The sequence below is a fragment of the Aulonocara stuartgranti genome, assembly GCF_965226115.1.
Source record: "Aulonocara stuartgranti genome assembly, chromosome: 22".
NCBI lineage: Eukaryota > Metazoa > Chordata > Actinopteri > Cichliformes > Cichlidae > Aulonocara > Aulonocara stuartgranti.
In genome coordinates this window covers 17428139-17637082 of record NC_138957.1, presented here as the reverse complement: position 1 = coordinate 17637082, position 208944 = coordinate 17428139, and the positions used below count along the sequence as shown (strand labels likewise).

Genomic DNA, 208944 nt, shown 5'->3' with positions numbered 1-208944 from the left:
CCTTTGGATCTCCTAAAGTATGATTTTCATAATCCCTCCCCAATTGTATCGCTTTCCCCCTCTATCTTCCTAAATCAGTTGCTTCCTAAAACAGTGTAATCGCTGCTCTGTCACACGAATCCCTTCTCCCATCTCTGTGTCTGCACTACAGTCACCAACAGCTCACGAAATGGCCTGCGGAGGGCAGAGTATCTGCTCTACTCCTAAATGGGATTATGTCAAATACATTATGAAATAATTAGGACCAAATGCTCTGTTCCTAGTGAACAAATTACACTTTTCCTCATTACTCATTAAATCAGGAGTGAATTGATCCCAGCCAACACTGTGCGCTCCCTCCTGCTGTTCACTATCAATTACCCTAAAAAACACTAAAATCTAAAGAGTCCAAACACAATCAGTCTACACTCCTGACAACAGAACAGTAGAGTTTTTTTTTTTGTTTATTTATTTTTATTTATTTATTTTTTTATATGAGATGGTGCTAGCAGGGTGGAGGGACAGCCACACAAGAGGATGACAGAGAAAGAGAGAGACATGAGGATTCAGGGGCTGGACAGAGATGTGTGTGCATAGAAAAGGGGTGAACCTTTGGTGGTGGAAATCGAGAAACAGAAAAATGTTCACAGATGCACTGCCAAACAGAGCAGAACAAAATTGCTTCCGCACCCAACTACTGCCCCTGCAAACACACACACACACACACACACACACACACACACACACACACACACACACACACACACACACACACACACAGAGAGAGAGATAGATAGATAGATAGATAGATAGATAGATAGATAGATAGATAGATAGATAGATAGATAGATAGATCAAAATAAATGTACACAAGCACATGCATGTCATCTTTCAGTTGTCCCTCTTTCTTTGGTGATTGAATTCATTCGACTGTTTGGATATTTGCAGGGAGAGCTGTTTGGGGACCAAAAGGAAAGGAGTGTATTACTGTGCAGGGTGAACAGATGGATCTTACTGAGAAACAGAATGGAAGAATAACACACCTTAGTCGACGCCAAGCTCTGTGCGTGCATGTTGCGTTCGCTCCACGTTGCTTTTTCCATCCTGTTCCTGGGCTGAACAGTGAGGGGTGAACAGGATGTCCAAAACACCCTCCAAGTGCATATTCTGCGTGTCACTGTAGATGCTGCAACAACCAGTCTACACAGGGCGAAGACAAGACTGCTTTTTGAATTGCATCCACACCCATAAAGCCTTGGGCTTGGTAAGTAACAGTGTGTGGTCCTTTCAGTGAAGCAGTGTTTTTGTCCTATAGAAACTCATCTATTCAAAAAAACTGGGACCTTCATTATATTACCAACACCTTTGTCATCCATGTTATGATCTGGCTCAAAGAAGTTTCACAAAGAAGAGGTTTTATTTTAAATTACATAATAAATTTGCTAAAACTGTTGGTACCGACAAGAGCATAATGAAAAAATCTGGTGTGCCTCTCCAAAGTCAGCCTCAGACATGCATTTATCTACGCCACACCAGGTGTGGTCAGTTTAGCCCAGTAACACCTGCAGACTCTTGCACTGCCACTGCAAAGAGAATAGGGGTTTCAGAGGGTTGTAACATCCATAATCCATTAAATTGTATCACGAAAAGAAGAAAGCTCTAACTTTTACCACATTTCCAATGTTTATTGACCTTGACACGGATAGCCAGCTAAGTCATTCAATGCGAAATCAGTAAAATCTGACAGTTCCCACCTGAACTTTGCACACGTTGTGCATTTGTATAAGGCTCACTTGTTTTATTGTACAAAAATCAGCTGACTCTGCAGGGGCTAGGAAGGAGGCACTCATTTGTTTTGCTTGGAACATCCCAGCTCTGTAACCTGAATGCACTAATAACAATGCAGAGATACAGAAACGTGTCTCATGAATACCACCGAACGGGCAGTGAAGGCTGCCCAGCGACATCCTTTAATTGGGTGGCTTTCTTGCTAAGCTGGAGTCCTGGACTTTACATTTTGGCTTGCTTTTCATTTTTTATTTCTCCTACCTTGAGAAACAGCTTATGCCAAATCAAATCACGTCGCATACCCAGGAACTCATTAGCGCCCCTCCTTTTGCTCCAACAAATTGTTCTTCTGATGCATCGTGCTGAGCGTAAGGGGAATAGGAACATGAGGTGAACAAGCTACACATTTTACAGCTCAGTATGCAAAGCTTATAATTTGTGGCCCAGCATAACCGTCACAGTGTGATGAATATTGTTTGAAGGGATAAGAGATAATAAAGGGTAACAACAGGCGTAGTAAATAAAAAAGCACTCACTGACCTGGTTTCTGTGCATAATGATTGGCTTTAAACGACTTCTTAAACAATGTTGTCAAGAATTTATTAGAGATGAGTTTGAATAATATTGGAAAAATGATTTCTATCATGGCATAAACAGTGTACAACCGCTATAACCTTATAGATTTATCAAGATCTATAAAAATATACATACAAACCACTTCTGATGCTCATACTTAGTAACACAGGCCTCTTTCCCGCTGATGCAGTGCAGGTGCCAGTTCTGCCCTGTTGCCTGGCTCTGCCCTAGACTGGTTTTCTTCCTACTTATCAGACAGGACCTTCTCTGTTAGGACTGATAGGTTCTCCTCTAACACTGCTGCCCTGACCTGTGGTGTCCCACAGGGCTCAGTTTTAGGTCCATTACTATTTTCTTTTTATATGCTTCCTTTAGCTAGTATCATTCAATCTTTTAGCAACCTGTCTTATCATTTTTATGCTGATGACATTCAGCTCCATATGTCCTTTAAGCCTCATCAGCTGGATAGGCTGTCCACCCTAGTCCAGTGCTTAACCCAGGTTTCTGATTGGCTTTCAAGCAACTACCTTGTTCTAAATACTAACAAGACCGAGACCATGATCATAGCTCCTCCTGAGCTACATTCTAAAATCAGTCAGGTTCTTGCCTCTTTCTGTCCATCTGTCAAGTCAAATATTCGAAATCTTGGAGTAATATTTGACTCTTCTCTGGGCCTTGACTCTCATGTAAAATCTTTGTCTCGTTCCTGTTTCTATCATTTAAGAAACATATCTAAACTGCGACATATGGTTTCCTCAGCTGAACTGGAAAAACTCATTCATGCATTTGTGTCATCACGCTTAGATTACTGTAATTCCCTGTTTACTAGCTTGGATAAATCATCTCTCTCTCGCCTCCAGACAATACAAAACGCAGCAGCCAGATTACTAACTCGCTCTACCAAGCGTGTTCACATCACTCCCATCTTATATTCTTTACATTGGCTCCCAATAGAGTTTAGAATTCGCTTTAAAATTCTTGTTTTAACATACAGAGCACTAAATGGCCAGGCTCCAGATTACTTATCCAAGCTTCTTTTAAAATACACTGCTGCTCGTCATCTCCGCTCACAGACTCAGAGTCTCTTAGTTGTTCCCCGTACACGATTGAAGACAAAAGGGGACAGAGCCTTTCAGTCTGTTGCACCAAGGCTGTGGAACAGTTTACCACTACAATTACGTTTGCTTGACTCTGTGGATTCTTTTAAAAAACAGTTAAAAACTCTTCTGTTCAAACAAGCCTTTTGTTGATCTACATATTTTATTTTATTTTTTTTACATTATTTACATTTGATTTTTTACATTGTATATAATGTCTATTGATTTTATTGTTTATTTTAATATTTTAATATTTGTGTACAGCGCTTTGTGATTGCCTGTCTGCGAAAAGCGCTTAATAAATAAAGTTTACTTACTTACTTACTTACTTACTAATAATACATAAAGTATTTGTTCGCTTTAGTGTAAATGTTTATGATTTTGAAAGTATGTGGTTCTATGCATTATATGGGTTACATATGAAACTGATGTACAAGGTCATCCTGAGGCTTTTAATTAGGAAGATTCGGTTATACAACATTGCAGTGTTGTTGCTCATCTTGATTTTAGTAGCTTGCCATTTGTGTTGATGTGGCCTGTTTGGGTTCATTGGTGGAGTTCACTTGTTCCCTATTATTGGAATTTTTGTCCTGTATAAAATATTCAAATGAAATTTTATTTAAAAAAAAAAAGGCATGAGAAAGATTTGAAAGGTTTTTGTTAACACGATCTTTTTGAAACTTTGCTCTCGGTTTCTAGTTTAAAGGGATAACACAGGTGTAGCCTAAAATGAAATTAGGACACCTGATATGTCATATGTTTACAGACTAATAAGCAGTAAGCAAACTACAACTGTCACTAGTTCATGACCAAAGCTATCTACCAAGCAGCTGAAACATTTCTCAGAATAATGCAGTCAATTCAGCTGAGAGTTCAGTCACTTACGTCACTATTGTTACTGACATGAAGCTATTCTGTGTGTGGATAATAGCTTGCTGCCACAGTCTTAAATCTTTAAATGTTTTGTTTTTACTGCCTTGTGGGATTGCAAGTCTGAATTTATTATTATCTTTTGGTTGTTTTTTATGTTGTCATTTTTGGACAGTTATAGCTCTTACTTTTGGAGGCATGACTGTGGAAGTAGCATGTGAGACAGTTCCAACGTTTGAAGCTGTGGCCGTAACAGCAATAACCTCCCTGGTCTTCCTTGGTTACTGCGAGGTGACTGAAGGCATGAAGAGTGAGTCTACATCTGTACACATTTTTAACCATTTAGTTTAGTTTTTGTTTTTTCTCATTGACCCTCGTATGGGGTCAAAGGGCAGCCTCCCTCTGCCAATACCTTGCTGATCAGTTGTTATTTTCTTATTTTATAGAGTGATGACCTGATGCAGGTGTTAAACTGTAGTTTTCTTTCCCGTCTGCCTGAAAGGCCCTGTGATTTGCTTGTTATAAAATCTCCCCATGTAATCATTTTATCTTATTAGACATTTGAGTGAACATTTATTTAATTCACATAATCCCTCACTGGTGACTTTAGTATGTAGACCTCTTCAACTAATCGCCCAATGGCAGCAGCTCAGTGCATTTAGGCATGCAGACATGGTCAAGATGATCTCCTGAAGTTCAAACTGAGCATCAAAATGAGAAAGAAACTGAACTGAGTATTTCAGAAACTGCTGATCTGCTGGGATTGGGCTGATACGAAGACTATGGTCGCTCAAATAACCACTTGTTGCATACCATGCTATACAGAAGAGCAACTCTGAATGTGCAACATGTTGCACCTTGAAGCAGATGAGCTACAGCAGTAGAAAACCACACTGGGTGCTGCTGCTGTCAGCTAAAAACAGGAAACTGAGGCTATTTAATGTGGTTTATAATGCATTATAAAAACACAGAAAATAGAATTTAAAATTAATTCACTTTTTTTTTTAAATTGTCATGAAATTGTTAATAAAAATCTATGACAAGAAAATCTAAAGCATTAAATTCACCACTGATCTGAGCCTCTGACTCACATTTTTTTACTGGGTCATGACTCAATCAGTTAACTTGAAATGATGAACGTACACTTTGCCACAGGACAACAATCGTGTCAGTTAACATTAAGAATATTGCTTAAAGAAAAAGGAGAAAATGAGAATATAGAATTTCTTTCTCTTGCTACTTTGTAAAAAAAAAGATTTAGTCTGTGTGGGTTCTCTCCAGGTACTCCAGCTTCCTCCCACATTGCAAAGACCTACAGTTAGTGGGGTTAAGTTAAGGTCTGGTATAGGCTCCAGACCCACCGCGACCCTGAATAGGATAAGTGGAAGAGGATGGATATATCCTTTATTTAACCAGATAGAAGCCTCACTGAGATTACAAAATTCATTTTTCCAAGAGAGACCTGGCAGCAGAAATTACAAGTATACCACATAACAATATAAAAAGTAAACGAACAAATACACCTGACATATATTACAAATTACAAGGCAAGTGAATGCAAACATCCGACTCCTACGCACTAACAAAACATCGCAAGAGAAACAGCAAAAGCAGTTTCACTGATCGAGAGAATTATTTTCTCTAAATGCAAAGAGAGAAAAAAGGTCGCAGCCACTGCAGTGTTGTTAGAGAACTCCTATAGGCTGCATCATTTCTACCATGCAGATGCCTTTAATTGGAAGAGGACGTGTGCACTTTCTTTATGATACACATGAACACAGAACAGCCATCACTGACTCTCAAAGCTCTGCCAGGATTACGGGACTGTAGAATTCAGGTGATCAGGTTTAATTAATACACACATAATTTGATCCAGCTTTTTCATAATTATCAATCATATAAAAACATGTAACATATTTACCTAAGGGTTCCTGAAAAGGGTATGCATTCACTGGACACTTTAATAGGCACACCTTGCTAATGCCTGGGTTGGACCCGCTTTCACCTTCAGAACTGCTTAAATTCTTCATGGCAGATTCAACAAGGGGCTGGAAACATTCCTCAGGGATTTTGGTTCATGTTTATATGACAACATCACACAGTTGCTGCAGATTTGTTTGCTGCACATCCATAATGTGAGTCTCCTGTTCCACCACATCCACAAGGTGCTCTGTTAAACTGAAATCTGGTGCCTGTGGGGGCCGGTTGAGTGAACTGAACTGATTCTAGAAACCAGCTGAATTAAACTTTGTGATCTATCATATGTACAGTGGGGCAAAAAAGTATTTAGTCAGCCACTGATTGTGCAAGTTCCCCCACCTAAAATGATGACAGAGGTCAGTAATTTGCACCAGAGGTACACTTCAACTGTGAGAGACAGAATGTGGGAAAAAATAAAAAAAAGAAAAAGAAAATCCATGAATCCACATGGTAGGATTTGTAAAGAATTTATTCGTAAATCAGGGTGGAAAATAAGTATTTGGTCAATAACAAAAATACAACTCAATACTTTGTAACATAACCTTTGTTGGCAATAACAGAGGTCAAACGTTTACTATAGGTCTTTACCAGGTTTGCACACACAGTAGCTGGTATTTTGGCCCATTCCTCCATGCAGATCTTCTCGAGAGCAGTGATGTTTTGGGGCTGTCGCCGAGCAACACGGACTTTCAACTCCCGCCACAGATTTTCTATGGGGTTGAGGTCTGGAGACTGGCTAGGCCACTCCAGGACTTTCAAATGCTTCTTACGGAGCCACTCCTTTGTTGCCCGGGCGGTGTGTTTTGGATCATTGTCATGTTGGAAGACCCAGCCTCGTTTCATCTTCAAAGTTCTCACTGATGGAAGGAGGTTTTGGCTCAAAATCTCACGATACATGGCCCCATTCATTCTGTCCTTAACACGGATCAGTCGTCCTGTCCCCTTGGCAGAAAAACAGCCCCATAGCATGATGTTTCCACCCCCATGCTTCACAGTAGGTATGGTGTTCTTGGGATGCGACTCAGTATTCTTCTTCCTCCAAACACGACGAGTTGAGTTTATACCAAAAAGTTCTACTTTGGTTTCATCTGACCACATGACATTCTCCCAATCCTCTGCTGTATCATCCATGTGCTCTCTGGCAAACTTCAGACGGGCCTGGACATGCACTGGCTTCAGCAGCAGAACACGTCTGGCACTGCGGGATTTGATTCCCTGCCGTTGTAGTGTGTTACTGATGGTGACCTTTGTTACTTTGGTCCCAGCTCTCTGCAGGTCATTCACCAGGTCCCCCCGTGTGGTTCTGGGATCTTTGCTCACCGTTCTCATGATCATTTTGACCCCACGGGATGAGATCTTGCGTGGAGCCCCAGATCGAGGGAGATTATCAGTGGTCTTGTATGTCTTCCATTTTCTGATGATTGCTCCCACAGTTGATTTTTTCACACCAAGCTGCTTGCCTATTGTAGATTCACTCTTCCCAGTCTGGTGCAGGTCTACAATACTTTTCCTGGTGTCCTTCGAAAGCTCTTTGGTCTTGGCCATGGCGGAGTTTGGAGTCTGACTGTTTGAGGCTGTGGACAGGTGTCTTTTATACAGATGATGAGTTCAAACAGGTGCCATTCATACAGGTAACGAGTGGGGGACAGAAAAGCTTCTTACAGAAGACGTTACAGGTCTGTGAGAGCCAGAGATTTTCCTTGTTTGAGGTGACCAAATACTTATTTTCCACCCTAATTTACGAATAAATTCTTTACAAATCCTACCATGTGGATTCATGGATTTTTTTTTCACATTCTGTCTCTCACAGTTGAAGTGTACCTCTGGTGCAAATTACTGACCTCTGTCATCATTTTAAGTGGGGGAACTTGCACAATCGGTGGCTGACTACATCCAGAAATGCATATACTATTATATATTGTACATATATTTATTAGTTTCAGATGTAGCCATTCTTGTATCTTGCTTGTTTACATTATTGTATTTTGCACAACTCTGTTGCTTGTGAAGCTCGCACACAAGAATTTCACTCACATGTGCTGTACCAATGTACCTGCACATGTGATGTGACAAAAGTGATTTGATTTGATTTGATTTTGATTTGACTAAATACTTTTTTGCCACACTGTAGCTTCAGTTTCCTGTTCTTGTCTGGCAGGAGTGGAACCTGGTGTGGTCTTCTGCTGCTGTAGCCCCTCTGCCTCAAGATTCAACATGTGTATTCAGTGACGCTCTTCTGTATAACTTTGTTGTAGTGAGTAATTTGAGCTGCATCCTTCCTGTAAGCTTGAATCAGTCTGGCCATTTTCTTCATTATTACCTCATTATTCAAAGCAGATGAGGCGTTTCCACCCAGAGAACTGCCACTCAATGGAATTTTTTTTTTTTTAACCATTTTTTGTTAACTCTAGAGACGGCTGTGTGGGAAGACTACCGCCCCCCCCCCCCCCCCCAAATTCACTTTAAACTTCAGCAGATCCTCTTGACGATTAGGTGTTTGCGTTAACAAGCCATACACATAATGATAATGATTTCAAAGCTCAAATCACAGGCTGTAATTTAATTTGAAATGATATTCTGGCACATGTGTACCACCAACATGCCAATGGATTGGAAGGTGGACCCCTGCAAATAGCACAAAGTCACAAAGAAACCAGCTGAACGAGGATAAAAGCTCAAAACTGTTTCATAAAAAAGAACCTTTAATGAGCAGAGTTCAGTCTACAGATTTCTCAACTCTGACATCAGAGCACAAACAGTTCACAAAGAGTGGATGAGCTGCACTGTTGAACAAATACACATCAACTGTGTCTACCTGTTTGCGAATCCTTCAGTGTTGAACTGAAACTACTGAAGCGTTGCAGAGTTTAATTGTGAGCAGCTGTTCCAGATGCTTGGTTTAGATTGAAAGACGAGTGATGTATTCACACCTGCACGTGCTGTTTTCTGATTAGTTCAGCTGTGACTGGATGATGGAGGACCAGTGGGAGCTGGTGCTATCCCATCAGGTTGTGAGGGTGGGTCTGAGATAGTGACAGAAGAACTTTGTGTCAGTACACTCCGAAATAATATAAAATAATAAATCTAGGACAACAGCGGAAAACACTCACACATGCCATTTGGAGCTCCAGGGTGTCGAGGAGCCATCGTTTGGGCATTTCCTCCTGCAGGCATCATTCGGTTAGGAATGGACTGGCCTAGGGAGGAAAAGGGATTAAAATTCATTGGCAGACTAACAAACAGCACTGAACCGATTTCTGTGGCAGTGGATGCATCTTACAATGTGATCATGTTATGGGTTTTATATAAAGAATTGAAGGGTTAACCATATTTATAGACTGATAGGATGCTTTCCGTGTCCATGTTCAGACCTGAATGCTGCATTGTGTAACCCGGCTGCCCCTGCTGCTCCCTCTGCTGGCGAACCTTCATCTCCACCTGCTTCAGCTGCTCAGTGTGGAAAGTCTGTCTTTCCGTCAGCAGCTGTTGCCGCTGCTGCTCTAACTGCATGGGACACGCATATGCACAGGTGTTAAATACTGTTTTTGGTTTCTATGTGGACACAAACCTTTCAGAGATCTACTGGAGTGTGGAATTATAGCTCACAAATGAGCAACAAGACATGGAGTAGTTAAGTAAAGTTTCCCTGTATAATAGAAGACATCGTTATCACTCACAGCCTCTTTCTCGCGGTCCATGATGGTTTCAAGTTCTTCGAAGTGTCTCAACTTGATCTCCAGCTTCTTCATCTGGGTCTCCACCAGCAGAGCAACCAGCGACTTGATCTTTCTCTCTTCTACTGCTGCCAAATGCTTCAAATACAGAGTAAAAAAAGCCAGTGATAGAAGACAACAGTAGTTGGTATAGTGGTTGTAATAGCTAAGAATGTAGCACAGGTAAAACAACCACAGGAAGCGGAGACAAACACTGGGAAGTATACAGTATATTCTTCATATATCCCCAATCAATTATATGCAAAGTGGGAGAGTTTCCTTCAAGTAACCTTCAAGATATTTTACATCTGTTTTGGTTGCTAGGAAACCTGTGGAATAAATGGAGAAAAAAAAAACCCCAAACCCTCCACTTAAGCATTTCTTTAGTTTATATATGCGCGACTGGTTGGATTTTAAGCCAGTGGGTGGGCTTTACCTTGGCCTTCGTGGCAGCCGAGGACAGAGCTGCTGCTGCTGCCGTGGCAACGCTGCCCTCCACCAGCTCCAGCTCCATCACTCTCCTCCCGTCGTCCCCATCCCCCTCCCGCCGGCCTGCGTTCTCGTCGCCATCTCCCCTTACTGAAGCGCACACGAGAAAATTTCGTTATTAGAGCCGCTGATGCGTATATGCATACATACGATGCAAATTCACTGTAGCGCACATATTGATGTACCATCTCTCTCCTCAGCAAGTATATTTTCAGCATTTTCTCTTTTGACTCCCTCCACTTTTGGCAAGCTGGGTTCCACCTGGAGCCCGTCAGTCCTGACAGTAACCTGAAATGCAAACACACGCTCAAGTTAAGCAGCATACTCCACCAGCACACACAATAAACTCTCTGAGCTCCTACTGGTACATTACCTGATGAAGGTTAGAATTTGGCTCCAGTTTTTCTGCATCTACCGCTTCTATAAGATACAAAGCAATGAAATGTTAGATTATGACAGCACAGTGAGAGAGTAATGTGCAATTTTGCCTTTCTATATTTCAGCATTACCATTCTTTTCTGGCTGGTTCAACATTTCAGAGGCTTTTTCCGTCGATTCCTCCTGCACTTTAGAAAACTCCTCTGAAAGCAGAAAGCAAAAGTCACAACACACATTTCCCCTGTTTTGCAAACATTGTGTATACGATATACTATCTCAGAGGTACTTAAAAACTTAGATTACACAGAAATGAACCTTCTTCCCTCTGTAGTCTTACCCAATGCTGCCTTAGCTGCGGCTGATGCCACACGAGGATCCACCACAGATGCCAGAAAGGCCACGGTGCTCATAACAGGGTTCTCTGATTGGCTGAAAGGCACAGGCTGAAATGCCAGTGGACCAAGAGAGGCCGAAGAGTCTTCTAGGTAAGGGTCTTCTATCGGCAGACGGAGGAAGTGGAGGATACATTCGTCCTGCGTTCTGGAGCCCACGTGCTCTGAAACTTTGTTCCAGTCATCTCGGTAAACCTCTAAGGCCTGAGAAACGTAGAGGTGGTAATAGAGAGACCAAGACGAACAAGGCTTAAGGGCTTGGGTAAAAGATCTCATTACATAAAAGATCTCATAAATAAAAAATGCAAAATGCATGTGACGATAAAGTTACTGGTCTTACCTCTAACAGCAAAAGAGTCTCCTGCTCTGTCCACTCTCTTCCTGCGCTCGCTCCTTTAGTCTGAGACAAGTATCACAAATATGACAATAATTTAAGAATAAAGCTTGTATGACACTGTTATAAAACACATTCTGGTCTATTCTATGAGACACAGTGGAAGAGTGTCTCTTTTAAGGAATTTTGAGACTTGCTGTTAAACAAACCTCTCAAATTAAGACGTATCTTCAAGATTCATAACACTCCGCAAAAGTCTTGAGCTACACTTTAATACTTTGCTAGAAAAAATGGGATGTGGATGCAGCGATTTATTAAAACATGTACAAATGCATGGAAAAACTGACTTTGTACAATTATGATGAGCTTCGAAGTTTATATTCGGTATGACCACCTTTATTCTTTAACACACCCTGAACAGTGTGTGAATGTGAGAGTGAATGAATAGTGGAATTGTAAAGCACTTTGAATGTCTAGAAAAGCGCTATATAAATGCAATCCATTAACTCTCTTAGGCAGCTTTCTTGCAGTTTCTTTAAGTAGTCTTAAAGAATAATTCTCCAGGCTTCTTGAAGGACGTTTAAAGCTCTTCTTTGGATGTTTGCTGCATTTCATTCTGTTCTCTATCAGGCCTCCACTTGTCCGGTTTGCTCAATTTCTGTAAGGACACACTGCACACCATGCTTTGAAACGCCAATTCATCAGCTAAAAGCTCTTTCAGAATCACCTTGTTAGTGTAAAAACACTATTTTATGCCTGTCAAGCTGTGTTAACTTTAGCATTTTTCACAGATTCGACTAAAGAAATGAGAACAAATTCTGTATTTTTGCGTCAGGCTGCAAGACACAAAGTGCCTGAAGATACTGGTTGTGTCAGACACAACACTGGTTCATCCCATGAGTTTGGTGCCTTTTTATTATTCATATGTCAAGTGGTTTAAGTGCCTTAAAATGCTCTAAAAATAATCAGGTAAGAGGACTGGACTGAAAATTGTTGAAAAAGTATCCACTTTCCAAAGAGAACTTTGGACAGAAAGTCTGGAGAACTATTTCTCAAGACTTGGCACCATGGAAGCACAACATGAAGAAATGAAAACTGGATCAAGACTTGTACTGAGCTGTAGTTGCTCTTTACTGTAAGCACCATTATAAACTATTTTTTTAACTTTTTGTATTAACAGTGTAAGACCTTAGGGTGTTTCTTGGCATAGATGTCAGTACGCAGACCAAAGTTTTGGCAGTCTGAAGGTTTCTCTCTGCTCTTTTCTGGGAAATACAACATGTGCTGTGAAGCTGACACCTGCGGAAATAAGTAAGAGTTTGTCAGAAGATGTTTCACATGACAAAAACTGCGTTTTAAACTTGTCTGTGCTGAGAGCTTTGCGCAACAGCATCACGACAAACCTGTAGCGGTTTGTGTTGCAGGGGGGCCAGCCCAGATGGCGTGTCAGCGAGTACGTTGAAGTGAGGGGTGGGTGGAGGTCCCATAGGGAGAGGCCTGCTCTCTGCATCCACTTGGTAGTTAATCAAACCCCACTGCTCCAAGAATGCATGAACCCTGGACACAAACATTTGTTTCATATTAATTCTAATCTGCTGTAGCTGGAACAGCCCCCATAGCTCAAACACATGTAAATACATTAACAAACTCAACATGTTTTAGACACAAATACTTATTAACTACAGAATCATTAACGACACATATACCACCTACTGCTCCTTTCCAGCATTAACAGATTTCATTTACTAACACATTCACAGATAAACACCTACACACTAAACCTAATTTAGCAGATGCAGCAGACACACATGACAGCAAACACCCACACGCACAAAGTTATACCTTATGAGGGCACAAACGTCTCCAGTCAGGTTGCGTCTACAGGATGTTGAACTGAGGTATTCCTGGGGGTTCAGCCGGTATGTGTCGATCATGAAGTTACGATATGCCAGGTAGCTGCGAAGGTGTAAAGAAAGCTATACTGAGGCCTTCTCGATCATCTGTAATAGCGGTAAAGTCTAAACATCAGCAGTACTCACATTTCAGGAGTTTTTGACTTGTTCTTCCCATTGAAGAATTCAGGGAGTGCACGTTTCTCTATCGAGTGAATGCTGGACAAGATGCACAGGGAGCTTTTAGGTCTTTTGAATAAAATTAAGAGGTTCAGCATACAGGTAAATGCAAATACATATTCTTACCAGTTGTAATTGAACCATGATGTGTAGCTCGGTATTATTATGTGATGTGTTTGTTCTGTGATGTTTTCCTCTCCCTCTGATAGGCGTGGGATCTCTGCTCTTCCATCCTCATCTTCCTAAATAGAGATGAGCAATACACAGAGAAATATTACTTTTTGCAAATCTGGAAACTAAACCCAAAATTCCTACAATTAGAAAAGTTTTAAGTGAGAGAAATGACATCATATTTACCCGTCCTGGGAAATCATCCTCCTGGTCATCTGAAAAAAAGACAGTGGTTACAAGGATGTAAAAAAAACAAAAATCACACATAAACATACGAATGACATATTTAAAAAAATTTATTTTAATGTTTCGAGACTTCTCTGTATGCATTTACGATGGCACAAGCATGCCTACCTAGGTCAGCCATGATCCCTCCTTTCACTGGAGTGTTCTCACTGTCCTTCTTAAGGTTGACTACATAGATCGGATAAGAAAATATTAAACACATTTAAACACTTTAGAGGAAATGTACACATTTTTAATGAGTTTTGGACACTGTCTTCAAGAGTTTCACCATTCTTGGGTAGTATGACCTCCTCCATGTTAGGCACAGGAATCGGGTCTTCCATGTCTTTGGTCAGGTCCTCTTCTGGCTCCTCGTCCTGTTGTCCACGCCTTCTCCTGTGTGTGAGCACACAAATCAACAGTGATACCTTTTGTGACAACCCAAAAGCACAGCCCCGTATTAAAAGAAACACCTATGTCTTACCCTTTCTTTCCTTTCTTCCTGCCTTCAGAGGAGGGAGGGGACGGGGAGCGCCTTCTCTTTTTGGAGGGTGTAGACTTTGGATCCTGTAACAAAAAGTTAAAGGCAGATGGAGAAAAACTAAAAATGGAATAGAGACTATTTTGAAACAAAAGAGCAGGATTTGCAACTTTGTGTCTGACAGCTGTTTTTCATCTCTAGGAGAATTGTCTGAAATGGGAAAAGAAGCGTGTCTGCTTACAATTCTGAGAACAAAAGAATCACACAACAGGATCACACCTGCTTTTTGCAGTTGATTAAACTGTTAAAACGTAAGCATGCATTAATAACAGGGGAACTCCTTCCTAAGCCTACAGACCAGTGCCATTTTTTACTACTTCACACAAACCTGGTCGTCTTGGAGGTGAATACGCTGCCGGAGGATGACTGGCACATTCCTTTCGTCCACACAGTAGTCTTCCTCATTCATCCATTCGTTGAAAACATCCGTGTCCAGAATCCAACCAGCATGGACCTGGAGAACACGCACGCACACACACACACCCACACAAATTGAATATTAATGAGTGATGCATACTTCGGTATCTCATCAAGTGTAAGAAAGGAATACAGAGCATGCTAAATGAATAGGATTCAGTCAGCTGTAAAATTTCTGTAAATTTTTTAGACATTATATAAAATCATCTATTATTTATAGTACGCGTGGTTCCTTAATGTCCCCGCTGACAATCACATTCTGTCTGACAAAGAAAACTGAAGACAAACATCACTCAGTAACTGCAGCAGTAACTAACTCCTGACAGCGTGATGTATGTGGTGCCACACTAACCCTCCAGGGCCTTTCTGGATGTGGCAGCTCTTCAACCTCTCCCTCAACATCACTCGATGACAGCCAACTATCATAACTGTAAGAGACAAGAGACGTTGTCACTTCATGCTGGTCAAGTGTTGTGTGTGTGTTTGTGCTTGCTTTACCTGTCAGGGTGCATGCCCCAGTGTACCAAGACATGCTTGTCTTTCCGCATGACAGGACGCATCCATTCATCTAAAAACAGATGTGTATACAAAATGTATTTAAGCTAAGTGGTAGGCATCATAACATCAGCAAACACATATACACATACAAACTTTAACTAACCTTCCTCTGTCGAGGGAGGGCAGGGGTATATGTGATGACTGGCAAGCGTTCTGTCCTCTGTAACAGTACCCTGCAGGGGGACAAACTGTGAATCAGTAGCACTGAAATCCAACTACTGTATCAGAGCTACATACATTTAGTCTCACTCTGAGCTACAAATAATCTTCTACTTATTTGCAGTACTTTACCTGATGTTTGGTGATGATGCCAGTTAGTCTGCCGACCAGATCCTGATCCAGTGTAGGGTCCAGATATACGACAGGCAATGACATGCAGTTGTTCTGTTGTGACAAATATTCAAGTTCGTGAAGGAACAGTCCTTGGTGTGTATGTGTGTGCAGTTGTGTGTATTGAGATTTGCAGTTTTCACCTGGATCAGTGCTTTTTCAATTGTACCAAACATCTCCACGTTCCTCTCAGTCCTTGATGGATTCTGTAAGTCAAACCTTCGCCTGTGTGAAAATAGGTAGAGAACAAAGAGATATTAAGGACACAGGTGGAAGCAAATGAGATCTGTTAGGGATCATATTAGGAAACTACCCACCAGCCCTGATCAAACTTGAACTTGTAAGCTGTGCCAAGAATGTGGCAGAGTCCATCACCTGGTCGCAAGTCAAGGAAGCACTGTGCCTGTAGAGAAATCAACAAGGTTTTCTTGTGGGTTTGGGTCATGGACATGGACATGAACAACTTTCATTATTTGGGTGTTGTTGTTGTTTTTAATCCTCTTCACTATTAAGTGTCACGCATACTTAGAGGCAAGCATTTGCTTCCACAGTTTTAAACTCATCAATCAATAATCAGTCTACTACTACTTTAATAGTGAAAGTACACTACAAAGTGAGGCACTTACAGCGACTTACAAGCCAATTCTATCAGGCATTTTAAAGTCACTTGTGACGACAATTAGATAGACAGTGAGAGATAGACTCACAGGCAGCTTGGTGAGTGCAGGGCTGGTAGCTTGTCGGCCAAATGCATCCTCTTGGAACTGGAGAAGCTGCAGGGTGACTGCAGCCAGGACCTGGCAAGATGGGGCATCCGCCAGAACATACTAACAAATAGAGAGGGTTTGAAATTAGATAGGAGTAGAATTTTTATTTATCGTGCCACTCAATACTCTATTATATACACAAGCTTAGGGCTGTATTTACATGTGATACGACTGCGCTAGATTTGCACTTCACGTTTGTATATCTTTCCTTTTGTGCAGGGTCCGCTGACTTAATTTCTCTATATCTAGACAGCCAGTGTGAACACGTAACCGTATGTTTACGCTGTAACCCACTGGGCTTGCTAACAGGGAGGGGGAGCGGCTAGCATCTTGCTTAGCTTCCTGGTCGGCTAACTACCTTTTTGTAGTGCTTCCCGATCCACTGTCTCACCACTTCCAGCTGGGCTAAAGTATCCGGACTCTCCCAAAACCTAGCGGACGGGCTGCTGTCTTTTTTTCGGTGTGCAAATGCACCGGGGGTGGCTTGGCTTGTCCCGGGAATCCCGAGGTTTGTTCCTCCGGACATTGTGGTCGTAATAAAACGTAATTATTTTTCAAACGTGAGAACAAAACTGGCTAGCGCCCTCGCTAGCGTTTGCGTTCTCGTGTTCCCTCGCGAGAACGCAAACGCAATTTAGCGTAAGGCTTTTCAAATTAATTAAAATTTAACTGTCATTATTCAGTGTTGTGGCTTTATTTGCGCGTGTTCTTTGCTGATTTTTTATATAGAGGAAAATTAGATATTATCGTGTTTACAGAGGAATACACACGTTTGTTACTAGCCGGGAACTTTATTTTGAAGTACAAGGACGGAACTGCGCAAGACAGAAAAACACTCGAGCAAGTAAAGAGAAGAAAGTGTCATTGGTTAGTAAAACTCGTAAACATTTACTGCTCTACTAAATACGGCTGATTCTGGATGTCATTTGTCGTCAGTTACTCATAGTTTTATGTTGCAATAACTTCCGATGAGTCTTAATTTTCCAGCCGACAGTCTCTGTGTCTCTTACTTCACATTGGAGCGAACTGTGACTCCTGTCATTTTCTGGCAGTTACCTTCCGTTTATTGCATGATTGCACAGAAACTGTCTTTCGGACATTTTAACCATCGTGAGTACCATTATCTTATACATCATCTCACTCTAGGAACTCGTCCACGCCCTGAGATGTAATGGGTGTCCATGGTCTGACGACCTTTGTAGAGGGGAACAGACACTTCCTACAAGATGTGAAGTTTAGGGACAGTCGGCTCGTTATCGATGGCTGCAGTCTTTATTTCCGCCTGTACTTTAGCCACGGATTGGATCAGCTGCACGGAGGGGACTACGATGCCTTTGCTTCCCTGCTCGCCCAGTTCCTCACTGCACTGGCAACCTGTAACATCCAGCCATATGTGGTTCTGGATGGAGGTAAAGATGCTTTATACAAGGCCGTCAAGTTAGGATGTTTCAAGTATGTACTTTTCTAGACATTTAAAAAAGGGGACAGCTTACATTATTTCTTTTTCTTTTTATTCTTTTTATTCTTTTTTTTAAAGTTCTCTGTATTTGGGTACAACATCATCTAATATCTTCAATTTAAGTACTCACCTCATTTAGTAAACATTCCCCTTAATTTCAATAGGACATCTTAACTTCAGTCATCTTTATATTGCTTTTCATTGTAATAACAAATAGGTCTGTAGCTTATTAAATCATTATATCATTGAACTATATTAGATTTTTTTATCCTTTACCTTTTCATGAATGCTTTTCTTGCTTATATCTTTAATCTGCACAAACCTAAAGCAAAAACCACTTTTCACATTAAATAATGCTATAACACCTGCAAACATCTGTTTTCCTATCTTTTTATTATTATTAGGGATGGACCCCAGTAACAAGAAGTTTGATACTCTACGCCAGCGCCTGCAGTCCAAGATAAAAGAGGCAGACAACCTCTCTCACGGCCGCAATGGCTCTGTTCTCCCCATTCTTACAAGAGACGTCTTCATTCAGGTCCTCATCCAGAGTGGAGTCCCGCTCATCCAGTGTCCAGCTGAGGCTGACTGGGAGATTGCGTGCTTGGCACAAGAGTGGAAATGCCCAGTGCTGACAAATGACAGTGACTTTTATATCTTTGACCTTCCAGGTGTGGATAGTCTCTGGACTTTAACATAGATGCAAAATAGCTCTTTGGTGGTAACAGTATTTTGCAGTATGTATTTTCTCATGTGGTATCTATCTCAATTGTTTTCTGATCTTAGGAGGTTATCTGCCATTCCGTTTTTTCCAGTGGACCAACCTTAACGGTAAAGCCTCGCAACGCTACATCTTAGCTCGCTGCTACACCACTGCAGGCCTGTGTCGCATGTTCGGGGGCATGAACCCCGAGTTGCTCCCTTTATGTGCTGTTCTGACTGGAAATGACTACGGAACTCCAAAAGATACTGAAACCCTTCTTTCTCTGTTAGATGCAAGTCTGTTAAGGAGAGGTGGCGGCAGGGGTAAAGGTAGATCACCCCCTTCTCGTATTGAAGGCCTCCTTCTTTGGCTGTCCTCTTTTAAAACTGTGACTGAGGCCTTAGAAGAAGTGAGCAGCCTAATGGGGGAGGAAGCTTGTAAGGGCAAAAGAGGGCAGAAGGGTGGTCTCGCATCCAGGCTGCTGGCATGTATGCAGGAGTACCATATCAAGGCTCCGAGCTCTGTGGCCCGCTGGTTTTCTGGAGGTAAGGCATTTCAGGGAGGGCAGACCTCTGGGCCGGCACAGCTGCCGGAGTGCCTGTCGACAGCAGCACTTCAGGGTCGGCTTCCTCCCTTGGTGCTTGATGCTTTGGTGATGCGCAGGGTCCTTCTCATCCCGCAGGTGGAGAACAGTAAACTAGCTAGCAGCCACTGTAGTTCTAGAGCCATTCGGCAGGCTGTATATGGGATATTACTGCACAGATCTCAAGATAATGTAACTGAAGGAAGAGTTGGTGGTACACAGTCAATGAAGGGGCCAGGAGGTGAAATACAAGATATGAGGATGCAAGAAAACAGACAGGGAATGAGAGGTGGGAGAGGGCGAGGAGGAAGGGGGTGTGGAGGTAGGGGTCAGAGCATAAATGCAGCATTCAGCAAGGAACAAGCAGCTGGGTCATCAACAGTCCAGGCTCAGGGTGCTCCCATTTCTGTGGAAGAGTATGATCGCTTGGACCTGAACTTGAAGAAGATGGAAGTGGAGGCAGTCCCACTCAGAAACCATGTACACCTGGCTGGACTTGGTCAGGTAAACATTTTTCAGAATCAGTATTTGTTTTGCATTTGTCTGGAGTTAGAAGTTTTCCACATGATCTGATTGTATTTTTCAATATTTTTGTTCCAGGCTCCTGCAGCAGTCCGACTTGGTGCCCTGTTACAAGTTTTGGGCGTGAACCAGTCAGCCTTAGTTTCCGTTCCTTTCCACCTGCAGCTGCCTGTAGCTGTGACAGGATTCTGGTTTCGAGAGGCCACACCGACACCCTCACAGCCCCAGGTGCAAGCTTTGGTCCTAGGCATGGTTTATGGAGAGGTCTTCTTGAACACACAGCTTGGAGCTATCCACTATCAACACACTGGTTAGTTGGATTGTATCCCTCCTGGTTTCTTCGACATGGTTAAAAAGACTAATATGCCTTAGTAACATGCCAACCTTTCATTTTTCTTGCCATTACCTAAAAGCTTGTATTTGCTTTCAACACTGCAGTCCCGCAGCCAAACTGGGCTCTGGAACATAAAGTGTGTGCAGGGCTGGATCGACAACGTGTGAGACCAGGTGAGAGACGGGGAGTAGATATTGGAATGGCTCACAGTTTCAGCCAATGGCAGGCCTGCCTTTGGAGTGCACTTTGTCTAAATCAGCTACTGCTGCTGCCGCTGCCAGAACCTCATCTCTCATGGTAAGTACTGTATGTCAGGGACATACAGTAAAAGAAAATGGTACTCTGTATGCATTAGAACTAGAGGTGCAACCAACAAACAGGAGCTGGCAAGGAAAAAGAGAATTATCTCTAGATTTACATGTAGAAAGCTTTAATTACATTTGAAGTGAGTTTGGGGTTTTTCTGCTAAGCTTACACAAATGGGATGATAATAATTATATGTGATATCTGTCCACAGTTATACCACGATGGTAAAGAGTATTTTTTTAGAGTACATTTTTGCATCTTTGTTGCCTTGTTCTCACTCCCTCTGTCTCTCAGGTTGTTCAGTGGTACGCTGGTGCACGGCCTCGTCAGGTATCTGAAAGGAGGCCGAAATGCTGAGTCTCTGCTGCCTGGGGGATCTTTGTCTGCGCAGCTCTACTCCTCCCTGCTGAATGCTATGAGGAACTGCAGTTCCAAAGCCACTCACTCATCCTCAGAATCAGGAAGGAGGGGGAGAGGCAGAGGGCAGGGAGGGAGAGGAAGAGGAAGAGGAAGAAGAGGGAGAGGTGGAAGAGGTGGAAGAGGAAGAGGAGCTCAGGGAGGGGGGAGAGATGCTAATGAGATAAACAACCGGTTTGCTCTCCTTATGAGCGAGGAAGAGTCTGATGATGACGATGAGGATTATTGATAGGGAGACAGAAAAATTAACAGATGGATAAAAAACACTTGCTCGGGGGCCAAATTAAGGAAGGCCAGTCAGTGGTTTACAACAGTTGCTCAGGGAAAAATGACAGCTCTTAATGTTTACCACTGTGTATGTTGCACTAATTTAACTTCCTCTAGTCATAATGTTTAATTGTGCATTGCCATCTTGAGTAATGTCTGTAAAGACATACGTTCATATCAGAACATCAGTTTTTCCACAAATTACACAATTTTAGCATCATTATGCATCATGAGCTTTTATCAAAGTAATCTTACTCTAATGAATGCACTTGTTTTCAGCTTCCCAGTTTTATTTACATATTCGAGCACAACATTTAAACAGTTGTCAGTAACATGAGCAGAAAGTTGTATGGCAGCTAATGAAAAAGTCTGGAGCATTTTATAAAATCTTACATTTTCTTCATTTCATTGCAGCTGCCTTATGTTTCACTAACTTGGTGCTCTTATATTTTTAATCATATTTGTATTTGAAAAGGAATGGAAACGTGTTTTGTAAACCATCACATTGAGCTATGTGTTTTAATTGTAACTGCTTATAGCTAAGAATAAAATGTTAACGCTTTCTCTTTAAAGGCACAACACAAAGCTACTGAACAGTAAGATGCTACACTAGTGTTAAATCAGCACACAGCCAAGAGTTAAGTACTTACAGATGCTGTATCTACACTTTGACACAGAATATTTTACAGCCTATAAAAAAATCTAATTTTACAGTGTTTTGTATAAGGACCAAACCAAATAAAATAAAATATAAACCCAGCCAATATTTGACTGGTTTTTCTTTCACAAACTGATTTACACACATTAAATTCAAACAGCAAAAAAGTTACATCGTAACAAGAAAATGACATGTGAATATACAATATGAAATGCTCACACAGCAGTTCAATGGCTAGCACTGTCCCCTCACAGCAAGAAGGTCCTGGGTTTGAATTGACAGGACCTTCCTGTAAGCAGACAAACTACAGAAGTGATAAAAAGATAAGCAAACAGAGTAAACCACATAAACTAAGAAAAACATTAAAAAGCATAAGAACTTTTTTTTTCGATGAATTTGGGAAAACTTCCCGCTGGCCCTTGAAAATTTGCACATGTCCCTCAAATGCTATTTTCTGAGCACTGAAAAAGAAAGAAAAGTGTTTAAAATTACAGTTAGGTCCATAATTTGTTGGATAAAGAAACAATTTATGTACTTTTGCTCCTGCACACCACTACCACCACATAAATCAAATAATCAAGATGTGACTGAGGCTCAAGCCTTCAGGTTTAATTCAGGGGGTTTAACAAAAAGTTTGCATTAACTGTTTTGGTATTGCATTTTTTTTTTTTGCGCAGTCCCCCATTTTTTTAGAGGTTCAAAAAGTAATTGGACAATTGGCGATCATCTAGTTTCATCACTAGATGAGCCCTGTTCCATTTCAATTTCATGACATGTGACACAGTCATTATATCTAAAGTTGATTCAAAGTCTCAACATTTGTATTTTATAACTCTTCACTGTTTTTACATAATGAGGCCCAAAGAGATGTTCATACTAGTGAAGTATCCAGAAACACCAAAATACACCTATCAGAGAGATGGCAGAAACTTTAGGAGTAAAGTTTCTGCCATCTGCCATTTACGGTAACTAGCATTTGTTGCTGCTGTCACACCTGAAAAAGCATCACTAAAAGACGTTAATTACTTAGGCTGCCATTTTCAGAGGCTCCAATGTATGAAAATGTAAACCCCTCTGAATTATAGCTGCCAGTCTGATCATCTTGATTGTCTAATTCAAAAAATACTGGAGTTATGTACGGAGGCACGGTTACAGTTTGTCCAATGAATTACTGGATCCATCCATCCATACAACATCAAACAAAAATGACCTTACATAAACCCACGTATTTCAGCTACGTTTATATGTCAATTAAAACATTCAAAGACCAAAGTTAGAAGCAACATTTCTCTCATCCAGAACACAGAGCCTGTCTGGGCAACAAGATGCAAACAAAAACTACCCACAGCTCATCACCGAGTCCTGCTGCTCTCTCACTGTTGCTGCCATTCACTGAGCAGTAGGTAGAGACAGGTCAACAGTGTGACAGCAGTAGAGTTGTTGGCAGGCTTTTTAACAGGCCTTCAGATGAATATCTAAATCCCAAATTTTAAATCCTACTACCTATCCAGAGAATGGATAGATGAAACTAGTGTCCAGCCCAAAGAATTAGGACATAAAATTTTGGAGTAGCCAAAAGGAAACTGCCTACTTCACTGGTTAAAGAACATAACCACTTTACAGCCTAACCCTTACTATGAGCTCCTTTCTGAAAAACAAGCCCACAGAAATCAGTTGACTGGCTGTCAGAACTGTCGACAAGCATCACAACTCAATATACGAGTACGCTTAAACTACCTCTACTGCTATGAGGATGATGAGGCTGAGGAAGATGATGCGGCAGTGGCTGCAGCATGTGGCTGAGAGTCTATGAGGTCCATGTCTTCGTCTTCGTTGACTCCGCAGGTGTCGACCACACAAATCAGGCAGCTTGTGACGGGAAACGCTCGCACCTTGTTGCAAGTCACCCACCTGAGCGAAGAAGAAAATCAGAATATTTCGATTCAGCGTTTAAACAAGTTACTACTTAACTGTATAGATTTACAGCCTGCGTTGCCCAGGTGACTGAATTGAACAATGTTTTGTGAAGAAATGCAACTCAAATGGTTTGACAGCATGTTTATGAGTATTTTTTTACTAGTATGATTATTAGCTAATACGCTATTACACCTATTAGCAATATATACCCAGCTACAGTAACCACCAAAAACAACTAAGGAATTAATGAATGAAATAGCCAGACCTGAAAATTTAATGAAAATGTCAATAAAGAAGGTGGTCATGCGGTGTTCACATACTACTGATAAAGACTCTTCAGCAGTATCAATCAAATTGTATTATTTGGGTAGTATTCAGTTAATAACCCAACCTGTCAGTATCAGTGTGGTATTCCAGGGCGTGTCCAAGGCGTCCCACTCCTTGGAATCCTGCCAGCACATAGATGATATCACCAACTGCCGCACACTTCACAGTTACACCTCGCCACGGCATAGGTGAAGCGCCACGCCACTCGTTAGTTGCAATATCATAGTATTCAACCGAGTCCAGTCCACCTAGAAACACACACACAGACAGTTGTGCATATGATTGCATATTAGGGCCACTGAAGGTAGGAAAAAAATGACGGGGAGTGGATGGGCGGTATAAAAATCTGGGGGGACGATGAATTACCTATTGCTCCCTGCCCTCCAACAGCATATATCCTGTTGTTTACAACCACCAGTCCGTGGTTCTTCCTGGCCTCTCTCATCCCACATAACTCCCTCCATCTGTGAAAGGCAAAAATTGAGTGGAACAGGCCAATGGCACTTTAAATGGGCACATTAAGAAGCGTTGTATCTTAAATGTTTGTTGACTCACTGTTGCGTGTTGGGGTCGTAGACCTCACAGTTGTTGAGCACTCTGCCAGAGACATTGTTCCCCACCGTTCCTCCACAAACATAAATGAGCCCGTTGGCCTCCACGGATCCATGGCTGCAGCGCGCCATCAGCATACTTGTTTTAATCTGCCATGACTCTGTCCTGGTGTCGTAGCATTCGAAAAGGTCCAGGGCTGAGCTGCCTGTAGGCACATGTTGGTGGTCGGTCAACCGTGAAGAAATCATTATCTATGCTTTAACAAGACATCTTTACTATTTAAATGTTCCTACTTTTTTAGAGAATGTAATAATAGTAGCACAAACCAGCTTACTTTCCCCATCACATGTCTGCATCTCTTTGGGTAGTTGCACAAGATCCCAGAGTCTCTCATTTTTAAATCTTTTCTCCCCTCACTTCATGCTTACCTACTTCTGATCCCCCAGATGTATAGATCTTTCCCTGGGCAGCGCAGGCAGCCAGACTGTCGCGAGGTGTGGGTGGACCCAGCTTGGAGTACCAGCTGTCCTTCAGGACGTTGTAGCAGTCCATACGCTTGATGGGAAAGAGCTGTGAGCCACCCAAAATGTAAACCACATTGTCCCAGAAGATAGCTGTGGCGTCACGGCGCTTTTCAAAGGGGCAGCGGATGTCAGTCCAGCTAGAGTCCTGTATGGAAAACCATTGTAAACATTCCCAAATATGATTTCAACAGACCTGACTAAACTCAAGTCTCATAGAGTGTTTTGTGAACCAAAGAACAGATTAGGTGCCTGTAAAATTAAAACCTTAAAAAAAACAAAAACAAACAATCTTATCTTTAGCTTATTAATTATACTGTAATACTCAAGAGCACATATCTGCACTCCCTTTAATTGTTCTTTGGTGTGATTGCCCCTGTGACTATAACTCATTAGCATTTGCAGCCCGGTACCTTCGGGTTAAAGTAGCGGCAGGACTGAGGCTGTGAGCCGCCAAACAGAGCAATGCGGTAGTCGTGCTTCTTGCGTCGTGGCCGACTGCTCTCTCCCAGGTCTTCACGGTCTTCCAGGGAGAGCAAGTGGTAACGCATCCCACCTTGGAGAAAAGCACTGGTTATTTTGTTTTGTGTGCGTGCTCAAGTAAAGCGAGCAGCCCTTTGAGGTAATGAAATACCCAATATATGTTATACATCTATCTTTTGCTATCATAATAATGTCGAATGTAGATCATTTAGATTAAGATTCAGCACTTCTACGACTCCAGGGCAAGTCTTTCAAGTATTTCACATTTTGTTTTAGAGGGTGTTAGACTTGGATAAAATTGGAGTGAATTTATTTTCCACAATTAATCAAAATGCAATAATCCACAATGACAAAGTAAAAGGAAAGAGTTACGAAATTTCCCATTTACCGAAGTATTCAGATCCCGTATTATGAGCTCTGGTGCAATCTACCTGTTAGTGGTTTATACAGTTTAACTCGTCCCTCTACAACCAATATAATAATTGGACTGGACACAATTACTAAAGACTCACACCCGTCTGAAAACAAAGAGGTGAAGTTGAGTTGAACTTTCCGCAGACCTGTGAGACAGGACTGTGCCAAAGTATAGATCTGGGGATGGATTACAAATATTTTTAAAGCACTAAAAGCAGCCTCAGCCATGCTTAAATTGAAGAAATTTGGAATAACTAACAGGCTTCCTGAGTAATGTGAAACAGAGCGTCTTAGTTAAACAGGTGGCTAAGACCTCAAGAGTAGGCCTGCAGGGAGTTCACCAAAAAGCACCAGATACAGTAAGTGCAGTGTTTTGGGGAAAGAAGTCACTGAGCAACTAACCTTCTGAACAATTCTGCTGAGAAAAATTAGAGAAACTTCCAAAAGCAAGGGCTCTAGGATAATTCCAAGTAGACTGGACCCAAGGGTGCCGCACGAGAAGTCTAAATACTTACATATAAATGAGATATTACTCCTTTAATGCATTTATAAAACATCCTTAAAACCTTTTTTTTGCCAGTGTGAACTGCTTGTGCTTTTTTTGTCCATCGACATGAACGAGACAGTTACCGGTAACTTTGTCTGCTCATTTTGTTCACTTGAAATGTAGAATTTGTACATGCGTGCACGTGTTTTTGACTCTTCCTGCTCACCGATGACCATCTTGAGGCACTGTGGATTGTCCTGGATGAGGGGCTCGGCCTGGACAGTCTTGGAGAGGAATGTTTTGGAAACCAGTGGAAAGCGAACACACCCCAACACCTCCACCATGTACTGCTTTCTGTTACACACATCATACTTCAGCCAGCGCACTGCAGCATCATAAATCTGAGCACAACGCAACAGAAGAACATGTTAACAAATTTTTGGTGACAGACGTCTTCTTTGGCACAAATATATTTAAAGGATGTATACACGCGTACCTGGGCCTCAGCACGGACGGTGAGTTTGTCCTGGTGCAGCAGATGTGTGAGCTGCGCAACATCCAGTTGCAGAAATTCATCCAATTTATAGACTTCAGTGAAGTGAATCTGAAAAAAATCATCTGCAGCCACCTTCAGCTCTGGACAGTCCATGCAGTCTGCAAGGGCTGAAATGCCTACAGGAGAACAGAACAAGAGTAAGTAAATATCATGTGTAACACAAATGGAAGGTCTGTATTTGTATTTGTGCAATCACCTAGGCAGTTTGTTGCATCAATCTGTCCTTTAAGGAATTCCACACACATCCTCTTCACAGGTTCAATCTGATACTGATTGGCTGCATCCAGCAGTGACTGGACATTACTGCTGTTCACGGAGATTCTGACACACACACAAACAAAAAACAAACATGCCTCTCTCAATAAAAATGCTTCTGTTTTTTTTATCTGTAATAATTAATTTGATACACAATTCTTACCTTGCAGTGTAGATAAATTCAATCAGCAGCTCAATAATCTCAGGCTCAGCACTCCTGAGCTCCACCTCGTGGGACATTGACTCCATCATTCTGGCTAGAAGTGAAGAAAATATAACAAACACAAATATAACAAGTGTACTAGCACTATATGACAACATCACTGTCGGTGTGTCAAGATGGGAAGCAGTAATAAATAGATTATGCATAAAAATACATAGTAATCGTTATAGGGGTGGTTATAAACTTTCAGCTTTTGTGCCATCTTTATTGAGAAACACACAATCAATGTAATTACTTAAATAGACTAATTCCTATGTTTGCCTTTATTAGATTAGGAGTGGGCAGATGACACTAAGTAAAATATTCAGTTTTTCTGCAGTGAGGACACAGCCTTTGGGGTGTGGAGATGCAGTACATGCTCGCCTGGCATATACTTTTACATTTAAATTTCTTTCCTTTTGCTCATTCAACTTTTAAAAGCCAAAAACAGGAATCCACAATTCTCATTATTTATGCAACATACATCTGCATCTACTACCTTCTAAAATATAATAAGAAATCACACTCTTGCTCCCCCAATATGCCGCCATTGGTCTTGATTTGTGTTTGTCAGACTTACTGGTGAACATGAGGCTAAAGAAGTGGCTGGCAGCAGCAAGCACCACTCGGTGGGCTGGGAAGTGCTTTCCCTGAACCACCAGGGTCACATCACAGAGAGTACCCTGCAAATCACACGCAGTAATCAGGTGTCAGAACAGAGGAAATGCCTAATGTAAAGCCCTCTTAAAGATATTCAGCCTGGTACTTTTGGTTCGTGTTCCCTCTCTCTCTCCCGCACACACACTCACACCTGTTTTCTCAAATTGTTCATGACTCCCATGATGCTGGACAGTTGCCTGTACTCCTCTTTGGTGGCACACTTTCTCTCGCCCTTCTTTTTTGAGCTTGACGCCTTCTCTGGAGAAGCCATCCCCGTCATGTCAGTCTGACTACTTGACGGAAAACGAAGGAAAAAATGAAGGATTTTGGCACCAACGCTAACAGTATGACTACAGCGTACAGCTGTAGTCTCTTTGTTGTCGCTTAGCTACAGGCAGTTTGCCTGCAAACCCCGACAGCAGCTTGTTGTGAATGTATGAATTTAAAGGCCGACAACTTCACGGCGGCTTCTACATATGGATAAATTAATTTGTCTGCCAGGGGTTAAAAAACAAAACAAATAAGCACAACGTGTTAGCTTAATTGTTCATTCGTGTAGCTAGAACTCAATTTTTTTCTGGTTGTTGTGATGCTCTTCTTCTGCTTCTTCTTTTTCCGTCTTTTTCGCCTTCTTCTGTGGTCTGCACAGAATGTCGTAATGCTGCCCCCTGTAGCCTGGACATAAATTGTATTACAACTCTGAGACCAAGAAGAGTTGTGAAATAAGCCCAGCAGTTCCCTTTGGTTTTCATAAACAGCAGGTGTGAATAAAACATAAAAGTTTCTCTATAGCTCTATAGTACAGTTGGGATACAGCTAATTTCACCTGGATGAATAATATGTCAGTGTCTCCGAGTGACTGTAGAAAAGGCTGTTTCTTACAGTCATCGGTGTCTCCAGAATAGGTGGGACGATATATATAGGTTATAATAGGTTGTGGACTAATTATAATATAGGGGTTTTTTTTTAGTCAGGGTGTTTGTTTACTGCACTAGTTATTGCTCTGGTTGGACTTTAGCTGTATATTAACTGTATATTTCTGCGAACTCTGTTATTCAGAACAAAACTGTAGTTTTATATCCTATCGGACAGGCATATCAAAGCTGCTTCAGCTTTGCGGCATGCAAAGCACCGCAAAGCGCATGCGCTGTAGTAGCTCACCTGTCGTTGCACCTGTTGAATTCTTATCTGTACAACAATGTAAAATACAAAACCAGGAAGCTTTTCTTTCCTCGACTCTCATGACGCTGACGTCACGGAGAATGCGGACTACAATTGCCTTGTTAGAAATAAGTGACCTGAAAACAAACTGAGAGGCCACAGAGCCGCAGAAAATGTTCCGTTTATGCTGTTGCTGCTTCTCTGGCGATAACTCCAACAACAATGAGGTATGTGTTTATGCGCTGCACTGGGTTTTATGGTGTCTTTATAAGAGCGTAAAGTGGCTTCCTTAGAGTTTAGCAAGGAAACTATACAGCTTCGCTTCGCTCGATTTTTCCATTGCAAATAAAATGGTGGGATCCTCTTAACTGCTGTAATGTAGCATTACTGGGTCTTCACCTAATAATCTACTTTTGTTGGGGATTTGAAACATAATTATTATAATATTGAAGCTGAGTTTATGATCACATCGTTGCACTGGTACACGTGATCAAATATGCCTAATATTTGTGGCACAAGAAGAAGAAAAGAAAAAGACTATGTAAATAAAACCAACTTTCGCTGTTTCAGAGACGGCCTCTCCTGGATTCCCGACGCTCTGAAGTCAATAGTGCTGAATCCGCCAGGCTGAGCCGTTCATCAGCGGACAGCGGCAAGTCATCTCAGACTTTTTTTTAATACTTATAAAAATGACAGATGAATTTGATCCACCTGTTTTTCTTGCTGTGTTACTCGTGCTTTCTTTTTTCTTTTTTTCTACTCAGATGCACAGACTGTGAGACGGATTGGACGGCTGGTGATGAGGCGAGTGTGCGTGCCTGAGCTGGATCAGAGGTTTTTGGAGATGGCTGAGACCTTCAACAAGCAGCAGGAAGGCTACGAGGCCATGGTGCAGCATATAAGAAACCTCCAGCAGAGCTGTGACTGTTCCCATGATGACACCCTTGCTTTTGTTCAGTGTTTGGGGAAGATTAGAGAGGAGCAGGGTGAGTGACACATACTTTTTAACACACGCTTCATGGTAGCTGATGCCTCACTCCCTCCCCCATTTTTTAAAAACTCATGTACTTCCAGAACCAACATACCAGGTCTCTCTTAAGATGAAGGGCTACGACTTCTTCCTCAGTGCGGTTCCTGTGTGGTCTGAGGGCGCAGGTGAGGGGAAACCGCTTCCTCCACGTCTGCAGAGGGCTCAGAACGAACTGAAGGGTGCTTCTGACAGCACCAGGATGACCATTTCAAAGGGGACCACCCTTCAAGAGCTTATCGGCTGGTTGCTCCGTAGCCATGATAAAATGGCTGAGCAAGTGAAGAAGGCAGCAGAAACTTACCAAGAACAAGGGAGACTTAGTGAGAACCTGGAGGAGAACATGAGGGAAGTGAGGAGGGCCAAAGAGTTGTCTCAAGGATACAGACAACAGGCCACGGCAGTTCTCACTGAGGCTGCACAGATAGCAGGGGCTCAACTGTAGTGCACATATCTTTCTAAAAGTTTTGTTTTAACCGACAGCAATGCGGAAGTACAGCATTTCCATGGGTTATCTCCATAAATATCCCCACCAATCGTATCAAGACTGTCATATCTCCTTTTATTATTTGATTATAATAGAAACGTATTCTAACACTTTAAATAGGTTTAAAGTGGTTTTTTTTATTTTGCGTCATTACATTCTGTCATATGTATTGTTAGAGTGGTAGATGCTCATACTTAACCTGGTTTAAGGTTCTAATAATGAACTCTCGATGTGTGTAACTGTGTAAAAGCCAAAAGCTCAAGCTTCAAACTGTGTTAAATATTCCATTTTAGAATTTTTTTTCTTTTAGATTTAGCTTTGATGATGTTCTTCAATGTAAATTGTGAAGACTTTGAATATATCTGTGTATCTACAGTGCATAATGCCATCAAAGGTTTCAGAGAATCTGGACAAATCTCTGTGCACAAGAGACAAGGCTGAAAATCTGAATGCACGGGATTAAACGCACAGTCCTGTCATGGAAATCACTACATGGGCTCATGAAACACTTCTAGAAATTATTGTCTGTAAACATGCGTTGCCATGTCATTCACAAATTTAAGTTAAAGGCGTATCATGCAAAGAAGAAGCCATATGTGAACATGATCAAAAAACCCTGCTGTCTTCCCTGAGGCACTTAACCTGGACTGAGGCAATGTGGTCAGACAAATCAAATCAAAAACAGGAAAGCTCCATCCTCTGGACTAAAGAGACAATTGTTACCAGTGCTCAGTTCAAAAGTCTGCATCTCTGGTGGTATGAGGATGTATGAGCGCTGTGGAATTGGCAACTTGTGCAGTTGAAAATGAGCACTGCAGGTCCCCTTTTCTCGAATACATGTAATTTCCCTAGCCAACATTAGGGGGCAATGCCGCTTCACTTTTATCTAACAACCGCTCATCGTTTCATCCTCATCAGACTTTTAGAAATAGCACCGCAATGACAAAGCTTGTCTGAACTCCAGAATTAAATTTATAAACGTGCCACTACTTTGTGTGTGTGTGTGACTTTTACCAGAATAGGTTCACTGATTTCTGCGAAGCTTTCCCACAACTCTGCCTGGACTCTGCTTTAACAGATTGCGAACTTCATGGCTGGTATGTTTCCCAGACATGACAGAGCTGACATGATATGACATGAAAGCTCACTGCAACAGCAGCTGAAAACTAAACTGGAGGTTTGTCGTGATTGTGCGTGGGATGTTTTACTGTTTCAATATACAGACTTCTATTAACTGATTAAAAACCGCAACTTTCCCACTGTTATTAACCTAAAAGCCCACCAACACATGGTCATATGCCATGTTGATAATTAATTTCCAAAAATCCATTGTTCTAAAGGCTATTGTCACATGGTCATTTATTGTTTACCAGAGAGGGACAGTTTTGGAGCAGTGTTTCTGTCTTTGGCTTTGGATTAATTAGGTGTAAAGTGTGATGTAAAAGAGAAGCAACACCAACACTTCCTTTTTTATGAAAATACTCGGCAAATAAAAAGAACGAGGATCAAATAGAGCAAAATCTTGAATATAGGCCGTGGACCCAATTTTAGTGAAATATAATGGTTAAAAATGGTAACTGAATATTTTTATAGTTTACTCATTAACATTCATATATTTAGTAAATAATCAAAATCGATAATTAATATCCTGCAAACTGTATGTTTTCTTATACATACAAATCTTCATTAATAGCAGATTTGACAAATCACTTGGCTGTCAGAGAGCGGCGACTGACTGGGACAACCTACCGTGATCGTGGAAATTATTAACTTGCGGTCCTCGTGTCTAATTTGATTGGATGGTTTAGTTGGGCGTGCGGCAATTGGATTATATACTTCTCTCTTATTGGCTGAGAAGCCTGGCATTCAGTGTAGAGCGCGTCCTCTTCTCTAAAAGGTAGTCTGAGTGGAGAAAGTAATGAAGATGGAAGGAGGTGATGTTGTTGAATTATTGAGGAGATTTATGGAGTAGCGAAGTGATAGCCGTTTACTCGTCCTAGCGGAACGACGGAGGACGGTGATAGCAGGAAGCTGACAGATAGCATGCCAGTAAGTAAACAGCAACTTCCTCAGTTTGCCTAGAGTCGCCCCTTAGCTGAGCCAGCTAACTAGCTAATCTGTAAGCAACCGTAGTGACAGCTCGAAGTCATTCAGCAAGGCGATATAGAGAGAGTGTGACGGCTCGGGATTAATTTTAGGTCTCTGGCTCATACGGGCTAAAAAATGCTCTGAAGTGAACGGCGGGAGAAAGCTAATGTAATTTTTCCATTGCGCTAACAGTTCACCGGGACAGAAATTCTCGGGGTTTTTTTTGTTTTGTTTTTTAAAAAAAAGAAGGTGTATAACCAGTATTGAGGGTGTGAGACTAGCTGGTTAGCAGCGCCCAGGAACAGGTAGGATCCTACTTAAATCAACTAAATAATATGATATGACACAGCAGGCGGGGGGGCTTTCCAACTTATCATAGTAACGACATATTCTTTGCTACCATTTTGCTTCTGTCCCATCAGTCGTGGAGGCAGACTTTGTACCTGTCTTTATCCTGTTTGGTAGCAGGTGTGTGCACTTGTTATTCCTCAGGTGATTTGTGTTCGTGACAGGGGAAGAGAAACCACCACAGACGGGCATATTGGATAATGCGTTGTTGGGATTTTTCTAATAGCTGTCATGTGATGCAGCTTTTCTCCACACCACTCGTCCTGTTCTGGGGCTTCCTGTATAGGGGGGGGCTGGTGTGAAGCCACAGAGCCTTGCGAGTACGTGCTCGAAGTACTTGAAGTTTAAAGCTGCTCGTTTTACTTCTCTGTGACCTTCGCAAAAAAAGGCTTCTGCTGTTGTGGCAGTTTTTTGTTTTAGCGTTTAATTCGTTGTTGTCCTTTGCTTACCATATGTGTGTGTGTGTGTGTTTACCTTTGACCTTAGGCGGAGGCTGTGCCTAGGGTTTGTTGGTTGGGTGCCCTGTCAGTGTAATGTGTGTGTGTGTGTGTGTGTGCGCGCGCGCGCGCGCGCAGACACAAGTTTAGGCTTGTTGATGTGTGGCACCCATGGCTGCAAGTTTCTTAGGGCTCTTAATGCTTTTTGACAATGAAGCACAGCAGGTCATGGAGCAGAAAGATCGTGCAGGCTCTGCTGTCATCTGGCATCATGGACAGTCGTTTGTGCCAGAGGGCTCATGAAATTTCCTGGCAATTTGAGTGGTGAAAACTGTTGCAGTCTCTTCCATTTTTTTTTTATTCTGTATCTTTTGCACACACAGGCATGGCATGGGTTAAGCTGTATTTTGTACTTATAAATGCCATTATATGTAGCACTTTAACTCTACAAGAAACCTTGAAAATCAAGCTAATTGTATGCAGGAGGCTGCAAGTGAGTTGCCTAACTGTAACAGGATGAGCTGAAACAAAGCATGTGGTGGGGAAAGAAAAGGAAGTGTTAAAAATGGAAGGAAAAACAAAACCCTTATTTTAATCACTTGCTGCGGGAGGATGGAGAATTGGAGGGGCAAGATGAGGGATACATCACTAGCTTAGAGGCAAGAGAGGAGAGCGTAGGCTGCTATAAGAGGATTCCTCGCTGTTGGGTCTCTCTCTCTCTCCCTCAGCAGTGAAAACCACACACAAACCACACACTCTGTTGTCATTTCTACTTAGCTATATGTTTGCATGGATGAAAGAAAATAGAAGCAGAAAAACAGACCTCCGCCTATCCCCTTTCCCCCAAAGCTACACGAAACCTCCTATTGAAGAAGACTTTAGGGGGAGAGCAAGGTGGGAGTCAGTGATGCAACAGAGTTAAGGTAGTCCAAATAAAGAAGATGCCAACAGACAGTGTAAAAGAGAAGTGATATAAACTGAAGAGAGATGTCAAAATAAAATGTTAAAGTCTTCTGAATGGTGTAAATTACTCTTAGCGGGAGGTGGGGTCAAACTGTGAGCTCTGGGCATGATGGAGGCTCTTTCCTGTCTTCCCCTTTTTTGACCACAGTTGCACAACCCTGCCTTTAACTTTGCTTTTACAAACCACAGTGTAGATTAAAGTAGTTCCTTAATAACTTCTGTTTCTGTTCTTGTTTTTTAGTTCCTCTTTTTGATACTAGTTGCTTAGTATAACAGTTAAAGTGTATCTGAAGTCAGGTGTGGGTAATTTGCTACTGTAGGTTTTATTTTACTTTATTACATTCATTTTTATAGTTGTCTTTCATTCCTTTAGCTTTTCTTCCTTGGTGTAGCAGTGTAAGTAGGATTCTCATTGTTTTGCTAAGCAGCAGTTTCTGTAACTAAACCCTGTACCACAGGAAAAAGCAGCTGGGGCAGCTCAGTCACTCTTAAAACCACCCGCTTCGTCATTCTCTTTTCTTCTCCCTTCCATTTAAACGTCCACTCCCATTGGCCTAAACAACTTCCGCCAAAAAAAAAGAAGGAAAAAAAAAAGGAGGTTCCGATTCCGAAGTATGTGTGTAATGGGAAATGATGTAATCAACAGGCAGATATGTATACACGTGTGTGGGTGTCAGCCTAATTCATTCTCACACTTGGACATGCTTCATCTCTCTCACTCTCTCTGCTCCAGCTCTCCCAGACAGGTAGTGTGTGTGTGTGTTCGTGTGTGTGTGTGTTCGTGTGTGTGTGTTCGTGTGTGTGTGTTCGTGTGTTCCTTTTCTTTTAAATGTGGCTTTTGTATGAAACCATGTGAAGGAAATACTGGGCTATTGTATGTCTGCCTCAGGTGTTGTGCATCAACGCTGTAAGATCATCAAGCTCACAGCAAGGATTAGAAATGTAAACTCAAAGCCTTTGTTTTGAAAGAAGTCCTTGGAAGGAGGAGTCACAAATAAGCTCATTTAGACTGGCAGCCCAGTGTGTGTCCGTGTGTGTGTTTGTTAGTTCAAGACAGTAGTGTAGGTGTAAAAATCACAGGGAATGAGCTGTCAACTTCTGCTAGCTCACAGGAACAGGTTTTGTCAAACCAGACTTTGAATAAACACACTTGCACAGGCACACTTGTACAATCCATGACACATCCTCTGCTGCTTTCTGCCATGTAGCTGGCTCTGTCAGCTTTTTGCATTTCTATGGTTAAACTACTTAACATGTAGGATATTCCTTGAGCTCGTCTAGGTCACAGGGACATAGCTGTGTATGTACCATATGTGTGACAGTATCCTTCCTTATCTCATGTGTTTCTCAGAGGCTGAGAGGTTGCCAGGGGCAACAAACATCGACCCCTGATGAAATCTCTGCTTTTATAACCCCCACCAAGGAAGTTTGGCAGTTGGCATGACTGAGTAAAATCTAGCTGTTTCTTATGAAGCTTAGTGAGAAAACTTTCACTGGGTATATTATTTTTAGTTAGTCAGTTTGCAAATAATCCATTGCTGTGCCTCCACATTTCCATGTGAGGAAGTATTGTAATGTTGTAATGAGCATTGTTGTCACAGAGTAATATTTTAAATTACTAATGTTAGATCAGAGGTGTCTGCTCTCTGAATGTGCTTCTAGTGCACCCTGGTGTCGCACTTGTCTTGAGTTATTCACCCCTTGAGATTTCTTTCATACCAAATCACAGATGTCACTATCCCGCTTTTAATTTAGTCATTGATTTCTGCTCTATTTATCTTCCTGGACTGCCCATCTGCAACTCTTCTCCCTTTATCTCACATCTACTTCTTTAGCACATCATCGATTTGTTGCTGTTGCTTGTCAAGCCTGCTCTGCCGCCTTATCTTTGACGCTGGTTTATTCATGTGTTTACTGGTCAGCGTGATTGAGTTGCACAGAGAAAACTCATCAGCTACTGCATCATTTTTGTTCAAGGGTGCTCCCTCCAGTTTGTATTGATTTCTGTCTTGATTAGGGAGCCTGTAATGACACAGAGACCACTAACAAGTTAGCCAGACCTAGATGGAAGGTAAACACCTGCTTAATGACATAATTATGCTCAATAGTGTACTCCCAAGACAATTGCATTTCTATTTTCCTCCACCAGATGATTGAGTCTTCCTGCAGTTTGTCAATAGAGGCTAGAAGTCTTTGAAACAGGTTATTATTTCCTGTGTGCATCTCTGTCTCTTGTGGTTTTAACGTAGTTTCAGATTGAGTTATCATTATATCTGTGTGTGTGCGTCGCTATAGCATAATATTATATGTTGCTTTGCAATATTATATCAATAAAGGGACATCAAATATCAATATTTTATAAAATAAATAAAATTACTCTAAAAATACCCATCTCATGCCAACCATCCTGAGATAACATTAGCCAAGCAAAGTTGCATTAAGTCAGCTCAGCTGAAAAGTAGGGCTGAACGATTATGGAAAATAATCTAATTGCGATTTTTTTTTTTTTGCCCCAATATTGCGATTGCGATGCGATATGCGATTATTTTTTAAGGTCTTTGTCTTCTGTATTATTAAACAAAGACAAGCAATACATCATATAGTATGGCCAATACTATATTACATTAATTTTAAACTGTTCTTTCCTGGAAGACAGACCTCTATTATGATGACATGAGGTGATGCATGAATTGATGACTGACATTTTTATTTAACTTCTTCAATCACAACAGTATATTTGAACATACACAATAGTTTATTTTTAGCTTACAAACATCTGAGCATAAAGTGCTGACAAGGAACCCTGGTGTAAACATTAAAATGAAAGTCAGTACAATGTGCAGATTGCAGAAATATACATAAACAAAATCAGTGGCTTTACCACACTCAGTTTTTCGACATCTGTGAACTACTAGACAGTCATTCAATTAAAAAATAATATTAAATAAATAAAACTAATAAATAAAAAATACACACATCTTACTGATCTCTGCAGTCAGTAACATTACACATAAAGTGCAAACATAATAGCAATTGTATAAACACACACACAAACACGCCTTTAAAGTTTAAAGGCGTGAAATTGGACGGTCTAGTTCTGATTAGCGTCACCGCTGTCTCGGTGGAGTTTAATAAACTCGGCCGTCTGCTTCTTGCTATCTAAAATATAACCAGACAATGGTGTAAATTCTCGACTGTCTCATACTTCTGTTTAATAAGTTTTCTGTTTGACGTTTAGTCAGCTGTGTGAAAACCAAGGAGGAACCCACCCGGGGGATTAATAAAGTTTTATTTTATCTAATCTAATAACTTTAATCTCAGCCAAACCGATTTACTCACGAACAAACAAAACACTGAAAAAAGCCCAACAATAACATTTTTAGGTTGTCTAAGTGACTTATATATCACGTTTAACCCGAGCAGCGAAACTCCGCGGTGATCTGAAAATGATGTGCCGGGAGTTGTGCCGTTCTCGGCCGCATCAGTAACCCTCGAGCTCCCGGCTAGCTGTCGAGCTGGTGGGTAGCAGACGCCTCTGAAAACGTCGAAGCACTTTTGCAAATATGGGATATCTTGATAAACCGAGCAGATATTTGATGTTTACACAACTACTTTCTCGCCTGAAAATATGTTAAAAGTTTATTTTGTGACCCAGAAAGATTAGTATGAGTAATTTTAAAACTTAGTAGCGGCCGCCATTGCTGGAAACTGGAGTTTGGCTGGGCCGCGCTATGAATTCTGGGATATGGTAGTAATTTGGACAGCCTTCGGCGCATTGCTGTGACGTAATCGGTCTACAAATGCGGCCTCAGGAGGATGCAGCCCATGAATTTGGACATGTCCAGAGTATAATCGCAGCCTTTGCGGTTAGAAAATTGCACTTGATCATGTCGCGATATTATCGCAAATGCGATATATCGTTCAGCCCTACTGAAAAGCCAACACACTTAACTTGACAAAGCTACCTCCTAATTCAGAGCAAGGTAATAGCTGAGTCACATGAGCAAAAGATAAGATGGCAACCTCTTTGCATCTAGAAAAACAATCTTGTCTTTGTTTTTGTTTTTCCCTATATTCTCCGACCTGTTGCAGTTTGTGTTAAGTAAACGGTTACCCAGAGCTTATGAGCGTTTCACATCCACTACCACTTATGATCGCAACTAGGGCAGGGCAATATGGCCAAAAATATTTATCACTATATATATTTGAAAATTTGCGATAATGATATAATTGATGCAAGACAAAATACTTTACAACTCCACAACTTTATTAGTGCAAAAAAAAACCCCATTAATTTATTTTCACTTAAACAAGCAGCTGTTTTTATGTGCATTAAAGCTGTATAAAAATGTAATGGTACAAATACAAATTCCTTGCTGACAGTTTAACCAAAAGGCATTTCCAGTGGAAATGGGCTGACATATCCTGAGCCTAACCATGTATAACAGGGGTGTCAAACTCAAATACACAGTGGGCCAAAATTCAAAACTAGAACAAGGTCGCAGGCTAAAATTAATATTTATTGAAAAATATCTTCCTCCAGATTTAAGAATGAATCTCTTCTTATGGACTCAAACAAGTTTTGCTGAAAAACTGAATGTGGAACAAGCAAAGCTTAATACTAAACAATGTATATATTAGCTGTATAATACCAGTAGGCCAGCTCTAATAGTAATTTGGTATGGCTTCGCAGGCCAAATGTAATTAGGCTGCGGGCCAAATTTGGCCCGCGGGCCAGAGTTTGACACCTATCATGTATAATATCCACAAAAGTTAAAAAGAGGTGCTTTGCAACATGAAACTCCACAGTGCCAAATAAATAAGTCAAATACATATCTTTCGGACCATAAGGTGCACGGGATTATAAGGCGCATTAAGCAAAATAAAGCAGTCAGATAAGTCTACCTTTACTCAACTCATTCTTCTTGCTTCCTCCACTTCTGTACCATTGACTCATTAATGCTGAATTCTCTCACAGCTGCTCTCTTCCCATGTTCTACTGCGTGACTGACTGATAGCCTTGTGTTTAAAATCGGCTTCATACGCATGTCTCTTAACAGGTGCCATTTTGGAGTCCTTATACACATACAATACAGTTATATTATGTTGAAGCGCAGTACGTATTACTCTGTGAGGCTCTTGACTATGGTAGCTGTAATGCTCCGACAATCCATCAAGCGGTGCAGCATTGTAGCTTACCAAAGTTGTACTAAAACATTTTTTGACAGATTTCTGAGCGCTGTGTACCACATAAAATCGGTTTGAGGTCAGTAAGCAAAACAGAATTCATACATAAAGCCCACCAGATTATAAGGTGCACTGTCAATTTTTGAGAAAATTAAAGGCTTTTAAGAGTGCCGTATAGTCCGGAAAATACGGTAATAGCGACGGTCCACTTGCATGTTCTACAAAAAAAATGTGCTTTGGTGGCTATCTGACAGACAAAAACCAAACCAGTTCCACGTATCTGAAGTTGCACGTTTTTACAAACCAATTCTGGTTCATCCGTTTCATTCACTGATCCGCTTTTTCACTTCTCATTCTCCGTAGCCGCTATGCTTTTTCCACCATGTGCGTACCAAAACAAAAGCACTGCGCATGTGCATTTTACCCATATTCTATCGTGATATTTAATTTTCTTGTCATTGTAGCTTGGCTGATAGGAGGCAACCTTTCTGCAAACAGTTGCTGTCTGACTTGGATTGACTAAAATCACTCTCAGAGAGATTGTTTAAGGTTTGAAAATAATTGCTGTCTAATGTATAAATGCAGATGGATATCCAACATGTTGTCATTAGTCTGAATGAGTCTTTGTTAGTGAGCACAACTTGAAGGGACTTGACGCAACAGGCTGTCAGCTGGTTGCATTCTGATTGTATTCCTATAGAACATTAAGGTTGTTGAGCACAAATGTAATCGTTAAATATCAATGTCTGCCTACGCAGACAGCAACATATGTCTGATTTCTGATGATTTATCATAATTAATTGTTACATTAGCAGAGAAATTGCATGTAATTGCCATCTTGACGCCATTTATTTGCATGATGATATCAGATTGATTTAGTGAAATGTTGGTATTCCTGGCAATCTCATTATATCGTGATAAATATTTTTGGTCATATCGCCCTGCTCTACTGATAGGTCAGTACTGTAGATTTCTGGATCACTGTTATAAAATGGCAAGAAATAATAAGCCATGTTGTGAACATGACCCATGTTCACGTTTGTGCATGAAGATGAGAGAAGCACAGGGAGGATTTTAAAGCACAGGGTTTTAATAAAAAAAAAAAAAAAAAAAACAGACAAAGGGAGCTTGAAAAGGTCTTTCATATACAGTTTATGAAATAACTGAATTAAAAGCCTGTCACGTCTTCATCACACTGGTTAAATGACACAGACGCAACAGAAAAATGGTGATCAACAAGGCCGATATCGGCTGATGCCAATGTTCACCTGGCGCGTCCATGAGTCCTTGGTATGCTGATCCTATCTTGAACTACGTGAGTCATAAAGTTGAAAAGATTAACAATGTATGACTGATGCGTCATTTGACTGGAAAAAAAATTGACCTGAGTGTTGATTTGAACATGTTATTCATTCATGTTTTGTTTTGTTTTTTTCCAGCCTCCTGTTTTGTAACAGTTTCTGTCACATGTTTCTGCGAAGGCTACTTGTAAGTTGAGCTGGCTACTTCCTTATTTGGCTCTTTGGAAATTATAAATGGCCTCTGTTCTCCATTTCTAACTGGTTATTAGACATATTTATTGATGTGGTTTCAATGACAAGAATAATCTGCATATTAAGGGTGGTCTGACTTCTTCCTCTTAGTATTACTTAATTGCGTGTATCCTTCAATGTTGAGCTGATTTGACTCTTAACCCTTTTCCATTGTCTCTACATTATTATTTTTTCTGTGTATCTTGTTACTGACCATGCATCAAACTTTGTCACTGCAGTTTCTTCCTGCTGCTGGGATTGAAGGCAAATATATCACATAGATAGGCGGCAAGGCTGGCAGCTGGTGATTGTAGCTTTCACGTGTCTTTTTCTGGAGCCATATGATGCAGATGACATGCCCCAGACGCCAGTGTGGACACAGTAGTTGGGTTAAAAGTGATTCTGTAGGAGGAGGAAGAAGTCCTCTGACAAGTCTGACTCATCCTCAGTGTAATCACACTCTTTATTTTGTTACTCAAGTTAGTCTGCCATTAAACAGCATATGCTGGCTGTCCTCGTTGTCCTCATCAGTGTTAAAGAGCAGAACAACAGGCTACCACAAAGGACTAATTTCTGTAAATGGAGGCTATTCTGCGTTATAATCCTTCCACATTTTATGAGTCACTGGCTCCCCTCCCCCCTCGTCATTCCTGTCATTGGTGGAGTCCATAAATAGACACCTGGCTGCCATGAAGGGACCAAGCACTGAAGTAATACAAAAAGAAGCATTTGAATGGATGAAAAAGGCATCTGGAGGCAGAGAGCATGAGGAAAGAGAAATGATGTGTGGGAGGATAAGTGGATGGGTAAAAGAGGGACAGGGAAAGGAAGGCACAAAAATCAAATAACTATTTTTTTTTTAAATTACCATTTTATGCTATTTGTGCTTGTTGGGAGATTTTCTGATTAATATCTGTCCAATAATCTATAGAATGTGGGTTTTGTATTTATTTTAAAGAGTATTTTCTTTAACAGAATATGTTGCGTAATGTTACCTTTCAAAGCCAGCCTTCTACCTGAGGTGAAAGTAAAGACATTTTTAATAACCGCTTGTGTATCTTTTAATCTAAGAAGTGAAACATTGGAGTAGTGTTAAATTGAAAATATGCCATCTTCCCTGCACCAAATTTTAGCACATTTTTCTGTGTGACGGGTATGAGCATAAAAGGACTCTTTCCTTCCCTGTTTTTCTTTTTCCTCAGCCTCTTTCACCAGACATACCAAACATGGAATTTGAGTCTGCATTCAACAGTCAATTTAGCCTTGTACTTGCAGTCTCAGAGTGCGCACACAACACAGGCACCATTCACTGAAAACACAGGATTCATCAGAGAGGCACAGAGGTGGTATCTGGCCTGCCATGGTCTTACAGTGATAGTCACACTGTAGATTTGGTTAAGGGGTCGTCAACATGTACATATGTGTTGCTCCAGTGATACAAAAAAAATGTGACATTTAAGAAGTAAATATTTAAATGTGATTTATGCAGATGCCTCTAAAGAGGATGGTGTTAGGCAGACTCTCACTATTGGTTCATTAGAAAACTGCTGCAGGGATTTCCATCACATTAATGGTCATTGTTAAAATTGAGTTTTTCCTTCCCACTGTCACCAAGTGCTTGCTCAATGAGGCTATCTCATTGTTGGGGTTTCCTCTATTATTGGAGGGTCTTGAAGCAACTGACTGTTGAATTGAAGTCCATGATTTTCACTTACAATGCCCTACAGATATATCAGCGAATATTATGTATTTGTTGATAATAGGGCATCAGCATTTAGAACAGCCAATAAATGAAAATTCAAAGTAAAGAAGACGCATGTAATTAACAATGTTTTGAGTGCTTATGTTGAATAGTTTGTCCACCAAAGGGCATTCGGTGACTTCCCTGTTTGGCAGCACACGTTTGGAATGCCACAAACCTGCTGATCTGAACAGAGTTGGGCAGAGGCTAGACAAATTTGTGACACTAAAAGAAGTTTATTTTTTAAACTTCATTCTCATGTTTTTTTTTTTTTTTTTTCACACAGACTCTTAAATAGCAGCACATAACAAATGTTTTTATGGTTCATGTGTAAAGAGGAAAAAATATCTGCTGATTTATCAAATTTTTAATTGGCAGATATTGATTTTAGTCTTCTATTAGTCAGGGTCTACTTGCATAGATTGTGTGTTTGTTTGTGTGAACAACGATGCCAGTGATTTTAAAAAACAAACAAACAAAAAAAAATCTAATTTATAGTAAAACTAACAATTAACCAGTTCCTACTGTATAAGCATGCACATGTGACTTTATTTATATAAAAAGTGAATTAAAACTGGTAATAGGATGTAGTTAGTTTGTGACAGTTCTCATTACTCTGACCTAAATTTACTTCTCTTGTATTGAAGCTTGTGTCTTTTGCATATGATTAGGTAGAGTGAAGATTTAAGATTGGATGGGCCCCATGGGATTTTCTGGTCTTTAAGTGGGCTGCAGTACTCTTGATTTTGGGGGTGGTTGTACTAAACTATTAATAGAACAACACAATCGGACTCACATGTACCTATGGAAGCATTAACATCTAGCATTCATAGTTAAATAGAGGTGTTTCTCCATAGAGGTGTGTGTGTGTGTGTGTGTGTGTGTGTGTGTGTGTGTGTGTGTTAGACACACACACTGATGTAGATATGATCCTTGAGGAGTCTTATACACTTTTACTTTTCTTTTTCTTTTTTTTTTTTTTTAAATTAAACTTAATTAAAATTTGTGAAATTGAGTGAACAAATACTACTGCGTTTTAATTACACCCAAACTGCAGTAGATTTAGAATTGTGGTTAAACTGTCTTTTTAATTTTTCTACAAGTGACTGCAGGTCTTATAGGATGAAAAGGCCATAAATAGGAGTGTGCAGTAGGAGCCATCTGCTACTGTTTCTCAACAAAGTGAGAATTAAAATGACAACAAAGGAGGCAATAAGTGAAGAAAGAAAAGGTGCCATTGGAGTTTCAATAGAAAAGAAGCCACATGCATGGCGTACAGGGTGCTCAGAGTGTGAATACTGTGATGGACTGGAACCGATATCAAAAATAACAAACAGGAATGGAGGAAGCGGAGATTTCATTGCATCATGAAAATGTCAGCTGAAGTAGGAGAGGAACCTGTCTGTCTGTTTATGGACATATAAACTGTAGCGCCTGTTCAGCAAGTATCTGCATTCAGCCATGCCATATTTCTTATTCTCGTCAGTGCTTGAAAAGAGAAGCCAGCCAGGTTTCTCTGTGTGGGTGATTTATGATTTTTATTTATTTATTTTTTTCGATTTGTAAGCCTAAGTTGAGAAGGCGGCGCCTGCAGAGGTGTGTGTCTGGAGAGCAGTGAGCGGGAAGGAGAGACTTACTGTTTGATGTGTAACAGAATTTTTCTTTTTTTTTTTTCTTTTTTTTCTGAAAGTTACCAAAAATAAAAAAGAAGGCTGATAGATTTAGTGGAGCTTTGTTCAAGTGTGGACTGTTTGTATGTGTTCTGTATATTTGCGGTCATAAATGTTAACATTTATTATGCAGAGTGTGTGTTTTTGTTTGTTTTTGTTTTAATCAGGGTTTCTTTTTCCTTTTTATTTTATTTTCTTTTATTTTTTTTAGGTAGAGGTAACTCCACTGCAGATGAAGGAACATGTTGGCTATGGACCAAGGAGTGGTGGAGGAATGGCTGTCAGAATTTAAGGTAAAGCTTCATTTTCTGTATGAAAGTGTTTGTTTGGGCAGGGAAAAAAATACTAAAAAAGTCATTTACCTGTGATCTGTATACAGTACATACTCTGCTTCTTATTATTGACAGGATTTATTTCACACATAAACAAACACACTTTGAAGTGCTTCGCTACCAGAAAATTGCACGCTCCTACTCAAATATGAGCATTTGCTGTTAGGTGACCAGTACTAGAGCTGCGGCTTAGTGACGAATATTAATGAAGGAGCAGATGAGATTTTTTTTTTTTTTTTTTCTCTCCTGTGTGAATGTGTGAGGACCAATCTGCTGTCATGTCTGTAAAGTTGACCTAATATAACCAGCTCAGTGTGACAGACAGTGATTGTGGTTAAAGAAGCTGTCAGGGTCTCTGCAGGATTTCACTGCTATTAAAACGTCATTTCAGAAGCAGCAAAACCAGACTATCAGTCTGCTTTGCTGCTAAATGGCAGATTTTATTAATAAAAATAAAAAAAGCAATGATATATATATTCTTTTTTTTGCAAATCAGTGTAAATAATATGAATTTGTGTTTGTCTTTTCAGTGTTTGCTTTTCAAACTGAAATGCTGTAAGACCTAAATGTGTAGCATGTTAAACTTCAGCTGGTTACATATGTGTTTCAGACCCTTCCTGACAGTGCCGTCTCCACCTATGCTGCCTCACTAAAAGACAAAGGTGCCCTGGTCCCTGCACTTTACAAGGTCATCAGAGAGAACTACAGTGACGTATGTAGATATAAATCTTTTATTAACTTGAAAATTAGATTGTAAAAGTTTGACCACCCAACCTTTAACCAGTACTTAGTATTTAGTCATGTGTTCAGTCCGACCATTTACCTGCTTTGTTTTTGTTATTGTTATATTTTTGCTCAGGCTTGATAATCTTGTGTTTATGGATGTGTCAGATTTGCAAACACACTGCGTCCCTCAAGCAGTGCTGTGTTTATACCCTGATCTTATCGTTGAACCGTAGATGCTAGTTGCAAAATTTGTTGCAAATGAGTTGGCAGTTCTTGTCTCGTGATTTTTACTTTGTTTTTTATTTTAAATGTTGTGGCCTAATTGTATGCCATGTGTTTTTTCTCTTTTGGATATGTGTCCCATGCAGTTACTAGAGCCAGTGTGTCACCAGTTGTTTGAGTTTTACCGGAGCGGTGAGCCGCAGCTGCAGCGTTTCACGCTACAGTTCCTGCCAGAGCTCCTGTGGAGCCTCCTGTCCGTCAGCGCAGCCAGAGACCCCCACACCTCCGGCTGCATCGAGGCCCTGCTGCTAGGCATTTACAACCTGGTGAGGGAGAGGGTGAAGCACTTGTTGCAGTTGTTTTCTAGTTGCAGAGATGAAGCTCACGGGTGATCGGTTTTATTTATTTTTTACTAGAGGTGAGCTGCTCTGGTTGACGGCAATAAAATGTATCTAGTGTTTTAAGTGCACAGTAAGGAAAAACACTAGAAAAGTCTTTGATCCTTACCAAGTGGAAATTATCATGCAATTTGCCAACAAAGAGGACTTAACTGCTCAACTATTTCAGGGATCTGCGTCATAAGTTTTGAAAGATTACTTTCTGCCATGTTAGACAGCCGTGACAGGAAATACGGGGGAGGAGTGGTGGAAACAGTGACTTTGCACATATACACTGATGGACAGCACCTTGCAAATGCCTTTTTTCATTTGCAGATAGATGGGAGTATTAGAAGTGATTAAAGTTTGAGTTGTATTTCATCCTTTTCAGCTCCGAGTGATCTATCAGCAAAGTCCACTGTCTCCTCACTTCCTCTCTGAATACCAGAATAGGTCAGCTGTCACTCAACATACTGGCTGGTTCCCATTAATCTGTTTTGACATTAACATGCACATAGAGGGGCACCAAAACCCCGCGGTTTGTGCCTGTGTGAGCACGCATGCATACATATGAGTGCACACCAACAAAGTGTCATTAGGGAAATGAGACCCTCAGGTTTATACACAGCCACCCACACATGACGGATGACTGTGCTCGAAGAGATCAGCACACGCTCTTTAGAGGTTTGAGGGCAGACGCAGATGAAAAAAGGGCTTTTTTATTTTTGCTTTTGCCCACATAAGTTTTCCCTCTTCCTGTCTTTCTCTTTTACAGGAAATAGTTGATAAGGATGGACAGAGTAAGGTGTTATCTTTTACCGTCCCTTCCCTCTCCAAACCCTCAGTTTACCATGAGGTGAGTGTGTCCTTCATTCAAAGTTGTGCCAGGGTTGTTTCTGCAGAAATGTACTTACATAAACTGTATCCACCTCTAGCCTTCAACTATTGGCTCCATGGCCCTTACCGAAGGAGCTTTGGCTAACCATGGGCTGAGCAGAGTGGTGTACAGCGGGCCTCACCTCCAGAGAGAAACCTTCACAGCACAGAACAGGTAAGACAGTCATGTTGGTTTTAAAATGTGCTTTACCTGTAGCAGGATGTCAGTCTGTTCGTTTTCAAAGTGGCAGCAAACACCAGCTAATTAACAAAATAAGAATGCACATAAAGGAAGATGGAAAATCTGATCAAAAAAGGTACTTTTACTTATTCATTTGTGAATGCATGCTTTGTATTATAGCCTAAAAAGGACATATTACCTTTAATAACAAACTGGCTAAAACAGATTCATGATGACTTGTGTACTGATGGGGAATTAAGCTGCTGCCATGGTTTTTATTTTAGGGTAGCTTCAGCTGTGGCCTGTGGCAGTTGTCTCTGCCTTGTTACATTTAAACTTGTTATATTGCCATTAGGGTTTCTTAAATTATTCTAACTGAGATGAAAGACTGGCGGCCATGTTGGCCTGAACTGAACGTCCTCTGCCTTAACCATTTTTAATTTTAACAAATCGCTTGTTTTCCAGTAGGAGAATTCTTATTAGACAAAAAAGTGGTGCATTTAAAGATCCCACACAAATATTATGAATGTTTTGGTTCTTGTTATCCTAATCCTATCATATCCTGTACAGATGGAATTTCAGGTTTTAAGATTTTGGTGTGTCTTGCGTAACGTGCCATTTCAAGGGTTTGTTTGTGTTATTGAGATTTGAGGTGCTGACCTTCCTCCTGCTTTGCTACAACGCCGCTCTCAGCTACATGTCCTCCACCTCCCTGCAGTCCCTCTGCCAGCTCAGCTCCAGGTAAAATATATAAACACACACACGCCCACGAGCATTAGCATTTGTGGGTCACTACAGCTGGGTCAGACGCACACAAACTGCTTTCCAACTTTATAGCTTGTGTTGCTGAAGTTCTAGGTAATATTTTATGGAGGCAACTTACAAACACACACCCACACACGCATGCGCGCACACGCGCGCACACACATACACACACGTTTGCAAGTTGCTGCTTATCTGATCCTCTTATAGACTTTGCTGCCAGAGAGAGCCAAGATATCGCTATTTGGCAAAGAGCTGCAGTGTACACACATCCCAGCTCAGTAATCTGAGCATTGGTCTGCTGAGCTAAAGAGAAGTCATCGGCCTCGATTTCTGCCTAACTGTTTGCCGTGTTAGCAGCGCTGTACAATGCATAAAGCTTCTAATATACGGTACAGGTGTTACCTCATGCTTTTTGACTCCTCTGAAGCTTGTTAGATGCATGGTGTGTGGGGGTGTGGGTGTGGTTTAACTTAGAATCTTGCTTGGTGAGTTTCACATCAGCTCAGCTTGCCACACAGTTAAGTAAATGGCTTTAATGGTGCTGCAGCTAAGTGGCCCACTGGAGTGGTTTCTCTGCTTCCATTCTTACTCATCTAAACCTCTCTAATGTGTTTTTATTGGTTATCTACCAGGGTGTGTATTTGTGGTTACCCACGGCAACAGATGCGGCGGTACAAAGGCATTAACGCACGGCTCACAGTCACATCAGAGTTCCTGGTTCAGCTCATCACAGGGATCCACTACGCCTTGTGAGTACAAACGCACACGCCAGCACACAGTGAAAGTTCTCATGGCGTCACAATGTCAAAGTTGCGTTGTTAAAAAGATTCCACAGAGATTGGGTACAGGAAGCTCCTGATACTCGTTAAGATAATTAGTGCAGACAGTTTATGTTCCAAGCTTACATTTTATAAGTGATGTGAAAACGTAATTACAATCTTTTCTGTTGTCTCAGCTAATTTCTTTAAATTGTACTTATTTCAGCATGTCAGATTAAAATAAAATGATAATAACAATAATCCCTTAATCTGTTTTAGACTAACAAACTGTGTGTGTGTGCGTGTGCGCATGTGTGCGCACATTTCTGCTCCTGTGTAGGTGTAATGGTGAAGTTGACCTGGGATCCAAAGCACTGGATGACGTTCTGTATCGAGCCCAGCTAGAGTTGTTCCCCGAAGCCCTGTTGGTGGGTGCAATGATATTTTTCTGCCACTATCACACCTCCTCTAAGTGTGTGTCTGTGTCTTTAAGTGTAAGAGAGAGGGGAGAGCATGTGATGGTTGTGCACATGCTGGCTTCTGGTTTTGTTTCATGCACGGCACAGTATACGGCATTGTCTTGGTGTGTGTGTGTGTGTGTGTGTGTCAGTCAGAGTGCAAGCAGAGTGTAATCCCACGAGATTATTACATGCTTTCCACTCTGCTCCGTTAAGCTATAATCCTTGCGGCCCAGGGAGTAGAGGATTGAACCCGCACTTACAGTATTACTACACAGTTCAAGGTGTGCTCCTTCACAACAATCAAAACAAACAGCATTTACACTCATATTAGTAACAGTGGTGATGGTTTATTTTATTTTTTTCCCGTGTAAAGGAGTTGCACATGTGATACTGTGGAAAGTTTAAAATGTCAATTTTGTGTTGTCGGTTTCTGTGTTGCAAGTGGAATACACCAGGTGGCTGCTAGCTTAGCGTGCCGTGGTGGCGTGTCCCTCATGAGACCAGTGTGCCGAAGCCTCACAGACAAAAGACATGTTGTGTTGTGATTATGAGTCTTTCTGCCGTGTGTTACGTGCTCGGCTGTTAGGAGATTATTAGTGCAAGTGCCCCGTGAGGAGCACTAGGAACAAAGATTATTGTATAAAGACTTGTGAAATCCATTTCAGTGTGACACACAAGTCTTTGTTTTCCTTCTTTTTATTTTGCTTCTTCCGTTACTTAATTCCTGCATGTCTACTATGTGCAAGTGAAATTATTGATGAGATGTTGTTGGATTAGCCACTTGACAGAACATCAGCGTGTACTTCATGTCCATCCTGTGCTTGGTTGATGGGGTCAATTTTCTAATGTGGTTGAAGCAGGGATGCTCTGACATAGTGTCTGAATATCATATGTTGGCTGATATTGGTCACCAGGAGCAGAGCTTCTCCTGTTTCACATCAGGTTTTTGTTGGCTAAGTGAAATACTTAAAACTGATTTATTATTATTATTATTATCATTATTATTACTATTATTATTATGTTAAGTAGAATAAGTTAGTATCAACATCAGCTATCAGCCCAATTGAAGGCTCGGTGTGTATACATCCTAAGTTGTGCTTGCTATACATTGGTACTGTTTTATTTTTTTGGTTTTTGGTTGTTGTTGGTTTTTTTTGGGTTTTTTTGGGTTTTTTTTGTTTTTGGTTTTTTGTTCCCAATAAGGGAAAAAAGATATGGAAATGAAAGTAGAAACTTTCTGTAATTTTTGGAGCTGTAAAATGGCATACACTTATAATATCGACAGCTTTGTAACTTAGCTTAAAAACTCTAAATTTGGCAGTGCACAGTAAATCCTCGGCACTTGATCTTGCATAAAAACATAATTATAGTAAACACTTTTAAAATGGTAAAAATTCTGCTTATGTTATTTTTGCACTAATGCAAATTCGCACTAGCTTTCGATAACAGTTAGTTGTAGTAAAGCTGCTTCAGAGTTTTATGCCACCTGAGCCTGAATGCAACATGAGACTGCTGTATTCTTCCATCAGTCTCAGTTCACTTCATACTAAGATTAGTGTGTGTAAAGATGTTGGGGCATAAATCCTTTTTTTTTTTTTAATATAAAAAAATGTCTGAATACAGCTGGTGTTAAGTGTAACAGGTGTCTGACTAATGGTTAACCATGACCTGGGACATAAATTTACCATTGCCTTCATAAACCATAACTGTCTTTAAACCCAGAAATTTTAAACATTACCTAAAAATAAAACTTGAACTTTGAAACCTAAAAGAGCAAACATAGACAACAGGCTGTAGTTTGTCTATGAACTTTATTACATTGTTAGATGATTGTAATAATATAACGACATCTGCTGTGCAGCTAAGGAAGCTTTCTGGCAGAATTGGAATCAATTGAACTATAATTAAATTTAAAATCTATAATAAAATTATTGGTTTTTGGGTTATTTTTCCATCTTGATGGGTGCATAATTTCAGTGTGGCCTTCATCTGTGTGCTGGCTTCTTGCACTCAGTCATCAGAACTTTGAGAACCCCCATGATCTAAGGCTCAATGTCTTTCTCCTAAAATGTGTTACAGAGTAATAGACTGAACTGTGAAGCAGTAAATGTGTGATTCTTGTTATCTCCAGGTGGGTAACGCCATTAAGTCATCACTGCACAGTGCAGCACTGAAAAGCAACAATAAGGAGGGTGCGCGGAGTATTCAGGTGGAGATCACACCTACCTCCTCGAGGATCTCCCGCAACGCTGTTACCTCCCTCTCGATCAGGGGACACCGCTGGAAGAGACATGGTGAGACGCATACACAGGCCTAACGCAAACTTGCCAAACAAGAGTTCCTACACGCTTCTCTCATGTTTTAAAAGAAAAAGGTAAAACCAACAAATGAATTTAACACCAAAGGAGAGAGCAAGAGGTTTAGATCTCATCATGCGCTTTCCCCTTTTTCACTGTGTGACAGTCGACGTGTTGTTGTCATCCCTCATGGAGCCCCTCAATATCATAGATTGCCCATCCTCAGCTTTCTAACTAGTGCCGTCCCTCTCCGTCTTAGAATCTGCTCATTGAAAACCACCGCTTCCTGTCTGATTTCTGAGAATACTCTTGAGATGCTGGCAGCACAGGGACAGAACAGCCTGCCAGGCAGACAGATTCAGCATGCCACATAAATCAGATCAGACAGAGTGCAGGTAGTGTTTTTAAAGTAGGATACTGGTGGAAAATTTGTGTGTGCTTATCTTTTGTGCAGTTTCAGCCTTGTGCCGAAGACTTTTATTAATATTATAATGACCACAGAACAAATGAATCAGACTTCCATTACCCTCTAGAGTAAATGATGGCAGCCTCTTTGTGGTGCAGAATTAGGAGAGGGCTGTTCTCTTTTCCCAGTGTAGCTACGTCTGGGTAAATTACAGCCTTGAGCTAGTTTAATAAGTAGGTTTCACATTGAGTCTAACGCCTGCTTTTTCTGTCACAGATCGTACTTTTGTGAATATGAATATATATATATATATATATATATATATATATATATATATAAATATATAAATGCTTTTGTTATGAGCAGATGGAGGAAAACGGTATTAAGTATTCATTTATTTGCGAGGATGCACAGTGATCTATGAACAGTATTATTTCATTTGAGTGCTGTGTTCGTATTCACTCCCATTTAGCATGTACGTTGACCATGTGTTATGTTCTGATCACTATGATTTGTTTTTTATTTTTCTGCCATTACATTGATTACCTGTTTGTCTCTGTGTTTTTTCTGTTGTCTGTGATCTTTTTTTTTTTTTTTTTTTTTTTTGGCAACCTTTTTTGTTTTTCATGTACCTCTGCATGAAATGTGCATGTGCGTGCATGTGTCTATATGTTTGTGTATTGTTTCACTACCCCGTCCATGCACCCACCCACCAGCAGAGAACCAGGAGGTGTGTGTAGACGGTGAAGCTGCGGTGGGGGGCGTGGCCATCCCAGAGATCAATGTAACGGGCGTGAGCGGTGATCGAATGCCCAACGGGGACTCCCTGCGGCCACGCCCCGATGGCCGTTCCCCGGCAGACGGCGACATGATGGGTGCCACCTCTGAGGTCAGCATGGACCCCCGAGGTCATGACTCCAGCATACGTCTGGAGGTCAGGAGGCAGAAGTCTGTGAGGCGAATGGTGGAGAATGAGGGGTCTGGGTCAGCCTCCACAGGGAGGAACCAGTACTAAGGTCCTACCCCTCCTTCCCCTTGCCCCACTCATGGGGTAACCTAGGTAACCAATTGTGGGGTCGTGGTCTAAAAAAGCTGCATGATCTTTTTTTTTTCTTTCCCCCCCTTTGTACCTGTTTGCGTTGGGTTCTACCCTCCTCTCACTGTGCTGCTCCTCTCATCTGTCTATTAAGCATCATTCATTTTTACTCTCTCCTTTGTGGCTAAAGCTTCTTCATAAAGATCTCCTGCTGGAATTTCTAAAGGGCAAATGAATTATTTAAGATGCCACTGAATAACAGATCGATAACCTAATAAAAAATGCATTAAAGTCAAAGGAATGACATGTGCTTATGATGAGCGAGTTGATGACATTAAAAGCAGAGCATTAATCAGAGAGGGGAATAGTAACGGTGTTAAAATGAGACTTTCCTGATCAGTGAAGGTCACCCCAAAAGCCTATACTCACTGTTAAGTCATGATGACCTTGAATAAAAAGACCTAGATATCTTTGTTAGCATATCGAGGAAACTCCTGTGTTTTCGCCGCAGTTATCAGAGACCTTCTTGGTCTGTTTGCCTCGACACATTACCCCAGGTTGCACCTGGTCACAGATTACTTCCTTCTGACTGGTAGGTAGGAACTGAGAAACGATACGTTGGTCTTGAATTATGTGCTTTCGCCATATTTAAATTTAGAATCCAATGAGTGCATATTTGTTTTGAAGAGGTTAAATCTGAGCACGAAAGTAAGTGTAACAAGACCTGCTTATCTGTTTTTCAGCTGTTCTGGTGTTTGTGTCACAGTGGTAGCATCAGATTAGAAATGTGTGTTTGTGAATGTGAAGGTGGTTGGAAGCTCACACACAGTTGTGGATGCATGAATTCAAGAAAACAGGAAAAGTTTTCTTGTGTATTTAGAGTTAGTGAAGAGAGAAAAAATATTTAGGGTGTGCCTTGGTTTGCTTCCCTTACTTTCCCTTCATGGTCTTTCATAGGTTTTGCTCTTAGATGCTGTCCTTTCCTGCTTTTGGGATCAAACATGCACTCCTCTGCCACTAAATTACTGACCGTTGTCTCACAGAGCTGCTGGGTCTCTCAACCTGTGTACTGTACCCGGACTTACTGTTTCTGGTCAGGTGGTGAAAGATTGCAGTGTGAGGTCGCCACCTGCTGGACAGTGATGGACCTCCTCTGTCATCCAGCAGCATGATATTGCGCAAAATTCAAACAAGCCTCTAAAGGATTGAATGGATTAGACTGGATGACAGATGAGGTTCTTCACTTTTGACACGTGTGCCGTTTTCTCATGTTTCTCTTGTTTCCTCTCCCCTTGTCTATCTCACAGACGCAGTGGATCTGGGTTCCCCGGATGAGCTGATGGATATTTCGGAGGTGGATGAAGGGGTTTGGCCAGGTGGCGCGGGGCCTGACATGACCCCACCCACCATCACTATCAGCAACAGTGTCACAACATTGAACCTGGGGGCCAAAGCCATGAAGAAGTGTCGGCTTGGCGGGCGGACCAGCAAGGACAAGGACAAGGAGGCGGGCCCTCTGATGCCAGGCCGGGCCGCCAGCGAGAACGCAGAGCTGTCTGTTAAGCGGCTAACGCTCACTTCCAGCCAATCGGTGCCCAAAGCGGGAGCCCTCACCAGCCTGACGCGCACCGCCAGCGCCGTTTTCTCACGCTCCTTTGAGCACGTGGCCAGCGGCAATGCCCCTCCCTCAAGCAACCACACCACCTCCGAAGCCGGCCGCTACTCCTGCAGCCTGCAGGAGGAAGGCTTGGCGTACTTGAGTCCAGCGCCAAATCACACACAGCGCTCCCCCAGCATTAGCGTTCATCTCGGCTCTGACCTTTGAACTCAAGTGTGACTCTTGACTCGTCTCTGATCCTGTGACCCCATACCTGTGACCTGGAACTCCAAGCCATGCTAACTGCAGTTGACTGCAAAAGAAACACTCCAGCTGTTTCCCCCTTGTCACTCCATTTTTTTTTTTTTTTTTTTATCCCCCCCCCCCCCGGTGTCTTTAACTCTGTGCTGTGAAATGCCGAGCGCAGTCAGAGGCACGAGGACGCCGCTTACAGCTTTGTCTGACTTTTAGCAGTGCGCTCATGACCTGGACATAACTGTGGTCGTAAACGAGCGTGCTTAAAATTCAAAATCACTAAGAAACTATGTGGAAAAGTACTTCAAAAGTGATCTAATCTGTATTTGTTGCCCTCTGCATGGCTTTTCCATACATCCATCCTTACCGCCCAGGTTTGTTAAAGGGCACATGTTGAGTGCGCGAGCATGTTTGTGAGTGAGTGAGTGTGTGTGCGTTGACTTTATCTGTACGTACAACTGTTTTTAGATAAAAAGGCTGCTGATTGATGAAGTGAAATAGTTGATTCTCCTAGTTGGAACACTGTTTCTACTACTTTTATAAAAAAAAATAATGATTATAATAATGGATTCCTTCCCATAGCAATACAAAACTGTTCTATTCAGTGGGGTTTTTTTTTTTTTGGTTTTTTTTTTTTAATATTTTGGGCTGTTTACTGAATCTTCCTTCTGTTGGCACTTATCAGAAGTTATGCCTGTGCTTTATTCGTCCTAAAGAGAAACAAAAAACCTACAACTAAAACATTAAAAATCAACCAGTATGATAAGAATCTGGTCTTTATGTTTACAATCACACAGTATTCTCATTAAAGATGGAGAAGCAATATTACCCCTGCCCCACCAACCCCCCCACCCCCCTCGCTCCTTCCTGAACTGCTGTGTATTTGATGGCAAAAATTTAAAACGAAGACAAAGAGGATTTGGGTTTTTAATGGATGATGGCTGTGTGTGCGTGCGTGTGTGATTTAAGTATTAAATTTTGCACATGGAAGAACAAATGAGTTGTGTTTTTTCAGCGCTGGTATTTTCTTATTCATGAGAAAGTTTTGACTCTCAAACATCGTCTTTCCCTGTAAGAGAAAAATGCTTTGGAACCTTTAAAAAAAGAGCAACAAAGTGATTAAAGAATTTGGTACTTCACAGTGAAGTTCCACTGACTCTACCTTAAATGTGGAAGATCGTCTGAAGCAACAGGGCATCTTTCCCGTCCTGTGATCCACTCACCATTCCAGCTGTTTGTAGTGCTTTAGTGACGTGTTTCCTGTGTCTCCTCTTGTCGTTCATCACTGCACAAGACATGGTGATATTCTCTTGTACCAGCAAACAAATAAAAACTCCAACCATCAGCTAATTTTGATGTCTTAAATCAAGCGTTCATGCTGCTCGACCCCCAAGCAAACTTGTAGTCTGTTGTCTGTATACTAGAGCTGTGTGTCTGTAGCGTGGTGGGACAATAATCATGTTTTTCTGTGTGTGGTTTAACAGAATGTGAACGGGTAAGCTGTTGTTGTACATCATACTGTTGTACTCAAGACCGGTTATATTGGCCTTTCTACGTCTGAAAATAACTCACTGCTACAACTTCTGGGAATAAAGTGTTTCTATATTTCACTTTTCTGCTCTTGTGTTTGTTTTTTCTGCTCATCACTAAACATCACACTAAAGTCACCTGAAACCCTTTCAAGTTTTTATATAAAGCATGCACATACAGGACTGTGACAAGTCTGGAGTCACCCCTCACTTCTTATTTTTAAAGTGATCTTGAGCAGTAGCTCTCTAGCCATGCAGGGAGAAGGCATGCTGAGGTACACAAGAACTGGACTGAAAATCAGTAGATACTGATGACCCCAAACACACTGCCAGTGCAGTGGAAACGTACCTGAATAGAAAAAGACACAACACAATGCTGCCAGTGATGGATTACTAAAGCAGTGTGGGATCATTTTGACAGCGAGCAGAACAAAATGTAGCCAACATCTGGAGAAGAGCTTTGAATGTTCTTCAAGAATCCTTAAGACTACTTCAAGAAAGGACAAGTAAGCTTGCCTCAGTGTCTAGGCTGTGTTAAAGAATAAAGGTCCTAGTACAAGATATTGACTTTCAAGCTCTGTTTGCCTGTCTTACTGTATTTCAGTGTGTCTTTAGGATTTTGTGCATCTGTCAATAAATAACTGCTCCCATTTTTTTCTAGCAAAACTGCTCCATAGGTACAGTATATAAGTTTAAACCATGTGTGTGATGTGATTTGCTTTCTGCTGATCTTTATGGTTGTCTACATCCACAGTGGAGAAGAACATTGCTCCAAACTATTGACTCTGGGAGGGCCTAATGTTAGTTAAACGGTCTTATTGACTTAATAAAGTTTTGGCTTTAATTAAAGCCAAATCCGCTTAAAGAAAACTGGCATAATCAGTAAAATCATCTCATCGAGAACATGCTATCTGTTTCTAAACTTAAAGTGTGGCAGTTTAGCATGTAAACTCCAACCAGCCGCCGCCACACGCCCATCCACAAGGAGGCGTCCTATGACAGCTGGAGAAGGTAAGTGTTTAGCTCTTCAACGTCACTTCCTTTTTCCTGCCCTTGGAAGCAGCACGAGACTGTCTGTTCGGGATCATAACATGGCTAAACTGAGCAAAGAGAGCAAACAGCGGCTGCAGCAGCTGTTCCAGTGCGGCCAGTTTGTCATCCGATGGGGTTTTATTCCAACCGTGCTGTACCTCGGTCAGTATCCGAATAGGAGTGAGGGGTATGCGGCGAGATGATGCTAATGCTAACCGGTTAGCGCAGCTTCTTAGCATTAAACTGTATTTTCTTCTGTCCCGGTGAGGTTGACGTGTTGTATTGGGGCCCTCGTTAAAACAGCATATCAAACATAACATGATTAATAAAATGTTGCGAGCCCCAGTTTTATTTTTAAAAAACTGAAGTGTCTCTAGTCTATCAGCTATGGCTTTGCTGTACGTTGTAGAGGAACTCCTGTAGCATGAACTCATGCTATGGATTTGTATGGCTAATCAGTTTTGCCTCAGATAGACAGAAATATTATAATTCTGATCATTTATCAGTACTGATACATGTGAGACTTTATCAGAGGCGTGAGCATTAAAGCAGATACCTTTGTGTCAAAGTAACTGAGAATAAAACAGAAAAACATGAAGGAGATTTTCCTGGCCTGGATTTTTATAGCAGATAACCTTTAAAATATTCTGCAATATTACATAATTATAAAAAAATATGTCTCTCTTCAGTATTGAACATCAGAAATTAGGCTTTCTGGTACGAGGTGGGTAATAAGCAAATGAATAATGCTGAAAACAGAGATTTGAGATGGGAAGCTGTTCTTGAAGTACAGAGAGAGATTTTTATCGTGGTGGAAGCCAAATAGCAAAAGTCAGAGGGAATTAATGACGACATTTATCAAATTTGAAGCGTAGTTTAGTTTAATACTCAATTCCGATTTTTTTGATCAAATCCGATTTTTTTTTAGTCTGGTTGTTCACACTACAAATAAAATGTGACAGAAAACGTGCTCTAGTGTGAACCCTCAAGCGGCCCGCATGCGCAAAAGAAGACGTCACACACAACACGCTCTGTTCAGACCCAGACCAAACAGTATTGTTTGACTGATGGCCCTAAATATAAAGACTTGTTTCGGACTTTGTTTCCTAATTTTGCTTTAAATTATAAAGTTATTTACATATGGCCTAATAATTATCCCTATTGCTGTTTTAGTGAGGAGCGGTGCTTCAAAGGATAGTTGCAGATTTCTGTCAGAATCTGCAGATTATACAGTACAAATAAAACAACGTTTCTCCAATGTTGTCTTCCCAACAGTTTCACTAACATCTACACTAGATGGTCAGGAAGTGTTCGGGCGCTTCTCCGGCGCCGATAATTGGCGTCTGTCTTGTGTCAGTGACGTAAAAGACGGATGTAATGTGACACGACCATTCAAGCAGCAGTCACTTTCTAAAACATCAGATATGTATCGGATTCAGTACCACACACGAAAGTGACCTAGGTCGGATTTGAAAATATCAGATTTGTGCTGTTCAAACTATTATACCATGATCAGATATGGGTCCCATAGGGTCAAAAAGTCGAATTTGATGCGCTTTCGCCTGCAGTGTGAACGTAGCCTTTGGTGGGTTTTTTTGGGTTTTTTTTAAACCAGTGCTGATAAGGCAGGAAAAGTAGGTATGGAGATGTAGAGCTGCTCTAAACACGTGTAACATATATTCACATAGGCCGTATATAAATATAAATATAAATGTCTCTTCTGAATTTTAAAGCAAAGCAGGCCAAGAAAATATGAGCGATATTTTTTTTTTTTTTTTTTTAAAAACAACAACCCAAAAGCCCTCAAGCAGTCAGCAACAAAACGGGGTCTGAATTTTAAAGGCGAAAGGTTATCTCTTTATCTTACAAGAAGACCCAAAACACATCGCTTGTCTGTATGTAAATCAATAAGATTTCAAAATTGCCCAAAACGGCAAGTTTACTGATATTGATATATCTGGTATAGGCCAATATTGGCTCTTATTTGTTGCCCACTCGCAAACATAACGCCAGCGGTGGAACCCTACTTGAGGTTTTTAGAAAAAGGGAAGGATGATGGTTTATCATGGCATTTACCACACATAGAGTTGATTGGGTGGCCTGCCCAAGTAAATTAACAGACCCCTGGTATATTTTATGACTCATATTTATTTTTAATTTTTATTCTTTTAAATTTGTGGACAGTCCCTTCACTCTTATTTTGAAAGTTAAGTTTATGCTAACATGCTAGGATTCCCATGTTGTGCCCCCACCTCCGCCACAAATGCATATCATTCTGTTTGCAGCACTTTGCTGACTATGCGAGTTGAGTTCCCTTCTGCTTTAGTGATGTAAACTGTGACCTTGTGTGCCTTACGGGTAACACGTCCCTGTGGTAGTAGATTCAAAACAGTTTTTCTTCAGACATTTCTGTGATCCTGAAATAGCTGGATGTGGTTTGAAGGAGTGTTGGGGAAGCCTGTGCATCACTGTATTTGGGAGCTTTGATGGGGAAGTTGAAACTTTTGCATGGCTGTGGTTTGGATTATGTGGGGGAAGTTGAGACTTGTGCATGTGTGACCATACGCCTTAAGAGATTCCTCTCAGTATATTGGAAACACCAACAGTGATGTCACACTTTCTCTCATTTCCCTCTTGCTGAGCCTTTTCTGCATGTGCAACTCATTTACTTGAGGAAGAATAGTTTTAAATTAAATACATGCTGCTGTTGGGTTACCACCATTTTCTATATATTTCAAGCAAGTTAAACAACTAGTATATTAAATGATGAATGTTTTCACGCTATGGCTATACCACATATATTGTGTCAGATAATATTACGCAAGAGCAAGAGTTGTGCGTCAGCCTCTGATGACAATTTGGTGCCTAAACATGGGGCTACTTCAACAGCCTCCAACATCTTTGCAAAAGATACAAGAAAACTGAAAGAGGCAAACGTGTTTCACCACTTGAGGCAAAAACATAGTCGATATGCACTACGAGGCTACAAAGGAGATACTAGCAGCTGGTGATGTACCACCCAAATGGAAAACCATTTACAGCACTGCTGGAGCGATCACTAGTTAAGACAGGAAGAGCAAGTGGTGTTGTGAAACAAACTGAAGTAGTTACATGGTGGAAAAGCAGGACTTGACAGTGGGGGAGTCTGGCTAGGCCACTCCATGACCTTAATATGCGTCTTTAGCCCCTCCTTTGTTGCCTTGACAGAATGTTTTGGGTCATTGTCATGCTGGAAGACCCACCCACGACTCATCTTCAGTGTCCTGGCTGAGGGAAGGTGGTTCTTTTCCATGATTTTACAGTACATGGCCTTGTTCATTGGACCATCAATGAAGTGAAGTTGTCCTGTACCCTTGGCAGAAAAACATCCCCAAGCATAATGTTTCCACCTCTGTGCCTGACTGTGGGGATGGTGTTCTTTGCTTCATACTCAACATTTTTCTTCCTCCAAACACAGCAGGTCGAGTTGACGACCACACCACTTTCTCCTAAACCTTCTCTGAATAATTTAGATGTTCACTGGCAAACCTTAGACTGACCTTTAGATGTGGCCTCTTGATGCCAGGAGCGTCTGTAATTGATTGGCTGTGTGGCATACAGAAGACATTCTGTGGGAGCCCGAATTCTGGATGGGTTGTAGGGGATCAGCATCACGGGCTGCTTTTGTGCTTACATTTAACTTAGGCTGTGTCACTGGTGTTGCACCATAATACTGCTGCGGATGCTATCGGCACCTTCTTTTAATAAATTCACACTTCAGATTAGGAAGTGTGTCATCAATGACAGCTCAGTGGGAAATGTCTATCATTTGCTTCCACTTGTGATTGCTGCTGCCTGCAAGCTGCAAGTGGAGCAAAAAAATTTTTTTCTACATTTCAGAAATCTTGTTACGGAAAACTTTCTTGAAATATCGTAATGTAATTTGAAGGCTACGTGGCCCATCCCGGTTTCACACACGAATGAATACCTTCCTGCACTTAGCTCAAATCAGGACACTCTGGATCAGAAACATTGGTTAAGGCGAGTGTGCTGAAGGGGTCGAAGCATACAGGAGCTGTAAAGTTGGTGACGATTTCACCGGACACCTACGTGTTCTGTTATCACATGGAAACAATCACTCTGACTTTGCACTGGATAAATGGCCTGTATTTGTATAGCGCTTTACTAGTCCCTAAGGACCCAAAAGCGCTTTACACATCCAGTCATCCACCCATTCACACACACACACACACACACACACTCACACACTGGTGTTGGCAAGCTACGTTGTAGCCACAGCCACCTTGGGGCGCACTGACAGAGGCGAGGCTGCCGGACACTGGCGCCACCGGGCCCTCTGACCACCACCGGGAAACGGGTGAAGTGTCTTGCCCAAGGACACAACGACCAAAACTGTCCAAGCCGGGGCTCGAACCGGCAACCTTCCGATTACAAGGCGAACTCCCAACTCTTGAGCCACGATCGATTCTGATACACCCGTATGTAATTAAACTTAGACACAGTGATCACCTGACGGGTCTAAACAAAACAGCCAAAGAAATCAGGTTTTACCCTTGATATTAGGAGAGTGGTAACAGGAGGCTATTTTTCGCCTTCTGGGATCCTCTTATCTTTTTTTTGGAGAATGTCTTGCGTCAGGCTCAACTACTTCCTTGACTTTAAATGAAGGCAGAAGTATTGATATCAGGGGATATGAATTTGTAGTCTTCTGCTGCTTGTGGAATGATCTGATCTAAGCTAGTTTAATGAAAGCAGGATGTTTTGCTGGGTCTGTTTGCATTCTGCTGACGCACTGTAATCACTGAAGTAGCAAATGATTTGCTTCATTAGTTCTCAACAGGACAGTATTTTTACTCATTGTGGCTCGAAACTAGTTATAAACCACAATATGAGTAAAACCGGTGCTCAAATTCATATCTCCAAATTTGAGGGACCACCCCCACCCCCAAAAAAATGCTTTCAATAAGGGGGATTTATGTTTAGATCTTGCCATCATCGTATTTCTTTTCTCATCTTTAAAGTTTCGATATATTCTCTTTTCCTCTGTCATGTGTGCACCAGCGCTTCAGCACTAATCGAGCCCCACTCATTTGAGCTTTAACATTCAAGTGAAAATAAACCTAAATGGTATGGAGCTGAGCAGTAGAATAGTGCACTTTACATGAGTTATTTACACATTATAAAGTGTACAAAAGAAGTTATGTTCAAGGGGTACAATGTGGTTTTGTGTGGGGAAAAATATTGCACACGAGGACTGCACTGAAATTCAAAACTGTTAGTTGGTGTCTTGTACATTTGAGCGTGCCTTACAAGAATCACCTCGTAATTCTTATTTATGGTTTTGACTTACAGGTTTCAAACGAGGAGCAGATCCAGGGATGCCTGAACCTACTTTCTTAAGGTAAGACGAATCGGTCTGAGATATGTGTAATAAAATAAAGCATCCTACTCCTAGATCCAAAGTCAAATAATACATCGGGGGTTTTTTTTTTTTGGGGGGGGGCGCGAACTCCTGACCAACAAGATTTATGTCCAGTCTCATGAAGTAGGGTCATTGTAGGGATTATTCATGTACACTTAGACCATGTACATAAGGATGAAAATACATTATATGTCAAAACAGTTCATTCTTTAAGTAAAACTGCCCATTTAACAAAGTTGAATGATAGCTTGAAGAGAAAAGGATGTGTGATGTCTTAATACCCGCCTTGGAATACTGATGTGAGGCTATTTTTAGTCCTGTAAGAATCTCTTATCTTTTTTATTTCTGTTTTTTTAATTTCTTTTTTTTTTTTTTTAAGAACCTATTGCATCATCTGTTATCTCAGTATAGATAAACAGGAAAAAAGGTAACCTATATTTACCAGAAACTGAGCTGCTTGTTGCGCCTCCTCCGCCTCCCCAGTCTCAACAGCCCGTTGCTAATAATATCAGTGTGTTTGTTTTTACTTTATATAGAGATTTGATTTTGTTTAAATATGAGAACAAGCAAATAATTCAATATGAAATTATGACTTTAGTTAAGCTGTGGTCATTGTTTTCAATATTTTAGAAATTAACATGTACATTTAGTGTCTTTTTTAGCATGTATGACGATGCTGGTCAGGTACAGGGATGGCACTGAGAATAAGTGAAAAAAGCAACCTATGTCCAAGGAAGACTTTAAAAGACTTTCAAAAAACTTGGAGAACTGTTGCTCTACACCACTTAAAAAAGTTACAAGAAAGTCAAATATAAAGAAATGAGAGTCGGCACAAGACTTTTGCACCGTTCTGCAAAGCATTTAAACATGATGTACAAGTGGTATGATAGCAAAATTCTCTATTTTGCATTTTAGTGGATTATCTTAAAATCATGAGATGTAAATTTTTTTTGTTTGTTTTCCAGGACTTTAAAGCCCCTTTTCCATCAGTACCTACTCGGATCGACTCGGCACCGTTCGCCATGGTTTACAGGGTTTTCCATTAGGTCATAATACCTGGGTTTTTTTTTAAGTACCTGCTTGGCCCGGGTTCCAACGATCCAAACACACATTAAAATGTGACATCATCAGACTGTATACCACCGATTGGCTGGTCAGCAGCGTCACTCGATGGAGTCTGACAAAAAGCCACGGACCGAGCAGTAGGTTTATTCTTGCCTCGACATCCACCTTTTAAATAGCCTTTGTTTTGCATGTTAATTACATCGCGGGACGCTTTGATGCGTTGCTGTGATGACAACCACACACGCTGCGTAGTACTGAATATAAAGGAAAACCAGTCAAGTCGTGGCCGATCCATGGCGAGTCAATCCAAGTATGTACTAATGGAAAAGGGGGTTAACTGTTTCATCCCATGGGGGGATGTGGGGTTTTTTGTTTGTTTGTTTGTTTTTTAAATGCACTGCATTCTGCTGAGCTGCGCTAAACAACATCCTGTACAACTCAAAATTGTTGTACAGGCCCATGTAACATAGTTACATAGTGATAGTTGTGATAACGTTTGTAAGCATGTTTTTTTTTATACATATATATATATATTGGCAATGCTGTTAATACATCACACTATTATTTCCTCACTATGTCAGTAACATATTTCCAAGGATGTTTTAATATTGATTTTCTTTGTTGTCTTCTAGCTTGCTCTGGGGCTGAGGAACATCTTCACACGACCAATCCCTAACCATCAACCAAACCATGTGACCCACCTGTGACTGGACGAAATGGACTTCTTTTGCTTTCCCCTCTAAAAATAATAATGATCAGATGACATTTGTACATTGTTTCTCACTATCTGTAAAGTATTGATTGGATGTTATCCATTTCCATGTAGTCTGTAACTATGGTACATGTACAGAGATGTGTGAACAGGTTTGTCCCTTGAAATACACGCTGATTGGACTATCAGTTGGAGGGTTATTTTTTGTTAATGCGAAGCACTGATGTTTGTTTCCTGTTTTTTTCTTAGTTTTTATTTGTAATTTAACATTTCTGAAAATAAATCCTCAAAGAAACGACTCTTTTCTTCCTTAATATAAACAATCCAGTCGCTTTCATGCAGAAGAAACTGATAGCAAATATTTTACTGAGCAATTATAAAGTTTTGATATATCAAATGTATCAATCTTACATGGTAATGATGAGTCATAGTCATAGATTAACGGGAACATTTTCCGTCCACCTTTAAATGTGTGTATATAAATGTGTTGAGTTGACTGATCTAAATCTAAGTGTCAAGATTCATGCATTTGCAGAATGCGCTGCTGCGTTGAAATGTGTGAAATGTTGGGGAAAGAATAAGTCCTTGCTTTTTATGCAAATGATTTTTTTTTTTATTTCAGCATATGCAAAAAAATAAAGTCAGTTGTGTTACATAAGAGATCACTGTACTGTAAAATTCTTTAACAATAAATAGTAATCAGCACCAGAAATGCTAATTACAAGTACAGTGCAAATTGTATTTACACTGCATTTCTCCTGCACAATAGATTTTTCTCTAATAAATAATCTCTACCAATTATAAATAAGATAAATAAGAATAGCACAGCAGGTGATTCTACATACACAGTATGTTGCTGTGGGGCCTGCTGTACCCAGAGGAGGTTATGATCTTGAGAAAGTAGGAGTGTCAAAACCATCCAGTTTTCCCTGAGTTATTATTTCATAACTGAATGTAATTTGAGCATTATTCGTCTTTTTAACAACTGGTATCTGCTGATTGGTTCAGTTGCTTTTCCATTCTACAAACAGCTCTTTTCCCCTCACTCAGGAAGGCTTTGAGGGCTCTCAGGATGCTGTAGGCGTTCAACTTGCTGTGGTAAGGATCAGGGCTGTTGACCTCCTTGAGAAGCTGCTCCTCCTCACTGCTGGTCAGCGGTGTGACTTGATTGCTGTTTTTCATCTGTGGGTCAGAAGAGATGGTAGAATGAGGTGTTATTTAGGAACAGGACGCAGAAGTGAAAATGTGACAGTACTAAGACAACAGGCATTCTGGTGAAACAGTGATGTAGTATGAGAGGTGATGTATTTAATTGAGATTTTGTGCTACCTATCACTTCTGCTCCTCTCACATTTACAATAGAAATGTTGTTACTGGGCTTTGTGACAGCTAAAGGTAGAGAAGTCACCTTTTATTGTGAATTTTACTTTTAATATCTGTATGTAGTGGATTGTTTTTTTTTTCTGAAGTAAATCTACTTTATCTGTCTTCCTAACATTACTGACAGGAAATACCCAAGAGACTGCTGAAAAGTCAAATTTGACTTTTCCTCGGAGGATAGTTAAAGACGCGTGTCAAACCCACCTTTCCTTTGACCATGCCGGCCAGGTCGATCAGAGTGCCGATGTTTGACGGAGCGTCGGAGAAGTTCAAACTGCCGCGGTACTCCTTCTCTACGTGCTTGAGTAAAACCGAATAGATGAGCAGACCCTTGGCCAGCGTCTGGAGACAAGTCTCCTGCACAAAGGAGAGAAGAACAGCCCGAGTTATCGAACTAACCCCAACCCCTCCTTCCGACCTTTGTTAGTGACAGCATTAGAAAAAGAGAAAGGAGCTCTCACCTTTCTGAACTTGGTAATATTGCAGTGCTTCGGGATAGAGGCGGGGGTGTGGGAGTCCAAAGCTTGATCGCGATTCTCCAGAGTCTGGAAATGGTGCTCAAACTAATAGAAAAGAATTAAAATACAACTTAAATAGGCTGGAAGTATTTTAGAATCCCAGGGGTCCGAGGGAACCCCAATCGGACTTGATGACACCTGTTAATCATAGTTAATGAGCAGGCCCTTACCGCTTTCTCGTATTCTTGAGCTGAGTCAAAGAGTGACCTCCATATATTAAAAGGCTTGACAGTGGACATCTGCGCCTCCTCCGTCTCTTCACCTGAGAAGTCACCGGCCACACTTCCGTCTTCAATCGGAGCGCCGGAAGCGCAGAGAAGCAGAGCGGCCAGCATCACCGCAGAGAAAACGTGCACATCTGCTTGGGGAGACAGAACAAGAATGAACGAATGAATGAATGAAAAGAGGAAGATACGCAGGAAACTCGCGCACCACAGCCTGCAAATTACTTACTGAATATAGAGGGCATGGTGCGCTGCTGGGAAGCACTTGTCAAGTTTCCGCTGATGCTGAAGGCTGCCAGGGCCAGAAGGATTTGGCTTGTATCTGAGATGCGCTGTTTTTATACATTCCTCAGACGAATGGGATTTTCCAATCCCGACTTGCAAAACGGAATTAACAGTAACTGCGTCATGAAGATTTGATGAAGATTATGAGTGTCTTCAACAGGACCAGTTGATCCTTATTATTATCATTATTATTATTATAAATTTTTTTATAAATTACTGTTGTTATTATTATTACTGTTGTTGGTGGTGTGTGATTGCTATTATAATGTTGTGAGAATTTTTTTTATGTATTATATATTTTATATATACCGGTTAAATGGCACTTTTATAAATAATAATAAATACACAATAAATTACACACACACACACACACACACACACACATATATATATATATATATATATATATATATATATATATATATACACACACACACACATATATATGTATACATATATATACATATATATATGTGTGTATATATATATATATATATATATATATATATGTAATTTATTGTGTATTTATTATTATTTATAAAAGTGCCATTTGAATGTGAGAGTGAATGAATAATGGCATTGTAAAGTGCTTTGGGTGCCTTGAAAAGCACTATATAAATCCAATCCATTATTATTATTATTATTATTTAAGTAATTTTTTTAGCAAAGATTGGAGAAGTTATAAAGCACAGAGAATCATCATGTAAAAAAAATCCCTATGATATTTTCAGCTCAAGAATTTAAAGGGAAAATCCTTCTAAAACCAAACATTTGCATAGCAGCATTCCAGTGCATTTAGCTTGTAGCAACTTTATATATCAAATGATATGATGAATAAATAAATAAATAAATAAACAATGCATAATTACATACACACATACATAAATACACTGCACAAGCAGATGAAATGATCAATAGATGTAACCCCATTCATTATCATGTACAGGAATTATACATTTATTTGCATCACATGAAAATGAGTCTAAACATATAAATGTACCGTTGTAACCAATGTAATGGGAGTTATCTGAAAAAAATACACACTCTCTTGTGTTAGATGTGTGAAAGCAAAAGGAAAGATTAGAGATTCACGAGGTAAAGCTATGATTTGGCAACTACTTAAGTACATTTTGACAATTGGTGTGACAAAACTGGGGTGTCACTGAACATAGTATTTATCAGACAATCAACTGAGTACTAACATGTATTTGAAGTTAAAAGGCGTTCTGCCTTATTTTCCCTATAGAATAATTGTGCCCTATATATCTGATAATATCATGCGTCATAATAAATCAGACAATTTACAGAACAGCAATTTTTCATACCTTTAATACAGTTTGCTTTACATGCTTTCAGCCATAATAATTTTAGCAAGACTTTAAACATTAGTAGTTTGCCATCTTTCATATGTACACATGTAGACTAATAAAATTGGTATTTATTTATTTCAAACATTAACATTTTATTTTGTATTACTATAAAATGGGGATTTCACATTTTCAGTGAAAATACACAGTAAAAATCCTGCGAAATAAAATTGCTTTCTGTCTCTAAGGAAGCTGTGCTAAGTCTAGAAATTTCAATAGAGTGACCTCAGTGAAGCAGCTCGTTAAAGGAAGAACTGCTGAGAGATTTTACTGTTATCACGGACAAGTGTGTAACTAGCATATCCTGAAAATGCAATGATAAAGCATGATGACCTAAATATCACAAATATTTCCCATCAGCAGAATATAAAGGTTGGAAAGTTTAAAACCCATTAAATCATTTAGTGCTTTGATAAGACATGTCATTGCTCAGTGATGTTCAAAAACGACAGCTTTTCAAGAAAGCCAAACCTTTTGAAGATAGTGGTGGGAAAGATTTGTAGCTATGCATCGAGTAGATTAGGCTGTGACTTCACAAAAGGCCACTCAGAGGTTATTAATGTTACATTAGACTCACATCCAAACTTTTAGGAAACCTTTTGATTTCAGCTTCTGCGGTAGAAACAGCAATCCAAGATAAATCTACTTCAAATTAAATATAAGCCTTATTTTACCGTCATATTGATATTACACTTTTATTAACTTTACCGAGTAAACAGTACTGTGGAGTGAAGAGAGAGTGTGGACCCAAATGCAGACACTGGCAATGGACTTAACTGAAACGTGCCTTTAATTGTGGCAGAATCAAAACACAAACAAAAGCGAAGAAAGACAAAGACTAAACTGTCAAAGCCTAAACTGGGAGGAAACTAGAAGCAAGTATAAAGAAACTAAAGACATGAGACATGTGACATGAGACATAGGAAATGCAGCGGTTGCAGAAGATCTGGCAACAAGCAGAGGATGACATATACGCACAGGGAGGACTAGGAAATGAGACACAGGAGGAGAGCACAGCTGGGAGAAATCACATACAATGAGACTAAAAACACTATCATAGCACGAGACCGTCAAAATAAAACAGGAAACATGAGACAGACTTGACACTGAAACCAGGAGAAGCACAGACATAAAATGATAACTAGATGAGACGTGACACAAGGAACACAGGGGAAGCACAGAGACAGAAATCAAGAGATGGAGTGATGAATCCAATTAAGAACTTTTTTGGATCAAATATTCATCAATATATATAATAGTACAATGAGGTACAATAGTGAATGTCTACAGCCATCTGTAAAACATGGAGGCTCTGTCATGGTTTGGTACATATCAGACAGTAATGTTGGAGATCTTGTCAAAATTGATGATAAGAATGGATAAAAGTACCATCAGAGTTTGCATAACTGAACAGAAAACACGCAGTGGAGCACTATCAGTCATGGATTAGCCTCCCCAGAACCAAGACCTTAACATCACTGAAGTAGTGAGCGATCATCTTTACTGAGAATAGAATAAAAGGCAGCAGGCATCCAAAGAAGAGCTTTGAATGTCCTTCAACAAGCCCAAAGACCACTTAAAGAAATTACAAGAAAGCTTGCCTCAGTGTCCAGTCTGTGTTGAAGAATAAAGGGGTTCAAGGCAAATGCTGACTTTCAAGCTCATTAGAATTGTACAAACTCTACTGTTGCCTTACATAATGAATTCCCATTTTTCAAAAAAACCACTGCAACTATTTTCCAGTTTCCTCACAAATAATAAAGAAATGACCAATGGTTCAACTGTCTTCCACAGTACTGCATGAGCCTGTACTTACATCTTCACTTCAGAGCTTTGCTGGAGCAAAGTGCTCTAATGGGGTGATACAGTACTATAAGGTCATTAAAATAAGATGGGGCCTGATTATTCAGAACCTTGCATGTGATGAGAAGGATTTCAAATTTAATTCTGGATGTAACAGGAGCCATTGAAGAGATCGCAATATGCTCTCACTTTCTACTCCCTGTCAGTATTCTTTCTGTAGCATTTTGGATCAGCTGAAGTATTGTCAGGGAGGTTTCTTTTTTTAGGACATCCTAATAAGAAGTAATAAATGCATGAACTAGTTTTTCAGTGTCACTCTGAGCCAGGATATTTCTAAATTTTGAGATATTGTGGAAATGAAAAAAAGAAGCCCTACATATTTGTCTAATATGCAATTTGAAGGACATATCCTTAAAAAACAATGGCTCAAAGATTCCTCACACTGTTACTCGAGGCCAAGGTAATGCTATCCAGAGTAAGCATCTGGTTAAATACCATATTCCCAAGGTTTTATGGCCAAGTACAATAACCTCAGTTTTATCAAAATTTAGAGACAGAAAATTAGAAGTCATAGAGGTCTTTATGTCTTTAAGACCTTCCTGCAGTTTACCTAATTGGTGTGCATTATCTGGGTTCATGGATAGATAGAGTTGGGTGTCATCTGCATAGCAGTGAAAATTACTTGTAATGATGCTGCCCAAGAAAAGCATATTACGTAAACAGAATTGGTCCCAGCATGGAACCCTGTGGAACTCCATAATTAACCTTAGTGTAGAGGACTCTCCATTTACAAGAACAAACTCTAATCGCTGTAATAAAATATTAGGTAATAAAATAAAATACTAGTATATAAAACACTGTTAAGAAGATCATTTGTAACCTTCACTGAAACTGTTTCTGTACAGTGATTCGCTCATAAACCTGACTGAAGCTCTTGAAAATAATTAAGTTGTTAATTAGCTGTTTTACAACTACCCTATTACGAATTCATGGTTTGGAGGAAATAATGGAGAATAATAGAGTCTATATAAATAATTGTGTTATTGAAAGTAACTGTACATAATGTTACACCAGCCTAAAATATGAGACTCATCATCTTATCAGTAGTTCTAATGTTTTTTAGTTGAAATTCTGTTTGTTTTAACACTTTGTTACCTTTTTTCCCACAGATGGATATCTGTTTAGCTGTGCCTTATAATAACATGAAAAACAGGACGTCTCTCTTTGAGGCCTCTGTAATATTTATCTTTCTTCACTTTCTCTCGTTGAGGTTCAATACAATTGAAAGATTTACTCTTTGTCGCAACAAGCTTACAACAACAGTTACCACTGTTCTCTGTGTTCAAATAAATTAATGTCAGAAAAATTGGTGAATTTTACATTTTTTGTATGTGAGTGTGTTTTATCCTTTGTTCTCTGTTCTTCGAGAATTTGGCCTGGAAGACAAAAGATTTTCAAATCTGTTCAGTACATTGAAACCTGGCTGGAATATGATGCTCATAACCCCAATCTAGACATGAGCTTTGTTCTTTACATGGAATGTGTGTCAAAATCAAAGATTTAATATTGGCCATATATGTCATTTCCTTTAAAGATCCCAACTTTATCCACCAGCGTTTGGTTTGTTTTTACAACTTTCTTGCTTTCTTAATCTTCTCTTTTCAAGGACCAATTACATGCAGATACATTTCTTGCATTCACCTCAGCAAGCTGTCTGGAGCGCTTCAGTTCACCAGCTCAGTGTGAGGTTTATAGTCAAAATATGTAATTCTTTCTAATTTTCCCCTGTTACTATATTTGGAATGAAACTTTCCCTCTGTCTGCTAGGATTACTCAGTGGAGAATCAAATGAGAGAACTCCTGAACTGGCTTAAAACCAAACAAACCTAAACAACAGAGTACATGTAACATGCCGCTACATGTTTTTGGCCAGAGATGTTGTAAGAATGGGTTTATTTCCACTTTTGATTTTGGTACTTTCAGTGGACATTCTGAGGCTTTATAATAGCTCAGTGGTTGTGGGGTCGTGGGTGTAGTTATTGGGAATTGCCAGTCTTGACATTTGCATCCCTAATTTCAAGACACGATTTCAGATTGTTAAATCTGTAAGGTTTGGGGAAAATATAACTGCCACAATTCTCAGATGCATTCACCGGGTTTAGTTTACATGTGATTATCCTGGTTGGTTTTCTCTGGAAAGAAAGTCTTGCAAGCTATTTCTCTCGTTTCTGCTTTTTTGTAGTTGTGACCAAAGTCACTTATTTTCTACCACAAAAGTCCACAGCACACCACAGACTGTCTTCTACTTGGGAAATAAAAAAATCTACATTTTATTTTATCCTTTATCTAAATATTAAACAAGCGCTTATAATGCCACTTCTTGCTGTGTTGTAGCTGCCCAGTACGTATTGAGATGATTTGTTTAGGATGTGTGTGTGTGTGTGTGTGTGTGTGTGTGTGTGTGTGTGTGTGTGTGTGTGTGTGTGTGTGTGTGTGTGTGTGCATTTGGAAGTTCTGTACCTTGTTACTTTGCATTTTATAAGGAGTTTACCATCTGCTACACTAAGCACCTTGGAGTACATTATGATTTAATGCATGCTTTTCCTGCTGCTCCAAGACAACCATTTCTTATATTTTCTTAGTTTGGCAGTCTAAATCTTATATCTATATATATAGATATATATATATATCTATATATATAGATATATCATATATCTCTATATATCTCTATGTGCTAAATAAGGTAGTAGTTTTGAAGTAGTGTATGTCACGTTCAAGCTAAAGACATAGGGACTTCCTGTGTGGTTTGTACTGATTTACATGGAAAGAAAAACTACATCAGCAAAAAACAGGTAAGCATTGTGAGCTAAATTTAATTTAATGAAACAATCTTTGTATAAAACCTGCCGACTAAACCAACCAGGTGTCTGCTTTGAAGAAAAAAACTAAAACTAGAATCATATGTACATAAATTATAAGAAAATAGCAGAGAGCAAGTCTCGTGTAAAGGGAAGTGAAACTGTTAAATAATTTGAGACGCTGACTCAATGTTCGACATTCATGATTAAAAAAAAAGAGAAAAAAAGTCGGTCCTGGGGTCAAGTGGCCCATGGGTCATGCAACTGACGATGCAGTTGTACCTCCTCTTTACATCGTTAAGTCACATGTCATACGTCTAGTTTATGACAGAGGACAGAGGTTGCTAATCCTTGTCAGATTCTCAAAAAACAAAAACAAAAGTAAAAACAAAACAAACAAAAAAAAATTATTATCCAGAATATTTGCTGGCCATCATCTGCAAGAATCCTTTGGAAGTTTCCTGTCTCTGTCACACTTTGTCTAAAATCTAAAAAGATCAATAAAATGAAAGCAAGGAGTAATGAAATTGGTTGCAGCAAGCACTTTTTTTAACTTCCCATTTTTTCATTACAAAAAATAACAAGAAAGGATGTGACAACACAAAAGGAAATGAGCTTTCCTTCTCTCGAGTGCATCAATCTGTAAATGCGAAAATAAAATGAGTCAAATAAGCTGATCTTGGGAAAACTATGGCAGTGGAATGATTTAACTTGAAAATGATTTAACTTGAAAATTACTCATTCACACTCATAGTGGTTGCCAGATTTTCTTTCTTTTGACTAGTCTTAAACCTGCAGCTCCTTCTACTGAAACCACTTTGAGTCAATGCTGAGGTGAAGACTCAAGCTGAAGCTAATTACTAATTATGACGAAAAGAAACATGCATGGCTTATCGTAACATTTACAGTTAGGGACATAACCTTTTGAACTCTGCATCACCAAAGTGGATACTATTACGCTGTAACTGAAGTGCAGGCTTTAGTTCTTTAATAAAAGTACTGCATCAAATGAAGATGCAGCTATTTTTTTTATATACAATCTGCCATTTTCAGAGGCCAAGTGAGGGCTGTTCCCTTTTATGTCATGGCTAATAAAGATCTGGAGTTGATTCCAAGTGTTAAAGATCCAAATGGTAGCTGAACGAAGTCCCAAGACATGACGGTGTAAATCATGGGAGCCATCAGTAAGCTAAAAAAAAAAAGAAGGAAAAAAAGAAAAACAAATTTTACCTATCAGAGAGAAACAAAACAACAACAAAGAAACAAAAAACTTCAGGAGCGACAAAATCAATCATCTGCTTCATCCATAAAAAGAATAAATGCACTGGCCAACTCAGCAACTCTAAAGGACCTGAATAACCACTGAAGATCACTTAGTTTAGTGATCTTCAGTGGTTATTGAGTGATGGCAGAATTATTTCTTTGACAAGAAACCCCCCACAGCAAGTCAAAAAACCCCAAAAAACTAACTGTTGAGAAGGCAGCTGTATCATTGTCAAAGTCTGAAAGAAAAACAAATCACAAATGGAAATACGGAGGGTTCAGAATAACATGCAAACTTCTGGTTACACTGAAGAATACTTGAGAACAAGAAGGCCAGATTAGACAGAAAAAATCCAAATAAGCCTACACAGGTCTGGGAAAAAACCAAGATGAACATGAGCTAGAGTCATAGTAGAGGAAAATGTGCAGAACCAGGGAATGGTGAAGCAGCAGGATGATTTGTGAAGTGTACAGGGCTATACTCTGCTCAGATTCAGTCAAATGCTGCAAAACTGATCTTACAGCACTTCACAGTGAAAACTGATAATGACCTGAAACAAAAACTGAAAAAAGCAAAAACCAAGAGTTTCTCAAGGCAAAGAAATTGGATTTTCTTCAATGGCCAAGTCGCCTGATCTCAACCCAACAGAGTGTGCTTTTCAGTAACTCAAAACAAAACTGGAAATAGAAACAAGCAGCAACTAAAGCTGTCTCCAGTAAAGGCCTGGCTGATCGTTTCGAGTGAAGGAACACAACATTTGATGATGTCTATTCGTTCTAGATTTCAAACAGTCAATGACTCCAAAAAAATATTTGTTCGAGTATTAAAAAAGATCTTTATGTTTGGAAATATGTTGCAATATGCAATATTTTTAACACTGTGAATTGAAGTTGAAACCCTTCATGTCGATCACATCATAGTTGCTCGATTACAAAAACTGCAGCATTGTGGAAATACTTGGATCTAACTATATAACATCCAGTATCTGTTCAGACAAGTCTATCCATGTTCCATAGAAATAAAATGTGTCTAAATTAGTAAGATCCCCTTTTTTTCCTTTCATTATCAATGAAACTTACATTCAGGGAAATTCAGTTCACTTTTCTTTTGCATTGGTTGTATTGGTTGTATGTGTAAAAAAGTCAAACTAGCAGTAATCTTTAAACAGAGGGGAATATCTGTTTTTGACTAATAATGTAATAGTGAGACTGCATCGACACTGAAATTCCAACATTACGGATCCTGTTCATTTTGATTGCCTCACAGTATACAGTATATGGTTGTATTGCCTTACAATAAACATAAAAGTAAGAGCTATGATTCTTTCTCTGCCTGTGAGTCGTGGCTTATTCACAGTAAATATGCCACAAATCTCATGGGTGTATTGGGACTAGTTCTAGCCCTCGAAAGTGCTCAGGAGATGAAAGAATCTAAATAAAAATATACAAAATACAGTTGTGGTCAAGTTTACGTGCACTCATCATGGGCATGAATGTTAAGGTAATTTGGAGCTGTTAACTCTTTGAACTGTGCTTTTTCCAGGGTTGAATGATTGTACACCATACATCTTTAATGACTTTCAAAAACAGGAATGGGGTGCACAAGACTGAAGTTTTATTAGGTAAAAAAGAAATGATACATGTAGGCTTAAATGTCTCTTAGGAATTTGCATCTCAAAAATATGCAATCAGCTGCCATAATTCTGCCTGGATATTTGACCAGTGTTCTTGGCATAATTGGCAGAATTTAGAGTTAATTCACATTGTTTGGTTTCATGGCATAGACCCAGGTTTTAAGGTTCACACTCCCTTGCTACCTACCAGAGTCCTCAAAGAGACAAAAGACTCTTCCTGTGGAGTTGTCTGCTTCCCCCAACTTCCTTACTACACCCCCACCATTTGTCTTACTGTATGAGTGTGAGACATGTTAAAATCCAGTGGCACCAAGGTATCATACAATAAAATAATGTGATTAAGCGTAGCCCATACATTTTCAATAGGGTTGATGTCAATGCTTTTGCAAACCCAGTTTTGATGTGTGTTTTGGATCATTATCCTGTTGCAACATCTAGCTTTGTTCAAGTTTCAGTTTGCTAGCTGCTGATTTGAAGTTGAGTTATGAGATTTTGGAGTCCTCCTCCTTCATTATTCCATCCACTTTGTGCAGCGTACCAGTGCCACTGTCAGCAAAACTGCTCAAGAACATGATACTACCACCACCATGCTTGACATCTGGTACAGTGTTCTTAGGTTTGAAAGCTCCACCTTTACTCCTCTTGTCATTGTGGTCAAATATATTAGTCTTTGTCTTGTCCATTGACCATCATGTGAGCAGCTGGAAAATTCAGTCTAGTTTGAAGGTGTTGAATTTGGAGCAAAGAAGCAGGGAAGCACGAAGTAAAGGCTGAGCTATGCCAAATTGCACAAGAAATGCAAATCAGCGGCAGCAGGGCTTATGGAGTGTTGAATTCAGTTAGGAAATTGTTGGGTCAAATCATTATCAGTATTTACAACAGTCATAGATTGGCCTCCCTGGATCTCAACATTATTGAAGCATTGTGGGATTATCTATGCTGAGAACAGAGAAATGACAAGAAAGCTTGCCTCAAAGAGTTGAGACTGTTGTAGAATAAAGGTGGTCATACCAAATATTGTCCTTTAAGCTATTTAGAATTGTACAAACTATATTGATGCCTTATGTAATGATTGCACGTTTCAACAAATCACTGCACCTTTTCACCATTTTTGTTCTTTGTAGGTTGGCACTCTCTCAGACCATGGTCATGTACATCTGGCTTCCCTGTGGATAGTGATGCTAGTGTGCTTTTAACACTGTGTAGATTCCAGAAAATCCAAACAGTTTTTGTTCCTTAAAGTCACTAAAGATGCATGCTGTACAATTATTCCACGCCAACATTGTTATAAACACAGTAGGTGGGAACAGTATAAAGTAAACTCATCAAACCCTCCAAAGTTTGACCCAGGGCTCTAAGGAGATGAATTATTTATACAGACAAGTTCATTACAGCTGGCCGAATGTGGAAATTAAGATAACAGATGTAACTGACATTCAGTGGTTGTAATTACTAAGTAATTATTATCTAATGCAAATCATGAAAAGAACAAACAATTTGGTCTTGTCATGATTTATAACATAGCTATAAATGGTCATTTTTAATAAATACATTTTTTTTGTTGGTTTACATTTTCACGCTTTGACTGCAGTGTAGAAATGCAGCCTGAAGTATCCTGCTCTTAAAAGCTAGACATTATTACATGCATACCTCTCAGATAAAACATTCTGGGCACGATATGTGAGTCCTGGTCAGGGTCAGGGTTTATACAGTACAGTACATGATGGCTGAGCCTGTAAGACTGAACTCTTTACTGCAGTACACTGGGGCTGCTGCTAGATGGCAATCATGTGTAGCTCTAAGGATTCACGCTCTGATCAGCTCTCTCTTGAAAGCTGACTTTCCTGAGGCTGAAGGTATGCAACGGACTGTTTGTTTTGTTATTTGCCCACGCTAATACTGCAGCAATATATGACCAAGCTTGAAATTATGTATATGTGAATCTGTTGTACATGTGTTATGTGTTTAATGCTTTCTGCTTCACTAAAATGTTCATGTAAGTGGTTCCTATGCATAAAACCATTCTAGTGTACATTACCTTTAGGAGATCTTGCTGTATTACTAAGTAGGATAATCTTGCCTCTCTAGATATTAACTACATAGTGCTTTGATATTTAAATTATAGAGATGGAGCCGACTAACTAAAAGGAGATCTGGGAATCTGTGGTCAGTTGTTGTTGTTGTTCTTTTTCTTCTTCTTCTTCTCCTTCTGCAAAGTGAAAGTCGAAGAATCTTCCATGGGGATCATACACAGTTTCAGAGCACCTGGATTGAATTCACTTTTACATTGATTAAAATTCTATTCCAAAAGAATGCATTTAATTTTAATATGATTTGTTTTATTGTAATTAATTAAGTTGGACAGTTCAAACATTGACAATTCACATAAGTGTTTCCTAGCATCAAAATAATGCCCAATCACAATGTAGGATGAGGATGTTAGGTTGCTCAGTGACACGCCCCATTCTTGTAAAATTATATTGTTACGATATGGAGAAACATCTTTGTGTTTTCCTTTAAAATACTGCTTAAAATGACTTAAAATATTGTTGTTAACCAAAAAAACCCTGAATTTACTCACTACTTGAAAATACCATTATTATTTGCTTCTCCTTTTCCTTATATCTTCAGCTATTATCATCTTGCTCTACTGCACATCACACTTTAAATTCAGTAAACTTATATGGTAAACTTTGGGAAATGCCACCGTAAGTTAACGGCTGTTTTATGAGGTTCTACCCAAACTTCAGGGGAAATCTGTCTCACAGTCTTTGAGCTGTTTCACTCAGTTAGGCAGCAGAGTCAGAATTCCTGTTACATCTGTCATGCTGTAAAGGTCAGTGCAGTAACCAGAATGAAAGAACCAGTCTTTCAGGGTCCAAGCTTTGCTTCTGTTCTTGTATACATGACCTTGTCTGTCATTTTGTGTTTAGCTCAATGTAACAGTTCTCCCCTCACTCTCCTTTCCTTTGTGATTCTGCTCCATCCTCCATCTTCTCCTTTCCTGTCATTTTTTTTGTAATCGCAACCTTGTTGGCTCTTCTCCCTTTTCCCACCTCTCATCCTTTCCTCTCTCCCTTCCTCTTCCCTTTGTGCCTTTTCCTCATGCCGCTCTGTTCTTCCTTTGACTTTTTCTTCTTCCCTGGACGGAGAGCTCCACGAGAGACAGCAGAAATTGTATCTCTGCTCAGTTCGCCACAGGCCCTCTTCAATATTTAATCAAGAGTGCATTTGTTTGAAGAGAGCTCTGAATATGTGTGTGAGTGAGTGATAAAGAGAGCTGTCTATCCAGTGTGTGTAGACACTGCATTTGTATGCATGGAAGGTGGAGTAGAGATAGAAGTTGTATATTTTTGTGTGGTGACAGAGTTGGAATGAAAGGTTTTCTCCGGTCTTGGAGTAATTGGTTTACTATCTCTCCCTGCTCTCTCCCCCTCTTTCTTTTCCCCATCTCCTCCTTTACTCACCTTCCCCTCCCCCTATAATCCATTCTCCCCCTACTGCATCATCACATTATCATGTGCTGTGTAGTACAGTATATACACTACTGTGTGTGTTTTTCTAACACTATATAATCATTTGTATTTGATTTTGCTGCGTGTGCATATATGACCGCGTGCATGTATCAGTGGCTGGTCCCGGTGGTGTCCCCGAGGACGACAGAGAAGCATATTTCATCAGTCTTACCACGAGAAATCCCAAAGTCCTCTTTTCTTCTTTTTGCTTCCTCAGCACATTGAGCAAGCACAGAGTGTTTTCCTTATTTCCTTTTTTGTTGTTGTTTTTGTTTTGTTTTTTTACTTTTAGAGGAGAGCACGCTGATTAGCATGCTGTCACTGTGAAACGTACACTGTGGGATGCCACTCTGCAGGAATTTTTTTTTTGTTTTTTGTTGTGGAAGGTTTTGATTTGATTGAGCGCAGGCTATTTCTTCCTATCAACTGTAATATCATCTTCTCGGAAACTGTAGTTTCAGAGCCTCTGTTTCAGTGTCCACAAAATGTCAGAAGGCAGCTATCTGAACAATGATCTAAACATGACTGATGGCTTTTCAGTAATTCTGTTTCGCTCGGCTTCTCAGCTTTTGGCTCATTGTGGCGCTCACAAGGCCCCTGATGAGGCGTTTCTTCTTCATTTCGAATCAGCGTTCTTTGTCCACGGAGAAGGGGATTTTACTAACAGATGTCGAAGCTGCTTTCCATTTTCGAGCTGTACTGTATGTTTATCTACAGACGGCAGCCTCTCCACAGAGTTCTCATGCAGCAGCCATGTGTTTTATCAAGCCTGTGTGAAAACGTGATATAGAGACTCCATCCTGTTCCTCAGTTTTCCTCAGGTCAAAGGTAACGCTTGATGCTAAAATTATTGCAGGCACAGCAGATTGAGTCGCATTAAACTTCTGAATTAAACTTCTGATGGTGAGCTCATACATGAACATTTTCTGCCAGAACTGACTGTCCATAAAGTCTGACATTAATTCACATTAGTTTTTTTTTGCCATGTATTATTCTCATTACTTTATAGTGGAAAATTTCATTTAAAAAGACGATGTTCGTTTTCATGTATCCATTAGGATACCCTGTAAAAGAAGTGTGATGGTAAGTGTACTCTATCTGAGCATTCAAAGTGCTTTCTGCTATGAGACACATTCGCCCATTCACACACGCATTCATACAGCTCTTTATTCTATGCCCTAAAGCACTTTCTAACAGTCACAGACACACTAACAGTCTGATGGATGAATGGTGAGGGGGAAATTTAGGATTTGGTATTTTGTCCAGGACATGTGGACCAGAGGAGCCAGGGGCCGACTCAATGGGCTTTAAGTGCTACGTAGAAATAATGTGTCCTTTTCCATCCTTTGGCCCTGACATTATCACAGTAGCATGGTGGATATCATATACATGTCTTGATTATTTCTAGCAGGGTACAGGCCTATTGTCGTTATTAGTGTTCCTTGCTATTCCTACTGTTAAACACCTGCACTTGGGTCTATTGGTTTTAATTGACATGCAGTCATAAAGTAAAAGAAATTGTGACCAACATGCAAAAGTGAAAAGGTCTGTGTGGAGTTTACAGTTCATCATCTGCAAGTACGACGAGTGATGGAGACAGTTGATATACAGCATGTCATGACTGTGCGTCTGTAGGTTTGACATGTGAAGGACTGAAATGCTCCAGCGGGCTTTTGATCAAAAATAAAAATAGTTTTGATGTCTTTTTTTCTTTTTTCTCTGTGTGCGCTATTCAGCTGCCAAACATTATACACTGTCCCATTACCTCTAACAGCCATGGTGGTGGTATAATCTGAGTCCCAGAAAGGGGCCAATTATCCCAGATTACACGTTCTATCAAGAAGCAGCCTCGACATCTGAGTTGTACAACTGAAGCCGCAGCACTCGAGCTGAACTCTGCTTGGCTTTATGTCGTGTGGAGCATCGGGCTCAGATCCTCTCCTATCTGCTGTATTAATAAATTCATTCTCTTTCATGTCATGTTCAGTTGAATTTTTTAATCAGGTCATTGAACATTAAACAACTTCCCGAGAAGGCTGCACTTTTTAAATACATATAGTGAATTTACTCTTTTCCCCCATGACTCATAAACCCACAAAGAATATCCAGAAAGAAATGCATGGTGTGTAGTGCAAGTAGCAAAAACACATCCTTCTTATTATGATGCAAGTGGACAGCAAACAATATTTTACTGCTGGAATTATGAATAAGAAAAGCTTTATTGCCCCATATAATACCAATGAATTTTAAAATGTGTTGAATACATTACAGAGGGTATTACAGCCTTGTTGCTTAGGCCACTGCGCTCCTGTGCAGGCCAAGCCCCAGGCTTTGTTTCTCATGTGCATGCCACAGAGCCAAACATATTTTCTTCAGAGATTAATACGCCTTACAATTCATAGTCTATTACAGTACTAGAAGGTACTGTCACCTGCTTACTTATTTCCCAAGGGGTCACCACAGTGGATGGATCCGCATGACTGATTTGGCACAGGTTTTATGCCGGATGTCCTTCCTGATGCAACCATCCCCCAAGTTTGGGTTTGTGTCTCCTCCCAGTCGCGAACTGCCGATCTTTTCCTGATTGTAGATCATGTGTGTGTATTTATGTATGTATAAAAGAAAATAAATAAGCATAATAAAATGTTATAGAAACAAACAGAGCGAGAGATCTTTCATTCATTCCTTGGATCTGAAATCGTACTGTTCCAGCAGTTCCGGAAATGTGTCAAAATCCTGTTTAATCCAGAAGCAGGCCGGATATTTCTTTAATCTGGATTTTGGTAAGAGTCTGTGACCCTCAGAGCAGCAGCTAATGTTGCAACCTCCTGGGTTAGGTCATAGACTCAATGTAGTTTTCACCCTCTTGATTGGTGGATTGTTGAGCCCATTATTGTTACAATGGCATCCGGTTGATATAGGTCTACTGGCTCATGCTCTTTGTTTTTGGAGCCAAATGACACACAAAAAACTAACAAACAAACTGTAAAGAACAGTGATTATCATGTTCACATTTGAACGTATAACTCATTGGTGCTCTCTCCTGGTAAAACTATGTAATAACAAGCAGTAACTCATCGGGATAATATGGGGTGAGTGTCGCTACAGCTCACAATGTTTGTCTATTAAGACCTCAACAGTAAAACAGCCTCTGCACATCCATAATGTGAATTTTCCACAGTCACCAGATCTCAAGGATACTCTACTGTATTGAGATCTGGTGACTTCGGATGCCATTTGAGTACAATGAGTTCATTGTCATGTTCAAGATGATCTGAACTTTGTGGCATCACTTCAAAAGATGGGTACGCTGTGGTTATAAAGAGGTGGACATGGTCAGCAACAGTACTCAGTTAACACTGTGCCAGATGGGCACAAGAAAATATCCCCCACACCATTACACCAGTATCACCAGCCTGAACCATTGACACAAAGCAGGACTGATCCATGCCTTCATGATGTTTACACCAAAATCTGATCCCACAATCTGAATGTTACAGCAGAAATCTGATCCGATTGACAATGTTTTTCCAGTCTTCTACTGTCCAGTTTATGTGCGCTCCTGTGAATTGTAGTCTCGGCTTCCTGTTTTTAGCTGACAGGATTGGCACCTGCTGTGCTCCTCTGGTGCTGTAGCCCATCTGCTTCAAGGTTCAACATGTTGTGCGTTCAGAGATGCTCTTTTGCATACCTTGGTTGTAACAAGAGATTATATGAGTTATGGTTGCCTTATCAGCTCAAAGCAGTCTGGCTATTCTCTGTTGACCTCTGGTATCAGAAAGACATCTTTTGCTGCTCACTGGCTATTTTTTCTTTTTCAGACTGTTCTCCGTAAACACTAGAGTTGGCTATGTGGGAAAATCCCAGCAGATCAGCAGTTTCTGAACACTCAGACCAGGCGGTCTAGCACTAACAACCATGCCACATTCAAAGTCACTTAAATCACCTTTCTTCCCCATTCTGATGTTTAGTTTGAACTTCAGCAGGTCACATTGACCAGATCTATATGACTAAATGCACTGAGTTGTTGACACGTGATTGATTTATTCATTGATTTCTTTTTTTTAAAATAGATTTTCATCAACGAGGTACTGACGGATGTACCTAATAAAGTGGCTGGTGAATGGAAGTTTTTGGGCATTTCTTTAGTGCTTTCTTCTTGAAATTTTCCATCAAACTCTTTTTTTTGTTCATTTAACAGAAATATACACACCACTTATGCAATATCACTTCAAAGCCAAATGAAAAACTAACTGCTTAGATTTAGTCCAACAGAAACACAAGCTCCGCAGCTGGAACTCAGAAGACTTTACAAATCTTTTATTCTTTTAAAAGAATAAAACTTTAGTTTACTTTTATTGTTGATGACATACTTAATTCTCCTTGGCTTGGAGGAGACCAGTTTTAAAATGTTCTACCACTATTTATTCAGCTTCTCTTTGTTTAGTGTCTCTGTATCTAACTTAAAAATGCCTTGAAGATTTTCTATTGGATGTTTCTCCTGTAATTCTATTGGTTTGTTTAAATCACTCTTATACTGCACCGTTCCTCTCCTATCAGACTTCTGGAGACTCTGGGTGCTATTATCACATGTCCATCTATAAATTGACATCTTTACCATTCATTTAGCGTCATATGATCAGACTCTATCTCTATGCTTTACAGTCAGGGCCATGCAATCGCTGTGGCACCCAGATTTGTGCCATATATGCGGGAACCTGTCTGAGCTGGATAAATTAATCCTGGGCTCAATTGGATCAAAGATTGAGTTTACAATAGCTAACTTTCCATTTGATTTAGCAATGTTTTTTGTGTGGCACTTGCTGACGAATAGTTTTTGATTGTTCACAAGATAATTTATAATGCTTGTCATGTATTATTCAAAAATAATAAGTGACATTATTAATGTGTTGCATGCTGTAATTAACGGTGATACACAAACACCATCTCGTTTTTCAGTCTAATAATTGCTATTATGGACTTCTATGGTAGGGCGAACCACATAAGAGACATCATGAGGCAAAAACTTACAACAAAGCTACATGGTGTACCCCTCTCGCACAGAGTGGTACACAGGTGCTTCTGAGAAAGGTTAAGCTGAAACGTTAGGTCAATAAAATATGGATTAAAATGAGGAAAATGCTCTCTTGAATGTCAGCTACCTCGAAAGGCACACCCACACAGGTTCGCTCTGTGGCGGCTCTTTGTTTACCTATGGAAATTTGAGCCAGGTAAAGTGGTGACGTAGCCCTACCGGGTGCCGTCTGCTTCTTCTTCTTCCCCCTCCCTTCCCCCAAACACTGCTGTCATTAGCTTTCAAGTTTTCAACTTCTAACAGAAATAAGCAGTGACACTATGGTGCCAGCTCCACCAGTCCCTGTGAATATTTCCCCCGGTGTAGACAGGCTGGTGGAGGATGAGAGGTGAAAGTGATGCAATGTTCGTTTGCACCTGTGACACCCCCTCCCGCGGACAACACAGACACACACAGACACACACACACGAACCTGGCAGCAGCCTACCGAAGAGTAGGACGCTCGAGCCATTGGGTGGAGCAGCGGCGTCGCGTGCTGCGGAATACATTGAGTAGGTCGTTAAGGCTGCGCGCGGTTCGGCTGCAGATGCAGGTCGCTGAGTGGGAGCGCGAGGCGGGGGGAAATGGCGAACAGGCGCGGGCGGCGGTGCACCTTTTGAGGATATAGTAGGCACCGGGAGCGCAGGCAGGCAGAGAGGCGGCTCGAGGACAGAGAGAAGTAGAGGAACCATGGAGGACTCGGAGCCCGCAGAGGACGGCTTACTTGCGGGCTTGCGGTGGAACAGGAGCGCAAGAGACCAAGCTCAGCTGAAACACAAAATCCGGGATCTGCCGGGACTACTGAAGCACGGGCTTCACCTGCGGAAGAAAAGCGTGAGTACTTCAAACCGACTGCTGTCTGACTGTCCGTCCTTCCGTGTTTGATGTCTGGTGAAAGGTGGACGGGTTTTATTTTTTTTAACAGTCCCGACATCTCGCCGTGAAGGCTCTGAAGCCGTTTCGTAAGCCTGTCACGACTCAGGTGTTTGTATTTTGCTGTGAACAGCGCTGTCGCAGAGGCACCCAGTGTGTGTACGTGTGTGCGCGCGCGTGCGTATGCACGCTACATCCATAATAACCAGAACTGCTGTTGGACACCATACCTTCACACTCTGGTAGTCAAGGCAACACCACCTCCACCATATTGACTAGATACACCTACTTACATACACTAAAAATTAGACACGTTTACAGATGTGTATATATATATATATATATATATATATATATATATATATATACACACATATATAAAGGAATGTGCGTAGGTTCACTGCTACATAACACAGTTATTTTGATTGCACAGTAATGTTCTGTAAGTGTAGTTTTTGTTTTTCAGTAGAGAAATAAAATAAATAATTATGACGAAATGACCATCACAAGTTCTGAGTCCACTGTGATGTATTCATATGATTTTTTCTGTTTAACTGTGTGCCTGCTCACCCAGAAATCAGAGATAACAGCATCAGACAGAGAAAGCATTCATGGGAGGACATAAAAAGAAGTCTGGACTAGCACCTACTTGCATTTTTGTTTGTGTAAATAACTTTAACGATGTATTGGTTATCAAACTAATGTCAAACGATTAAACATCTGATTGAGTCAGGTCTGTTCTTTGACGAATAAGCTATCCTAATATTTATATATCAAATCAGAATTTCCATCTGATGTATCTTTGAATTGTTTTTTTTCCATGATTGGCCAGCTAAGCAGTAACTGTGACTTGATGTGCCCAACTGTGGCACTAACACACCTGACAAGCCAAATGGCTGCTCAAAGTGTCAGTTCTGCTCATCTTCATCATCAGTGGCACCCAGGAGGGGAAAAAGGGAAAAAAATATGTCTCTGAGTTCCCTCCTTAGAGATCAGAGACTTGTGTGCCACTCCTTCCAGTCCCACTGGAGAAAGACGTGTTAAAAATATGCAACATTTGTAGTTTAAAGCCACATAGGACCAAAGAGATAAACACTTTGTCATGTTCCATCTGGTCATTTTAACTGATGTTTGAATGACCCACTGATCGGGGCCACTCAGTCTCCTGTTACCTGTTTGTATGATCCCGTTTTCCAGTCAAAATAAATCAGCAGCTGTACACGACAACTAAAGTGAGTCCACTCAAGAATGTTATTATAAAACCACCAGAGAACGGCTGCATTAGAGGGTGGATTTACCTCCTTTTGTGAATTAACCATGCTTTTTGTGCAGTACCCATGAAGGCGAACATAATGGCAGGCTTGAGTAGATGAAGAATCTTTCATTCTCTTCTGATATCTTGGTGTGAGCATTCTATGTTTGTGCGGGTGAGTGTGATGAAGCATAGGTAAGTAGTGTAAAGGTATGGGTGTTTTGCACAGACTGGTCCTCACCAGGCTCTTTTCAGTCGCCTCTGCTTCACCTGGCATACCCACAATACACTTTATTTTTATGTGCACAAAAAAAATCAAAAAGTTGTTGGATGGGAGGTTCCTGGGATTGTTTTGCATTGCACTGCACCAGCACCTGAGGCACTTGTCTAAAGATGCAACAACATATTTTGTGGCTCAGAGGTGGGTGATACATAGGAATAAGAATGATCTGACCACATACAGTAAAAAGAAAGCCCTTGCTGTCTTCGTTGATATAAATATATACTTTTTCTTTAGTTCTGACTGTTTGCCCAACAAAAATCATGCTTAAGTAAACAATCTCCTTCCTGGGAACGCATCGGCTACTTTGCTGACTTAGTCTCTCGGAGTCACAGCCCATATATTTCAGTGCTTTGGTGTAGCCTGTGGATATATATTTTACATATAAGAGTTGTGGTTTTATCTGAGATTTTTAAAGTTAGCTTAACTGAGAGTTTTAAGATTGCTTTGCAGAGAATGCAACTGCTCATCTGGATTCAACAAAAGCTTGTTAATTGGTGATTGGTCATTAACACTGGAGAGTTTTCTGGTACCCTCCCACAAGATGCACATGTCTTGAGATATTTTACTTTTTAATACGTGTATCTGAAGGCATTCATAAGTCCTCAGTATCCTGCGTGAGTGTTTTTTTTTTTTCACATTATCTGATTCTTTAATGTTTGGTGACAGCTCATAAAGTGAATTGAGCTTGTTGTCCTGTACGGAGGCATCTGTCGCCTAAAGTTGCAGCCTGCAGCAGCCTCACCTTGAAAAATCCTGTCCTGCATTGTAGTCTGTTGTGACTTGCTCTTGTATTCAATTATTACTCCTTTATTGGCTGCGATGTGACAGGTGCAGGGAGATTTGCTAACCCTTTAAGGGCAGTTGAAAAGTCAGTAACCACAGTGCATTGTAGTTTTTCAATAGAATTTGGCGAGTGGCTAATTGCAATTTGGCAAGTCGATTGCCATTTAATTTTTGTCTTGGTCATGTTGAGTTTGTTTATCAAATGTAATAATCTGTGTTCTTTAGTAAAATATAATGAATGCTGCAATGATTTCTGCCTTTCACACAATCAAGCCTTCTGTAGTGTTTCAGGCATTCAACCCATGCTTAAAAGCAACATCGGTTCAAAAAGCATGGAACTAGACCAACAACTGCATGTGTGGTTCTGCACCCTGATCATTTAATAGCATGTATTGTCTCTGCTGACTTGTTCATGTAGAGTCTGCAGGCAGCGGCATCCGTTATCTGAAGCTACATTCACGTCCTTTGGCTTAACGTTTCTCCTGGTTTGAAACCAAAATAATCCCAATTAAGTGCTTCATATCCTTTTAACAACAGCCTCTTCCATGATTGTATTTACTGAAAGTGGCATGTGGGGTGCTGGGACTCCCCCCGGCTCGCCCTCTGTGCGTGTTGAACATACCTAAAAGGCAATGCTGCCAACAGTAATAAGAAAAACTGTCAACTGTTAGTTTCCCTTGAGCCAGATTCTGTGTATTGATGTCAGTAATTTTGTACGGTAATATAGAATTTTCTGCCATAATTGAAGAGGTGCAGAGACTTTGCGTTACATTAGCAGGAGTGCTTTGTATTGCCTGATTCTTGCATTTCCATGTGTTTGCATTCTTAAAGACAGCCAAGGAATTATGCATGCTAACTCTTTACCCCCTTTGAAGGACTACTAGGAGTAACCCTTGAAGCTCTTTTCTGAACTGAGCGGTTTCTGTCATATTTCACGGAAACTTACAGAACAAAATGACTGAGTGTGCATGAGGAGTTAGTGAGCTTAGCCTCTGCCAATTTGAAGCTATGCTCGGAAAAACCCGTAAAATATTCTAATGGTCATCAAACCAAATTTGGGAGGTTGTTAGATGTTGTTTATGAGGAAAGAGTTAAAGATGGAGGAGGTGTTTTGAAAAAACAAATGTGGAGTGGCATATTTGGAGAAATAATCTTGTGCACTCTTGTGTTTTTTTTTTTTTTGCTTTGTTCTGTGGTTTTGTGGTTGCAGCTTTTAGCCTCGCTGCTAATGAGTTTATGATAGACTACATGCTGGAAATTATACTGCTGCCCCCACACAATACCAAGTTTTCATATCTAAATGGTACTTATAAAGGTGTGTTTTATAATACAATTGCTATAACAACAATTTGAAAAGTTAAGCCTTTGTGTTGATTCAAACTTGAACTTAAACATTCAACATTTTCTTCTGCAAACTGAAGTCAAATATACAGCATTCTGCTTTAGGCGGTAAGATGAGATTATGAAACCTTAAGCACTCTTAATGCGAGCTATCTGACTTTATGATCACTGTCTTAGAGGAAAGCTGGTGATATTTCTCAGAGGATGATCTCATTTCTGCTTTAATATGCACAAAAATAGTGGCTTGTGTTGTGTTCTATGTCTTCCAGCCATATTTCCCTTCCATAAGGCATCCTACCTTAATGTAAGTAAGATGAAAGACAACCGAGGAGTAGAGAGGCTCTTAATGGCCACAAACTGAGAAACATACTAATGTTATATCCAACGTTTATGTTTTTTGTTACCACTTTTGGAGCATTTGACATAGAATTGTTAGGTGCAATGAACATATGTGATGTTACGCAAGGGGTATTTACCCCAAATAATGATTATGTTGACAAAACAAAGTACAAAAAATTGCAGCCCTGCAGCTCTGTTAATTTCCAAAATTATTTTGGGATTCAAATGTCACACAATACTTTCTTAATTCAGCAAAGTAATAGCTTTAATTTTTTTTAAAAAATGTTAGAAAACAGCAGTCTACATCACCAGATGGTCTGGTAATGGTTTCAGAGGGCTACATCAAATCCAGCTAGTATTCAGTTCCAGACTTTGCAGCCTCATGCTAAAAACTGAGTGAATTAAATTTTCTTCCATAAATCTATGTTCAAAACACTTTTACTGCAAGGTGAAGTAGATTTTGATATAACTGTGTATTTTAAAGAGAAAATGTCTGACAGTCCTTTAGGTATTTTTATGCAGACTCCATGCAGGTTTTTTCTACATGGTCCACTGTGGAGAGGCTGCTCTGCCATAAAGCTCAGACTGATTGATGGAGTGCAGCAGTGATTGTTGCCCTTCTGGACGTTTCTCCTCTATCCACACATGATCTCTGGAGCTCAGCCATGCTCCATCAGGGTATTGGTCATCTCTCTTACGAAAGCCCTTCTCCCCCGATTGCTCAGTTTGACCGTGAAAGGGTTCTGGTGTATCCACGTTTCTTGTATTTAAGAATTAGGGATGCCCTCGGACAGATCTGCGCTTCAACTCCTTCTTGTGTCTGAGCAGTCAGTTCTTTAAACCTCACGCCAATGTGACGCCTTTCTAAATCCATTAAAAGTGTAGAAACATCTCAGAGATTATGCACAGATACAGGGAAAACCTAAGTTATAAGAGTGTAAATACTCGCAGGAAACCTTCAAAATAAGAAGAAATTGGAGATTTTTGATCAGGCAACTAACTCAAGACTGTTTTATTTTCTGTTCTTAGATGACAGAAACAAATAAAGACTAACTGAATGCGTTTAAGCCAAAGGTCATGTGCCTGCAGAAGGGCGTGGGCTGTTGGATAGGTTTCTTAACAGATTAACTGTGCCTTTGTGTGCTTGGGTATTTATATGTGTCTATTGAGCTATAGCTTCTTTGATGTCTTTATTTTGACTTGCTTGTATGACAGATGTGTTGAGGAGTCGACAGGAGCTTAGTGTGTGTGTGTGTGAGAGAGAGAGAGGAGGGTTTGCCAAGCATACTGTGCTACAGCTCTTCACTGTGCTCAGCAATCTAATCTGAGTAATCCATTTCTTGCAGATAATGACCTCGCTCTCTCTCCTCTCTCTTGCTGTATACACACTTTGAAGTCATCACACAGATAAGCGTGTCAGCATGTGCTCTCTCTTTATAGCTTTCATTCATCTTCTCTTCTCTTCTCTGTTATAGGATACAACATGGCAACATATTGTGCTTGTTTGAAATACAAATTGAAGCACAGACAAAGAGACAAGAACATAGCAGGCAGTTTTCTTTTTGTGTGAAACGGTATGAATGAAACACCTCTGATGCTGGTATGTGTCTGAAGTATGTTTGTGAGAAGAGATGATGGTAGAAGAAACAAAGACTTCGTGAGAGATCTGTATTCACCAGATGAGGAGAAACAGAGATGGAGAGAGAAGATACAAGGACCAGGACAAAAGAAAGTCAGAACAAGATAGCTACAGAGACACAGAAACAATTTATTTTGTCTGTGCGCTTGGCTGGCTGGTGTGCTCTACTTGATCCCCAGTCCAAACAGTGCACAAATACAGGAAAGAAGCTCTGTTGCTTACTAATATAAAGGAATATGTCCACAATGACCTGACATATTTCAGAGCAAACAACGTTTTACTGAAAATAATGACAGAGCAGATCAAACGAATACTCAAACCTCACATTTTATTTTGAAGGGGAAAAACTGCTTTTGGACCAGAGATCAGTATATTTGCATAAGGGGAGATAAAAAATGGACAAACCGATTAATGTGTAGACCTTTAAAGTGGTTTGCCATCTACCACTTCTAACGCGTAATGTGTGGCCTAAACTCGAAAAATATTTCATGACACAACTGAGACCTCCACAGGCAGCTAACTTGGTTAGCAAGATGAAGTAAAAACTCACTCTTAGGGTAAATGGGATGCAAATTTTGCCAAGTTTCCTTTTTAATAAAGCTTATAGTTAGGGCTGAATCAGTTGACCCTGAATCCACCCGTAGTTATGCTCCAATAGGTCTCGGCTGCTGGGGGCTTCCCATGATACATCGAATGTTTTTTTTCTACACTCACTTCTTTTCATCACTATGTGTTTATACGACACATCACCCCCAACTGGTCGCAGCAGATTGCTGCCCCTTCTTAAAGCCTGGTTCTGCTGGAGTTTTCTTCCTGTTAAAAGGACGTTTTTCCTTCCCGCTCTTGCGAAGTGCTTCCTCATAGAGTTTGTCTGATTTCTAGATACCAAAAGCATTTTTGGATCAGGGTTAAGTGTTTATGTTTCTGCTGTCAAATTGTGCAGCCGAACTGTACGAGCGGCACGCTATAGCTGACTTCCTTCATTTTTCTGTTAGTTCTTTTTCAACCCCTGAGGTTATGATTAATTTTCTGAACCCTGTCACCTTTAGAGAGATGCAAACTATGTATTTCCCCTGGTATCGTTTTTGGTCTTAGGTAATCCAACCAGCTTCTGGCTTTAGTTTTAAACTTAATGCCATGAGTAGGAGTGGTATTGATCTTCCCATCAGACTCTCATTAAATAAGCAAAGAAGCATATATCTCAGAAAGTGAATCTATTTCTATAATGAAAAGTAAGCAAGTGTTTTGTAACTTGCATTAAAAATAAGTGCAGTCATACACTGTAGCCCTGAGTGTGTCTGTATGTGTGTGCGAGCCTGTGACATCACAGACAGTATCATCGCTCAAATGAGGATCTCACACACACACATACGCAGCTCCACATCTCACTAATCACCACTCTATTTCATTTTCTTGCAACTCAAAGCCACAGCCAAGCATTTCTCTCCCTCTCTGTCTTGCTCCCTCTACCACTCGTTCACGATTATAATTAAAACGATCTCTCCGTCTCTCACTGCCTCATCTCTTTTCCTCTCCATCTGTCATACTCTCATACTTTCAGAGACTGATGTCAATTGTTCAGCCTTCCTCTTTTCTTCCTCGTCTTGCACATCATCACATTTGTATTTCTTCATCTAGATCTGTCTGCCACAGTTAGGTGCTTTTCATTTGATCAGGTAATGTTTCTGAATCGCTCTGCTTTCATCTGGTGGTTTGGTATCGCCAGCCAGCGAGAAGCTAAGGGCAGCAACGACTGCCTGCAGTTGCTCAGTTCACTGCAGAGGTTTCTGCTGAGAGTCAAACCCACAACTCTGTCAGTGATCCTGCTTCACTGACTGAGCTCCCAGACCAGTTGCACTCATGTTGCAGAAGGTTCTTATCTGTCTCTTTTTAATGAATGATGGCAACGTGATTGTCATTCTAATACAACCCTGCAGTTTCTGTTTTATCTCGAGAGTACTACCAAAGCATTTTAAAAGCAAATACTAGTATGTGATATTTTCTTACCCCAGATCAACTGATAATGATACTAAATTGTCCTATTTTTTTAAACCACTAGAAGAAAAATTGTTATTGTTAAATTTGAAAGCAAATCTTTTTAAATTGTGTCTGGCAGCAACTATAATATTTATATGGGATGTGTCTCTATTCAGTTTTACTAACAGTGGAGATTAGGAGAGGGGTACCACAGTTGAGTGAAACTGAGGGAAGTGAATGCAGAAGAGTGTAGTCAGATTTTAATCCACCATGCAATTTCCTGATGGAAGAAATGCAATAACTAGCCAAATGAATTCTTCTCATCAAAACTGTTTAAGCTGGGTATTTTTGCATGACATGGTAATATAGTGACCACTTACAGGACCTTTGTGTACTGGAAAATAAGCTTTCAAAAATCCAACACAGACAGCAGGTTTTGCTTTAATGCTCTCCTGTATTTTTGCATTCATTTTGTCCTGTTACACAAGCACTGGATTTAACAGATGGCAACAGGTCATATAGGGTGACGAATTTGAAGTTTCTGGTTCAAATCATCTTAACTGTGTATGGAGGTGGTCAGGAGAGAGTTTGTGTCTACAGCCATCTGTAACAAGGGAGCTCTGCCATAGTTTAGAGCTGTGTTTTAGCCAGTGGTGGTGGGGATCGTGTCAAAATAGTTTGAGGTATGAAAGCAGAAAAGTGCCGTAAGGTTTTGCATACCTGGATAGAAAAGCACACAGTGCAACACATAAATCAAAATCAGTTGTGGATTGGCCTCTCCGGAGCCTGAACCTCAACACTGCAGAAGCAGTGTGGGATCATGTTGACAGAGAACAGAACAAAGGGCAGAAAAAATCCAAAGAGCAGCTTTGAATGTCTTTCTACTGAGCTATCCCTGAAGACTCAGGCTGTATTGAAGGATAACGGTGGCCATACCAAATATTGATTTTTCAAGCTTGTTAGAACTGTAGTGTACTGTATTTCTCTGTATGCACACGTTTTGATAAATCACTGCATCTATTTCTGTCATGTATTTTTATCTAGCAAAATGTAAAGAAATGAGGGTAACTGAAGACTACACAGTACTTTACATAGTGCCCCTTCAGAGCAATAGTCACCTCGAGTTGCTTTTACACTATGACAAAGTCATGACTTAGTGGGACTTGAGTATAATGAAGGCATCATTCACATTATTAGTAACACCTTTGCTCTATATGAAGTGGCAAATACCTAATTTCTTCTGTCTGAGCTGAGTTATTTGAGATAAAAACGAATAAGACAGCCACTTCACCTGGCAGGTAGAAGCTTGTTTAAGCTAAAGTCTCTTACCACACCTTGTTTAGAGAGAGGTGATTTTTCTATAACTGAAGAGTTAACTTCGAAAAACCCCGGGCTACACCAGTGATGATTTAGGTGTGGCATTATAAAGTGGAGTTAATGTTTATGTAAATGGTCATCCTGTCCTTAGTATCTGTGCTTGAATGAGAAATATTTGTAGAGATTTTTCATTTTGACTTTATTTATTTTCTGCTGGTCACTGTTAACAAAGGTTTTTTGTTCTCTCAAGTGTTGAACAAGCTTTGTCAAAGACTGGGGGAGGTGAATAGTAACAGGTTATGGATAAAGTAACACGTTTTTTTACAATCATTGTAGCGAGGTGCTTTTGCAAAACTAATATTAAGTACTGGCTACATATCTGCAGTAAAGACTGCATTAGAGCAAATGTTTTCATAGTTGGTTTAGTCAGGTTGTACTACAAATGGGAGTTTACTGTTATACAGTAAAATGTAAAGCATATAGTAAAGCATTTTTTTGGATTAAGGTGGTAAATTACAGTTTTTTTAAATTATTATTCTACTGGTTGAATGTTATGCTTGATTAATTCCTGACTTCTCAAAGATGTCCAGTATGGGTATAAAACATTTTATCTTGGGTTTTTTTTTGTAGCTTATTACAGGTGGTTTAATAAATTTATTAAATTAACCTCTGTACCTCATATACAAAGGGGTCTTTATTCTTTGAAAAGGAACATAAAAAATTACCAGTTGTTGTATTTTTAAACCACAAGGAGTCATTAACTGTTAAGACCCACTCAAATGGGGCTCTTAGGAAGCAAGACAAGGAGTTAGGAAATGACATCATACTGTACACACTAGAGTGGAACAGAAACTGTGGTCTCTATGAAGTTCGTTTGCGGTCTACTTGATCTAACAATTACTATCAATTTTAATCTATTTTAGGGCTAGTGTGTCAACACGGTCTCAACACTGTTATCTTCCTTCCCTGGCGCCATAATAATCCATAAAGATTAACAGCTTATTTTCTGATTAGGGAAGTAGAGGTGCAGTGGATACACCTAAGGCAAATGCTGTAAAATGGTGTCATGATGGTGGTAAGAAGAAAGGATTTATTGTAGTGTCATTGTTACGATGTGATAAGTGAGCTGGCAGTTGGAATTATATTGCTCAGGATTTGAACTGCTGTAGTTTTCCGGGTTTAATGTCAGAGAGAAAACGCTTCTGTTTAAATAAGCAGATTGTGATATTTTTATTAGATAAATTAATAGCCATGTTCTTGAGGTTTATTAGGTTTATTGCAGTAACAGGTGTTAGCATGAAAGCACCCAATCGACTGGAAAGTAAGCTTAAACAAAACCTAGTCGTTTGGGAATGGTAAAACTGGCCTCACTCACCTCACTCATGTTTGTTTAGTGTATTTACTCTGTGTGTGTCATTTTGTGTGTTTTGGCTCTGATGGCTTGTGTTTTGTGTTTCAACAGCAATCACCTGACACTATCCCCGGACCAAGCACTGGACCTGCTGTACATAAGGTAAGGAAACACTCGCACACATGAAAGTGATGTCATACTTTTAGTTTTGCTGTCAAGCAAAAGTGTGTTTGTTTAATCCCAACACAAATTACATCAGTGGGGATATTACCTGAGGGTATTTCCAGGCTAATTTCACCAACTACACAGACGCGTGCACACACACTACACACACAGCGTTAATTTGAAATTCAAATATGTGTGTGTACAGCACTCTGAAGACCTCAAAGATTAAATATCACACAGGAGAAGTTTTCCTTTCAACACCGGGGAAAAAAGAGCCAAAGAAAGAAAAAGTAAAGACAAGAAATCAACATCTGAGGAGGAGCTTTGGTGTATTCAAAAGCAAATCTGTTACTTGTGCCAAAAAATGTTTGTACCTGCCAGGTTGTTTTGCCCCTCAGTACTTTGTATTTTTTATTGGCTGTATGTCATTATATACTTAATGAAGTCTCCATACACAACATCTGATGTAGTGCCTAAAGCATTACAACTCTGAAAACCTTTCCATGAACACCTATGCAAGGAGATCTTTGAAAGAAGAAGCTGCAGTCTTTGCTAGGCCATTTTAAATCTTGCTATGAAGTTTGTCTAACAAACAGGAGGTGAAAACTAACTGAATCTGGTAACTGAAAGCTAGACTAATCAATAAACCTGGCGGGTTAGTTTAGATGATGATTATTAGTCAGACAGTTAAGACTGATCTCCACCTTACAACTTTGGGCCTCGTGAGTATGGATGAACTGAGGCTATTCGTTTCGCAGGCTTTGATGACATTACTTTGCCCGCCCCCAATAATGATCAGAAATTCTGCTTCGAGTTTAGAAATTTTAAATTCTTCCTTTATAGTTTGATGAACAACCACAAGCTAGTACCTTAAAGTTAAAGGGGTCCTGTTGTGTTTTTGCTTTTTGTTTGTTTGGGTTTTTTTTTTCAAAAATCTACTATCACGGTAGTAAATGTTCATATTAAACATAACCAAAGTTTCAGTTAATTAGGAAATTAACTCAGACTTCAAACCACTTTAAATGTTCCTTTTCCAATACTTTTTACCTCGTCTGGTCAAAGGACAAATGAACTACTCCTGTAGTATTATTTAGAATGTAAGCAAACTTTCACACAGTGGTCACCTAATGGGTCCTCAGTTTCACAGTATTACTTTCATGCACACTACTTTCCATTTCATCAAATTCTTGCTCCTGATGTACTGAACAATATTCAGTTCAAACTATTGATGGCAGGTCTTGATGTTAACAAGTTTTGCATAAAATGATAATAAATAACTTACTGAAACACCAAATGATGTAATAACTTGTTGAAATGTTGCTTTTCCACGTTGTTATGGAGAGTGTTGTCCTATTGGTTGGGTCGCACATTAGTAAGGCACGGTTGTTGCCTGTAATATGGTAATATGGTCAATGCTACGGCATGCTGATGCATTTACATATTTCCATTCTTTATTTGGCGTGGTTACCATTGACCATGGACTCATAATACTCCTGAACCTTCATTTAGTGGTTAACTAAATTCAGTTGTCTTGGATATAACAGTGTGCTACACTTCACGCACAAGAATAACCTGTAACTTTGATGGAGCCTTTGTGAGCCTGATGTACTTGTCTAACACTGATGTTCTGGTTTTCTGCTCTTACCTTTGCATGATAATATGATGACAATTATTAAAGTTGCTGTTTACACCCAGGTCTGTCCAGGCACAGCATTAAACCTTGGTTATGAAACGTTAAAATGTCATTGTTCTGTCCTAGTGGATTGTCTTTGTGAAAATTGGTTACTTTTACAAAATTTGTGAGTTCTAGCCAAAAAGAGTCAAAGTGATCCTGATTTTTTAACCATCAAAACTTATAAAAATTCTCTTTGAGTCAAAGTGAAGAAATCCTCTCACGGTGTTCATGCTTCTTCTCATCTTTTTATAATGCCATTATATGCATTATATATATAGGACTCTTCAGGTACCATGTGTACTGCCTAGTGACTTATCTATTATGAAAAACCTGTGTACACAGCAGCCACAAAGCTGCACTACATAAAAAAGATGGGATAGGGACATAAAGAGAGTCTCTAATGTTGTAACATAATGTGAGTGGAGCCTCATCAGCTTCTAAGTGAGCCTCACTCTGCTGAATGTAACAGGGAATATGAATAGAACAGAACAAACAGCCCATGTAACCAGCTTAATTGAAATACGGTCTTATTTACGGTAGCATCAATAGCAGGATTATTGCTGAGCGTGTAGACGGTCAATGTTCAGTTCCTGAGGGGGAAAGAAATCGAGCTGTCCTTGTGAGCCAGTCAATGACAGCTGCATGTAGCCACATTAGCTTGTTATACTTAAAAATTCATGTTTAAACCAATACTGAGAGTTTTGGCATTTAGTCCTTTTTTAGTTTTTAAGTTCGCAGGTTTTAACATTATAACACTATTTTTATGTTATTGTTTCTATATCAGTCTTGTTCCCAGAGTTTTCCATGTGCTGGTCGGGCTGTGAGGAATGCTTTCTTGTCACATGGACCGTACCCAGCGAAGGACAAGATACACCTGGCCAGAATCATACGGTACACTTGTCTCTGTCTATTTGCGTGTCTTTGTGCAGACCTGAATCGATGAGTCCAGTGAAGCATATACACTGACTCACAGTCACTCTTGTGCTCCATCCTTATTGGTCGCTCAACTTGTTTTTGGTCTGTGACGAACTAAGCAGGATGTAGATGTTTTGCAGTGAAGCACAAGGTAGTCTGGGAATACATGTACTACAATGGGGCATGTAACGTTACACTGAAATGTATGTAAAATCAGTCCAAACATCTTGGGGAAATAATAAATAGATACTCTTAACAATCATTGCACGTACAGTCAGACAAACGCATTTAGAAGCACACATGGACGAGGAGTTTATTTGAGGGGACGCAGATGGGAATAGTTCAGTGTTTTGGAGGAAAAGGCTTACAGAGAACTAATGAATAATCAATGGGTATTGACTAAATAAGAATGACAAACTGTGTGCCAAGGGAAGAATAGCATATGAGTGTGTGTGTGTGTATGTATTATGCATGCTAACACTGTGTAGCCATATTTGTGTGCTGAAAATCTTCATTTGTGTATTTTAACAGGCGTAGCTATGTGGGAGTGGAGCTGGTGCAGTGGCTGTGTGAGCAATGTGTGTATGTGCGCTGTCGGACTACCGCTGTGCGTGTCTGGCAGGTGCTGCTGGAGCTGGGAGTCCTGCTGTCTGGTAAAAACACATACACGCACAAACACCGACCATGCCTGCGGAGTGTACTGCATTTTAACATTCACAGTCACCTTCAACAACAATCTACACATCTTTAGAGATACCAGTTCCAAACAAAACAAAATAATATAAAAAGCTTCATTTTCTGATTCAACCTGATTTTAAATTAAGATCTTGTCAAATGAACTATCAGAATTAGCTCTCTGAGATAAAACTTCCAACAATTAAATTACACTGAAGCCCCCAATAACCCGAATAATCTCAATAATTATTCTCCCCAAAACATCTCCCTGTTAACAACACCCTGCTAAGCACTGACACATCTACGAGTCTGTTAATCTAATATCAGACTGCTCCATTCATACCCCGCTGTGCCTGGGTGTAAGTGGACTAGTAACGGGGTAATATAAACATTTGTTTGCATTCTTCATCTTTGTAAATTCATCTTTTAAAGGCAGTAAATGTTTCTTCAGAGGATGAACAGTTGTGTTCAGGTGCAGTTCATCAGTCTGGCTAATCCACAGTTACTCATAAAAGGACTTCGACTCTGTCTGCTGTGTCTCTGCTCGTTAACTACAACTTAGAAGTGCTCATTCGTTTTTGTCAGTACTAATTCGATATGAGGAAAAATTCCCACACTGTGCACCTCTGCTAAAATTCCACCTGCACCATGTGTGCCTTGAGTCCCTGAATCCAAGATATCTGGAATTGAATGAGTTTGTGATATTGACTTGAAAATCAAAATAATGTCTCCAAATTTCTTCAAATGTTTTATGGATCTGTGGTGATATGATGTTCAGTTTTGTTTTAACTCGCAGTCGTAAATAATCCTGCCAGGAATTCTTTGATTCAGATGTGGATTGACTAAACTGCCTCGAGCCACATCTCTGGTTACATTTTCATGCAAATCTATACAAAACTTATGAGCAATCATGCTAACAAACAAACGAACAGACAAACCAGGCCAATCACACCTCCTCCTCTTTGGCGGAGGTAACAACTCACATGAAGGCGTTGACTCACATCAGTACTTGTCTAGACTTCACTCCGTGTGGATTTCACCCACACAGAATACATTTACAGTGGGCACAGTTGTTGTTTAAATAGCTGTTAAACATAAAAATCAAATCAGCGTGGCTTAAATAATTTGCTTCCTGGTGGTTGTTTTAAGAGTGTGACAGCCTTTTTTGTTTGTTTGATGCTTTCTTCTAGAAGGCTTTACCGCTGTAGATATTATAATATATACACTTGCTGGCCACATTATTAGGGATCACTTACTATTACCAGGACACCTATTTGCCTACAGAACTGCCTTAATTCCTCATGGTACATATTCATCAAGGTGCCGGAAACATTCCCTAGAGATTTTGGTCCAAGTTGACATGACAGCATCACAGTTGCTGCACATTTGTCGGTTGCACATACACAATCCAAATTTCCCGTTCCACCACATCCCAAAGGTGCTCTATTGGACTGAGATCTGGTGGACATGATCAGAAACAAAACGTGAGTAGACTCTGGTGTTCAACGATGCTCAGTTGGAACTAAGGAACCCAAGCTTCAAATGCTCCAAAACCTCCACCAGCAGCTTGATCTGTTGACACAAGCCTGGATGGAGTCATGTTTTTCTTTTCAATGTTGTAGCACAAATTGAGACTCGTCAGACCCACATCTTCTATTGTCCAGTTTTGGCGAGTTTGTGTGACTCAGGCCTCAGTTTCTTTTCTTGGCACTCGGTGTGGTTTTCTGCTGCTGTGGCCCATGTGCAACTCAAGTTTCGATATGTTGTGTTTAGAGATTCTTTTTGCATACTTTGCGTTATTGAGTGTTTTTTTGAGTGTTGTCTCCCTATCAGCTTAAAGCACTCTTGTCTTTTTCCACTGACCTCATATTTTCACCCAGAGAACTGCCACTCACTAAATATTTTCTCTTTCATGGCCATTTTGTGTAAACTCCAAAGATGGTTGTGTGGGAGAATCCCAGTAGATCGATAGTTTCTGAAATACTCATTTCAGCCTTTCTGGCACCAACAACCGTGTCTCGTTGAAAGTCACTTAAATCAACTTTCTTCCTCAATTTGAGGCTGTTTTAAATTCAGTAGTTTAAAATGTGTATCTGATAAAGTGGCCACTGAGTGTATAATGTTTATCTCCACAAAGATTGCACTAAATAATAATCAATAAACAGAACAGCAACGTGCCACATGGCAACTTCTGTTGAGAAACGCTTGAGCGCGTACCTGACTGATTGTTAGCTTTGATTGTGATTTAGGCATAACAATCTTTGATCATATTTATACACTTGAACTATTAATTATATATTACACGCTTAATGAGACAACATGGTTCTGATACAAAAGAAGCCCCCTTTAAGCATGCTGCCAGCATATGTGCTTTAAAAGGTGCCATTGCTTCTCTTTCATCACAGTGTATGTGTTTCTATTTGTTGTCTCTCCAGTGGACCAGCGGGTGGTGTTTTCAGACTCCAACTCTTACTACCAGTTCAGCTTTGAGGAGTGTGACTCTCCCTCCTGTGAATTTCGTTACAATGAGGGGGAGTGGCCAGAGGCTGTTAAGCTCCTCCTACAACTAGCTCCATATGTCCAATTCCGCTCAGGAGGTGGAGCCAATAGTCCGTAAGTGTCCAGTAAAATCTGATCATGTATGGATTTATAGAAATGCACACTATGTATTGGAAAGATTATGTTGTAAATCTGAATCACTTATAATTCATAAATAGTATTTTAAGTATTGGCCTCAAATATTTTCTTGCAGATAAAATTTTGAATAAAAGATACAAAAATTCATGAATAAATACACTGCTCAGGAATAACATTCATTATGATACATGTTAGTGGGTGGACTATATTGGGAAACAAGGGAACATTTTGTCCTCAATGTTGATCTCCTAGAAAAGCAGAAAAAATGGGAAAGCGTAAGGAATTGAGTGAGTTTGATGAGGTCCAAAATTGTCGTGACGATTCTGCAGTGGTCCAAGGAACGAACAGCGGTAAACCAGCGATATGGCCATGGCTGGCCAAGGGTCACAGATGCATGTGGGGAGCGAAGACTGAGTTGTGTGGTCCAATTCAACAGACGCATTACTGTAGGTCAAATTGCAAACAGATTTAGTGTTAGTTCTGATGGAAAGGTGGATGCCTGTCCTGATCCTGTCCTCAGTTTGAAAATGCCAACAATGAGCGTGTGAACATCAGAACCAGGCAACGAAAGAAAGTGGCCTGGTTTGATGAATCATGTGGATGGCCGGGTACGTGTGCGTCCTGGCAACAGGATGCACACGGAGGCAGTGTGAAGCTTCGGGCAATGTTCTGCTCGGTAACCATATGGCACGTGTCCGATCCATGGGGACCCCCACCTCACAACTTACAGGACTTAAAGGATCTGTTGCTAGAATCTTAGTGACAGATACCACAGCTCCACTGACCTGAAGTGGAAGCTTGTTGCACTAATAAAATATCGAAGCTGAAGCGACAGGTTTCCGGTTTATATTAGAGATTGAGGCCATTTGTCTATTTGATGTACTGTGCAAAGAGACATGTGACTGTGTTTGACTTGGCGGAAATGTTGCAATCCTTGCAAGTACATATCTGACCTTGCAACTCAAATACACACGCTGTCCAAGGTTTTCCTCAAATCCCAACAAGGAACTTAATCTCTATTCACTGTTTCAAATCCCCAATCTGCTTATGTGAGAGACGCATCCAGTTGCTGGCGCACACACCTCCGCAGCCCTAGAAAAAAATCAGCCTTCGCCTTTGCACACAAGCTGATGCATGATGCGATCGCTCAAATATGCGAGATGAGCTCTGATGCATGCTTACGCATACAGAAACAAACATGCAGAGCGGTGTCATCCAGAGTTCCCTGCTTTGTTGCTCCGTGTGTGGGGTTCCTGTCGAGGCTGCTACCGAACTCGATGTGTCAGTCAGACAAAAGCAGGGACCAGTGTGTGTTTGTGCGAAGGAACAAGGGAACGTGCCTAGGAAATTCTGAGTAACAACATCAAAAGGTGCATTTAGAGACATTAGAGAGACAAAAAGACAGTCGGGGGGAATTGAATGTCATATTTGAATGTGACTATCATGTATTGCATTGTAGGTATGGTTATTTTCTATACATAATAATGCACGACATGTGCACTCAGACTCCTACCAGATGCTGGAAGAGTTTATAAATTTGATTTGAGAAAGAAAAAGAAATTTATTGCATATTTAACATGCTGAATCACTCATTTATATTTAAAATATGTCTGTCCTAAGAATCAATATGGATGTAGTGCCATATTGGCTCAAATAGATTGTAGATTTTCTTTTGGAAACTGCATCTGAATAAAATGAAGCAATTTAGTTTTTATAGACCAGATAAAAATGAGATTTTCCATTCAGGATTCTCGCACTGCTACTTTGACTCTGTTGCTTTGTGTCTGTCTTTGCCTGTCGCGTCATTTCTCTGCAGGCTATTTCTCTCTGTCTTTCTCTCTTTCTTACATCCTCTGGCCCTCTTAGAGAATATTTGTAGCCGAAAATAGCTGACGTTACTCTACTAGTTGCTTCAAAGTGAGCTGATGAATTGTTAAATATATGACTCAGTTGATATTGATTCTCTTTGTAACTGTAATAAAACATCACCTAACATTACATAATGCATATTTAAAAAAAGATGCTGCAGCAAAATTTAAATTGCAGTCTGGTGTGACTGCCTCCCATGAACCGCTGCGTCATGTGTTTTACCGTTTAATCTAACAAGAGAACAATTAAAACGATACTGGCTGCACAGCCTGAGCTGACCATTGAGTGATTGCTGCTTCAGTAAAGCAAAAGAAGGACACGTCTCTAATTAAATGGGCTTGCTCTGGTGCATCATGTGTAGAAGAGGTTTACTACTTTCATTCAATATCATTCAGTTAACGCCAGCACTGTCACTCTGTCTCCAAGGACCTCTGCGTCTCAGCAACATGACACGCTCTCAGGCACATTTTCATCACTGAGATTTGTCAGTTCATTGTTAGTTTTCGCTGTTATAAATTGACAGGAATGTCATGGTTTCAGGCAGATTGCAAGTTTAAACTTGCGACATGAGCGAATCCAATATTGTCATACAAGAATCTTTCTTTGATTAAGTCAGTGACGTTTTCATTTAATGAGCTTTTTTTGACAACAGCAATTAAAAAAAATTGAGATTGGCATCATTCTTTTTCCAAACGCTTTACCTCCCATTACATAAAGAGTAAATCTTGCTTATATAGAAATGTCTTGGGTACTCTAGATGTGAACATCAATATATCTCATGCACTGAATATCAACTGCATACAGCTGCCAAATCCCATGACACAGCGACATGCATATGAGCATCTTCCCAGTGTGACATAACTCAGTATAATAAGCTCTGCTACATTTACATTTAAGGATTTAAACTAAACATTACATTTTGAATATTATGGAGTGCAGTACAACTCAATCTACACTACAGTAGTTTAACAATTTACACAATATTGTGTCAACTGCTTAAAAAGTTAATAAGTTGAGATCACAAGCAACACTAAAAGTGACAAAAGGAGGAAATGTTTCAAAAATAACAATTTATTAGACACTGGATCCCTTTCTTATCCTGCATGACACTGTGTATTTCATATACTGTAACCCATAGTCCATATACACACTTTACTGTGTGATGTATGAGGTGGTTGTCAATAACAATTATTTTGCTGGTTTCCCTGTCTGTGGAAAAACGCTGTTCTCTGCACTGTGCAGGAGAGGCAGACTTGCCAGGAGCTAAAATATGCCACCGTTCGCCTGAGAGGGGAAAACGTACTTGCTTGCTTTGCATAGTCCTCTGGTACTACACTAGACGATCTATAGCCCTCTCTATTTTAAAAGGGAGGCGAGTAAAGCCAAAAAAGCCAGTCTAGCAGAATAGCGAAGGGTTTTAGCTAGAGAGGAGGTTATTCCAGAGAACACGTCCTCCTTATGATTCACACTCAGTCTGTCGCAGTCCGTTGAAAAGCCTTTATTTTGTTGTTAGACTAGAAAAATTCAGATCATGGCTACATGCGTGTGCGCAGTGTCTACGTTATGTAGTTGTATTATTCTGACCGAAGATCTCTGTGTCAAAGATTGCTCTTTGTGCCGTGCACTCTGATACAATTTGAACAAGGAGGTGACCCATCATCATAATCTCGTATCAATTTCTGCTTTGTGTTGTTTAATGACCGGTGACACACCTCCTACTGCACCTCTTTTTCAGCTCTGGTGCATTCAGGCTCATGGTGAGTCACCAAATTACCAAATGAACAACAGCAAACAAAATTAAGGACACTGTTTGGAATAAATTTAGCATTTATCATGGCTCAGAATAGACTTTGTTTTGTAATGGGCTTCTAGATTTTATGGGTAATAAAAATGTAAAGTATGAAACAAACAAAAATGAATAATTTGCTCCTATTGTTCCACTGAGTTTGTTAACAGAAACCAGTAATTCTGACCAATTAAGCTATAAGGAAAGGTTTTCTCTCCTTCCAGGCATCTGATGTCTTGCCTGCCTCTGTCTCTCTCTGTCTATGCCAAAGCTGAAGTGTCAGGCTGAAGGCTATGCGTTATCACCATCTCTCCTGCTTCTGCATCCACCGTTCTCTTATCAGATTACAGTGTAGACACACACACAAGCACAAATGCACACACACAAAGTCACACAGGGCTTCATCTTCTTTCCTCTACAACTATTACAAGTGCCTACGGCACCTGTTGATAAAATCCAAATTGTATGCAAATTGGGGCATGTGTGTGTACGTGCGTGAGTGTGTGTTTGTGTGCTGGAGGCAGGGAGAATATATGTGTGTGTCATGTGGGGGTGAGGCAGTATGTGGGAGACCAATTCAAACAGTGGTTTTGTAAGAGAACATATTAGATGAGAGGCCCTCGGGTGCAGTGTGTCGCCACTGAAGGCAAACTCAGTGCAATCTTGTATTATTACTGAGTTATACTGCAGAGTTTACCCCCAAACAACCGCCTGTTTACCCAAAACACACGCACACACACACACACACACACACACACACACACACACACAAATGAAGTTAAACCTAAATATATTCACAGAGCACTTTTAGAAAAAACTCAACAAGAGCTGCACATCTATATAAATTGTGAGCCGATGTACTCACTGCCAGTACCTACACACACACAAACTAGGCCACTTTAACTTCAACAGAAGGGTGTGTCTCCGAGCTGTTTTGCATAAACCACATGAAAAAGAGAAAGGGCCGATGAGAAGTTCCTAATACAAAACCATGCAGGCCCTGAGGAACTATAAACACAGGATGATAACTCAGATGGGTCGGTACAACTTTAGGGAATACGATTTTCCCCGTGAATTCACCTTAGCAGTCATGTTTTCATTTAATTTTCATTAAAAATGTTTAGCATTCATAATCAGCTTTATAGAACAATTATGTCAAAACTTCTATTTAATTGTAATTGGCAACTTTGAATACAGGTAAAACAAAGTCACGAAAAAGTCTTGTGCACTTTCACGATATTTTACAATGAGATTTCTCATCGGTTGTTGTTTGAGAACTTGTTGTGCCACCTTAATGAAGTCACTGTAAAATTATAATAAGGTTCCACCACAAAAAAAGTCAGCTTATTTAATTTATTAAATAGGAAAGTGATGATGTACCAACATCGCTGCTATTCAGACGAATAGAACCAATTTGGATCTGGCTGTAGTTCTTTCTTATTAAACCAGGGGGCAGTGTAGTGAGGACTTTAAAAAGAAACTTTTGTCATTGTGGGGTTTTTTATTTAAATTTTACGAACCAGTTAGTTACCAGTAAAGGTGTTTCTCTCTCTCCAAGGTCAGAGGAAGACTCTGAAGGTAACAGGGACATCTGCAGTGAGATTCTTCAGATGAAAGCTCTTGAGAGACTCACTTCTACGGTCAGTGTGGCAGGGTCAATACAGCATCATCATCTAATGAGATAAACATTAGATGAAAACTGGAGTGTGTTATAGTTCACCAGATGTGTTTGTGTATGTTTTTGTGGTCTAACATCTTCAGTCTTCTTTCTTATAGGTGCAAAGTGAGTTGGCGGCTGCTCTTGCGCGAAAGACACGTAAAGCTTGTAAGTACATTTAGTTGATGCGTATGTGTGTGTGTTTTCAATGTTTCCACAGTGAGAAGACAGAATGAAAAGGACAATGTCATGTTGTAAGAAGAAACGTGTTAATGTGCTGCTGTTTGATTGGTTACAGTGTCAGAGCAGGACTCTGAGACAGCAGAGACGAGCCACCAGGAGCCTCGAACGCCCAGCGAGGAGAGCAGTCCGGTAACACACGCAGTAAAAACCGTCTCTAACCCCCCTTTTTTTCTTTTAACCATAGTCTTGTCCTTCAATTAATTTTTCAAAGTTAATTTCATTTACAAAAGAAATCTGCTGCTTCGACAGTTTGCACTTGCCTGAAGTAGGCCTACAGCCGAATCAGTTTGTGTTCTTGTTGCATTACTGTTAAGAAGCTATTTCAGTGTCTAAATAGGGCACAATAAACACATTCTAGTAGCTCCTTGATGCAGCAATACAAAGTCTGATCCACAGACAGACTTTGTAGATCCCCTCCAAATGAAGAGATAAAAATGATAATTGTTTTGCTTAATCTATCTTTGTCTCTTAAAGGTTGCAGGTTGAATTTATGTAGGGGGTACACATGGGGTTGAATGTAGAAAACAGGGTCAGAGCAAAGTGCAGAGGGAGATCTGTTTGGTCCCAACTATGTAGAGCCAGAACTTTCTCTCTATGAATTATTAATTCGGTGGATACACCGAAGAAATGAGGAAAGAGCAAGAAAACAGGAGGAAGAACAGCTTTTAAACACAATTGCACACATATAGTAATGTGTACAGATGGGTGACAGATTAAAGGAAAATCCATATAGCGTCGTAGTGAGGTGCTGGGTCATCATGCAACACTAGAATAGCTTCAGTGCTTTTTAGCATCGGTGAAACACCATTCTTCTGAAGGTTATTCCCTAGTTGGTATTTTGATGATGGTGGTTTAGAGCACTGTCTAAAGCTAGGATTATACGTGCTTGAAGACATGCACATGGATCACAAAGAAGTAGTTGTTGTCAAGTCTGCCTGGAGCATGCAAGTGTAGTTTGTGGACAGTACAGTTTGATACAACTAGTTTGTGTGGTCACAATGTGTGAAAGTGCATCGTAAGCTGTTCACCCTCTAATAATGAAATTTGTGTCTCTCAAATGCTAAAAATACATTAACCTGACACCTTGGTCCTAAGCCTCTCCTAGGTGGGATGATCTGGGGTGACTGCAAAGGCCATAGCATATTAGGCTTGTAATATTGGTAGTCAGATAATCATTTAGTGACCACTCAAGCCCCATGCATATTGAGACCTCCTGGAGGAGACTACTGCAGTCAAGACAGAAATAGTTCATCATAGGAAAAAGGCACTGTGCATTGAGCCATCCCTCCTAGATGTACATAAACCATTTCATACACAGAGCCAACGGATCACTTTACATTTTACTTCCACTCTTTGGTTTTTGGCTCATCACACTTCAGCTTGTTGTGATGCCTTGTGATGTGTTAGATGTCTCTATTATTTTCAGTGTAAATGATGATCAATTTGAAAAAAATGTGGAGGTCTAAAGCAGATAAAGTATTCTTTAGAGAGTAAAACATATATGTTTAAACATATTTATATTTTGCTTCTGACTGCAGCAATTCTATTATAACCTGTTCAGTTCACTGGATGTTGTTGGTATGTGTTTGTGTTGTGCTGTTGCTCAGTTGTTGCTCCTCTGTGGATTTTTATATTTCACATATACTGAAAAGCTAATTGACAGTGACACGTTCCTTTTACTCTCTTGATCCCTCCTTTTAAATATCAATCCACAAAGTCTAACTGCACAGTGTTATTTTGTTTGAATATGTCGTGTTATCTGGATTTTGGCAGCTTGGAAGTGAGTTCTGGCTAACATAGTAAGCTATTTATGAGACAAGCTCAAATTTTCATATTTGTTTTGTTGGCCGAGGAAAAAGAGAAAATATCCAAATGAGCCCAAACACATTGTGAATCCAGCCGCTTCGAAGTAGAGCTGTTCTTAACGAGGAATCGTCTTCTCCACTCTCATTCCTCATTCTGCCTCTCACTGACTACAAACGCATTAAACTAGTTTTGCTTTAATTACCAGCAACAAATGAAGTGCATAATTTAGTCATTTGCAAATGAATATAGGCACTAATGTACATTTACAAGTAAATGATGTAGGACTCCTCACTATGTTGGTACAGTCGTGAATGCTGTGGAAACTGCTATGCAACCCAGGTGGATACAGCGAATAGTGACTCTGATCCAGACATTACATTGATCCTGCAGGAGCTGTTTAGGAGCTGCTGCAGACTGTAGTGGTAACATAGGTGTTGCATGTTAATAAACAAGTACAACTGCAAAACGTATAGGATAACAATGTGAATTTCAACTTTCATTTCCTTTGTCGTACAGTTTTTTTTTTAACCTATGCAGATATTTTGTTAAACTCAAAAGGCTCTAAAATATAATGCTTTCTAATTTAGCTTAAACACTTGAAGATCATAGAAAAATTAAAGCAAATCAAAGAAACAGGCGGACAATTCAAGTACACACATTTGTCAGCGTTTTATCTTGGTGTGTCGTTGACAGGAAGCTGAAAGCAGGTTTGCAGGAAGTAGTAAGGGACATGGCACAGGGGTTGTGATATAATGTCTATGTGTACGTGGCTATTCTGCCAGATAAGTGGTGCCATTGGGGGAAGGGGGGGGGTGTTTTCCTAGTAAACAAAAATGAGCGATGTTCTGCAGGGGTGTGTGTTACCCTCTATTGGAACATGGCACCGTGGGATAGTTGAGCCCACAGGAAAGGATACCCACCCACTCCCAGCCAAATGAACCCCCCCCCCTCCCCGTCCCCTTTCTATCTCTCTTCCAAGGAAAATAAACAGACCAGGCTACCAGCCACCGGTGATAACCATCATACTAGCACACAGTAATGTTTTCTATTGTCAGGTATATCTAGGGACAAAAGCACTGGTTTCTCCAGAATCCTTGAGCTATTTCAGGGAAATATGTTCCTGTTTCATTTTCCTTTTTTAAGGTCACGATGTTATACATTCCTTTTTATCCACTTTCTTATTTCATCTGCCTCAGCTAGACTACCAGGACAGTAGCAGATTTCTGTACTGACTATAGAGGGGAGGAGACAGACACCACACTTGCACCCTAGCACACTATTCTCACACAGACACCCACTCCCGCCCACTTATACTACTAATCACACACTCTCATTCCTTCTCCACCAGATCCTCTGACACAGAGCAGTCAGACTGAGACAAAGAGAAGTTCAGTAGATAAAAAGGAATTAGTGACTGTAATAGATAGAAAAGAATAAAGAGACAAGTAATAATAACAGGGAGAACAAGATTAGATAGAGAGAGCTAGGATTACCACATTTTCTTATCCTACTCACATGGATATATAGGGGCAACAGAAAACTTCTCCTTGTGTGTTTCTGGATTATGACCAAACTTTGTTGACCTCCATTCCTCAAACATACTCTGAGTGTTTCTACAATGTCTTGGGACTGCGGGCTGAGATATGTCTTCATGCCTCCTGCGTTGCAGCTGGGAGGTGTGTGTGCTTTGCGGGACAGCAGCAGCAGCGGCGGCGGAGGGATGGGCACCGTGTGCGGCCGCGAGGAGCTAACCAGCCGGCTGGGGCTGGAGGCCGTGCAGCGGCTGGCCAAAGACGGCTGTCGGCTGCTGCAGAACCACAACTACCGTCTACCCGACAGGAACCAGGCGGTGAGTAGAGAGTGCTATAGTTTGATATTATAGTACATCTTATAGTATCGGCAGGACTGCTGACGTTGTCTTGTGAACTCTTACCATGTAATCTGCAGACAGAGTTGTGGCTGCACGCTTAATGTGAGTGGAGAGTAATGGACGTCATGCGGTTAATGTTGTCATTACTGTCATCATTTTTAAGCAGGGACACACACACCTCAGGTCAGAGTTACTCATGGATTCAGGCCAGGGATCATGCGAGTAAATCCTCCTCAGCACCATCATTATTGGTGGTTCTGTCCAGCTAAGGGATAGGCACGCATGCATGCATGTATTTTCCAGCACGCCTGGCCTGTTTAGACCTTTTCTCAGTACATGAGGGCACAATTCTGCACTGACATGCACACGCCAACTAAAGTTATCACTGAAGACGCCCAGAGCTCGGGTTCATTCAGATCACTTTACTTTAAACATACACCAGTTCTGTAGCTCATCTAATGTGGGTGTTAATAATGGCTTAGCGCATCGTGATCTCATACTCTTTTTACACGCTGTCAAGTACTGTGTGTGTGCGTGTAGATGTGTGTGTGTGTCAGTTTGCTGGCTAGAGCTTATAATCATTCGTGGGCGCTTGCATGTGTATGTTCATGTGCTGCTTGCCCTGTGGCAGGCTGAGTCAGAGTGGGCTGATAATGAGCGGGGTGTTAGTGAAGCGTTGTACTGTATGATCCTGCTCTACAGTACACCTGAGGGCCGGAAACGAAGGAAATGCAGTCACATTTCACCCTGCATCACCGTGGTTGTGTGTCTGTGTGAGTCTGACTGAAGCCCAGCCTTAGGGATTTTCTAAAGTGTGCATAAATCTAGTTTCATTTCTTGAAAATGTACACAATAAAAATATACTGTATTTTATCATCTTATATATTAGAGGAGGGATGCAAGAGAGAGTTCAACTAGACTCCAATCTAATCATTATGCTCTAAACATTTAGGTATCAATATCATTATATCTGTATTTAGACTCTTGAAGGATTTATCTCATGTAACATAAATCTGAGCAAGTATAGCTTTAAGTTAATGTAGTTTATTGATCCTGCAGTCGTGCCCATTTTTTACTTTGTCAGAGTAAACAGAACACTGTTTGGTTATTCCAGGATGTCAAACAGAAATTCAAAGCAGCCTGGCTGTGTGTAGATTTCTTTACATAAATGACGCATCAGCACTGAAAGCATTTTTTCTCTACAAAGTATAATTTACATTTAAGGTGCCTTATTGACAAAATCTTGTTGAAAAGAAAAAGTGCACTTGTTCATATACCAGAACACAAGTAGTGTAAGGTGCATTACTGGCCACATTTCTTATTTGATTTATCCATGCCTTTAATATTATAGCATAAAAGTGTGGTGTGACATCCCCAGGTGTTGCTGTATAGCACTACAGTGTAAGCAGTTTAAACTGCATGTGACCAATACGTGTGTCAGTTTTGAGCCAAACAACATCATAAATTATTAAAAACATCTTTTGAAACAAAGATGCTTTGCAGCCCTGATTAAACTCAGTTGACCTTTTATTCGTAGGTGTTATTGTTTCAGCTCATCGTTCAGCTCAGGCTGCAGAATTTAGCAGAAACCAAAGCTAGACGACCAGCTCGATACACAACAGAAACCATTCTCCTTTTACTGGGTTGTCATGGTGATTTTCTTTTTTTTTTTGGGACAGATAAGCTCTGACAAACCAGTGTGGGCTGTTTCCATAGTGATTTAACTCATGTGTCATTGCATTGCTTTGGGTTTTTCCATTTCTCAATAGTCATTTCTGACTTGCATTTTTGTTACTCTTCCACATTTAATCAGCATTAGAAGTTTCGAGAGGTCCACCTACACAAAGGGTTCTTCAGTGTTACACCATGCACTACACACTGGGCAGGTTTTGGGATTAATGCTTTATGTGTGTCCCACTATGTGTGGTTGCACATACTATCTGTGTGCTGCTGACTTAAAAGCATTGTGTGTTATACTCTTATCCATTATTTCCAGGAATCAGGCACAGAGCTATCATAACAAAGATATGGCTTGGTCAGTGTTGACACACACACATACATTAGCAGGAACAGGAAAGGAACAGAGAGTGCTTCCTTTAGGCTTTGCATGGGCATCCACCTTTCCTGACAATGTTACGTCATGCTGTGTGTCTGTGTGTGACTAACTGATAGAAACAGTGAGGGTAAAAGAGACTTTCAAATCCTGTACAAAGCTGAATATATATATAATAAATATATCCTTCGTTTTTCACACTCAAATTGAACTCTTTGACCCTGTGACGAGTGCAGCGTGTCCCCAGGTTTCTGAGCTTTCTTTTTTCTGCTTCGACTTCTCAAACCTTTCGAGCATGAAGTCTGCACAATTTGGAGACAGACAGGGGGCGAGGGAGCGGGGGGACAGGAAAAATTGGGTGAACGCAGGAGAGCTTGAGGAAGGAGCAACGAGAACAGGAAGAAACGGACCGATACACCTGTTAGCAGAGAACAAGTGACTGTCTAAAGAAATGTCAGAAGCTCTTTTTTTTATGCCTTTGAGACATTTCAGAAATGTCATACCCACAGTTTTTACCTACAGTTTTTTTAGTCTATACATTAGAGGTTGATATGTTGGTGTTATTGGGAGACAGTAAAGTAAGGAGGCATTGAAACAGGTCCATTATTTATTTGGAAAGCTCTCTCTTTGTCATTGATGTGTAACTGCCTGAAATCCCCTGTTTTTCCTTTCATATCAGATGTTTTGCTAAAACGCATGGCAGCTTGAGTAAAATGTTTCTGTTTTTTGTCTTTTGTAAATGCTGCTTTCTCCCACACTCCTCTGTCTCCCTCACTTTACTTCCCAGGCTCTTGCCTTTCATCTATCATTTCTTTTTTGTTCTCACTGTCTTTTTCTATTGCATAACTTTCTGACCCCTCCTCTCCACAAGTGCCCTTTTGGATAGTTTTACTTTTTCATGCCTCTGCGTCTTTTCCATGGCTACATTAAACGCTTTTTCTCTCATTTTGCTGTTTGCACTTACGACGTAGAAGCGTATGTGAGATGTTGCGTGCATGTTACTAATTGTCATAGTGTTACTGCTGCAAGTTTTACTTTGCTGCATTTTCTGAAAGATTTTTGATCTTGCGTGTGTTTGTGTTGTCTCACTGCCTTCCTCCATTCTTGGCTCAGAGTTGTTTTTCTTGGCATCTGTGTAAAGAATGTAAGTGTTGTCGGAAAGATCAACAGCTTGCTACTGAATCAGGAAGGCAGAACATTTTCTTCTCCTTTGTTTTTACAGTAGTTGTAATTGGTTACATAATGGGTGTGTTTTTTTAAGTGCATTTCTAGAGCACTTTATTATATATCTGATGGTGTAGAGTGACAGGAAGCGTCAACAGAGATAGAGAAGGGAGACTCGTGATAAAGCCGATCCCAGTCTCTGTTCAGTGCCGTGTCCCCTTTAGACCCTTAGGCCACCAAACTTGTTATCTCGGCACCAGATCAGGGTCGCTGGGCGTGGTGTCTGTGCCAGGCCATAATGTGATTAATAATGGTTTGTCAGATGAGCTGTCACTGCTTTGCTAATATCCTGTTTGCATTTCTGTGTTGTTAACCCTTCCGTATGATTATTTTTAGCATGTTATAGAGGAAATTAAACATCATGTAATTAGGACTATGTCCTTTTATGAAAGTCCCTGTTCTCTACAGGTGGATGGTGTTTTTGTCTGCTTTTCAGGTCTGTGAATTCAGCTTAGTTTAGTGTTTGTGTTTATCTCGAAATTTAGATAAAGTTTAGCCCTAGGGGATTTCACAGTTGCATTCCTTGCTATTTTGGTATGAATGTTTTGGGCCTGACAAGAGTTAGGGGGTGGTGCTCAGGTTTCTTCTGTATAGAATAATTATATCAAAGTTATTACTTTGCTGTGTTTTGGAAGGTCTTAAGGTAACACTTAATGTTATATAAAGTAGAAGAACTAAGCAAAAAACAAACAAACCCCAGTGCAATGACATATTTATTTTCTTGTTGGCTTATCACAGTACGAGCTCTAAACATGGAAGTGTGATGGTTGAATAACTGTTCAGGTGATCAGCCTGATAGTCTACTATTCTAACAAGTTGGAGGGGGTGTAAAGGTACCATCAACCAGCAATTATCATTCCTTTAGAAAAGGAATTAGACACGCTACAGCACACTGGATGTGATGGCTGCTGCTGCACATCTGTGTCACACTCCCATAGAATATGAATCACTGAAACATGTCTGCACACACACACCACTTTGGGCATATTGTTTTGTCTGACACAAGTCAGATCCCACCTGCTGTCTCTTGGGATCAGACTGATCCTTTCATCGTACAATACCAGAGATGTGTGTGTGTTTGTGTGTGTGTGTGTGTGTTGCTCTCTGCTCTCTGCAAACTTGTCTCAGTTTTTTTTCTAAATGTTATACAGGTATGTTTGTGATTCAAAAAAAAACTCAACAAAAAACAAATATATACCCATTTCAATTATTTTTTTTTACCAGTGAAACCAATATAACATCTCCACATTCACAAATATACATTTCTGACATTCAAAAACAAAACAAAAACAAATCAGCGACCAATATAGCCACCTTTCTTTGCAAGGACACTCAAAAGCCTGCCATCCATGGATTCTGTCAGTGTTTTGATCTGTTCACCATCAACATTGCGTGCAGCAGCAACCACAGCCTCCCAGACACTGTTCAGAGAGGTGTACTGTTTTCCCTCCTTGTAAATCTCACATTTGATGATGGACCACAGGTTCTCAATGGGGTTCAGATCAGGTGAACAAGGTGGCCATGTCATTAGTTTTTCTTCTTTTATACCCTTTCTTGCCAGCCACGCTGTGGAGTACTTGGACGCGTGTGATGGAGCATTGTCCTGCATGAAAATCATGTTTTTCTTGAAGGATGCAGACTTCTTCCTGTACCACTGCTTGAAGAAGGTGTCTTCCAGAAACTGGCAGTAGGACTGGGAGTTGAGCTTGACTCCATCCTCAACCCGAAAAGGCCCCACAAGCTCATCTTTGATGATACCAGCCCAAACCAGTACTCCACCTCCACCTTGCTGGCGTCTGAGTCGGACTGGAGCTCTCTGCCCTTTACCAATCCAGCCACGGGCCCATCCATCTGGCCCATCAAGACTCACTCTCATTTCATCAGTCCATAAAACCTTAGAAAAACCAGTCTTGAGATATTTCTTGGCCCAGTCTTGACGTTTCAGCTTGTGTGTCTTGTTCAGTGGTGGTCGTCTTTCAGCCTTTCTTACCTTGGCCATGTCTCTGAGTATTGCACACCTTGTGCTTTTGGGCACTCCAGTGATGTTGCAGCTCTGAAATATGGCCAAACTGGTGGCAAGTGGCATCTTGGCAGCTGCACGCTTGACTTTTCTCAGTTCATGGGCAGTTATTTTGCGCCTTAGTTTTTCCACATGCTTCTTGTGACCCTGTTGACTATTTTGAATGAAACGCTTGATTGTTCGATGATCACGCTTCAGAAGCTTTGCAATTTTGAGACTGCTGCATCCCTCTGCAAGATATCTCACTATTTTTGACTTTTCTGAGCCTGTCAAGTCCTTCTTTTGACCCATTTTGCCAAAGGAAAGGACGTTGCCTAATAATTATGCACACCTGATATAGGGTGTTGATGTCATTAGACCACACCCCTTCTCATTACAGAGATGCACATCACCTAATATGCTTAATTGGTAGTAGGCTTTCGAGCCTATACAGCTTGGAGTAAGACAACATGCATGAAGAGGATGATGTGGACAAAATACTCATTTGCCTAATAATTCTGCACTCCCTGTATTTTCACTTTAGACACAGATCGTTGCAAAAGCAGTTACTATCTAGTGCGGTGTTCACACTTTTATGAGGCGTAGCACATTTTTTTAAGATCTAGTTAGTGTTGTTTTCAGAGGTTTGGTTTCTTTTTATCAGTCAGTGGAAATGTTACATCTAAATTGTTAATTTTATGGCCAGCTAAAGAGAAAAAACAGCCTTGCACTGACTCTCTGTGTCAGTTGTGACTGCTGCTCAGTCCTTCTGGCTGGGACAGAGACTGCAGCGAGCATCTGGAGGAGAGACGTCGCTTCTTTATCCATCTCTGCTCTCCTGCTCCTTTGATCTCTCTCTCTCTCTCCTCTGCTTTTCTCTCTTCTCCTCCGGCTCTTTCTTATTGTGCTCCTTCGTTCACCTGGAGCTCTGTTACTGTTACACTGCACCATCATAGCAGGAGCGTGTGTCTGTGTGTTTGTGTGCGTGTATCAGAGTCATGGATCAAGTTGCTGCACATTTATGGAGCCGGAGATCATTTAAAGCTGACATTCATAGATGTCCTCATTGTAATATAATTCTTGAAATCTTTCCAAAGGCAGAGGAAATGCAATCCTTCCCTTTGAAGCTGCCAACACAGGCAGTGTCTAAAAGTGTGGATTAAAACTGAGGTGTGAGTTTGCTTATGTGTTGGAAAAACACATAATAAGGGCAATATCTGAGAGGTTTACAAAAACTAGAATTGCATGCTAGCTGCTTTCTTTAATAGAATCACACAAACCATATTTTATATAATTACTGTTTTAAATGCATCCTTCGCTTTAATTTTATATTATTTATTGAACACCACGTAGAGACCACAGTTATAAGCTAAAGGAGGCAGTTGATTTGCTTAAATGTTTGGTAAAAGCAGATGGGAAATAAACAAAGTTGGCAAAAACCACAAAGAGTGTTCAAATCCACTACAGAGTACGTAAGAAAGTCACATGGGATGCGTCGTATTGTTCTGTACTGTTTGAAATCTTGCGTCTACTCCTTTAATCGCCTTCCAGCGGTTTTGTCCTTGCCTGACTATGTTATATTTTTCTCACATTTTCTCTTTTAGGAGGCGGTAGGAAGGGTTTGTCTAAAGGAGAGAGGTCGGGACGTATTGGTGTTGCGGAGAGTGACATCATCAGTGACATCGCCATCGGACAGGCCCTCACCAACATCGTCCGGGGGCGGGTCCAGAGAGGAGGATTGCGACAAGAGGTTGGTCCCTCCTCCTGCATAATGAGGGCCCTCCACACTAACAATGGCAATGAAAACATAATCATAGTCCTCCTGTCTCTTTTGGGTTTTTAGTTTTTTTTCTTTGGGATATCAAGTTGCAGACACACACTTTTGCATATGCAAGCAGAATATCAGTAGGGCTGTCAAAATTGTGTGGGCGTGTATGTGTTTGTCTAGGATAATGTATGCTTTGGCTTCTGGCAGAGTGCAGGAAGGAGAGAATGGCTTTTTGTTTTCAGCTGGAAGAGGAAAATAGATCACATAAGACTGGTTTACTTCCTTCCATATATCAGTGTGTTTTAGGATCTTATGCTGTACGTATAATTACACATCTGTGTTCCTTTCCAAGTGCAGTTCTTCGAAGTTGATTTCTTTGAATTGAATACACATAGCACAGCATACCACAGTCTTTGACCTAAGGCACAATGCAGGGAGTGTCAGTGACAGGCAGGTTAAGTGGGTGTATGTGTATGTGTGTGTAAGCAGTTTTCAGTGTTTTCCGTAGACGTTGGTTCTCTGTCAGAGTTACTGTAGGAGCTGTCAGAGAGAGGGTTTCAATCTCTGGAGCTCTCGGCTGACAGGAGCAGACAGCAGAGCAGTTTGCATCCAGAATGAGCGACCCTTACAGGGCTGAACTGGGAACAGTTTAGATATGAAGATGACCTCTGAGCTAGTCACGCTTGCAGAGGCAGAGGAGGATTTAGATGAAGATAGTGATGAAGACGATGACGATGAAGAGGAGGATAGCAGTCATGATGGTGATGGAAGCAAGTCAGAGATGTTTGCATTTAATGTTCCCCATTTTCGCTACATTGATGACGACGACGCGGAGGAGTATATGGACGAAGGCAGGGTGGCAGGGTGGAGGAACACAAGTGGTACTTGGTCCTCTTGCTATATTGAGGAAGATTACTGCAACTCTTCATCTTACAGGTATGTGGTGGTGTCCGGTACGCCGCTTAAGATTTTGGAGCATCTGCTAAGTGACCTACGATTGGATGACCAAAGAGGGGCACCAGAGAACAAGGAGAGCGGTGAGTTTGGAGACATGTAAACACACAAACACACATTTGATTGTCCTTGAAGCTGTAGTCAGAGGCATGTCTTTGTGAAGAACCATCTACATCATGGCATAAATGTGTAGAGTTTAATTGTAAGTCTTAGTATCTTGTGTTAAATGAGGCCCCACACCTCTTGCCAAGGACTTTGTTTCCCAGCTGCGCAAGTTACAACACAACCCAGCCCCGATCTCTCTGTCTCTTTTAATTTCCCCGAAGTTGGGTCAGACCTGTGAGGTATGAGCATTTCCCTGCTGTGTTTGAGCCTGTGTGTGGCTGCATGAGTCAGCCCTCAAACCATATCCAGGTGTGCGTGTATGTGCATTCATTCAGCCATGTCAGTGGCCACAAATATGAGGAGCATTCAGGAGGTTAAATGCTCTAATGGGTTTGTGAAATGATTGCCACGGGGTGCTTTAGGCAGTTGTGCCGCAAACGATTTCAGTGTTAACTGTCATGTCACATTTACACAAACCTTAAGTCTAGCTTATTACATTATGGATTGTTTTATAGTGCAGTAATCTTTTACTCAGGAAATATTAGCAATCCTTGATGTAATTAGTTAATCTTTTATCATATTTGAATTTAGAAAGCACTAAAATCGTGGTGAAAAATTGGCATTCTTAAATATCAATGGGTCTTGACTTCTTTCCTTCTAATTACATTTCAGAGCCATCACAGATCCCAGGTCCACTATAATAATGCTTTAATCACAGAGGGAGGTCTGGGTCCCGGCATTCATTTTATAAAACCCTGCACTTGTCTGTTAGCATCTATTCTAGACAAGGCTCCTTTATGCATCAGCCCCCTCAGCACCACCAGTTCCCAACAGTCCACAGGGAGCCATCTCACTGAATTGCAGGAAGCAAACGAAGAAAGACGGAGAGATAAATGTGGGAGAGAGAGAAGGAGAGCAAGAGAGGACTGAGATGGTCTTTGTGGAGGAGCTCTGTCTGATATTTATTTAGTGAAAATGAGAAAACACTTGCTTTTTTTATGACAGCACAGGGAAGGGAGGAAGTGGGAATGCAAAATTTATCTTCATCTTCTCCCCATCTGTGTGTGTGTCTATGTCTACCTTTGCATTATGGTTGGTGTTTCCTGAATAAGCACATATGTGTATGTGTGTGTATGCGTGTGTGTGTGAGTGAATGCATCAGTATGCCGTTTTAGGTGGCTTAACGGTGCAGCATGTTGAACAGGCTCAAACACGCTTCCGCAGCGATTACCCCAAACACCCCTCACCGTGCACCGTGCACGCACAAAGAGAACACAGACGCAACAAAAACACAGCAGCAGATTAGTGCGATTAGTTCAGCACACACACAGTTTCTCTCTCTTCTTGTTTCCACCCCTTTCTCTCTCACAAGAGATAAAATGCCCAAGGTCAGAACTCAGTGAGTTATTCATCAGGGTGTTATGTGTGTGTCTGAGCGCATGTGTTTGACTTTGTGTGTGCCAGCGGGTAAACGCAGAGGGCATATGTTGAAGATGAAAATGGATATTTATCATCACAGAGAGCTGGGAGAGGGTGAATGTAGGAGGAGAGAAGTAGCAGGGGGAAATGTAATCGCTAAGAAGGAGAAAATGAAAAATGGGGGTGTGTGGAGTGGAGGAGGGGGTAGATGGGGATACTTTAGGATGGAGAGACAGAGGGTGGGAAACAGGAAAAGAACTCATAAATGGTCAAGAAAGGGCTCCACTTCCTCAGATTGAATAGGAAGTGTGAGGAAAGTGAGTGAACGGGGTTCTGAAAAAGTGATAAGTACTGTCAGACCTGCTTAAAATATTTCTCAAGAGTTGTGTTTTTATTTTTAAAGCAAAGGCCGTTGATAAAATATTAATGCTTCAGCCTATGCTCGGTCTTCTATAATTGATTTCTTTGCTCTCTGCCTGACAGAGTCATATGTGGGTCACACATTTTCCCAGGGAAAGAGTTGACACCACACACACACACACACACACACACACACACACACACACACACACACACACACACACACACACACACACACACACACACACACACACACAGAGAGAGAGCAACTTCTTCACAGCACCAACAATGGCTCATTACCCATCTGCCACGAGGGCTGTTTATATTTGGTTCTTACCCATTGATCACCTGCTGAGTCTCACACACACTCTTGGCTTCTATCTTGCACATTAGCTCGCTCCACTCTGATAAATTTGAGTAGGTTTTTTTTTGTTTTTGAAGTTGTTTGGAAAATGAGCCAAGAGGAAGAAAAGCCTGACTTGCTCATTGTCATAGGTTTGTTTAAATTTTCCCCCGGGGACCCAAAAAACCTGGTGAGACATCAAAAATTCTCTTGACAAAGAAAAATAGCTCAATATTTAGTAAAAAGCAGCTTTGGGTAAAATTATAAAGAAAGTATAATCTGCTTCGTCAGGACTGTGTGGGAGTGATTGGTGACATAAGAAAGTAACTTTAAACTCCAGAATATTTAAATTAATGTCAATCCAAGTTTAATTATGCAGCAAATGGTTGTCTCAAGGCAGTTTATACTGTAAGATAAAGACACTGCAGTATTCTCGAGAAAACTCTAAGCAGTCAAACAGCTGGCTATGATCGAGCACTTTGTGTAGGTGGGAAAGAAAAACTTCCTTTTAAGAGGAAGAAACCTCTGGGGGAGATCTCCATGTAAAGGGAAAGAGAAGAGTGTGAATGTTTGGAGTTGTAGTTTGCTATGTATCCATCTGTATCATTATTATTATTATTATTATTATTATTATTATTATTATTATTATTATTATTAATAATAATAATAATAATAAATGTGTACTATTAAAAATGCTTTGCTGGGAACTGTGAAAATGGGTTATAATTATCTTTGGATTCCTCACTATAAAGAGACACTGTTCATGTAACATGTGATTATTGCTGCTTTAAGTCTAGTCGAAGGGCAAGTAAAAGAAGAAAATAGGGCATTGAGCTCAAGCTTGAAGATTTATTGCTCAACCTCTCTTTTGTATCTTAAAAAGCTGTAATTGATTTTTAAAGTGAAACTAACTTCTGCTGCTCATCTGGGGAAATCAGAAGTTAATTGAAAGATAGAAGAATATAAAATACTTTGTTTTGGCTTTTCACATCTTAATCCCACAGATAAGGAGAAAACATATCTTGGATTTTAGATTTTTAACAATGTTTTTTTCTGTTTTTCAGAAATGCTGCTGGATGATTTCCTGTTAACGTATCTGGTGTTCATGTCCACTCATGACCTCTGTCAGGCCCTGCTGGGACAATATCCTTACAAGGAAAACCATGCATTGATTCAAACACAGTCATATTAACACACATATTTCAGACTCCATATTCCCCCTTGTTGTTCCTTGACCACAGTCACCTATAGCAGCGCACGCTGCAGGGGCCAGGAGGAGGGCAAAGATGCCCTCTTCAGGAAACGTAAAGTACTGCAGCTTGTTTCCCACTGGAGCAGACTCTATAAGGATTTCCTAAAGGAAGAGGAGCACGTCAGGAGCTTCATGAAGGTATGGCCTTCTTCACTATTTCTGATTATATAGTTTTAAAGACATGTTGAGTTTGATCCAGTCTTGTCTTCTCTTAAATGTATTGCTGAAGAACATCAAAAGGCTCATTCATCTTCATTTGTCTCCCTGTCTTCTAAATTAAGTTGTCCTTCCTTAAGTTCTGCATGACTGGACATCAAGTGCTTTTTAGAAAGGATAAGGAGCTTTGTGTATGTGTGTTTGTGCACATGTGTGCGCTTGCTGCATGTGATGACAAACTGATCGGCGTTCCTGCCTTCTCCCACAAGCAAATCCTTCATTACTAGATTCATCTCATCCTTCTGGCAAATAATAAAATGCAGGAGTTTCTGAATGTATCGTGAGATGTGTTTTGTATGACTTCACAGAAGAATCCAAAATAACAGTGACAATTATTATACAATTATGATGCTTTATTCCACATTATAATCTGGTAGCTTCTTCAATTTGTATCACGTATGGGCATGGTAGTGATTGAAAGCACACACAGAATCCTAAGTGTCACATAACCTCCCATAACTCACATTTTTCTTCACAAACGCTGCTTGCGTCTGTCTGCGTTCTTGTTATTTTCACATGGTTCGCTGCATCGACTCGGGATGTCTCTGACACCGAAGGGGAAACAAACAAACACACACAACACAATCAAACGTGTACACCCACACGCACACACATATACTCGCACATCACTTGTCCCTCCGTAACCTGACGGCTCCGTTGCTCGGTGCCGGGTTGCCATGGAAACCAAAGTGGTAGGGTTGGCATTGGTATAATCTCAAATGGAGTGTGTAACCCAGGTGATAGTTGCCTAGTAACAGAGGAACGAGAGGGGAATAGGGACCGGAGGCTACAGTGGGTCAATGACAACGATAAGGAGGCGTCTGGAGATGCGTGTGCGTTTGTGTGGATCCGTGCAAGTTCTGAGAGCTAATTCAGTTGCGTCACTTATTCTGTGACATGTCCAGGCATAGGTTTAAGTACTGCACTTGGTGATGGATGAACTATCACACTGGAACTAAAGGAGTTAAACAGAATGCATGTGTTTAGGAATGTAGCAGTCTATTCCCAGCATTGGTGTCTGTGCTGCTCCACCTACACATTACACCTACAGTTCAACTATGGAAACCCATGCCATGAAGCTCCCGGTGCACAATTTTTTTGTTGATGTTAACACCAGAGGAGATTTAGAGCTCTGCAGTTACTGAGTCAGCAGAGCGTTGGCAATTTTTACACACTATGCGCTTCAGAACTCGGTGACCCCGTTCTGTAATTGAGTTGCTGCCGTTCCCAATCACCTCCAGTTTGTTATAATACCACTTAGAGCTGATTGTGGAGTATCTAGGAGAGAGGGAATTTCATGAGCTGACCTGTTATGACAGTGACATCCTATCACAGTACTCTGCTCAAATTCATTGAGCTCTTTAGAGCGAAACATTTTTTTTAAACAAATATTTGTAAAGGCAGGTTGCCTGGTTAGGGTTTTGATTTTTATACACATGTGGCAATGAGACCTAAAACACCAGTATTCAAAGATTTTGGTGTGGCAACGTAGTCAAAGTAAAATTGATATTTATACAATTGATATTTTTAGCTCTGATGTGCATCCAGACAAATGTGTTATAAAGAGCTAAGTTATTTAGAAGAGGTGAAAAAACATATGTAATGGATATTAATATTAGCAGATAATGCAGGCTGAGGTATCAGACACAGAATGCGTTATAGATTTTCTTTTTCTTTTAGTATCTGGGTTTAAAAGTACAACATCAAGTAACAGATACATGTAAAATGTTGAACTGATGCTTCCATATTTATTAGACAGCATGTATTTTGATAAAACAATTACAAATAAAGCAGTTTGGGGTTTGGCTAAATGAATCAAGACAATCTGATTAAGTTAACTTTGGTTATGGGGATTCTGTCACGGTTTGCCAGGGCAAACTGTAGGGATGTGGGGAAAGGAGGACCCAGAACGCAGGACTCTTCACTGCAAGCGGTGCGTTTATTTACAGTGCAAAAAAGCAATAAATCCCCGTGCTCTCCCTTTACTCCCGTGTCGTGTCTTCTTCCCGAAAAGTCCCAGTTTAGTGCTCTCTGCTCCTGTGTCTCTGCACTCCCCGTGCTCACTGCTGTCTCTCGTCCCACACTCCTCCTGAGGAAAACAATAGAGGCAGCCGTTAAAACACTTAATCCAAGCAGGAATACACTCACTGACTTTCCAACTAAACTACAAGACTGACGTGAAGTCTAACGCAATAAGTTCAGATAACTATGGCACATACACAGCTGTTTATTACACAGTCAGCGCAGAGTGATCCTGGTTGTTATGTTGCATTGAGGTCAGTCTTTGTATACATGTGTTTATAAAATGTTCCTCACACTAAAAGCTGTGATTGGCTCTTATGCCTGCTGTGCAATAGAGTGAGGACACATTCTTTTTTTTTTCTGGCTCAGACAACCTTTACCATTAGTCAAGAAGTATTTAGCATGAATCATGTGATCATGGATTTTAATAACATTTCCTTTCTCTGTCTGTCAGACTCTGTACAGGTGTGTTTTAGAAGATCTGTACGAGTTCCCCATATTGGAGAAAGACCTGAAGGAGTTTCAGAAACTTCTGCGTCGCAGGCAGTAAGAGACATTAAAGAAGCATGTGATGATGTGTAAACTCATCTGTCTGCCTTATTTTGACTACCCGTAACCTCCTTCACTAGTTTCTTTGTTTCTTGTAGCACGGTGGATGACTGCCCTCCAAACCAAAAGGTATAACACACAAATGGATATGAGAGAGAATCTGTCACATATTTAGAAAAAGATTGACTCACATTGGCCACTGTACTTACTGACTTATCCACAACAAGCTAAAACAGATGGAGGATCTGTATTTTTGCATTGTTAAATAACACAGAAACAACATTTTTAGATTTTCTTTAAGCAGTGTAGGTGCTGATGGAGATAATATAGGTGCTATCAGTGCCTAATAACATCCAGCACAGACTAGATAAAGCATTTCAAATCTCCATTTGTCCTCCGCTCTTCTCGCAGAGCAAACAAACGTATCAGCATATGAGTCTGAAGGAAAACTGTTTGCAGCTCCGCAGTCCACAGACCGATACCAGAGAGGGTGAGTAACAGACACAGACATACACAATCACTGCCCCAAACTCTACACAGTTATGCATAATTACAGTTGTGGAGTGTAATTTTAGTTTGCACATGCAAATTGCTTAAATTGTGTTTTCAACTATATTTTTGGCAAAAACTAACTGAAGTTTTCTTTCTCCAGCATTTCAGCATTCATTTATTTTAGACATTTACTCTCGCCATGTTTGCGTGTTTTTCAGTTATTTGCTGCGTGTACGTGAGTGCCGACTCCTACCTGAGTGTCCACACGCATCCCTCGCTGGAGGCCCGTGAGCTTCTGCGGATTGTGGCTCTGAAGATGGACAGAGCAGAAGAGGACATGGTGCTCGCCGTGGTGTCGCACACTGGAGGTAAATGCGATTCAAGCACAATTCAAGTAGAACATATAGTCAAGATAGTTTTCTAATATAAGCAATATGTGGGATTTACTCCTGCTGCCTGACCTGCTCCTCAAAAATAGCTGTACAAGTCCTCCTAGCTGGGAATCACTGATCCATTTTCTTGGCTCTCGTTCATCTCTCTCCTTCTGTCTGTGTTTGTCTCTGAAGAGCGGAGGGTGTTACAGCCCAGTGACTGTGTGTACTCTGAGTCTCTGACCCCACAAGGAAAGCTTGTGGCCTGTCGCAGGGATCTTACTGAGATCTTGGTATGTAAATGGCTGCATTTTTTTTTGTCTTTCTGTAACATTCAGTCTTTAAAAGAAGCTGAAGTTGCAGCTTGCAGGTCCAAAGCAAAACACAGCAAACAAAGTTAGTTATTTAGCCTCTGTATCACTTTCTTGACAAATCAGGCATGAAAATGAGTATTTCACTTCCCCAGCAGACATATTTTCAGTGTTGCAATGAGTCATGCAGCAGCAAACTGGAGAGGCTCAGGCCTGGTGATTGTTATTAACTCTGACTCAGTAGGAGAGGAAAACGTGTGAGCCACAATTATTGTGTGGTTGCCCGACAGTGACATCTGGACTGGAAAGTGCCGTTTCAGGGCACCTTTGTAAAGGGGCATCATCATCACAGAGTGAGATCTATGTCTGAATGTCTTAGCGGCTAGAGCCTGGCTGATTTGTTGGTGGGGCGATATTAGCTATCTGCAGCACTATCGTTATCGGCGTTTATAACAGCTGATAAATGAAAAGGTCCCAGAACAGATGTGGCCATAATGCCACATACACACTGATGCAGATGCAAATTGACTAATGCTCCTGATAGGATTTTATTTGAGCATGCCTTGTCTTTTTGTGCAATAATTTAAATTTCTCTACGGGTTTGTATGTGCAGCCTCCTTTAACAGACAGTGCTGAGCTAAGCAGGAGGCCAGTTCGACTCCTGGGCATCAACACCTGGGATGTGGCAGCTGCCCTCACACACCTGGATTGGAGTCTCTTCAAATCCATTCACGAGGTATCCACTCATACAGATGAATGTATGTGGTGTATGCACAGAGTTTTAAATAAATTCATATTGACGACAGATGCTGCTGAAGTTTACGCATCAGAATATAAGCAAATGCTCAGCGAGACTTCCTGGATCATGAGCACAGCTCAGCCAGCAGCTGAGTGGCTTTTTAGATGTGTTGTTCTTGTAAAAACTTTAAACATAGCACAGATGAAGAGACACAGGCTCCATCTTGGCGTGCTTTCCCATTTGGTACTAGAGTACATTTGAGCACTTTCTTTTTCTTTCCTGGTTTTATATCGTATACGAGAATTGTTTTTGTTTCAGTTTTTGATTTTAAATTCAAAAAAATTAAGCAATAGCAAGATTAGAGTGAAACAAGCAATGGCGAGGTAGCCTCGTTTATAGAGGGAGAACACACCCAAGGATGTGTGATTCTTGATGTGTTTCACTCACACTCTTTCTTTCCGTCAACATGCAGCAGGAGCTGGTGTACTACACTCTCAGCCGCGCTCCTGGCACTGGCCACACGGCGGCGCTCTCAGTCCTGCTGCAGCGCTGTAACGAGGTCCAGCAGTGGGTCATGTCCGAGGTGCTCATGTGTGTGTCGCTCAACAAGCGAGTACAGCTTCTCAAGAAGTTTATCAAGATTGCAGCTCAGTAAGAACAGAACACACACGTGGTCATGTAAACAAAATGAAGAGTATGTTTTAAGCACATCATGTTTTATCTCCTTTTTTTAATAACATTTTTCTGCTTCTGCCTGTGTTGCACACAGCTGTAAAGCCCAGAGAAATCTGAACTCTGCATTTGCCATCATCATGGGTCTCAACACAGCTGCTGTCAGTCGACTCAACCAAACGTGGGAGGTAAGTCTTAACAGAACTGAGTCTGTTCATTACGATGCCTATTTTCAAGTCCAGCTCTGAGCAAACGCTTTCCCTTTCAGAAATGTCCGGGGAAGTTCAAGAAGCTCTTCTCAGAGCTGGAACTCATCACGGTGAGACCTGGTGGACAGAGATAGAGAAACACGCAGAGATGAAAATGTGCTATTCCTTTAAATGCTTCCTCCTTTTCTTTACTCTGCTTTCTGTTTTCCTCCATCTCTTTTTCCAGGATCCATCTCTAAACCACAAAGCCTACAGAGAAGCCTTCAAGAGGATGAAACCTCCTAAGATCCCTTTCATGCCTCTTCTCTTAAAAGGTATCTACTCTAAATCCTACACACACGTGCGCACACACACACAGAAACACTGAATGAATCCCTAATAAGCCCGTCTCCTGCTTTTAGATATCACTTTTATCCACGAGGGAAATAAGACCTTCCATGACAACTTGGTCAACTTTGAGAAGTTGGTGAGTTTGAGTCATTTCTTTAATGTCTTTCAGTGCCTCAAACCATTTCCATGTGACATTTAAGTATTTTTTCCTTTCAGCTTCTCTAGATTTATTCTGCAGACTTAAGCTTTGCAGTGTAGGTGATAATAAGGTCACGATACTTGGATATTTGTATTGTGACAATGAAAGAGTGCAACAGTGAGATTTTGGAAGTAAAAATCACATTTATATTTTTCATGGGTGTTTTGATTATGAGCTATAATGTTGTAATCATCCAAAGCAGACTTACTAAGAGCTTTTTCTGAAATGTCAGTGGAGAAAACAAATGGGAAATTCATGTTTGTGCTCAGGGTCCTTAAAAAAGCAGGGACTGTTGTGCTCTGTAGTTTTTGTTTTGTCAGTATTCTGCAATATATTATAACAATACCAAGTTGCATCTGTGGTGAATACATCATACATCTGATGAAGGCACCATCTACTATTTGTTGTCAAGTTGACTGATGAAAGTAGATGCTTTGTATTTCCAGAGTACATGCTGAGTGGTGAATCCACCATCACCAATAGTAAAACGCTGGCCTGTTGAAATGTGTTTGGTTTGTAAAAAGATGGATGTTTTGGACAAAAGAAAAGCTCTTGATGTTTACCAGAACAAATGTGATCTTTCCAGTTTAATGTCACCCTAATGCAACATGTGTTCTCTTAAACCAACAGCATATGATTGCAGACACGGTGAGAATGATTCGCCACTGCCAAAGTGACCAGTCAGGTGGGTTATGTCATTTTTTTACTGAACTGAATCTTTAGGTTCAAAGTCGCGCTTCTGATCACTCTATAGTGTAGTTAGGAAGGACATCCAATGTAAAACATATCAAACATGCAGGTTGCTGAAGTTTAGGTACTTATTAAGTATATGGTATATACTTTTCACAGTGTAAACAAATCATATACTTCCAGTAGTTTATAATCCATAAAGGAGCTGTCACATATATGTATGTACTACACATTAGAAGTTTGTGTCTATCTATAATGCCATGACATCAAAAAGTAAATATAAATATTAAAAGATAGTTGTTTTTTCTTCTGGAAGCTGTTGTTTATGCTGTTTTCAAATCCTTGAGAAGAATCTGTCGCCATCTGCAGCTCAGTTAGTGTACTGCATTTTTACCTGAGTCAGTTTCTTCCAGTTTCCAAGCAACCATTTCCAGACAGTCTTTTATTTCTTTCCAAGGCTGTAATACAGTGTGTTTGTAGTAACTGTGTGTGTATGTTGTGTTGAATCCACTGATGTGTGTGCGTTTGTCTTTTAGGCAACGAGGTAATTGGGGTCGACAGTGCGGAGGTGAGGGCGAGCGTTCACTACCTGCACATTATCGACAATCAGCAGACGCTCTTTGAACTTTCACACAAACTGGAGCCCCGCGCTTAAACAGAGACGCATGCACACACACACACACACACACACACACACACACACACACACACACACACACTCACTCACTCACTCACTCACTCACAGAGACACAATGGTGGAAATGCTGCTGTGTGACGTAGAGGACGCTCTGTACACGACAATGTCACATGCCGACAACAAATTATGCTACCAGCTGTGGTGCCAAATGGACAACAAGGTGTGCTCTGGTAAAAGCCAAACACATGCCAAGAAAGGATTCATAAACTGCGCACGACCTGTGAACTTTCTACAAGAACCGAATCTGCGCAGCGAAGTGGAGATTTGCCAAACGCAGACACAGAGCAGAGGAGGCTGTAATTAGTTTGTACAGTATCTATTGGACTGAGTATGTCATCGTTTTGTTCTTGTGATCGATCTTTTGTTATTTATTAGCCTGTTCAGCAGGTGGAATTTTTAAACTTTATTTTTTTTGCCGTCACGTCGTCGTGCCCCCTGAGGGGTCAGTAAGGAGTCGATAGCCTCCTCGTTACATTTCAGTTCAGCTACAAACACAAAAGCACCTGTAGAGGAGTGAAGGACCTGTGGCCACAATCGCTACTGTGGGTGCTCTAATCTGATTTTATCTACATGGAACATCTTTGACTTGTGATACATTAACTCCGCACATGCTGTAGTTATTTAGTTGATGGGGTGCAGCTTTTTTCTTGTTACTGTGATGAGGCAGCACACTTTCCACAGCGATACTCACTCAGACTTTCTCTGTGATCTATAGAGTCTGTGAGTCAAGGTGCACCGTTAACAGTGAAGGAAACACTGGACAAGCTGAAGTTTTTTTTTGTCCAACTCCTGTTTGACTTTTAAGGCCGACGCCCTTCGCGCACTCTTCTCTATGGTGTTTTTGTGTGAACAGTTACTGATAACACTGCATTGTGTATATGGACCTACACATTTTTCAGTGCCAAAACTCACGTGGAGTCTTGCAGCACAGATTGTTCTATGAGGCTCTTGGTTTGTTTGGGAATCCGTGTCTTTTTGTCACAGAGTTTTATTTCCTGGAATAAGGAAAATCTGACGTCTTAGTTCTCACTGAGATGCTGTTTGACTTCATCGTGACTGAGTTCAGGTTGTGTGTGTGAGATTGTATCGGGCTTCTGTTGAAACAAGGCCCCAGCACAGAGCTATGTTCTTTTTTTTATGTTTGTTGTTGTGTTTTATTGTGTTAGACAGATAAAGTATTCCAACTCAAGACATAAATAATAGCTTTGTGCCACAGAATTGTGGTTTAATTCTGTACCCCTTGAAGCGCTTTTTCTAACCTGAGTGGTTTCTGTCGTATTTCAGGTCCACTTATAGAACAAAATGACTGAGTGTGCCTCAGAAGTTAGTGAGGGCGGTCTCTGCCTACCTTTAGAAAAACCCAGAAACTAGTCTAATGGTCATAAAACCACATCTTTCTTGATATATGCTGAGGTGTCAGAGGTCATCATTAAGGGTTCAATAAGAGTTAAGAGGAGATTTCAATTAATTCCTACTGACTGAAAATATCACTTCATGCAGAAGTGGTCTCATGTAAACTCTTTGAAAGATAACAAAGGGAGAGACTGAATAATGGAAGCACAATTACAGAGAATTCCTGTATAATAACACGTGCATGGATGGGATATTTAATTTTGGTTCTTCTATAGATTGTTGAACCTTTTAATTGTGGTTCTCCTAAAGAAATCTACTTTGAATCCAATTAGTTCCCAAGTTATGTTGTTGTCTTGTTGATAAAGCCATAAGACGTGAAAAACCCTTATTTAATATTTCCATTAGTAGAATCTGCCGTCTTGTTACACAAACTATCACTCTGCGAAAGAAATTGACTACTGGATGAATCACAGAGGAGTAATGACAGATGATGAGAAATAGAGATTAAGGGAAAAACATACTAGTATTTTCATTGTTTTGTGCCCGATATCTGTTCATGTCTTGCCTGTTTTTTCAGCAATACATTTCTGCTGAGTGGGAGGAAACATCTGTAGGCTTTCTTCCACATTGCCACATGTGTGTTGCATTGTTTTTGATTCTTCTAAGGCAAGACATTAGGATGAAGTGCAATACAGTAGAAATGTTGCCACAAGTGTCCACCATCATCATTTAAACACTTTCACAGCAAAGAGCTGTTTTTTCCACCTCTAGATCAGAACCTTCTTAAAGTTCTTGACACTGTTTTAGTGCCAAAGGCATCGTTGGTTCTTTACAAGAAAGAACTCAAGGATGTGAAGGTGAAGAGTCACGTTAAACATAGTTCTTGTGTTATAAGCTGCTTCTCACTGTGCATTAAAGATTCTTTGAAATATACACTCTAACCCTTTTGTTGTCACTGAGTGTTTTGCAGACACAGCTTTAGTCTGCATTTCATTGCTTTGTATTTATCTCAAGAGTCTTGGAGTCGTGTAAAATCCTCGAGTCCAGTCGTGCTTTAGAGAAAGAAAACTGACACGTTCAGAATTAGTTAAAAGTCGGATTGAGCATTCATCTGTATACATCTGATGTTTGCCATCATTTGCTGCACGTTGCTGCACTAAACAAATTTAACCTTCTTATTACTTTAATTTGTTTGGCTTTATTTTTTCTCTTCAAATTTTTAAAGATTCCTTTTTTGGTTGTGGGGAAAGCAAGCTGGTGATTCTTTGCCTGGCTAGAGGTGATAAATGAGAGCCATGATCTGTTTGAATTCAGTGTCACATGAAGGCCTCGTGGTAGTCATTTTTACTATTAACCTGTAAACAAAGCGCACATGCACACACACCTCTGCTCGTTGTGTTGAGAGAGCAGAAGTTATTTATTGTAATATATTGTTTATTTATGTATTTCATAGGTGGAAAAAAATGTCTCTGTTTTTTGTGCCATGTCAGGAACTTTAACAGTGCAGAAGAAGATGTTTGTGGTTTGAAACTGCAAAAGAGGGAAAGTAAAAGGACTTGCTGTCACGTTCTGTGGCCACATGAGGGCAGCAGAGGACCAGATCAGAGATCAGATTTCTTTTGTTGTTGTTGCTTTTTTTTGTTAGCAGTAAAAACTGTAATAGGGAGGAGACCAACAGAGACTCTATGTAGTGTTACTCGGCCACTGTTATGAGTGTCTAAAGTTACTTTTTTTTTTAGAACAGTGTTGTTTAAAACCTGTTTGCATGACGAAAAAAACAAAACAAAACCACAATGTTCACAATACAAGAGAGGACATGTTGAAGGCTTTGTACTATTGTAATATTGTTGATGTGTAAATATATGCCTATGTTTGGTATGTTATTTATCTGTTGTAAATGGGGAAAAAAAAAGAAAGTCAACCACAAAGCAATACGTCTCCCTTTGTCTCCCCTCGACCTTCAGACGGCTGAAGTCACGTCTTTTCTAAAGCTGCGTTTTACTATGTGAAGATTTTACTGAAAAGGAATAAATTATAGGTTTTATGTGACATATCTCCAGGTGTTTGTCTTTTTGTTGGCCGATGTTCGGATACTATGTAGATGTTGACGAGTGAATGTGGTGGCTGATGCGACGACAGTCGTATTAGACTCGGTTCAGTGTAATCTCTGAAGTATGTTTGATTATGTCAAAATCTGACTGACAGTGGAGAAGGGAAGGTCTTTTCTGTCTTATATTCAAATCCTGTGCAGTTACGCCCAAATGAAGTTTAGTTTTTTATTTGGAGAAAGTGCTTTTGGCCAGTGATATTTGACTAACTTTGCACTCACCCTCTCTGGGGTCCATAAAAGAAAGCATCCAGTCACATTTCTCTATAGGATTCTTGGTGACATCCACCTTTTAAATTCCAGCAACACACTTTATCAAAAGTGACGGATTAAAGCCCTAACACGATGACCTTGTCTTCTTGCTGGTTCTGGGTGCTCTATCGACTTCAGATGAACAAGAAGTACATTTATTGTGTGGTAACTGTCCCCAACCCCTGGTACAGCTACAGCTGCTACATGCACAATGCTGTAACTATGACCTGGGCTGATGCAGAGCTGCACTGTGTGTCAGAGGGAACCAACCTTGTGTCCATCCAGTCTGAAGGAACATAATTTTATCCAAACCTTGTGTAAGACCTTAAGTGGTGAAAATGTCTTCACTTGGATCGGACTTGGTGACATTCACAAAGAAGGCAGATGGATGTGGTCTGATGGATCTCAAGTCAGCTTTGAATTATGGGGTCAAGGAAAGGAGACCTGTGCACACATAAACTTTGGCCCAGATGTTATATGGAATGACCTTGAGTGTCCAAAAAACCCCCTTTCTTTTGTATGTGCAACTCGCACTACTGGTCGTTAGGAATTTAAAAGAAAAGACATGTCTGATACAACTTACTAATTATGACTGTATAAACTGGTTAAAACACTTTAAGACTGCACAGTAAAGATTCATGTTGTTATGATGTCATGATCCATGATCAGATGTTTACTTTTGTTTATTTGTTTACACGTGTGGCTCCTTCCATTAGATCATGTGCAGGTGTGTGCAGCTCTCCTCTCTGCTCCAGCTGAAAGCCACCTCAGCCCACTCGCTGCCTCCTCTCACTGTTCTTATTGTTAGGAATAAATATCAGATGCACAATTTGCATTACATTTTGTGATTTACATTGCATGTTAAATATTATTCAATATTGTGAGTCCTCCTGAACCCATTAAGACATTTCATATTAAACATCCTGACATTCTGATGTTATCTAACTCCTGGGCTTATGTTTTGTTGATTTTATATCCTTGTGATTTGTATCTTGAAAGACAACATAAATTAACTTTACTTGCATATTTGCTTAACATTGCTGTGCTGAGGAGAGACTGAGAACGGTGCCTTCATGGTGAAATGCTGTCTGCTATTTCCACAACTTAAAGCAGCATAGTTTAGTCTTTGATTCCAAGCCTCCCCGCCCCCATCAAATGGTTTTGTTTTTGTCTCTGCTTTGAAACGCCAACAGCCCCCAGAATGGAGCACAAGTTATGCAGAACCTCTGTGGATTAAGTGAATGCAAACTCTAAAAGCAAGATGTCTGACGTTCAACAGACAGTACTGCTGTAGTATTTCCAAAGATGTTGTGTATTTTTCTATCCAGGTATGTATTTTACTATATTAGCAGTAGGAATGTTTCTGGCGATTAATTTCTTAGGGCGTTTTCACACCTGTTTACTCTGGTCTCAATTGGTTGATGAATTTGTAAACTTGTACTTCCCCCCTGGTTAGGTTTGTTTTCAGATACAGAACAATCCAGGTCAACTCCAAGTGGATTTGGGAGGAGTTTTTTGAGGCCATGGAAGAAGACTTTCGGACTGCCTTGAAGCGATTCTGGCAAACACTCAGGCGACCCAGGAGAGGGTAGGCAGCAACCACAGTGAATAGTACAGCTGTCATGCCATGGCAGTTATCCCCGACAGAATTTGTGTCCATGCGTTTAGGCTGAATCTGCCACAATTTGTTCCCCAGTGTTCAAATCATGGAAAAACGTGGTTTGAGAACGTGGTATACTGAGTTTAAATGAATCGAGTTTACACAGACGTGATTATTCTGTTATCAGGCAACAACACTTATCACTTATCTTGGTTGGAATGGAGGCGGAGTCAACTGGATCCCCTCACCTTGTCCAGCAACAAGGAGCGAGCTCCAGACGCAGGGGAAACAGATACCTTTGCACGCCGCCTGCCTGAGTCCTGTGTTTTTGTCCTGCTCCAGACGTCGGGTCTGGTGCACAAGAAAAAAAGTCGTGAATATGCAATCATAGAATGATGCACAAGACCAGACACCAGACAGACAAAATTATTAGCCTTAATATTACACCTTTCTTACAAAACAAGAGTCAAGTTTTTACCTTTTATAACTATACTACTTAAAACTACTAAACTACTTAAAGTTTTGTTAAAGTTCCTTAATGTGGCATTTACATCCTGTGCTTTCACTTTCTGTATGTTTGATTATATAAGCGGGGTCACTTGCAGGTCACCAAATACTGTTCATTATCTGCTGTAAATATCTGGACTCTGTTGTTAGTTCAGGATAGAATAGTTTTATTATAAAAGTCATTCTTGGCAAAATGATATAAAAGTAAACACACATGTACTGTATTGTCACAAGCATTTACTCACCCATCCAAATCATTGAATTCAGGTGTTCCAATCACTTCCATGGCCACAGGTGTATAAAATCAAGCACCTCGGCATGCAGACTGCTTCTACAAACATTTGTGGAAAAAAATATCTCACTCTCAGAAGCTCAGTGAATTCCAGTGTGATACCGTAACAGGATGCAACCCGTGCAACAAGTCCAGTCATCAAGTTATCTTGCTGCCAAATGTTCCACAGTCAGCTATTAGTGGTATTATAAAAAAGTGGACGTGATTGGGAATGACAGCAACTCAGCCACAAAGTGGTAACAGTCCCGGTCTCCCTTCAGGGTTTCCACAGATTCCAAATAATTACCAAACGTTCATGTGAAATAAAGGCTGCTCACCACTCCATATCCACAGGTCCTCCAAGCAAAACCTGAGCACAGGGAGAAGCAGGTTAGACAATGGATTATGGCGCGAAACAAAAACTGCAAATCTCATAATTCAAAAGAGGACATATTGAAGGATTTGTAATGATGTAGTATTATTGATGCCTATACTGTCAGCAGCCAAGATCTATTGCAAACTATCAAAAGATGGATTCAGGGTTACCTGATCCAGCGCTAACTATAAACTTTATCAAAAATGAAAATTTAAGCCTAATTTTAAAAGTAGAGTGGGTGTCTGTCTCCCAAATCCAAACCGGAAGCTGGTTTCACAGAAGAGGGGCCTGCCTCCCTTTCTATTTTATACATCCTAGAAACCACAAGTAAACCAGCAGCCTGACTGCAACATGCTCTCTTGGGGTGATACTACAGTACTATGGTAATAAGCATACAACAATAAAAATGTAAAAACAAAACAAAACTTCGCAGTTCAATTTGCTGTGAACTTAATGAGTTTAAAAAAATAAACTGTGGCATGTGTGAAAGCTTGTGCAAATGTTTACATAAAATCTCAGAATTCTGTAAGTTCCTTAATGTGGTATTTGACAACTATTTAAGACTTGTAGCTAATAAATCTCGTGGCTTTTGCCAGCTAGAATGACATCTTTTGCTTTTGCTTTCTGTGGAGTTATGTGTGCAGGTCCAAATACTATTCATCCTTATCTGATGAAATAAGATAATTTCATCAGATAAGTCGAGGTGGATATCTGTAAATACCAGGACTTTGTTCTTAGTCTATTTTTATGTTTTGTTTTTTAGTTTATGATAGACTGCTTTTATTGTATCATGAAAGTTCTAGTAACTTTAGCATGTATTTTTGATGGTCAGTGTGAGCAGCTAGGGAAATGGCCTGACTGAGATATGAAAATGTGTGTGTGTGTGTGTGTGTGTGTGTGTGTGTGTGTGTGTGTGTGTGTGTGTGTGTGTGTGTGTGTGTGTGTGTGTTGCCCTCACCGTTGTCAGTGTCTGCATTTGGGTCCTCATGTTGTAATTCTTCATAGAAACTAAAAAGCATAATGACATAATAGTGCTGACATTAAAACCAAAGTGAGAAAACAACACATTTATTAATAAATATGTCTTAATAGTTTGTTATTTTCTTATTTACTTTAAATTGTCCTGCCAAAATGAAAGAGATGATCCTTCTGTGTGGAAGGACTTTGTTCTCTTTATGTTAGATTAACTCATCTGTTTTACTTTTCCTTTCGTAGCTCTCACCTGTCCTGTTTAATTGTTCATGACCTTGATAAGGCTTTTTACCATGCAATAAATATATAACTACATAAAATAAAGAGTCACATTCTCCTGAATGTGCCAAGAGGAAATGACTGTTCAACAGTTAAACAATTATGAATTTCTTTGGAATTTGATTTTTTCAGGCTTATATTTAATGTTATTGTTTATGGTGGAGAGTTTTGGTCTATCTGACCAATGATATCACACCAGCAGTAAAAACACCCACTCAGGCAGCTATAAAAGAAACCATCCTGTACAAAGAAGCTGCAGCAGCTCCTCATGTGAGACTTAAAGCTTCAACATGATCTTGCTCCTCTTCTTGTTTGGTCTGGCTCTGGGTGCTCCTTCTGAGTCTCCCTCTGATGACAATGAAGTGAAGCAACAACCTGGTAACCGTCTCATTTTCTAGCTCTTATTTTCCCTTATTTACTTTTACCTTTATTTGTGGTTATTATGTTAGCAAAAGATCATTTTATGTGGATATTTGTTATCTCATGCTCCTCTTCTTTGGAACTGTGAATGAGGGAAAAGCTTTTGCTGAATGCATTTGACCAGTGGCATTATTTCAACTGTGCAGCCATGATTCTCTGCAGCGCTTAAATTAAAGCAGTTACTTGTTTCAATACCAGCAGAGCATTTTCACCTCTGTTTCTGTGACTCTGAGAAAAAAATCTCTTTTTCTCAACTTTTTAACAGTTTCATCCAGCCCTGAATTCTGTTTTCCTTTCAGGTGAACGGAAATTTAAACTGCAACGTGGAGCCTGTCCCATGTTCTGGTGGAGCTTCAATGACCGCTGCTACAAATATGTCGCCACCCGCATGACCTGGGCTGATGCAGAGGTCTACTGTTTGTCACAGGGAGCCAACCTGGTGTCCATCCGCAATACAGAGGAACAGAGTTTTGTGAAAAACCTGATCCAGAACTTTGACCACGCAGAGGGACTCACCTGGATTGGACTCAGTGACAAGCATAAAGAAGGCACCTGGATGTGGTCCGATGGTTGTCCACTGCGTTTTGTCTACTGGAGTCCAGCACAACCAGATAATGAGGGAGGAAATGAACACTGTGTTCACACCAATGTAGTATCAGATAAGAAATGGAATGACTACACGTGTGCTACCAATTTACCTTATGTTTGTGCAACACGCATTACCTGTCCTTAGAAGCACCAAACCTTCTGTTCCTGCTAGTACAATGCTACAATAAAGATGTGAATGCACACTGTAACCTGTCTTTTGTGTGTCTGTGCAAAAGTCATTAAATTTCACTCACCTTGATTTTCATGAATACAGAATCATCCACTGGTAGCTCTGATGGTGGATCACAGGGAATATTTACTCATTGTTTTAATCTCACAGCCAGTGTTGGGGACTAACGGAATACATGTACCGCCGTTACACATTTAAAATACAAAATATGAGTAACTGTATTCCGCTACAGTTACCGTTTACCGTTTACTTTGTTGAAATAAATGGATTACATAGCGGTCTTTTCCTGTTTCATATGTTAGGCTATGCCCTCTCTATTTTTGGTAATTCCACGCTGGTGTAAAACCAGACAAAACACACATTAAGAGGTAGTAATACCTGTGTCTCAATCTAACGGTCCACGTCACCCCTATTTGCAGCCCATATAATGACGCGAAGAAGTGTTTTAAAAAATTATTCAAAAAATTATTTAATAAGAAGGCAACAGGCAGAGTGTTACAGGCATCGCCCTAAAGAATGTAGCCTCACGGGCAGTGTAGTTCGTGCTGCAGGGAGAATGGACTGCCATACCTGTTATGTGTCTGTGAGCGCCAGGAGGGAGAAAAAGGAGAGTTGAAAAGTATGAGTTGTCACCGACCAGAAACGGGAGCTGGAAGCATGTAAATATAATAATAACCACTGCAGCCAAAAACAGTGCCTGATGAGCCCAGTTGTAAGTAAGCTATTAAGACTGTACACTGTGTTCGTGTTTTTCTCCCAAACAATAAGTTCTGTTGGAGCAGCCTTTCAACGGCTCTCTCTGTCTCTCGCTAGAAAAGTTGACCCAGACAACAAAGTAAAGCTAGTTTTCAGCTACCAGTGTTGGGACTAGAGATGGCACGATACCACTTTTTTATGTCCGATACCGATACCGATATCATAAATTTGGATATCTGCCGATACCGATATGAATCCGATATAGTGTTTTTTAATCAACAAAACTGTGTTTTAAATATTTTGCTGCATTTTTTATAAGTTCATACTCAAGTTTAAAACAACAACTACACTAAAGCTATTCTGTTATACCTGTATGCAAAAAAAAATATTTCATAGTACAGCAATACTGATCAATCTAATAAACTTAAACCTACACCATCCTCCCTATTCTGGTATTTTAAAGAGTACTTAGCATAAATATTAAGCAACCTAACTAATAGGGTTCCAACTCCCAGCAACAACAAAAATAAATAAATAAAAAATAGGGAACCACCCCTCACCCTCCACCTCATGATGCTTAATCGACGTAATCAACCTTAATTTGATGCAGTGTGAAAAAAAATGCACAGAAATAAATTATTTTTCAAGAAATATTAAATAGATTCAACATCTTTCTTCAACAAAATTGCAGACTGCACAGATGGTACCTTCCCAAAGGAAAAAGTACTATAGCTTACTAGGGTATATATATTAGACTTAATAGTTACTATATACAGTAATGGACTTCTATACATTTTGCATCAAATTAAAACTTTGGGTGTCAGATAATTCTTTATTAAAAGCGAGACATTTTAAATGAGAATAAGAAAGAAAAGTATGTCTTTGTGCCCCATTTTCCCCGTTCATGCCTTATCGGCCCCCCTGGCTAAACTTTGCTAGATCCGCCCCTGCACAGTTACCAGCGTCAGCTACGTAGAAAAAGATCCTCGAGTAGAAAGTAATAATAAATAAATTCTAACAACAGCTGATCAAGCTTAAACGTGCTGCTGTTGTTTAGCCGCTGGTTTCCTCTTTCTGGTGCAACGTGGGCCAAAAGCAAACTAGAGACACGGACTCACGACAGAAAAGCCGATCAGCTGATCATTAAGCAGTTTCATGATTGAAGTAGCAGCCGGAGAGGCAGTCGCTTGTTAAGCTTAACGTGGGAATGCTTTACATTCAGAGATGGACTTACACACTTGCTTTACTTCTCTCGGGATAACTTTGTCGGAGATGAAATGCTGGGTTGCTAGTGAAGCTCCACATGCTATCCAGACCACTGACAGGTCCCGCATGCCACAGCCGCTCTATCACGTGATGCATACTGCTCCGACGTGCTAACGTTCTGAGGTGAGTTACGGCGTGTTGCAAGTTTTGTGAGGTGCTTTCGTGATATTTAATGGATCGGATTACATTTTTTATTTTTCTCCGATATCCGATCCAGTAATTTAGGTCAGTATCGGACCGATACCGATACGTAATATCGGATCGGTCCATCTCTAGTTGGGACTAACGCGTTATTAAGTAACGCGTTACAGTAACTACGTTATTATTGTGGTAACGAGCACGGTAACTAGTTATTATGCCAAAACCAGGAACGCGTTACTCGTTACTGGGATTTAGATAGGCTCGTTATTCGTTACTTCGTGTGGTGGCTATCGCGGAGCTTCCACAGATTCAATAACATTAGCAAGTGGTGGAAGCCAGCAGGTGGAGGATGGAAAAGGGAGGCAAGAGGAGAGACCCGAAGCAGCTGCCGGTCTGAGTATCAGGTGAACTGAACTTCAGGTAAGAAGTTATGACCTGCAGTGTATCTGAGTCACATATAAACCAAGTTTAGGTGGAGTTTATTTTCGTTATGCTGACTTTTTCGTACTGAGTACTAGCTAGCATGACGGGGTTTCTATACAGCTGGGTGGGTGCTATGTTACTGATGTTGAACTTTATATTGTTCATAGGTTAATTATTAGAGTTTCCAACCGTCCCGTAAAAAACAGAATCGTCTCGTATTCAGAGAAAATATTACGGGTTTCGTATTGAGGTGAAAAGGAACATTTTGTCCTGTACTTCAGCTACAATGAAAAAGACACAACGCTGGAGTTATTCTGTGTTTACGCTGCACAGCTGCCTCTTCTTCTCTCATTCTCTCCCCCTCCCTCTCCTGTTTCTACTTCAATCATGAAACTGATCAATGATCAGCTGATCGGCTCTCTTGTTTGTTTATCGTCCACTTTGCGCCAGAAAGAGGAAACCAGCGGATGTCGCGCTAAACAACAGCAGCACGTTTAAGCTTAATCAGCTGTTGTTAGAATTTATTTAATATTACTTTCTACTATCAGCTGATGTTTGCTGGAGCCACAGCTGTAAAGCTGCTGGTCATGATATGGTTTGGTTATCTGGTGAGAGGGAAACATGAAGATGAAACCAGGAGATGTCCTTACTGAATCATCAGAGCTGAACAGGTGATGGAGAAACAGGTTTACCTTTTAGGTGACATGAATGAGTTGAAGGGAAGTTATGAACTGTTTCTGAGAGACAAATAACCCCAGGATCCTTTTCTAAGTAGCTGACAGCTGATAACTGTGCAGGTGCGGATCTAGCAAAGTGTTGCCAGGGGGCCAGGTAGGACATTAACAGGGAGAGGTGGGCACGAAGAAATACTTTTCTTTCTTATTCTCATTTAAAATGTCTCGCTTTTAAAAAAATAATTATCTGAGTCTTACAACAAACGATTGATAGATTGATGCATATATACCATCAGAACAGTGTACATCACTGTCACAACAGCGTTTGTTTTCATTCAAAGGCTTTATGATTTTTCCTATAATGGTGGGCCAGTTTCTAGTCAAAATGCCCGGGACGATTTTTTTTTTTTGTCCCAGTCCAGCCCTGTAAGCAGCTCATCTGCAGTCTGGTGTTACCTACATCTTCCTATTCGGAAGGCAGAATTTCCGAGTTCTGAGTACAATCGAAAGCACCACGACTGCAGTTTTTGTGTTGGATGTAAAAAGCAGGCTAGAATCATGTGGCGGTCAACGACGGTCCAGGCGTGGGATTTGTCTTGTGGAAATGTGCACATTATTTTTTCCTTTCTATTGGTAGGTGGCACAGTGCACTTGTGGCAAGTAAGCAAGCTAGAAGACTTGCAAACTTGCTGGGTATCCAGTTACGGAAGCAACACATTAACAAGAGAATTCTGAGTAAAACCAAAGTTACTTTCCCTAGTAACTAGTTACTCTGAAAGTAATGAGTAACTTGAAGTAACTGAGTTACTTTTGATAGAAGTAACTAGTAATGTAACTAAGTTACTAATTTAAAGTAACTTACCCAACACTGTCAGCTACGAGCGCGACACAGAACCCGACTATTAGCCAGAGGTCCCTTTACTACGGTTCAGTGCCGCAGACATGTTTTATATACGTGCAGAATAGTTTTTTTTACAAGATCGCTGCAAAAAGTGCAGCCTTACCTAATGTCCACCCTACTGTTACTCATTTTATATTAAGATTTAAAAATCTAGTTGGTGTTGGTATGGCGAGTAGCCTTTAGTAATAGTAATAAATCACACAGCAATAGTACATTCATGTAGTTGTAAAAAGCATCCAAAGTATTCAGAATACGTTACTCTCGTTGAGTAACGTGACAAAATACGTTACAAACTACATTTTGGGGCATGTATTCTGTAATCTGTAGTGGAATACATTTTAAAAGTAAACCAACACTGCTCACAACTAACGTTAATATATTTTTAAATGACCTACAGCAGACCAGACGAAGTTTGCATGAACATGCTTTTCAGCATCACCTTTATTAACTGCTTTTCTTCCACACGTGGCTGCAGCTCTGCAGCTGCCAGCCACTCACATCATCATCAACAACAACAGCAGACAGAGCACAGATTTTAAGCCGGCGAAGCGTGATTGCAGATGCCGTGCAGGTGCTTCCATCATCCCTGCAGCGCCACCACAGACCACACCCTGCCACAATATTGAAGCAGGAGTAAAAAACACCCAACATCTATACTGAACTTTTTTTGTTTAATTGTTTTGCTGAAAAAGCCTTTTTAAAATAAAATACAATCAAATAAATTACCAAAGAAACCAGCTCCTGGTACAGCTACAGCGACCGCTGCTATATGCACAATGCCATAGCTATGACCTGGGCTGATGCAGAGCCACACCGTGTGTCAGAGGGAACCAACCTTGTGTCAACCCACAGTCTTGGAGAGGCATAATTTTATCAAAACCTTGAGTAAGACCTGAAAGTGGTTAAAATGTCTTCACCAGGATCGGACTCAGTGACATCATCATCATCATCATCATTGTTTATTTATATAGCACTTTAGAAACACACAAGGCTGACCAAAGTGCTGAACAATAGAAACATAATAGATACCATAAGAATAATAAATACGATAAAATAATAAACATAGCGAAAACAATAAAATACAAGTCAGTCAACCACTGAGTCAAAAGCCAGTGAATAAAAATGCGTTTTCAATCTGGATTTAAAAACCAGAACTGATGTCGATTGCCTAATGTGAAGAGGAAGATTATTCCAAAGCTTAGGACATTCACAAAGAAGGCAGATGGATGTGGTCTGATGTGGGTCTCAAATCAGCTCTGAATTTTGGGGTTAAGGAGAGCCAAACAACGCTGAAGGAAAGGAGAACTGTGCACGTGGAATGAGCTTGAGTGTTCAAAAACAATTTCCTTTTTATGTGCAACTCGCACTGTTTGTCGTTAGGAATTTAGAAGAAAAGATGTCTGATATAACTTACTAACTATGAACTATATACTATATATAAACTGGTTAAAGCACATTAAGACTGCACAGTAAAGATTCATGTTGTTATGATATCATGATCCATGATCAGATGTCATTTTTGTTTACATGTGTGGCTCCTTCCATTAGAGCAGGTGTGTGCAGCTCTCTCCTCTCTGCTCCAGCTGAAAGCCACCTCGGCCCTCGCGCTGCCTCCTCTCATTGTTCTTATTATTGGGAATGTAAGAAATTTCAATTTTTATAGGTAACTGGAAAAATACCTTTGACGCACAGAAAAAAGCACAGAAAAAATTTAGATTCGATAGACTTGGAGGAAAGGTCATTTGAAGATTGAAGTGCTAATATTTAACACCCACGAATACTGAGTCTGTTTGATGATATTGTCGTGTCTTGACTTGCAACACCCTTTTGAATATCAGATGCACGATTTACATTGCGTAATATGTTAAATATTGTTCAATATTGTAAATCTTCCTTGACCCATTAAGACATTTCATTCTGATGTCATCTAACTCCTGGGCTTATGTTGTGTTGATTTTATATCAGGTGAAGCACTTTGTGATTTGTATCTTGAAAAACAATAAATAAATTTATTTTACTTGCATATTTGCTTAACATTGCTGTGCTGAGGAGAGACTGAGAACAGTGCCTTTATGGTGAAATGCTGTCCGCTATTTCCACAACTTAAAGCTGCATAGTTTAGTCTTTGATTCCAAGCCTCCCCCACCCCATCAAATAGTAAACTGCACTTTGTTCACTGCTGTGATGCGATACAACATATTTACGCAGTAAAACAAACACAGCTTTCTGGAACATGTTGAAATTTAACAAATGTCAAAAGAACAAGGAAAAGTCCTATTGTTAGTTATGTGAGATTTTTGTGGAAATATTGGTGTATGGGTGAGTTAAAAGGGCAGCACGGTGGCACGGTGGTTAGCACTGTTGCCACACAGCAAGAAGGTCCTGAGTTCAATTCCACCATCAGGCCAGGGTCTTTCTGTGTGGAGTTTGCATGTTCTCCCCGTGTCTGCGTGGGTTCCCTCCGGGTACTCCGGCTTCCTCCCACCGTCCAAAGACATGCAGTTTGTGGGGATAGGTTAATTGGATAATCCAAATTGCCACTAGGTGTGAATCTGTGAGTGAATGTGAGTGTGAATGGTTGTCTGTCCTTGTGTGTTAGCCTTGCGACAGACTGGCGACCTGTCCAGGGTGTACCCCGCCTCTCGCCCTATGACAGCTGGGATTGGCTCCAGCACCCCCCGCGACCCTGAAAAGGATAAGCGGTAGCGAATGGATGGATGGATGGGTGAGTTAAAAGGGGTTTTGTTGTTTTCTCTGTTTTGAAATACCAACAGCCCCCAGAATGGATATATCTGTATGCCGAACAGTTAGTTTGCTAACTGGTGACTTGTCTGTAGCAGCATTTTAGCTTGTATTTAAATCAATAATTAGCTAAATGTTAAACAGTAAATTAAAATTTCTACATCAAAAGCATATAGTCTAGGATATTTAAAGCTTTCTTCTGATCTGAATGTTCATTTATGTTCAATTAAAGTAAAGAATACACTGTAAAAACAATCGATAGAATCTAACCAGTAAATTTGTAACCATTTGCTACGTAGATTTCTTACCAGGAATTTTACTAATAACATATGGATTGCAAAATTTTAAAATGCAGTAAATTATCTGCTGTGAACCACTTGTTGTTGTGGATTAAACAAACAAACAAACAACCCCAATATAAATACTGGACATTTCTTGTAAATCACTGCAGTAATTTTAAGACCAAAAGGAACTTTTACACACAGGTAAGAGAGTCCAGAGCATCACAGCAGATTCTTTCAATCCATTCAAACAGCTCCAACTCCCCACAGAAAACCATCCACTTCCACACCTCGGCCCAAATATCACTATCTGTGCCCTGCTATGATTTAAGCACTTTTGGAAGAAATTGTCATACATGACACTGTTATGAAAAAAAATCTTCTTTGTACTTTAGAACAACATTACATTTTTTCAGTGCTTTATCATTTTAGTGCTTGTTGTTCAGCTAACGCCATCATTTGCATTACATTTAAACTATCGTCACAGCTAGTGACAAAATAAAGACCCTCTACATTTAGGAAGCAACTGCGATCTCTACCTGTCTGTGAAACTTTCTCAGTAAATGGCATTGGTGTGTTTTGTCCTTTAATAAAATTAATAAAAGAAGATTTATTTCTGATTGCAATCCAGAGTATACTAATAAAACTGGTCTTAAGATATCTGCAAACTTTGTGACATCATGTTGAATTTATAATAAAGTGTAACTTAAAAATAAGGATTAGGGTTAGGGCAGCACTGGCATTGATTCTGTTCATAATTTTTATGGACAGAATTTCTGGGCACAGCCAAGTGGCCGACACTTTCACTTGGGTCTCAGACTCTCATCTCTGCTTTTCATGGATGATGCGCTTTTGTTGGATTCATCAGGTGATGGCCTCCAACTCGCACTGGAACGGTTTGCAGCCAAGTGTGAACCAGTGGAAATGAGAATCAGCACCTCCAAATCTTAGGCCATGGTCCTCAATCGGAAAAGGGTAGAGTGCTGTTGTCCTCTAGCCCTGTAAACCCTGTGTTAGAGAATAAAATTAGTATTAATGTCATGTTAAGTGGGTCCAACTCTTGGCTCCGCCTGGAGCCTGCATCCACACCACAATTACCTAGAAACCAAAATCAGTGAGTAAATACAAACTTCAGACTTGCAAACAACTGTAGGGTCACAGGAGTAATAAGGCATCCAACACCACAGACACAAGTGTGCCATGTGCAGTTTATTACAAATCATTAAAAACACTACTGTTGCCATAATTTCCCCAAATCATGGATCATCCCATCTGTTTAATCAAAACTACTGTAACCAGTGACTTTTCTTAAGTAATGTCACTCACTTGTTTTCACACTATGAGCTCAACAGTGATATGATAATGAGCCCAACACTAAGATGTTCTGTAATCACTACACAACTTGCTTCATTTCACTCATGTCTGCCTGTGTGATGCTGAATCCTCCACAAAGACCCTCAGAAAAAAAAACACATTAGCAGCGAAGCGTCCGGAGGTCAGGTCTGGATCAACAGATTCCAGAGGTGCTGCTGTAAATCATGTGGTCAGCCCTCCTTTTCTGTGAAAGGAGTGATACTGATTTTAACACAGTATGTGTTAAAATGTGTATTCAATGTACATTGAATACACATTTTCCCACTGTACTGTGTTACTATAACCAACAAGCAGCCAGTAAAACACAGTTTCCTCCACACAAAATCAGTAACACAGAAAAGTGGCAGCTAAAGGGTCAAGTCGGCAAGGCCCGCCCACACTCATGTGGACTTCCAGTCTCTGCCGTCCTCCTGCTCCTGCAAAACAAGCAAACAAAAACACATACATCCACATTTTTTTCACTGTTTGGGGTGGATTAGGCATTAGAAGTGACTAATCCTAAAATAGTTACCGTCTTCTCAATTTCAAGTCAGTCACACTTGCTCCACATCATCAGTCCAGTCACAGTCCATTCATATGCATTAATACCAATGACATGCATTTGTACCAATCATTGCTGACAGTGGAAAACCGCGCACTAATTTAAGTATCTACTGACAGCAATATTACGTCATTCCAAAAATAAAAACAATTCTTATTGCTTTTGAAATGGATTGAATCGCTACAATCCTTTTAAACACAGGACTTACCATCTAATATGGTCAGCGTCCTAGGTAGATGTACTTCTCCTAAGCCATTGTAATCTGGAGAAGCTCACCTTGTATTTGCTCTCAGTAAAGTATTTTATAGCACTTTTACTCCCAATCTTGCAGGCCTGCTTTTAAATCATCAACACACAAAATATCACCCCCAGAGGGATAATACCTGGCAGGTTTTTTCCTAAGTGCACTGTTGCAAAAAAAACAAAACATATTAGGCGTTGTTCAGGACATGTCTAAATATATATGAAAAAATAAACCTGTGTTTCTCTTACAAAAAGAAAACAACCCTAACCTAACTGGCAGAATCAGCCTGGTACTAAAACAAAAAAACCTGCCATGCAGTGCTGCAGTCACTGCTTCTGTTCATGTTCCCCACATCATATTTACTGGTTGCCCACAAGTGCTCCAGAATATCACACAATTCTGGAAAGTCTGGGGCCAACCAACATAGATCCACCTGCTAAATACACCGAGAAAACTTCATGGCAGTGTTTCATCACTGGAATGTGAATTTCTTCCCCAGGCCTGTGCTTTTTACACTCATTTTTCATTTTCACAGACCCAATCATTTCATTTAGCTTTTCACCCTTTGTTTGTTTTTTTCTCCAAAAGTAAACGTGTAACATGTCATCATGTATTTCACAAAACAAGTTTGTTTTTATGTAATCACAGGTGTTTATCTGGGTGCAAGCTTCACCCATACATCAGAAACAGGAAACTCATTTCAACCCTCTGCTACATCTTATTCACTTGTTTTATAATCCAGTCATCTTTCCCTGATCTAGTAACAATCAACTAATTTGCATATCAGCTGATAACCCACTAAGCTGACAGGACAACAGAAATGCATGTTCAAAATATTATCACAAAAGAGAATTTCCTTCATACAGTAAATTACTTATGCTGCACCAATCAAGCAGAAAGCATCTCACAATTCACTGTTAACAACCAAATTTGTTGTCTGATCACTGGTTGGTCATACCAAATCTCTCTTTTTTTCCCCTTTCACAAAAGTTAAACTGTTGTCCTGCAATCTTGAGACACTCAACATTTGATAACAAGTGTCTGTTAAATTTACACTGTTTTAACACTGATGGGAGATAACAAGCTGATCTTCATTGCATGTGTGTGTGTGTTAGCAGGCAGGTTCAATGGAGGTGTGTGCAGTGGAGCTGCATATTCAGCAGGGCATGTCCTTAAAGCTGCACTTCCTTCACATTTCTCTGTTTATGTGTGTTTGTGTGCGTTTCATTTTTACCTTTGTTGCGACTCTTTCTCAACCTCCACAAGACAGACGGCCACAGTTTTCCAACCCAATTTTCACATTAACAACAACAGATTTCATTTTTCCTCCATGCTCTCTTCCCACTTCTCACAGCTTCTGTCTCTCTCCCACATCTGTAGCAGTTCACGGTTGTGGCGTGTCAGGGGCCCAGTGGGCTGTTCTTCTTCAGCTTTTCCTTATGTCTTTCACTCTTTTCAGTCTCTTCCTTTGCCATTTCAACTCCCAGTATGGCAAATATGAAACTCAGACAGTCTTCTCCAGTCCATTCATACACTGTGATGTCGCTGGTGAACCTCTCGGCTTGTGATTGGGAGCACATGCTTCCATCGACGATTGCATTTGTACATACTGCTGAACCCTTCAAGGTTTAAGGTAGTGACCGAAAGAACAAGATTGTGGAAACAAGCGGCGGAAAAAAGCTTCGTCTGAAGGGTGGCTGGCCTCTCCCTTAGAGATAGAGTGAGAAGTTAAGCCATCCGAGAGGGGCTCAGAGTAGAGCCGCCAGTTGAGGTGATTCGGGCATCTGACAAGGATGCCTCCTGGGTGCCTCCTGGGTGAGGTGTTCCAGGCATGCGCAACCAGGAGGAAGCTCCGGGGCAGACCCAGAACACGCTGGAGAGATTATATCTCTTGGCTGGCCTGGGAACGCCTTGGTGTTCCCCCGGATAAGCTGGAGGTGGCTGGTGTTGTGAAATCAGTTTTACCCCGGTTCTTTTTATTCCTCGAGCATCCAGAGATGGCACCGGACTCAGTAGTCATTTTCACAAAATCTTTATTCATCTTCATTTACTCTTCTTCATTTATCCTTACTCTTCTTCATTTATCCTCATTTATGCATGCACTTCTAGAAGGGAAGACGAGGCCGGTGTCCCTCTCCAAAATCTTCACTCCTTTGTCTGTGAAACACAGTTTTATAGAAGGACCCCATCATAAAACCCCCTACGGTGTGCTGCAAACTCTGTGTCTGTGTCTATGTGCACGAGCACATGAATGCCTACATGTGCGCGTTCCCGCGTGCCTATATGAGTGCTCGTGTGTGACTGTGTGCACATGAGTGAGTGTGCGTGTGGATGTGTGTGCGTGACAGTTAAAACACTGTGGGTGTAGGTAACTCCCTAGAGGTCATAAAACCCCTCTCACTTCCAGACCACAGGTATCCAGTTACAATGGTGTTTGTAAAAGCATGTTTGTTTTTTGTTTTTAAATCTAAAAACTTCATGAACTCGTTAATATGGAATTAAAAGATCCTTTAACACTTGAATCTACTGTAGGTCATGCTCTCCTTCTGCACTCCCGAGCTGCCAGCCTCTCTCACCTTTTCTCTTTGTTCATGTTTGATTGTAGGAATGGAGTCCGCTGTGCAGGTCACCAAATACTGACACAAGTACCTGCACTTTGCTGTACTGTAATTTATTGTATCATAAAAGTCCTTCTTGGCAAAATGAAACATTTAGATTAGATGTTAAAACGTGAGCTCTCCACTCCCTTTTTTCATAACAGGTAACCTGCATAAAATTGGATCAATTATGGAAGGCCTACTTAGAGTAACTAAATACCTCTCTATACAGTAGTTTCTACAAACCACTTGAAGGCTGTAAAAAGATAGTTGTGCACTTACAGTTGTCAGTTTCCACTGTTAGAAATGTTATCAGGAAACTTCAGTAAAGAGATATGGTGGAAGCTCAGATGAACAAAGCTTTAAGACGATCACACAAACCTCTCACGAGTGCCAAATATCTGCAGGACAGTGTAGCTGACACAGCAGTGGTAATGATCTGCTTTCAGATTAGTCTGGTTACTGCAGGGGTTTTATTTTGGATGCTTTACAATTGTAATAGACACAAGGGTGAAGTGAAGTAAATCTACTAAACCAAAGGTGTTAATAGTTTATCTATTTTGTCATTTACTCCAATCAGACCTGCCACAGCAGTCACATAGCTCAAGAGAGGATCCTCTTGATTGTGTGGAGTTCATTCTGTCTTTGTGTAATGGAGCAACTCAGGAGTTTTTACCTGTTAGAGCACTGACCTGTCCTGTTTGATTAGTCATTCTGCTGATAACGCCTTTATGGTGCAATACATACAAATCACACAGCAAAAAAACAAACAACATTTGTTCCTGTTTTTGGAATTTGATCTTTTTTTTCTGGTTTGTGTTTAGTTTGAAAACTCCCTCTCAGACAGCTATAGAAGAAAGCAGCTCCAACTCTGTGCAGGAATCCCGTACAAAGAAGCTTCAGCAGCTCTTCATCAAAGGTTGAGACTTAAAGCTCCAACATGATCTTGCTCCTCTTCTTGTTCAGTCTGGCTCTGGGTGCTCCTTCTGAGTCTCCTTCTAATGCAAGTGAATTGGAGCTACAACTTGGTAACCGTCCTGTATTCTGACTCTTCCCTCCCTTCTTGTATTTTAACTTTATTTTGTGTGTGTGTGTGTGTGTGTGTGTGTGTGTGTGTGTGTGTTTTAATTATTTTAATCAAATTTTAATCAAACACTCCAAGATTTTCTGCTTGTTGTGTTTCAGCAGTCAGTGATATGAAATTCTTCGTGTTGGGTTGTAACATAGATTTTTTCCCCATGTCAGATGGGTTCTACCGTAGAGTTATGATAAAGACTGCTTATAAACACAATAAGAGCAGCTTACTTCTCTGCATGTTTTAACTCTCACAGTGTCAACTGTGCAGACATGCTTATCTGATATTCTTCAGTGTCACGGTTCACTGAGGACTTTCACGCAGGACCCTTCAACTTGAGATAAACACAGTGGTATTTATTACACATTTCACCAGGTTTACGTACAGACAGTGCGGGGAATAGTGCTATATACAAGGTGACAGGGGTATGGGCTCCAGGGGATCCAAGGTCGGGATGAAAGGGGGAAAACACTCGCTCCTCTTCGGTCACTCACAATAAGAAATCCTCTCAGGGTAAACAGGGACGGATCCAGGCAATCCGAGCCACACAACGGGTGCGTGGGCTGAGGGTGTGAATCCACAGTGAGTTCCGCACCAGCAAGAGAGAGAGATAAAGAAGTACTAGAGACAATAATGCTACTGATCAGCTACCTGCTGATCCACCAGGCCGTGACATTCAGAGGGTACATCAAAGAAAGAATGTCAGTCACACAGTCAGTCAAACAGTTATTATTTGTATTTCATCAAGTTTTGACTGCTGTGTCTTCTTCAGATGACCACAGAGCAAAACTACTGCGTGGAAGCTGTCCCCTGTTCTGGTACAGCTTCAATGGCCGCTGCTACAAATATGTGGCCACACACATGAGCTGGGCTGATGCAGAGCTCTACTGTGTGTCACAGCGAGCCAACCTGGTGTCTATCCACAGCCAGGAGGAAGAGGAGTTTGTTAAATCATTAATTAAGAACTTTGGCCATGCTGAGGGATGGACCTGGATTGGACTGAGTGACATCCATAAAGAAAGCAGGATGGGTGTGCAGTGAGTTTTTTATACTGGCATGCTGGGCAACCAGACAACGGTGGAACAAATGAACACTGTGTTCACACTAAAGTGTTTGATGCAATTTAGCCTCTGTTTCTGCAACACAGATAACCTACCCTTAGATACTTAAATGTACATTAAACCTCCACTGTTTATGCTATTTCTTTTTTTTGTGTGTTGTGTGAAATTTTCAAAACTCCACTAAACTTGATTTTCATAAAGCACTGGCAGCAAATTTATGGAAGGGAAGACTGGAGTTCCATCAGTTCCTTCTTTGCTGTTTCACATTTCATATCTTTACCTTTTCCATTTCCTTTCTGCCCACTGCCCTCTTTCCTGGAAAACTCCCTACCTCCACAGTTATGTATTCTGGACCAGCTGCCTTTCCACTAGCTGCCCTCACTCCCTCCTTACTAACCCTCTGCATTTCCTGATGTCTTCATGTCTCTCTCATTTTCTTCATTCACAAGCTCCTCAAAGTATTCCTCCCATCACTCTCTTAACTTGTTAGTAACTGCAAAGAAGTTTAGTACAAAGAAGCTTCACCAGCTCCTCATCACACTTTGAGACTTGAAGCTTCAACATGATCTTGCTCCTCTTCTTGTTCGGTCTGACTCTGGATGCTCCTTCTGAGTCTCCTTCTGATGACACTGAAGTGATGCTATGATGGTGTCTGTCCCATACTCTGGCTACTCTTTACTTTTTCTTTATTTCTGTGTTTTTTGTCTAAAAATGATTTAGTTAAACACTCCAAGAACCCTTCTCTCCCATGTCTCTGATGTTTTTGTTGGATTTTGAAATGCAGCAAAAACATTTCAAAGTCATGCCAGATGGGTTCTGCTACACCACAGAGTTATGATGAAGACCTGCTCACTAATGAAAGAGCAGTTTACTCTTTGCATGTTAACATTCATCTTTATGGACAGACTGATCTTTTGTTATCAATAAAACATCCCAGATTGACAGAACAGGGTTTTCAGAGGACATGTTGATACTTCAGATTAAGTGGATGTAATGTGATAACTAATACATAACTTCTCACAAAATGAGACTGTACAGATAGTACCTGTTATATCAAGGCCCTGTGCTATTCACACAGTGACACAGAATAACAAACACATGTATAAATTTTTCAGAGTACTAACAGTGAACCTTTGTATTGGTTAGCTGAGTTCAGCAGAAGATGGAGACATTGTTACGATGAGCCTTTTCTGTCTAAACCACCACATGACAGTTTCAGTATTTTAATGAAAGTTATGTTGTTGTTGTTGTTTCAAAAGAAATCGCGAATTTCACAAGCAGACATTATGAAGGTCTTGTACTTCTAATATTGTTATTATATAATCACGTTCCTCAAAGGCCATCTCCAGGTGGACCTGGTTTCCTGTTTTCACTTATGTCCATCTTCTATGTAGTTCTGTATGAGTAAAGGGGTTTTTTGATTGTTTTTTGCCAAATTGATATGAAGAATCCCTTTTTGAAGCATATACGAAAAGGCAGACTGTTACTTTGTGGCACGTTCAGGATCTCAGAGCTACTTCGAGCAGCTAAACTTTGTGACTCTGACAAAAAGCATGATCCTGTTTCTCTTCTTGTTTCTGTTTTCTTTAGATAACCAGACAGTGAAACTACTGCGTGGAAACTGTCCCATGTTCTGGTACAGTTTCAATGGCCGCTGCTACAAATATGTGGCCACACAAATGACCTGGGCTGATGCAGAGCTCTACTGTGTGTCTGAGAAAGCCAACCTGGTGTCCATCTACAGTGAGGAGGAAGAGGAGTTTGTTAAATCTTTGATTAAGAACTTTGACCATGCTGAGGGACGCACCTGGATTGGACTGAGTGACCTCCATAAAGAAGGCAGATGGATGTGGTCTGATGGTTCTGCAGTGAGTTTTGTCCACTGGCATGCAATACAACCAGACAACGAAGGAGGAGCTGAACACTGTGGTCACATGAACTATGATACAAAGTGGAATGATGTACCGTGTTCTAGAAATCATACCTCTGTTTGTGCTACTCGTGTAGCTTGCCCATAGCAACTGAGAACCTTACATATTCAAAGTGTCATGGTCTGGCTGGCAGACCGTGGGGGGTGTGGGGAAGGAGGACCCAGGCGCGGTGGTCTATGTACAAGCAGTGCGTTTATTTACAGTGTATGAAACTAAACAACAATAAATCCCCGTGCTTTCCCCAGACTCCCGTGTCGTGTCTTCTCCTAGTGTTTGTGCTCTCTGGTCCCGTGTCTCAGCACTCCCCGTGTTGGCTGCTGTCTGGCACTCCACCCCTCTCCTGGGGACACAATAGAAGCAGCCGTCAGGACACATACAACCGCGGGCATATACACACACTAACCAAGCACAACTGGGTGACTAACGTGGAGTCTCAAGCAATGATCCCGCGTCAGTGGGAGCTCCAAGACTCTCCTAAGTAGCTCCCCCGACGAGGCCTGATCAGCAGCAGGTGTGTGGCTTCGGGTGTGGCCAGACCGTCAGCAGGGCCACACCCACCAGGCCTGAAGGAGCCCACCGAAACACATATACACACACGCAAACAGGGAGAATGACAGCAACACCAAATATACATACAATAATAATAATAATATAATTCATAACTGCTCAGGGATCCTGGGTCTGAGCGACCCAGGATCCCTGACACAAAGACTTTCATGTTAATTATTGCTGGATCAAAACTGTAAATATCACTGATGTGAAGTCATACCTTAATTCTAAATCTATATCTCACTCACTATGTATTAATAGACCTCTCTGCATTGAATCATATCTGTTATTAACCTCTGTCTCTCTTCCACAGCATGTCTTTATCCTGTCTTCCTTCTCTCACCCCAACCGGTCGCAGCAGATGGCCGCCCCTCCCTGAGCCTGGTTCTGCCGGAGGTTTCTTCCTGTTAAAAGGGAGTTTTTCCTTCCCACTGTCGCCAAAGTGCTTGCTCATAGGGGGTCATATGATTGTTGGGTTTTTCTCTGTATCTATGAAGCGCCTTGAGGCGACTTTTGTTGTGATTTGGCGCTATATAAATAAAATTGAATTGAATTGAATTGAATTGAATATGTTATTCTGCCAAAATCTTTAATTTTATCATAGTTTTGTGACATTTTAGAAGAAGCTGAACTGTCTGATATTGAATCCAGGCTGTACATTAAGCTTCATGAATGACTCCAGCCAGTGATATAACGACAGTGTGCATCTCATGATTAAAGCTTTTCGATCTGGCTCTGGGTGTGTTCTTGCATTCAAATGAACTTAAAGTAAAGCTACTGAGTGCTAACTATCACATCTAATTTTAGAACTACATATATACAAGATACACAGATGGAAACACAAGCAAAACTCTCCACTTGTTTCCAAAATTTACAAAGCCTGAGTGTCGTTGCTGTACTAGTGAAGTTGCAGGTCTTTGACTCCAGGCAGGTGCATTTCTCAGTGAGTGAGGCAGGAACTTCAGGTGGGTAATTAGTAAGCAGACAAGACACAAAGGCGACAGAACAGAATTTACAAAAGTCATCATCAAACAAGTTTAGCCAATTTGCCACCATAATGAAGACACGTTGTCACAGCTAGTCCTTAAATACACAGTACAGATAAAAGCAATGAGTTGCAGGTGTGTGAGCAAGCCTGGGAAAAGGCACAGGTTATCTGCTCACCTCTTCATCGCCTAAGATGCACGGACATCAACAGTAGCTGTTCAGTGGACATCAAAAACGTTACAAAACAACTCCTTCAGTGGACCAAAATTGGACATCCAAAAATGACAACATCTGTTTACACAGTGGGAAAGGTCGTCCAATTAATTAGGCTGCTTTTGAAAGTTTGCAAATGTGAAAAGGGGTGACGACAAACAGCATATTCCATTAATATTAATTATTTAGCACTGTATGCATGAGATTATGATTTGGGGCTGACCCCCCTAAAAGTTTGAACCTAAAATCACCTCCGAAGGAAAGAACAAAGCTCTTCCTTATTAAATTTTATAGAAAAACTTAAAGAGAATGAGAGCTAATGCTCTTTAATGCAGGGAATTAGCTCGCTCTGTGTTTACTAGAGCAGATCTATTTGTCTCTTTCTGTTACTGTAACCTTTCCTGATTGTTTAATCATTATGCTGCAAAGGCCTTTGATCATACCATAAATATACAATTACAGCAAAAACAGCCACGTTCTCCTGGAAGTCCAAAGAAAATGTTACTGCTTAAAAACTATCAAGTTCTTTGGCGTCTCATGATTTTCTTTGTCTTCTGTTTTGATTTATTGTGTCCAACGGAAAGCTTTGTGTATTACTAGGAATTAGTTAATTTATTGTGTACTGCAGCCTGGTGTTGAGTCCACTGACAGAGACACAGCTTGGTAAGAAGAAAATAAGACATCTGACGGCTCGCTTATCTGTACATGATGTGCTGCAGAACTATGTTCTTCTGAAGTGGCTTGAAAAACAAACTGAAGAAACATATCTTTTTTTTAATATCTTTTTTTTTTTTTTTGTTATTCAGAGGTTGCATGAAAATACTATAACAGGCAGTTTTATTCAAGCTAAGCTAGTTTATAGTGATGAACTGTGCTGGGCTGCTCCACTGCAGGCTGTGGTGTTCATGGTCAATGTTAGGATATACATCAAGGGTAAAAGATATGAATTTATATTTAAAGTGATGATACTGATTAGTTCAACTCACCAAATTACTTATACCAGCTTTATGGTCTCAAGGAAATTAGTTTGAGAAATATCTGTTTATATCTTGTTGAATTCAGTTGGCTAAATTCACAAAGAGCCATGAACATTAGAAAAGTGCAGGTCAGCAGATAACAGTCGGACATAACAGGGGCAAGTGGGAATTTTATATACATATAGCCACTTTGGGTGGCTGTAGCTCAGGTGGTGGAGCAGGTGTTGATTTACTAATTGGAAGGGTCTAGTTTGATCCCTGGCTGCTCCAGTCTACGTGCTAAATATCCTTGGCCAACATAATAACCCCAAGTTACTGCCTTATGCATCAACTGAAGTATGAGCGTGTGTGAATGTTCTGTCTTTATTTATGAGAGCAGCTCTGCTTGCCCCTTCCTGTTACAACTGTCCTCTTTCTTTAATCATTATGCTGAAAAGGCCTTTGAACAAACCATAAATATAGAATTACAGCAAAAACAGCCACGTTCTCCTGGAAGTACCAAGAAAACGTGACTGTTCAACAACTATTAACTTTTTGGCATGTGATGTTTTTTCTGGCTTATGTTTATTGTTATTGTGTACAGTGGAAAGCTTTGGTCCATGTGGCCAATGATGTCACACCAGCAGTGAAATCTCGCTCTGCTCAGCTATAAAAGAAAGCAGCTTCAACTCTGCAGAAATCTGAACATCCTGTACAAAGAAGCTTCAGCAGCTCCTCATCACACTTTGAGACTTAAAGCTCCAACATGATCTTGCTCCTCTTCCTGTTCAGTCTGGCTCTGGGTGCTCCTTCTGAGGCTCCGTCTGATGAAAATGAAGTGAAGCTCCAACTTGGTAACTGTCTCATATTCTGACTGCTCTTTTCTCTACTTTTCCCTTTATTTATGTCTTTTTTATTTCACTTCGAGAACATGTTGTGCATATTTCTGATGTCTCTATTTAAGCAGAGTCAATGATACAAAATTCTACAAAATTCCCAACATCAGATGGGTTCTACTCTTGTTAATCTCGTTAAAGTGACATTAAAGCCATAACCGCTTTAACGCGGCTAATCTCCGTTAGCAAGTTATCACGGATCGCCCCATCTGTGGGGCTGGACAACACTAATGCATTAACGAGCTAACTGTGCTGAGGCTTTGACACCTTGCACCTTCCCGCGTTGATGCGGCTATGGCGTTAAAGTCATTTTAATGAGATTAACGCTGACAGCACTAGTTTTACTATACCACAGAGTTATGATAAATACTTGCTGGTAAACACAATAAGAGCAGCTTACTTCTCTGCATGCTTTAACTTTCACAGTATCAACTGTGCAGACATGCTTGTCTGATGTGCCGTCTCTGAAGAATCCCAAAGAAAAAAGTCTGTCACACTGACAAAAACCTGATCCCTTTCATTCCTGCTTTTTCATTAAGTTCTGACTGCTGTGTCTTCTTCAGATGACCACAGAGTTCAACTACTGCAAGAAAGCTGTCCCATGTTCTGGTACAGCTTCAATGGCCGCTGCTACAAATATGTGGCCACACACATGAGCTGGGCTGATGCAGAGCTCTACTGTGTGTCACAGCGAGCCAACCTGGTGTCTATCCACAGCCAGGAGGAAGAGGAGTTTGTTAAATCTTTGATTAAGAACTTTGACCATGCTGAGGGATGGACCTGGATTGGACTGAGTGACCTCCATAAAGAAGGCAGATGGATGTGGTCTGATGGTTGTGCAGTGAGTTTCGTCTACTGGCATGCAGGACAACCAGACAACGCAGGAACAAATGAACACTGTGGTCAACTAACTATTCAAACTTAAAGAAGTGGAATGATTACCAGTGTTCTCTCAATTTAGCTTCTGTTTGTGCAACACGGATAAACTGCCCTTAGAAACTGAAAAATACTTTTAATCTGCACTATTTGGGTTGGAACGATGCAGAACTGTGTTCTGGTTCCTTCAGTTAATGAGCAACTCAGTCTGATAGACAGATGAACGTGTATTACTGGGAATGAGTTAATTTGTTGTGTACTGCAGCCTGGTGTTGAGTCCACTGACAGAGACACTTTATAAGTAACAAGAAAATAAGACATCTGACGGCTCGCTTATCTGAACATGATATGCTGCTGAACTATGTTCTTCTGAAGTGTCTTGAAAAACAAACTGTAGAAACGTGTTATTTTTATTGATGAACTGTGCTGGGCTGCTCCACTGCAGGCTGTGGTGTTCATGGTCAATGTTAGGATATACATCAAGGATAAGAGACATGAATTTATATTTAGAGTGATGAAACTGATTAGTTCAACTCACCAATTTACTTTTTATACCAGCTTTAGGCTCTCAAGGAAATTAGTTTGTAAAGCATCTGCTCATATCTTGTTGAATTCAGACCTTCTCTGCAGGTCACCAAATTATCAAATCAAATCAAATCACTTTTATTGTCACATCACATGTGCAGGTACATTGGTACAGCACATGTGAGTGAAATTCTTGTGTGCGAGCTTCACAAGCAACAGAGTTGTGCAAAATACAATAATGTAAACAAGCAAAATACAAGAATGGCTACATCTGAAACTAATAAATATATGTACAATATATAATAGTATATGCATTTCTGGATGTGTATACTAAATATTTTTCTACACGTGTGTGTGTGTGTGTGTGTGTGTGTGTGTGTGTGTGTGTGTGTGTGTGTGTGTGTGTACACATATTTTACAAATTAAATAGAGTACCCTTATACTACCCTAAGTATCTGGACTTTGCTGTAGTTTTATTGTATCATAAAGGTCCTTCATTGGCAAAGTGGAACATTTAGATCAGATCTTAAAACGTGAGCTCTTCACTCCTTTTTTGTTACAGAAGGCCAACGTAGAGTCACTAGAAAAACATAGTCATGCGCTTTCAACTATCAGCTTTCATTGTCAGAAATGTCATTTTAAAAATCTTAAGTAAACTTTTATGGTGGGAGTTAAGATGAGAGCTGTAGAAAGCTGATGAAGCTGATGAAGAAAGCTTTAAGGCTGGACTTCACATTTTAGGATAGAAAGCGACAAACTCCCAACATGAGTGTCGGATATCTGCAGGACAGCCTAGCTGGCACAGCAGTGGTAATGATCTGCTTTAGTTTAAAAGTCTATGGTTTTGTTTAGTTTGGCTTATTTAAAAAATGTAATAGACACAAGAGCATTTAAACATTTGTACACACTGCAAATAAAGTGGCAAAGTACAAGCAAAAATTAAAGATTAAGTGTATAACTCTTACAGTTACATAGACAGTCTTTCTTTTTATTGACTCTGAACAGGCCGGCCACAATCACTTCATTTATATGTGTTCACTGCAATAAAAAGTGTGCACAAGGTTTGTTTTGGATTTGTTTACTGAGAATGATCGCACACTTCTATTTCCTCTTCCTGGTATAGTAACCTATTCTGTTAAGCATTTTGCTGATGATGTGATTTTATAATATAATAAATCAATAAATACTCATAAAAACAAACAGTGAAGTTCTCTGGAAAAGGCCAGAGCTCAACACGTGTCAATAAGTAGTTAAGTGATGTCTTTGAGTTGTGGATAATTTTACCAAAACACATTTGAATGAGTTTTACAAAAAAGACTAAAAGTTCAACGATGATCTCATAAATAAATAATATGTCTGTCCTGAGGCTTTTGTTAGAAATGAAGTAAGCTAACAAACACTAGGAAAGACAAGCAGTTTCATTCATATGGACTTCACTATGAGTTTAATTTCCAGCTGTTTTGCTTTTCTTTTTTGAAAAGCAGAGCTTACTTATACTGGACCCATCCTACTGTCTCTTTCTCCTGCTGAGGTCCAGTTCTAGGCTCAGCATCAGCTGGGAGCACGTGCACCTGGACCAAACCAAAACATGAAATAAGGAGGGGGGAGGCTGACTGGATATTATTGTTGTTGCCAAAAACAAAGCTACATTAATCATCCTCTCTGTTGTAGCTCAGGTCTGTTTTTTGATACTGCAATTATTTGTCCAGGGTGTACCCCGCCTCTCGCCGTATGACAGCTGGGATAGGTTCCAGCCCCCCCCCCCAACCCTGAAAAGAATAAGCAGAAGCGAATGGATGGATGGATGGTATTCAAAAATCCATCTATAAACCAAAGGTCCGCATTATGTTATTTAATTCATTTTAAAATTTGTATTTACTTCAACTTTACTGGCTGCCATAGCAGAGTCACATATCTCTGTCTGGGCTGAGAGGATCCTTCTGAGAGGGGAGAGTTCAATCTGTCTTTGTTTACTGGAGCAGCTCAGGAGTTTCTATTTGGTCCTTCCTGTTAGAGATCTGATTCACCCTGTTTGATTAATCATTATGCTGATATAGCTTTGTGGTACCATAAACATACAGTGGGGCAAAAAAGTATTTAGTCAGCCACTGATTGTCCAAGTTCCCCCACTTAAAATGATGACAGAGGTCAGTAATTTGCACCAGAGGTACACTTCAACTGTGAGAGACAGAATGTGAAAAAAAAATCCATGAATCCACATGGTAGGATTTGTAAAGAATTTATTCGTAAATCAGGGTGGAAAATAAGTATTTAGTCAATAACAAAAATACAACTCAATACTTTGTAACATAACCTTTGTTGGCAATAACAGAGGTCAAACGTTTACTATAGGTCTTTACCAGGTTTGCACACACAGTAGCTGGTATTTTGGCCCATTCCTCCATGCAGATCTTCTCGAGAGCAGTGATGTTTTGGGGCTGTCGCCGAGCAACACGGACTTTCGACTCCCGCCACAGATTTTCTATGGGGTTGAGGTCTGGAGACTGGCTAGGCCACTCCAGGACTTTCAAATGCTTCTTACGGAGCCACTCCTTTGTTGCCCGGGCGGTGTGTTTTGGATCATTGTCAAGTTGGAAGACCCAGCCTCGTTTCATCTTCAAAGTTCTCACTGATGGAAGGAGGTTTTGGCTCAAAATCTCACGATACATGGCCCCATTCATTCTGTCCTTAACACGGATCAGTCGTCCTGTCTCCTTGGCAGAAAAACAGCCCCATAGCATGATGTTTCCACCCCCATGCTTCACAGTAGGTATGGTGTTCTTGGGATGCAACTCAGTATTCTTCTTCCTCCAAACACGACGAGTTGAGTTTATACCAAAAAGTTCTACTTTGGTTTCATCTGACCACATGACGTTCTCCCAATCCTCTGCTGTATCATCCATGTGCTCTCTGGCAAACTTCAGACGGGCCTGGACATGCACTGGCTTCAGCAGCGGAACACGTCTGGCACTGCGGGATTTGATTCCCTGCCGTTGTAGTGTGTTACTGATGGTGACCTTTGTTACTTTGGTCCCAGCTCTCTGCAGGTCATTCACCAGGTCCCCCCGTGTGGTTCTGGGATCCTTGCTCACCGTTCTCATGATCATTTTGACCCCACGGGATGAGATCTTGCGTGGAGCCCCAGATCGAGGGAGATTATCAGTGGTCTTGTATGTCTTCCATTTTCTGATGATTGCTCCCACAGTTGATTTTTTCACACCAAGCTGCTTGCCTATTGTAGATTCACTCTTCCCAGTCTGTTGCAGGTCTACAATACTTTTCCTGGTGTCCTTCGAAAGCTCTTTGGTCTTGGCCATGGCGGAGTTTGGAGTCTGACTGTTTGAGGCTGTGGACAGGTGTCTTTTATACAGATGATGAGTTCAAACAGGTGCCATTCATACAGGTAACGAGTGGGGGACAGAAAAGCTTCTTACAGAAGACGTTACAGGTCTGTGAGAGCCAGAGATTTTCCTTGTTTGAGGTGACCAAATACTTATTTTCCACCCTGATTTACTAATAAATTCTTTACAAATCCTACCATGTGGATTCATGGATTTTTTTTTTCACATTCTGTCTCTCACAGTTGAAGTGTACCTCTGGTGCAAATTACTGACCTCTGTCATCATTTTAAGTGGGGGAACTTGCACAATCGGTGGCTGACTAAATACTTTTTTGCCCCACTGTAAATTACACATCAGCTCAGTTCATTGGACTGCTACAGAGAGGCCAAGTACAGGTTCACTAAAGAAGTGGACATTGCTAAACATCAGCACTCTGAGAAGATGCAGCAGCAGATCTCAGAGAATGACTCGGCCTCTGTGTGGAAAGGTTTTAGGAATATCACCAACTACAAGCCTAAAACCCCCCACTCCACTGATGACTTGCTCTTGGCCAACACCCTCAACGACTTTTACTGCCGTTTTGACGAGCCATCAGGCAGCCTTCACACCTCCAACGGCCCCAACAAAAGAGACACTTTGGACACTCATTCCCCCACCTCTCCCCCCTCCAGGGCTTTGGAGTTGACGTCACGCCGCAATGCATTGTGGGAGCGCAGCTCCATTTTCGGGGTCTGCGAATCAAAACAAACACACTGTGTTGGAACGACGACAACAAGAAACACGCTTAAAAACAGCTAAAAAAGAAAACGGACGGTATAGAGACCGATTGCGTCCAGAGGTGAAGCAGCGGTACTTGAAAAAAATAGAGTGCATCGCAAATCTGGACCCATATGAAATACGGCAGTGGAGTAAAGACCCAGACGACTTACCGCCACTGTCCTACCCCGATATCTTCACGTATCTTGTTTGTGGAGTAAGCGCTTACACAGCGAACCAGTTTCATAATTACAAGTCACTGGAGGCGCACATCCAATTTACAAATGGCTGGGCGCAAGATTTGGCTATTTTCAAGCCGCCAAACTCTGAGTACGTCGTCATTCATACCAAAGTAAGTCAGCTGGAGTGCATCGAGTGAAATAGCCATTTTCCACCCCCCACCATAATTAATGTTATACATTTATCATTGAACTGCTAAAATATCGTTATCATATTATATGCCCGTAATTGTAAAGTACATGCAAATTAACACATTGATATTCGGGCAAATTATTAACGCCAATTTGTGTCCTTCCTGTCTCATTTCATTTATTGTCTTTACATCAACCAATCAAGTCACTCCATTCGATGTTTGATCGCAATTTCTATAACTTCCGAGACCACCAACGATGATATTATTCAGCTATAAAGTGTGATGTGAACATATTTAGAACTTACCGGAATGAAAATGTCTTGAGCACACCAACTGATATCTGGAGACGGAACAGAACTTGATATCAGCTCGTCTCACGGCTGCTATCCAGGCTAGACGCCTTCGTTTGGTAATATCCGATACATGAGCTCCTTCATGTTGCTTCCAGGTTGGGAAAGCATAAAAAGACAATCGAAACGTATTCCCGTGCCGGTCGTAAGATCGAACATTGCAGCCGACCGCACAGCAAGTACGAACCATGGTGTCACGGGAGTGGAACGGACTCAGGCGCAGACTGAGGTGGCACAGTTCAACGACACTTTATTAATCATACTGGTGCACTATATACACGTGAAGGGGGGGGGGAAACACCAGGGTCCCGGGGATCACTTGGCTGGGGAGACACACTTCTTCGAACTCGCTCTGCTCCTCGTCCAAACAGTCTCCACACAAGCAGCTCAGCTCACTCTCCTACTCACGGGGTCCAGGGGTCACAAAAGGGCTGATCCAGGTAAACCTGTTTACACAGACGAGGGTAAGTCGAAGGCAAACACGGGAACAGTAGAATCGCAAGGAAGCCAGGCAATACTAACGAGAGTTACTCAATATTCCAGTGACGAACAGCTCAGAGCCCCAGCCTTAAGAGCCAGAGAACTGCAATCCGCTCGAGATCAGCTGCAGGTGCGTGGGCCAAGGGCAGGAGCCCAATCAGAGCTCCGCCCAGGCAGACAGGTAGGAGAGACAGAGTGAGAGAAAAACAACAAACACTTGTGGCCACACTGGGCTGGCCGGGGAGGCACAGGGACCATGACAGTACCCCCCCCTCAACGGGAGCCCCCCGGCGACCCACCAGGCTTACCTGGGTGCAGGCGGTGGAAGTCACGGAGCAGGTCCCTACCCACGATAGCCGACCGGGGCACCCAGGAACGTTCCTCTGGCCCGTAGCCCTCCCAGTCAACCAGGTACTGAAAACCCCGACCCCGGCGGCGGGAGTCCAAGACGCGCGAGACGGCGTAAACCAGCTGGCCACCCACGAGCCGGGGCGGCGGCGGGGGCCTGGAAGGAGGGCACAACGGGCTGGAGACCACCGGCTTGACCTGAGAGACATGGAACACATCATGAATACGCATGTTGCGTGGCAGCGCCAAGCGGACGGATGCAGGGTTGATCACAGCACAGACATCAAATGGGCCGATGAAGTTGGGGGAGAGCTTCCTGGATTCGGCACGTAAGGGCACGAAGCGAGTGGAGAGCCATACCTTCTGCCCCACCACATACTCAGGGGCGGCCGTCCGGTGGCGATCCGCGAGTGCCTTATTCCGTTCCTTCGTCCGGAGTAAAGCCGCCCGAGTGGCCCGCCAGGCCCTGCGACACCTGCGGAGGTGATGTTGGACAGACGGAACAGTATGCTCACCTTCAACCATGGGAAACAGAGGCGGTTGGTATCCCAGAGACGCCTCAAAGGGTGACACACCGGTAGCAGAGGACGTGTGACTGTTGTGAGCATACTCTATCCACGGCAGGTGTTCACTCCAGATGGCCTGGTTATGGGAGGCGACACAGCGGAGGGCGGCCTCCAACTCCTGGTTGATGCGCTCCGTTTGGCCGTTGCTTTGCGGGTGGAAGCCAGAGGAGAGGCTCACCTTGGCACCTATGGCAGAGCAGAACTCCCTCCACACCCGCGACATGAACTGAGGGCCCCGGTCCGAGACAACGTCCTCAGGGATGCCATGGAGCCGAAAAACGTGCGTGGTGAGGAGTCGGGCAGTGTCCAAGGCTGTGGGGAGCTTAGGAAGCGCAACGAAATGGGCAGCTTTGGAGAAACGGTCAACGACGGTCAATATTGTAGTGTTACCTGCAGATGGTGGCAGACCAGTGACGAAATCCAGAGAGATGTGGGACCAGGGTCGGCTGGGTGTGGAGAGTGGCTGCAGACATCCAGACGGATGTTGATTGGAGTGCTTATTTCGAGCACAAGTGGTGCAGGCGGTGACGTACTCCCGTGAGTCTTTAATGAGGGCGGGCCACCAGAAATACCTGCGCAGGAATGCAGTGGTGCGGTTAACTCCTGGATGGCAGGAAAAACGGGCCGTGTGAGCCCACTGGAGCACCCGGGACCGGACAGCCGCCGGAACAAAGAGTCGATCAGGGGGGCCCGTGCCAGGATCAGGGTCGGTTTCTTGTGCCTCCCGGATGAGCTCTTCGATCTCCCACGTAACTGCTCCAATAACGCAGGAAGTGGGCAGAACAGATCCAGGGTCGGACTCCTCCCCGACTGCGGCGTATTGCCGGGAAAGAGCGTCTGGCTTAACATTACGGGAGCCTGGCCTGTACGTGATGGTGAAATGAAACCGGGTGAAAAACAAAGCCCACCTGGCCTGCCGTGAGTTGAGCCGTTTCGCCGAGCGGATGTATTCGAGATTTTTATGATCGGTCCAGACAATGAACGGCTGTGCAGCTCCCTCCAGCCAGTGCCTCCACTGCTCCAGAGCCAGCTTTACGGCCAGAAATTCGCGGTCTCCGATGTCATAATTCCTCTCAGCTGGGGAAAGACGACGAGAGAAAAAAGCACAGGGGTGGAGCTTACCCTCGAACCGTTGGGAGAGCACGGCCCCTACTCCAGACTCCGATGCATCCACCTCCACAACGAACTGCAGGGTGAGGTCAGGCTGGCGAAGGATCGGGGCGGTGGCGAACCGTTCCTTGAGGCGAGAGAAGGCTTCCTGAGCCAGCAGGTCCCAGTGGAATGGCACCTTGGGTGATGTTAACCTAGAGAGAGGCAGAGCAATTTTACTAAAATCCCTGATGAAACGCCTGTAGAAGTTAGCAAACCCCAGAAAGCGCTGAAGCTGCCGGCGATCGGGTGGTCTGGGCCAGTCCAACACTGCCTGAACTTTTGCCGGGTCAGGTTTCAAGTCCCCTCTGGTGATGATGTAGCCCAGAAACGCCACTGAATCCATGTGGAAGTCACATTTCTCTCCTTTAACAAAGAGCCTGTTCTCCAGCAGGCGCTGCAGGATCTGCCTTACGTGGACCTCATGTTCCGCTTTAGATTTGGAGAAGATGAGAATGTCATCTAAGTAGACAAAAGCACATCGGTTAATAAAGTCTCTGAGAACATCGTTAACAAGAGCCTGGAACACGGCTGGGGCGTTGGTCAGGCCGAAAGGCATCACAAGGTACTCGAAATGGCCTAGGTGAGTATTGAAGGCCGTTTTCCACTCATCCCCTTCACGGATTCTCACCAGATGGTAGGCGTTGCGCAGGTCCAACTTACTGAAGATCGTGGCACCCTGAAGTAACTCAAAAGCAGAAGAAAGAAGGGGCAGAGGATACTTGTTACGAACAGTGATTTTGTTAAGCCCGCGATAGTCGATACAGGGGCGAAGGGTCTTGTCTTTCTTAGCAACAAAGAAAAACCCCGCTCCCACCGGGGAGGACGACGGCCGAATGATGCCCGCAGCGAGAGAGTCAGCAATGTAATTCTCCATAGACTCCCTCTCTGGCTGAGAAATGCTGTACAAACGACCAGAGGGAAGCGGAGCCCCAGGCAGGAGATCAATCGCACAGTCATACGGTCTATGAGGGGGGAGTGAACGCGCCCCATCTTTACTAAACACTTCAGCCAAATCATGATAAACACGCGGGACCGAGGTCAATTCCGGAGGCTCGACCGGCTGGTCAGGCCCTGGAGATGTGGTAGGAGCGGGTGCAGCTTGGAGACAGTTCATGTAGCATTCGATGCTCCACCCGGTTACTCTCTCTTTCTTCCAATCGATGTGCGGATTGTGTTGGAGCAGCCATGGATAACCCAATACAAGGGGGGTGCGCGGTGCTTGAAACACGAAAAGCTCGATGCGCTCTGAGTGGTTACCCGAGAGAGTAAGAGACAGGGGTTCCGTGATTTGGGTTATGTCCGACAAGCGTTGCCCAGACAGGGCTGTGACAGCAAGCGGATCGGGTAGGGCGTGTAGTGTGATGTTTAGCTTTTTTGCCAGAGCTGCGTCAATGAAACTCTGCTCAGCACCTGAATCCACTAGAGCTTGAAGAGAGTGGGTAACATTCTTAATGGTGAGTTTTGCAGGCAACATAAGCCGGGGGAGAGAACTTTTAGTAGTTATATCGCCCACCAGTATTCTCTCAACTACTGGCGAGCGCGCCCTTTTGCCCGTGCGCGGCATGAAGAGGCAAAATGGCCCTGACGGCCGCAATATAGACACTCACCGGCAGCCATACGCCGTTGACGTTCTGCGGGTGAGAGCTGCGAACGTCCAAGTTGCATGGGCTGCTCCTCAACCTCGCCGTGCTCGAGTGCCGCTCCAGGCCCCGGTGAGGCGTCCCGCGGTGGCCGAGGCTGAGCGAAGCGACGTTGCGTGCTTCGCCGTGCACGCAGGCGATCGTCTATTCGGATGCATAGGGACATGATCGCACCTAAAGAGGAGGGTAACTCACGCACCATTAGTTCATCTTTAATCTCCTCACTGACATTGTTTAGCAGTGCCGTCTTTAATGCTTCCTGCCCCCACCCCGCTTGCGTCGCTAGTGTCCAAAAGTCAACTGAAAAATCTGCCATGCTCCGCTTACCTTGCTTCAGGTTCATGAGGTGGAGCCCAGCCGCCGCAGCAGTGGAGCCTTTATCAAAAACACTCCGGAACAGAGACAAAAAATCATCATAAGTAATTTCGGGACTAGCGCTCAGCACGGCTTGTGCCCAGGTCAGCGCACGATCTCGTAGCAACTGAACAAAATATGAGATCTTACTCCCCTCATTAGAGAAGGCATGAGGCCGCTGGCGAAACTGGAGAGCGCACTGCATAAGGAAACCCGCACACTTCCCTACATCCCCTGAAAACAGCTCAGGTGTGGGGAGATGAAACTCACACACAGCCGGGACCGGAACCGGTGAGGCAGCACTTACTGCGGAGCTTGATGACGCCTGGGCGGGTTCGCTGGTAGGCGAGGGTTCCGGCAATGGAGTGCGCTGAGCAGCTGCTAGTGTTAAGGCAGCGACATTCTCGCTGAGGTGAACAAGCATTCGCTCGTGGCGTTGTAAGATCGCTTCCAGTGTGACCGGGGCGGAGGGAGACGGGGAGGAAGCTGAATCTGCTGAGTCCATGGTGGCTGGAATATTCTGTCACGGGAGTGGAACGGACTCAGGCGCAGACTGAGGTGGCACAGTTCAACGACACTTTATTAATCATACTGGTGGACTATATACACGTGAAGGGGGGGGGAAACACCAGGGTCCCGGGGATCACTTGGCTGGGGAGACACACTTCTTCGCACTCGCTCTGCTCCTCGTCCAAACAGTCTCCACACAAGCAGCTCAGCTCACTCTCCTACTCACGGGGTCCAGGGGTCACAAAAGGGCTGATCCAGGTAAACCTGTTTACACAGACGAGGGTAAGTCGAAGGCAAACACGGGAACAGTAGAATCGCAAGGAAGCCAGGCAATACTAACGAGAGTTACTCAATATTCCAGCGACAAACAGCTCAGAGCCCCAGCCTTAAGAGCCAGAGAACTGCAATCCGCTCGAGATCAGCTGCAGGTGCGTGGGCCAAGGGCAGGAGCCCAATCAGAGCTCCGCCCAGGCAGACAGGTAGGAGAGACAGAGTGAGAGAAAAACAACAAACACTTGTGGCCACACTGGGCTGGCCGGGGAGGCACAGGGACCATGACACATGGCTATGCTTTCGCTCCTTACTTAGACCCCCAAAATGGCGGATCGGGCCAAAATCCTTTCCACGCCCACCCCCGTGACATCACGCTCCAAAGCCCTATAGCCATCACCACCATCAAACACTTCACCTACAACACCCCCCTCCTCACCCCACACAAAGGAGGATTTCACACCACCTCACCACCTCCTCCCACCACAACTCTTCATATTCATGAAGCAGGTGTGAGGAAGCATGTCATGTGCCTGCCTGCTTCAAGTCCTCTACCATAATCCCTGTCCCCAAGAAACCTAGGATCACTGGACTAAATGACTAAAGACCTGTGGCTCCGACATCTGTGGTCATGAAGTCATTTGAGCGCCTGGTTCTCTCCTACCTCAAGACCCTCACGGCCCCCCTCCTGGACCCCCTGCAGTTTGCATACAGAGCCAACAAGTCTGTAGATGACGCCATCAACATGGCTCTACACTTCATCCTGCAGCATCTGGACTCCCCAGGAACCTACGCCAGGATCCTGTTTGTGGACTTCAGCTCTGCCTTCAACACCATCCTTCCAGACCATCTCCGAGGCAAGCTTTCCCAGATGAATGTGCCTGATCCCATCTGCCGGTGGATCACTGACTTCCTGACGGACAGGAAGCAGCATGTGAGGCTGGGAAAGAATGTCTCGGACTCTCGGACCATCAGCACCGGCTCCCCTCAGGGCTGTGTTCTTTCTCCTCTGCTCTTCTCTCTGTACACCAACTGCTGCACCTCCACCCACCAGTCTGTCAAGCTAATCAAGTTTGCAGATGACACCACCGTTATTGGACTCATCTCGGACGGGGATGAGTCTGCCTACAGGTGGGAGGTTGAACGTCTGGTGTCCTGGTGCAGCCACAACAACCTGGTGCTGAATGCCCAGAAGACAGTGGAGATTATTGTGGACTTCAGGAAGCACACAGCCCCACTCCCCCCCATCATCCTGACTGACACCCTCATCACCTCTGTGGACTCATTCCGCTTCCTGGGTACCACCATCACCCAGGACCTGAAGTGGGAGCCCACCATCACCTCCGTCATTAAGAAAGCCCAGCAGAGGATGTACTTCCTGAGGCAGCTGAAGAAATTCAACCTGCCAACACGGACGATGATGCAATTCTACACCGCAATCATCGAGTCCATCCTCACCTCCTCCATCACCGTGTGGTACGCTGGAGCCACTATCAGGGACAAACAGAGAATGCAGCGTGTTGTGCGCTCTGCTGAGAAGGTGATTGGCTGCAGACTCCCATCTGTTAGATTTGTATTGTTGATTGTCATTTATGCTTAGAAATATTTACTTATATATGCTTAGAGTTTTGTAATTAGTTGTAGATTGGTAGAGGTTTTGATCCTTGATAGTCTGCAAACTTTGTGTGTATTAGACAGCACTTTGGGAGCATGAGAGGTCATACCGTGTCTTATTGTTTTATGGTAGGATTAACGTAGTTGCGTCTGTTCTAGTCTAAGTGCTCTTTGTTTAGATGAACTGCAGGACTTCCTCACCATGTTATCTAGGATGAACCATCTAGGGTGAGGGGGAGGCTACCCTCTTCCTGACCAAGGATGTTTGACCCTTTGATCAGCAGTCCACACACACACACACACACACACACACACACACACACACACACACACACACACACACACACACACGCAAGGTACTCTTTGTGTATGTAGACGTCATATGTTAATGAACTTATGCATATTCATGTAACCTCAATAAAAGGACAGTGATATGGGAGAACGGACGAGAGCTACTGGGGTCAAGCGAAGGAACGGCGCTCTGTCTGGTTCTCTCCCGTGCACGAGTACCATGAAGAAGTTTGCCTACTTGTGTCTTGCTTGCAGTGTAATTATATTGTCTTAACGTTCCAGCGAATAGGTTCAAGCTACAAACCTATCATTAATTGGTCCTTCGATGCCGGAGCCCTGGAATCGCATTCACCGAGGGGAGGAGGGACACGCTGAAAGACTGACGTCAGCCAGGAAGTTCCTGTGGATTCGCTGTATGTCTTTTCTCCTCGATGAATGGCGATTGGCGGGATTCGAGGCTGATATTACACGCTAAGCAACACCGAGTAAGTTTAGAGTCCAACTCTATAACTGTACGTCTTCGCCGCTCAGTGGGGCGTTGTCCGTGGCCGCTTAGTGGGGCTAAAATTACGTCTTCGCCGCTCAGTGGGGCGTTGTCCGTGGCCGCTCAGTGGGGCTAAAATTCGCCGTCTAAGTGGGGCGATGTACAAAGCCGCTCAGTGGGGTTTTTTGTACAGAAGCATTAAGTCGCAGAGTTGCGCAGTTCGAACTTTTTTTTTTTGGTTCGCCGTCTTAGTGGGGCGAAATACAGACCGCTGTGTGGGGTACTGTAGTGAGTTCTCCACCGCTCAGTGGGGTGTTGAGAAGTTCCGCGGGGTCCAGATTGTGCTGGACAGTAGGCCTATTTTGTGTTGTTGTCATTGTCGTCGTCGTCGTTGTTGTTGTTGTGTGTGCGGAGCAGAACATGTGGTCTGTGACACCGACTGTTGTTGTTATCATGGGTTTCTAAGCAACCAAGAGTGAGTTAGAGGGAGAAAGACGTTTGTGCTGGACTTTGCTCCTGGCAGCACAAAGTATTTATGTATAAAAGAGAGAGAGCGAAGGCTCCACAGCTGCGTGGGTGCACGCGAATGCGGTCGCGCGGGTTTCACGCGGACCTGAGCCGTGCGGTTAATCGCAGGCTTATAAATGGAAGAGATTCAAATGTTAGAAGTTTTCAGAAAACACACCAGCCTTGAAGAGTGTGTGGAAAAGGCCAGCCCACATCAGCAGCTGTGCTCTGGTGGGTGGCTTTCCCCCCACCCCTTCCTGACACAAAATGTTAACAGCCTGTGTGCCAAACCATTGAGGTGGATAGTTGTTAAAAGTAATCTACATTAAGCTTGTGGTTGCTTAAATTCAGTACAATGACATGTGAGGTGAAGTGATATAGGTAAATATTTAAACTCATGAAGTGCATAGAGGCACTTGACCTGTGTGGAAGACGGTCGTCTTATTATGAGCCATTGTTGAGATATAGAGCACATCTGTGAAAACAACTAATATGCTCAACCCTGTATGAAACATCTAAAAATACATGATGGAGAAGCTGTGTTGAATATGTAAGTGTAAGACTTTGCCACTGTGGGCAGAGCATGCAACTACTGTGTGATGTCGCGTTGCAGTTTTGTTTTTGTTTTTTGAGCTGATGAGCAAGCTACACATTATCAGATCAAGAGCTGTCTGAGAACTACTCAAAGAGAGGGAAACAGAGAGTGTGCAGCGTTTCCATGAGCAGTTTTTCTGCACCTTGACTCGTGTGTGTAGCATCAGCATCATGTTTTTGTTTATTTGTTTTGTTGGATTAAAAATAATTAAATAAACTGGTGATCATGCTTATGGATCATCATGGCACATATCTCCAGCCATATGATTTATTTATGCAGATGAAAAAGTGAGTGTGAATGTGTCTGACATCACAGTGTTTTTGTGCACTGTGCAAAAGTGATTGCCTCTGATTGTGAGTGAGAGCGGTGATTTTGCAGACCACCAGCTATTGTGAAGAAAAAAAAAAGAGTGAAAAAGAGACAAATTACATTGTAGACGAAGAGAAATAATCATAGGAAAAAGGTTTTGTGTTGATCAGCCGAAAAACAACTACAATGTCATTTTCTGCTTTTAAGAAAGGATTGTTCACACAAACACAGACAGAGAGAGAGAGAGAGAGATGTGTGTTGATTAAGCAGTGATGATAATAATGAACATGTTTTAGTTTGTCACTTTCAGGTGAAAAGCAGACCTGTATCAATTTTCCACATGCAACAGTCGGAAGAAAGTTATAGTTTAACATCATTGGAAACATGCAGGCCAAGTTTCTGGCTGACTTATTTACAGTGCCATGTGTTTCTCAACCTCACAAGCGAGCTCACTCCTCCCTGAAGATAAGGAATGCAGCTCCATGATAAAGAGACAGCAGCAAGTCCTGAGCACAAAAAAGTCCCAGCAAAGCAGCAGCAATGTGGATAAACAGCAGCAGAAGAAGAAAGCAAACCCATCTTCCTGTCTGATTGGTTGAATTTCACGGAGGGGCGAGCAAGATGGCAGCGTGAAGAGGAGTTTTTGTTTGAGTTCTCAGCACGAGACACTTATTTGACGTCTTTCTGGCCTTCGGGACTTTTTTGGAGATCAGCGCGCTAAACTTGCTGGATCTGAGGCCAGGGTCTGCGGCGGCAGCATGTTGAAATGCTCAAAAAGGACTGAGTGACTCGGGCAAGCCACATGCGGCTAGCGACATGAAAGAAATGGACCCTTCATGATGCGTTCAACGTGCCAGCGCTGTGGTGGGAAAGGCTCCATCATAAACACGCCCTGCGCCCTGCGCCGAGGTTCAGGCCAAGAAGAAGAAGACGATGACTTCCAAGCCCAAGAAGGTCGGCCTCAGCGTGGGCGAGCTGATTGTGAAAGCCGTGGCCGCTTCCAAGGAGCGCAACGGCCTGTCTGTGGCCGCTCTCAAGAAGGCTCTGGCTGCCGGAGGCTACGATGTGGACAAGAACAAGGCCCGTGTCAAGACCGCCATCAAGAGCCTGGTGGCGAAGGGCACTCTGGTGCAGACCAAGGGCACCAGGACCTCCGGATCCTTCAAGATGAACAAGGCTACTGAGAGCAAAGCCAAGAAGCCCGCCGCGGCCAAAGCCAAGAAACCGGCAGCAGCTGCTAAGAAGTCGCCCAAGAAGGCAGCAGCAGCACTTCAGCTACTAGACAGGACAAAGCTGAAGGAGAACTGCCGGGACTGTTGAAGTGGGAGAGGACAAAAGAGTGAGAGGACAACAGAGTGAGAAGACTAGGTGAGAACACATAGGAATTATTTAATGTGGGAAATCAAAATTTGGGTTAGCAAACCTGGGGAAAGAAAACTGACTGCTTAAGTTGGAAAATTGAGACGGAGTCTGAAACATTGCGAAAATAGAAACATATACAAAATCACACACACACAAGCAGAACATGCATTAACCCTACTAACAATTCCAAACACAAAATGACTCATGAAGACTCATAGCACATTAGTTAAGAAATGATTAAATAATAGCAGAGAAGTGTGTAGGAAAGGCAGCTTTAAGAACATGCTCTGCTGGAGATGCAGCTCCACAGACATGCATTAGACCTGCCTAATAACACAAACCCATGCAATGAAAATTAGCTTGTTATCTTTCATCAGTGTTAAAATAGTGTCAATTTAGCAGACACTTGTTATTAAATACTGAATTTATCCAATGCAAAAAATTGACTCTCCAGGTTGCAGGACAACAGTTTAACTTTTGTGGGAAAAAAGATCCTGGTTTGACCAACCAGTGATCAGACAATAAATTTAGTTGTTAAAATGGTAAATTGGGAGAAGCTTCCTGCTTGATTGAGGCAGCACATGTAATTTACTGTATGAGGGAAATTGTCTTTTGTGATACTATTTTGAACATGCTTTTCTGTCGTCCTGTCAACTTAGTGGGTTAATAGCTGATATGCAAATTAGTTGATCGGTTTTAGATTAATGAAAGGTGACTGAATTCTAGTATGAGTGAATGAGATGTGTTGGAGTTGTTGTGTGTTGAGTGGAGACTCTAAAACACTGAGTTTCCTGTTTTGATGTGCGAGTGAATCCTGTATTTAGATACACAACTCTGAATACATCAGAACAAACGTCTTTTGTGAAGTGCATGACAGCATGTCACATGTTTTATGATGAAGGGAAAAAGGAAAAATTGAATAAAATAGATCTGTGGCTTAAATGAGTGAAGAGCACAGACCTGGTGATTAAACTCATAGCTAATATGACATTAGGGTTATGTTGTGTGTTGTGCAGTTGATGGTTGGTTTGGAGTGAATCTAGCTGATGATTCTTCTCCTGTTGTGAAGATGATGAGGAGTTTGTCTCATGACTTAACAAGGCCTTTTTATTTTGATACTTTCACAGTGCACTGAGAGTTTGGTTTGATAATCTCTGTTATTTTTTATTTTTCATTTTTGAACAAGCACTGATTTTTGCTTGTGAATTTCTTTTCTTTGAGCAGATCTGCAAGTCGGGAATTAAAAGCGTTACACGTCGTCAAGAAAATTGTTGCAAGTGAGTTTCTCCACATTTAAAATGGGTTCAGGAGAAAGCCACTTATTTGGGACAATTAGGAAATGAGAGTCCCCCCCAAAAAGGATTCAACGAGGAAATCCAGTCTAAATTATTTTTCTTTTTGAAATAACGTCGTTTTGCTGAGCGTGGAAACGAATGCGATGATAATTTCCACAATTAGCAAAAGAAGGAACCACTGAGTGAATGAGTAAGAATTTTAAAATAACTGACTGACTGACTGAACATGATTGTGTGAAGCTAACCCCCACCTGACAAAGGTGCAGATGAACCCATGTGTTTCCTTTTACAGGAGCAGAAAGATGACAGCAACACTCGAGGTTGCATGATGATTTAACCTTTTAAATGCCATTTTCTGTGTCTGTGCATTTATCAGGTGTGTTATTCATAGGCTTGAGTTGCTCACAGAGATAACTGTGACAAAGTATGCATACGCCTGCGCAAGCGCTAATATTTGCATTTTCTTTTCTTACAGCATGCCGGTTCTTCATGTGAATTGATGATGCGATTTATACCAGGACAACTGGTTGATGTTTTTTCCTACTACAGGATTTCTGGGTTTATGTGTGAGGAAAACTGTGTTTACAGGTTATGAGTGGTGATGCTGTTGCATTGTGTTGATGGGAAAATGTGAAGGTTACTTTGATAATGTGAATAACATGTGTGAAATTTCCTGTGTTGAGAACTGGTGTTACTTCTTTCCACAGCTAGGGTTGACTTTATGGTGTTTTTATGGCACCTCTAGAATCCGTTGACCTGTGTCTGACCTCCGTCTGACCACAGTCAATGTGTATTGCTAATGTTTGTTTCTTTGAGAATGCTGTAGTAGATTCAGCTGAAGCGGACAAGTGACATGGGTGAAACAAATAAGAGATTACGGTATTTATGGAATAGTTTATTATGGGCTCATTTGCTGGCCACTTTTGAACCCATAATAATAATATATGAGTGGAGTGACTTTGCTTAAGAGAAGTCACTGATTACATTAATGTTAACAGAGTACATGGGATAATCCATGTCTGAGGTGAATTAGGGTAATAGTTGTAGTTTGCTGATTTGAGAAAACCTGCACATGACACTTGTCTTGCTGATGTTGAATGCTTCTTGTCCTTATGATACAATTGTTTACAGGTATGGAGTTTGATTTTACTTCCAGATCTTGTTTTCCAGGCCATGATGGTGTGTATGCAGGCTCCTGGGAGAGCCAGGTGTTAAGCAAACTTAATATGCAAAGCACACTAACATTTTCATTGCAGGATTATAGGTCCAGGGTGGTGCTGCTCCAGGGGAGGAGATGCCCTGATGTTGCCTGGGATATGATCTAGCTAATCTTTTTCTTTAAGACTGGAATCCAGGTTTGGTGAGTTGACGCATGGGTGTGTCCATGCGTCAAGAGGAGGGGTCCAAGGATTAACATTAAACAATGTTTTTTATTATTGTTGCAGTGATTTGTGTGATTAGCCGTTTTATTTACAAATATTAAACCTATGCAAGTGGTGCACCCATGTTCAGATGAGGCTTTGATGGCCTATAAGTGAAGTTCACTGAACTAAAGAATGTGGTTTGATGATTGTTGACATACTCTCCAAATAGTTTGTCTTCCTAGCAAGGAAATACAGGTGCAGCAGTAATCTCCTGAGAAATCTTCAGAGGCCCAGTGAGAAGCGCATAGCTGACAGGACCAGGCAGTGGTTGAGGTCAAAGATCAAGCTGGTTGGGGCCCATCATGAAATCAGACCTTGGAGCCACAGCAAGGACCATGAAACTGCCTGCAAAATAGAGGAGAGGATCGTCCACAAGATGGGAGCTGAGGCCAGGAGAGAGGCTTCAGGAGGATCAGAGATCATCTTCAGCACAGCAGACATCACACAGAGAGCTGTGCTACTAAGCTTCCAGGGAATCAAGAGGAGACTTCCCACAGCAAGATTTTAAATACAATGAAAGATTCAATATTGACGCTGAGGAAGACGACTAAGGTGTACGACGTGCTCTGCCTTAAACCTTCAGCAGCGTTGGAACATAAACACTCAGGGGATGAGGAGCGTGCCAAGCTCCATCGACAGCGTAGAAGGAGTTCGAGGATGACATCATGATTCTGTGAAAAGCACAGGAACCAGAAGCTATGGTGGTGATAACAGCATTTTCCTATGAACATCACCTAACGCTGTGCCACTGTACTGTGCATACGATGACACTCTGAAGGCTGCTGGGATCATAATAGCAGTAAGACAACCCTGCACCCTTTCCACAGAGGTGTTTTCTGCAGAGTATGGACAATGAAGGAGTCATAAATATCCCCCTCACAAGACGAAGGTCTGAAGTCAGGTGATGGGGGCTGGTAAGAGGCCATAAAACTAGAGTGCTGAGAGGTCTGCAGCTTTGGAAATAGCTGAGAACCATGTTGACAAACAACAAAACCAACTGGTATGTTTGAATGTTTATTCTACATACATTTGGACTCTGGTCCTATGGACAACGATGGAAACAACTGGAAGAGACATTCATGACGCCCTGCAGAACTCAAACCACTCTGCAGAGAGACATGTGATTTGCACACCTGGAGGAAGCATCACCAAGCTGAGATGTTTTTGAAAATGTTACTTTTTTAGTTTCACTATTAAATTAACAATTTCTTTGGTTGCTCGTAAGATGCAGTTTGCCATGAGATGAGCTCAATGAATGGGATAACTGCTAATACATTTGTTGAACTGTGTACCTTTTCAGTAATTTAGGGTGATTTGACATATGCTGAGTATAAAAAGGTTTGCATTGAAACTGTCAGACATGAGGTATTCATACCTGGGAACTTTTCAGGCATAAAGGTCAAAAAGGGGGGAAATGTTAGATTTGTATTGTTGATTGTCATTTATGCTTAGAAATATTTACTTATATATGCTTAGAGTTTTGTAATTAGTTGTAGATTGGTAGAGGTTTTGATCCTTGATAGTCTGCAAACTTTGTGTGTATTAGACAGCACTTTGGGAGCATGAGAGGTCATACCGTGTCTTATTGTTTTATGGTAGGATTAACGTAGTTGCGTCTGTTCTAGTCTAAGTGCTCTTTGTTTAGATGAACTGCAGGACTTCCTCACCATGTTATCTAGGATGAACCATCTAGGGTGAGGGGGAGGCTACCCTCTTCCTGACCAAGGATGTTTGACCCTTTGATCAGCAGTCCACACACACACACACACACACACACACACACACACACACACACACACACACGCAAGGTACTCTTTGTGTATGTAGACGTCATATGTTAATGAACTTATGCATATTCATGTAACCTCAATAAAAGGACAGTGATATGGGAGAACGGACGAGAGCTACTGGGGTCAAGCGAAGGAACGGCGCTCTGTCTGGTTCTCTCCCGTGCACGAGTACCATGAAGAAGTTTGCCTACTTGTGTCTTGCTTGCAGTGTAATTATATTGTCTTAACGTTCCAGCGAATAGGTTCAAGCTACAAACCTAACACCATCTCTGCAGGACCTGTACACCTCCAGGACACTGAGGCGTGCAGCTCGGATCTCAGCTGACCCTTCTCACCCCGGACACAGTCTGTTTGACCTGCTCCCCTCAGGCAGGAGGCTCCGGTCCATTCGCACCAGGACCTCTCGCCATAAGAACAGTTTCTTCCCCTCTGCTGTTGGACACATGAACAATAACCGTATGACTGTTCCCACCACTAACACATGACCCTACGCTGTGTTCACTGCATCATTCCATGTTTGGCACTGATCACCACCTGCACTCATGTATATATCATGTATATATCTATCTACTTAGCACTTTTAATTCTTATTCTTATTTTTATTTTCATGTCTATTTAAGCGTTATATGACAGTATGTTTGCACTAAGCACCGCAGCAATTTCCTAATGTTGTAAACCTGCTCAACATTTGGCAATAAAACCCTTTCTGATTCTGATTCTGATGTATTTTTCTGGCTCATTTTTAGTGTTATTGTTTAGAGTGGGGTGAAAACACCCTCTCAGGCAGCTATAAAAGAAAGCAGCTCCAACTCTCTGCAGAAATCTGAGCATCCTGTACAAAGAAGCTTCAGCAGCTCCTCATCACACTTTGAGACTTAAAGCTCCAACATGATCTTGCTCCTCTTCCTGCTCGGTCTGGCTCTGGGTGCTCCTTTTGAGTCTCCTTCTGATGACAATGAAGTAAAGCTCCAACTTGGTAACTTTTTTTGTGCATTTTTTTTTGTCTCTTTAATATTATTTAGCAAATAATAGATTTTAAATGCACCTTTATCATGTTTCTTGTTTTGTTTTGCTCAGGATAAATATGTGTTAGTATAATTGGGGATACATGCATTAATTTGGTTCCACGTTTCAAACCTCCAGCAGAACCAGGCTCAGACAGGAGCAGCCATTTGCTGTGACTGGTGGAACTTTAGGCCTCATCAAAAAGAAAAGCTTAATATTAAAAGTAGATTATTGATTATCTGTGTCCTTAATCCAAACTGGCTGATTACACATTAGAGGAGGCTTAAAGCGGAAGGCTCTGCCTCCCATTCTACTTTTAATTAACCTCAAAACCACAAGTAAACCAGCAGTCTGAGAGCAAAGTACTCCATTGCTCTTAAAATAAGACGTAGCCTGAGTATTTAATACCTTGTATGTGAGGAGAAGGATTTTAAATTTTAATCTGGATTTAGCAGGGAGCTGATGCAGAGAAGCTAATATGTAATGTTTCTTTGTATTCCCTGAAGTACATAGAGAAAAGCAGCCTGACACCAGGTCTCACCTTTAGGATATTAGCAGTACAGATCAGGTTTCTTCTGTCACTAAAAAACAAATCATGATCTTTTTCCTCTTCTTGTTTCTGTCTTTTTCAGATGACCGAGCAGTGAAGCTGCAGCATGGAAACTGTCCCATGTTCTGGTGGAGCTTCAACGGCCGCTGCTATACGTATGTAGCTACACCGATGAGCTGGTCTGATGCAGAGTTCCACTGTTTGTCACAGGGAGCCAACCTGGTGTCCATCCACAACATGGAGGAAGATAACTTTGTCAGATCCTTGATCAGGAACTTCGATCGTGCTCAGAGAGCCTCTTGGATTGGACTCAGTGATGTTCACAGAGAGGGCAGATGGATGTGGTCTGATGGCTCTGTGGTACGCTTTTTTAACTGGAATGCAGGCGAGCTGCTGTAAAACTGTGTCAGTTTTACACAGTGTGTATGTGGGGTTTTTTTTGTAGACTATTCTTCTAACTCTTAACAGACTGCTAACATGTATTCAAAAGGCTATATTTGTTATTTATTTGTAGTAAACTGAAACACATTACTAAAAAAATCTATTCTAAGATTCATGTGACACATGACTGTTAAGTTAGGTAGAACTTCAAGGGACATGAAGTTCTTTGCTGACCTGTTTATCATCTTTGTAGCTGTGCAAAAGCAAAAGCTTTATTCAATTTCATATTATGACAACTACGACAACCACTCTGAAGTTTATAAACAAAAACAAGACACTGGGTGTCAATTTAGGGATCTACAGTTCTCAGCTAACACTCTGACTCTGAAAGTGAGTCAAAGGAGTGAGTCTGACTCATGAAGTTCAAGTACACTTCTAGTTTAACATTTGAGAACAGCAGCGGAGCACTGACCTGTTCTTCTGCTGACTGTGTCAATATGGCTCGTAAACTGAGACAAATTATCTCCAGGAACAGCTGTTCAATAGAAGACAATAAATAATCACTACAAGCACATCTGTTCAGCTGTTTGCAGACACTAGAGAGTGACTTGTATTAGCATGTGTACATCATGAAATCTGTTGCTTTAGTATTTATGGTTGGCCAACCGGTTAATGCTAGGTAGCTATATCTGATTTTATGATTCACACACAGCTTAATGACAAAAAGGGCCTTCCCTCTACTGCCATCTCTACCTGTCTGTGAAACTTTCTCAGTAAATGGCATTGGTGTGTTTTGTCCTTTAATAAAATTAATAATAGAAGATTCATTTCTGATGCAATCCAGAGTATATTAATGAAACTGGTCTTAAATTATATGCAAAGTTTGTGACATCATGTTGAATTTATAAAAGTGTACCTTTAAAATAAGTGTTAGGGTTAGGGTTAACCCCCACACACCCCACTTTTCAGTTATTTATTTGTAAAAAATATTTGGAATCATGTATGATTTTTGTTCCACTTCTCACGTGTACACCACTTTGTGTTGGTCTTTCATGTGGAATTCCAATAAAATTGATTCATGTTTGTGGCTGTAATGTGACAAAATGTGGAAAAGTTCAAGGGGGCCGAATACTTTTACAAGCCACTGTACAAACCACTTGAAGGCTATAAAAAGATAGAGGTTCACTTCCAAATGTCAGTTTCCACTGTTAGAAATGTTATCAGGAAACTTCAGTAAAGAGATATGGTGGAAGCTCAGATGAACAAAGCTTTAAGACGATCACACAAACCTCTCACATGAGTGCCAAATATCTGCAGGACAGTGTAGCTGACACAGCAGTGGTAATGATCTGCTTTTAGATTAGTCTGGTTACTGCAGGGGTTTTATTTTGGCTGCTTTACAATTGTAACAGACACAAGAGTGCTTAGACATTTTTATACAAGGTAAATATCTCAAAGTGGAAAAGTAAAAAAAGAATTAACACACAGTCTTTTTTAAATGAAAAAAAAAAAAACTAAACAGGGTTTGTTTTGTATTTTTAACTGGAAAGATCACAATCTTCTGTTTCCTCTTCCTGGTACAGTCATTTATCTGTTTTCTTTTTGCTGATAATGTGATTTTATAATATAGTAAAACCATAATTATTCAGACAAACAAACAGTGAAGTAATTCTACTAAACCAAAGGTGCTAATAGTTGATCTATTTTGTCATTTACTGCCATAGGAGAGTCACATATCTCTGGGTCCAGTACTAAGAGAGGATCCTCTTGATTGTGTGGAGTTCATTCTGTCTTTGTTTAATGGAGCAACTCAGGAGTTTTTACCTGTTAGAGCTCTGAACTGTCCTGTTTGATTAGTCATTGTGCTGATAACGCCTTTATGACACAATAAATATAAATAACACATCAAAAAACAAACAACATTTCTTCATGTGTTGGAAATTTGATGTTTTTTTCTGGCTTATGTTAAATATTGTGTATAGTTGAGAGTTTTGAGCCATTTGCCCAGTGATGTCACACCAGCAGTGAAAAGACCCTCTCACTCAGCTATAAAAGAAAGCAGCTCCAACTCTGCAGGAATCTGAACATCCTGTACAAAGAAGCTTCAGCAGCTCCTCATCATCTTTGAGACTTAAAGCTCCAACATGATCTTGCTCCTCTTCTTGTTTGGGTGGCTCTGGATGCTCAGTCCTCTTTAATGTTGAGAATTTGTTCTGCCTTTGTATATTATTATCCTATTACTACAAAAACAGTCACGTTCTTCTGAGTCTGCCAGGAGGACGTGGCTGTTCAGCAATTATTAATTTCTTTAGAATCTGATGGTGTTTACTGGCCGGTGTTAGTGATGTTTACAGTTGAGAGTTTTGTTCCATTTGGTCAATGATATCACAGTGATCAGTGAAAACACCCTCTCAGGCAGCTATAAAAGAAAGCAGCTCCACCTCTCTGCAGAAATCCTGTACAAAGAAGCTTCAGCAGCTCCTCATCAAAGGTTGAGACTTAAAGCTTCAACATGATCTTGCTCCTCTTCTTGTTCAGTCTGGCTCTGGGTGCTCCTTCTGAGTCTCCTTCTGACGGCAGTGAAGTGAAGCTACAACATGGTAACCATCCTATATTCTGACTCTTCCTTCCCCTCCTTTATTTAACTTTATTTTTGTGGGGGTTTTTTTTATTATCTTAATCACAATTTAGTCAAATACTCCAAGATTTTCTGTTGTCTGTTTCAGCAGTCAGTGATACAAAATTCTTGGTGTTTCATTGTAACATAGATTTTTTTTCCCCCCGTGTCAGATAAGTTCTACTATTCTGTAGAGTTATGATAAAGACCTGCTAATAAACGTAATAAGAGCAGCTTATTTCTCTGCATTTTTTTTAACTTTCACCATGTCAGCTGTGCAGACGTGCTTTTCTGATGTTCTTCAGAGGTTACATCAAAGAAAAAATGTCAGTCACACTGGCAAAAACAGTTATTTGTTTTTCATCGAGTTCTGACTGCTGTGTCTTCTTCAGATGACCACAGAGTTCAACTACTGCATGGAAACTGTCCCCCGTTCTGGTACAGCTTCAATGGCCGCTGCTACAAATATGTGGCCACACACATGAGCTGGGCTGATGCAGAGCTCTACTGTGTGTCACAGCGAGCCAACCTGGTGTCTATCCACAGCAGGGAGGAAGAAGAGTTTGTTAAATCATTAATTAAGAACTTTGACCATGCTGAGCGATGGACCTGGATTGGACTGAGTGACATCCATAAAGAAGGCAGATGGATGTGGTCTGATGGTTGTGCAGTGAGTTTTGTCTACTGGGATACTAGCGAGCCAAACAACAGTGGAACAAAAGAGCACTGTGTTCACACTAACGTGCGTGAAGTAAAGAAGTGGAATGATCACCAGTGTTCTCTCAATTTAGCTTCTGTTTGTGCAACACAAATAACCTGCCCTTAGAAATTGAAATGTATCTTTTCGCTGCATTGTACAGAAGCAAATCGTTTTTGGCCCATTAATAGATGTTTAAAACTGCTCCAAATAAAAAGGAAAAAACAATTAAACATGAAAATTCATCATCAGTGCCACCACTGTTTAACTCTGGGGTTACAGGTCCTATGAGAAAACATGCAAGCGTGTAACTGGTGTCACAGACATGCGCTTGCATGTTTCATTAGCACGCAGTTAGTATTTCAAATAAGGATGAATGTAGAAAATGCACCTCCTCATTGATCTTCCCAGAATAACTTCAAGTCTAATTACAGTTTTTATCAATCGATTTGGCTCAATTATCACAGGAGAAAAGTTTTCATGCAGTTCTCAAACAGTGAGGGCATTTTTTAATCACACAGGCTCAACTGCACAAAACACATTGATTTTAACAATCATGTTTCCACATTTGGCAGCGTTTTGGTGGCTGTAGCTCAGGTGGGAGAGCAGGCCATCTACTAACCAGAATGTTAGTTGATTGATCCCACTCTGCTCCAGTCTGCATACCAAATATTCTTGGGCAAATTACTAACCCATGTTGCTCTCTGATGCATCCATCAGACTGTGAATGCTGTGTTAATGTCTGTTAGGAAGCGCTTAGGAAAAAGTGCTTGTGTGATTGGGTGAATAAACAAGTTGTGTAAAGCACTCTGTAAGAACCAGTCCATTTACATGAACAGTCAATCACTTCAACTCTGAGATGAAGAAATAAAATCCTTTAAAGACTGTGCTATAAAAATGTTTATTTTTTTCCTCAAAACCTTACTGACCTCCATAAAGAAGGCAGCTGGATGTGGTCTGATGGTTGTGCAGTAGATTTTGTCTACTGGGATGCAGGACAACCACACAACTGACACAAAGAAGTGGAATGACTGCCCATGTTCTGTCATTTTACCTTCTGTTTGTGCAGTATGGATAAGCTGCACTCAGAAACTAAAATTTACATTTTCCCTGCACTGTTGATGCTGTCTGTCTTTAGTGTGTTTGTGCAAAAGTCACAAAATTCCACGAACCTTGATTTTCATAAATGTGGAAACAACCACTGGCAGCTGCACTCAAAGGGAATATTTACTCATCGTTTCAATGTCAAAATTATGAAAGCAAAGACTGTTTTAGGTGAACAAATAAATAGTTAAAACTGCTCTAAAGTAAAAGAACTGAAAAGCTATAAATAAAAACTCATGATCAGTGCCTCCATTGTGTATCTCTGGGGTTACGAGACACATGTCTGCAACATCAGTAATCACATTTCATGAGTAGTATTTAATAAACACTAAGTATTACAAAAGGAGACAAATGGAGATTATTCACATCTACCTTTATCGTTACCAGAAAAAACTCTAATGTAGTTAAGATCTATAGTTTGGCTTCATCCTAAAAAACACACACAGAATAATATCACTGAGGAGGTGAGGAGAGAGGTACAGCAGTGAGTGTCTACAGCCACAGCCTGTAAAGGTAACATCCAAAGAAGAAGTTTGACTGTTTTTCAAGCTTATGTTAAATATGACCAGCGGTTAAAGTGGGCTGGAAGGATCCTGAACTGTATTCTGGTTCCCTCGGTTAATGAGCAGTTAAATCTTATAGGCAGATGAATGTGTGTTACTACAATCTAAAATTTGATTGTAGGAATGTTTTCAGGTAACTAAATACTACTGCCCTAGTACCTGCACTTTGTTGTAGTTTTATTGTATCATAAAGGTCCTTCTTGGCAAAGTGGAACCTTTAGATCAGATCTTAAAATGTGAGCTCTCCACTCTCCTTTTTTTATAACAGTAAAGCCTCATCAAAATGAGTAGGAGGCCAACATAGAGTCACTAAAGACCTCTGTCTATACAAACCACGGTCAGACATGTCATTTTAAAAATAATTTAAATAAAACCACTGAAAGGCTATAAAAAGATAGAAATGCACCTCCAACTGTCAATTTTCATTGTAAGAAATGTTATTTAAAAAAACTTAAACCAATAAGGTGGGAGTTAAGATGAAAGCTGGAAGATGAAGAAAGTTTTAAGGCTGAACTTCACAATTTAGGGTAGAAAGCGACACAAACCCCCCACATGAGTGTCAAATATCTGCAGGACAGCCTAGCTGGCACAGCAGTGGTTATGATCTGCTTTAGTTTAAAAGTCTATTTACTGCAATCTTTTTGTTTAGTTTGGTTTATTTAAAAAATGTAACAGACACAAGGGCATTTAAACATTTGTACAAGCTGTAAATAAAGTGGCAAAGTAAAAACAAAAATTAAAGATTAATTGTATAACTTAGCATATAGACATGTATAGAGTGATTAAGTGTATAACTCTTACAGTTACATAGACAGTCTTTCTTTTTTATTGACTCTGAACAGGCCGGCCACAATCACTTCATTTATATGTGTTCACTGCAATAAAAAGTGTGCACAAGGTTTGTTTTGGATTTGTTTACTGAGAATGATCGCACACTTCTATTTCCTCTTCCTGGTATAGTAACCTATTCTGTTAAGCATTTTGCTGATGATGTGATTTTATAATATAATAAATCAATAAATACTCATAAAAACAAACAGTGAAGTTCTCTGGAAAAGGCCAGAGCTCAACACGTGTCAATAAGCAGTTAAGTGATGTCTTTGAATTTGAATGAGTTTTACAAAAAAGACTAAAAGTTCAACGATGATCTCATAAATAAATAATATGTCTGTCCTGAGGCTTTTGTTAGAAATGAAGTAAGCTAACAAACACTAGGAAAGACAAGCAGTTTCATTCATATGGACTTCACTATGAGTTTAATTTCCAGCTGTTTTGCTTTTCTTTTTTGAAAAGCAGAGCTTACTTATACTGGACCCATCCTACTGTCTCTTTCTCCTGCTGAGGTCCAGTTCTAGGCTCAGCATCAGCTGGGAGCACGTGCACCTGGACCAAACCAAAACATGAAATAAGGAGGGGGGAGGCTGACTGGATATTATTGTTGTTGCCAAAAACAAAGCTACATTAATCATCCTCTCTGTTGTAGCTCAGGTCTGTTTTTTGGTACTGCAATTATTCAGATTAATATTAATAAGATGTGACCAAAAATACTTTTATAAACTGCTCAATGTCATGATGCCAGAGTTTTCTAATGACATGTAGCTTTTGTGACAAGGATTTAACAGCTGGTTTGATATCATGATAAATATCACACATATCCAACAGGTGTGTATCAATCTGAATGCATGAAAACATTATTAGTGTACTTACTACTATTACTATAATTACTGCGTAGAGTAAAAAGTAAGTATTTCTGTCTCTCTCCTTTTGCATACTTGCACAGAGGCAGTCAGGCGATATTCAATATGCAATCAAATAATAAATGAGTTTATTGATATCCATTGATGTCTATATAAAGCATTGTGAGATCACAAAAAGCTTGATGAAGACTAAATGTATTCAAAAATCATGCAGTTTGTGGGGATAGGTTAAGTGACTAATCTAAATTGCCCATAAGTGTGAATGCAGGAGGGAAAGTGGTTGTCTCTCTCTCTCTGTGTGTTAGCCCTGTGACAGACTGGCGACCTGTCCAGGGTGTACCCCGCCTCTCGCCCTATGACAGCTGGGATAGGCTCCAGCGCCCCCCACAACCCTGAAAAGGATGAGCAGAAGCGAATGGATGGATGGATGGTATTCAAAAATCCATCTATATACCAAAGATCCGAATTATGTTATTTAATTTATTTTAAAATGTGTATTTACTTCAACTTTACTGGCTGCCATAGCAGAGTCACATATCTCTGTCTGGGTTGACTACATAGAGAGGATCCTTCTGAGAGGGAGAGTTCAATCTGTCTTTGTTTACTGGAGCAGCTCAGGAGTTTCTATTTGGTCCTTCCTGTTAGAGATCTGATTCACCCTGTTTGATTAATCATTATGCTGATATAGCTTTGTGGTACCATAAACATAAATTACACATCAGCTCAGTTCATTGGAATTTGATGTATTTTTCTGGCTCATTTTTAGTGTTATTGTTTAGAGTGGGGTGAAAACACCCTCTCAGGCAGCTATAAAAGAAAGCAGCTCCAACTCTCTGCAGAAATCTGAACATCCTGTACAAAGAAGCTTCAGCAGCTCCTCATCACACTTTGAGACTTAAAGCTCCAACATGATCTTGCTCCTCTTCCTGCTCGGTCTGGCTCTGGGTGCTCCTTCTGAGTCTCCTTCTGATGAAAATGAAGTAAAGCTCCAACTTGGTAACTTTTTTTTGTGCATTTTTTTTTGTCTTTTTAATATTATTTAGCAAATAATAGATTTTAAATGCACCTTTATCATGTTTCTTGTTTTGTTTTGCTCAGGATAAATATGTGTTAGTGTAATTGGGGATACATGCATTAATTTGGTTCCACGTTTCAAACCTCCAGCAGAACCAGGCTCAGACAGGAGCAGCCATTTGCTGTGACTGGTGGAACTTTAGGCCTCATCAAAAAGAAAAGCTTAATATTAAAAGTAGATTATTGATTATCTGTGTCCTTAATCCAAAATGGCTGATTACACATTAGAGGAGGCTTAAAGCGGAAGGCTCTGCCTCCCATTCTACTTTTAATTAACCTCAAAACCACAAGTAAACCAGCAGTCTGAGAGCAAAGTACTCCATTGCTCTTAAAATAAGACGTAGCCTGAGTATTTAATACCTTGTATGTGAGGAGAAGGATTTTAAATTTTAATCTGGATTTAGCAGGGAGCTGATGCAGTGAAGCTAATATGTAATGTTTCTTTGTATTCCCTGAAGTACATACAGAAAAGCAGCCTGACACCAGGTCTCTTCAGGTTTCTTCTGTTACTAAAAAACAAATCATGATCTTTTTCCTCTTCTTGTTTCTGTCTTTTTCAGATGACCGAGCAGTGAAGCTGCAGCATGGAAACTGTCCAACGTTCTGGTGGAGCTTCAACGGCCGCTGCTATACGTATGTAGCTACACCGATGAGCTGGTCTGATGCAGAGTTCCACTGTTTGTCACAGGGAGCCAACCTGGTGTCCATCCACAACATGGAGGAAGAGAACTTTGTCAGATCCTTGATCAGGAACTTTGATCCTGCTCAGAGAGCCTCTTGGATTGGACTCAGTGATGTTCACAGAGAGGGCAGATGGATGTGGTCTGATGGCTCTGTGGTACGCTTTTTTAACTGGCTTACAGGCGAGCCAAACAACCTGGGAAAAAACGAACACTGTGTGCAAAACAACTTTGGTCCTGTTAAGAAGTGGAATGACGAACCATGCTCTGGTGGTTATCCCTCTGTTTGTGTAAAACGCAATGCCTGTGTTTAGAAACCAAGACGCTAATTCAACATTAGACAGTTAACCTGATGTTATGTTGGCATGTAGCGTCCCTCCACAATAAATTTAGCAATGTTAATATTAATATATCCTAATTAATGTGTTTATTAATTAAACATATTAGAAGTACAGAAGGGCAAGGCTGGAGTACTGAAATTTAAGGACTCTGTAATACTATATTAAACAGATTTTCATCATGCATTTGTTTGTTTGTTTGTTTGTTTGTTTTTCTGGATCACTTTAAATTGATAAAATGAAAGTGTTGCACAGCAATAGGTTGTTTGGGTGACTCTGGGTGCTGAGTCCTCTTTAACGTTGAGTATTTGTTCTACATTTGTTTATTAGAGAAGGCCATAACTAGAGCTTGTGAGCTGCTGTCTTCTTGTTACAACTCTGACCTTTCATGTTTGTTTAATCATTATGCTGAAAAGGCCTTTGATCATATCATGAATGCAGAATTACAGCAAATACAGTCACGTTCTTCTGAGTCTGCCAGGAGGACGTGGCTGTTCAGCAATTATTAATTTCTTTAGAATCTGATGGTGTTTACTGCCTGGTGTTAGTGATGTTTACTGTGGAGAGTTTTGTTCCATTTGGTCAATGATATCACAGTGATCGGTGAAAACTCCCTCTCAGGCAGCTATAAAAGAAAGCAGCTCCACCTCTCTGCAGAAATCCTGTACAAAGAAGCTTCAGCAGCTCTTCATCAAAGGTTGAGACTTAAAGCTCCAACATGATCTTGCTCCTCTTCTTGTTCAGTCTGGCTCTGGGTGCTCCTTCTGAGTCTCCTTCTGACGGCAGTGAAGTGAAGCTACAACATGGTAACCATCCTATATTCTGACTCTTCCTTCCCCTCCTTTATTTAACTTTATTTTTGTGGGGGTTTTTTTTATTATCTTAATCACAATTTAGTCAAATACTCCAAGATTTTCTGTTGTCTGTTTCAGCAGTCAGTGATACAAAATTCTTGGTGTTTCATTGTAACATAGATCTTTTTTTCCCCCCGTGTCAGATAAGTTCTACTATTCTGTAGAGTTATGATAAAGACCTGCTAATAAACGTAATAAGAGCAGCTTATTTCTCTGCATTTTTTTAACTTTCACCATGTCAGCTGTGCAGACGTGCTTTTCTGATGTTCTTCAGAGGTTAGATCAAAGAAAAAAAATGTCAGTCACACTGACAAAAACAGTTATTTGTTTTTCATCGAGCTCTGACTGCTGTGTCTTCTTCAGATGACCACAGAGTTCAACTACTGCGTGGAAGCTGTCCCCCGTTCTGGTACAGCTTCAATGGCCGCTGCTACAAATATGTGGCCACACACATGAGCTGGGCTGATGCAGAGCTCTACTGTGTGTCACAGCGAGCCAACCTGGTGTCTATCCACAGCAGGGAGGAAGAAGAGTTTGTTAAATCATTAATTAAGAACTTTGACCATGCTGAGCGATGGACCTGGATTGGACTGAGTGACATCCATAAAGAAGGCAGATGGATGTGGTCTGATGGTTGTGCAGTGAGTTTTGTCTACTGGAGTGCTGGACAACCAAACAACGATGGAAAAGATCAGCACTGTGGTCACACCAACGTGAATAAAGAAAAGAAGTGGAATGATCACCAGTGTTCTCTCAATTTAGCTTCTGTTTGTGCAACACAAATAACCTGCCCTTAGAAATTGAAATGTATCTTTTCGCTGCATTGTACAGAAGCAAATCGTTTTTGGCCCATTAATAGATGTTTAAAACTGCTCCAAATAAAAAGGAAAAAACAATTAAACATGAAAATTCATCATCAGTGCCACCACTGTTTAACTCTGGGGTTACAGGTCCTATGAGAAAACATGCAAGCGTGTAACTGGTGTCACAGACATGCGGGTGCATGTTTCATCAGCACGCAGTTAGTATTCAATTCAACTAACCTTGATTTTCATAAATGTGGAAACAACCACTTGTCACGGCGGGGTGCGCCGGTGTGAAGAATGAGGTAGACCAACCAAAAACAAGGAGTGAGAGTCCAGGAAAACTGACAAAATCAAACTAAAGCCAATACGAGCCTCAAAAAGTTCAGGGGGCCGACCGTGCGGGCGGCAGCACAGGAGTCCAAAGTAAAACAGGTCCGGAGGCCGGCCGTGAGGAAGACTGCAGCAACAGATCAGGAGGCCGTCCACGACACCAATGACGTCCGGCGGCCGGCCTGGAAAGTGGCCGGCGATCCCGAGGTGGCGTGGCAGCCGGAGCTGGACCAGGCGGAGCGGAAGTGGCAGCCGGAGCTGGACCAGGCGACGGCGTAGGCGGAGCAGAAGCTGGACCAGGCGACGGCGTAGGTGCTGCAGGCAACGGAGTCGCAGGTGGTAGAGCAGGTGGTGGCTGGATGGGCTCCTCGGGCCCTCCAGCTGACAAGGCATGAAGCAGCGGGGGTGCTGCAAGGTGCCGAGGTGGCACACCCAGGCATCCAGCTACAGATGCAGGATGAGCAGTTATGGAGACCCCTGGCAAAACAGAGCTGAACAGGGGGCTGAGCCGTTACTCTGGCAGAAGAAAGATGCCGCTGACTCTCTGGGAAATTTAATGTAACATCACACAATTCATTTCCCACCAGATCGCCCCTGCAAACATTATTTATTTGTTCACCGTGTGGTTCAGAACCCAGAACAGAAATGTCCATGGCAGTCTGAGAAAAAGTGGTGTCACAGCCAAGTACTATGTGTGTGTTCCTTTCAGAGGTCTTGTCCAAATTCATATTTTCATTTTCCTTCACAAACATAAAGACAGAGTCTTTAGTCTCAGTCTTTGGTTCTTTTAACTCAGAAGCAGAAAAACACAAACTCAGATTGGCTGCCTCACCCTCACCAGAATTACATAGATTAATCTTGGACACACAGGCAGCATCTACCCCATAATATTGCCCAGAATCAGTAACAGTCTCTGCATCAGCTCTAGCGGAAGTTTCGCCATTCTTAGCAAGCAAGTTAACTGTTATGGAAAAACCCTGTTCGAAAGTTGGACCCCCAAGGCTCTCAGTACAGTTCATTTCCTCTGAAGAAACGTCACGTTGTCTTCCTGTGACAGTCTCCACCTGTGACAGGGTTTCAGTCACCAAAGGGGCTAGTTCGACCACATGAGCTGCATGTATAACTGAACCGTTCATAGAAACATGATTAATCAGTTCATGGCTAGGTTCCTGGACATCCATTAAGTCGGCACAACTGGTTAAAGAAGACTCATTCACGTTCATTTTGCAGTCATGTGGTGGACTTGTAACCTGATCAGAGTCTGTGCTTACACATACTGCAGTTACACTTACTTCTGATGGGATGGCTGGCACTAGGTTAACGCCAAGAGTCTGAATAAACTCTTCTGTGATTGGTTTGACAGAGCCATTAGCTTTAGCAGAGACCACATTAGGCACAAACAAATCAAAAGTGACGCTGTCAGAGGGGATTGAAGCCTCATTACGCTCTGACTGACAGGAATCATGCGGCTCGGCCTGGTATTTGGCAGTCTCAGGCCTGCATTCCCCAGCTAGCCCCCCACCAGAAGCTGACTTAGACAGAGACTCTGAGTCATCTATGAATGGAGGTGCAGCTAACACAGAGTCTAATAGAGCTGTGGCTGCCAGTGGTGGTGCAGACTGTGAGCTTACTATATCAGTAGCACTCCCAACCAACACCCCATCCTGAAATGATTTAGAAACAAAAGAACATGATTCCAAATTTACACAAACTGAAGGTAAAACATGATCATTAGAGACAGTATCGGAGGCCCAGATCTCAGCCTCAGCATTCACTGCGCCCTGAGGGGTGCTGGAGCTACATGGTTCAGACATATGTCCCCCATCTTCTTCTGGGGGGCACAATTCACTTTTAGAGTTCAGAACATAAACCACATTCCCATTACTGTTCTCTTGACCTGGAACACAAAACTCAGGTGAATTGTGCTTGTTGAGTACAGGAGTGAGAGCATCACTCAGAGGTTGCTTTGAATTGTTCTCCTCTGGTTTACCTAATAATTTGGTCTTACACAATTCATAGCAAGTAGTAGAGTCACAAGATGAATGAGCTGAGGAACAGTCAAGTTGATCACCGGGTACAGACAGGGTGTCATTATTTAAGTCACACCGCTCATGACCAGAGGTTATATCACCACCCTTCACACCAAACATGAGCTCGTGATCAATACTTTCATCGTTTATTAAGAGAATGGGTGGTGTTGAGGAGCACTGGGTCGATATCGCTCCTCCAGCACATGTAGAAATTGTCTTTATCTCTGGAGCGTCTGCGAACCCTTCATGACAGTCACATTCCAGCAACTTAGGAAGACTTTGAGGCGAAAGATTGTCACTAACCTCTATTATTAACGGAGTCCGAGAGGAAACGAGAGTTCCACCAACCTCCAGCTGCTGCGGCGACGTGGATGTCGCCTCTTCTTTGAAGAAACCACTGAGGCTGAAGCATTGGCTGTTGGGGAAGTGAGGGGTGGCAGACCCTGGCAGCTCCGAGGGCCCCCGAGAGCCAGGCGTGTTCCCCGAAAGATGTGCTGACAATCGGGGGTGAGCCACGGCTTTCCCCGGAGCTCCTCCTCTACGTGGGTGCAAGCTGCTTGCTGCCGCTCACAGAGGCCGGACTCCATGATTTCCGTAGTAGGTCTTTCTAAACAACTAAACACTGTACTGTCAGTCTCAGAACACGATTCAGTCATAGTTTCCGGCCCCGGCGAATCAATGCACATCTCGCTCCTCTCTATAAAAGGATTATGAGACGCAGACACACAGTCACTCACCCCCGGGGGTAGCGCGGTGCGACGGCGGCGCTGACGCCGGTTCTTTCTGGAAGGATGGATGCTGAAGCCACCGAAGCAGAGGGTGATGTGGCAGCGATCTCCTCGTTGTCCGCCCACATCCTTGCCAGAAAAGAGGCAGGTGAAGTAAAGTCCGAGCGGGGTGGAGAGGGCGAGCGGCTGGTCCGAGGCGGTGCAACAGTTGTGAGTTCCTCCTCCGAAATGAGCCAGGGCTTCCAACGAAGCTCGTCCTCCCGTAAAGCTAGCAATACCTGCTGTCACTCATCGTCGTCGAAATCTGTGGCCTCCACCATCTTGGTGCGCTGGGCTGTGCAGCTTGACAGTGGCGGAGACGAACTGTGAGTCGATGGCGGTGCAGCGGTGAGCCTCAGAGTCCCTACTCTGACTGCCTCCGGCTCGCGAGGCAGCGGCGACGACGACAACGACAACCGTTTACGAGTCTGAGTCGTAGGTGCGGAGGCGGCGTTTAACACCCTCTGGGCCAGCGCGCGGGCGCGAAGCTCCTCCTTCAGGGGGGCCAGAGAGTCGAACACCTCAAAAAGCTGGGGAAACTGCCGGAGCTGTGGCGCCTTCTGAAGGATGGCGTCAATGGCCTCCAACCCAGTGGACACCACTCTGGGGTCCGTGCACCCACAGATGCGCGCCATGAGCCGACTGATCCGTTGCAGCTCCTCCCCAATCTCGTCCGGACTGTCCGCTGGGTCTGACATAGTCAGATCGTACTGTCACAGCGGGGTGCGCCGGTGTGAAGAATGAGGTAGACCCAAGAGCAGACACAGTGGAGACAGAACTAGGTTTCCAAAATAAGGCAAGCCTTTATTGTGGCTGAAGGCATAACAAAAACACTAGGGAAACACGGAAACTGGGAAAACTAAGAAGACAGAGAACACTGTGTAAACTAAAAAGGCTAAGACACTCTGTGAAGGAACTATGGAAAAAACTATAAACACAGAGTAACTAAGCAGGCTATGAAACACAGTGTCACAATAAGGGAAACTACGAAAATACGAGGTGAGGATAACAGACAATCTGACACTGACACAAAGACACACTGGGCTTAAATACACTGAGGAAGTCATCAAGGAATTAGAGACAACAGGGGAACACAGCTGGGAGGAATAAGACCTAATGAGACAGGGGGAACAAAGCTAGAAACACTGACATAAGATGGGAACATGAACCTTCAGAGTAAAACAGGAAACAAGACACCACTAAACAAACACGCAGACACGACACAGAGAGACAGACTAGACACTGAACTAAACCTGCAATAAACATGAGAACACAAAAACTTACGAACTAATCCCTAAACAAGAATAACCGAAACATAGAGTCATAATCATCATTATCATCATAATAAGAAAAGAATCCAAAATGCAAAAACACACCAAAAACATAACAACTCAAAATACTGGGTCAAACTGACCCAGAACCGTGACACCACTGGAAGCTGCATTCAAAGGGAATATTTACTCATCGTTTCAATGTCAAAATTATGAAAGCAAAGACTGTTTTAGGTGAACAAATAAATAGTTAAAACTGCTCTAAAGTAAAAGAACTGAAAAGCTATAAATAAAAACTCATGATCAGTGCCTCCATTGTGTATCTCTGGGGTTACGAGACACATGTCTGCAACATCAGTAATCACATTTCATGAGTAGTATTTAATAAACACTAAGTATTACAAAAGGAGACAAATGGAGATTATTCACATCTACCTTTATCGTTACCAGAAAAAACTCTAATGTAGTTAAGATCTATAGTTTGGCCTCATCCTAAAAAACACACACAGAATAATATCACTGAGGAGGTGAGGAGAGAGGTACAGCAGTGAGTGTCTACAGCCACAGCCTGTAAAGGTAACATCCAAAGAAGAAGTTTGACTGTTTTTCAAGCTTATGTTAAATATGACCAGCGGTTAAAGTGGGCTGGAAGGATCCTGAACTGTATTCTGGTTCCCTCGGTTAATGAGCAGTTAAATCTTATAGGCAGATGAATGTGTGTTACTACAATCTAAAATTTGATTGTAGGAATGTTTTCAGGTAACTAAATACTACTGCCCTAGTACCTGCACTTTGTTGTAGTTTTATTGTATCATAAAGGTCCTTCTTGGCAAAGTGGAACCTTTAGATCAGATCTTAAAATGTGAGCTCTCTACTCTCCTTTTTTTATAACAGTAAAGCCTCATCAAAATGAGTAGGAGGCCAACATAGAGTCACTAAAGACCTCTGTCTATACAAACCACGGTCAGACATGTCATTTTAAAAATAATTTAAATAAAACCACTGAAAGGCTATAAAAAGATAGAAATGCACCTCCAACTGTCAATTTTCATTGTCAGAAATGTTATTTTAAAAAACTTAAACCAATAAGGTGGGAGTTAAGATGAAAGCTGGAAGATGAAGAAAGTTTTAAGGCTGAACTTCACATTTTAGGGTAGAAAGCGACACAAACCCCCCACATGAGTGTCAAATATCTGCAGGACAGCCTAGCTGGCACAGCAGTGGTTATGATCTGCTTTAGTTTAAAAGTCTATTTACTGCAATCTTTTTGTTTTGTTTGGTTTATTTAAAAATTGTAACAGACACAAGGGCATTTAAACATTTGTACAAGCTGTAAATAAAGTGGCAAAGTAAAAACAAAAATTAAAGATTAATTGTACTTTTTTTTCTCCTCTATTTTTAAAATGTGCTTCTTTTACTTTATTTTTATGTAAAAAGGGGGGCCTTTGCTTTTTCTTTTTTTGTCTGTGCATCACATTTTCTTTTTTGTAGTTGCTCGTGCCTTGCATGCCTTAGTTGCAGTGTTTCTTCTTCATTGTTCACTTGTTTATTTAGACATGTATAGAGTGATTAAGTGTATAACTCTTACAGTTACATAGACAGTCTTTCTTTTTATTGACTCTGAACAGGCCGGCCACAATCACTTCATTTATATGTGTTCACTGCAATAAAAAGTGTGCACAAGGTTTGTTTTGGATTTGTTTACTGAGAATGATCGCACACTTCTATTTCCTCTTCCTGGTATAGTAACCTATTCTGTTAAGCATTTTGCTGATGATGTGATTTTATAATATAATAAATCAATAAATACTCAGTCAAACAAACAGTGAAGTTCTCTGGAAAAGGCCAGAGCTCAACACGTGTCAATAAGTAGTTAAGTGATGTCTTTGAGTTGTGGATAATTTTACCAAAACACACTTAAATCAGTTTTGCAAAAAAAGACTAAAAGTTCAACGATGATCTCATAAATAAATAATATGTCTGTCCTGAGGCTTTTGTTAGAAATGAGGTAAGCTAACTAACACTAGGAAAGACAAGCAGTTTCATTCATATGGACTTCACTATGAGTTTAATTTCCAGCTGTTTTGCTTTTCTTTTTTGAAAAGCAGAGCTTACTTATACTGGACCCATCCTACTGTCTCTTTCTCCTGCTGAGGTCCAGTTCTAGGCTCAGCATCAGCTGGGAGCACGTGCACCTGGACCAAACCAAAACATGAAATAAGGAGGGGGGAGGCTGACTGGATATTATTGTTGTTGCCAAAAACAAAGCTACATTAATCATCCTCTCTGTTGTAGCTCAGGTCTGTTTTTTGGTACTGCAATTATTCAGATTAATATTAATAAGATGTGACCAAAAATACTTTTATAAACTGCTCAATGTCATGATGCCAGAGTTTTCTAATGACATGTAGCTTTTGTGACAAGGATTTAACAGCTGGTTTGATATCATGATAAATATCACACATATCCAACAGGTGTGTATCAATCTGAATGCATGAAAACATTATTAGTGTACTTACTACTATTACTATAATTACTGCGTAGAGTAAAAAGTAAGTATTTCTGTCTCTCTCCTTTTGCATACTTGCACAGAGGCAGTCAGGCGATATTCAATATGCAATCAAATAATAAATGAGTTTATTGATATCCATTGATGTTTATATAAAGGATTGTGAGATCACAAAAAGCTTGATAAAGACTAAATGTATTCAAAAATCATGCAGTTTGTGGGGATAGGTTAAGTGACTAATCTAAATTGCCCATAAGTGTGAATGCAGGAGGGAAAGTGGTTGTCTCTTTCTCTGTGTGTTAGCCCTGTGACAGACTGGCGACCTGTCCAGGGTGTACCCCGCCTCTCGCCCTATGACAGCTGGGATAGGCTCCAGCGCCCCCCACAACCCTGAAAAGGATGAGCAGAAGCGTATGGATGGATGGATGGTATTCAAAAATCCATCTATATACCAAAGGTCCGAATTATGTTATTTAATTTATTTTAAAATGTGTATTTACTTCAACTTTACTGGCTGCTATAGCAGAGTCACATATCTCTGTCTGGGTTGACTACATAGAGAGGATCCTTCTGAGAGGGGAGTTCAATCTGTCTTTGTTTACTGGAGCAGCTCAGGAGTTTCTATTTGGTCCTTCCTGTTAGAGATCTGATTCACCCTGTTTGATTAATCATTATGCTGATATAGCTTTGTGGTACCATAAACATAAATTACACATCAGCTCAGTTCATTGGAATTTGATGTATTTTTCTGGCTCATTTTTAGTGTTATTGTTTAGAGTGGGGTGAAAACACCCTCTCAGGCAGCTATAAAAGAAAGCAGCTCCAACTCTCTGCAGAAATCTGAACATCCTGTACAAAGAAGCTTCAGCAGCTCCTCATCACACTTTGAGACTTAAAGCTCCAATATGATCTTGCTCCTCTTCCTTCTCGGTCTGGCTCTGGGTGCTCCTTCTGAGTCTCCTTCTGATGACAATGAAGTGAAGCTACAACTTGGTAACTGTCCCACATTCTGGCTCCTCTTTTCCTTCATTTACTCATTGTAGTTTCTTTTTTGTTTTTGTCTTTTTAATATTATTATTAATAATAGATTTTAAATGCACTTTTATCATGTTTCTTGTTTTGTTTTGCTCAGGAGAAATATGTGTTAGTATAATTGGGGATACATGCATTAATTTGGTTCCACATTTCAAACCTCCAGCAGAACCAGGCTCAGACAGGAGCAGCCATTTGCTGTGACTGGTGGAACTTTAGGCCTCATCAAAAAGAAAAGCTTAATATTAAAAGTAAGATTAGTGTCCTGAATCCAAACTGGAGCTGGTTCCACAGTAGAGGAGGCTTAAAGTAGAAGGCTCTGCCTCCCAGTACACGTTTACCTCAAAACCACAAGTAAACCAGCAGTCTGAGAGCAGAACAGAGTATTTAATACCTTGTATGTGAGGAGAAAGATTTTATATTTTAATCTGGATTTAGCAGGGAGCTGATGCAGAGAAGCTAATATGTAATGTTTCTTTCTATTCCCTGAAGTACATACAGAAAAGCAGCCTGACACCAGGTCTCTTCAGGTTTCTTCTGTTACTAAAAAACAAATCATGATCTTTTTCCTCTTCTTGTTTCTGTCTTTTTCAGATGACCGAGCAGTGAAGCTGCAGCATGGAAACTGTCCCCCGTTCTGGTGGAGCTTCAACGGCCGCTGCTATACGTATGTAGCTACACCGATGAGCTGGTCTGATGCAGAGTTCCACTGTTTGTCACAGGGAGCCAACCTGGTGTCCATCCACAACATGGAGGAAGAGAACTTTGTCAGATCCCTGATCAGGAACTTCGATCCTGCTCAGAGACCCACCTGGATTGGACTCAGTGATGTTCACAGAGAGGGCAGATGGATGTGGTCTGATGGCTCTGTGGTACGCTTTTTTAACTGGAATGCAGGCGAGCCAAACAACTTGGCAGGAAAAGAGCACTGTGCTACAAACAACTTTAGCTCACATAAGAAGTGGAATGACTGCCCATGTTCTCTCAGTTTTTCATCTGTTTGTTTAAAACGCAAAGACTAATCCAAGTTACTAATTCAGCAATGGCATGGTATGTTGACATGTATGGGGATTCCACAAAAAAGATAACAATGTAAACTTTTATGTCAGTTTTGTTGATCTGTGCTTTAAATTGATAAAGTATTCCTACTGTTTCTGTATGTATGTAACCATTGAATGACAGAATGTAAAGAATCCACACACGCAGACCTGTCTGTACAACGCTGTTGGCCTAATGACACTTATCAACTTTCACAAAACAGTAACAGGGACTTTTTCATAGTTTTCAGTGCATATCTTATCTTCACTGGGTTAAATACACCATAACTTATTTATGTGATTTGTTTTTGCTTTGACATCAGAACACTCATACAGAGGCCACGTTGTCATCTTTGTTATGGTTAACCATGAAATTAGTTCACTAATTGTCACCACTAAAGAAATACTTCCTCCTTTTGTTGTCCAGTTGTAGTTTATTTTATCCAAACACACATTAATGCACTTTTTTAACTACGATGTGTACAAACAGATGATAACATTTTATTACACTTTGATGCTTTGCAAAGCCGATTTATGTGGTGAAACACAAATCAGTTCCTTTTGGAACAACAACTGTAAATAACAACTGATAAGACTGATAAAATTGAATATATCAAAAAAATGTTCAATTAAGGTTTTCTCACATCTCTGGGAGAACTGACAGTCTTTCGAGCTTGAGATAATAATGAACATTAGCTGTTGTCCAATGACATGAACCCCTTCTCTGAAAGCCATAAAAGAGTCTGTTAACATGTCTCTGCAATATTCTCAGTAATGTTCAAGCTCCAGGAAAACATCAAGGCCTAAATCATCAATAAAAATGTCTTCCTCTTCTCACTGGTTGTGGCTCTGTGTGCTCAGTCTGGTCCTGATGAATGTGAAAGCTACACTGTGGAAAAACACAGCCACACCTGTGGCTCGATTAGATTGGCTGACAGAAAAGGAATACCATGGCATTATCCTAAATCACTTATCCCAGCTTTTCCACACAGAGGCTAATTATCAAACATTAACCATAAATTATGTGTAAAAATGTCAAGTGACACAGGGGAAAACTGAGCAGACGAGGACATCTGGTGACAATTTCATGTCAATAACACCTTTACAAATATAATTAGAGAATTGGTGACGTGTTCAAATATGTATTTTACCCACTGTATATCTGATCAGTTATGATGGAAAGTGTAAATAAATCAAATATCTCAGTGTCATATACTAAGGTGTCATATTAAAAGGAATAGAGAGAAATTGTTCTTCAGGTCCCTTTGCTCCCCTTATGAAGTACTGTTTGTCCGTGATGTGGACTGGGGTACAAATTGTGGCAGGATCAGCCTGATGTTATTTGTATCCCACTTTAACTTTGCAGTTTAAAGAGCTAACATCTCCAAAATTTCAGGTGAGTTAATCATTATAAGAAGTGTTTGTGAACAAAAAATCAAAAATGTGGGACACTGTTTATCCGTGATTTGGACAGCCCAGCGTGTGCTCCCGACGCAGGGGAAACTAATTCTGTCGTGGAAACCTAACTTAGCACCACCATTGTGCAGGTGAAGCCAAAGGCAAGATATGCTTCATCATTTTTCCTTAATGTCCTTTGTACCCCTTTTGTAAAAACATAGAGAAATGCACCACATAAAATATTGCAAAAGGAAAAGGTTGTCTTGCATGAATATAGTGTACAAACTCAAAACACACATTTCTCCTAAAAATTAAGTTGTGCAAATGTGAACAAATCAACTTGTTACAGATATTCATCTCCGCTCGAGAAAAAAAAAACAATCCCACAGAACAAAACTCCACCAAACACCACAATAATACACAGTAAGGCCAAATTAATAAGTCTTCTCATCAGACATTGATGCTTCTTTACTATGTGACTCAAAAAATAGGAGACAGATGTTTGTTTGTTTTTTTAAAGTTCATTCATAATAAAAACTAACTGTAAGATGTTTAACTATAATGCTGTCTGTATTATTGTTGAAGTCCTAAATTATCACCTTTAAAGTGTTTATGCTAATAACACTGTGTACAGTAAGACAGGCATGGAGAACAGCACTGACTGGGAGAGGCTTTGAACAGATCACATACTCGTTTCAGTTAAACATATAAGACTTACACAATTATCTACCTAAAATCTATTTATTTGAAATATCATCTTATGTACAATTATAATGTATTGTTCATCTCCCTTAAATAAACAGGCAGCCTTAAAGTATGAAATATTCATATATGAAAACACATAGATTTGTCTATTGCCTCAATGGTGGATGGAGCCCCACAGGCCTCAATGTGAGCTTGAAGCCATTTATAATGTTTAAGTTGTTTAATGTGTAGGCACTCATGATAAACAGATTTTGAATGAAATTATAGGCATTGAAGCCATTGAACCCAGTCAAAGAGGTGGTAATATTAATTTTATCAGATAAAAAGAGAAGCATTCTGGATATTTTGTTTAAAGACTTCACACCCGAGAGGCATGAATGAGGATTTTTCTATCAATGAGTTTCTGTGAAATGTACCTTTTGTGTTTGTATGTTTTTGACTAGATTTTGGCATTGTCTCCCTCTTTTAATGTTCTTGTACTCATATTAACTTTTTATTTTTATCTTTTTTATTTTTTATATTAACTTATTTGCATTTTTTGTGTCCAGAATCTATTTGTACTGTGACTTAACCAATTAGCCAATACCACCTCTTAAATGTCAATTGTTCAGGTGGTTTATCTGTGAAGGTGTGATTGGTCCATTTGAAAAAATTTCAGTTTCTTGTCTTTTATTTAAACACAAACGGTTTCACATTTTACAATGACCCTGATGAAGGCCACAAGCCGGAACGAGCTGGTCACGTAATAAAGTTGTTTCTCATTACTTTAAAGTGTTGCTGGAATCTCCGCGTTGTCAACTCATTTTATTTCTCTTTCTGATAAGAAAACTATTCAATCAGATAGTTATTTGTGGTGAATTAAATAAAGTTACAGTTTCAAACACCTTTTAGCACCACATCTGAAATTCAAGCACTTAACAAACCTTGAAAATATAGTATTAATATTAAAGCATTTTCAAGGATTTCAAGCACACGTACGAAGCCTAATAGATTGATCTGGAGGTCAAAGTGGAAATAATTCTATATAGACCTTTTTATTAAAACTATGTTTCATACTGCCATTGTTTGTATTGACAGGATAGAGACAGTGAGAAAATGATATGTGGGGATTCTAAATACCACGTTACTTTGGACCTCTGACCTTTTCTATAAGGTCAGACTTTCCTAAAATGTATTTTAGCTTTAAAATGTGCTTAAAACTCTACTGCCTTTGTTTCTAAAAGTACATTTATAGTTTACATTTGAATATCATGTCACATTTCACACACGTCACAGTTAATCTCTGATTTTAACTGCAATACAAACGTCTCATAGCATGTTTAAAATCAACAAAGAAAACAAAATGTTTCATTTTGTTTTGGTGGTTCAGTTTTTTTTTATTGACAGTAAGATGGCCTGCCATAATCAATTTATTTCTGTGCATTTACTGTTATTAAAAAATATATTCATGTACTGTAAAACCTCACAAACGTCTATTACCCCTGTTTAATTTATTTATTGAGTCCTGGGTTGTTTAAGTGGGTAGAACAGAACAGCAAATCAGTGCATGGGGGACATTAGAGCCAGTGTCTCTAACACACCCTGCTATAGAAAATATGATCAAAGTTACCAGTGCATAACAGAGTGGCCAGAATCCAAACACACATTTGTCTGTACAATCAGCCTAATGAGACTTAAATGAACTGGACTGATACTTTTTTAGCACCTTTCTATTCAGTTGAACTCTCAAAGTACTTTCTACTCCAAAGCTTCATACAGCAGCATTCTTGTAATGTGATTTATTTTTGGGGTTAAGCCATGTAGAAGAGTTTCCTCACTCCTGAGAGGAAAAGATGTTTGTGGTTTGAATCTTCACAGCTGGAATGTAAGTACCTGTTATTTACTTTGTGGCCACTTGAGGGCAGCAGAAGAAAAAGTCAATGTGATGCTGCTGATGTCAGATGCTTTAATTAACAGGTCTTATCAATACTTTAAGATCCATTGTGAAAGGTGTTGTTTGAACCATTCCTGCATGACAAATAACATGTTAGATACTCTGTACTTGTCATATGGTATTATGATGTTATCATATATATCATGAAAATTAAATAAACAACAACAAGACAATCGACAAGTCCACATTTTTACATTACAGGTTTTATGTTATTGGAAGGTCTTGTGCTGCACAAGTGTGGACTCCTGGAGTGCTATATACGGACAAAGATTGCTAATTGAAAGTCTTCTATGAACTCAGTCTCTGAATCATTATAAAATAGGTAGCAACAAGACAATATGAGTGAAGGTTACATGAGTAACAATTAGTTTAACTGTCTAACTAAGAAGCTGGCAGCTTCTTTAGCTGAGAACCTGACAGATCTTAGAGCTTCTTCACAACATCATCATCCTCTCTGTGATGAAGAAAGCCCTCTCAGCGCCCGATTTGTTCGTGGTCCTCTTCGAGACCCCCTCATCAGTCTCCACCAGTCCATGAGTCCATGAATTTTGACGAGAGCGAAGTCAACCTCAGTGGGTTCCTGATCTTCTGACCTTTTTTCCACATCATTTTCAGATTTTGGTCTCCTTGTCCTCTTTCCGTGTCCAAAGTTTACATCAAACACCATCCTTTTAGTTTTCCTCAGTAATGCAAAAAAAAGTTAATAATTCTAGAAAACTGAAGTATTATAAGAGTCAAGAAGAAAAGCACCTCAACATTGTATTTCCCTGTTGTCTTTAAGTTATTGTTATTCATTTATATTCCACCACTTCAGAAAATAGAACTGCGTTAAATATATAGTCAGCAAGAAACTCCTATCATAACGACAAGAAACTTGCCTTCAGGCAAAGGTTTCCCTGGCTCTAAACATAGACACGCCCACATGTCGTTTTTCGCGCGAAAAGCGGGACTAGACCATTTTGAGTAATGGGGGAAAGTAGAAATACTACTACTTCAAAACATAGATAAACCTTTTTACCAAAACCTACAAATGAGTGAGACCGTTGTGTTTTGTTATAAAGACCGTGAGTGGAGTCTTAAAGTTTAAGCAGTTGGACTTAACTATAAATTAAGCAAAAGATCAGCAAATACAAAACCCCCATGTTTGCATTCGCCGGGCTTTTCTAGCGGTTAGTTTTTAAATACACCTCTATCGCCGAGTCTCATGTAACAAGATAAAAGTTATTGTTATGCCACAGTCTGGTTATAAACAGAGTAAAATGACCCTCACGTCAAAGGTAAGTCGTAGAGCAAATCTCGTGTAAGCGTGGCTTTCTTTTGCCTGTTGGATTTTAGGGTAAAGAAAAGTCCTGCCGAGTCACTAAACGAGATCCAAAGCCGCTAACATTGGTGGCATGGTCGGCCTGAATCACTAAAGTTACGATTCGTTTTCTGAATTATATACAGGCTAGTTCAAAGGTTTCTTTTGTACATGTCATCTGGCGAACCAGCAACTTGATATGTACTCAGCTTCGGATTAGTGTTCAGGTACATTCTGAGTTTAAGGTTGTGGTAAAAATGAGCTGATGCTGGGTTTAGTTTTGTTTTTATGGGGGGGCTTCATGGGTGGGTTCCGGTTTGTTTTTCTGCGAGGTCAAAGGTCAGCTTTGCTGAAGCTGAAAGGGGTGGTTTAGCCAAACAACTGGGACATCAGCTGCTTTCCTGAGACAACGTTTTACACAGCTCATTAGATGACAGATTCATTTACAGCAAGTAAAATCTGAACCTCTTCCCTACACAAATGCCTGTAAACAGACTTTACATTTGATAAGCTGCCTATAAAATTGATCTTGAAGCAGTGATGCTACTATAACATCTGATTTAAGCTGGCGGATTCTTTTATATTTACTTTATCAGTAATGGTGGAGAGATGTTTTTTCTATTGTAAAGCCCACTTCTCCATTTAAAATTTGGAAATCATAAATATCATATGTAATTTAAAAATACTGATTCCTTTTTTTTGCACAATCAGTGCTTTGGTGTCTTCTCTCTATTTGACCTACACTGGCAAAATGTAGGCACCCAAAGTATGTGAAAAGTAGGGCGTTAAAGAGTCATTCACCTTGCCTAGAGCCAGCTTACTCTGATTGGCTACCCCTCACAAACAGAAGGTGGGTGGTACTTCTACGCTCAGCCACAGATGTGTGCCAGAAACTATCACAGATTTTTCCTTTTTGACATTATACAGAGTCAAGTGTGAAGAAAAAAATATTTGTGATAGGCTTGTATCGAATTATTTTAAATTTTTTAACATGTTAAATATGAGCATCTAGAATACAATAGAATTGAATAGCCCTTTATTGTCATTGTACATGGAGGAGTGCATGTGCAGGAGGAGTAGGATATAAATCGTAAGACGACAGGAATAAATGGCAAATAGAAGAAATGTGTACAATCAAGAGGAAGACAAAACAAAAGAATAGCACAACAGGTCACCGTTAGATCTCTCAGAAGAAAAGAAAAACATCATATGAAGAAAAGGCATATTAATATCAATATTATTATTATTAGCCACAGAAAATTAAGGGACTGGAGAATCAAACCGCAATGCACTGTGTGGAGGACCACACATAGGAGTCTGTCAGGATTGACGTGCTTTTGGAGTCAGTCTCAAGTGGCAATGAAAGGAACTGACATGTGCATTTTGGCCTCATTTCACAGCTCTGGAAGTTGCCTCTTGTTTTCACCACACCTTTCACATAGTGGAGAAGCTTGTCCACTAATAGCGAAGTAGCTCCCTCTGGTGAAAAATGTTGACTGCAACTTGTTTAATATGGTGCTTTACATATCTGCCAACAGGCTCCATGCTTCAAATCCAAGTATATAACTGCCGAGCTGGCTCATCTGTTCACCCAGTCAGACAGTGAGGAGGACTTTGAAGGTTTCAGTGATGATGAGGAAGAAGAGGATAGAGGACGCTTTAACAAGCAACTAAGGACCAAAGTATGAAACTGCTAACGCTGTGTTGTTTCACAAAAATGTTACAGCCAAAGCAGAAGCCTGCATGCTTTCTTTTTCTCTGGTTTTCTGCAGGTGGTGGATTCAGAAGAGGACAGTGACATAGACACAGGCTTCCACTCCGATGAGGAGGAGGCCCCACCAGCAAAGAGAAGGAGTCTTTTAGTAGCTCTGAGGTAGGTGCATGTGTAAAACTGGTTTAAGTAAGTTTTGGGTTGTTTTTTAGTTGTTGTTTTTAAGTAACTTGATTAGAGTGAAACTGGGCTCCTTGTCACTGTCCCTAAATCTGTGATTGCTGAATAGAGACTTTTTTTTGAAAACTTTCTCCTCAGGTTTCCTGTCAAAAGAGTGTCTTCACCCAAGAAGGAAACACAAGAGAAAAGTGTTAAAAAGCCGGTCAAAGGAAAATCTCCCTCACAAATATCCAGAGGAAGGCAGAAGGTGAAGCAGAAACAGGATGAAGAAAAGGAGGAGGAGGAGGATGAAGACAAAGAGGAGGAGGAACTCTCTCATAGCCTAAAGAAACGAGACAAGAACATCCAAGAAAACAAGGCCA

At 41.0% G+C, this 208944-nt stretch overlaps 16 protein-coding genes, 1 long non-coding RNA gene and 1 pseudogene across 29 annotated transcripts in view; 14 read left to right on the top strand and 4 right to left on the bottom strand.

The window, feature by feature from the left end:
- Window positions 1-8974: 8974 nt before the first annotated feature.
- Window positions 8975-17361, bottom strand: smarcc1b (SWI/SNF related BAF chromatin remodeling complex subunit C1b). The gene is made up of 28 exons (XM_082520926.1): window positions 17036-17361; window positions 16618-16737; window positions 16228-16313; window positions 16054-16135; window positions 15872-15964; window positions 15684-15753; window positions 15521-15590; window positions 15375-15450; window positions 14934-15059; window positions 14549-14631; window positions 14354-14460; window positions 14194-14253; window positions 14026-14054; window positions 13795-13910; window positions 13636-13707; window positions 13439-13552; window positions 13000-13153; window positions 12785-12895; window positions 11603-11662; window positions 11208-11466; window positions 11002-11073; window positions 10866-10912; window positions 10678-10780; window positions 10440-10582; window positions 9968-10102; window positions 9662-9794; window positions 9401-9487; window positions 8975-9313 (listed from the first exon to the last, which is right to left on the bottom strand). The coding sequence occupies exons 1-28, from the start codon at window positions 17201-17203 to the stop codon at window positions 9246-9248; spliced, it is 2844 nt and encodes a 947-aa protein (XP_082377052.1). The 5' UTR covers window positions 17204-17361; the 3' UTR covers window positions 8975-9245.
- On the top strand, window positions 17082-21830 carry aste1b (asteroid homolog 1b). Of its 2 annotated transcripts, XM_082520927.1 has the most exons (8): window positions 17109-17185; window positions 17436-17544; window positions 17824-18086; window positions 18541-18807; window positions 18923-19926; window positions 20023-20254; window positions 20383-20575; window positions 20879-21830. In XM_082520927.1, the coding sequence occupies exons 3-8, from the start codon at window positions 17849-17851 to the stop codon at window positions 21228-21230; spliced, it is 2286 nt and encodes a 761-aa protein (XP_082377053.1). In that variant the 5' UTR covers window positions 17109-17185; window positions 17436-17544; window positions 17824-17848; the 3' UTR covers window positions 21231-21830. The 2 variants fall into 2 exon arrangements, with proteins under 2 accessions (XP_082377054.1, XP_082377053.1); XM_082520928.1 differs by lacking the exon at window positions 17436-17544 and having other exon boundaries at window positions 17082-17185.
- On the bottom strand, window positions 21538-28910 carry klhl7 (kelch-like family member 7). Of its 2 annotated transcripts, XM_082520930.1 has the most exons (13): window positions 28452-28910; window positions 28221-28323; window positions 27602-27695; window positions 27380-27504; window positions 27124-27299; window positions 26854-27028; window positions 25657-25799; window positions 25151-25391; window positions 24726-24927; window positions 24537-24634; window positions 24235-24418; window positions 23664-23837; window positions 21538-22387 (listed from the first exon to the last, which is right to left on the bottom strand). In XM_082520930.1, exons 1-12 carry the CDS (start codon window positions 28578-28580, stop codon window positions 23672-23674), a joined length of 1836 nt encoding a protein of 611 aa, XP_082377056.1. In that variant the 5' UTR covers window positions 28581-28910; the 3' UTR covers window positions 21538-22387; window positions 23664-23671. The 2 variants fall into 2 exon arrangements, with proteins under 2 accessions (XP_082377056.1, XP_082377055.1); XM_082520929.1 differs by having other exon boundaries at window positions 21538-23837.
- Window positions 28911-29013: 103 nt separating this feature from the next.
- On the top strand, window positions 29014-31952 carry LOC309698477 (uncharacterized protein). The gene is made up of 4 exons (XM_082520932.1): window positions 29014-29688; window positions 30032-30113; window positions 30226-30447; window positions 30536-31952. The coding sequence occupies exons 1-4, from the start codon at window positions 29635-29637 to the stop codon at window positions 30931-30933; spliced, it is 756 nt and encodes a 251-aa protein (XP_082377058.1). The 5' UTR covers window positions 29014-29634; the 3' UTR covers window positions 30934-31952.
- Window positions 31953-32837: 885 nt separating this feature from the next.
- Window positions 32838-56840, top strand: hycc1 (hyccin PI4KA lipid kinase complex subunit 1). Of its 8 annotated transcripts, none has more exons than XM_082522695.1 (13): window positions 32839-33024; window positions 41438-41486; window positions 45153-45234; window positions 45884-45985; window positions 46368-46547; window positions 47374-47454; window positions 47534-47649; window positions 48301-48396; window positions 49053-49169; window positions 49519-49606; window positions 51771-51933; window positions 53059-53402; window positions 54686-54799. In XM_082522695.1, exons 3-12 carry the CDS (start codon window positions 45184-45186, stop codon window positions 53355-53357), a joined length of 1293 nt encoding a protein of 430 aa, XP_082378821.1. In that variant the 5' UTR covers window positions 32839-33024; window positions 41438-41486; window positions 45153-45183; the 3' UTR covers window positions 53358-53402; window positions 54686-54799. The 8 variants fall into 8 exon arrangements, with proteins under 8 accessions (XP_082378827.1, XP_082378821.1, XP_082378826.1 ...); XM_082522697.1 differs by lacking the exon at window positions 32839-33024 and adding an exon at window positions 33118-33368; XM_082522698.1 differs by lacking the exon at window positions 32839-33024 and adding an exon at window positions 35539-35557.
- Window positions 56841-57797: 957 nt separating this feature from the next.
- Window positions 57798-65285, top strand: tomm7 (translocase of outer mitochondrial membrane 7 homolog (yeast)). The gene is made up of 3 exons (XM_082521240.1): window positions 57798-57953; window positions 63144-63192; window positions 64911-65285. The coding sequence occupies exons 1-3, from the start codon at window positions 57851-57853 to the stop codon at window positions 64924-64926; spliced, it is 168 nt and encodes a 55-aa protein (XP_082377366.1). The 5' UTR covers window positions 57798-57850; the 3' UTR covers window positions 64927-65285.
- Window positions 65286-65406: 121 nt separating this feature from the next.
- LOC309698648 (interleukin-6-like) lies at window positions 65407-67408 on the bottom strand. 2 transcript variants are annotated; one of them, XM_082521233.1, is made up of 5 exons: window positions 67342-67408; window positions 67059-67249; window positions 66832-66933; window positions 66575-66727; window positions 65407-66172 (listed from the first exon to the last, which is right to left on the bottom strand). In XM_082521233.1, the coding sequence occupies exons 1-5, from the start codon at window positions 67355-67357 to the stop codon at window positions 65969-65971; spliced, it is 666 nt and encodes a 221-aa protein (XP_082377359.1). In that variant the 5' UTR covers window positions 67358-67408; the 3' UTR covers window positions 65407-65968. The 2 variants fall into 2 exon arrangements, with proteins under 2 accessions (XP_082377359.1, XP_082377360.1); XM_082521234.1 differs by having other exon boundaries at window positions 67059-67246; window positions 67342-67407.
- A 16345-nt stretch (window positions 67409-83753) lies between these two features.
- On the top strand, window positions 83754-133744 carry rapgef5a (Rap guanine nucleotide exchange factor (GEF) 5a). Its single transcript, XM_082520345.1, has 26 exons — window positions 83754-85745; window positions 96178-96228; window positions 98691-98797; window positions 99353-99474; window positions 101932-102109; window positions 107347-107428; window positions 107565-107613; window positions 107744-107817; window positions 111164-111343; window positions 118245-118390; window positions 119345-119445; window positions 122654-122732; window positions 122835-122979; window positions 125534-125625; window positions 125727-125757; window positions 126040-126118; window positions 126339-126488; window positions 126687-126784; window positions 127416-127538; window positions 128014-128192; window positions 128311-128401; window positions 128482-128532; window positions 128649-128736; window positions 128824-128888; window positions 129582-129636; window positions 130178-133744. Exons 1-26 carry the CDS (start codon window positions 85602-85604, stop codon window positions 130294-130296), a joined length of 2679 nt encoding a protein of 892 aa, XP_082376471.1. The 5' UTR covers window positions 83754-85601; the 3' UTR covers window positions 130297-133744.
- Window positions 133745-135682: 1938 nt separating this feature from the next.
- Window positions 135683-145206, bottom strand: LOC309698074. 2 transcript variants are annotated; one of them, XR_014274003.1, is made up of 5 exons: window positions 141184-145206; window positions 137763-137812; window positions 136767-136798; window positions 136403-136488; window positions 135683-136001 (listed from the first exon to the last, which is right to left on the bottom strand). It is a non-coding gene; the product is annotated as an uncharacterized lncRNA (long non-coding RNA). The 2 variants fall into 2 exon arrangements; XR_014274004.1 differs by lacking the exon at window positions 141184-145206 and having other exon boundaries at window positions 137763-137848.
- LOC309698072 (lactose-binding lectin l-2-like) lies at window positions 138346-140760 on the top strand (the record flags this gene model as incomplete). The annotated part of the gene is made up of 2 exons (XM_082520346.1): window positions 138346-138433; window positions 138775-140760. The coding sequence occupies 2 exons, from the start codon at window positions 138346-138348 to the stop codon at window positions 139206-139208; spliced, it is 522 nt and encodes a 173-aa protein (XP_082376472.1). The 3' UTR covers window positions 139209-140760.
- Window positions 145207-152073: 6867 nt separating the features above from the next.
- LOC309698215 (lactose-binding lectin l-2-like) lies at window positions 152074-155287 on the top strand (the record flags this gene model as incomplete). The annotated part of the gene is made up of 3 exons (XM_082520514.1): window positions 152074-152161; window positions 152981-153238; window positions 154860-155287. 3 exons carry the CDS (start codon window positions 152074-152076, stop codon window positions 155285-155287), a joined length of 774 nt encoding a protein of 257 aa, XP_082376640.1.
- Window positions 155288-158626: 3339 nt separating this feature from the next.
- Window positions 158627-160505, top strand: LOC309698073 (lactose-binding lectin l-2-like; annotated as a pseudogene). The gene is made up of 2 exons (XR_014280803.1): window positions 158627-158759; window positions 159365-160505. The product of XR_014280803.1 is annotated as a lactose-binding lectin l-2-like (transcript).
- A 14158-nt stretch (window positions 160506-174663) lies between these two features.
- Window positions 174664-175946, top strand: LOC309699177 (histone H1-like). The gene has a single exon (XM_082522065.1). It carries the CDS (start codon window positions 175076-175078, stop codon window positions 175460-175462), a length of 387 nt encoding a protein of 128 aa, XP_082378191.1. The 5' UTR covers window positions 174664-175075; the 3' UTR covers window positions 175463-175946.
- Window positions 175947-184387: 8441 nt separating this feature from the next.
- LOC309698651 (lactose-binding lectin l-2-like) lies at window positions 184388-185392 on the top strand (the record flags this gene model as incomplete). Its single annotated transcript, XM_082521237.1, has 2 exons — window positions 184388-184549; window positions 184959-185392. The coding sequence occupies exons 1-2, from the start codon at window positions 184462-184464 to the stop codon at window positions 185390-185392; spliced, it is 522 nt and encodes a 173-aa protein (XP_082377363.1). The 5' UTR covers window positions 184388-184461.
- A 3919-nt stretch (window positions 185393-189311) lies between these two features.
- On the top strand, window positions 189312-191050 carry LOC309698650 (ladderlectin-like). Its single transcript, XM_082521236.1, has 2 exons — window positions 189312-189623; window positions 190262-191050. Exons 1-2 carry the CDS (start codon window positions 189536-189538, stop codon window positions 190693-190695), a joined length of 522 nt encoding a protein of 173 aa, XP_082377362.1. The 5' UTR covers window positions 189312-189535; the 3' UTR covers window positions 190696-191050.
- Window positions 191051-191351: 301 nt separating this feature from the next.
- Window positions 191352-192370, top strand: LOC309698652 (galactose-specific lectin nattectin-like; the record flags this gene model as incomplete). Its single annotated transcript, XM_082521238.1, has 2 exons — window positions 191352-191525; window positions 191937-192370. The coding sequence occupies exons 1-2, from the start codon at window positions 191438-191440 to the stop codon at window positions 192368-192370; spliced, it is 522 nt and encodes a 173-aa protein (XP_082377364.1). The 5' UTR covers window positions 191352-191437.
- A 7692-nt stretch (window positions 192371-200062) lies between these two features.
- Window positions 200063-201566, top strand: LOC309698653 (lactose-binding lectin l-2-like). Its single transcript, XM_082521239.1, has 2 exons — window positions 200063-200279; window positions 200913-201566. The coding sequence occupies exons 1-2, from the start codon at window positions 200192-200194 to the stop codon at window positions 201338-201340; spliced, it is 516 nt and encodes a 171-aa protein (XP_082377365.1). The 5' UTR covers window positions 200063-200191; the 3' UTR covers window positions 201341-201566.
- A 4780-nt stretch (window positions 201567-206346) lies between these two features.
- cdca7b (cell division cycle associated 7b) overlaps window positions 206347-208944 on the top strand; it is a 6939-nt gene continuing 4341 nt past the window's right edge. Inside the window, exons 1-4 of the mRNA XM_082520563.1 lie at window positions 206347-206668; window positions 208230-208373; window positions 208464-208564; window positions 208721-208944. The exon at window positions 208721-208944 is cut by the window's right edge and continues 2 nt beyond it. Of these exons, the coding sequence (XP_082376689.1) occupies window positions 206621-206668; window positions 208230-208373; window positions 208464-208564; window positions 208721-208944 (517 nt within the window). The 5' untranslated portion in view covers window positions 206347-206620. The remainder of the gene's footprint in view (window positions 206669-208229; window positions 208374-208463; window positions 208565-208720) is intronic.

Excerpts from the sequence above, each read along its gene's own strand:
- smarcc1b (XM_082520926.1), bottom strand. The coding sequence starts at position 17,203 with ATGTCCGGAGGAACAAACCTCGGGATTCCCGGGACAAGCCAAGCCACC. Across the intron at positions 14,632-14,933 it reads TTCACCTCCAAGACGACCAG|GATCCAAAGTCTACACCCTC; the intron begins GTTTGTGTGAAG and ends TTTTTGTTACAG. Across the intron at positions 14,461-14,548 it reads AGGAAGAAAGGAAAGAAAGG|GAGAAGGCGTGGACAACAGG; the intron begins GTAAGACATAGG and ends GCTCACACACAG.
- aste1b (XM_082520928.1), top strand. The coding sequence starts at position 17,849 with ATGGGTGTCCATGGTCTGACGACCTTTGTAGAGGGGAACAGACACTTC. Across the intron at positions 19,927-20,022 it reads ACCTGGCTGGACTTGGTCAG|GCTCCTGCAGCAGTCCGACT; the intron begins GTAAACATTTTT and ends TTTTTGTTCCAG. Across the intron at positions 20,255-20,382 it reads TATCCACTATCAACACACTG|TCCCGCAGCCAAACTGGGCT; the intron begins GTTAGTTGGATT and ends TCAACACTGCAG.
- klhl7 (XM_082520929.1), bottom strand. The coding sequence starts at position 28,580 with ATGACGGGGATGGCTTCTCCAGAGAAGGCGTCAAGCTCAAAAAAGAAG. Across the intron at positions 25,800-26,853 it reads GTGCCTCAAGATGGTCATCG|GTGGGATGCGTTACCACTTG; the intron begins GTGAGCAGGAAG and ends CTTTTCTCCAAG. Across the intron at positions 24,419-24,536 it reads TGGAGGGCAGGGAGCAATAG|GTGGACTGGACTCGGTTGAA; the intron begins GTAATTCATCGT and ends GTGTGTTTCTAG.
- LOC309698477 (XM_082520932.1), top strand. The coding sequence starts at position 29,635 with ATGTTCCGTTTATGCTGTTGCTGCTTCTCTGGCGATAACTCCAACAAC. Across the intron at positions 29,689-30,031 it reads ATAACTCCAACAACAATGAG|AGACGGCCTCTCCTGGATTC; the intron begins GTATGTGTTTAT and ends TCGCTGTTTCAG. Across the intron at positions 30,114-30,225 it reads CCGTTCATCAGCGGACAGCG|ATGCACAGACTGTGAGACGG; the intron begins GCAAGTCATCTC and ends TTTTCTACTCAG.
- hycc1 (XM_082522701.1), top strand. The coding sequence starts at position 45,184 with ATGTTGGCTATGGACCAAGGAGTGGTGGAGGAATGGCTGTCAGAATTT. Across the intron at positions 46,548-47,373 it reads TGCTAGGCATTTACAACCTG|GAAATAGTTGATAAGGATGG; the intron begins GTGAGGGAGAGG and ends TCTCTTTTACAG. Across the intron at positions 51,934-54,685 it reads ACACCGCTGGAAGAGACATG|ACGCAGTGGATCTGGGTTCC; the intron begins GTGAGACGCATA and ends TCTATCTCACAG.
- tomm7 (XM_082521240.1), top strand. The coding sequence starts at position 57,851 with ATGGCTAAACTGAGCAAAGAGAGCAAACAGCGGCTGCAGCAGCTGTTC. Across the intron at positions 57,954-63,143 it reads TCCAACCGTGCTGTACCTCG|GTTTCAAACGAGGAGCAGAT; the intron begins GTCAGTATCCGA and ends TTTGACTTACAG.
- LOC309698648 (XM_082521233.1), bottom strand. Across the intron at positions 66,934-67,058 it reads CTCAAGAATACGAGAAAGCG|TTTGAGCACCATTTCCAGAC; the intron begins GTAAGGGCCTGC and ends CTTTTCTATTAG. Across the intron at positions 66,728-66,831 it reads ATATTACCAAGTTCAGAAAG|GAGACTTGTCTCCAGACGCT; the intron begins GTGAGAGCTCCT and ends TCCTTTGTGCAG.
- rapgef5a (XM_082520345.1), top strand. The coding sequence starts at position 85,602 with ATGGAGGACTCGGAGCCCGCAGAGGACGGCTTACTTGCGGGCTTGCGG. Across the intron at positions 107,818-111,163 it reads CCAGCGAGGAGAGCAGTCCG|CTGGGAGGTGTGTGTGCTTT; the intron begins GTAACACACGCA and ends CCTGCGTTGCAG. Across the intron at positions 126,119-126,338 it reads ACAGACCGATACCAGAGAGG|TTATTTGCTGCGTGTACGTG; the intron begins GTGAGTAACAGA and ends CGTGTTTTTCAG.
- LOC309699177 (XM_082522065.1), top strand. The coding sequence starts at position 175,076 with ATGACTTCCAAGCCCAAGAAGGTCGGCCTCAGCGTGGGCGAGCTGATT.
- LOC309698650 (XM_082521236.1), top strand. The coding sequence starts at position 189,536 with ATGATCTTGCTCCTCTTCCTGCTCGGTCTGGCTCTGGGTGCTCCTTCT. Across the intron at positions 189,624-190,261 it reads TGAAGTAAAGCTCCAACTTG|ATGACCGAGCAGTGAAGCTG; the intron begins GTAACTTTTTTT and ends TGTCTTTTTCAG.
- LOC309698653 (XM_082521239.1), top strand. The coding sequence starts at position 200,192 with ATGATCTTGCTCCTCTTCCTTCTCGGTCTGGCTCTGGGTGCTCCTTCT. Across the intron at positions 200,280-200,912 it reads TGAAGTGAAGCTACAACTTG|ATGACCGAGCAGTGAAGCTG; the intron begins GTAACTGTCCCA and ends TGTCTTTTTCAG.